This window comes from Heptranchias perlo, chromosome 4, assembly GCF_035084215.1.
Source record: "Heptranchias perlo isolate sHepPer1 chromosome 4, sHepPer1.hap1, whole genome shotgun sequence".
Lineage (NCBI taxonomy): Eukaryota > Metazoa > Chordata > Chondrichthyes > Hexanchiformes > Hexanchidae > Heptranchias > Heptranchias perlo.
Window position 1 is genome coordinate 79,119,386 of NC_090328.1, and position 288,358 is coordinate 79,407,743.

At 42.2% G+C, this 288,358-nt stretch overlaps 4 protein-coding genes, 1 long non-coding RNA gene and 1 pseudogene across 12 annotated transcripts; 1 reads left to right on the forward strand and 5 right to left on the reverse strand.

Annotated features, from left to right (window-relative positions):
• Nucleotides 1-27,050: 27,050 nt before the first annotated feature.
• LOC137321051 (intracellular hyaluronan-binding protein 4.S-like) lies at nt 27,051-57,878 on the forward strand. 2 transcript variants are annotated; one of them, XM_067983202.1, is made up of 8 exons: nt 27,051-27,689; nt 35,322-35,472; nt 40,732-40,881; nt 46,953-47,024; nt 50,249-50,329; nt 52,546-52,723; nt 53,176-53,364; nt 57,038-57,878. In XM_067983202.1, exons 1-8 carry the CDS (start codon nt 27,236-27,238, stop codon nt 57,092-57,094), a joined length of 1,332 nt encoding a protein of 443 aa, XP_067839303.1. In that variant the 5' UTR covers nt 27,051-27,235; the 3' UTR covers nt 57,095-57,878. The 2 variants fall into 2 exon arrangements, with proteins under 2 accessions (XP_067839303.1, XP_067839305.1); XM_067983204.1 differs by lacking the exon at nt 46,953-47,024 and having other exon boundaries at nt 27,053-27,689.
• A 2,950-nt stretch (nt 57,879-60,828) lies between these two features.
• Nucleotides 60,829-164,216, reverse strand: LOC137321052 (dual specificity protein phosphatase CDC14C-like). Of its 6 annotated transcripts, none has more exons than XM_067983205.1 (17): nt 163,907-164,215; nt 138,762-138,852; nt 138,317-138,392; nt 129,376-129,468; nt 117,379-117,455; nt 112,521-112,587; nt 112,000-112,062; nt 111,789-111,876; nt 108,320-108,550; nt 107,587-107,725; nt 105,053-105,218; nt 100,867-100,985; nt 96,394-96,555; nt 72,003-72,050; nt 70,082-70,213; nt 65,643-65,863; nt 60,829-62,710 (listed from the first exon to the last, which is right to left on the reverse strand). In XM_067983205.1, exons 1-16 carry the CDS (start codon nt 164,046-164,048, stop codon nt 65,644-65,646), a joined length of 1,914 nt encoding a protein of 637 aa, XP_067839306.1. In that variant the 5' UTR covers nt 164,049-164,215; the 3' UTR covers nt 60,829-62,710; nt 65,643. The 6 variants fall into 6 exon arrangements, with proteins under 6 accessions (XP_067839306.1, XP_067839308.1, XP_067839310.1 ...); XM_067983207.1 differs by lacking the exon at nt 163,907-164,215 and adding an exon at nt 139,141-139,509; XM_067983209.1 differs by lacking the exon at nt 65,643-65,863 and having other exon boundaries at nt 163,907-164,216.
• Nucleotides 164,217-166,174: 1,958 nt separating this feature from the next.
• On the reverse strand, nt 166,175-198,541 carry prxl2c (peroxiredoxin like 2C). Of its 2 annotated transcripts, XM_067982218.1 has the most exons (7): nt 198,450-198,541; nt 197,875-197,951; nt 172,113-172,181; nt 170,462-170,515; nt 169,636-169,741; nt 167,266-167,397; nt 166,175-166,480 (listed from the first exon to the last, which is right to left on the reverse strand). In XM_067982218.1, exons 1-7 carry the CDS (start codon nt 198,493-198,495, stop codon nt 166,353-166,355), a joined length of 612 nt encoding a protein of 203 aa, XP_067838319.1. In that variant the 5' UTR covers nt 198,496-198,541; the 3' UTR covers nt 166,175-166,352. The 2 variants fall into 2 exon arrangements, with proteins under 2 accessions (XP_067838319.1, XP_067838318.1); XM_067982217.1 differs by lacking the exons at nt 197,875-197,951; nt 198,450-198,541 and adding an exon at nt 172,692-172,888.
• Nucleotides 198,542-231,998: 33,457 nt separating this feature from the next.
• LOC137320641 (BTB/POZ domain-containing protein KCTD8-like) lies at nt 231,999-232,683 on the reverse strand (annotated as a pseudogene).
• A 26,893-nt stretch (nt 232,684-259,576) lies between these two features.
• LOC137320532 (uncharacterized) lies at nt 259,577-269,274 on the reverse strand. Its single transcript, XR_010962576.1, has 3 exons — nt 269,201-269,274; nt 263,926-264,074; nt 259,577-259,666 (listed from the first exon to the last, which is right to left on the reverse strand). It is a non-coding gene; the product is annotated as an uncharacterized lncRNA (long non-coding RNA).
• A 12,213-nt stretch (nt 269,275-281,487) lies between these two features.
• On the reverse strand, nt 281,488-286,105 carry LOC137320533 (cryptic protein-like). The gene is made up of 6 exons (XM_067982220.1): nt 285,953-286,105; nt 285,813-285,862; nt 285,519-285,689; nt 284,384-284,498; nt 284,170-284,282; nt 281,488-281,769 (listed from the first exon to the last, which is right to left on the reverse strand). The coding sequence occupies exons 1-6, from the start codon at nt 285,982-285,984 to the stop codon at nt 281,636-281,638; spliced, it is 615 nt and encodes a 204-aa protein (XP_067838321.1). The 5' UTR covers nt 285,985-286,105; the 3' UTR covers nt 281,488-281,635.
• Nucleotides 286,106-288,358: the final 2,253 nt, after the last annotated feature.

Sequence of the window (288,358 nt, forward strand, 5' to 3'; positions counted from 1 at the left end):
AACATCTCGCCCTTAACCTCACCGTTATTTTAAAGAACTTGCTGGATTTGCACATTAAATTTCCAGTTAAACTCGCCGCAGAAAGTGAGCGCTCATAATTAACAGCATAAGCACCCTTTTAACAAGGTGATAATTGTTAATGCAATGCCAATCAATCTCTCCGGCCCAGAAAGGGAACGATTTAAACTGTTCAATCTCATTCTTGCATGTAGTCAACTCTTCTTCGAGATTCTAAAAACGTAAATTTTTTAATTGTTAAATCTTTTTCTTACTTTTCCTTTGTCTCTTTTTTCTCTCTTAATCCGATCTTTCCCACTCTTTACTCCTCTTTCTGTACCTGATTTGGCTCTAATTCACCCTCCTTCTCAGTTGTTCCTCTGTTTCTTTCTCAATCCTTAAATCTCATTGGAGACACACTGTCGGTACCGTCGGTCAATAAAGTCCCAGAAGCCCCATTGCCCTCACCGCGCCATTATCAGTTTGCACTTCCAGCAAGTTAGGATACAAATTATATTCGAGCTGAAGGGTGCAGGAAAAAGTCTAACAGCACACGCCACAAGATGCCCCGTTCCAACAAGGTTTGGCCTAATATGTATAGAAAAGTGCTCATTATGCATTGTACAGCACATTTACAGAATAGTGAATATTGTGCATTTACTAAGTCGTGAATACATTTATAAAGTAGTGCATGATACCACAGGTTTTCAAACCTGGGGTTCAAAAGGGAATGCTTATTTTTCATAAACCAAAAAGGGTGACAGTATCACTAACAGAAAAATAGCTCTACAAGTGCCCTGTCATCTGAGGGGGCACCACTAATATAATAATCTAACTGTGAGCTCTAATCAAACTCAGAGAAATTTATAATGCTAAATCAAAATATTATTATCTATGTCAATTAGACACTCCATACCCTGCGGTGCCCACAGGGGAATGTTGGGGGAGTCTGTGAGGTAATCAGACTTTTGTCCATTGATGCCAAGCCTAACGCACATCGCAAGTATAGTATCATGAGAAAGTTGTATGTCCCTATTTAACTTGTCTGGGTTCATTGAATTACTAGCACATTGATTTTTTTTGTTGTACATACTAATAAAAACATGTTTTTTCTGCAATGAGAGGACTGTTTCATTTGGGTAAGTAACCAACAGTGCCATGAACCATGGCACATGTCTTTTGAAAGTTATGGCAGGTGGTGAATATTTGCAGGTCTCTTCACCAACAAAAAAGCTTGAAAAAAGCACTGATTTATACTGTGCATTCATATAGTGCATCTAAAGAATGGTGAATACTTTGCATCTATAGATATAAAATGCACATTTCTGGTATATCTAATGATAATTGTCCCTCATATCAGGGCGATTACCTAGTCAGATGGTTCTAGGTTTGGTGAGAACCTAAGATGGGAAAAATGATCTTCTCATACTGTTGCAACATAAGATGTATATTCGGGCTTCCTCACAACACTTTTGACTCAAGTTCAGGGCAAAAAGACAGTTTCCAAAAATGGCCCCACATCTCCTATGTGCTCTGATATGTGTGATGTGAAAGGAATAGCATGCCACAGGACTAACAACTTTCCTTTTTCCGTCTTTCAGATAAGACATTACATTAAGCCAAGGCCTCGTCTGCCCTCTCAGGTGGATGTAAAAGATCTTATGGCACTATTCGAAGAAGAGCAGGGGAGGTATCCTGGTGACCTGATCAATATTTATCCCCCAACCAACATAATTAAAAAACAGGTTATCTGGTCATTTATATCATTTCTGTTTGTGGGACCTTGCTGTTTGCAGATTGGCTGCCATGTTTCCTGATATTACAACTGTGACAACACTTCAAAAGTAATTAATTGGCTGTGAAGCGCTTTAGGACATCCTGAGGTCATGAAAGGTGCTATATAAATGCAAGTTCAATAGTAACTTTCAAAAGGGAATTGTATAAATACTTTAAAGGAAAAGATTTACAGGGAATGGGGAAAGAGCTGGGAAGTGGGTCTAATTGGATAGCTCTACCAAAGAGCCGGCACAGGCATGTCGGGCCGAATAACCTCCTTCTGTGCTATAACATACTATGTGCTATGAAGTTCTTTTACTTTAGTGTTTTGTACCAGATATTGCATGGGTTGTCTACTATGTTCTCCCACTCAAAAGGCAAAAATCAACAATACAACCATGTGTCCGAGCTAAAGTTATGTTGAATATATTTACAAGTAGTATATTTACAAGTAATGTACCAAAGCAGAACACACAGAAAGAAATTATCAGTGCCAATTCTTCTCAGACAGCAAAGAATGAATCAGGCCACAAGAGTTTAAATACCTTCTTCAGAATATATTTCTGAAAATATGATAATCTGCAAGACTGTTGGAGGATACCAACTTTCATAGCTTTTCTGATATGATGTTTGTACTTGGGTGAGGCAACATTCAGGGGGTTTGGAGTGCCTAAATACATGGAGCATGGTGAATTAGGTTGGTGAGCTGCAGGCACAAAGAGCCACATGGGATTATGATATAGTGGCAATAACGGAGACCTGGCTCAAACAAGGGGAGGATTGGGAACTTAATATTCCAGGCTACAAGGTATTCAGGAAACATAGGGAAGGGAAAAAAGGAGGCTGATGGCAGTATTGATCATAGATACTATTACAGCACTGGAAAGGGATGTTCTTGAGAGTTCAAAGATAGAATCTATTTGATCAGAATTAAGGAACAATAAAGGAGCTATTACGCTGCTGGGTGTATAATATAGGCCACCAAATAGTGGGAAGGAGATAGAGAAGCAAATTTGCAGGCAAATTGCAGAAAAATGCAAGAACTTTAGAGTAGTGAAAATGGGGGACTTCTATTATCCTAATATAGACTGGGACAGTAACACCGTAAAGGGCAAAGAGGGGGGAATTCATGAAATGTGTACAAGAGAACTTTCTTGATCAGTGTGTTTCCAGTTCAACGAGGAAGGAAGCAGTGCTGGATCTAGTTCTAGGGAATGAAGTGGGACAAGTGGAACATATTTCAGTAGGAGAGCATTTGGGAAACAGTGATCACAATATCATTAGATTTAGAGTAGGTATGGAAAAGGACTAGGAAAAAATTAAATGTGAAAATACTCTATGCAAGGAGGGCTAATTTCAGTGAGTTGAAAAGGGACCTGGCCCAGGTGGATTGGAATCAAAGATTGGCAGGTAAAACAGTAAATGAGCAATGGAAGGCCATCAAAGAGGACATACAAACTAGGCACATTCCCATCAGGGGAAAAGGAAGGCATCCAAAGCTGGAGCTCCTTGGATGACTAAAGATATAGAGATTAAAATGAAACAGAAAAGAGAGGCTTATGATAAATGTCAAATTCATAATACAGTAGAGAGCCAAGCTGAATACAAAAAGTACAGAGGAAAACTAAAAAAGGAAATAAGAGGGGCAAAGAAAGTATATGAGAATAGATTAGCGGGTAACATAAAACGGAACCCAAAAGTCTTTTATAATCATATAAATAGTAAAAGGGTAGTCTAAGTAAGGGTGGGACTGATTAGGGACCAAAAAGGAGATCTTCTTATGGAGGCAGAGGGCATGTCTGAGGTTCTAAATTAGTACTTTGCATCTGTCTTCACGAAAGAAGAGGATGCTGCCAATGTCTCAGTAAAGGAGGAGGTAGTAGAGAAATTAGATAGGATAAAAATAGATAAAGAGGAGGTACTTGAAAGGATGGCAGCGCTCAAAATAGAAAAGTCACCCGGTCCGGATGGGATGCATCCTAGGTTACTGAGGGAAGTAAGGTTGGAAATTGCAGGGGCTCTGGCTGCAATTTTCCAATCCTCCTTAGATATGGGAGTGGTGCCAGAGGACTGGAGGGTTGCAAATGTTACACATCTGTTCAAAAACAGGGGAGAGAAATAAATCCAGCAACTACAGGCCAGTCAGCCTAACGTCGGTTGTGGGGAAACATTTAGAGATAATAATCCGGGACAAAATTAATTGGAAAAATATGGGTTAATAAATGAAAGTCAGCATGGATTTGTTAAAAGCAAATTGTGTTTGACCAACTTGATTGAGTGCTTTGATGAAGGAACGGAGAGGGTTGATGAGGGTGGTGCAGTTGATGTTGTGTGTATGGACTTTCAAAAGGTGTTTGATAAAGTGCCACATAATAGCCTTCTTAGCAAAATTAAAGCCCATGGGATTAAAGGGGCAGTGGCAGTGTGGATACAAAATTGACTAAGGAACAGAAAGCAGAAAGTCATGGTGAACGGCTGTTTTTCAGCCTGGAGGGAAGTATACAGTGGTGTTCCCCAGGGGTCGGCATTGGGACACTGCTCTTTTTGATTTATATAAACGACCTGGACTTGGGTATACAGGGCATAATTTCAAACTTTTGCAGATGACACGAAACTCGGATATGTAATAAACAATGAGGAGGATAGTAAGGAGGACATAGAAAGACTGGTGAAATGGACAGACACATGGCAGATGAAATTTAACACAAAGAAGTGTGAAGTGATTCATTTTGGTAGGAAGAATGAGAATTTTAAAAGGGGTGCAGGAACAGAGAGTCTTGGGGGTGTACGTACTTTTGAAGGTGGCAGGACAAGTTGAGAAGGCTGTTAAAAAGGAATATTGGATCCCTGGTTTTATAAATAGAGGTATAGGGCATGATTTTAACTCGGAAAAATGAGTGGGTTGGGGCGGGAGGGCAGTAAAAATATTAAAAATCTAAAACCCGCCCCCAACCCGCCTCCAACCCATTCATTTCCGGTTTTAACGGAGGCGGGACGAGGGGCAGGCGATCAACGCACTCTCAGGAGGCGGGTTGGTCACTAAAAGCTTTCAAGGAGGCTGTGGGCCTCCATTTTAGCATCTTTTTTGTTTTTAATCCCTGGGAGCCGGGATTCCCGGGCCTTCTACTTCACGCCACATGAGAGGAGGTGAAAAGGCCCGAAACAGCAAGTAAGTGCCTATATAGCACAGCTTGTGGGCCAGGAGGAGCAAGAGTGCTTCCCCCAGATCCAACAAGCCTACCTGCAGTGGCTCCTCCCCCACCACGATCTATGACCCCCCCCCACGATCCACGACTCCCCCAACGATCTCCGAGCCCCTCACGATCTCTGACTCTGACCTCTGTGGACCCCAATCCCCCGATGAATCCCGACCCCAATCCCCTGTGACTCCTGACCCTGACCCCCGGTGACCCCTGACCCCGACCACCCCCATGACCAACCCCCCCTCCCCCCAATCTAAGATTTACCATCTCACATCCTCTTCCTGCCTCTTCTCCTATCCGACTGAAGCTGGCCTGTCAAACAGGCTGGCCTGTCGGGTGGGAAACTGTCAAAAAAAAAGACATCCTTAAGCCAAAATTGTGAGGACCTCCGGGAAACCCGTACTTCTGGGTTTCCCGTCAGGATATCTCCCTCCCCGCCGTCTTCCTGGCTCAGAGTTAAAATTTGGGCCATAGAGTACAAAAGCAAGGAAGTTATGCAAAACTTTTGTAAAGCACTGGTGAGGCTTAAGCTGGAGCATTGTGGTCAGTTCTGGGCACCACACTTTAGGAAGGATGTCAAGGTTTTGGAGAGGGTGCAGAGAAAATTTATTAGAATGGTACAAGGGATACGGGACTTCAGTTATATGGGGAATCTAGAGAAACTGTTCTCCTTAGAACAGAGAAGATCAAGGGGAGATTTGATAGAGGTGTTCAAAATCAGTAAGAGTTTTAATAGAGTAAATAAGGAGAAACTGTTTCCAATGACAGAAAGGTCAGTAACCAGAGGACACAAATTTATGTAATTGACAAAAGAACCAGAGGTGACATGAGGAAAATAAAATTTACGCAGCGAGTTGATCTAGAATGCACTGCCTGAAAGGATGGTGGAAGCAGATTCAATAATAACTTTCAAAATTGAATAAATATTTGAAGGGGAAAATTTTGCAGGGCTATGGGGTAAGAACAGGGGAGTGGGGTTAATTGGAAAGCTCTTTCAAAGAGCCGGCACCAGCACAATGGGCCAAATAGCCTCCTTCTGTGCTGTATCATTCTATGATTCTATGATTCATGTTCACTAGAGTCCAGCTGTTCCTTCAAACAAAGTAGTACTTTGAGACTGTTGTTTGTCAAGCAACAGCAGCAAGACTGGTTTGATGACTGTAATCTGGTAAACTATTGTGACTTGTGTCATTGAGTGGAAAAAAGTCATGGTACATGCAAAACAAATGATGAAATAAGAAGGTAGATGAGATCCAAAGATTATCTGGGACTCCAGGAACTTTTACAATACTTTGAAAGAGGTGTATGGCCTGAGATATACTGAAACTGCTTCTCTGAGAAGCACAAATGGAAATGTCTTCATAAATGACAAGGCATTCATCCTGCAATGGTGACATGCACATTTTGAGGAATTATTGAACTGACCATTAAACATTATGGAAGAGACCTTCAATTGTTCACCATATCATACAACTGCTGACAGCATGGTCTTTGCCATTCCTCATTGAGGTTCAAAAGGCCATCATGTGTTTGAAAAAGCAAAGTTCCAGGTGGTGATGGGAATCCCAGGAGAAATCTATAGGCAATCCTGTGGTGCACAGCTCAACTGACTTCACTCATTCTTTCAGAGTATCTGGAGGGGGTATTGTGCTGCAGGATCTGAAAGATATGATCATTATCACCAACTGCAAAGGTAAGAAATAGTATTTCACTGTTATCTATCTCTCAAAGATTAATGTCTACGTGCTCCTGAAACATTTTACAGCTTTAGAAACCCTGAAAATAGCTTTTCTTTAATATTTGTCAAAGGTTTTATGATCAGATAGTATAACAGAAAAATGGCAGATTAAAAGGAAGTGAAGGCGAATCCAATGTTAGGGAGTGAACTGGTCGACAAGTGGTTGAACAACCCACAACTTATCTTAAGGAGTAAAGAAAATTGGTTTGGGATCGGAAAACCTGATGAGGCAACTAGAGACCCACAAGGTTTTTCTAATTATGACTCTGTGAAGCACGTTGGGACATTTTTCTACACTAAAGGCACTGTATAAATGTAAGTTGTTGTTGTTGTTTTACTTCTACTCCATGTAAAATAATGGAATTGGTTATCAGGAGTAAGCTTGAGGGTCATCTGTACAACAGTAACCTAGTTAGATGTCAGCCTGGACTGAGTAGTAGTATTCTGAGTCAGGAAGTGCAGGTTCAAGCCCCACTCCAAAGATTTAAACACATAATCTAGGCTGACACTCCAGTGTTGTACTGAAGGAGTGCTGTACTGTTGGAGGTGCTGTCTTTCAGCTGAGATATTAAACCAAGGCTCCGTCTGCCTCTCAGATGGATGTAAAAGATCCCATGGCACTACTCAAAGAGGAACAGGGAGTTCTCCCACTGTCCTGGCCAACATTTATCCCTTAACTGTTGCCACCAAAAACAGGTTATCTGGTCATTATCTTATTGATGTTTGTGGGACCTTGCTGAGTACAAATTAGATGCCGTGTTTTCTTACATCCTGACAGTGACTACATTTCAAAATATTTCATCCGCAGTGAAGCACTTTGGGATGTCCTGAAGTTGCAAAATGAGCTATATAAATACAAATTCTTTTTTTTTCTTTCTTTAACAATAACCTAGTTAGCAGCAGTCAGTATTGATTCAGAAGGGGAAGAGCCTACTTGGCCAACCTCCTCGACTTTTCTGAGCAAATGATAACCCAAGTGGACTGTGGGAGGTCTTATGACATAGTTTACTTCAACTTCCAAAAGGCTTTTAATAAAGTTACATACAAAAAGTTACTAATTAAACTCAAAGTTGTTGTAAATCCTGGGAATGGATAAGGAACTGGCTGAATGGTAGGAAGGGCATTGGAGTCAGCAAAGGCAGCTCAGAAATTACAGAATGAGCTGGACAAAATATACAAGTGGGCAGAACAATGACAGGGTAAAGTACTACACATAGGAAGGAAAAATAGACAACACACATACTCCATGAATGGTGTTGAAATAGTTCAAGATGAAGTTGAAAGAGTCCATGGGGTCTCAGTAGACTCAACGCTAAATACATCTAACCAATGGAGAGCAGCAGTCAACAGAGTGAATAGGCTGTTGAACGACATAGCCAGAACATTGGAATATAAGACAGAAGAGGTAATGATCAAACTGCATAGTGCTCTGGTCAGATTGCACCTTGAATACTGTGTCCAATTCTGGTTGCCAAGAAACAGGAGAGACATTCAAGCACTGTAGCATGCAAACAAGAGCTACAATGCTGATCCTCAGTATCAGGGGCCTGAATTATGAGGAAAGACTGGATAGACTGGGGCTTTTCAGCTTGCAAAGGAGGCATTTGAGAGTGATCTTATAGAGGTATACAAGATTGTTAATGGTATAGAAAAATGTCAACCAGGAATACTACTTTAAATTAAACTGTGGGAGTGGTTTCAAACTAGTAAAAGGTAATTTAGGACTGATATCGAGAAATGTTTCTTCACAGAAAGAGTGATCAACATGTGGAATAAACTTCCAGAAGAGCAGTGGTGGCAAAAATACCAGAATCATTTAAGAAACAATTAGATGCTACAATGGAGTGTTAATTGTATCATATGATTTATATCAATTAGTGTTAATTGCATTCAGGTGGTGTTTGTCAATTGGGGGGGGGGGGTGCTCGCTTATATCCTTTTTATAGGAGAGCTTATCTAGGGTGTGGTGTGTGTGTAAGGGGGAGCTCTGTAAATAAAGGCTTGGTAGCAACTGAAGACCAGGCTCTAGTATTCTATCTTTCACCACTTGGCTATCCAATTTATAGCATGGTAGCAGAGGATGGTTGCCTAAAAATAGGGGTTGGAAACTACAAGGTTTTTTTTGCACATATAAAACAAAACTTGAAAGCCTAGTGGCCATTGTGGAAAATGGCAGAAAGCAGGTTTAAATTGTCGAGGTACAATTTCCCTCCGATGTTCTCAAAGTTTGAACCGTATGACCAGTGGAAGAATGAGGCTGATATGTGGACACAGGTTACTACTCTACCAAAGAGAAAATGAGGCATGTCCTTGGCGTTGTCATTTCCTGAACAAAGTAAAATCAGAAGTAAGGTATTTTTTGAGATGGATGCAGATCTTTTGGATAATGTTGGAGGTTTTGCTGTTATGGTAGAATTTATGGATCAAATCTACAAGAAAGATGACCTGTTAAGTGCCTATGAGGCCTGATCAGCATTTGATAGATTTTGGAAAACAGACAGTCATTCCATGAAGAGTATATCATGGACTTTAACAAATTGTACAAAAGGTTGACGAAGTTCAAATTAGGAATCCCTGGATTGGTACTAGCATTTAAATTACTAGATTGTGCTAAGGTGTCTTATATGGACAGGCATCTGGTCCTAACTGGTGTCCAGTTCTCGGAAAAGGTGAATCTGTCGGATCAAACGTCTGCTGCCTTAAAAAAATTCCTGGGGAATAGTCATTCCCTTCAGCCTTCATGGAACAAATGAGGCCTTCCGCTGTGACACAAAGAATAGAAGGTTCAATGGTTACCAGGTTTCGAAATGTTCCAGATACTAAACACAGGCGCCAGACCAGGTTTCAAAATTTTCAAGAGACTGGATGCAGGCAGGTGCCTGACGGAAGGATTATGACAGATGGATTAAAAACAGCCAGATTGGTGATGAAAGCAGGTACAACAAATCCAGTTATATCAACAGAAGACAAAGTTGGGACAGTAATAACAGGCGAATGAATCTCAGGAATGCCCAAGGAAAAATCAGCAGATGCTTTAGATGTGACTCTAAGTATTATTATGAGGTGAATTGCCCAGAGTGAAGACGCAGCATCTTTGAAATGGCACATGAAGGAAGTAGTTCTGAGGAAGAGGATGAAAATAATGATGAATTATACTGGTCACAAGGAGCTTTAATCTTGTGATGAATGTATTAGTCGCGGATTCCTTTAATTGTCCAGTATTAGTGCATGTATTTCAACTGTATGTGGGGTAGATTGGTTAAAATGTTATCTTGAGTCACTAAGTAGTGAGGATCGAAGCAAGGTTAAGGAAGATAAAAGTTCTACATGTTTTAGGTTTGGAGATGACAACATCTTGAAGTCACTCGTAATTCCGTGTAAGATAGCTGGAGTAAGCCATTTTATAGGTACAGATGTAGTCTCCAGTGGGATACCTATGCTTTTGGGTAAACCTTCCATGAAAAAGACAAAAATAAAACTTGACATGGAACATGATGAGGCAATCATTTTTGGGAAATTGATTGATTTGCAATTTACCCAGTCAGGGCAATATTGTATCCCCTTAATAAAACCTAATGTTTCTCATTAATACTTGTTAGGCAAGTATTAATGGTATCAGGCAATAAGGATAAGAGAGAAAAAAACCAAACTGTCTTAAAGTTACATAGACAATTTGCCCACCCATCTTGTCAACGTTTAAAGATCTCACTAAAAGATGCAGGTGTAGTTGTTGAGAAATAAACAAGGCTCATAGAAGAGATTAGTGAGAACTGTGAAATCTGTAAGAAGTATAGTCAGAAGCCCCCTCATCCTATTGTAAGTGTTCCATTGGCACGTGACTTTAACAAGGTAGTTGCCATGGATCTAAAGGTATGGGAGAAAGACAGAAATGTTTTCAACTTACATTTTATTGACCTGGTTATGAGACTTAGTATTTCTGTACAAATATATAGTAAGGAGAAGAAGGTTATTTTAGATTTTAAAAAATCAGGACGTTTTGCTAACACTTCAACATCGATAATCTGTGCTTCATCCTGTACTGCCTCATGCTCAGCATTTAATAATAGACGAGAGTATCCGTAATTTGGCTGATGTTTGACAGAAGTATAGATAATGACCCTTGATACTGTAGTGAATGTTCTTTTGCAGCTATGTTCTGAAAACCACTGGATTCTTTATGTTGTGTGAAAACAGAATACAGTTACTTAAACACATTGACCTATTGGTATATTGTACTTTCATTATATGAAATATAAAGTGCTTATGGACACATTGGGCTCAAATTTAACCTGCTGAATTTTTTTTTATTCGTTCATGGGATGTGGGCGTCGCTGGCAAGGCCAGCATTTATTGCCCATCCCTAATTGCCCTTGAGAAGGTGGTGGTGAGTCACCTTCTTGAACCGCTGCAGTCCGTGTGGTGAAGGTTCTCCCACAGTGCTGTTAGGTAGGGAGTTCCCGGATTTTGACCCAGTGACGATGAAGGAACGGCGATATATTTCCAAGTCAGGATGGTGTGTGACTTGGAGGTGAACGTGCAGGTGGTGTTGTTCCCATGTACCTGCTGCCCTTGTCCTTCTAGGTGGTAGAGGTCGCAGGTTTGGGAGGTGTTAACGGAGTGGTAACAGCCTCAAAATGGGGCTGGTAAACTTGCTGCCCGACAATCAGCTCGTTGCAACTTTCACAGGGGCCTACTGCTGTGTGGTTGAAACGCCTGCCTGTTTCAGATGGTAGCATGTGCGATGCATGCTCCAACCAACTTCACAAGCGTTACAGTTGAAGAGGCTCTGGACTGGCAAGTTTCACTTTATTTTTGTGGGGCCTGGAGGAGCAGGAGTGTGGTGTCCACAGCTCACTGGTTGGATTCATATGAGGCCCATGCCTCAAAATTGCAAAGGCTTCAACGCCGAAATGTGTGTTTGGCGGCCAAAAGTTAAAATCTACCGCTGTGAATTAACATGTGATACAAGTCACACAATACATGTGATCAATATGATATATTCCAGGTGGTCTAAGCTGCCCCATCAAACTCCAGAGGGCCGGCACTTTCCACAGCCTCCTTCACACTAATTGCACTTTGCACTTTTCATGGACAGTTAAAGGCTACTGATGCCAGGGTTCACCAACTGTTCTGCTCCTTGCCACCTTTTTCTCTGAAAGTTTGGTCTTTAAGCATAAGAGAGGACAATAAAAGACACGAAAATCCCTCCCAGTAGCCACAAGAGCTGAATTCCAAAGGTGAGGTGAGAGCAATTGCCCGTGACATCATGAAGCATTTGACCGAGTGTACCAGTAAGGATCCCTAGTAAAATTGTGGATCGGGGGAAAAGACTCCAGTGACTGGAGTCATCCTGGCACAAAGGAAGGTGGTTGTTGTCATTGGAGGCCAGTCATCTCAGCCCCAGGACATCACTGCAGGAGTTCCTCAGAGCAGTGTCCCAGGCCCAACCATCTTCAGCTACTTCATCAAGGACCTTCCCTCCATCATAAGGTCAGAAGTGGGGCTGTTCGTTAATCATTTCACAGTGTTCCGCTCTATTCGTAATTCCTTAGATAATGAAGCGGTCCATGGTCGCATGCAGCAAGATCTGGACAACAGGCTTGGGCTGATAAGTGGCAAGTAACATTTGCACCACGTAAGTGTAAGGAAATGGCCATCTCCAACAGAAGAGAGATTAACCGCCTCTCCTTGACATTACCATCACCGAGTCCCCCACCATCAACATCCTAGCGGTCACCATTGAAGAGAAACTGAACTGAACCAGCCACATAAATGCCATGGCTACTGGAGCAGGTCAGAGGCTGGGTATTTTGCAGCGATTGGCTCACCTCCTAAACCCCAAAGCCTCTCTACCACCTGCAAGGCATGACAGGAGTGTGATGGAATACTCTCCATTTGCTTGGATTACTGCAGTTCCAACAACACTCATGAAGTTCGACACCATCCAGGAGAAAGTAGTCTGCTTGACCGGCAGCCCATCAACCACCTTAAACATCCACTCGCACCACCACTGGCGTACTGTGGCTGCAGTGTGTACTATCTACAGGATGTACTGCAGCAACTCCCCAAGGCTTCTTTGATAGTACCTCCCAAACCTAGAAGGATAAGGGCAGCAGAAGCATGGGAACACCATGACCTCCACGTTCTCCTCCAAGTCACACACCATCCTGACTTGGACATATATCGTCATTCCTTCATTCATTGTTGCTGGGTGAAAATCTTGGAACTCCCTGCCTAACAGCATTGTGGGAGCATCTTCACCATACGATTGCAGCGGTTCAAGAAGAAGGTCCACCATCGCCTTTTCAAGGGAAATTAGGGATGGGCAATAAATGTCGGCCTTGCCAGTGACACCCACATCCTGAGAATTAATAATAAAAATATTCGCATTGCTACCCCAGTACGTACAATGTAGTTTGAATTAGCTTTCTATTTTAAATTGTACTACCTTCCTATTTAACATTTCTCTGTGTGAGTACAACATTTCTTCACGTGCATAATACCGTCTACTTTGATTTAATCACCTGTATATGCTCTTCATCTTCATATTAAGACAAGGTGACACTGTTGTCTTACCTTGATGCACTTTTTCAAGTTGTGGAATTTCTAGGAGACTCCTCCCAGGTCCTGACAGCGGTGACCCTGAATTGACTCGGTTGGTGAGGTGTAGTCAGTATCTTTCATTATAGCACAGGTTTGTGCGCCTGCCTCTGGTCCACAAGTACATTATTTTTTCTAAAACGTTTGTTGGATCTCTGTCCTGAAATGAGCCTTCCTTAATCTTCTTTGTGTTATTTTGCAAATGTTTTGCATGTGCGGCAGCTGAATGAATGAAATATTTGTCATTTGTACTAGTTAAATGGCAATTTAGATGCTTCAGAATTGTGCAAGGAACATCACTACAGATGTGTTGTGATTGGTTAATTTTCTTTCTTTCCTGTTAGTAGATGTGTGGAATTGTCATTTTGACTTGGGTTTGCTAAATTTAGCAATATCAAGAAAATTAACCCTTTATTTGCAATGACAAAAATATAGCCCAAAACCACATCCAACAGTTTACAAAATGTTAGTCTTTTACAGTGAAATAAGCACAATATGTAGGGAAGATTTTGTGTGTGCTGTGTTTAACAAAATCATAAACCCAATTATAAAGTAGACATTTACAATTTTGCTACACATAGTGCACAGATAAAATCTATATTTTTATTTTTCTCCCTTCAATGTCCTTGTCTCACCCTCACTGCCACTGAAACCCTCAACCACACCCTAATCACCTCAAGATTTGATTTATCCAATGCTCTCCTGACCAGCCTCACCAGCTCCACCCATCATAAACTCCAACTCATCCTGAACTCATTCTATCCTGTACTGTGTTCAACATACCTAACACCCTGCCATCACTGACCTCCAATGGTTCTTCATCCTTTGGCACATCAAATCCAAAATCCATGTCCTCACTTTCAAGTCTTTTCATGGCTTCATCTCACCCTACCTCTACAACCTAATTCACTCTTACATCCTAGCTCAACACCTCCACTCTCCCAACTCAGACCTACTGTGCATACCCTCTCTGCTCCACTGATACTGTCAACATTCCCCTGCACTCTGGAATTCTCTTCCTAAACTTCTTAGCCTTGCTGACCTCCTCCCTAACTTTCAAAAGGCTTTTCAAGGCCTACCTCTCTGACCATACCTTTAGTTTCCCCAGATCTTTTCTCCCAGTTCCTGCTTGGTGATCTATGATCCCTTTGTAAAGTACCTTGGGACATTTTGTTATGTGCAAGTTGTTGTTACAAAGACCTTGTCTGGTAGAAGGCAATCACTCTGTAAGGTACCACCAGATGTTTCTAAGCGCCACCATTTCAGTTTCAGCATTTCAAATGTACATATTACAACTGATTGTGTGGCTTTATGGACTTAATTGTAGTGCTAATATGCCTCTGTGTGTGGGTTTCAAACTGACATGAGCCATGATTTCAGTTGATGCTCCTGATCCCCTAAGAACCATCCAGTCACATGATTATCATCTTTGAAACTGGCTGGTAAATAAGGATATTGCGGAATGAATGTATTGATACTAGAAATTTGGTAATGAGCAACTTTTTAATGTTCTGTGCATCACACACAATTGGCATGTGCAGGGAGGAAAATCCTTTTCTATTGATGTGGCCCATATGATTATTGTATAGTACATTACTTGAACGTGTGTGCAAGGAATCCTGCCAGTGCACAAAAGTTGCCTCTCTTTCTTTTAAAAATGAATGAAGCATGAAGAATGCATCATTAGATGTTCAACTGCCTACTGTGCACATGATGACATTGTACTCTGTACAACACCAATGTAATCTTGAGTACATTGAATGGGCACTGTGCCAAAGAAATCAAAGGCAGTTGTAAATTTTTCTTTCTGCACTGTACATCAGATACACCAAGATAATTCATAGTTTGCTTACGCACCATTATCTTTAAATTGGATTCTCTTCTATCTCCTCCTTCTAGCCCACCCATGGATAGATTGAGCCACATGTGTTCTTCGTGGCGAACAATCAAAGAAATTATTTCAAACAGGGACATCTTGCACAATGGTAAATACTTGGGCAGGTAGTCTATATTTGGTGAAAAGAACATATGTTGCTTGCTTTATATTCTATACAGGCAGAAATGTTGTCGCTGTGATAGACAGTTAAGTTTATCTAAAGTAGATTGGATTCAGCCTCTAAGTGACATAATTGGCAGATCCCCCACAAATCTATCCTTGGCTCCCTCCTCTTCCTCATATACCTGCTACCCCTTGGCAACAACATTTACAGACATGGGGTCAGCTTCCACATGTATGCAGATAACACCCAGCTCTACCTCTCTGCCATCTCTTTGGACCCCTCCATTGCCTCTGTGCTTTCAGATTGCTTAACTGACATCTAGTTTTGGATGAGTCATAATTTCCTCCAGTTAAGTATTGAGAAGACTGAAGCCATCGTCTTCAGCTCTTGCCACAAACTCAGACTCTATTCCCATCCCCAACCACTGTCTCAGGCTGAACCAGATTGTTCATAAGTCAGCATGCTATTTCACTCCGAGCTGAACTTCCGACAACATATCTTCTCCATTACGAAGACTGCCTACTTCCACCTTCATAACAGTGCCCGCCTTCACTGCTATTGCAGCCCATCTATAGCTTAATCCCTCATCCCATTCATGCCTTTGTCACCTCCAGACTTGACTATTCATATGCCCTCCTGGCCAGCCTCCCATCTCAACTCTCCATAAACTTTGGCTCATTCAAAACTCTTGCTGCCCATGTCTCATCCCGCACCAAGTGCTGCTCACCCGTCACCTCTGTTCTCACTGACCTATCTTAGCTCCCGATACCCCAATGCCTCCAATTTACAATTCTTATCCTCATGTTTGAATCCCATCATGGCTTTGTCCCTCCCTATCTCTAACTAATTCAGCCCCACAACCCCCCCCCACAACCCCATTCAACCTCTCAGTCCTCTGACTCTGGTCTCTTATGCATTCCCTCCTCCTTTACCCCACTAATGATGGCCGTGTCTTCAGCCCCACATTCCAGAATTCTCTCCCTAAACCCCTCTGCATCTCTACCTACTTCTTCTCTTTTAAGATCCTCCTTAAATCCACCTCTTTGACCAAGCTTTTGATCACCCAACTAATATCTTCTTATTTGGATCAGCATCCATTTTTTGGATATGCCTCCATGAAGCACTTTGGGACGTTAATCTACATTAAAGGAGTTATATAAATGCAAGTTGTTGTTGTTGTATTGTCACTGTGCAAAAATGTTTTTCTGCCCAATTTAACCTGAGATAGAAATTTGGTCAAGGCCAAGACCCCGATATTTACGGGGAGGCGGGGAGGGTGTAGGTGAGGCTGAAAACTGCCGAAGGACGACGTGGAGGTCCTACGATCTTAACGGTAGGGCCTCATTAACATTTTGTAGGTCCGTCTCCTGCCCAGCAGCCAGCCAAAGAGACAGCCGGCAGGCGGGCGGGAGGGACCACTAGCAGCAGGAGACCACAGCTGGGGACCCTTGGGGACGGTCCTGGCACTCAGGAGGGTAGAGAAGCCTGTGATCGGGAGGGCTGGGAGAGGTCGGCAATGGGGGTTGGAGGAGGCCGAAGGTGTCGTTGAGGGGCCTGCTCCTCCTGACCCGCAAGGAGTGCTGAAAGAGATACTTACCTCGTGGAGCCAGCAGCTCCTGCCTCCCTTTCACTGCCGAGTTTCCCAAAACCTGGGAAACCCGTGCAGCAGCAGTAAATTTCAAATCGGACTCCCAATTGCGCTGTAGGAGCCCGATTTAAATACATTAATCAAGAATCCCACCTCTCCATGTCGGGACACTCGAATGCCCTGATCTCCATTGCCATAAAAAAGGCAGAGGGCACAGTGGGTTGGGGTTGTGTTGCGTGTATTTCATTTTTTAACCCACCTCCCCGACCGTCGTGGAGAACTTAATATCGAGGCCCAAGTTTCTAGCGTAACTCAATTTTTAATCTAGTTAAAACGAGGTGGGAAATTACAGACAGCTGGATAATTACCCACCTCCCGTACTTATTCTAGGAACAGTGTTCATGTCAGGTTTTCATTTATTTCTTAATACAATGTGCTGCACAAATTCTTGAAGGAATATGATATTTTGGCTCTAAATCTTGGTGCCAAGAAGTCCTCACTGATCAACTGAAAACAAAGAAAACAATAAGATGTTATGGCATCAGGCCTCAGAAATGGCAAGAAGATGGTGACCCAGTTGGAGGTCCCATATGGAGGAGCAATTGACTTAAAAATTATTAGTGTTCTATTTAAATAAATATAAGTAGAAGGTTTTTACCATGAATGCTCAAGGATAAGGTGGAGAGCCATATGTTGAAGTACTCCTGTAAATGATATAGTAATCAACCACCATCCTTATCTGCAAGTCCTCTCACTGTAATGGCATTTTTCTATACAGACATTTACTATGTGTATTGAGAGCCCCTTGATTTAGTATTACCAATTAGTAAGGTGATGAAAGAAATCAGCAGGCTACTGAAACTCATAACATACTGATAACATTAGTAAAAAGCTCACTATCTTGAGAATGTTTCCTGCAAGGTAGTTTAAACTTAAATTTTATGTATTCTTTGCTTCTTCAGGTTGAAGGCCTGACCAGAAATTGACACCATATTTTGCATCAATTTTCTTGTAGCTGGTTGAACTGGAAGCACAATTAAGAAACTCGTTTAATACAAAGACAAAGATTAAACGCTTTATGATTAGAGGCACAGTTTTTCATTGAATCATGAAGGACATCCTGCTGCTTCTTCCATGCCAAATAACAGAAAATTTGTTTTCACGTTTCTACTCTTAACATAAAGAAGTTTCAATGTAACAAAAGAAACATTTAATTTAATGCTGTACTGAGGAAGTGGTGCATTATTGAAGGTGCTGTCTTTTGGATGAGACTTTAAACCAAGTTTATGTGGACATGAAAGATGCTATGATGCTTTTTGAAGATGAGCAGAGGAGTTTTCCTAATGCCCTGGACATTATGTATTCCTCATCTAACACCACCGATAATACAGGTTATCTGGTGTTTTGTGCACAAACTGGCTGTTGTGTTTGCTTACATAATAACATAGACTACATTTCAAAAGTAATTCATTAGTTGTGAAGTGCTTTGAGACATTCTGAGAACACAAAAGACACTAGATAAATGCAAGTTCTGTCCTTTGCACTAGCCCAAGGACACTGAAGTCAATTACAGTGTGTCCTACCACAACACAAGACAAGATGAGCATAGATTGGGGATTGAACCTGTAACTCTTGTGGTCATTATGGTAGATAACTATGTAGTGTGGTGATTTATCAATTGAACTACTGGGGGAATTGAAAGGAAAGAAAGAACCTGCATTTATATAGCACCTTTCACAACCTTAGAACATCCCAAAACATTTTACAGCCAATGAAGTACTGTAGGAAACACGGCAGCCAATTTGCGCACAGCAAGGTCCCACAAACAGCAATGTGATAATGACTATATAATCTATTTTAATGATGTTGGTTGAGGGATAAATATTGGCCAGGACACTGGGGAGAGCTCCCCTGTTCTTCTTGAAATGGTGCCATGGGATCTTTTACTTCCAACTGAGAGGGTAGACAGGGCCTTGTTTTAACATCTCATCCGAAAGATGGCACCACCGACAGTGCAGCACTCCCTCATTACTGAAGTGTTAGCCTAGATTTTGTACTCAAGTCTCTGGAATGGGGCTTTGAACCCACAACCTTCTGACTCAGAGGCGAGAGTGCTACAACTGAGGCACAGCTGACACCATTATAGAGGAAGTTTTGCTATAAGTTTACTTGTAAGTATGTTCGAGTATTTATTATTGATTTTATTCTAACCATAGTTAATGATTGTTGATGGGGATAAAGCTGAATGATTCTCATGGTTTATAGTATAACTACCTATCAAAAAGAGTTTTAAGAGAACACGGCCAGAGTATCTAAATCTCATGGAAGCATTCTGATTGGCTCGAGTGTTGCAGGATTCAATCAAAAAGCGCTTTACCACTTCACTGTTGCTGAACACATCCTTAATTATTTTCACCCAAATCTTTTTAGCTGCCTTGTTGATTCTTTTCTCAGCTTCATCATTCCTCTTTTCTTCCTTCTGTTTATTTTGTTCTTTCCTACCTGAACTATTCCTCTTCACTATTTTTTTTATTTCTCCTCATTTCCATTTAGTTATTCCAACCGGGTTTATTCATCCAACTTTATTTATTTATTTCCACTCCCAGCTGTGCCTCCTCATTTATTTATTCATTTTCCAGATGAGGGCAACACTCTTCATTATTTCTTTATTTTCCTTCTGGGTCCATTACTACTCATCTTCCCTTTATTTATTGTCAGCCTTGGCTCAGTATTAGCAGTCTTACCTCTGGATCAGAAGGTTGTGGGTTCAAACCCTACTCCAGAGGCTTGAGCACATAGTATTGGCTGACATTGCAGTGCAGTGCTGAAGGAGTGCTGCACTGTTGGAGGTGCCGTCTTTTGGATGAGACATTAAACTGATGCCTTGCCTGCTTCTCAAGTGGACTTAAAAAGATCCTATGACACTATTTGAAGAAGAGCTGGGGAGTTCTCCTGATGCTGTGGCCAACACTTAATCTAAACCAACACCACTAAAAACATTGGTCATTTATTTCATTGCTGTTTTTAGGACCTTACTGTGTGCAAATTGGCTGCTTTGTTTCTCCACATTACAACAGTGATTACACTTCAAAACTTCATTGGCTGTGAAGCAATTTAGGACATGCTGAGACCATGAAAGGCACTATATAAATCCAAATTTATTCTTTCTTTCTTATTGATATCCATTCAGCTCTGTTCCCATTTTCAACGTAGCCCCTCCCTCAATGGCACCAATACATTTTATTCTCCTTTACAACCAGACTATTCCACCTTGTGTATTTATTTGATTATAACCAGACCTCTTCATTTCTTTCCTTCTTTGTCATTTTAATCTTTCCCATTTATTTTTTCTTTCATTCTTCTCCCTGCCGCAGCCCTCTTTATTTACTTCTATCCTACATTTTTCCCAGATCTTGACCGCCCTCTTCCATCAGCATGCTGCTGGTAAGAATCAATCCATTCAACTCCATTAGCAATGCCATATTATCTAACATTACATTGAATTCAATATAATACACCACTCCTGTTGTCATCTACAGTGTATCCTCCAACTCATCTCAGCAACACAATGGAAAATCCACTAACAAAATAACATACCTATATTTTCTGGTAATCAATTATAGAAGCTTGAAAAACTTGCAATAATTATGTCACAATCAACAATCGTTAATCCTTCAATGACAGCATCATTACAAAGCAACTAATGAAAGGTCTTCAACCTGAAACGTTAACTCTGTTTCTTTCTCCACAGATGCTGCCTCACTTGCTGAGCTTCTCCAGCATTTTCTGTTTTTATTTCAGATTTCCAGCATCGGCAGTATTTTGCTTTTGATTATAAAGCAACTGGTCAGTGATGCCTGCCAAGACATTTACTGTTGGACAAAAAATAAAGCAAAAATGATTCCCCCAATAATATCACAACATTATGTATAATATAGTAAAAATCTTATGTCTGCGTACATTTCCTGTCAAGTTTTGCCTTATAAATTTACCCAGAGAGTGGTAAGAATGTGAAAATCGCTACCACAAGGAGTAGCTGTGACGAATATCATAAATACATTTAAGGGGAAGCTAGATAAGCATATGAGGGAGAAAGGAATAGAAGGATGTGCTGATAGGGTTAGATCAAGTAGGGAGGGAGGAGGCTTGTGTGGAGCATAAACGCCGGCATAGACCAGTTGGGCTGAATGGCCTGTTTCTGTGCTGTAGACTCGATGTAACTCAACGAAATTCCGAGGTCCACATTCATAATGGAAATTGCCTATATAAACTTGTCACACTGCAATTACACCCTGCTGCCAGTGGTGGTGCTGTAGTGCCCCAGTTTTACCTCCTAAATCCTCAGCCTGTACTGCAGAGAAACTCCTATGCTCTACTTAATAAATTGCCATACATTTTTCTATGACACTTCAGTGCAGTACTGAGGGAATGCTGTGCTGTTGGAGGTTCTATCTTTCGGATAAGATGTTAAACCGAGGCCCCGTCTTCCGTCTCAGCTGGACGTAAAAGATCGAAAAAGAACTGGGGAATTCTCCCGGTGTCTTGGCCAACATTTATCCTTCAACAAGCACCTAAAACAGATAATGTACTCATTTATTTCATTGCTGTTTGTGAGACCTAACTGTGTGCAAATTGGCTGCCATGTTTTCTACATTACAATGGTGACTACATTTCAAAAGTACTTAATTGACCGTAAAGCACGTTGGGATGTCATGAGATTGTGAAAGGTGCTACATAAATCCAAGTCTTTCTTTCTTCTTTCTTAATAATATAAAAATAAAAGTATTATACAAAAATAAGAACATAATGTATGATTTAGGAACATAGGAACAGCTCCTTAAGCCTGCTCTGCCATTCAATTAGTTCATGGCTGATCTGTACTTCAACTCCATTTACCTGCCTTAGCTCCATATCCCTTGATACCATTACCTAACAAAATCTATCAATCTCAGTCTTGAAAGCTCCAATTGTCCTAGCATCCACAACCATTTGGGGAAGAGAAATCCAGATTTCTACTACACTTTGTGTGGAAAAAGTGCTTCCTGATTTCCCTTCTAACTGGCTTAGCTCTAATTTTAAGATTATGTTCCTTCGTTCTTGATTCCTACACCAGAGGAAATAGTTTCTCTGCATCTACTCTAACTGGCTGACGGGTGACCGGATAGAGATCTTTAAGATTATGAAAGGGTTTGATAGGCTCGATGTAGAGAAAATGTTTCCACTTGTGGAGTAGTCCAAAATCATGGGTCATAATTATAAGATAGTCACCAATAAATCCAATAGGGAATTCAGACGAACTTCTTTCCCCTATTAAGTGGGTAGAATGTGGAACTCGCTACCACAAGGAATGGTTGAGGCGAATAGCATTTAAAGAAAAGATAGATAAATACATGAGGGAGAAAGGAATAGAAAGTTATGCTGATAGAGTTAGATGGAGAGGGGTGGATGGAGGCTTGGTGGAGCATAAACACCGGCATGGACCTGTTGGGATGAATGGCCTGTATTTGTGCTGTAAATTCTATGTAATTCTATGTAATCCTATCAAATCCTTTTAACATTTTAAACACTATGGTCAAATCACCCCTCAATCTACAATACTCAACAGAATACAATCTAAATAAATTTGAAAATAATGATTGAATTATGTCTGTATTTCCTGGTCTAATTATCTCCTGTCCTCTAACCCCACTTCACTATAGTTGGTCCTAACTTCCCATATGCAACACCACAGGATACTGACTGCTATTAGATATAATTACAAATAATGGCAGATGTAATGGAATGATTTCCTAACAACATTCTCTTCAAAGGATTCAGATGAAGGTCATTATAAACCACTTGAGTTTTCCTCTCATGGTTTATGATAATCCCTTGATATTATTACTGTCTTGTAATCACTCCGGGGAACTCATTATTCTTTATCGTAACAACAAAAAGGTATAAGAGTGCAGTCAATTACAAAATCATGGTGATAACCGTCAGGAGTTATTTCACCGGTGCAGTATTTTTCTTATACATATAGATAGAAGTGTTAGCTTTGCTTAATCTGTAACACTATTGCCTCAGAGTCAAAACAGATTAACTGGTCATTCAACTGATTGCTGTTGTGAAATCCTGCTGTGTACAAATTGACTGCCATGTTTACCTACATAACAGCAGTTCAAAACAATTCATTGTGTGTGCAGTGCGTCAGCACCTGTTTGTGAGATGTGTGACAAAGAGTATAAAATACAAGTTATTATTTTTAAAATATTTTTATTAACCCACACACCTGTTGGCATATTTCCTGTATTTAAAATATATTTTTATAAAGCTTGCTGGAATCTAGTTAAAATACAATACCACTTCTAGATTCACCAACACTGGGCACAAAAGTATTATCCTATTATTCTTGGGACAGCGTGGAAATAAAATAAAGATACCATTTTCATTTGAAAGTGAATCGTAGAATCATAAAATGGCTACAGCACAGAAGGAGGCCATTTGGCCCGTCGAGTCCGTGCCAGCTCTCTGCAAGAGCAATCCAACTAGTCCCACTGCCCCGCCCTTTCCCCGTAGCACTGTAATTTTTTTTCTTTCAAGTACTTATCCAATTCCCTTTTGAAAACCACAATTGAATCTGCCTCCATCACCCTTTCAGGCAGTGCATTCCAGGTCATAGCCACTTGCTGCATAAAAAAGATTTTCCTCATGTCGCCTTTGGATCTATTGCCAATCACCTTAAATCTGTGTCCTCTGGTTCTTGACCCTTCCACCAATGGGAACAGTTTCTCTCTATCTACTCTGTCAAGATCCCTCATGATTTTGAACACCTCTATCAAATCTCCTCTCAACCTCCTCTGCCCTAAGGAGAACAACCCCAGTTTCTCCACGTAACTGATGTCCCTCATCCCTGGAACAATTCTAGTAAATCGTTTCTGCACCCTCTCCAAGGCCTTCACATCCTTCCTAAACTGCGGTGCCCAGAATTGGACGCAATATTCCAGCTGTGGCCGAACCAGTGTTTTATAAAGGTTCATCATAACCTCCTTGTTTTTTCACTATATGCCTCTATTTATAAAGCCCAGGATTCTGTATGCATTTTTAACCACTTTCTCAACCTGCCCTGCCACCTTTAACGACCTATGTACACATACCCCCAGGTCTCTCTGTTCCTGCACCCCCTTTAGAATTGTACCCTATAGTTTATATTGCCTCTCCTTGTTCTTCATACCAAAATGTATCACTTCGCACTTCTCTGCATTAAATTTCATCTGCCACATATCCGCCCATTCCACCAGCTTGTCGATGTTCTCTTGAATTCTATCACTATCCTCCTCACTGTTCACTACACTTCCAAGTTTTGTGTCATTAGCAAATTTTGAAATTGTGCCCTGTACACCCAAGTCCAAGTCATTAATATATATCAAGAAAAGCAGTGGTCCTAGTACTGACCCCTGGGGAACACCACTGTATACCTTCCTCCAGTCTGAAAAACAACCATTCATCACTGCTCTCTGTTTCCTGTCACTTAGCCAATTTTGTATCCACTGCCCCTTTTATTACATGGGCTTCAAGTTTGCTGACAAGGCTATTATGTGGCACATTATCAAACGCCTTTTGAAAGTCCACATACACATCAACCCTCTCTGTTACCTCATCAAAAAACTCAATCAAGTTAGTTAAACACAATTTGCCTTTAACATATCCGTGCTGGCTTTCCTTAATTAATCCACACTTGTCCAAGTGACTGTTAATTTTGTCCTGGATTATTGTTTCTAAAAGCTTCCCCACCACCAAAGTTAAACTGACTAGCTTGTAGTTGCCGGGTTTATTCTTACACCTTTTTTTGAACAAGGGTGTAACATTTGCAATTCTCCAGTCCTCTGGCACCACACCCGTATCTAAGGATGATTGGACGATTATGGCCAGTACCTCTGCAATTTCCATCCTTACTTCCTTCAGCAACCTAGGATGCATCCCATCTGGACCTTGTGACTTATCTACTTTAAGTACAGCCAGCCTTTCTAGTACCTCCTCTTTATCAATTTTTAGCCCATCCAGTATCTCAACTACCTCCTCTTTTACTGTGACTTTGGCAGCATCTTCTTCTTTGGTAAAGACAGATGCAAAGTACTTGTTTAGTACCTCGGCCATGCCCTCTGCCTCCAAGAGTAGTTCTCCATTTTAGTCACATTTGGCCCCAATCCTCCTCTTACTACCCGTTTACTGTTTATATGCCTATAGGAGACTTTAACGATCCCTTTTATGTTAGTTGCCAGTCTATTCACGTACTCTCTCTTAGCCCCTCTTATTTCTTTTTTCACTTCCCCCTCTGAGCTTTCTATATTCAGCCTGGTTCTCACATGCATTATCAACCTGATGTCTGTCATACCCTCCCTTTTACTGCTTCATCTTATTCTCTATCCCTTAGGTTATCCAGGGAGCTCTGGCTTTGGTTGCCCTACCTTTCCCTCTCTTGCGAATGTACCTACACTGTACCCGAACCATCTCCTCTTTAAAGGCCACCCATTGTTTGATTACAGTTTTGCCTGCCAATCTTTGATTCCACTTTACCTGGGCCAGATCTGTTCTCAGCCCACTAAAATTGGCCCTCCTCCAATTAAGTATTTTTACTCTAGATTGCTCCTTGTCCTTTTCCATAGCTAATCTAAACTGTATGATACTATGATCACTGTTCTCTAAATATTCCCCCACTGACACTTGCTCCACTTGACCCACCTCATTCCCTAGAACCAGATCCAGCAATGCCTCCTTCCTTGTTGGGACGGAAACATATTGATCAAGAAAGTTCTCCTGAACACACTTCAGAAATTCTTCTGCCTCTTTGTCCTTCATATTATCCCAGTCTATATTAGGATAGGTGAAGTCCCTCATTATCACTACTCTGTGGTTCTTGCACTTCTCTGTAATTTCCCTGCAAATTTCTTCATCCATATCCTTCCCATTAGTTGGTGACCTATGGAATACACCCAATAGTGTAATGGTACCAATGAAATGGAAAAAAAACTCTTGAAATAATAATTTTAAAAGATGTATAAAATATACTTTAGTATTATCTATTTTGACGAGTGTACGCTATAAGAACATAAGAAATAGGAGCAGGAGTAGGCCATACGGCCCCTCAAGCCTGCTCCGCCATTTAATACGATCATGGCTGATCTTCGACTTCAACTCCACTTTCCTGCCCGATCCCCATATCCCTTGATTCCCCAGAATCCAAAAATCTATCCATCTCAGCCTTGAACATATTCAATGGCTCAGCATCCACAGGCCTCTGGGGTAGAGAATTCCAAAGATTCACAACTCTCTTGTGTGAAGAAATTCCTCCTCATCTCAGTCTTAAATGGCCAACCCCTTATCCTGCTACTTTGCCCCCGAGTTCTAGACTCTCCAGCCAGGGGAAACAACCTCTCAGCATTTATCCTGTCAAGCCGCCTCAGAATCTTATATGTTTCAATGAGATCACCTCTCATTCTTCTAAACTCCAGAGAGTATAGGCCCATTCTACCCAATCTCTCCTCATAGGACAACCCTCTCATCCCAAGAATTAATCTAGTGAACCTTCATTGCATCACCTCCAAGGCAAGTATATCCTTCCATCGATAAGGAGACCGAAATTATACACAGTACTCCAGGTGTGGTCTCACCAAAGCCCTGTATAATTGTAGCAAGACTTTGTTACTCTTATACTCCAACCCCCTTGCAATAAAGGCTAACGTACCATTTGCCTTCCGAACTGCTTGCTGTACCCGCACGCTTGTACGAGGACACCCAAATCCCTCTGAGCACCAACATTTAATAGTTTCTCACCATTTAAAAATGGTGCGGAAAATGATATACGGGCTCTTTTAAATAGTTTGGAAGTATTGAGCGGAATTAGAAAACAAAAGGACAAAATAAGAACTTTAAAGAGACGGGTGAATGTGAGTGGTGGTGGGGGGGGGGGATTGCAGCTGTTACTTTGAGGCGATATTAAAGAAAAATAATAATAAATAAACGCCAGTTGATAGTAAGCAAGAGTCAAGAGAGAGAGAGTGCAGTCTGTTTAAAAGGGGGAGGGAGATAAATAAAGGCGCCATGTTGGTGAGTGAGGATTTGTGTCGGCCGAGAAGCGCCAGGAGGAGGCGGTGGTGGAGAGGGGGGGGGAGGTCCCTGGCCGTGCGTGTAGGCGCGCCAGTGGCAAACGTGCAAGACAGGGACCCGGGGCTCGACTAAAATACAGTTTAAAAAAAAAACAAATAATAAAAAAATATATATATATATATTCTTTTTTTTTAAAAAAGGCGAGGGTAAGAGGAGCCGTGCGCGTCGCCTGCTCGGGAGGAGGGCTATGAAAGGAGTTATTCTCTCCAGTCCCGCCGTCGCCATGCAGGAGACCTTCGGCTGCGCCGTCACCAATCGCTTCAACCATCTGCTGGACGATGAGTCCGACCCGTTCGACATCCTCCGAGAGGCCGAGGAGAAGAAGCAGAAAAAGAAAAAAGAGGAAGGAGGCGGTCGGAAAAGCAAAGCGGGAACCAGAGGAGCCGGAGCCGGAGCCGCCGCCGCCGCTTTCCCCTCCTCCTCCTCCTCCACCGCCACCACCTCCAGCTCCAGCAGCTCGGCTGCGGCGGCCGGCGCGGCTTCAAACGCGGCCAAATCCGGGAGGAGAGAGTCGCAGAAAGCTCGGAAAATCCCTGCCAACAACGAGGCCGGCTTCGGGCCCGTGGCCTCGTCCGGGAACAGGCCCGCGGGAGCCGCCGGCACCGAGAATGTCTTCATCGGCAACACGCAGCGGAAAGAAGGTCCGTGCCGGTCGCTTCGGACCCGGTTTTTTTTATATATAACAGAAATACGACGCCTGCTCTGCAGGGCGTTTCGCTTCGTTTTTCAAGCGATGCGTGTTCTTGCAGTTCGCGCGGAGTGCAGTGCGTTTATGGTCTGCGTAAAATACCGGTTTCATATAATCTGTGAAATACAACTCCGTGTTTGTGTTTACGAACATATTTATATTTATATATTGGGGTGGGGACAGCGTGAGCTCGGATTTGCTCTGTGAGCCCCGCGTGTTGCGAGGATGCGAGGAGACTTTGTGGAGAAGTCGGGGGAGGGGACTGGAAAAGTGAAACTTTATTTACATGTTTTAAAACCTGCGGAGCATAAATGTAGCTCTGTGTGTGTGTGTTTATATATATATATATATATATAAAACACTTGGAACCGTCTATCATCACCGATTGTGTGTAAAATCCAGCATTCAGTGATATTCTGCAAACTGGGAATGTATTAATAAGGCGTGCTGGAAATGCATTAACTTCGCGATGGATGTTCGAATCCGGTCGGTAATTTTGTTTTGAGGTTGCGGGTTTAAATGGAGGATGGAGCCGTACAGAGCACGCCGATTGGGTGGGGGGTGGTGGTTGGGATGTCTGGTGCGGGTTAAATACACCGACCCGGACGCTGCGCTGCGCTGAGTGAGCGCCAGGCGCGCCTCCCGCACGAGACTCGGAACCCGACCCGGAATTGTCATGACACCGCCCGGGCAACGTTCTCTCCTCTTAAGGGACTCCCGCGAGGCTGCACAGATGGTTCTTTTGAGACTAGGCGGAGACTGATCGGCCTAGTTCTTTGATGTTTATTTGGGGGTGGTTGAGGAGGAGGGGGCCGTTGAAGGAAACGAGGTAAAAACCCAAGAGATGGGTGATATACTATGCATGAAACTGACATTAATGCAAACATTTAAAAAATGAAATGCATACGTGTCGTTTTTTTTTTGCTGAATAAAGCACAATTGCATTCCTGTCGCATGCAAAGCATTGACTGGTGTCTGCAGCAAGTCATTGGGGTAACTGAGCACATGGTAGATTGGGGTGGAAAGGCTCCATTTTCACTTCAAGCTATCCTTTTAAAATAAATCCAACAGTTTACACTCAGATCACTTGGGTTACACGTGTGCAGCTTCATTTTTAAAGGGGGGGGGTAATTAATCTAGGTAGTCTTGATGCTGCATTGAGTGTCACTGAGAAGAGTAGGTAAAGGTGTAATGTTCCACCCATCAGTTTGGAATTGGACATTAAGGTTAAGTAATTTGCTTCCCCCCTCATCCTTTTAAAGGGAACATTAATAGTACTGTACAATTACGTTGGAGGCTTACTGGTGATTGGTCCTCACTTCTGTTTTATACCTTTTTTTAAAACTGTTGGTGAGAAGCAACCTAATTTTACATTAGTGGGCATTTTTGTTTGCTATTTTTTTTCTTTGACAATCTTCTCACCTCTTCCTTTCTTGAATGTGTTGATTCTTAACTGCAGCATAGTTCCACTGAACCAGCCAAGATTAGTCAATTCAGCAGAGACAAGCGATTGAACCTGGGAACTTCCTGGTCTGTGTGACTTGTGGATAGACTTGCTAAGCCATCGGGGATCCTGTGTGTGAGCTTTAAGTAAATAAATTTGTGTGGTAGTGGGGGGAGGTAATGAGATGATCAACCATGCAGAAATTCAGTTAGTCTGTTACTAGCTTCCATAAACTGCTTCTTATGCCTGTCTGATTCTGTTTCATTGTGTCAAATAGTTGGAATTTGAGATGAATCTGATAGCTTATTTTATGTTGGGAATTATGTTTAGGATCCGAATTTGATTGCATTGAGCTTTTACTAAATTTTAATTCAGGCTATTTGAGAGAGAAAATGCCAAAGGGGATAAGGAAGAATGATATCCTGAATTACTGATGTAAACTGCTTTGGATGACTGACTGACTATTGTGGACTGAACCACCTTGCCTTCATCGGGGATGGGCAGAAGTGTATGTACTTCAGATGGGAAACTTTGCTCATGGGTGGTGATACCTTGCCCCTTACTGAAGTCTTCCTGCCTAGCTGTACTTTCCACCACCTGCCCTGCCAACACGTTGCAGTGAGAGTGTGGCCTTTATCACCAAATCACACCTTGGTCTCTTGCACCTTCTCCTTCATAGGAACAGGAGTAGGCCATTTAGCCCCTCGAGCCTGTTCCGCCATTCAATGAAATCATGGCTGATCTGTGATCTAACTCCATATATCCGCCTTAGCCCCATATCCCTTAATACCTTTTGGTTAACAAAAATCTATCAATCTCAGATTTAAAATTAACAATTGAGCTAGCATCAACTGCCGTTTGCGGAAGAGAGTTCCAAACTTCTACCACCTTTTGCCTGTAGAAGTGTTTCCTAACAACCCCTGAAAGTCCTGGCTCTAATTTTTAGGCTATGTACCCTAGTCTTAGACTCCCCAACCAGTAGAAATAGTTTCTCTCTACCCTATTAGTTCCCCTTAATATCTTGCAAATTTCAATCAAATCACCCCTTAATCTTCTAAATTCCAGGGAATACAACCCTAGTTTGTGTAATCTCTCCTTGTAATTTAACCCTTGGAGTCCAGTTATCATTCTAGTAAATCTATGCTGCACTCCCTCCAAGGCTAATATATCCTTCCTAAGGTGCAGTGCCCAGAACTGAACACAGTACTTAGTCCAGGTGTGGACTAACCAGGGCTTTGTATTGCTGTAGCATAACGTCTACCCCTTTTATTCTAGTCCTCTAGATATAGAGGCCAGCATTTCATTAGCCTTTTTGATTATTTTCTGTCCATGACATTTTAATGATCTATGTACATGGACTCCTAAGTCTCTTTGGACCTCCACTGTTTCAAGCTTTTCACCATTTAGAAAGTACTCTGATCTATCCTTTATAGGTCCAAAGAGGATGACCTCACACTTGCTTACATTGAAATCCATTTGCCACAGTTTTGCCCATTCACTTAATCTGTTAATATCTCTCTGTAATTTTATGCTTCCATCTACACTGGCTATCTTTGTATCATCAGCAAACTTGGATATTTGGCTGTCTGTCCGGTCATCTGAGTTGTTTAATAAATAATGAATAGTTGAGGCCCCAACACAGATCCCTGTGGGACACCACTAGTCACATCCTGCCAATTTGAGTACCTGCCCATTATCCCTACTCTGTCTCCTGCCGCTTAGCCAATCTCCAAACCAGGTCAATAATTTGCCATGAATTCTATGAGCAACTTTTGCTAACAGTGTCTTACGATGGACTTTATCAAATGCCTTCTGGTAGTCCATATAAAGAACAACAAGCACGCGTCACACCTTTTAAAAATCCTCATTGTGTACAATCGCCCCCTGCTCCGAGTTTCTCAGAAATATCCCTCCTTCAGCCTGTCCACTAAGCAGCTCCTCAATCTGTGATTTCAATCATCATATCAGCTCCCCTTGCCCTCTCTCCTCTAAATTCACTGCCCTACTGCCTTCCCCCTAACCCTCTCCCTCCATATAAACTCTCTTGACTGTAATCATGGCCACCCTCTCAACTTTGCTATGTCCTGTGGCCTCTCTACTCACATAGTATCCATTACTGATCAGGCTATCTCTGACCATTTCCTTGTATCTCCCACCACCCACATCCCCATCTCCCTTCCAACCCCACTTCCTTCTGTGTCTGTCCCTGGAAAAAAGCTCTCTCCCACGTCATTTACAACAGCATGATCAAAGTCCCAACAGTCTTAACTTTTGGCTTTCCATTTCGCACAATACTTCTGCATCTGCCGATCTGCTGAGCCATTCCCTTGTCCTTGTCCCCTTGTCCACCTTTATCCTTGTCCCCAGCAAAACCTTTAAATGTCTTCCATCCCGGTCGAACCCCCTGATATAGTCCCCATCTTCGCTCCCTCAAGTCCAAAGGGCACAGACTTGAGTGTATCTGGCACACAACTGGTTTAGCCATTTATCACCTGGTCTGGCTGGATCGCATGAAGTGCTATCGGATCTCGCTCTTCTCTGCCAAAACCACTCACTACTCTAGGTAACCATCTTGGACAGCAAAGAAAACTTAATGTCTCCACTGCAAACTTTTCCCTTGCCCCTTTCACCTTCGCTTCCAAGAAGTGTGAGGAGTTCATGGGCTTTTTTTATCACTAAGGTTGAGATTATTTGTTTTGATGCTTACTCCCCTCTTCCCTTTGTGCACTAAGCCAAATCTTGCCCTGCCCTAGTCGTGAATCTTCTTGTTTCTCATCTCCCCTCGTGCACTCTCAGAGGTCGTCTTGTTCATGAGACCCACCTCGTGCTGCTCCCTTGACTCTATTTCCACTAAACTGTTGACCATCCAACTTCTCCATCATCAAAATGCTACCTCTTGACAATATCATCCATGGACATTGGGCCAGCTTCCACATGTATGCTGATGACACCCAGTTCTACCCCTGCACCACCTTTCGATCTCTCTTGTCAAACTGTTTGTCCAATAGCCAGTCTAGGATGAGACGCATTTTCCTCCAGTTGAACATAGAGAAGACTGAAACCATTGTATTCTTGACACCGATTTCAGCCCCATTCCTGGCCTTGTCTCAGACACAACCAGACTGTTTGCAATCTCTGCGTCTTATCAACCCCTGAGCTGAGCTTCAACTCCATATCCTCTCTAGCCCAAAAACTGCTTACTTCCACCTTTGTAACATTGTCTGCCTCCACCCCTGCCTCAGTCCATCTGTTGCTGAAACCCTCATCCATGCCATTGTCACCTTCCAGACTCTGCTATTCCAACACTCTGGCCAACCTCCCATTTCTTCACCCTCCATAAAATTTGTGATCCAAAATTCTGCTGCCCATATCCTATCTTGCACCAAATCCCGCTCACCCATCACCCTTGTGCTGGCTGATCTGCATTGGCTTCTGGTCCCCCAACCCCTCCGCTATCCTTGTGTTTCAGTTCTTCATGGCCTTGCCTCTCCCTGTCCCTGTAACCTTCACCAGCTGTATAGCCCCCTTCTTTCCGCCCCCCCCCCCCCCCCCCCCCCGAACTCTTTGTTCCTCTGAACCTGGCTTCCTATGTATTCCCCACCATTGGTGCTCGTGCCTTCAGCCATCTAGGCCCCATGCTGTGGAATTCCTTTCCTCCTTTAAAACCCATCTCTCCAAGTTTGCAAATACTACTAATTGGAGACAGGAAAAAATAAATAGAAACAGTGCAACCAAATTCAGACTGCTTTAGACCCTTTAGGTAACTAGACCAATTGGTAGACATAGTTCTATCTGGATAATTAGCATGGGGCTAAAGATCCAAAATAGAGTGTATTTGAAATGGAACATTTATACAGAATGCCAATCCAAGAAAGAGATAAACTTCATACTGTGGATTGTATTAACAGAACCATAGAATTATTATTGTATTATTGCTGTATAAGGTGTTGGTAAGTACTCTGTTTGGAATATAAAGTAAGGCTCCTTCCATTCTGTCCTAAGTGCTTCTCCAGGTCAGGTGCAGTGTGATAAAATACAGAGTAAATCTCTCTACACTATCAAACACTTCCAAGTCAAGTCTGGCTACCTGAAGCAGCATATTACCCTTGAGATAGAGATGAGCAACCAAGATGTGTTGAGGATATTGGAAACTAAATTTATGAGAAGGTTAAGGAAATTGAGCTTCTTTGTTAGAAAAGAGATCTTGAGGTGAACTACTTGAAATTTTGACTGTTATGAATGAAACATTGTTGTTGGTTGGGACGAATTGTTCACTGTGGTGTGGGGTCAAATGCTAGGACCTAAATGGAAGGTTGAAGTAAAAAAGAAAGGAAGCCAGGATAATGGACTTGTGGAATGAGTGCCCAGGAAGGTCTGCTGAAATGGGCATTGTAAGTAGTTTCGAGAGATTATTGGATATTTCTGGATGAAAAAGAGATTGCACAGTTTGGTGAGTAGGTAAGTCGTAGGGTTCAGATCCATCAAAAATAGATGGGCTAATGGCTGTTCACTGTTCCTAAAATTATTTTTATGATTTTTGGGTGGTTGAGAATTTCTCCGAGTTTTAAAACCAGTGGTGCTGTTAGCATTGTGCATTTTCAGTTCTAAGCCATACTTCTAACACCAGAAATGACTTTACTAAGGGTAGGAGGTCTTCTTCAGTTTCTTCTTTAGAATTTTGCATCAAGTTAATAGAATTAACCAGAAATGTCTCCCAAGAACACACATTATTCCTTGAAAGGGAATGAATTTGAAAAATAAATCTGTACAGGAAAAATTATTTGAAACAGCTTAGTGTTGACCCATTGGGTAGGATTGCTTGTGATGTTGTCATGATTTAATAGGCCACCTAGCACCACATGTACGCTGTGAGGGTCAGATCTAATTTTTTGAGAGAAGGACATTTCCAATACTCAGTAAATACTTGAAATAGAAGCCTTTTTGAAAATCAAAATTAAGGTTGTGTGTGTGACTGGAACTGGAGTGTCTGTAGGGTACAGTTGCAAATTGGTAGTTGCAAAAATAGAATGCCTGTAATAGGGGTGTTTTTTTTTGTCACTGAAGTGAGAAGAGGACCTTTTTATGAGTTATCTGTTCTGCATTATCCAGGCCTTTCCATAAAATTCTACTGCTCCGTTTAGGAATGTTGATTTTTCAGCCATAAAGTTTTGGGCATACTGTATCACATCAGGTTGTGTGGAGGCTGTTAAAAATATAATTTTCCTCCTCTTACCCCACTGTGTGCATTCATAGTTGTTAAAAGCACTAGTTGACCTTTTGTTGTTGAACATTTAAAAAAAAATCTTCTGGCTTGACTCTTCTTTCTCTTTCCCCTGTCCCCATGAGGTCAATTTTAAACTATTACTTAAAATGAACTCTCCCTCGAATGGCCTCCTTCCAACGTTTCATCAGTGCAATGCTGCCTTAAATCTACCTCTAGGTGGTATATGAGACCAGTGAGTAATAACTTCCTGCATCACTCTCCTGATTTTGGAAGTTTTGCAAAAGATGTAATTAAATCTGTAACATCACCCAGGAAACCATTTCGTCATCAGCCAGTTTAATACAGAGTAATATTAACACTGGTGCAAGACCTGCAAGCTTACCTATGGGATCGGTTTCTGGCGAACCACTTTGTTACCTGCATTACCTGTGTACATTTAAGAAGCATTGTGAATGGCCAATAACAAATATAAAAGGTATGGTGCCTGGAACATTGTTGAATTTTTCTTAATAGACAATGATTTTTTGCAACATTAAAAGAATAAATAATTAAAACGCATTTTGATGGGAGGATCACTTTTAAAGACTTGCCATTTACAGGATTCTTCCCTGAGTGCTTGTAAATCTTCCATTTCACCGAGTAAACTGTGGAATGAACATGCTGGAGTAATGTAAAAGCTGTCCTCCACCTTGGCCTGGCACGTGACTTCTGCAAGTCCGTATCATCACGATAGCTTAAATGAAGAATGCACAAGGTTCCACAGAGCAGCACTGCAAATATGATTTCCTTTTTTTTTAAAAAGAAAAACTAAATGCCTGTCTGCATTTGCAGGTGGCTGCCTGGCATTAGTAGAAATTATCTCTGGAGCTGCTCAGACTGGCCTAATTTTTGCATTTGTTTAACTTGTGTTTCATCAGGTCCAAAGAGGGGCCCAAAGAGGGCAGAAATGCGAGGACAGAATGAGAACCAGGATATTGAGAGGAAAACAGAGAGACCAGAGCGCAGAGTTGTATTCAGAGAACGCCGTCCTAATGAAACAGAAGGAGCTACTGAATTTTCATTAGAAGTGTAAGGCTTAAATCGGTGTTCATGGAATATGTTAGTTTTGCTCTAGGTAGAGTCCTCTTAAAAGCAAGCAGCATTTTTCAATGTTTCCTCCATGTTCGGTTTTAACCTTGGTAGAAAGAGGGAGAGAGGGTGAGGGAGGTTGCTAGGATTCACAAGCTTGGCTGTAATTTAATACACTAAGGTTATTTTATTCCATTTGCATTTGTAACAATTTCTGTAATCTTTAACTTCCTTGACCTGGCACCCATGGAGCATTCCTTGTTTGATCACTTTGTAACCAGTCAGTAGGTTGTTAATAGTGGCTTGTCAACCAGATTTCTTTGCATTCGTCTGTCCTTCCTTCCTTCCTTTCCCAGTGCATGGAATTAAATGATCAGGGCTGTTGATTTATAGTAACTCTAAGTCACATTCCAGTGTTGCATGACAGGATATTTACTGATGCTTTATGGATTATGAACTTTCTGTTGACAACTGTGGCCGTTGGTTTTTGGGAGGGAGAAGAGAGTAACTGCAAAGTAGGGACAGGTTAACTTACTCCTGAGTAGGTAGAAAAGGTGAAATACTGAAGGCAGTTAAAATGCTTTATGATCTTGCAGCAAAATTGCAGTTAATTTTGTGTCATGGAAGATTATTAAGTATCAATTGTGTCATGGAGATGTGTATGTTGTAATGCATAGGTTTTACGATCTAGCTGATTTATAAAAGTTTTGGTTGAGTTAACTGCTCTATTATTCATAGTTGACTAGGTTGAAAAAGGAAGGTGGCTAATATTTGATATATTTTAAAGGAATCTTGACTGCTACAGAAATTGGTGGTGGTTTTAAAGGAGCTAGAGGAACTTTCTACGTACAAACTACTTATCTCTTTTGCACCCCCCACCCCAACCAAAGAAAGGGATTCTCTGCATATTCAGCTGGCAGTGATGTTTCTGGGATTGAGTAGATGTAGGTTAACCCACAGATTGATCTGGAGTATCTTCTTGCATAGAAACATAAGAAATAGGAGCAAGAGTAGGCCATTCGGCCCTTCAGGCCTGCTCCGCCATTCAAAATGATCATGGCTGATCGTCTAACTCAGTATCCTGTTCCCACTTTTTCCCCATATCCCTTGATCCCTTTAGCATTAAGAAATATATCTGTCTCCTTCTTGAATACATCTAATGACTTGGCCTCCACTGCCTTCTGTGGTAGAGAATTCCACAGGTTCACCACCCTCTAAGTGAAGAAATTTCTCCTCATCTCTGTTCTAAATGGCATAGCCCATATCCTGAGACTGTGACCCCCTGGTTCTGGACTCCCCAGCCATCGGGAACATCCTGAATCTAGTCTCAGTTCTGCCATCCCAGGAATCAGTTTGGTTAAACCTTCGTTGCACTCCCCCCATGGCAAGGACATCCTTCCTCAGATAAGGAGACCAAAACTGTTGCACACAGTACTCCAGATGTGGTCTCACCAAGGCCCTGTATAACTGCAGTAAGACATCCCTGCTCCTGTACTCAAATCCTCTTGCAATGAAGGCCAACATACCATTCGCCTTCCTAACTGCTTGCTGCACCTGAATGCTCACTTTCAGCGACTGGTGTACAAGGACACCCAGGTCTCATTGCACTTCCCCCTTTTCCCAATCTATCACCATTCAGATAATCTGCCTTTCCGTTTTTACAACCAAAGTGGATAACCTCACATTTATCCACGTTACACTGCATCTGCCATGTTCTTGCCCACTCACCCAACTTGTCCAAATCACTTTGGAGCCTCTTTGCATCCTCCTCACAGCTCACATTCCACCCCAGCTTTGTGCCGTCTGCAAACTTGGAAATGTTACATTTAGTTCCCTCAACCAAATCATTGATATATATTGTGACTAGCTGGGGCCCAAGCACTGATCCCTGCGGTACCCAACTAGTCACTGCCTGCCACCTGGAAAAAGACCCGTTTATTCCTACTCTCTGTTTCCTGTCTGTCAACCATTCTCAATCCATGCCAGTATATTCCCCCCAATCCCATGTGCTTTAATTTTGCATGCTAACCTCTTGTGTGGGACCTTATCAAAAGCCTTCTGAAAATCCAAGCACACCACATCCACTGGTTCTCCCCTATCTGGTCTACCAGTTACAGCCTCAAAAGGGTGAAATGGAACTTCACTAAGGTGCACCATATTGTAGGCTACACTGTAATCTGTTGTTGGAATCACTGAGGAGAGGAAATGGTCTTCACAAATCTAAAAATAGTGTACAGAAACTAGGACATTTTCCTAATGAGAGAAAATGGTACTTTTTGGGTGAGATGTGGGAGTACTTTATACAAAAATATTCCCCCTATCCTTTTCTATTTTTAGTCAATTCATTAAATTATAATAACAACCCCTCTCCCATGGATGGGAGGGAAAGTGGAGAGTGAGGAGGACATAAAAAACCTACAGGGGGATATAGACAGGCTGGGTGAGTGGGTGGAGATTTGGCAGATGCAATACAATATTGGAAAATGTGAGGTTATGCACTTTGGCAGGAAAAATCAGAGAGCAAGTTATTATCTTAAAGGCGAGAAACTGGAAAGTACTGCAGTACAAAGGGATCTGGGGGTCCTAGTGCAAGAAGGTCAAAAAGTTAGTATGCAGGTGCAGCAGGTGATCAAGAAGGCCAACGAAATGTTGGCTTTTATTGCTCGGGGGATAGAATATAAAAACAGGGAGGTATTGCTGCAGTTATATAAGGTATTGGTGAGACCGCACCTGGAATACTGCATACAGTTTTGGTGTCCATACTTAAGAAAAGACATACTTGATCTCGAGGCAGTACAAAGAAGGGTCACTCGGTTAATCCCGGGGATGAGAGGGCGGACATATGAGGAGAGGTTGAGTAGATTGGGACTCTACTCATTGGAGTTCAGAAGAATGAGAGGCGATCTTATTGAAACATATAAGATTGTGAAGGGGCTTGATCGGGTGGATGCGGTAAGGATGTTCCCAAGGATGGGTGAAACTAGAACTAGGGGGCATAATCTTAGAATAAGGGGCTGCTCTTTTAAAACTGAGATGAGGAGAAACTTCTTCACTCAGAGGGTAGTAGGTCTGTGGAATTTGCTGCCCTAGGAAGCTGTGGAAGCTACATCATTAAATAAATTTAAAACGGAAATAGACAGTTTCCTAGAAGTAAAGGGAATTAGGGGTTACGGGGAGCGGGCAGGAAATTGGACATGAATTTAGATTTGAGGTTAGGATCAGATCAGCCATGATCTTATTGAATGGCAGAGCAGGCTCGAGGGGCCGATTGGCCTACTCCTGCTCCTATTTCTTATGTTCTTATGTTCTTATCTATTGCTGCTTTCAGGGCCTTGCTGCGGCCTCCTGCCGTACTAACCTGGACTGTGGACTCCTTTTTTAATGGTATTTGAATACTCCGTATGCTGAGTATATTGCATTCACTGTTGTCACTACAGCCAGGACTCTTTTTCTTTCTGAAATGAAAATCTGCATGTGTATTAGTATAGAGTCATGAGAAAAACCAGGTGTGCACATGAAAAGACATTACTGAAATTTAGATATCCTCCACTGAGTCTGTTGCGTACCTGTGCTTAAGGCATGTGAAATCAGCAGCTAGCAAACTAGATTGAGCTTTTTGACTTTAAATGATCGAATTACCCACAATGTTGGAGTAAAACCCTTTTTAGGTGTATGAAGTAAACTTTCACAGAAATGTCTTCAGTATGAGTCAAGTGAACGTGGTCCATTTTTCAAGACTATGTGCAAGAAGAATCTCAAATAAAGAGTTCTTATTTATGGTATTTCTTTTACCTTTATGTTTCTATTGATTGCATTTCACCACATACGATTATAAAGAATGTGTAATTCACTTTGAGGTCTATGCCAGTGGCCCTGAAATGTGCTGCTGGGTTTGACTATTCTCTCTCTCATTGGAGAGTAGCTGTTCTCTACCTGGCAGACAGTATGAGATTGCATTTTCATGCATCAAAAATACCTCCTCAGATAGGAAAGCTTTTTAAAAAATGTTTTTGGAAGAAATGGAGGAGAAAGAGGACATGAGAGCAAATATTTTGACCTCATCTAAGAGCTCCATTCTTCTCTTAAGCTGACTATTTTAAAGGAGAAAGCAATTGGTGTCCTTTGTGTTTCATTATTTGTTCTTTTTTTGTGATTTAAGCAGAGCTTTTTACTTAACCTAGATAGTGGCATATAAATTTGGAAGAATGAGTAAGTTTCAATGTATTATACCACCTATTCTAGAATTCTTTTAAATAAGGAATTATTTATTTTTTAAATTCTCCTTTCCTTCTCTACTTTCCCAGTCTCTGCATCATGCATCATACCTCAAATAAGGGTGAGGGTAGGAACTTGATCCTGGGATTATGTCTCAGCTACTCTTGAACCAGTTTTTAGGAAACTGTAGGAGCTAAGGGACACTGCGTGGTGCTGTTCATTAATGGAAAACTAAGATTAGGAACTTGTGGGGGCAAGTTAACCCTTACACAGCCCATTTTTTTCATTACCTTTTTGAGGATGCGATGGGATAAATATACTGTGGAAATAGAACATCTACTTCAACAGACAGTAGTAGTGTGCTCCAAAAGGTGAACAAAATTTCAGCTAGTCACTGCCAAATAATTTCCAGTGAGTTTTTAAAAAAATAAAATTGAAAAATGCTGCTCATTTAAGTTGAACATGACAAGAGTGCAAGGTGTTTAATGTATTTGTTTTGCTCTTAAACTAGTGAAAGTATCTTTTGTTCTGTTACTTTTCTCTTTCTCCTCCCCCCACCTCCCCAACTTCCGCCGATAAGTTTTCAACTGGCCACAAGAACATGTGCAAGAGAACAGCTTTCTGTTTTCCCCCCTACCTCTGACGATTGCCACAGGGAGGAGCTTGACCTTCACTTAGCAACCCCCTGCACGCTGTACCATCATTTCTGAAATCGGAATATTGTACTGCACCAAATCAGGGCTGTGGTATATTAGTATGAACGTGCATTGGGCCATCATCGTGCCAATTTGACTCTAGCACCGAGTGCCAGCAGCAAGAAGAAAAATTCAGATTAAAACCCAATGTAGCTATTACAGCTGCAAAAGCAATATGAACTGTTAAGCATAGCAATAAGCATGGTACTCAAGCTATGCAGTTGTAATATCCATCACAAAACAATATTGCAATAACTCTTTATTATGAACTTTAATATTATTATTCTAAGCCTTTACAATTTAAAAAAAAAGTATTCTCTCTTCATTGCAACTAACTTTTGTTTTGTAGACCAATTGACAGGATGGACAGGGCATCAGTGAAAGGGCGTGGAGGTGGAAGAGGGCGTGGTAGAGGAAGAGGTGGATTTCCCAGGAGCGTCGATGGATTTGATCTAAGAGGAAAACGAGAGTTTGAAAGGCATAGCGGAAATGACAAAGTGTGAGTTGCTTGAACAGTACAGTAAGTAAATCAGGATGGTAATGATGTAGAAATCAAACAACATGTTGGAGATAAGGTATGTCTGGCCTAATCTTGTAATTCAAAAGCAAAGTTGCAAGTGAGTCGTGATCAAGGCTCACAAGTGGAGAGATAGATAGTGGTACCTCGTTATGGTGTTCTACGTATACACATGCTTAATTTAACAAAATGTAATGGGGATTTAATGCTTTAATATTTGCATTGTGTGAGCATCTGCAGAGGTGGCCTGCTGCTGTCTTGAGCTGCCCTTTTCTTCATCAGTTAAATTTATGGGCATTTGGCTCCAAATACCATCCCTTTCAGCAGTGAGTCATGGGATGTATGAACTTAAATTGGTGAAAGTTAGCTGATCGCTGTGGGTGAAATGAAGCACGTGTGCATTTACACACAGCTTGTAGGTTCTGTACAGTGGCTGACCTGGGCATTTGAACCTTTTAGTTTTTTTTGTGTATATCCAGTTTATGAATTTTGTGACTTTTTATTCTACATTGTCATGCATTACATTCACAGTATGCATGATACATTGTGATATTGAGCTGTAAGTTACTTGTGGATGTTCCTGTGGACTGATTCTAGGGAATGGTATTTGTTTTTAAGGTGTATTAATGTGTCATTGCCTGGTTTTGAATGTGGTGCCAAGGCTTTGAGTTCCCTGAACGGGGTGGAATGGACTGTATGCTTGGTATTTGTGTTGCTGATGTGCCAATCACTTGCTGGCAGTGGGCTAGAAATGGTGATCAGATTTTTAAAAATTCTTCTGGCTTTGGCCTTGGAGCGTATGTGATTTTCTCACTTGGCTATTTTCCATGGTACTTCATTCTACAGGGTCCTCCTCCTGCCAACTCAGTGGGATATGACTTTTCAAAATTAAAATGAAAAAATAGCTATATGACTCCTTGCAATTTAGTTGTAGCGTCTAATTAATAGGAAATTGTTCTCATCCACACACTTAAAAATAATTATTCAAATTCCTGTGTATCCACGTGATATCAAGAAACGGCCGAGTGCACTGGATACAGCAAAGGCTATGGGCCCCGACAACATCCCGGCTGTAGTGCTGAAGACTTGTGCTCCAGAACTAGCTGCGCCTCTAGCCAAGCTGTTCCAGTACAGCTACAACACTGGCATCTACCCGACGATGTGGAAAATTGCGCAGGTATGTCCTGTCCAAAAAAAGCAGGACAAATCCAATCCGGCCAATTACCGCCCCATCAGTCTACTCTCAATCAGCAAAGTGATGGAAGGTGTCGTCGACAGTGCTATCAAGCGGCACTTACTCACCAATAACCTGCTCACCGATGCTCACTTTGGGTTCCGCCAGGACCACTCGGCTCCAGACCTCATTACAGCCTTGGTCCAAACATGGATAAAAGAGCTGAATTCCAGAGGTGAGGTGAAAGTGACTGCACTTGACATCAAGGCAGCATTTGACCGAGTGTGGCACCAAGGAGCCCTAGTAAAATTGAAGTCAATGGGAATCGGGGAAAACTCTCCAATGGCTGGAGTCATACCTAGCACAAAGGAAGATGGTAGTGGTTGTTGGAGGCCAATCATCTCGGCCCCAGGACATTGCTGCAGGAGTTCCTCATGGCAGTGTCCCAGGCCCAACCATCTTCAGCTGCTTCATCAATGACCTTCCCTCCATCATAAGGTCAGAAATGGGGATGTTCGCTGATTATTGCAGTGTTCAGTTCCATTCGCAACCTCTCAAATAATGAAGCAGTCCGAGCCCGCGTGCAGCAAGACCTGGACAACATCCAGGCTTGGGCTGACAAGTGGCAAGTAACATTTGCGCCACAGACAAGTGCCAGGCAATGACCATCTCCAACAAGAGAGAGTCTAACCACATCCCCTTGACATTCAATGGCATTACCATCGCCGAATCCCCCCACCATCAACATCCTGGGGGTCACCATTGACCAGAAACTTAACTGGACCAGCCATATAAATACTGTGGCTACAAGAGCAGATCTGAGGCTGGGTATTCTGCGGCGAGTGACTCACCTCCTGACTCCCCAAAGCCTTTTCACCATCTACAAGGCACAAGTCAGGAGTGTGATGGAATACTCACCACTTGCCTGGATAAGTGCTGCTCCAACAACACTCAAGAAGCTCGACACCATCCAGGACAAAGCAGCCCGCTTGATTGGCACCCCATCCACCATCCTAAACGTTCACTCCCTTCACCACCGGCGCACAGTGGCTGCAGTGTGTACCATCCACAGGATGCACTGCAGCAACTTGCCAAGGCTTCTTCGACAGCATCTCCCAAACCCCCGACCTCTACCACCTAAGAAGGACAAGAGCAGCAGGTACATGGGAACAACACCACCTGCACGGTCCCCCTTCAAGTCACACACCATCCCGACTTGGAAATATATCGCCGTTCCTTCATCGTCACTGGGTCAAAATCCTGGAACTCCCTTCCTAACAGCACTGTGGGAGAACCTTCACCACACGGACTGCAGCGGTTCAAGAAGGCGGCTCACCACCACCTTCTCGAGGGCAATTAGGGATGGGCAATAAATGCCGGCCTCGCCAGCGACACCCACATCTCATGAACGAATAAAAAAGTTTTCCATTTCTGGACTTGGCAGTATATCTACTGTAACAATTGGAATGAATTTGTTAATGTTCATCTGCAGCCGTGTTTCATTTATATTTTGAAAAGTTAAAGGTCTGTGTGTAGATTGAGATTACAGTCATCCCATTTTGGTGGGGGGGGCGGTGGGGTGGCGACTGTGAGCGATCATCTAGGAACTGTTTACCTTTTTAACGAGTGCATGTGATCATCCTTTTTCTCATCTTCATCATATTAAACCCCCCCCCCCCCCACTTGTATATGTATCACTTTGACTACAGGTGGCAGCTTTAGCCCATTCGGTAGCAGCACCTGTAGGTGAGAAGGTTGTGGGTGCACGGGGCTTGAGCACATAATTGAGATTTCTACTCCAGTGGTGCATGCCTAAGGTTCTGAACTTTCAATTAGACAGTAAACTGAGGTCCTGTGTTCCTCTTCTGTGGACAGTAAAGATCTGATTGCACTGTTTGAAGAAGAGCAAGGTGTTCTCCCTGTGTCCTGGCTAATCTTAAATTCATCTACAAAATCACCTAAACATGGATTGATTGAGTGATCATTCATCTCTCAGCTGTTTTATAGGATTTTGCTGGTGCATAATGGCTGCTGTGTTTGCCTATAACAGTTGGTGCACTTCAAAAGTCATTAATTGTGTAAAGCACTTTTGAGATGTTTTGACTTAAAAGGTGCAATATAAAAACAAGTATTTAACAAGGAAATATTGAGAATAATGGTGGGAGCAGTGTAATGAATTTGATTTTTAAACAGCAGCACTAAGTAAGGAAGAGACTGAAGAAATGTAGGCAGGAACTTTGTAAATAATCCAGCATTCAGTTAATCAATCTACACAAAGTAGAAGTATACCAAAGTAGTGGGGAAGCTGGCAGCTCTGAGGAGGTTCTGCACAGACTGTAAATTACCACCTTGAACTTTGTCTTGGGGCCTTTAAAGCCACTATGGATTAAAATCTGTCTGCTTCTTGGACTGCAAAGTAATGGGGGGGGTAAAAATTTTCATTGCTGTGGGGGGCAGAGTCAAGTAGATAAGAATTTTGGAGTCTGCAGGAGCCCTTGAAGAATATTCCTTTTCTTCCTTCCTCTTCATTTGGAGAGGGTGAGGTATTTTACCAATATGTCAAGATAAAGCCTGAAGTCTCCTGGTGATTTACCTACTTTGGATGCTGTTATGGTATCACTTGCCCATGTCTAGCGGTCACGATTGCTTTGCCCTGTTGTACTGATTTTTGAGGTTGGAACCAGTGCCAAGCTCCAGATGACTAATTTTGGGTGGTGATAAACCACCTGAGTGATGGCTCAAGATTTTGCTCTAGTCACTTGCTGAAAACTAGAGCTGGGTGACACCGAACCAATTGAGGTTGAGAAGACTTCTGAGTTAATACTGAAGGAGGATTGTGACCCTGGAGGGTTCTTGTGCTGCTGGGTTAATGCTTCCGAGCTGGAACTGGTAATCAGTTTCTTGGTAGAGAAAAAAATATAATATGGAATACGATGAATAAATAGGAACCAAACTAATCCAAGGGCTGGTGGAAGTGTACCAGAAGGTGGGTAGTCTGTGCTTGGCTTTAGAGTCTCTTTTGGGCCTTGATTCCCAATTTACACTCTATATAGTGTCTGTGCAAAAGCAAAACTCTTGCAGTGTGAATGCACCTTTTTATTGGGTGTTTTTAAATGATATTTAAAATTTTTCCCAGGTTGCACTCTCCAATAGGTAGCAATAAATCAGTGCAATGTTTTATCTCCATTTATTAAGGGTGATTAGATGAAGGATGCAATGTTAAATTTTGGTAATGTAAAGAAAAAGTAATTTCAACTCTCAAAAAAATGATGAGTAATATGCAGTGTTACTGTAGCTGAGAGTATTCATTTATCAGTACTGGAAATGACTCTTCAGACCCACATATGTCTGCAATCATTTTGTTTGGTGGCAAAATATAAATTTAAGGTGTACTATGCGTGGATCATGTCTGAAGTTAGTGCTTCATGTTACTCCCATTAAAAGTGCCCCGATGTGCAAGTACTGTATAACTTCTTCCTGAACTTCTAATTTGGTTTGGCTATTTCATTAGGAATTGCAAAGCTAAAGAATTGAAATTAAAAATCTTTTTTTAACCTGCAAGCTAGGTTGAAAACTCAAGTTTTTCATTCTGAAATATGAAATTGAAGTGATACTGTGTGCAATAACATGTTGGACTCCAATGTGACGTGGCCATGTCAATACTTGCAGTTCCCATGCAGGAAATGTGCCAATCTCAGTCACTGAGGTGTGAGATGGAGACCAGACATCTCACAGAGGAAGGGAAATTGAAGCTAGTCGTCCTGATTTGTGCTTGTGCCGCTCCTAATAATTTTGTTAGATTTCATTAAGGGTGCTACACAACTGGAGATGGTGGAATCTATTGGCACACAATGTACAGAGGCACTGAGTATGGGGATGCAGACCCAATGGGGCTGAAAATTCACGTGGGGATCGCATCCCAGTTTGTGTCTGGGATCTTTCCCACTGATCCTGTCATAGTTCGTAGGGTCAGAGGGAGGTTCCTTAATTTCATTGCCATTGGTGCACATTGGTGCCACTAGGGCATTTAGGGCAAGCGATGAGGTGTGGGGGTGGGGATGGAGGGAGAAGAAATTTTATATTTTAAAAAAAATCTCCTGTTTTCTTTGGGAGTCTAGGCCACAGTCACTGCCTAGACTCTCATTTGAGGCCTGTTTGGTAGCTTGGTATGCCTGGTCTTGCTAGGCATGCTGCTGACTGCATCTTAGCTGATGGGAGGCTGGGGATGCGGGAACATCCGGAATTGGGAGGCCTTGTAAAGGCTGGGTGGAGGCTCAGCCTCTTGCAATACCCTGTGCAATCCTCAATGTAAGGCTAAACCAAGTTTATCCAAGCCCTGGCCTAATTTTCAGGCCTACTGCCACACTCCTGTGAAGGTATGGTAGGAAGTGTGCTGGAAGGATTGTGGAATTATGGGCGCAGTATATTTACACTGTGGCGAGGCATTGGAGCTGCAGAGGCAGGAGAGTTATTCTTAGGCACACGTTTACATGTCTAGGCTGACAGCTCGAGTGGCATTAGCTGAGCTCTGGGAGCTGGTTTGCCTGCCTGCCTGCACCCTACTTCCTGAACCAAACATGATGCTGGATGTGTTCTGGGGCATAAACAGAGCATCAGAACTGTAAGCCAAATTTCTGGAGGTCTGGGAGCAGGTTTGCTGCTTGTTGGCCTTGGCTGGAGAGGTTTCTTGGGGGAAGGAATAAGAAAAATGGTGTAATAAAACAGTAGATCAGCCTAAATCCCCTTTTGTCCTCACCTTTTCAGAAAACATTATTGGGCCAAATTTAACTTGAAAAATATCTCTTTTTGGGCTCTAATTTAAACCTATATTTTGAATAGACCAAACAGTTGGGTTATACTAAGAAACTTTCTGTTTTAGGGGAATGAAACCAGAGGACAAAAGGGGTGGAAGTGGATCTCGAAACTGGGGCACAGTCAGAGATGATCTGAGGTATGAACTTGTACAGCAATGTTCAGGAAACTGCAGTGGAAATATATAACGGCAGATATCCCTTTATTAAATTTAAAGAAATTCCCTTGTTTGGAGAGAAATGTTAAACTCCACACTCCACATTTTGGGCACCCATATATGTCATTAGCAACTGAAGGGTGAATTGTGTAGCTGGTAACAATGTCAGTGTTCTTTAAACAGCTGCTAGGAAATGTGTGGGAATGGCTTTGCTTATTCACAGCTTCCCATCCCCCTCATTTTTGTATGGGCAAGCTCTTCTGTCTCTTCTGGCTGATATTGGATGTAGGGGAAATGTAATTTGAAGTATTTAGGGGGCAAAATGCTACCCACCTTCACCCCTGTTTTTTAAAAAATAGGTTGTAAATCCTAAATTAATTCTCCATACTCTTAATTTATATTTACAGAAGTAATTTTTATGTTGCCTTTATGCTGCATTTGGAGATGCTTGGAGCCTTACAATTGAAGAGCTGCTGTTGCTTTTGTGCAGTTACATAGAAAACATAGAAAATAGGAGCAGGAGTAGGCCATTAGGCCCTTCGGGCCTGCTCCGTCATTCAAAATGATCATGGCTGATCGTGACGCCACAGACTCGGGCTGGTGGTGTATGTGGATACCCCTGTGGTTATTGGGCTCTGATGGCTGAGGGGAAAGTTGAGGATAGAAATCCCGCGAACCTACTTACGGGCAGGACTTCCACCTGCTGCTGACCCTGCCCCAAATCCTGGCAACAAGGTCAGTAGAATGTTTGAGGAAGGTGTCTGCACCTGTAGTGGCACAGTAGAGGTGACCACCTCGCCGAGGAGGTGGAATTTGGAGTGGCACCGTGCACAGAGTGCCTAAGGCCTGAATCAGGCTGAAGGAAGTTAGTCTCCGAATTTTAAAAAATTTAGTTTTTCTCTCCCGGAAGAGAGGGTCAACTTTTCAAGGTAATCAGTGGGATCGGTTACCTCTTTTCCTGTTGGCATCTTCAGTAAGCCCACAACAGAACACACACCTGCTTTCAGCAGACACAGGCCCCACTGCGCATATCCAGGTCAAGCTAGGCAGAATTGCCAGGATAGCCAAGGATTGCCCCTAAAAGTTGTTCTCTGGCGTTAGTGACTTTCTCCTTCCGCCCAGCACAATTTTTAGCCTTGTCTTTAATTAGGTGGAAGATGTGGGTACTGCCCCAATCTGCAGCTCCTCCCCAGCTGGAATTGGACCCTGGATCCTCTTTTTCTCTCCCCCCACCACCACCACCACCACCGGATTGTGGAAGTTTTACCCTTTGGTTCTTGGTGACACAAGGGATTACCTCAGTATCAGTAATTTTTATGAAAAGCACTGCACTAGTACCAGTTGCATTTTCATGAGCGTGAAGCAAAAACTGTGCAAGACCAGCTCTTGGAGAAAGTCTCATTTATGCCAGTACTAGCCCACACCAATGACATTGCACTGCATTCTGAAAGTGTTCTGATGGCAATACAGCAAGTGGTGAAAGAGTGGAAGTTTTGCATCTCAATAGTTAACTGTCTTTTGAAATTGCATGTACTTTATTTAAATTTTGTGTTTCCCTGCTTGGATAAGGACCTTCTGGGAGTGTGGGCAGGTGGCCTGTTCTCAGACCTCTGCCAGTGTCCCCTTTGGCCAGCTGATGGAGGGCTACAAGCTACTGCCCAGGAAGATGTCTTAATTCCTTCCTTTCTGCAGAAAGTTGACACAGCTTCTGTGCAGATTCTAACCTGAATGGAGTTGGCAGATCAAATTTACATTCTCCTCCTCTGTTGCACCAAGTGTTAAGTGTTCTGACTCATGGTGCTACCAGGATGCCCGTTTGTTTTATTTAAACCAAAATACTTTGGTGTATATTTGTCCATGTGGTACAATTTGACATTTTTTAGTCCTTTTTAGTATCAGTGCTGACTATAAAAACCTGCATCAAATGTGGTTAGCAGCATTTTTGTGTGAAGTATAACCTTTCTTAGAATAATACTAACTTCTAACCGTAGATAAAAGTAACTAAATGTGGAGATACTCCAGAGAATGAGTAACGGAGCATGGCTTATTGGTCCACCTATCTTTTAATTCTGCAGGGATAGAACAGAATTCCTAGAAGTTACAACACTGAAACGGGCCATTCGGCTCAACCAATCAATGACGCCGCTTACTCTCCACACGAGAAGATAGTTCTGATCACATCTACCTCATCTGTTCCCAAATCCCTTGCTGTTCTTTTCCTTTGTCCACCTATCCAATCTTGAATGTTGAAATAATTTTTGACTCAATCACCAACCTTTTGGAGTGAATTCCACAGCTTGCATTTGTTGGAAAAGGAGTTTCTCCTGTTCTCTGTTCTAAATCTCTTGCATGTAATCTTATATCGATGGCCCCTCGTTCTACACCCCTCAGCTACTTTTTTTTTATTCGTTCATGGGATGTGGGTGTCGCTGGCAAGGCCAGCATTTATTGCCCATCCCTAATTGCCCTTGAGATTGTCCTGCTTCTATCTACCATGTCCCATCCTTTCATAATTTTAAACACTTTTCTATTGCCCCTTAAACTGTTCTAACGAAAAAAGCCCCAATTTTTCTTCTTAAATGTAATTCTTTGATACCAGGCAGCATTCTAGTGAATCTGCATGGTACCCTCTCTAGATCCTCAATATCTTCCCCTAATCAATCTTCGATGCTACCTTTAGTGTCCTGAGGGGAGAAAGAAGGTATGGAAAAGACCAGAGTTTTGTCATTAAAGACCTATAGTTGTGTACTGTGGGTTAGGGGTATATCTTTCTGTCGGACTAGCCGCTAAACCCAAAATAAACTCCAGGGTTGGGGAGGCTTTTGTTGGCCGGTTAGTGTATAATCTACGCTAGTCTGTAGTGGTGAACCGTGGGTGAGGGGTACAGCTTTTAAAAGGGAAGTGGATAACTATTTGAGAAAGAAAAATCTTTTGAAAGGGCAGGTGAATGGGTCCAGGTGTACAGGCTGATTTGATGATCATTCTGTCAAACTAACCTTAAATCCAAAATTTCTTTTTGACATGAGGGAAGCTCCCTTAGGCTGACCAATGCATAACCTGCATTATTCTAAGTTATTACCAAATAATGTGGATTTGGGGAATGGCCGTATTGGAAAGGACAAGATAGAAACTTAATATAGTCATAAAGTATGATTTTAAATGTCATGGCTGGACTGTGACTAAACTTTTTTTTCACAAATTTATAGAGAGGCTGAGGCTACTCCAGCTGAAGAGGTGACTGAAATGGAAGAGCCCCAAGAAGTGCTTGAAGGAGATGCCGAGAACAAGTGAGTTCACTACCTTTAGATAAGTGTTGTACTTACAAAAATGCTACTTATGGATGAGAAAGGCCATTCAGTTCGTCTTGGTTCATCCATCTAGGAAGTCTTTTTTTCACCTTTTTCCGCCCGCCCCTCCCTCCCCCCCCCCCCCCTTCAATCCAGTTGTTTCTTAAATAATTTGAGGTTTTTTTTACACTACTCTATTCAGAAGTCCATCCTATGTATTAATCACTCTCTCAATCTTTGTGTGATCAATACTTCAAAACTGTTTTCCTTCTTCGGCTGATGTAGAATCATAGAAAGATTACAGCACAGAAGGAGACCAGTCGGCCCATCGAGCCTGTGCCGGCTCTATGCAAGAGCAATCCAGCTAGTCCCACTCCCCTGCCCCATCCCCATAGCCCTGCAATTTTTTTCCTTTCAAGTACTTACCCAGTTCCCTTTTGAAGGCCATGATTGAATCTGCCTCCACCACCCCCTCGGGCAGCGCATTCCAGATCCTAACCACTTGCTATGTTTATGTATAAAGAATAAAGTTTTTCCTCGTCACCTTTGGTTCTTTTGCCAATCACCCTAAATCCATGTCGTCTGGTTCTTGACCCTTCCACCGATGGGAACAGTTTCTCTCTATCTACTCTGTCTAGGCCCTTCATGATTTTGAATAGCTCTAATCAAATCTCCTCGCAACCATCTCTGTTCCAAGGAGAACAACCCCAGCTTTTCCAGTCTATCCACGTAACTAAAGCCCCTCATCCCTGGAATCGTTCTAGTAAATCTCTTTTGCACCCTCTCTAAGGCCTTCACATCTCTCCTAAAGTGTGGAGCCCAGAACTGGACGCACTACACCAGTTGTGGCCCAACCAGTGTTTTATAAAGATTCATCATGACTTCCATACTTTTGTACTCTGTGTCTCTATTTATAAAGCCTAGAATTTCGTATGTTTTTTTTAACCGCTTTCTCAACTTGCCCTGCTACTTTCAGTGATTTGTGCACATATGCCCCCACATCTCTGTTCCTGTACCCCTTTTAGAGTTGTGCTCTCTAATTTATATTACCTCTCCTCATTCTTCCTACCAAAACGTATCACTTAGCTTTTTTCTGCGTTAAATTTCATCTGCCACATGTCTGCCCATGCCACCAGCCTGTCTATATCCTCTTGAAGTCTATCACTATCCTCCTCGCTGTATAATACCCTTCCAAGTTTTGTTTCACCTGCAAATTTTGAAATTGTGCCCTGTACACCCAAGTCCAAGTCACTAGCATACCTCTGTTATTAGCTTTATCCTTTTGTGTTAAAGAATAGTGTAGCTGTCTGCATCCCACAGGATCAACTTATTGCCTTCCAGGTGTTGCTGACTTGTAGGGCTATGCCACCTTTTTCTGTCCACCATCTTTTCTGAATACTCCATGAATGTTGTATTCATCACCACCTCCTGGAGTAAATAACATTTGATATCCTACTACATCTTGGTTTCCTGCTGCCTCAACAGCCTTCACTTCTGGCATCTTTTTTCTAATGCTTCTAAGTGTTTGTTCATATATAACTTTATTGTAGATTTGCCGCCTCTTTGGCCCCCACTGTCTCCCTGTTATTGGTATGTGGTTCCCATAAACCTTAGGGTGGGGTGGATGAGGGAGGATTAAAGAAATGGGGGTGAGGCCAAAAGCTTTGGTTTTCATGCCCACTTTAGTCCCATCAGTCCTATTTTGTTCAGCTTTAATGTCTTGCACTGATGCTGAGAATTTTCTTATAAGGGCTGCATCTGACTAATTTAATTAGCAATTCTGGGTTGAGTTAGGAGGGTAGAAAAGGCCATAAGTCCTTTCTATCTAGAGGGGGAAGAAAAAGCAAAATAACTGCGGATGCTGGAAATCTGAAACAAAAAAAAACAGAAAATGCTGGGAAACACTCAAGGTCAGGCAGCATCTGTGGAGAAAGAAACAGAGTTAATGTTTCAGGTCGATTACCTTTCATCAGAACTGAAAAATGTTAGAGATGAACAGCTTTTAAGCAAATGCAAAGCCAGGGTACGGCGGGGAGGGGGCTGGAAAAGAAGGAAAAGTAGAGGCCTGTGATGTGGAGGGCAGAAGTGATTAAATGACAAAAGTGATGATGAGACATTATCGCCTCCTTTTGCCTTGCACCCTCATCAAATATTTTTAGGTGTTAATCATTACTTTGTGAGTTGCTAATGGCTGTGTTTTACGTGTTACGTTGTAGACTGAATGAAGGGGAACATGAAGCAACTGTAGATGATGGCCCCCACGAAATGTCTCTGGATGAATGGAAGGCACTTCAGGAACAGACTCGCCCTAAAAAGGAATTCAATATCCGCAAACCAGACTCCAGTGTTTTGTCAAAGGCAGTTGTGATCCATAAGTCTAAATATGAAGGGGATGTAAGTGGATTTGATTGTTAGACTTTTCCTACACCTATTAGTATTTATCGAGGTGATCTCATTAAAACATATAAGATTCTGAGAGGGTTTGACCGGGTAAATGCTGAGAGGTTGTTTCCCCTGGTTGGAGAGTCTAGATGTACAACTGCACTGAGTGTTGGTGCCCCCTGCCGCTCGGCGACCCGCTGCCCCCTGCCGCTCATCCACTTAACTCTCTTCCTAATCTCAACCATCTTGAGCTTTTTGGTGGGGGGTGGGGTGGTGGCGGAGGATAAAAATCAGAGTAGGTGGTCCAGCTTAATCAACAACCTGTTTTAAGTCCAGTGAGCCCAAAATATGGAAATAACTTGAAAGTAACATTACCATTTTAAAAAAAAAAACTACTCCTCATTAACTAATATGCTTGTCATTAACAACGTTTGAAAACTAATATTTGTCGCTTCCTGTATTAGGAACAGAAGGAGGAATCTGATGAGGAGGATCACCATTACTTTAGAAGATCTGCAAATGACATCACCTCTAAACTGGACATTAACTTTGGCAGTCTTACACGCCCTGGACGCGGACGAGGTGGTGCTAGAGGTCGTGGAAGAGCCAAGCGAATCACTGAAACCAGGCCAGAGGTGCCAGCTGCAGAGATGGTAAAGGCAGTCTTCATATTGGGAGAGGAATTGCTTGGCAGGGGAAAGGAGAAAACACTTCTAAATAGGACAAGAGTATGAATAAATAACTAGCACTTAGCAGCTGTGAATGCCCCCCTTGGTAACATAATAGGTGAATCCACCAAGTAGTGTAGTATGACTCCTACAGACCAGTAACAGCTTGAGTTCAATCCCTGGGCTGTACTGAGTGACAGCACCCAGGTCACTTCAACGGTTCACCTTGGTATTCTTGCTGTGCATTGCTGTTCACTGACTACTTGTTAGAAGTGGATGTTGCATAGAATTACAAAGAAATTATAATGTTGAAAACAGGCCATTCATCCCAACCAGTCCATGTGGAGCATAAATACTAACATGAGCAGTACTTCTAATACAATTTCTCTTTATCTCCTTTCCTTCAACCACCTGTTAACCTATTCTTAAATGTTGACATGATCACTGCTTCGGTCACTAACTTTGGTAGTACATTCTACAGCCTCATAACTATCCGTAAGAAAAAGCTTCTCCTGCTGTCTAGATCTTTTTTGTATATATATTTCATCTTGTACTATGTCCCCTTGTTCACTAAAAGCAATCTTTCTTTCTTCTCTGTTACATCCCTTCATCATTTTAAAGCCTGCTATAAAATCACCCTATAATCTCCTCTGTTCTAATGAAAACAGCTGCAGTTTTTCAGGTCTTCCTTCATATTTGTGTTTCCTCATACCAGGCAGCATCCTATTGAATCTGCACTGCACCCTCTTTTATTGCATAAACATCCTTCCTATAGTGTGGAGCTCAAAACTGCACACATTAGCAAAACCACAGTTGGAGTACTGTTTAATGTGGTTTCACTATTACATCTCCACTTTTATATGCTATATCTTGTGCTGTAAAACCCAGTATTCCATTAGCTTTCTTTATGGCCTTATCCACTTGCTTTTAATGTATTGTGAACCTGAACCCCCAAATTTCTGTTCTTCCCCATTCAAAGTATAATTATTATTTTTGGCCACAATGTATTGTCACATTTACAGACGTTGAATTCCATCTGCCACTTTTTTTCAATCCCACCATTTTATCACTATCCCCTTGCAGCTTACTTTATTCCTCAATTATTTACTATACCTCTTATATTCGTATCATCTGCAAATCTGGACACTACTCCCTCTAGTACTATATCCAACTCATTGTACATAGTGAATAGAAGCAGTCTCAGAACTTAACCCTGTGGTATATCGCTACCTACTTCTAACCACTCTGAGATACTGCCCCTTATCTCCCACTCTTGTTTCCTCCCTTCTAATCAGTTTTTAATCCAATTTTCTACCCTTCCTCTAATTTCATACCCTTTAATTTTTTTCACTATAAATTAGCTTCACTAACTTCTCTAATACTTTCCTTTTTTTGTTATAATGTCTCATCTTACTTTTAACCAATTCAGGATTTACCTCCTCCCCAATATCTTTCTCTTTTGTAAACAGTGAAGCAAAAGACCTGTTTTTAAAAAAAACTACCCCCAATTCTACTTGAACTCTTAACTCATTATCATCTCCTTTTAAGGGTCCCACCTCTAACATTTTTTTAACTCATTTGTAGAAGACTGTTAATATTTTGAGATTCTCTGCTTATACTCCCTCCTTGCTTTCCGCTTTCCTTATCCCTTTCTGAACCCCTTTCCATATTTTCTTGTATCCTCTTTATTTTTATCAAACCTATAGGACCCGTATACCCCCTTCAATTTAAACAAAAACAAAATGCTGGAATCACTCGGCAGGTGGGGCAGCATCTTAAACAAAGGAAAACATTGGTGTTTTAAGCAAACCTTTCATGAGAACAGATTTCCAGCATCTGCAATATTTTGTTTTTTCTTCAATTTTAGTTTGTTTCTAACCTCTTTGTCCACAGCATTCTGAAGTAGCCTCCTTTTTAATGGGGTATGTGATACACACACAAACTCTGCAACTTTGTGATTTTTTTTTTAAAAACCTATCCCACTGTTAATCTACAGCCCTGGTGTGCCAATTTCTTTTTCCACCCTTGCCTCGGTTAGCTGAATCACTCAGTTTTGAAGCTGACCCACAGCAAATGGCTTAATCATCAGCATCCAGGCTGACATATGAAGAATGGTCCTTGAATGATGCACCAGTGAGCAGCCCTGGAGCTGTTCCCAGGCGAGAGTCATCCTCTCCAGGAGGAAAACGTAGAAGAGAAAAATAACTCTTGCAGTAGCTATCAAAGTAAAAAGTCAATTGCTGCTTAGATAAATAAAGGTACTGTTATGGTGCCACAGAACAACATTATCTAGAAAAAAAGACAGCTGATCCCAATCCATCCAAGTGCTTCTATGAGGAGGAGGGAAATCCTGAATGAAATTAGATATCTCTACTATAATATTCAGCTGTTGTGGAATATTAACCTAGAAGGTAATATCTGACTACTTAAATACAGAATCCCCACCGTTTATAGTGGATGCATTAGTGTGAACGCGATTTGCCTGCTATAAGCAATAGCCGATATAACACGGTAGCACTATTACAATACTCTATTATACGAGAAGAATGTTGTAGATCACGAGACTGCATGCAATGCAACTAGCTTTATTTAAACTGCAGTCAGTGCTTAGTACAAACTGGGATTAGAAGGGTTTATGTTCACAAAAGGTAACTGAACATTAAAGAGGAGAGAAGCATGTATATAGCACTGTTCACAACCTCAGGATGTCCCAAAGTGCTTTGCAGCCAATGAAGTACTTTGGAAGTGTAGTCACTATTGTAATGTAGGAAGCACACACTGAACAAAGGGGTAGAGTAGAATTTCCTATTCCACTAATTTCACAATTTTAAACTCGACAATTGATTTTTTTTAAAGAAAATATTTGCATTTATGTAATGCTACAAAACATCTCCGTATGTTTCGAAATGCTTCAAATACAATTAAGTACTTTTGAAGTGTAGTCACTTGCTCTGCAGGCAATTTTTACTCGCGTATAAAAACATATTTACTTATGTTTGTTCTTTTATTCAGTGCACCTTAATGAGGTGGAAAGCAATGAGTAAGCACAGCTGTTTCTGCCTGAAATATATGGAGCACTTAAGACGCTATGAAATTTACATTAATGCTAATAGTTATCGCTTTTTAGCCGATATATACAACTGCCTGTTTTAAACGTGGATGATTTAAGTGGTGGGGACTGTATCTGGAAAAATTGCCTGCAGAGCGAATGACTACCCTTCAAACGTACATGAAGCATTTTGAAATGTACGGAGATGTTTTGTAGCATTATATAAATGCAAGTATTTTCTTAAAAATCTATTGTGGAGTTTAAAATTGTGAAATTAGTGGAATAGAAGGTTGTAGATGGGAAGCGGACTGCAGGGGTCCTACTGGGGGAAAAATAACAAACTCTTGGTACAGTAACTGTGAACCCAAAAAAGGACGCTGGAGATAGTTGTGATAAACTACGTGTAATGCATATGATCATCCAGACTTCTGATTCTGATTCCTACTGTGCTACACCATTATTTGTTTTGAATTGAGATGGGAAGTGTAAATGAACATTTACTTTTCAGTGATCTCTATTTGATCTGTTGGCCTAGTATTGGGGCTTTGATCACTTAAATGTTACAATTCAGAATCAACTTTTTTTATAAAAATTCTTTTCTCTCCCCAGACACAGATAAGTGCTCCCAATCCTGATGATCCTGAGGACTTCCCAGCTCTTGCTTGAAGCAGTATTGAAGTTTAATAGTTGGCACCAGTCTTGAAAAAAAGAAGTTTTTGGCACATTGAGAGGCTTTTTGCTTCAGTTGTAATACTGACTACGAGGAGTGGCATTTAGCTCCCAACTACTGATTGGACTTTTCTGTTCACTACTGGGTGTGAATAGACCTCGCTCTCCGTGTGTGTGTGTGTGTGTGTGTGTGGATGAAAGATGGGTGGAATGTGACATTACTACTGAGTTTTCAGCACCTCCCTTTGTGCTTAATTGTGTAATATTGGCAAATGTCTTAAACTGCTGAAGAGAGAGGTATATTTGATGTTTTAAAAAAAACAATGCTATATATTAAAAATATTGAATGGTTTGCTTGAATTGTAATGGTTTCCTGAAAAAGCACACGGGTAAGAGAATGCAGCCTGTATTCTGACTAACAAGATGGTTCTACTATTTGGTTAACTGTAAATTTTGAAGTATTGCAGGCATGTTACAGAAATGCCCTACTTTGGTGCCTACCCAGTAGAAGTAGCTGCAATTGCATCTTTGAAGCCATTTTGAACATAATGTGCACATGTCCTTGAACTTGAAGAGTTGGTTATAGATCACAAATTTAAAAAACCAAAAAAAACTTGCTTTGATTTTTTTTTTTCCCCCCTCAATGTCAGCTTTTGGAAGCCGTGTTAAATTTGTGAAGTTTGGACTAACTTATGTGAAGAGTAAAGACTGCATAATTTGCCTTTTTGGTAAATATGGTTGTGAAAACTTGATGGAATAAATGCAGATTTGTTGAAAGTTAGTTCTTTTTTCCTTGTGTAGTATCTCTCTTCCCAAACAAAAAAGATTGTTACATGTTTGAAGTAACAGACTTGTAATCCAGTATCTTTAATATTTAATTGATTGGTGATATTGATTCCTTACATTGCACTGTTTAAAGGTACTCTATACAAGCATGTGTGTACCAGGTGGACTGGGCTCTTTTCATTCTTGAAAACAATCAGGTTTTGGTTTTACAGATGGTTACAGCACCTTTTTATTGTTATGGAATTCAGTTATACATCTGTGGGGGTAACTGAGCAGAATCTGAGTGCTTCCCAGTAGCAATGGAAAAATTTGTGTTCACTTTTGTGCATCTTCCAATAGCTGGCTTGAGTTGTCTTGGCAGATACCTGGAAGCAGGTTGGCTGTCTGATAAACTGGCACAGAAACCTCAAAGTAAGTTTTCTTTTCCTCAACTTGGTCCCTTAATTTCTCTCTTCCCCCTGCATAACTTTTAGCTAGATGCTATTAATCCTATTGCAAATGCCTTAAGACAGTAAATTGGTAGTGTTCCCTTTGTTACACCTTTTAGTCTTGATGCTTCTTACCTTTCCTAGAATGGCTGAGCTATTTACATGGTACTTTTACAATTCTGCTAATCATAGGTTATCATCTCCCAAACTACCACCCTGGGAGAAAAAGATTAATTCCAACTTTCTGTAGGTGATGGAGGCAAGTTCTATTTTGTTATGCAGTATCTCACTGATCATCTTATTGCTATGTGCAGGTCTTAATGTATGCAAAATTGTTTCTATATGCCTGCATAATTCACTGTTTTGACCACATTGAAGGCTGATGCAATTGCTGTTGGAAGGTACAAACCAGAGGCAGAGTACAAAAACATGCTGCAAGGGTTCTGGGTTAGTACCACTGGCATTACTGTTTAGTAAAGAGCTGGTTAAGCTTTGCTGCTCCAACTACTAGAGCCAACAGGCTTATAATTTGTTATGCTATGGCTAAGAGGATGGGCTCAAATCCCTGGAAGTTAATTGTATCTCTATCTGGAGGGGTGTTTGAGGGATACCCTTAGTTTCAATTTTTCACTAACAGGTTCAGTAATCCAGTAGCTGAGCCAGGCAGAACTGCAAACTGCAGTACTCCAGGTCATTGTTGCTATTGACCTGACAGCTTGGGTCATTAAGGGTAGACCTGGGATTCTTCCCATTCTGCTCCAGATAACCTTCCAAGACCAATGTCCTAATAGGCTCAATCAAGCATGATGGGCTTCTATACAATGGCAGACACCAAAAAGGGATGCTTGCAGTTCTTGGTTTCAGTGTGCTGAGGAGTAAATAAGGATAACCTTTCCACTGACAGGACAGATTTAAAATTGTCAAAAGATCCAGGGCAGATGAGAATTTTTTTTTAAACGTAGCAAGTCATGATCTGGAATACACTGCCTGAAAAGAGTTGGGGGGGGGGGGGGAGGAAGGAAGGAAGGAAGGAAAAGCAGATTCAATATTAGCTTTTGAAAGGGAATTGGGCTTACACTTAAAAGGGAAAACTTGCAGGGGTTATGGGAGAAGGGAAAACTTGCAGGGGCCATAAGAGAGCAGGGGAGTGGGCCTAATTGGATATGTCCTAAAAAGAGCTGGGACTAGTATGATGGACTGAATAGTTGCCCGATTGGAAGTCAGGTCCTAATCTGACTCAATTATCCCATCATTATTGCATCAAAGGGCACCTGATGCCACTTAAATCAACACATGATTAATTAAATGAGAAGATACTCATTTCAACTATGCAAATTTAGTTACTTACACTGTTAAGTTCAGTGCTTCCAATGATAAACACTTCTATATGAAGAAAAATACTGGTCACCTCAAAATGGGCATGCATTGGCAACAATGATACAAAACACATAATTTGATCTGTCTTCTGGTGAACCCATGTTCAAGACATTAATAAATTTGCAGAATGGGCCTGTAATTGGCAAATGAATTTCAATATGGATAAGTGAGGTGGTGTAGTTTGGTAGGGAGGCTACATATTGCTTGGGTAGTAAGATTCTAAATGGATGAGAGCAAAGGGATCTCGGGGTACAGATACACAACTCACTAGAAGTAGTGACGCAAGTTAATAAGGCCATTAAAAAAGGTAAACCAAGCATTGGGGTTAATTTCTAGAGGGATAGAATTGAACGCATTGAAGCTATGTTAAACTTGTATTGAACCTTGGTAAGATCACACTTGGAGCACTGTGAACAGTTCTGGTCTCCATATTATGAAAAAGATATGGAGAAGGTGCAAAAAAGATTCAAAAGGAGGATACTAGAACTGAGAGGATATACTTATCAGGAAAGGCTAAACAAGCTGGGGCTCTTTTCTGGAGAAAGAAGGCAGAGGGTGACCTGGTAGAGGGCTTTAAGATGGTAGGGGAGACGTAGAGAAAACGTTTCCACTTGGGGGGGATCCAAAACTAGAGGTCTTAAAAATAAGATAGGCACTAATAAATCCAACAGGGAATTCAGGAGAAACTTCTTTACCCAGGGTGTGGTAAGAATGTAGAACACACTACCACAAAGAGTAATTGAGGCAAATAGCATAGATACATTTAAGGGGAAGCTAGATAAGCACAAGAGGGAGAAAGGAATAGAAGGGTATGCTGATAGGGGTAGATGAAGTAGGCTCGTGTGAAACAAATACCGGCATAGACCAGTTGGGCCGAATGGCCTGTTTCTGTGCTGTAGACTCGATGCAATATAGTAATTAACTTAAAGGGCCATAGGTGAACATGTAGCAAGCTTACTGAGGGGACTTCTCCCCATTGGACAGCACAATAAATCTTCTCCCACCTTTCAGTTCTAGGGAGTGGAGTTATAATTATTTAAAGCTATCATTTTGCTTAGCATCTTACAAATGGAAATTACTGTTTAAAATGTATCCCAGTCTCATTTTATATCTCATTCTTTACAAATGAATGCAAATGCATAAAATGTCATACATGTTTATTTCTCATCATAATCAAAAGGTTTATATACTGCATACATATATTTCTGTACAAAATAAGTGTGTACGTATTGCAACAGAAACTTCCCTGTTTGGGCTGCATATGCAACAGATCAAATGTTACACAGAATAAACCAGAAAAAAGGTAAGATTCTATAGTTAAAAATACCCACCACCCAAGTAGGCTGTAAAATTAGAAAACAAGATATAACCAGTTATACTGGACCAAAGATGCCAGTCAAGACTTTGACACAAGCAGACACACATTATCTTCATCTAGCCAGAATTAAAACTCTAGTTTGACTTAGAAGGAAAAAAAGCATCTGACTGCTACAGATTAACATTTTGTGCAGTGCTGTATTGCTTTTTAGCAGTTTGAGAATACATTGACATAAAAAGATAAGCTTATTTTCTGTAACAAGTCACAAAAAACTGTTGGCTGATGCCATTACAGTACTGTAGCAGACAAACTGCACATTTCCAATCCACAGAACATATAATTGTATAGCGAAACAAAGTCCATTCCAGAAGACATTCACTGCAAAAAATCAGACTGATAAAATACAATTTGTTCATGCATATAAAAATATTATCCTTAAACCCCAATTTGGGTCAAATTTTTACTCACATCTCTCCTACAGACAACAGCACTCCTACTGTTCCAAACCAACCCTACCACACAACAGGTAGAACAATTTTCTAGTTGGTAGCTGATCACAAGGTCACTTAGCTTTTTTAGATTTTGTATTTAAAACAATATTTAAAAATAAAGATTGCTATTGATCATTTCACCTGTAATTCATTTAAATATTTAATGCAATTTTATCTTTTATGCATTATGTAAAAGTAATGGTATCAGTTTATTTCACTCGAAATAAGCCCAATAATAGTTCACCATGACATATGCTGCTCGCTAAACTATTTTTGAAAGTCAAACAATTTTAGAAATTATTTTAAACTATTATTCACTTAAAACTGTACAGATACTAGCTTTAGGATCTTTTCTGCTATGGATGGTGGTCTTTGGGGAGGGACACTGGGTTCTTGCCTAGGGTGATTTTCTTTTGTTGGTATAAAATAAGATCCCTCAGTATACTTTTTAACACTATTAATACAGAAACCATGAAAACAGAGTTCCAACTGACAAGAACCTCATCGGGGCAAATGCACATCCAGTTTAGAATCTCAGAAGGCATGATCTGGTAATATGGAATGTATTTATAATTATTAGGAGGGAGACAGCAAAAGGGATCATAGATGAAAGTTGAATTTTTAAAAAATTTGAATCAAAAAAATTCAAATTTCCTTCAATATCTAGATACTTCAGGTTCACCATAATATGGAAAAAAATTGTAAAGTGAAAATATATGGCATGTAGTTTTCACCATTTCATACAAGGTAAATATTTCATTGTACTATTCTACTTTGGCTATAAGATGGTGCTAAAGGCCTGACTTCTACCTGACCGTTCAGGTACAATTGTACATTGTGCTACAGGACAGTGGAGGTTTGACGAATTCATGTTTGCATTTAAAAAATGTTTCTTAATATTCTTATACAGTTCCTTTTAGTACAGCAGGTTGCAGATGCCTATATACTATCCATTATCACCATCGCTTGCTATGTAGTGCACAGGGAATTCTCTCAGGGTGGAATGGCAGCTGAGTTCAAGTTCAGGACAGTCATTTTGCAGAATCCTTCTGATGATGTGAAAGGTGAAGTGGTGCTGCTCTGAAACAAATTCCTCGTTCAGTATATTGAGAAAAATCTCATTCTCCAGTTTCCTCCGCAAATGTTCCGAGGTGTCACTTCAAAAAGTGAATGTTAACGGAGTAATGGTACTTTAGTGCTAATAGCAGAGTGACTTGAAAAATAGTAGATATATAAAAAAAGTTAGTGTATTACAGGAAACCAAAATTTATCATTTTAAAAGTTAACTAAACACAAAATCAGAACTAATTCAAGAAATTGACCAAAGGCAGTACTATATTCATTTTGGAAAGCAAACATGGTGGAAACCAAATGAAATCCAATACGTTTAACTGCATTTCTTTGAAATAACAAAGCACATGAACATATAAATGTACTACATAGTGTGTGGTACTGTATCGTATCAAATCTTAGTTTGATACGATACAATCCTTAGTTTGTGATAAATTCGCCCCTCGACTTTTTTTTGAGGGAGGCCAAGAGTAGAAAAGAGGAAAGAACAGATGAATCAACCAATGTATGGCTGTCAGGTGAGGATAGGATCAGACTCAGCTATGATGCCTCTCACAAACAGCTTGTTAACACTCACTGTCCAGCTCAGGTGCCAGAGGGGCTGCTGCACCCTTGAAACTATACTTGCACAAGTTACTGCCTTCAGGAAGAATAGAAGATATTCGTGCTGAATTACTAATATGTAAGTATATTTGAAATATGAAGCTTTGAAAACCTCGGTGTCAAACACAAAAGGACTATTGCTGAATTACTTATTTGGTTGATTAGTGCGGAGTTCAATAAAATGCAGTCATGCAACTTTGCAGTTTTATTTCAAGCTTAGGAGGTGCTCTGTTACAACCCACATTTACCGTGCATATTTCAACCTAAACATACGTTTAAAAAGTAACAGTTCAAGTGCTTTACAAGTCATACATGTGGGAGTTCTGATCCTCATATTTGTGATGCCTGCACTGAAGTAGATTCACTGAGGAGCAATTGAAACAGTATGTATTCTGAATATGTAAAATAAACTGACCCCAAAAATAACATCTGCTTTCACTGTAGATGCTCGAAATAAACCTGTTTTCTTTATAAGAATTTTACATTTACAAGCTGAGTTAGTCCTTTTTTTAACGCATCAGACTTTGTTAGTGTGACTAAGCGTACTCCAAGGCGGCCTTTGAGACACACGACAACGCAAAATCGTCGAGCAGAAATTGATAGCCAAGTTCTGCACCCATGAGGACGGCCTCAACCGGGATCTTGGGTTCATGTCACGCTACACATTACCCCACTAGCGAACAAATGTTATCTGTTTTTAATATAACGGGTCAGCTGCTGTCTTTTCTATGTTTCTACCTCTCTATCTCTTTTTGTTGTTTGTTTTTTTTGGTGATTTGTATATTCTGAGACCTGGCAGGTAACACCTGTCTGTCTGCACACTGATTGCCTTAGCAACAGGCAGTTGAAAAAACTGTCTGTAATCACCAAGCATTGTTCTGTGAATTATAAATGCGATTTCATTTCGAGGATTTCATTTTCACATCGTTCACCTGAGGAAGGAGGTAGCCTCCGAAAGCTTGTGAATTTAAAATAAAATTGCTGGACTATAACTTGGTGTTGTAAAATTGTTTACAATTGTCAACCCCAGTCCATCACCGGCATCTCCACATCATGAATACAACAAAGTCAATTTAAAATAAGAGGCTTGGGGAAGGAACGCTGTCTGATAAGGCTCCCTTTCAGTCAACTGGACTTGTTATACTGTGCCCCCAGGCCCTGCCTTGTTGTGGTGTGAGGTACAACACCTTGGCAAACCAACACAACAAATTTGATTTCTGCATTAAAACTTTATATACTTAGTTGCTAATGACAGCACTGTACAACAGTTTCAGCAAATTGGGATCTAATTCAGCAATAGGACTGCTACTGTGCTGGCAGGCAACATTGCATTTTTTATATTTACAGAAAGATGGGGGAAATTAAAGGTACCATATTCTCCCTAAACATGTTTTTCTCCCTCAGGAATCAAACTGTGGAAAAAGTAGAGCAATATGGAAAGACTGAATAAAAATTTTTTTTTAAAAAAAAGAGTTGAAGCTGAAGTTAAACAATAAGGGAATAAAACAAGACCACAGCACATGTACCTCCATATTGAGAGTGAAATTTAGTACTGAAATAGGTCAACTGAGAAATAACCAACATCTGTAAGTGCAGTACATGAAACACATATTGGCAATACAAAACCAGAATGAAGATTTTAGCATTGACAGAATAGGCTCAAATTGTTTATCTGCCTCAATGCAACACTAACATAATTTTGCTTATAAAGTGACCAGGTGTAGCGAATGTAGAGTATAGATTAAAGCTAGGTTAATATTATTTCAGGGAAGGCCTCAAAACCTTAATAGTCCATAAATCACCAGGATACTAGAAGCCATAGGTGTTGCTAGTAATGTCAGTAGTAGATAAATGAGTTAAACGGAGCACAAAAAATTACATTCCTTCCAAGTATGAATTTGTAATGTGTTAATTACAAACCTCTCAGTTTTAAATATAATTCAATCTAGGATTTAAAAAGTTATTAATTGTTTGAATATGCAGGTCAATTGCCAGATTTACACAATCATTTTCTATATTTCTTGATCAAAATTCTAAACCCGTTCTTTACAAACACATGAAAATTTCACCACATCTAGCAGACAGAAATACTTGTGGAAGATGATTTATTCTATCTTTTAGAGAAGGCAGCACAGCATTTCCAACAACTCCAATGAACACATACATTTAATGAAGTTAGTGATGGACTAAACTGACCACTTCTGATGGATTTCTTTTAGAAAGAAGTTAATTGGCATTTATTAGTGATGGCACTGCAGTTGGGCATTAAACTACAAGACCTGGGTGGTCAGATACCACAGCACATCATTTACACAGATGCAAGCTTACTTTTTTTTTTAGAAAGCCAAAAATGAAGGCAAATGTTTTAGACATTTCTAAGCCCAAGGTAGTTCTCAAATCAATTTCAAGGTGGGAAACTGTTCAAAATGAGAAATAGGCACTTACTGGGTTAGAGCAGCTTAATACCATACCTCATACAGACATGCTGGAGCTGTTATCTGGAACTGTTCTCTCAGAGGAGTGGTTGTTGATGCTGTTGTTGTTTACAATGTTTGTGTTGTTTAGTTGGTTGACAGAATAGCTTGGGGGTCTAGTACCTGCTTTTGCATCACTCAGCTGGCTGGTATCCTTGTGACTAGTCAATGCATGCAAGTTGCCTAGTGAACTGGCTAACTTAGAGCTTAGGGGTTGGCTGCATTTCAAAGGGAAAAAAAAAAATCAGAAATAGAACAGCATCACTCCAAAATAGACCTTGCTGAAACTTATGCATTACTGCTTCAACATCATCTTCCTTCCATTCCTATAACTTTAAAATTGTATACTTGTTAGTTACAACTGTCACTGCAGTTACTTTAAAAAAAGCCAAATGGTATTGTTTCACATAATCATGTGTATATATTTCCCCATTATATTATTCTTCATTTTATTTTCACATGTAGGTGAACAGACCACCACTCAAATGGGAGAATACAATCACTTAGCACTATTCCGTAAGACTGAAGTCATGGAATTTGCAGCAGTCATACTGTCTTCCACCATCCTGGTGCAAATAAAAGCTTTTCTTTACAAGTATACTTCAGTTCTTTCCTCCCTTCCCCAACACCAGTTCACATTTTTTTTAGTAAACTACAAAAAGTTAATGTTTTCTGGACTTAATGAGTACAATCATGCTTCAATTGTGTCATTTTAAAGTTTTTTTTTTTTGCAAGGTTTTTGCAAACATTTAGCACAAGATTTGGGCTTTTGGCAACATGGGATCAGAGGACAGCATTTTTCTGAAACTCCGCACTCTGCTATTTTAGTTAACCCATTTAACTTCGTAAGTGTGGGTTTATGCACTGCTCATACATGCCTTAGATCAGCTCACTGGTATTACCCATTTGTGGACATTTAGGCAATAGATACTGTGGTTGTAGGAAAAAAATCTCAAAAATGACTTGGTGCTTCATCTTTTGAGAACTTGCCTTTTCAACTTCAAAATCTATCTGAAGTGATTTATATTTCTGTTGAGGAATGCTATAAATACTCAGCGTAAAAATCCTGCAAATGTTCGTGTAAAATATTACTGCAGGACTCAGTTAAAATGTGGGTCAGAACATACCAACGGGAATGGAGGGAAAAAAGGGGGGGTGGAGGGATAGACAGATAATTTGATATCACTTAATCCTTTCTAAATAGGCATTATGTCCAAAATAATTTGCAGCAAAGCTTCACCATTCCAATTGTTCCCTTCCGATTTAGCCCAAATCTTTCTTTTCCATTCTACACATCAATTTGTGTGGGTCTTTAGTCAAATTTGCCTCTTCATACTCCTCCACCTACAATAAACCAGCAGGACTGATTTTTTAAAAAACCTCAAGTCTTATTCCTGCCTTTGTCATAATCTTTCCAGAGGACAAAGGAAAATATGTTTTAAAAGTTAATGGAAATCTATTAGAAATATGTGACTTGTATGTTTTTCTATAACAATGATGTGAATGAAGATTGTTTGCATGAGTACTGAAACCTATATATTTACCAGCCCTAAATGTAAACATCTATGTTTGATTTAGACTGCACAAGAATAAAGTTTTAAGACTGTAGAAATATAGAAGATATGTGTTATAGATCTTTGGACATGCAGAACTGTGACTTATAATAAACAGACACTAGATGGTGGACATATTTTAAATTGAACTACTAAAAATAGTTGAGCATTAATGCAGCCCCCATATATTTTACAATATTGAACAAGAACATTTTATCTACTACAGAGTTCTTCCTAGTCAGGAGTAGCCAATGTATGTAGCATCCATTCTCATCTTTTCAACAGCGTTAAAAAAGTCGCATTCTGATGGTCATGGATAGTGTTGCTTTCATTATTTAGTATCAAAGATTTAAGCCAGTTTATGATGTTTTACCCTGCAGGGGCCAGTACTTGTTTAGTTTTACCAATCTCCCCAAGTTGCCAAAATATTTTTTTTTTAAAAGCAGGAAATTGAGAATCCATTTCATGTTTAATCATAAGAACATAAGAACATAAGAAATTGGAGCAGGAGTAGGCCAATCGGCCCCTCGAGCCTGCTCCGCCATTCAATAAGATCATGGCTGATCTGATCCCAACCACAAATCTAAAGAACACAAGAAGTCGGAGCAGGACCCGGCCACACAGCCCCTGGGCCCTCTCCGCCACCCACAGGGCATTGACCGATCCGAACTCAGCTTCATGTCCAATTTCCTGCCCGCTCCCCATAACCCCTAATTCCCTTTACTTCTAGGAAACTGTCTATTTCTGTTTTAAATTTATCTAATGATGTAGCTTCCACAGCTTCCTGGGGCAGCAAATTCCACAGACCTACCACCCTCTGAGTGAAGAAGTTTCTCCTCATCTCAGTTTTGAAAGAGCAGCCCCTTATTCTAAGATTATGCCCCCTAGTTCTAGTTTCACCCATCTTTGGGAACATCCTTACTGCATCCACCCGATCAAGACCCTTCACAATCTTATATGTTTCAATAAGATCGCCTCTCATTCTTCTGAACTCCAATGAGTAGAGTCCCAATCTACTCAACCTCTCCTCATATGTCCGCCCCCTCATCCCCGGGATTAACCGAGTGAACCTTCTTTGTACTGCCTCGAGAGCAAGTATGTCTTTTCTTAAGTATGGAGACCAAAACTGTATGCAGTATTCCAGGTGCGGACTCACCAATACCTTATATAACTGCAGCAATACCTCCTTGTTTTTATATTCTATCCCCCTAGCAATAAAAGCCAACATTCCGTTGGCTTTCTTGATCACCTGCTGCACCTGCATACCAACTTTTTGATTTTCTTGCACTAGGACCCCCAGATCCCTTTGTACTGCAGTACTTTCCAGTCTCTCGCCATTAAGAAAATAACTTGCTCTCTGATTTTTCCTGCCAAAGTGCATAACCTCACATTTTCCAATATTATATTGCATCTGCCAAATCTCCGCCCACTCACCCAGCCTGTCTATATCCCCTTGCAGGTTTTTTATGTCCTCCTCACTCTCTACTTTCCCTCCCATCTTTGTATCATCTGCAAATTTTGATATGTTGCACTCGGTCCCCTCCTCCAAATCGTTAATATAGATTGTAAAGAGTTGGGGACCCAGCACCGACCCCTGTGGAACACCACTGGTTACTGGTTGCCAGTCCGAAAATGAACCATTTATCCCAACTCTCTGCTTCCTGTTCGATAACCAATCCTCCACCCATGCCAGAATATTACCCCCAATCCCGTGATTTTTTATCTTAAGTAATAATCTTTTATGTGGCACCTTGTCGAATGCCTTCTGGAAGTCTAAATACACTATGTCCACTGGTTCCCCTTTATCCACCCTATACGTTATATCCTCGAAGAACTCAAGCAAATTTGTCAGACATGACTTCCCCTTCATAAAGCCATGCTGACTTTGTCCTATTAAATTATGCTTATCTAAATGTTCCGTTACTGTCTCCTTAATAATAGACTCCAAAATTTTACCCACCACAGATGTTAAGCTAACTGGCCTATAATTTCCAGCCTTCTGCCTACTACCCTTTTTAAATAACGGTGTTACATTAGCAGTTTTCCAATCTGCCGGGACCTCTCCTGAGTCCAGGGAATTTTGGAAAACTATCACCAAAGCATCCACAATCCCTACTGCCACTTCCCTCAAGACCCTAGGATGGAAGCCATCAGGTCCAGGGGATTTATCCGCCTTGAGTCCCATTATTTTACTGAGTACCATCTCCTAAGTGATTTTAATCGTATTTAGCTCCTCCCCCCCGAGAGTCCCCTGTTTGTCCAGTGTTGGGATATTCTTAGTGTCCTCTACTGTAAAGACTGAAACAAAATATTTGTTCAGCATTTTTGCCATCTCCATGTTTCCCACCATTAATTTCCCGGTCTCATCCTCTAAGGGACCTATGTTTGCCTTAGCCACCCTTTTTCTTTTTATATAACTATAGAAACTCTTGCTATCTGTTTTTATATTTTTTGCTAATTTCTTTTCATAATCTAACTTCCCTTTCTTAATCAATCCTTTAGTTACTTTTTGCTGTCTTTTGAAGAATTCCCAATCTTCTATCCTCCCACTAAGTTTGGCTACCTTATATGTCCTTGTTTTTAGTCGGATACTATCCTTGATTTCTTTACTTAGCCACGGATGGCTGTCATTTCTTTTACACCCTTTTTTCCTCAGTGGAATATATTTATTTTGAAAGTTGTAAAATAACTCCCTAAATGAACACCACTGCTCATGTACCGTCTTACCCTTTAATCATGTGCACAGAGTTAATACACTTTCTAAACTAATGTATTGATTTTTCTGGAAATCTCATACTTAGTACCGTTCCAGAGACTGTTGTATTTAGTACATTAAACTGCTTTTTAAAAAAGTATCCGTAAAAGTTAATAATTTTGTCTTACCTCCTTAAATTACTGTTTGCTGCCATGGATCGGGTTGTCCGTTTGCTCGTAGGGCCTATGCCAAGAATGGCACACGGTTTAGAAGAAGGTTTGCAACTCTGTGTGCTAGACTGCAGTATTATCCTATGTTTGCTTGCAGTTAAAATGGAACAAATAGAAAAATGTACATTTAAAAAAGGTCACCAAACTAGCAGTCTGTTTACATTAATGTGCAAACTGATCATTTTTGCTATTTGTGTCCAAGAGTGAAAAATTTATGTTGATTATAATTTGCTGCTTCTTGTGTGTTAAATAAAATGGTGCAACTTTGTGGTATTGCAATTTTTTTTGCCACATCAATATTATTAGGGACAAGCTGAATGGAATTTTGAATCACAAGTTAATTTGAATTAAATTAAAATGTATATTAAGAGCAGGGTCAATTCAGATGTCCCTTAATAAAATATTTTAATTTATTATTTGGGATATCCTGTTTATATACATTTTGCACACATTTCAGAATTATACTGGCAGCAATGCATTAAAACTCTGCCTCTTCCCCTCCATGGTTTGCATGCTTCTGGTGGTTGACAATGGAACTACTTATAGTTTCTCCTCTCTCCCTCTTTCCACTCATAATATTTTCAGCATGATAGTCAGTTACTGCTCATGCAACATTTATGTTTGAAAATGGGAAAAAACAAACTTGCAATTATAAAGCGCCTTTCACGACCTCAGGACATTCCAAAGAGCTTCACAGCCAACAAAGTACTTTTGAAGTGCAGTCACTGCTGTAACGTAGGAAAATGCAGCAGCCAATTTGCACACAGTAAGGTTCCGCAGAAAGCAAGGTCTCACAAACAGCAATAAGAAATAACCAGATAAATGGTGGCCAGGACATTGGGAGAACCCCCCCTTCTTTTATTCAAATAGTGCCATGGGATCTTTTACTGGATCTTGGTTTAACGTCTCATCTGAAAGACAGCATCTCCGACAGTGCAGCACTCCTTCATTACAGCACTGAAGTGTCAGCCTGGATTATCTGCTCAAGTCCATAGAGTAGGACTTGAACCCATGACCTTCTGATTCGGAGGCTAGAATATTACCACTGAGCGAAATCTAACATAACAGAAAATGTTTCATGTTAACTATGGCCCATCATTTCATATTCTTTCTCTGCCTTGCTTCTTTCCTGTCTATAACTTTCTCTTTTCTCTTCAACTCAAACCTTTTACTATGCTTTAGCTATGCTCTGACAATTTAACTTAGTGTAAACAAATTATGTAAACTGGTGACTAAATCACAATGCTATTTACATCTGTATTTGCATCAATCCTGACCTTTGAAGCTTGAAATTTAGTAAAATTAATTCCATCCAAATGTTAGTTAAGGATAGACAGGATAAACCGAATATGCTTCAGCAAGTAAGCTTAATATCAAAGACAAGTGAACTTTTACTAAATACCAAAACAAAGCAGCATTATTTTAATGAAAGAACTCTCAAGACAAAGCACTAACAAATTCTAAAGTATTTTTAAAAGAGGTTTAGGTTTAAATGCTGTGCTTATCTCTGTACATTAGTGGCATCAGGCTAAAAGGTTACAATTACCAAATTGTACACTACACTTTAAAAAGGGAATTAGAAGAGTAAGTGCAACTCAGAATTACACATACGATCTCTGGTCGATTTAGAGGAGATCTTTCATTAAAGATCATAGTTAACCACATTCTTAACTTTACATGTACATGTTGGTAAATTGTGAAGACCATATAAATTTCACTATAAAAGTGAAATGATGCAATTCAAAATTACTTCATAACCAGAATTATATGGTTTTAAAACAAAGCCAATTACAATGCAATAGTCCAATGAAATGCCATATTTAAAAGCTGTCAGTTGTGATGCAGTGGAAAAGCATTCCAATAAAAAAAAGACACCTACCTAAATGCCTGGGACGATGACCTCGTGTGCATTTTGTTCTCCTCCAATCTGAAATAGATGATGCAAAAATTAATTCATTAGGCAAGTAGGTGTCAAGTCAATCAATACACAACTTGCTGGCATAACACAAACCTCTGATTTTATATCATTTTTACAGGAGAAAAAGGGACACATTACATTAAATGGTACAAGACAAGCAGTTAACCATAGAGTAAATACTGTGTCTTATGTACATCGGAAATTTAAAAATAAATATTTTGTTTAAAAGCCTACAGAGTGAAACTAACTGTGGTCTTTGAGGATTGGGTTAAAGGAGAGAAAACTAAAGTCATCAGTTGGTAATTTTCTACGGTTATGGACTCAATTATAAGCCTGTAAAATATTACACAAACACTATAGGTTCAAAACATCAAGAAGTGTTTGATCTCCTTAAATATAGCTCAAGAAGCATGGCTTGTAATTGGGAAGTTTGGTACCTACTGATTTCAATGAGTAACCCAACATACTAGCTAAGTTCTGCAGGCACTGCACATAATATACCATTAACCAACAACATGCACACGGATTCTCAAGAATCACAAATCAGCACTCTGCAAATTAGCTATAGAACTGCTGAAAGCTTGGTATAACAATCTCACAACTGACATTTACTTTACAGATAAACCAGCGAGTTGATTTTCTGCTTAAAGCACTAAAAAAGTACAATCACAAAAACAGTGAAAACAGCAAGAAAGTCTGAAATAAGCATTATGCAGCAGGTTTTAAGTTCTTTGGATTGCACAGATTTTGACATTTACAAAAAAAAAGCACACAAATTCAGAATCACTGAATTAATTAAGGTAAAGTATTTGGGGGAGAGGGAAGAAATGGTCATTAGCTCAGTTTATGACCCAATATAAGAAGTTTGTTATGACTACTAGGCGACCAAAAGGTCACACACACCTATCTAGTACCACCTATCTGCTACAGAATTAAAGATTAACTACTATTACGAAATACTGCACTGGGAAATGTAAGCTACTGGCAGATTGCTACATATTACTGTACATGACGTACAGGTTATTCTTGAAACAAAATGTACGAGCCACACTGTCCAGTAGAACAGCTTAGTTTCTACTGGTCTGGAATCAGAAACTTACAAAGAAACTGCTTCTGCCATGAATATATATTTTAACTAAAATTACATATGTCCACAATAGTGTAAGAGCTCGAGGGCAAATGATTATCCCTGCAATCAAATTCAGTCAATAGTTGCTATGTACTATTTTAGAAAAAGCAGCATCTAATTTAAAAGAGAGGCAATACCAATTGGTTAAGGATAGCACCAAATTCCAGTGTCCTATCTCCCTATTTTCCATCAAATGCTTTTTCTTTATCAAAGGAAAAATAAAAGCTGGGTGAGCTAAGATGTCAGAATGATGAATCACATTAAAAACACACCACCAACAGAGTGCCTACTACTACAAATATATCCTGTCTGATCAATATGTATCAATTTGGATACCAGGTAGAGGAGGGGGTACTTTATGTTTTTCATGTGGATTGCTCATTGTATCGCTCCAGTTATAGATGTACATACAACAGTAAACAAAAATACACCTAATTAAATTGGTGCCATTGCAGGGACTTGTAGAAGTCCATTCAGAAACTTTTAGGTCCAGAAGGCTTGAACATTTTCCTCTCAAAATTCTATTCTGCTTATCTACCTGTAGTGCTTCCAAGTATCTATTAATCATCTTAGGAGTATCAGTTGAATTACAAGGGGCTATAAAATTGCCAAAAACCTGTTCATTTCTGTGGAATCACAAGGGGTGGTACCATCCCAAGGTGTGCTGCAGGGACAGTCTGCTCCGCCTGTTTCTTTTTCTTGCATGGAATTAGTCAACAGATGGCCAGTTTTGTACCTATGCTTATAATGCCAAGTATGTCAAGCACATCATGCACTAGCTTCTTATCTGCAGTCAGGATGCAGTTCACCTCCCTAACTTGTGTCAGTGTCTGCAGTCATTGAATGGTCACATCTATACTGTGTTTCAAACTGTTCAATTGAGTTTTCCAAAGCTTTTGGGAAAGGAAAGATTTTTTAAAAATTGAAATAGAATACTAGTATACTAGTTGATCTCCCATGATTTCGCTCAGTGAATTGGGGATTACTTGGGTTAATCAATGAAAGTCAGCATGGATTTATTAAAGGCAAATCGTGTTTAACTAACTTGACTGAGTTCTTTGATGGAGTAACGGAGAAGATTGATGAGGGTGGTGCGGTTGATGTGTATATGGATTTTCAAAAGGCGCTTGATAAAGTACCACATAATAGATTGTTAGCAAAATGAAAGCCCATGGGATTAAAGGGGCAGTGGCAGTGTGGATACAAAATTGGCTAAGGGACAGAAAGCAGAGAGTAGTGGCGAGTGGTTATTTTTCAGACTGGACGGAAATGTGCAGTGGTGTCCCCCAGCGGTCGGTCTAGGGACCACTGCTTTTTTTGATAATTATTAATGACCTAGACTTGGATATGCAGGGCATAATTTCGAAGTTTTCAGATGTCAAGAAACTTGGAAATGTAGTAAACATTGAGAAGGATAGTAACAGACTCCAGGAGGTCAGCACTGGTGAAATGGGTAGACAGATGGCAGATGAAATTTAACAGAGAAGTGTGAATTGATACATTTTGGTAAGAAGAATGAGGAGGGGCAATATAAACTAAATGGTACAATTTTAAAGGGGGTGCAGGAACAGAGAACTGGGGGTGTACGTACATAAGTCTTTGAAGGTGGTTGGACAAGTTGAGAAGGCTGTTAAAAAGACATATGGGATCATGGGCCTTATTAATAGAGGCATAGAGTACTGCAGCAACTCGCCAAGGCTTCTTCGACAGCACCTCCCAAACCCGCGATCTCTACCACCTAGAAGGACAAGAGCAGCAGGCACATGGGAACACCACCACCTGCACGTTCCCCTCCAAGTCACACACCATCCCAACTTGGAAATATATCGCCGTTCCTTCATCGTCACTGGGTCAAAATCCTGGAACTCCCTTCCTAACAGCACTGTGGGAGAACCTTCACCATTTGGACTGCAGCAGTTCAAGAAGGCGGCTCACCACCACCTTCTCAAGGGCAATTAGGGATGGGCAATAAATGCCGGCCTTGCCAGCATGTCCACATCCCATGAATGAGTAAAAGAAAGAAAGTTATGCTAAACTTTACAAAAAACTGGTTCGGCCCAGGCTGGAGTATTGTGGCCAATTCTGGGCACCACACTTTAGGAAGGATGTCATGGCCTTAAAGAGGGTTTAGAGGAGATTTATTAGAATGTACCAGGGATGAGGGTCTTCACTTAAGTGGGGAGACTAGAGAAACTAGGATTGCTCTCCTTAGAGCAGAGAAGGTTAATGAGAGATGTGATAGAAGTGTTCAAAATCATGAAGGGTTTTGATAGAGTAAATAAGGAGAAACTGTTTCTAGTAGCAGAAGGGTCGGTAACTAGAGGACACAGGTTTAAAGTAATTGGCAAAAGAATCAGAGGCAGCATGAGGAAAACTTTTGTTACGTGGCGAGTTATGATGATTTGGAATGCACTGCCTTAAAGGGTGATGGAATCAGATTCAATAATAACTTTCAAAAGGGAATTGGATAAATACTTGAAGGGGGAAAATTTGCAGGGCTATGAGGAAAGAGCAGGGGAGTTGGACTAATTGGATAGCTGTTTCAAAAAGCCGGCACGATGGGCCGAATGGCCTCCTGCTGTGATGTATCATTCTATGATTCTATAAGTAGAAGGGAACCAATGATGTAGGTAAAGAAAGGCCTGAAGTTTAGCAAAATTAATTTAGGAGATTAGGAAACGAGTTTAGGAGCAGGAGTTCACAGGTGGTAATCTCAGGATTACTTCCCCAGCCATGCACTAGTATAGGACAGAAAGATTAGGGAAATTAATGCATGGCTAAAGGTGTGGTATCAGGAAGAGGGATTCCACTTTATGGGCCAGTTCTGGGTCAGATGGGACTTATTCCACAAGGACAGGCTACATCCAAACAAGTAGGATGCTAATGTACTTTCAAAACATTTAAATAGGGAAGTGAAGGCATATTTACAACAACATGCATTTATATACCACCTTCAACATAGTAAAACTAGGGGAAAATAAAACCAACCAGTATCAGCTAATAGAGCAAGGAGAAATTGATGAGGATAATATTCATGTAGAAAACTATTTAGCAAGAGGGATATGGAGTAGAAGAATAAAAACAAGCGAACTAGTTATAAATGGAAAATTAAAAGGTAGCAGTAGCTTAGATTAAAACAACATGGGTAAAGGAGTAGTGTTTAAAGAAGCAAAAGGAGGTTAAATTGCACACAGCGTGTGGGAAATAAACTGGAGGAATTGGAAGCAATTATTTTATAGGAAGATCTAAATTTAATAGCGTTAACAGAAACTTGGCTGCAAACTGGACAAGAATAGAAAATAAACATACTGGGAGATAATATAAAAGAAAGGAAGTGAAGTGGCAATATTAGCAAATTAGGGAATACAGAGGGTTGACGTAGACAAGGAAGGGGTGCAGACAGTCAATATGGTTGGAGCGCAAAGATTTTTTTTTAAAAAAGGGCTTGTTACATTAGTAGGGGTGTACTACAGACTTCAAAATTGTGGACAGGAAAGAAGAGGAAATCTGCAGTCAGATGAGAGTGATAAGTACGAATAAGAAAATTAAGTGAGTGGACGGGAATGGAATATCAAAATATGTATAGGACTCCTTCCTAGAGTCTCAATAATTTTAAAATTCTCATCTTTGTTTTCAAATCTCTCCATGGCCTCGCCCCTCCCAATCTCTGCAACCGCATCCAGCCCTACAACCCTCTGAGCTCCTTCAACTCTTGCCTCTTGTGCATCCCCGATTTTAAATCGCTCCAGCGTGGGCTGCCGTGCTTTCAGCTGCCTAGGCCCTAAGCTCTGGAATTCTCTCCCTAAATCTCTCTCCTCCTTTAAGACATTCCTTAAAATCTACATCTTTGACCAAGCTTTTGATCAAAATCTGTCCCAATATCTCCTTTTGTGGCTCTGTGTCAAATGTTGTTTGATAATCACCCCTCTGAAGCGCCTTGGGACGTTTTACTATGTTAAAGGCGGTATATAAATGCAAGCTGTTGTCATTATATTAGTAGATCTAGATCAGGTAGAGGTGAGCTTAATGTGGATGTGCACCTTGGGAGTAGTGACCAGAATATAAGGTTCATAATCCAACTAGAAAAGGGAAAAAGTCAGTACAAAAACTAGAACACCAGATTAGTGCAAATTTTAGGAAGATGAGGTCAGGAGGAAGGAGAAATCGACACACAGGACTGCAGAACAACAATGGGATTTTTTAAGAAAGAGATTGCAAAGGTACAGAATTAAGTATATTCCATTAAAAAGGGAAACTACTAAAAGATTCATGATGCCATGGATAAAGAGGTTGAAAATCAATTAAAATTGAAGAGGGCCTACAAGGATGATAAGAATAATCATTTATCAGTGGTTTGTCTAAGGCATTCTCCCTTTTCCAAATCACTGTCTTCTGCATTTCTCTTCATTCTTCCACTCTTCAGGTGGTCCAGAAGTATCCTTCTTTTCCTCCTTCTTGGTCTTTTTCCTTCTGTCTACCCTTCTAACACCTCTTTCAATATCCCATCCCTTCTCAGCACATGCCCAATCCAATTCAGTTGCCCTTTTCTGATAACGTCAAACTATATTCTTCTTGTATCATAGCCAACTCCTCATTACTTTTCTTATCTATCCACTTTACTTTCTCCATCTCAAAGCTCTCTAGAAGCCTGACTCCCTCTTTCCTTAGTGTCCATGTTTCAGTACCATACAACACCACACTCAGTATCAAACTCTTCACTAATCTTTTCTTCAGTTCTTCATTCAGTTGTCCAGTCAATATCCTCTCCCTTTTATTAAATGCAACTTTACCCATCATAATCCTAGCTCTGACCTCCTAGACACATCTGCCATCTTCAGTTATACTTCCCAGATATTTAAATTGTCTCATCTGATCCAACTGTCCCTCATTTATTAAAATGCTCACTCTTTCACCTGCATTCCTAGAAACCTTCATGACTTTGGTCTGGCCCACACTTATCTTCATTCCATAATCCATTGCTGCAGCATTCAGGCTATCTACCAACTATAGTCCATTCATAGTACTTGCTACCACGGTTTTGTCATCAGCTTTTATTAGCTGACTACCAACTTTCACTCCTTCCTCTACCTGATTAAGATCTTCTCTTACCATTGCTTCTGCATACATGTTGAACAGCACAGTTGACAAGCAGCATCCTTGTCACACTCCTCTTCCAATTAATCCTGGTTCTGACTCTCCATCTGCTACCCTAACATTTGGAGTTTTTCTCATATACAAAGTCTTTATCAGGCATCTATCTCTCCAATCCACACCAACATTCCTTAACACCTCCATTAGTTTGCTCATCACAATTGCTAGCATTTAGCTTCCCTCCACCACCCCCCCCCGCCGCAACCCACCGAAGTATCATGATGAGAATAATCATTTAAAAAACTAAAGGGACACAGGATCGGCATTAAGAGGAGGAGAGAGCGCAGAGCATGAGGAGCAAGAGAGCAGAGTGCGGGATCAGCAATAAAAGGAGGAGCGAGAGAGGAGAGAGCGCGGTGTGCGGGATCAGCAATAAAAGGAAGAGCGAGAGAGGAGAGAGCGCGGTGTGCGGGATCAGCAATAAAAGGAGGAGCGAGAGAGGAGAGAGCGCGGTGTGCGGGATCAGCAATAAAAGGAGGAGCGAGAGAGGAGAGAGCGCGGTGTGCGGGATCAGCAATAAAAGGAGTGAAAGAGGATAGCGCGTGAAGCACGGGATCAGTGATAAAAAGAAGAGGTGAAAAATCACCTAGTGATGTCAGCACAAGGGAAGGAGCTGATTGGTGAGTGGCTGGTGAGTGTTTCTTTTGAAAAAGTCTTTAAGTTTACTTTTGTTAAGTTTAGTTAATAATCTAATAGATAGAGGCATAGCAGGCCACTCAGTCCCATTGAATGCACATCTTGTGCCGTAGGTACAGTAGCATTGTGGTTATGATACTGAACTAGTAATCCAGAGACCGGGACTAATAATCCGGAGTCATGAATTCAAATCCCGCCAAGGCAGCTGGGGAATTTAAATTCAATTAATTAAAAAAAAATTGTATCAGGAAACTACCGGATATACCCTGGGTATGTCCTGTCCCACCGGCAGGACAGACCCAACAGAGGTGGCGGTACATGTTATACAGTCAGGAGGGAGTGGCCCTGGAGTCCTCAACATTGACTCTGGACCCCATGAAACCTCATGGCATCAGGTCAAACATGGGCAAGGAAACCTCCTGCTGATTACCACCTACCGTCCTCCCTCAGCTGATGAATCAGTCCTCCTCCATGTTGAACACCACTTGGAGGAAGCACTAAGGGTAGCAAGGGCATAGAATGTACTCTGGGTGGGGGACTTCAATGTCCATCACCAAGAGTGGCTCGGTAGCACCACGACTGACTGAGCTGGCCGAGTCCTGAAGGACACAGCTGCCAGACTGGGCCTGCGGCAAGTGGTGAGCGAACCAACACGAGGGAAAAACTTACTTGACCTCATCCTTACCAATCTACCCGTCGCAAATGCATCTGTCCATGACAATATTGGTAGGAGTGACCACCGCACAGTCCTCGTAGAGACGAAGTCCAGTCTTCGCACCGAGGATACCATCCAACGCGTTGCGTGGCACTACCACCGTGCTAACTGGGATAGATTCAGAACAGATCGAGCAGCTCAAAACTGGACATTCATGAGGTGCTGTGGGCCATCAGCAGCAGCAGAATTGTATTCCAGCACAATCTGTAACCTCATGGTCCGGCATATTCCACACTCTACCATCACCAACAAGCCAGGGGATCAACCCTGGTTCAATGAGGAGTGTAGAAGAGCATGCCAGGAGCAGCACCAGGCGTATCTAAAAATGAGGTGACAACCTGGTGAAGCTACAACTCAGGACTACATGCATGCTAAACAGCGGAAGCAACATGTTATAGACAGAGCTAAGCGATTCCATAACCAACGGATCAGATCAAAGCTCTGCAGTCCTGCCACGTCCAGTCGTGTATGGTGGTGGACAATTAAACAACTAACGGGAGGAGGAGGCTCAGTAAACATACCCATCCTCAATGAAGGCGGAGTCCAGCATGCGAGTGCAAAAGACAAGGCTGAAGCGTTTGCAACCATCTTCAGCCAGAAGTGCCGAGTGGATGATCCATCTCGGCCTCCTCATGAGATCCCCACCATCACAGAAGCCAGTCTTCAGCCAATTCGATTCACTCCACGTGATATCAAGAAATGGCTGACTGCACTGGATGCAGCAAAGGCTATGGGCCCTGACAACATCCCGGCTGTAGTGCTGAAGACTTGTGCTCCAGAACTAGCTGTGCCTCTAGCCAAGCTGTTCCAGTACAGCTACAATACTGGCATCTACCCAACAATGTGGAAAATTGCCCAGGTATGTCCTGTCCAAAAAAAGCAGGACAAATCCAATCCGGCCAATTACCGCCCCATCAGTCTACTCTCAATCAATGCTCAGTTTCGGTTCCGCCTGGACCACTCGGCTCCAGACCTCATTACAGCCTTGGTCCAAACATGGACAAAAGAGCTGAATTCCAGAGGTGAGGTGAGAGTGACTGCCCTTGACATCAAGGCTGCATTTGACAGAGTGTGGCACCAAGGAGCCCTAGTAAAATTGAAGTCAATGGGAATCAGGGGGCAAACTCTCCGGTGGCTGGAGTCATACCTAGCACAAAGGAAGATCGTAGTGGCTGTTGGAGGCCAATCATCTCAGCCCCAGGACATTGCTGCAGGAGTTCCTCAGGGCAGTGCCCTAGGCCCAACCATCTTCAGTTGCTTCATCAATGACCTTCCCTCCATCATAAGGTCAGAAATGGGGATGTTTGCTGATGATTGCACAGTGTTCAGTTCCATTCGCAACCCCTCAAATAATGAAGCAGTCCGAGCCCACATGCAGAAAGACCTGGACAACATCCAGGCTTGGGCTCATAAGTGGCAAGTAACATTCACGCCAGACAAGTGCCAGGCAATGACCATCTCCAACGAGAGAGTCTGACCAACTCCCCATGATATTCAACGGCATTACCATTGCCAAATCCCCCACCATCAACATCCACGGGGGGGGGGGGGGGGGGGGTCACCATTGACCAGAAACTTAACTGGACCAGCCATATAAATATGTGGCTACAAGAGCAGGTCAGAGGCTGGGTATTCTGTGGTGAGTGACTCACCTCCTGACTCCCCAAAGCCTTTCCACCATCTACAAGGCACAAGTTAGGAGCGTGATGGAATACTCTCCACTTGCCTGGATGAGTGCAGCTCCAACAACACTCAAGAAGCTCGACACCATCCAGGACAAAGCAGCCCGCTTGATTGGCACCCCATCCACCACCCTAAACAATCACTCCCTTCACCACCGGCGCACAGTGGCTGCAGTGTGTACCATCCACAGGATGCAATGCAGCAACTCGCCAAGGCTTCTTCGACAGCACCTCCCAAACCCGCGACCTCTACCACCTAGAAGGACAAGAGCAGCAGGCACATGGGCACCACATCACCTGCAAGTTCCCCTCCAAGTCACACACCATCCCGACTTGGAAATATATCGCCGTTCCTTCATCGTCGCTGAGTCAAAATCCTGGAACTCCCTTCCGAACAGCATTGTGGGAGAACCTTCACCACACGGACTGCAGCGGCTCACCACTACCTTCTCAAGGGCAATTAGGGATGGGCAATAAATGCTGGCCTCGTCAGCGACGCCCACATCCCACGAACAAATAAAAATGTGGGAACTCCAGGACGCTTCCCGTGTCCTGGACAACCATAGGTGTAGAGAGTCATCGGCTGGAGGAGTTTGAGCTCCGGGTTTCGGAGCTTGAGCAGCAGCTGGTGTTACTGCAGTGCACCCGTGAGGCTGAGAGCTATGTGGATAGCACGTTTCTGAAGGTGGTCACCCCACAGCTTAAGAGAGTGCAGGCAGACAAGGAGGACCAGGCATGTAGTGCAGGAGTCCCTTGGGGGCATCTCACTCTCTAACCAGTATTCAGTTCTGAATACTGGTGGGGAAGAGGGTACCTCTGGGGAGTGCAGCCACAGCCAAGTCCATAGCACCATGCGTGGCTCAGCTGTACAGCGGGAGAGGAGAAAGGTCAGGCGAGCAACAGTGATAAGGGATTCTATAGTTTGGGAAACAGATAGGCGTTTCTGTGGCTGCAGACGAGATTCCAGGATGGTATGTTGCCTCCCTGGTGCCAGGGTCAAGGATGTTACCGAGTGGCTGCAGAACATTCTGGAGGGGGAGGGTGAACAGCCAGAGGTCGTAGTCCATATCAGTACCAACAACATAGAGGGATGAGGTCCTGCAGGCAGATTTTTAATTAGTTAGGAAAGAGATTAATAAGCAGGACCTCAAAAAAGGTAGTAATTTCCAGATTGCTCCCAGTGCCACGCACTAGCGAGAATAGAAATAGGAGGTTGGAGAAGATTAAATGAGTGGCTGAAGAGATGGTGCAGGAGAGAGGACTTTAGATTCATGGGGCACTGGAACTGATTCTGGGGGAGGTGGGACCTACACAAGCCGGACAGGTTGCACCTCAACGGGGCCCGGACCAAAATCCTCGTGGGGAGATTTGCTAGGGCTGTGGAGGAGGGTTTAAAACTAGCTTGTCAGGGGGATGGGAACCTGAGCGTACATTCAGCAGAGCTGGAAATGGAAGGCAGAAGATTAGTAAATGAGTTTGGATGGCAGAGGAAACAAAGGTTAGAAACTAGACAACAAAGGTTAGAAACTAGACAACAAAGAAATTTGGCAGTGCTTAAATGGTATATACCTCAATGCAAGGCAGATGAGCTAAGGGAAAAAACAGGCACGTGCAAGTATGATATCTTAACTATTACAGAAACATGGGTAAACGGGGCAGGAATGGCAGCTCAAAATTCCTGGTTACAGGGTTTTCAGATGAGATAGAGAGAGGGGGATAAAAAAGGAGGGTGGCAATATTGATTGAAGAAACAATTACGGCTGTGAGGAGGGATGATATGCTGGAAGGATCATCAAATGAGGCCATATAGGTTGAGCTAAAGAACTAAAAAGGGGCAGTCACACTGCTGGGAGTGTACTATAGACCCCCAGTCAGAGGGAAATAGAAGAGCAAATATATAGGCAAATTTCTGAGAAGTGCAAAAACAATAGGGCAGTAATAGTGGGAGTTTCAACTACCATAATATTAACTGGGATACAATCAATGCAATGGGTATTGATGGCACAGAATTCTTAAATTGCATTCAGGAGAGCTTTTTTAGCCAGTACGTAACAAGCCTAACAAGGGGCAGTTCTGGATTCATTTTTAGGGAATGAAGTTGGGTAGGTGGAAGGAGAGCATTTTGCTGGTAGTGATCATAATTGCATTAGATTTAGCATAGTTATGGAAAAGGACAAAGATAGAGCAGGAGTAAAAGTTCTGAATTGGGGAAAGGCCAATTTTACTACGCTGAGAAGCGATGTAGCAAAAGTGGATTCAAAACAGCTACTTGAAGGTAAATCAGTATCAGAGAAGTGGGGGGCATTCAAAGGGGAGATTCAAGGGGTTCAGAGTAAACATGTTCCCACAAAGAAAACAGGTGGGACTGCTAAATCTAGAGCCCCCTGGATGTCAAAGAGCATACAGGGTAGGATAAGGCAAAAAGGGAAGCTTATGTCAGACACAGAGAGCTCAATATTGCAGAAAGCCTAGAGGAGTATAGAAAGTGCAGGGATGAAATTAAAAAGGAAATTAGGAAAACATAGAGAAGGCATGAAAAAATATTGGCAAGTAAAATTAAGGAAAACCCAAAAATGTTCTAATAAATAAATAAAATAGCAAGAGGGTAACTAAGGAAAGAATGGGGTCTATTAGAGACCAAAAAGGTAACGTGTGTGGAGGCGGAAGATGTGGGTATGGTTCTTAATGAATAAGAAAATGAATAATTTTAAAAAATCACAAAAGGGACGATGCAGAGATTGTAGTTAAGGAGGAGGAGTGTGAAATATTGGATGGGATAAACAGAGTGAGAGATGAAGTATTAAGGGGATTAGCATATTTGAAAGTAGATAAATCGCCAGGCCTGGGTGAAATGTATCCTAGGCTGTTAAGAGAAGGAAGTGAGGAAATAGCGGAGGCTCTGACCATCATTTGCCAATCCTTCCTGGCTACAGGCTTGGTGCCAGAGGATTGGAGGACTGCTAACATTGTACCGTTGTTTAAAAAGGGAGAAAGAGATAGATCGAGTAATTATAGGCCAGTCAGTCTAACCTCGGTGATGGGCAAATTACTGGAATCAACTCTGAGGGACAGCCTAAATCGTCATTTAGAAAGGCATGGGTTAATCAAGGACAATCAACATGGATTTGTTAAGGGAAGGTCATGTCTGACTAACTTGATTGAATTTTTTGAGCAAGTAACAAGGAGGGTCGATGAGGGTAACACATTTGATTTAGTGTACATGGATTTTAGCAAGGCTTTTGACAAGGTCCCACAAGGGAAAGTGGCTAGTTGGATCCAAAATTGGCTCAGTGGCATGAAGCAAAGGGTAATGGTTGACGGGTGTTTTTGTGACTGGAAGGATATTTCCAGTGGCATCCCCTTGCTTTTTGTGGTATATATTAATGATTTGGACTTGAATGTGGGGAGCTTGATCAAGAAGTTTGCAGATGATACAAAAATTGGCCATTGGGTTGATAGTGAGGAGGAAAGCTGTAGACTGCAGGAAGATATCAATGGACTGGTCAGGTGGGCAGAAAAGTGGCAAATGTTATTCAATCCAGAAGTGTGAGATAATGCATTTGGGGAGGGCAAACATGGCAAGGGAGTACACAATAAATAGGAGGATACTGAGAGGTGTAGAGGAACAAAGGGACCTTGGAGTGCATGTCCACAGATCCCTGAAGGTAGCAGGACAGGTAAGTCCTCTTCACTAACATCTGGGGACTTGTGCTAAATTGGGAGAGCCAACATCCCAGACTCTTCCATCACCATTACCATCACCATCCCTGGGTACATCCTGTCCCACCAGCAGGACAGATCCACCAGAGGTGGCGGTACAGTGATATACAGTCAGGAGCGAGTGGCCCTGGGAGTCCTCAACATTGACTCTGGACCCCATGAAATCTCATGGCATCAGGTCAAACATGGGCAAGGAAACCTCCTGCTGATTACCACCTACCACCCTCCCTCAGCTGATGAATAAGTTCTCCTCCATGTTGAGCAGCACTTGGAGGAAGCACTGAGGGTAGCAAGGACACAATGTACTCTGGGTGGGGGACTTCAATGTCCATCACCAAGACTGGCTCAGTAGCACCACTACTGACCGAGTCCTGAAAGACGTAGCTGTCAGGCTGGGCCTGAGGCAGGTGGTGAGCGAACCAATACGAGGGAAAAAACCTACTTGACCTCGTCCTCACCAATCTACCTGTCGCAGATGCATCTGTCGATGACAGTATTGGTAGGAGTGACCACCGCACAGTCCTTGTGGAGACGAAGTCCCGTCTTCACACTGAGGACACCATCCAATGTGTTGTGTGGCACTACCACCGTGCTAAATGGGATAGATTCAGAACAGATCTAGCAGCTCAGAACTGGACACCCATGAGGCGCTGTGGGCCATCAGCAGCAGCAGATTTGTATTCCAGCACAATCTGTAACCTCATGACCCAGCAAATTCCTCACTCCACCATTACCAACAAGCCAGGGAATCAACCCTGGTTCAATGAAGAGTGTAGGAGTGTAGAAGAGCATGCCAGGAGCAGCACCAGGCGTACCTAAAAATGAGGTGCCAACCTGGTGAAGCTACAACTCAGGACTACATACAAAGCAGGCCGCTTGATTGGCACCCCATCCACCACCCGAAACATTCACTCCCTCCAGCACCGGCGCACTGTGGCTGCAGTGTGTACAATCTACAGGATGCACTGCAGCAACTCGCCAAGGCTTCTTCGACAGCACCTCCCAAACCCGTGACCTCTACCACCTGGAAGGATAAGGGCAGCAGGCACATGGGAACACCATTGCCTGCACGTTCCCCTCCAAGTCACACACCATCCCGACTTGGAAATATATCGCCGTTTCTTCATCGTCGCTGGGTCAAAATCCTGGGACTCCCTTCCTAACAGCACTGTGGGAGAACCTTCACCACGTGGACTGCAGCAGTTCAAAAAGGTCGCTCACTACCACCTTTTCATGGGCAATTAGGGATGGGCAATAAATGCTGGCCTTGCCAGAGATGCCCACATCCCATGAACAAATAAAAAAAAGTGGTTAAAAAGGCATAAGGGATACTTTCCTCATTAGCCGAGGCATAGAATATAAGAGCAGGGAGGTTGTGCTAGAATTGTATAAAACATTGGTTAGGCCACAGCTTGAGTACTGTGTACAGTTCTAGTCACCAGATTAAAGTGATTGCACTAGAGAGGGTACAGAGGAGATTTACGAGGATGTTGTCAGGGCTGGAGAATTTTAGCTATGAGAAAAGATTGGATAGGCTGGGGTGGTTTTCTTTGGAACAAAGGAGTCTGAGGGGAGATTTAATTGAAGTATATAAAATTATGACGGGACTAGATAGAGTGGATAGAGAGGACCTATTTTCCTTAGCAGAGGGGTCAGTGACCAGGGGGCATAAATTTAAAGTAATTGGTAGAAGGATAAGAGGGGAGCTGAGGAAAATTATTTTCATCCAGAGGGTGGTGGGAGTCTGGAATTCACTGCCTGAAAGGGTGGTAGAGGCAGAAACCCTCAACTCATTTAAAACGTACTTGGATGAGCACTTGAAATGCCGTGACCTACAGGGCTACGGATGAAGTGCTGGAATGTGGGATTAAGCGGGATAGGTCTTTTTCGGCCTGCACGGTGGGCTGAATGGCCTTCTGTGCCGTAACTTTCTATGATTCTATGAGAATATGAGACAATAAGAGGTTAAGAGCAGGTTAAGGAAAGCTGAATGATCAGGATAAGCAAAGCTAATAGGGAGAAAAACAAAAAAACATAAAATACTTCACTATTCCTTTTGATAAGTAGATCAGTAAAAAGAGAACTGTTAAAAGCAGGGTGGGACTCCTGAGAGGAGATAATTGTGAATTTATAGATGATCAAAAATGGCAGAGGTATTTAATAAGTACTTTGCATTGGTGTTTACTAAAGAGAAGAATATAGAGAAAGTGAATCTTGAAGTGGTTGAGAGCAAGATGAGCAATATTATGATGGATAAAAGGAAAATTTTAGAAAGTGAGTTAGGTTAAAGGAAGACAAAGTGTCAAGGCCTAACTGGATGCATCCTAGAATCCTGAGGGAGGAAATTATAGAAATCCTAGAAGTTATATTTCAGGGATTAAATGGGGAGAGGACTCACTGTGAGCAATGTGGCAGGTGATCTTCATTAAATTTGGAAAGGCCAATTGGTCCTTTATGCATATGAATTAGGTTAACTACAAAAGAAGGTTTTGAGTCACTGGAAAAAATAAATGCTTAATTATTATACCTCAGCCTATCTGCTGCTATAACCCTCATCTATACTTTCGTTACCTCCAGACTCAACTATTCTAATGCTCTACTGGCCTGCCTCCCTCGAATTTAAAATTCTCATCCTGGTGTTCAAATCCCTACTCCTGTTCCTATGTTCCTTCCTATATTCCCTCCACGGCCTCGCCCCTCCCTATCTCTGTAATCTCTTCCAGCCTGACACCTTCAGAGAACTCTGTGTTCCTCCAATTCTGGCCTCGTGCATCCCCGATTTCCTTCACCTGGTCATTGGCAACCATGCCTTCAGCTGTCTAGACCCTAAGCTCTGGATTTCTCTCCCAAAACCGCTCCACTTCTCTCCCTCTCCTCCTTTACGACACTCCTTAAAACCTATCTGTTTGACCAAGCTTTTGGTTACCTGTTCTAATACCACATGTGGCTCAGCATCAAATTTTGTCTGATAACATTCCTGTGAAGCATTTTACTAGGTCAAAGGCGTTATATAAATGTAAGTAGTTGTTGTTAGCTGTACAATATTGGTCTAGGTTGGGTGAAACTCGAGAAAAGGTTAGTCATATTAAACATAATTATACTTTTAGATAAAAGTTGGTTCTTATGGTTATAGGTGGGAAACAAAATTGCAAGCTTGAGACATTGTAATATAGCAGAAAGATTACAGCCAACGCAACATGTGACCTGAAGGGCAAACATATAGGTGATGCATACAATAACATTACCAGGTTTCAATGCAACGATTTAACTGCTTTCTACACCATCTGGTAGCGCATAGCTGTATCTGCCATATATACAAACAGGGTAGATTCAAATTCAGATAAGAGAATTACTTTTCAGCTGATAAATATTTGGTTAACAGCTACATAACTGTTGTCATGGTTGTTGAGTACGCAGAAGCTTCCACAGAACTTGATTTTTTTTTAAAATACCAACTTTACTTGTGGGATTTACTAGGAAATCACAGACTGTTATATGTTATATACCATTTTATATCAACAACAACTTGCATTTATAAAGAGCCTTTAACGTAGTAAAACATCCCAAGGCACTTCACAGGAGCATTCTCAAACAAAATTTGACAAGAAGCTGCGTGCTTTTTATGCAGTTATCATCTAGATCAGAAATTACAATACTACAGGAAGCAGCAGCACAAGCAGTAATTTCATGTAATCATTGGGTTTTCTGGCCAGTTTTACAACATAATATCCAAATGACATAGTTTAAGACTCCCAGGTTATAATGACAATTTATTTTCACACTTCTGTTTTCAAGGCTATAGTTTCCTCAGAAATAACCCTCTCCTTCAAAAAAAATGGGCACAAGCAACCATTTGTTTTAAGTTGGAGGTACATATGCCTTACTTGGTAAGGTGCCACATTCCAATTACAAAAACCTAAAAAGAGAACAGTAATTTTGCAGACTAACAAGAAAACAAGCTTTATGAATCAGATCTTCCCATCGTTTGCTATCAAGCAGCAGATGCACGACAGGCATGCAGGCAGTGATTAATTTCAAAACCTATTTTTATTATCTGGCCTAGGCTTATATATTACATAAAAACCACTGCTGCATCAGCCAGTTAGTTACACTGACCACAAATGATCATTGCTGCAATTGAAACTCTATGTAACTACTATGCTCCAGTTTCATCATGCAACTAAAGAAATAGTAGCTAATGCAGAAAGTCCACATTTACAATGGAACAGCTAAGAAAACATGTGCAGTAACAGATGGAATTAAGTTAAAATACTGTAATGCCAGTTTGTAGAGTGCATGGAAAATACACATACATGACTTCAAAACCACAATACAGATATTTTTATTTTAGTGAAACCAGCACTAGAAATGGTTAGAAACACTGAAAACTTTAGTACTAATCAAACTATAAAACAACTTTAGAAGCATAACAAATCAAACAAAATACACCCCCACTGAGTTTAAGAAACAAGAGTAGTGATAATTATTAAGCATGCAATGGAAGAGATTTGGAAAGTGCAATGTATAGCCAGTGATTAGTCTTTCAAAAAGAAATGGAAGTGGCACACTTACAGTGCTACCTGCCTGGGTCCTGAAGTTTACTAGTTTCCTAACCCATCTAGACAGATTAGCAGGATGGGAGAAGGGTAGGCACAAACCATCCACCAGATGACAATGCTACACAGTGTAGATACCAGCATAGCTAGGAGCCATCTAGAAGGGGAAAAAAGATGAACAAAAAATGCAAATGGAAGAGCAGAAAATTTAAGCTAAAATGCTGTTGGCAAAGTAACTGCTGTAAAGCTATTATTTTTGGAGCAAAAATGTAAGCCAGGTGCCATGCAAAATGTGGATATTCATTTCTATAAGAGTATAGAACATTTGATCATCTGGAGAGATGTTACTTAGTCTTTGACAACATCAACCTCCACATACAAATTAGGAACTTCCATTTCATGGCCCAGGGAGGGAGGGTATGAACTTTGATAAGCCCAATGGCCTTTTCTCATCATTGACTTAAGTTCTTAAGAATCACCTAAGATCAATGGCATGTGTGATTCAGGTAACCTTCTCCCAATCTGCTGTGTAAGACTTCAGTCTGGGTTGCTCCCCTAGTTCTTAGGCTGCAGAAATTAGTCCCAAGATGAACATTTTGTACACTGGCCCAAATAGCAGTCACTACAAGAGCATTACAGAGGATTTACAGCATAGAAACAGGCCATTCGGCCATCAGGACTATGCTGGTATTTATGTTCCATGAGCCTCCGCCCACCCTACTTCATCTAACCCCATCAGCACAACCTTCTATCCTTTTCTCCTCATGTACTTATCTAGCTTCCCCTTAAATGTATCTATTTTATTCGCCTCAATTACACCATGTTTCACATTCTAGGTAAAGAAGTTTCTCCTAAATTCCTTATTGGATTTATTTGTGACTATCTTATATTTATGGCCCCTTGTTTTAGACTCCCGAAACAACAACTTGCATATATAGCACTGTTAACGTAGTAAAATGTCACAAGGGACTTCACAGGAGCGTTATCAGACAAAATTTGACACCGAGCCACATAAGGAGATATTAGGACAGGTGACCAAAAGCTTGGTTAAAGAGGTAGGTTTTAAGAAGCACCTTAAGAAGGAGAGGTAGAGGGGTTTAGGGAGAGAATTCTAGAGCTTAGGGCCTAGGCAGTTGAAGGCACACCCGCCACTGGAGGAGCAATGGAAATCGGGGATGTGCAAAAGGCCAGGACTGAAGGAGCGCAGAGACCTCGGTGGGTTATAGGGCTGGAGGAGGTTACAGAGATGGGGAGGGACGAGGCCATGGAGGGATTTGAAAACAAGGATGAGATTTGGAGGAGTGAGGCCTTGGTGAGATTTGTAAACAAGGATGAGAATTTTAAAATTGAGGCGTTGCTGGAACGGGAGCCAATGTAGGTCAGCCAGCACAGGGGTAATGGGTGAATGGGTCTTGGTGCGAGTTAGGATATGGGCAGCAGAGTTTTGGATGAGCTCAAGTTTACGGAAGGTGCAAGGTGGGAGGTCAGCCAAGAGAGCATTGGAATAGTTGAGACTGGAGGTAGCAAAGTCATGGATGAGGGCTTCAGATGCATTTGAGCTAAACTGGGGCAGAGATGGGTGAGGCTTCAATCGGAAACATTTTTTCTACATCTACCCTATCAAACCCCTTCATAATTTTAAAGATGACTATTAGGTCAACCCTCAGCTGTCTCTTTTCTAGAGAAAAGAGCCCCAGCTTGTTCAGTCTTTCCTGACAGTTATAACCTCTCCGTTCTGGTATCATCCTTGTAAATCTTTTTTTGCACCTTCTCCAGTGCCTCTATATCCCTTTTTGTAATATGGAGACCAGAACTATTCACAGTACTCGAAGTGTGGTTTAAATAAGATTCTATACAATTTTAAACATTACTACGTACATAACGAGTTCTGTGACTAACTTTCCCCGGTGGTTCTACCCTGCCAAGGAGCAACTTAAGGAGCTGTGCTTTACTACCTAATTTCTGATCTTTATTTGGTATTGAATTATCTGAAGTTTCATTTCCAAATGAAACAAATAACTGCCTGGATTGGCCAAATATTTAATTTGTTCCATTGAAAGGAAGTACTGCTGAGTAGATCTGTATACTATGTAAATGAAATGAGGGTGGATAAAACTTCACTGTCATGACATCCTATGACAAACTATAATTTTTGGCAAGAAAGACAAATTATACACAAGAACTTTCCTATCCAAATGTGAAACAAGGCAGCTGGTAAAGCGATGAATGAGTGGAAGAACCGGAGTTTACAAGAACCTATATGTTCAAAAGTTAATTTGCTCAAATTCAAATCCCAAGTAGTAATAACCTGAGGAATGAAATGCTTTACTTTACAGAAATTTTTCATGAATGAGGTAGGAACTGGGTGCTCTCCAACCAAGCTCAAAATAGCAGCAATATGGATTCTCATTAGCCTCAGAGAGCATGCGATAGGCCAGCATTTGTACATATAACCAAACTGTTGGCAGGTCACTTTCCAACAGCACAAGCGGCGATCCTAGCACCAATGGGAGTATTGCCTCCATTTATAAATATTCCTTGTAGATGCTTTCCTAAATGCCAATAACGTAAATCACAAATTTCTGGAACTTCTGCTCCTCTGAGCTAGTTTCCTCTTAAAGAGTCATCAGTTAGAGGAATGGGGGTTTGTGGCTAGAGAGAAAGTGAGAAAAAAAAGTGATACCAAATTGGATTGTGCATCCAAGTCATTAGATCCTCCCTGTAGAGGATCCAGATAGCCTAATCAATGCATGGTCTGAGATCTAAACCCTGCTCAGCCAATAATGGGCCACAAGAATCACCACTGTTTCACTTCTTTAAGACTTCTAAGTAATGTGTGCTACAAGGGGGGAAACACAGACACACAGAAAATTCCCCTGCCTGGAGATGATCACGCCATTGAGAGCTACTACCTGGTAATCTCAGATCCTACAACAAATCTGTCATCTCTTAGACCTAGTGGCCACTTTTGGAATGATCACTGGATAACCTATATTTTGAAAATCCAACGATTGCCTTCAAATAGATGGTCCTTCAGCAGAACACTGCCTTACCCGTGGACATCCATCATTTGATTTGGCATCCCTGCAAGGTAATGGATCTGTGAAATTCACCAGATGTCAAGGCCAGATTCCCACAACATTGAGGCAAAGTGCTGGCAGCAGAATCCCACCTGTAGATTCAGATCAGAATTCATACCTGCACAGGTGTGTTGCAAACCTGCTTCATCAAGAGAGTTCACAGCCAACCTCACAGTTTGAGGCTGTACTGGCATCATATAGGGGCCCTTTACTCCCAGGGTCCAACCTCCTCCAGGTGGTCTCTTAACTCTGCAAGGCTTTTGCTGATGGATGTATGCGTGACCCAGAAGACTGCAATGCTTTCTTCTTGCTGTACAAGCAGACATGAAATGCGGCTCAGCAGGGAAGTGTTTTTTTTTGCAAAACTCGAACCAGAGTTACTTCTGTGCCTGGAGGAATCATGCTTTAATATACTGTAGCCATATTGATTCTTACAACTCATCTGGTAGAAGGCGAACGATATTTGATCAGGTGTCATATTTCTCCATTTTCACAGATCTTTTTTGACAGTGACGACATGTCAGTCATTGGAAAAAAACACAGCACATTAAAAACTGAAGCCAAAACAGTCTCTTGCTGCCAGTATTAACCAAGCTAAGGCTCGGCAGGCCAAGACCATTCAAGATTCCGCCAGAGACTTTTTGTGAAGTGTTACCAGAGTCTTGCACAAAGTAACTTAACTACGAAAAAAAGCCAAAGTAGATTGTAGGAGGACTTTAGCCTTAACTGCACTTATTCAGATATATGCAAGAATAAAGGTCCAAGGAACAGCTCAGAATAAATACAGAAGGGAAACAGGTAACCTGATGCACATATGGTGCAAAGTCTTTAAAGGAGTAATCTTCCTCAAGCAATTTTTGCCCAATGAGATGAAAATTCCTATTTGTATGAGAGGCTCAACAGATTAATCTAAATTTCAAATCTTGCCTCCATAATTGCACTTCAGAAGTAATCATATGTGAAGCACTTTGGGATATTTGTGAGATGTGATAAAGCTACATAAATGCACGTTTTTAATTGATTTGAGTAGCTAATTATAACATACTTCATTTTCTCAAATTCAAACATTACTGAAACTTGAGAAAAACTGTTCAAACAAATGACTTTGTAAATCACATACAATATTTTAAAATTTAGGTACAAGATACATAATTGAAAATCAACACTAATTGAGAATGCTTCTCAAGAGTTCAAAAGGGTTGTAGTTAAAAAGTCAAAAAAAACATCGGCCTCCCAATTAGATTTGTAGACTGGAGTCCCAGGGCTAACAGGCTTTTCACTAGGTTATGAAGATGGTAAGAACTTTGCAGTGAAGAGAGTCCCTTTTCTCCTCCCTTTACAACAAAGTCACCTCGTGTGTTGTCTAGAGAAACAGTAACAAGTCAGAGAGAAGCCCAATACCCAGATACCCCTGTCCTGAAGAGCCAAAGGAGATTACATGGGGACCAAATTATTCATCTACAGAAAACTCTTTGGGGGGAGGGTAGAGTAGGAAGAAATTAGTTATAATTTTTTTTAAATATTGATTTTCATTTATCCAGGTTAGAAATTAGTCCACAGACTGAAAGAAAATAAAACAATGCCAGTATAGTTGTACAGCATGGTTTACCATGATACATATTGATATTTCAGCATTACCCATGCTTACTTTTTTGACTGCCTGATTGAAGTGTGCATTTTTCCTTTGCATTACAGGTTAAAATGCTGACATCTCCTACATCAAGGGGGTGTGGCAAAGGGACTTTCCAGGCTTCCACCCAATCTACCTCCTAATCGGCCCAACGGAATCTACATAGGTTCCATTATGTACCTTTAAAGGCCTCTAAATGCAGCAAGTAGTTCAGATGGGATGACTGCTCCTTTGGCACCTGCAGAGTCTAAATGGCATCTGTGGAGACGTTCTTGGACCTCCTGCACTGCATCGAAGTGACGTAACGCTGCTCCGACTTTCCAAGCATTCATTGGGACGGTGCTGCTGATGGATCTTTTGCCCATTTCAAGTATGTTAATGACTCCATCCTTGTAATTTGGGATACAGTCTACAGCAGGATCTATGGTGGCCAGGACTTCCACTCCACCGCACATCCGCTGGCAGAGCACGTCTCCTGGAATTTTGAGGCCATAATATTTTGTTGTTCATAGGTTGACATGTCTTTTTTTTTTGGAGTACTGTTTAAAATGTTTGCTTTACTTTCTAGAAGGGCTGTCTGTGTCTCCTATCGAGGTCATGTGCAGAAGCTATTTCAAGAGGGATGAGCCACCTCTAACAAGCTAAAGAAGGCTCCTTGTCTTGCTTCACAGGTGTAAGTTCCCATGTCTTTGAACTCTATATCTGAATGGCAGCTTTATTTAATTGTGAAAGCTACCTTTAATCTTCCCATATTTCAATTCTTGTTTCAAAGCAGAATGTGGGTATGTATAATTGTTGCCTTGCATCTAGCTCGTTAGTCAAGTTCAGCTTTATCAGGTAATTGGGCCCCAGTGGATAAGTGAAATATCCACTTTCATGTAAAACAACAAGGAACCAAGTCCAAATTAAGTGTTACCTTCACGATAGTTTATTATTTTGGAAAAGGGACTGCAAGTTCAATTAAAGTTTCAATCCAAAACTGCTGTGTTCTTTGGAGTAACTGCAACAATTTGCTGTGACTGCTTGCTTCTGTAAATCACTATCTGAATAAATCAGTTTGAAAATTTCTGTTACAAAAGTGTTTGGTGTGACTATATCAGTAGTCTTCTGCAGTGATATGCACATAGTGAAAACAATACTCTATAATCCAGAGACAAAGTGGTTCATGGTGTATAAATTAATCTGGGATGCGTGCCCTGAGCAAACAAAGTTTTTAATCTTCGTTGGGCACAGAAAAGGTATCTGAAGAAGCCAGAATCTTAACAGTTACCTCCAGGTGGAGGGAGTGGTTGGTGCATTGCTTAAATACACTGCCCCATCACCTCCAATACCGCTGTTTAAATCAAGCCACACCATAGGACGAAAAGTTCCCTTCAAAACAAATTCATAAGGATCCCAAATCAAATATTTTGGGACATTTCAACTCTCCTCCTATGAGGAGTGAGTCCACAGCACGAAGCTGTCCACATTTCAGTTCTAACTGGCACTTAATTGAATCTCACAAGGACACTGATAATAATTATATTGGTGCATAATCAGTATCATTGAAACTGGTATTACTAGCCTGGGAGTGAAAAAAAATTCAGTTCCTTAGCACTGACAAAATTGTTCCTTTGGGTTGGTTATACCTTCCACGCAGGACCAATAGAGCTGCAGGTAGAAATCTGGACTCCCAACCCAAATAGTGTGAAATTTTAACCACGTTCACTGTTGGACATTCCTGCCCTCACTGTGCTTTGCAGTTCTCGGTGAGGCTACTTAGACGGAGCTTATTATATGGCAGCATAGCTGTCTTTCTTGGATAGAAATAATTCAGCAAAGAAGCCAAAACTTCTGTTGGTTAACTATAGAACTTGTATTAGTTAAGGAGAAATGCTGTCCCACACACTGGACTGATTTAGAAAGAATGGTGCCAGAAAGCAGCAAAGGTTGGGGTGGGGGGGTGGGAAGAGAAAGCAGGGGAATATCATTATTACAATTTACATGATCATGATGACAACACACAAACAGGCAGAAAATTAAGTTCAAGCTGGGATGAAAATGGTCAAAACACCTGATTTCACTCCAAGCTTCATGACAGCAGCCACTGTTGGTCAACTCCTGAGCCTCACTGGCCACAGCACCGATCCTGGTTTTCAATGGTCTACTGGCTGCCTTAAAGAAAGCAACTTCACCATGGGTTAGAACCACTAAAGGGCATTTTGCAAAGCTGGAGCTTGGAAAAAGCAGAAAGAACTTGGAAGTCAAATGATGGCACCACAACAAAAAAATCTATTGCCAAAGTACGCCGAGCAGTTGGATACTTTTGAAATTAAAAAAAATTAAAACATACACGCACCCCATATACTATTTCATATACCTTAAAGAATAAGAACTTTTAGCAACAGGGAAAGGCCCTTAGGTCCAACACGCCCATCCTTTCTGATAAATCAACTCCACTTATTCCATCATATCCCTTAATCCTCTCTCTCTCTACAAATGCATATAATTGCCTCGTGAACCCATTTCAACTGTCCATTTCAGTGGTTGCCCCTGGTAACGTATGCCACAAATGTACTATCTTTTGAACAAAGAGATGCTGCTGGGTTCCTATCTTATTCCTAATTTTTAAATTTAAAGCTACTAGTACACACAAGATTCATGTCTGAGTATCCATATCATTAGCTTGTCAATTTCATCTATAGACCTTCAAGCAATTTAACATGATGCCCAAGTATTTTTGCAAATTAATTTTAAAGTGTTCTTTTTTTCTCCACCCCCTCCCCCCCACCCCACACCAAAAGTAATTTGGATTAGGTTACTGTAGTAAGTCATTCTATTTCTTACTTCTAAAATCATGTACATTTAAATTAAGCTTCAGTATGCTTAGAGATCTGGTTCATTCAAACAAGCTCAGGGTTCCAGGCAAAAAAAGTATTCATTGCCCACAAAGATCGGTAAGCCTTTAATAACTGACCTACAAGTTCTATAATAGTGTATAACAAACAACAAAAACATAAATCCCAAATTTGAAAATAGTGCATTTCTCTCCCACACATTTTCTCCCTTACTTTCTTGAAGGCGTTAGCTCATGCTGGAGTATGGTTAACACCAGCAGTCACTTTCCAGTAACTTGTTCAAGTGGTAGTCTTTGACTTGTAAGCCTAAGCAGCAAGCTTTAGAAGGTTATTCATCCACAAAGCCCATCATCCTAATCCTTTCCTCACTCAATATTTACACACATACATTTTCCATCAGAATCACTGGTTAGTGCTCAGGTGCAGAACCTTGGTTGATTTTCCTCCCTCTGGTCCAGGGAAATTGTAATGCTCCCTGCTACCGCAGTGGAGATCAACTAAATTAGTAAAGGCAGGGATTGAAACAGGGACCTTCCTGGTCTATATTGCTGAGTTCCACTCTAGGCACATTAATACATTTTACTAATAGACATTGGGGCAGTTCTTGTAAGTGATCTCTGAAATGACACCCAAAAAAGAAACCTTTATGACCAAATTATTTTAAATTAGTTCTGTGCACTTTTATAAGGTTAACTGAACACATGCTTTTACTTTAGCTGGAGATTGGTCACAAAGGCATTGCTAAATGTGTACCTATAACATCAGAGGATTTTCTTTTAGCAACTTCATGAGTTTTCCCCCCCAAAAATAAATAATGCCATGTTGGTAGAGTAAATTCATTATGGGATACTTTCATCATCAAGAGCACCATTTCAAATGCTGGTTCTGGAAGGATGAGAAAATGATCAGGTCAATAAAGTTGATTTAAGATCACTGCAAGATCATTTTCTCTTGTATCATTCCCCTAAATTGATCAATGGGTATATACATCATGAGGCACAATACTGAGTCATAGCGATCAAGATAATTCCAAGTTTGATTCATGGCTGTAGTGGATCTCAGTGAGTCTTGATTTTCAACACAATAAAAATGGAGGAAGGAAGAGCATGTAGGACAAGATGCTCGGAGCTTAGAAGAAACAATCAAAGTTCAGAGGAGCACTGACCACAGTAGTATTGATAAAATAGAAACAAGAAAGGTTGCAATGAGAAAAGAGAGAGATAGGCTGGAAATAAGGGAAGGATGCCATGAAATGGTGGCTTGCCAACTGGTGTGCAGTGTTAGCAACCTACATACAGGTTATAGATGTGCCGCTCAGTTTAAGCCCCTCAAATATAGCGAAGATTCACTAGATGACCAAAGTTAAGGCATTACAGTTATGAAGAGAGACTTGAGAAGCAAGGGGTTTTTTTTCCCCCCATTAGGGCTGAGGTGGTCAAGATTATAAGTAAAATGCCAATCAGTGGAAACAATCTGTTGCTGAGGCAGCAACAAGAGGACACAAATTTAAGATAAAAAGAATTAAAGAGAGGGTTAGAGAATTTTTTTTTCCAAACACAGTAGTTAGAATATGAACATATGCCACAAACTATTGCTGAAGCAGAGCCCATAAATTTCTTTTAAGGGGAATTAGATAGCTGCTTGAAAAAAAAAGATTGGACTGTATATGGTGAGTAAGCAGAAGGGTAGGATTATACTCGGCGACTAATAGAGGAAAAACACAGACACACTTGATGGGCTGCACAGCCTGCTTCTGTGCTATAACATCGTGATTTAGCTGTTTGCAGTGGGTTGTTATAACTAGCTTCAATGTCCTGCAAGGGGAGGGGACGGGACAGGAAAAAGAAAAAAGGGAATATAGAGCCAGGGCTCCTGCTCCAAATCACTATCTAGTAATGCCAGCTTGTGTGGGCTACAGGTAAGGATAGGATCATGTTCAGATGTAATGCCCATCGTTCATTAGTCTGTCAACATGTACTGTTTACGCTAACTTACGAACACAGTGATACTTAGAAAAGCATCAGATTGCTGTCAGCATCCATTCACCTGCACCCCAGCATAAGTTATTCCCTTCAGGAGGACGACATAGGGAAAGAGGAAGGGGAGAAGACACGGTACCATACTTTTAAAAAAAAGATTAAACACAGAATTCCTATGCCGGATACATTTCTAGCAATTCTGATAGAACATTAAAACTTCATGTTTCAGCAACATTATGTGCAGCAAACCTAACCAATGTAACACAAGACATTAAGCCATCTGCAGGAAAGTTTGCACTACTATTAACAGCAGTCACACATGCACCGAAGCATCAATTCATGCATCGTATTAATGCTAAAATGGAAATACCCATTTTCTACTTACATGCTATCAATCTAGGCTCATTTTGAAACCAGTCCCTGAGGTGGAAGGGCAGTGTGCTAACCTATGGCACTACCCAATCTCTGGGTTTATGGCTTTTGCACCAAAGATTAATTTTATTGTATCTTAAGCTGCATTCTTTTTTATTCCAACTGAGCACAAATTACATGATTGTCATAAGGTTTCTTCTAAATGAGGGGCAACATTCAGATCAGATTGCACAAAAGAGGCTGCAGCCAAAAATACAATAAAATGGATCCTCAATAACCACAAGCCGAGAGTCTGGGTGTTGCAGTAGGTTAGCACACGGTCCTCCCATCTCAGACTGGATTCATTGTCAGCCCAAAGTGATGGGATGAAAGTTTCCTCCTATGGTTGGTTTAAGGGCCACATGAAATGAATTTGGGCAAGTCTCAACCCAGTTCTCAACAAGTGTGATCCCAACACGAAACTGCTCAGCCAACTTGGCACTCATTTGAGAGGCCACACTAATGACTGGTGTGGGATACAGAGCTATCCATTGTGCAATAGGGATTGCTCTTGAGGTTGGCATTAAGGCACATTACTGGGCTCAGGAAAGGAAGCTTTGCTCTGCAGCTAGTTGTGCTATTCTTGACCCAGGCGTACATAATGCAGACACTGGCGACATGATTTCAACCCCTAGCCGGGAAGGGAGCCGGGGGGGGGGGGTGGTGGTGTCAAATTGTGGACGGAAAACCCCGGAGTACGGGTTTATCTCTTTTTGTCGGTTTGCCAACCGACTGACAGGCTGGTCTTAGTCCGACAGGAGAACAGCCAGGGAGAGGAGAGGACATGTTCAGGTAAATCTTTGATTGTATGGACATGGGTGGGCACTTGGGCAGGGAGGGGTTCAGTCAACTTACCTGCAGTTTTAGGCCTTCTCGCCTCCTTTCGCGTGGTGTGAGGGAGGAGGCCCGGAAATCCTGGCCCTCAGGGGTTGTAATTGCAAATCCTGCAAAAATGGAGACCCACAACCTCCTCGAAAGGTTTCAGTCACCAACCCGCCTCCTGGGAGCGGGTTGGTCGTTCGCCCCGGTGAAAACCGGAAATGGGCGGGTCTGAAATGGTTGCAATTTTGAATGCCCCCCCGCCCCCAACCCACCCGTTTTTCAATGTTAAAATCATGCCCTGGGTATCTGAAATAGCAATATGCTCCACTTTCCAGAAACAACATCCCTTATCTGGATAAAGAACAAAAATGTATCTAAAATGTAAAAACCCAAACCTTTCCACAGCATTTCTTGCATACAAGTCATCAGATGCAAATACCTATTTATGACAGCACTACCGTTCCTAAAGGTACTCACTTTATTGAGCCAGTAGTTGCAGCTCTAGCTGGTCTTCTACTCTTCAAGACCCTAAGTTTATCCCCTTGGGTCATTTCATTTTTATTAGGGTAGTGATCATTGTTATCGTTATCATTGTACTGTGGAGAAAAGAGAATTAGCAAATTTTCCAAAATACACTAAATCAATACGTAGGATCACAACGGTTACAAATATAAAAGGACCTGAAGATCACAACAACACAGATGAGGTCAGTTTTACATCCTGTTTATATTGTGCATGTTTACTTCAAAGTAATTGTCTGTCTTTGTTTTGGCATTTTGAATCTACATAGTTTAAATTGCAGGGTGGATTCCAGAGTAATGGCAGCAATTAACACAGTTTTATTTGTGGTATGAAAAAAATTCTAAGTTGGTGACTTAAGCCTGTGCTAGCTCAGCCCTACTTTTTAGAACTCCCTGTCTAAACCCCAACCATCTCTCCAAGTACCTTTAAAAAATCTTCTCAAAACCCATGTTTTTGGTCAAGCTTTTGGTAACTTCTCCTAATCTTACCATGTTCGGCATCTACTCCTTTATTTTTTCTTTTATTCTTCTTTCCTCCCCTTCCTCTGTAGAGCACCTTGGAACATTTTCCAATTTGAAAAAGGTCCTATATAAATGCAAGTTGCCATGTTGGCATTTCAGACCCAAGTCACTACTGCCACATTACAAAGATATAAAGGAAATGCAGCACAAGGGCTTTTTATTAACGTGTGAAAGGAGGTCAGTCACACATCAATTAAATAATATTCCATTCAATAATTTGCTTTTCTGTAGTTTCTCTGAGCTACACATCATACTACAGCTAAGTGGGCAGGAACGCAGACAACTTGCTTCAGGCCTTCAAAAATGCATTCTTAACTGAGCTCGAAGAGGAACGCAAGAACTGCCTCAGACGCCTTTCTCCCCACCTCCAAATTAGTTAACCTGCATAGAACTTAAGAACTTTCTGTATGTGGAGCAGGGAAATCATGGGTATGAACCCACCTCCAACTACTTCACGACACAGCTAGCTGGCACCATCTTTTTCAATGCATTCTGGAACTGGCCGTTCACATGAGGTGATGTGAAATTAAATTGCAACTGAGCAACAGATGAATGCCACATCTATTGGAATATATATGAAATAGTAAATAGAAAAACTACTATGGGTTGGAAAGTACAGAGGTGGTACTAAATCAAAGATCTAATAATAACAACTCTAAATCAGTAGCCAACATTTTAGAATTGGGGTTTAAATTAATTAGAACATTTTAATCCAAAATTCCTGCTCTAATTTTCAATATGGAACAGAACCACCTCTGGCAGTTTCCTCACATCTGTTGGTGGAGGGTTCGGTATTAATCCATCCGCTGCGGCCACCATAAATATGACCAAAAACAGAGCAATATAAATAAGTTAACACTTGAGGGAAGATCCTTACAGCTCATTTATGTTTCTTTAATGAGACCCCGCTTTCTTATTCCTGGACAACTCATACCATTTTTATCCCAACAATGATCCTTCATACAGCATTTTTTAAAAAAATGCAGCTATCAGACACTGTCCCTTTTTAAGCATTTTTTAAAATTGGATTTTTCAGCCACTAATTTTACCATTCAGAATTCTGTTTATAATGTATTACTTGGCATCATTGCTTGCAATTTTTTGCATCACACCAATGTCAAAACATTCACAATAAGGCCATGGTATTGAAATAGTAGCAAGGTAACCAGTAAAGGATGATCATGCATCACAGTGCTGCAGTTCAATACTTAAAAATAACTCAGATGCCCTGTCGTATAACAGCTAGTGATTATGAAGTAATAATCAGAATCGTTCAGATTCATAATTCTCATCTGAAACCAGATTAAATTGCAGCCTTGTACACTCCTGAAGTATTCTACATATTGAGATATGCACACACATGCACACTGTAAGCTGCATAAGGTGCTTATATTCAGTTTTTGCCCTGTTTATTTTGTACCAAAAATGGCCATCTTTTAAATATCTAACAGAAAAAAAAAATCAATATCTACCTTGTTTCTGTCAACCAGAATGTAGAGTTCACAAAAGATTTACAGTTGAAAAATGCTATTCAGCCCATTTTGGTTCAAGCATCTAGAAAGCCCCTACAGTCCTCGACTGCAGCACCTAAATGATACTAGGGATTTTGCCTCCGCTGCTCTATCCAGGAGTCCAATCCAAGTATTGAGCACTGTGGGCTCGATATTAAGAAGAGGCGGGTTGGCAGCGTGGGTGGTGGGGGGGGTCGACTGGGTAACCCAGTGAAATCCGTCCGTTCCCCACGCGATCGCAGCCTAATTGAAGGCACTTACCTTGGCTTCCGGGTTTCGCGCTGGAAAACTGCGCAGCGGGCAGACCGCGCAGCCGCATCATAGGCTGTCAGCTGGAGGAGCCCTGACTGACTAATGCTGCAGAAAGGAGCCAAAATTACAGCATGGAGCAGCCCAGTGGGAAGGCTGCTCCCAGGTTTAATGATGCCTCACTCCAGGTCCTACTGGATGGGGTGAGGAGGAGGAGGACAGAGATCTTCCTGCACCAAGTCCTGTTCACCAGTCACTCCTGTCCTTACTGAGCTACACATTTCTCCCGGTCCCCCAAATGCCTCCAATTTAAAATTCTCAACCTCATATTTAAATCCCTTTATGACCTCACGTGTCCCTTTCTCCGCAACCTCCTCTAGAACTATCTGTTCCTCTGACTCTGGCCTCCAGCGTCTCCACTCCCTTTACCCCACTATTGGCAGCAATGCCTTCAGCTATCTGCACCCCATGCTCTGGAGTTCCCTTCCTAAATCCCTCTGCCTCTCCACCTACCTCTCCTACTTTAAATCCCTCCTTAAAACCCACCTCTATGATCATGCTTTTGAGTCTCCCCCCTCCTAGTATCTCCTTCGTCGGCTCACCGTCCATTTTTTTCTAATTACGCCTCTGTGAAACACCGTGGGACATTTTTCTACATTATAAGCACAATATAAATGCAAATCATTGCTGTTTTGGCAATATAGTTCAACCACTGGCGTCATTGATTGCAGCTCAGCACTGAGTGGACATATCTCTTATGCCCCCTGTAGGCAGCTACCAGGAAATATCAGTGACAGCCAGGCATAACACTACCCCACTGAGACACATTGCATTTTTTTTTTGCTTAGAGCATCTCCCCACTCAATGTGACTAAAATTGAGAACTTTGAGCAGGAGCTGAGTTTGTGGCAACCCTTTGCTCCATGGTGCTGAGCTTTTGTGAGCTAATGCTAAATGCTACATGGGTCCAAGCATTAAAATATATTTCCCAATCCTTTTAAAACTAGCCAAGTCAATTATGAGTTTAAGCAAGCAGGTACCTGTGCAACCTGTGAACAATACCTTAATTTAATATTACCTCCTTGCAAATTGACTACCACGTAATTATCGAAAAGTTCCCAAAACACAAAAAAAATTGTAAACGAAAGATGTAAAAATCATCGTGTAGTAGCTGCCCTCCAAATTCACTTCCAATCTATATCTAAGGTTAGCATGTTCTAAATGGACTAGACAGACTAGATGCAGGGAGGATGTTCCCAATGGCTGGGGAGTCCAGAACCAGGGGTCACGGTCTCAGGATACAGGGTAATCCATTTAGAACAGAGATGAGGAGAAATTTCTTCACTCAAAGGGTGGTGAACCTGTGGAATTCTCTACCACAGAAGGCATTGGGGGCCAAGACGTAAAATATATTCAAGGAGATAGATATATTTCTTAATGCTAAAAGGATCAAGGGATATGGGGAAAAAGCGGGAACAGGGTACTGAGTTAGACGATCAGCCATGATCACTTTGAATGGTAGAGCAGGCCCGAAGGCCGAATGGCCTACTCTTGCTCCTATTTTCTACGTTTCTAAATCTCCAAGCTTTGCTCCCAATACACCTTGCTTTTGGTAGACCTGCAGGGTGCTGGTAGAGCTCCCAAACAGGCAACTTCACCATAATCTCAGAAAAAAGCACAGACATTTACAAAGTTTAGAAAAAATTGTTAACTAGTATGGAGGGTTTTTTTTGACATTTTTAGGACAATATCACTGTAGAGTATTATCCTTGAATAACCATTTCTGTGATATGCAGTGAAACAGAAGAACATGATTAATGCTATCCAAAATTGGAGGAAATTGTTCCAACACTTCACTTACCATGTGACTTTCTTGCTCGTCACTCAACTGGTTTTGATTATCATTAATGGAAATATCGTCAACCCCAGAAAGGATCCTCGTAACGCCAACCTTGTCCTTTCCATTCTGTTGTTCTTTTAATTTTGCACGGAAAAGGTCGCCCTGGGCCCATAGATTCACTTGTTTCCTGCCAAGCATAATACAAACAATATAATGGAGATAAGAATGAGAAAGGCCTTTAATCCCTTCTATCAGCCTTGTTTTGGAACCTACCCAGAACATTCTCATCTTTCTCCTGCCAAGGTGCTAAACCTGCAATTCCTCTACTCTCCACTAAATCAGGAACCAACCCACTTCTTTATTCACAGTTCCATGCATTCATTTGCAGTAAGTTTTACCTGCGGACATTTTGCCATACTTTGATTAGTGCAACTTAATATATCCAATTTGTTATGTACCCCCTTTAGCTTTCAGACTGTTGGCAGGTCCAAGCAAATAGCAGGCTCCTGGGCCACACAGCTCTTTTTTTAAAAAAGAGCTTCTGGTCACACACAAACTTTATAACAGCAATGAAGTTTTTCAAATATCAGTACTTCATTACTGCGGTAACCTGAACTACAAAAACCTAACTTCAGATTAAACAATCTGCTCTGATCACCATCTTCTCTCATCCATTCTCCCTCTCCCCTATTTTTAATTCAGTTTTTCTATCTGATCTAACATGCTTATTCTTTCTTTGTCCCATTTAAGAATTTAAAAACACGGTACTCGTCATATTTTCAAAGTGGAAATAAATTACAAAAAACTTCTATGTTCCCACGCTATGCAACATTGTAATAACATTATTGGTGACATTTAGCTGTTATTTAGAAACAGTAGTCCATAAACATTAAACCAGCGATCATTTGTAGGCTTAGATAAAATATTAATGTATACAAAATTAAATACTGAACAAAATGGTGCTGCCTGTTTGGTATAAACTCAGTAACTTAACAATAACTTCATTTAATCCATTTTTCACTCATCTTTCAAAAAAGCCTCAGTTACGGTGAGCACAAAAGGTCTGAAGAACGCAAACTTGTACACTTTTGTAATCTTGGGCCAGAATTTACCGTAACCGGCGAATGAACAGCACCTGCCGTTTGTTAGGCTTGCCCGTTTAATTTCCATGAGATTTTGCACGGCAAGTTGCTGTAAGTGGGGCATCTGGGACCTATGTGAACAGGGCAAGCAACTATGTATCTCCTTAACAATTCTTCAATTTGATTGGTTAATGAATAGCACAGAGTCAGCACCAGGAAGTGCAAGTTAGAATAGTGAATTCAATGTCAAAAATAGTACAGAAAGCGACAAAGAGTGAGGAAGAAAGATTTGATTGAGAGAGAGAAAAACAACAAAGAAAATGTAAAAAAAATGTAATTTAATTTATAAAAAAATCTCCAACAACAATTAAAAGCTGAAGGAATGAGACTCCACCCTTGTAAAAGTTAATCTTCAGGACCAGAGAGATTGTTTGGCAGTAATTAAGACTTAACACACCATTAAAAAGGGTACTTAGACTGAAATGGACAGGCCCTAATTTCTGTGGCGAGTTTAGTTCGTATCTACCATGCATGTACAGGAACTTCACACCTTTTTCGCATTTAACCTCGCACCTATCCTCACCTGAAGTTGTGCGATTAGCGCTGTTAGCCTCACCTTTATTTTGACAGTAAATTCTGGCCCATTAAGATGACTCAACGAACAGAAGGGGAAAAGTATTTCCATAATGGTCTCATGTCTGCTGCTTTTCAACGTCATCACTTCTTGTCTTGAAGGTAGTGATTCAGGCTAGAGTAAAATACCACAGGTGCTGGATGCTCTCCAGCAGCTCATCCAAGCACACATTTTTCACGTGAACCTGGAACGTGAGCATCAGCAGGCTAGGGAACCAAGGGGGACAATGATGCAGATCCTGATCCTGTTCTCTGGCCATCCACATATTTGTACTTTCCTTGTATGGGATGGGTGGGCATCACGCATCAGGAACGAGAACCCTGGTGATTTTTTCCCCTTCCTACGCTGGTGCACTGAGGACAACTGTATTGCTCCACCACTGTCCAAAGACTATGAGGGAATGTTCCAACTCTGTATGACTTGGTACAATGCCATATAGTACACAACTCTTTAGATCTCCCATGTCAAAAATGCTACCAGGCCTCTGCCACTTTCAGAAGGTATCTGGCAGTTTGTAAGAACAGACCAGTGACTTTGATCTGCTCTCCAACTTCACCCCCCACTTCCTCCAGAAGTGCATTTCCTTTGCTCACCATTAGACCATGTGGCTTATAAACTCTCTGTGGTGATTTGTAGTCACAAACCTGTGTTTCATCACTGAATGCACAAACTCAGAGAACCAACACGTTGCTGATATAAAATTGGCAATGACTATGTGCCAATTTATTTTCCCTGCAGTAATGCAGGATGTAGTTCAAGCAGATATCAGGTATGGGCAAATAACATTTATTAAACTATGTTTAAGATGTTTTGACAAAATTTTCATGCATGGTACTCACTCTTCTAAAAAGTGCTGCTGAGGTCCTATAACTGATCCTGGTCTACATATTCTGATCCAGGCAATGGCTTCCGCTGCTGTTAGTTTGTAGTGCTTCATGATATAACATGCTATTAGGGTACCAGTTCGGCCTAAGCCAGCTATAATAATATTTCAAAAAAGTACACAGTCATTTCCCATGTCTGAAAGATTCAAAATGTAGTAAGATATAGAGTTTTGCTCAAGGGAATTCACTGGAAAACAAAATGCACATTCACCAAACAAAACTAAATACTTGCAGTGTTTCCATTAAAAACCAAGAACAGAATTCCTATTACTGGAAGCAACTAAGCACCTTCCTATTTGTTCCCCAGAAAAAGAGACAAATTTTATACAGAATTTTACTAGCACCTGTAGTAATTTTTGAATTTGAAGATGGCAACCTACTGTTACTAATTACTGGCTTAAAATCCCAAATGCTGAATTTCCAAGCCAGAATACAATCTCTATATAATCTAGAAGTCATCAATAAAAAACGTGATTCATCTCCATTACATTTCTGAAAGATAAAAGCAGGGTTGGGTGGAACCCTACAATGGGCCAGAAGGAGGGTCCCATCTAAAACCTTTTTGTTTCTGATGCTGATGTGTTTTTACATTTTAGATTTTCACATCACAAGTGTTCTTTTTAGCTCTACCACTAGGATAACACTAAATGTTAACACCAGTACTGCAAATGAAAATCAGGAACAATACCTTTACAGTGCACGGCAACAGCACCCTCTGCATTTTCACAGATATTCAAGAACCTTTTGACTATAGTATCACTAGGTGTACTTCCATCAACAAAGAAGAGATCGTAGTGCTCAAAACGAGCATCTGTGAATCGCTTGGCATCATACATTTTCTTGTTTAAGCGGATAATTGTGGTGACATTGTGCTTCCGGAAGTACTGGAAATAGGCCTCTGGAGCATGCAGCGGGTAGCCTGAAAGAAGTGAGAAAGACTTTAGTTCATTTCCAACATTTAGTACACTTTCAGACTCAACACAAAGTTAAACCAAAAATTGCTGAAAATACACAGGTCTGAGTTCTGATGAAGGGTTTACACCCAAAACATTAATTTGTCTTTACTCTTTACACAGGCTGACTGACTTGCTGTGTATTTCTACCATTCGCAATTTTTTTTTCCTTTTGATTTACAAATATAGTAAGAGCTGGTCAGTTTCAGAAATGTCCACCTCGGATCAAACCAGAAATTTCATGCAGAAGAATTAAAAGAACATTAACTAGTTGCCATTTCTTTAAAAAATGATATTTAATGAAGTTTACAGAGGGTGGAGGAGAGGAGATCAGCTAGGAGGGCATTGGAATAGTCAAGTCTGGAGATGACAAAGGCATGGATGAGGGTTTCAGCAGCAGACGGGATGAGGTAGGAGTGGAATACATCATGTTTATTAACACCTGCAGAAAACAACATCTGGCATAAATGGTGTACAAAGTTTTAAAAAACTATTTTAAATACAAAATATGTTATACACCCTTAACAAAATTTAAAAATGGTCAGGCAGGCAAAAAACAATGTTGCGTATAATGGATGTTAGAGGCTGATCTTCATCACATCCGAGATATTTGAGTGTCTTTTTACATTGGCCATTCAGTAGTCATCTCCATGTTTGTAAAATCATATTTGTCAATCAAGCACACTATGGGTGACCACTGATTGCTGACTTGAATACACCAGCTTATCTTCAGATAGCCGTCTAGTTCTTTGAATTTGCAGAATCAGAAATTATCCAATTGTATATGAATTTAAGTCAGAACTTTTATTTGGTGGGGTGGTGGGTGGGCACGAGACAGAAAGTGATGAGGAAGTTCAAGACAACAATCTGCATTTATATAGCATCTTTAATATTGAACAATGTTCCAAGGCACTTTACAGAGGTGTATCAAAAAAAATGGACAACAAGCCAAAGGAGGAGATATTAGATGGGATGAAGAGGTGAGTTTTAAGGAGGGTCTAAATAGGCGAGGGGGGTGGAGTGGTTTAGGGAGGGAATTCCAGAGCATGGGGCCTAGGCAGCTGAAAGTATGGCTATCAATGGTGGGACAAAGGGAACCAATGTAGATCATCACTGACAAGGGTAATGGGTAATCTGGACTTGGTGGGGGATAGGATACGGGCAGCAGAGTTTTTGATGAGCTGAAGTTTAGAGAGGGTGGAGGAGAGGAGGCCAGCTAGTAGAGCATTGGAAGAGTCAAGTCTGGAGATCACAAAGGCATAGATGAGGGTTTCAGCAGCAGACAGGATGAGGTAGGAGTGGAATACATCATGTTTAATGCTCAAAGATTATACTCTTTTAAAATAAAAATTCTCTATCTCTCAAAGGTACTGACTGTTACTGGGGTATGGTTCTCAGTTCCATTGACACCAGAAACCCTTCATGATCTTTCCCAAGGTGACCATCATTCATTTGTAGCTTGACAATGCTCATTATTAATGATCATGGATGGTACTACAGTGGAGTCTGATTATGCTCTCACCCAGGTCCACATACAAGCACTTTCCCACAGGAAGCATTGAACAGTGATTACGAGGGGGAAACATAGCTGATTTACCAGTCCCTAGGGCATGGAGGCTAATCACTTAGTTGTGTGTAAATTTATTAAACCAAACTGCTTTCTTTTGAATGTTTAAGATTGGGGGAGGAGAGACGTGGTGGGGGGAGATATGACAGCTAAGCCCATGATGTGCCAGTGAGCATGTTGAACGCAAGATCAGCTGATACATTAACCAGATGGTTCAACAGATACACAGCTCACTGGCATAAGATAATGTTTATTTGTACAGGCACTGTACTAATTTTAAAGTCAGCAGCTGTGATCTCAGCAGAGGCTGGTAAGTGATTTTTTTTAAGAGGGAGTAGGTGCTGCCTTCAGTACTCACCTCAGTAGCTAGGAGTCGTAGGTTGGCACAGGAAGCCTGCGGAGAGTCAAGAGTGGACGTATGGGGACCTTGAGGTCTGCATTTCAAATGTAGGAGCAGAGGAACAGAGGAAGGTGCTGCTGGAGAGGACTGAGATGGGTGGATGGGTACAGACTGTGCATTCAAACAACAATCAACAGTATAATTTGGGAACTCCAATTATCTACTGAATTTTGGAGAGGGGGAGAAAGAAGACGGAGTCCCTCCTTAATGCCAGATAATCAAAGTCCAACTGTACTTTGTAAATGAGGTAACAGTAGTACTTTGGGGATTACTTTAAATTTACACAATGCCAACATTCTCTAGAATTTTCCAATTCTAACTTAAAAGGAATATAATCACAATCGAAAAACAACAAAAAAGCAATTTTTGGTATCTTTCTGGACTAAATTGCCATTATACTACTACCATCACTATTGATACAACTACAATAAGCTACTACTACTTGGCAGCAGTGCCTTTAACCATCAAGACCCCACTCTGAAATTTACTTCCTAAATTTGGCCTCTATATCTCTCTCCTTTTTAGACCCTCCTTAAAGCCCTCAACAATACTACTACAACAACTTGCATTTTTGCATCTTTTAACTTAGAAAAAGGTCCCAAAGTACTTCACAGAACATTAACAATAAAAAAATGGATGTTAAGCAATGTTAGGGGAGTGACCAAAAGCTTGGTCAAAGAGATGGGTTTTAAGGAGGGTCTAAAAAGGAGAGAGAGATAGAGAGGCCAAATTTAGGAAGCAAATTCTTGATAGCTAAAGGCACTGCTGCCAATGGTGAAGTGAAGGAAGGGGGAGGGGATGCGCAAGAGCTAGAGTCAGAGGAACAGAGAGTTCAGGGTGGTTTGGGGTGGGGGGTGGGCAGAGGCTACAGAGCTAGGAAGGAGATCTAAAAAGGATAAGAATTTCAAATTTGAGGCATTGGGGGATTGGAGTCCACGATGATGTGGTTCAAAGAGGACAAGGATGATTGGTGAGTAGGACTTGGTGCTGGTGGGATGAGCACTAGAGTTTTAGATGAGCTGAAGTTTACCATGGGTGGAGGATTTGAGGCCAGCCAGAACAGCATTGGAGTAGTTAAGTCCACTAAACAAAACCCAAACACATGGGTCTTTCGTGGCATTTTGAAGTTTGTAGGCACCATTGCACAACTATCAGATGCCTATCTCAAGTGAAGAATTAAATACTTAAAGCATCGTATTCATAGACTTGAGGACTAACCTAAGAATTCAATACCTACCATTTTCTATTTTGCTCTTTGGATGTGGTCCACTGAAGGCTAAGAACTTGCTGGGGATTATCCAGTTAAAATCTCCATTTTCTGCCCTCTGCAAACACATAAAATGTGCTGTCATTCATACATGTCTGTCAGTCTTGAATGTTTATTAGGGAAATGCATCAGAAACCTTACTTTGAAAATGCAATCTCCTAATCCATCTAAAAACACTAACCTCATAATGTTCATATTCATCTACATCAAATGTATTAAAATTGAAGAACTCATACTGCAGGGCCTGCAAATGAAAGATTTTAAGAATTATGCTTAGTAACCGACAAGACTATAAAGACAACAGGGAGTAGAAGGGGTTAATCCAGAACAATTTCAAGTAAAATCACAACTTCACAATAAAGAGACATAGGCACAAACGGACAACGGGCAGGTTCAGGACTGATGTCAAGAAGCACATCACAGAGAGTGGCTAATTCCTGAAGTAAACTTCCAGCTAGGATAGTGAAGGCAAATCTTTGGAATCATTCAAGAGGCTGTGAAATGGGGGAGGGGATAAGGACATTCTGTGCATGGATAAGCCAAGGGGCCTCTCATCTATATTTTGTGATCTTACTGATGTGCACAGAGTTGGCAATATTTTCTGAAAACCACTATTAACAGGAGCTTTATTAAACCACACATAGCAATCACCGCAAACACAGTGCCAGAAAATGCTAATTGATAATGGATTAACCACATTACCTTACTGACTGCATGTAAACAGTCCAAGACTGTTAGGTTATATGTGCACGTACCAAATGATGCATCCCTGCAATAAAAAAAGTTTTACACTTGTCAAAAAGTGAATTAAGAAATACATTTGCTGTTAAACACAAACTTTGTACATCACCTTACAATATTTAAAGCTTGTTGATAAAAAGTGGATGGGAAATATTAAATACAGGTCAACTTTATTTTCTTAAACCCTTCTTCCCTACAATATTGGAATTTAAATTTTTCTTGCATCTCAGGAGCTTGAGCATTTAATTAATTTACAAATCCTGCTGCACCTCCTGGCCCTAAAATTGTTCAATTCACAAATGTGCTGTGATCTAAAAAAAAGCATAAGGATATTTATGTTTTAATTAAACACTTCATTTTTTTTGCAAAGGCATGGCAGCTCAAGCTTTGTAAATATGCATCTTGGACTTCAGCAGAAACCATTAGTATTGGCCAGGTTTTCAGTATTGCAAGAGGGTCATTTAAATTCTTTTACTCATAACCTACTACAAACCCAAAGTCTGCCAATCCAGTCAAAACTGAACACGTCTGACTTATTTGGGGGGGGGGGGGGGGTGCGGGGAAACAGGAGAGAAAGAAGTGGAAAGAAAGGATTTAGTATTCATCATAGCAAGATTCACTGGCTGCTCACCCAACAAGATGTTCCCACACACAAATTACTTGTTACCCTTGTTTTGATTCTCTGTCCAATTTCTCTTCCCTCCTCTACTTTCCCCACATTATCCCAAGTGAAACAGTTGGTCACTCTTCAATAGGAGCCTCTGGTCTTCTGACATGCTCAGTCAGATCACATAACTTACCTTTATGGATAACTGCTCCAAAACAAACATACAACAAATCCAAAATCTTGCTGCTAAAGGATTTTAAAGACCCACTCAGAATGAATAATAGTTGCTGGCACAATTAAATACCTAACTTCAGCATCATCGGTATCACAAGCAACTCAATATATACATACAAAAGGCTGGTACTTCAAAGAACCTCCACATCATGAGCAGGTAACCAATCCAGCAAAGAATGACTTACAGATAGTGGAGGTGAATATCCGCAGATGTTCTCTCATTCATCTGCAGTAACTTCAGTGGAAAAATCATGGAAACGCTGTTTACACCATTTTGACGGGGTTTCCGCAGTTTTTCCACCAAAATGACAGCTGATGATCGCGGTAACCCCGGCAGAAAGTAACCCCCAGTATCTCTGGTCACTGTTTTAAGCCATGCACGGCTGTGATATGGATGAATAGTTTGAATATTGCATTTTTCTTCTCCCCAAGGCAGCAATACTTCACTTTATTGCCATTTACTTCCTTCACTGTAAATTAGTTTCCCCAATAAAAAAATCTTATGAGGCATATATTTACACTAATCATGCTTCTCGTCCTCCTAAAAATTTATTCTGCATGGAGTATAACTACAGGTTCAAATTCAAATTGGAGGGTATGACATGATAGCTATCACTGAGGCATGGCTGCAGGATGGTCAGGACTGGGAACTAAATATACCGGGTTATAAGGTCTACAGGAGAGACAGGGAAAATGGAAGAGGGGGAGGAGTAGCCTTAATGATTAGAGATGAAATCACTTCAATGATAAAAGGAGGATATAACGAGAGGTAAGCAGCCAACAGAGACCTTATGGGTTGAATTGAGAAATAGGAAAGGATCTAAGACTATAGTGGGAATTGTGTATAGGAGCCCTGGCAGCAGCTCTGAAGTGCTAGATTGTATAAATGCAGAGATTAGACAAGCGTGTAACAAAGGCATAGTGGTCTTAATGGGGGACTTTAACCTTCTCATAGATTGGGAAAAGCAGACTAGCAACTGTCAGAAAGGTAGTGAATTTCTTGAGTGTGTTCGGGATAGTTTTCTACAGCAGTATGTCTGGAGGCAACAAGGGGGCAAGCCATACTAGATTTAGTAATGAACCAGATTTAGATAACGGCTTAACTGTACGCGAACATCTATCCAATAGCGATCATAACATGATCGAGTTCAATACAGTGTTTGAAAGGGGAAAAAAAAGTGAGTCAGCTGCTAAGATTCTAGACTTGGGTAAGGCCGACTTCAATGGGATGAGACAGAGACTGTCCACAGTAAACTGGGCAAATCTGTTAATGGGTAAAACGACTAATGATCAGTGGGAAATGTTTAAAGAAACATTTAACGTGATACAGAATCGGTTTATACCCCTGAGGGGCAAGAACTCTACTTGCCAAAAAAAACAGCCAAGGGACAGTATAAGACATAAGGAAAGGGCATACAAAAAGGCAAAAAATGGCACAGATCCTGGCGAATGGGAAAGATACAAGGATCAACAAAGGGTCACAAAACAGATAGTAAGAGCTACAAAAAGGGAGTATGAAAAGAAACTTGCAAGGGATATCAGAACCAATACGAAGAACTTTTATAGTTACATTAGGAAAAAGAGGGTGGTCAGGAGCAATGTTGGCCCCTTAAAAACTGAAAATGGGGATACTGTCATTGACAATGGGGAAATGGCAGACATGTTGAACGGTTACTTTGCGTCAGTATTTACAGTCGAAAAAGAGGATAGCATGCCGGAAATCCCAAGAAAACTAATATTGAATCGGGGACAGGGACTCGATAAAATTAAGTAAAGCAACTGTAATGAAGAAAATAATAGCACTAAAGAGTGACAAATCCCCAGGACCAGATGGTTTCCATCCCAGGGTTTTAAAGGAAGTAGGTGAGCACATTGCAGGTGCCCGAACTATAATCTTTCAAAGTTCTCTAGATTCAGGAACTGTCCCTCTGGATTGGAAAATTGCACGTCACGCCACTTTTTAAGAAAGGAGAGAGAGGGAAACCAAGGAATTATAGACCAGTTAGCCTAACATCTGTTGTGGGGAAAATGCTGGAGTCTATAATTAAGGATAGGGTGACTGAACACCTCGAGAATTTTCAGTTAATCAGAGAGAGCCAGCGTGGATTTGTGAAAGGTAGGTCGTGCCTGACAAACCTGACTGAATTTTTTGAAGAGGTGACTAAAGTAGTGGACAGGGGAATGTCAATGGATGTTATTTATATGGACTTCCAGAAGGCATTTGATAAGGTCCCACACAAGAGACTGTTAGCTAAGATAGAAGCCCATGGAATCGAGGGAAAAGTACGGACTTGGTTAGGAAGTTGGCTGAGCGAAAGGCGACAGAGAGTAGGGATAATGGGTAGGTACTCACATTGGCAGGATGTGACTAGTGGAGTCCCGCAGGGATCTGTCTTGGGGCCTCAATTATTCACAATATTTATTAACGACTTAGATGAAGGCATAGAAAGTCTCATATCTAAGTTTGCCGATGACACAAAGATTGGTGGCATTGTAGGCAGTGTAGGCAGTGTAGATGAAACATAAAATTACAAAGTGATGTTGATAGATTAGGTGAATGGGCAAAACTGTGGCAAATGAAATTCAATGTAGACAAATGTGAGGTCATCCACTTTGGATCAAAAAAGGATAGAACAGGGTACTTTTTAAATGGTAAAAAGTTAATAACAGTGGATGTCCAAAGGGACCTAGGGGTTCAGGTACATTGATCATTGAAGTGTCATGAACAGGTGCGGAAAATAATCAATAAGGCTGATGGAATGCAGCCTTTATATCTAGAGGACTAGAGTACAAGGGGGCAGATGTTAGGCTGCAGCTATACAAAACCCTGGTTAGACCGCACCTGGAGTACTGTGAGCAGTTCTGGGCACCGCAACTTCGGAAGGACATACTGGCTTTGGAGGGAGTGCAGCGTAGGTTTACTAGAATGATACCCGGAATTTCAAGGGTTAAGTTACAAGGAGAGATTACACAAATTGGGGTTGCATTCTCTGAAGTGTCGAAGGTTAAGGGGTGATCTGATCGAAGTTTATAAGATATTAAGGGGAACGGATAGGGTGGATAGAGAAACTATTTCCACTGGTTGGGAATTCTAGGAGTAGGGGGCACAGTCTAAAAATTAGAGCCCGACCTTTCAGGAGCGAGATTAGAAAACATTTCTACACACAAAGGGTGGTAGAAGTTTGGAACTCACTTCCGCAAACTGCAATTGATACTAGCTCAATTACTAAATTTAAATCTGAGATGGATAGCTTTTTGGCAATCAAAGGTATTAAGGGATATGGGCCAAAGGCGGGTATATGGAGTTAGATCACAGATCAGCCATGATCTTATCAAATGGCGGAGCAGGCACAAGGGGCTGAAAGGAACAGGAGCAGGCCAATGTTCCTATGGATAACAAAGTATATACGAGCTAAATTACACTCTTCAAGTGAAACAATACTTAGCGACTGGGATTACTTGGGGAATAAGTCTCTGAATCTAAAATGCAGTCAGGAAAAAGGAGACAAAATGATCAATAACTCCCGTTGAAGAAGTCAGGTTATTTGTTAGGGTAAAAGTAGCCATTTGAGACCCACCATAGGTATGCAAACCAAACAACACATTTAATAGGTCAGTATTTGTCCAGCGGTCATTAGTGAGCAGAACTCAGTGTCCTTCTTGCTTCTACACATCAATCTCAGCCTTCAAACCCCAAATAAAAAAAGTTAGTACCAGATGGATCCAATCTCAGTGAGCCATCAGAAGAAACTGCACCAACCATTCATCTCCCTTTTTCCTTGGCAACAGTGAGAATGTCGTGACAGCAAAGTAATAGTCACTACAAACATGTCAGAGTTTAGCAATGCATACTGTTAAACCTGGAACTTGGAAGTGTATGAGACAATTCCATGCATTGTCCTGATTAGGCCTACAGGAAGAGATAACATTCCAAACTATTCAATATCAATGACAGGAAAAGGAATTAAAAAGTGTTACCTAAAAGGTTGGTATGTGTTATTTCCCCCTACCAGTAGTCTGTAGGTTTCTTCTGGAGTTTTCTTCAAGTAAATTACCTTGAGGAAACAAAGATTGAGCATGTGAAGTTTTAAGAATCCTATTGCAGCACTTTAGTGACTAGTTTTAATTATGAAATACTCCTGTAGGAAAGTCTTGAACGCATGAAGTCCAAACACCAATTTTCCAGTATGCATAACAGAGCTATATACATTCAAAATAAGTCAAAGGTCTAAATTAGCACTCCTTCCAGGTCTCGTACATAAATTAAACCCACTTGGAAAGCTCAGCAACATCTTGTCAGAATATGCTCAAACATGACAAGGAATCATCATGCAACACCAAGCAGTGCAATGCTGCGCACATTTATCTAATAAATTAGGATCATGACGTTTAGAAGACCACAGAGAAAGATTCTCTTTCCAACCCACTCCACAGGATTGCAATGAATAAAACCAGCCTTTCAACTGTGTCCTAGCTTCGTAATACAGTCATGATTTATTCTCCATGCATCGATTCTAGAGCTAATGTAAAAAAGATCAGCCAAATCCGCCTTCTAGGAACTATGTACAGGGTACTGGGGTTGTGCATTCTTGCAATCTGACCTCATTTCCTCCCGTAGTGTGTTATACATTGCCTGACATGCTCACCATTCTGTCATAGTACCTAGCACAAAAGTTGGCAGATTTTAAAGGTACAGTGCACTAACCAAATATAGAATTAAAAGAAAACTTAAAAATACTAAAAGGTCAGGAGTACAAGGAATGTTTTTTTTTCTTTTGATTACATAATATTTATAGCAGCCACTCCTTTTGAAATATAAACCACCTTCAATTTATCAAGGTCAGAGGTTGGATTCTATGGATGGATGGATGGATGGATGGATGTATAATATACATAGAGCGCTAAATTGGGCTGTGTAGCGCCCGTTGTTTCGGCGCGACACGGGCTCTTCAACATCCAAGATGGCGTCTTGGATGCACACGCACGTTTCCAGCGTGACATGCGTCAGATGCCATTTTGATATCAGAGTTAGCGCAGGCGCAGATAACGAACATTGGAATCATGTAAAGTAGGGAGAAAATGGCTTTAATCAGTGTGCAACGCTGATTTAAAGTGATGGACACCATTTTGGGACTTAACACTCAACTCAACGCAGAGTCTTAACCCCGACCATCTGAACGTGTCTTGGAGTGCCTGGAGGACCCCCCACCAGCGCTATTTAAAGGGACCATGCAGGACTTACAGGTTAGTGGCTGGATTATTGCTTCTGGCTGCTGAGACATTTGTAACTGTTTTTGGAGGTCTGCTACAATTGAATACTAGGACACGGGGACATAGCCTAACATTTAGAGCCAGGACGTGCAGGAGTGAAGTTAGGAAATGCTTCTACGTGCAAAGGGTGGGAGACGTTTGGAACGCTCTTCTGTCAATGGCAGTTGATGCTAGCTCAATTGAGAATTCTAAATCTGAGATTGATAGATTTCTGTGAAACAAGGGTATTAAGGGAAATGGGGCTAAGACGGGTATATGGAGTTAGGTCACAGGTCCACCCTGATCTGATCGAATGGTGGAACAGGCTTGAGGGGCAAAATGCCACCGCCACTTGCTGCCTCTTGATATGTGCCAGCTTCTCCTGCAAGAAAGCGGGACGTGTGTCTGGGTGATGTGCCTATCATGGTTGAATAGCTGCCAGTGTGTGTGGCCTGTGAGTTGTGGGTGGGCGGCTTGCAACGATGGTAATGTGTAAGGGTTGAGTACTGATGGAAAGAATTTGTTGGTATGTGGGTGATGGGGAGTGTAGTGCGCGGAGCAGTGGATGCGGCTAGTGGTGTAGTTGGTAGGAGATGCCACTTGACAGTTGACCTCACTCACCTTGACCACTCATATCAAAGCATTGAACTTGTTCCTGTACTGCATCCATGTTCATGGTGCTGTGCGCCTGGCATTGACATCATCCCTTACTGCCTCCCACTACCTTTTGGGTGTATGTCTGGAGGGCCTCTTGCTTCCCCTCCCCCCACAGATATAGGATGTCCCTCTTTCTGTCCACCTCTTGCACCATGGCCTCGGGTGCATCAGCAGAGAACCTTGTTGCACGGAGTCTCAGATCGGCAGATTGGTGAGGTCTGGCATGCAGATTGGAGGATGTAGGATTTAGTGGTGCGCAACCTTTATTCAATGTTTTAACATAACTCATCATTAAATAGGGATGGGACCTGCATTGTGCTTTATGTGCGATGTCTGGTCTCCGTTCAGATTCAGTGCAGACAGCAGGCTGTTATATTCAGCAAATAACAGGTACCAGCTACCTTTAAGAGATTTCTGACAGCCTGCCTTTAAGAGATTGGAGCTTCCCCCTGCTGGTGGAAAGGGCGAATTGCATGGAATCCTCGTTCAACACTGATTTCCAACGCAAATTGCAGGTAAGTCCTCAGGCCTGACAAAAATCTCGTCCTGCTTGCGCAGGAACCATTGGGCCCGGGGTAATGGCGGATCATGCTATTCCCGCCCAAAAACAGGCCCTATCCAATTTTTCCCCCATAGTTTTTACATCAAAAAGAGCAGTCAAGTGGCAAACTGGATGAAAGCCTTTCAAGTTGTTGAGGGGGAGTTAGTGTTAAAATACAGAACTTTAAGTTAGTTAGTTTTTAAATCACTTCTTATAGAAATGCAAATGAAATATGTAGATGGTTCCAACCAGGCATGGTACAGTAGTGCTTAATCACAAACATTAGTTATTCTCATAAGCACTTAGTTCTGCCAAAAAGAGCACAAAACATAATAAAAATGACAATGTATGACTAGTATTTACTTTTAAAACAAAAATCATGTTGGCTCTAATCTCCCCAACTTGAAATACAGATGTTCCTTGGCAATAGCTAAGTATAACTATTCACTCCACGTGATATCAAGAAATGACTGAGTGTACTGGATACAACAAAGGCTACAGGCCCCCAACAACATCCCGGCTGTAGTGCTCAAGACTTGTGCTCCAGAACTAGCTGCGCCTCTAGCCAAACTGTTCCAGTATAGCTACAACACTGGCATCTACCCAACAATGTGGAAAATTGCCCAGGTATGTCCTGTTCACAAAAAGCAGGACAAATCCAATCCAACCAATTACCGCCCCATTGGTCTACTCTTAATCATCAGCAAAGTGATGGATGGAAGGTGTCATCGACAGTGCTATCAAGCAGCACTTACTCACCTGCTCAGTTTGGGTTCTGCCAGGACCACTCGGCTCCAGACCTCATTACAGTCTTGGTCCAAACATGGACAAAAGAGCTGAATTCCAGAGGTGAGGTGAGAGTGACTGCCCTTGACATCAAGGCAGCATTTGACCGAGTGTGGCACCAAGGAGCCCCAGTAAAATTGAAGTCAATGGGAATCAGGGGGAAAACTCTCCAGTGGCTGGAGTCATACCTAGCACGAAGGAAGATGGTAGTGGTTGTTGGAGGCCAATCATCTCAGCCCCAGGACATTGCTGCAGGAGTTCCTCAGGGCAGTGTCCTTGGCCCAACCATCTTTAGCTGCTTCATCAATGACCTTCCCTCCATTATAAAAGGTCAGAAGTGGGGATATTCGCTGATGATTGCACAGTGTTCAGTTCCATTCACAACCCCTCAGATAATGAAGCAGTCCGTGCCCGCATGCAGGCTTGGGCTGATATGTGGCAAGTAACATTCGCACCAGACAAGTGCCAGGCAATGACCATCTCCAACAAGAGAGAGACTAACCACCTCCCCTTGTTATTTAACAGCATTACCATCGCCGAACCCCCACCATCAACATCCTGGGGGTCACCACGGACCAGAAACTTTACTGGACCAGCCACATAAATACTGTGGCTACAACAGCAGGTAAGAGGCTGGGTATTCTGTGGCGAGTGACTCACCTCCTGACTCCACAAAGCCTTTCCACCATCTACAAGGCACAAGTCAGGAGTGTGATGGAATACTCTCCACTTGCCTGGATGAGTGCAGCTCCAACAAAACTCAAGAAGCTCAACTCAATCCAGGACAAAGCAGCCCGCTTGACTGGCACCCCATCCACCACCCTAAACATTCACTCCCTTCACCACCGGCACATTGTGGCTGCAGTGTGTACCATCCACAGGATGCAATGCAGCAACTCGCCAAGGCTTCTTCGACGGCTTCTTCGACAGCACCTCCCAAACCCGTGACCTCTAGCACCTAGAAGGACAAGGGCAGCAGGCACATGGGAACACCACCACCTGCAAGTTCCCCTCCAAATCACACACCATCCGGACTTGGAAATATATCAGTTCCTTCATCGTCGCTGGGTCAAAATCCTGGAACTCCCTACCTAACAGCACTGTGGGAGAACCTTCACCACATGGACTGCAGCGGTTCAAGAAGGCAGCTCACCACCACCTTCTCAAGGGCAATTAGGAATGGGCAATAAATGCTGGCCTTGCCAATGACGTCCACATCCCATGAACAAATAAAAAAACCATTTTTTCTAAATTAAATGTGCTCTATAAACAATAATGCAGTGTTTGGTAAATGGAGTCACTGAAACCGTTGTCACTGGCCCAGAGTGGCTGTGTTTAAAAAAAAATGCCTTGGTTTGGGTTGTTTTTAGTAGTTCTGACACAAGCTGACACAATGTTCAACACCAAACTTAGTATTTCCTTTACTGATATAGAATTCTGGATCACTCTCTTACCAAACACTTGATTATACTGCTGCAAAAAGAATGGGCCAGCTCTAAAATCTGCCACAATCACACCTCCCGAAATTAAACATTTAATATCGGCAGTGTAACCCACCCAAAATCACATGAATCAAATTAGAGCTGGTGGTAACCAGACCCACCTGAGAGCCGTCCTTCTGTGGTGTCTACACCTAATCACTTTATGTCAACCAATACAGCGCCTCCTCCAGAGCTGCTATATTTTAAAATGAAAACATAATTTGCACCCAGTGAAATTCCACTTGGGAGTCTCTGGACTCTGAGCTCATTTTTATTTCTGTTTGTTAACTTTGTAGGACATTATTTATGTTACTATATTCTAAGAAAATTCTACCATGGTATTGCTTTTTTCTTTGGGTAGCTGACTGGCTTTCAGAAGTTAGAACAGTGAGGCCTCAGGAGCATGTCAATATTTGTAGAGGGTACCCCCAAAAAAAAGTCTGACAGCTGTTGCTATTTACTTACTCTTTCAAGATGTGTTCTACATTATTTTTGAAATGATTTCATCATGAATGTGTCAGTATAGACAGAGCAATACAATTCATTAAAAGTAAACCTAACAAGGATTAAGATTTGGAGTGCATATTATACAGAGCAATATGTTCATGAGTGTTACTTAGTTAGGTGTTTGAGAACATCCTAGAGCTTTCTGCACCCTATCCTGATTTCATCCCCTTTCCCAGTTGACCATTTTGGCTGAACTAAGCGTATAACCTCCTACCCATCACCAAGATTGTCTATTTATGCCTCCATAACAATTATCACTTCCATTCTTATCTTATCATCACCAACAGCTGAGACCCTCAACCACACCTAGTCACCTTCAGGCTGCACTTCTTCACCACTTCCAAAGTTGTATTGTATATAAATTCTAATTTGTCTAAAACTAGCACCAGATCAGATTGTCCTGAAGTCTGCTATTAATTTCTCTTTATATTGTAGTAATGGTAACCTTTAGCCTTTGCCTGTTAAGCACAGAAGTTTGTCAATTTAAAGTACCATTGGGCTACTGAGTCAGGGCTGACCTTAAAGCAATGGCCAGTTTAGACACTCCATTAAACCCAATTAAAAGACATGCCAGTGCATGCTCAGTTTTCAGAGAACTTTAATCAGTTGATAACAAGTGCAAGAAAAACAGTTCTGCAAAGAAGACATCTGGGTTGAATGATTCAGTACCATTTCGTACCAAAGACAGACTTATAATTAAGTTTCACTTGGTGGAATTGCAATTATATGTAACAAGAGTGAAACTATTGATAAACTAACAAATTATGGAAGTTGTACCGGTCTACAGAAAAGAACTCGTTAAAACTAAAGTTACTGATAAAGCATAAGTCAATTAAATTCTCCTTATATGGAGATGTATTTTGATTTTTACATGATTATGTAATGCAGAATTGTGTGGATTGTCACGTGGAAATGTATAAAAATTGGGTGTTTGTAATAAGTATTTGGATTCGTAAAGGCTTAAGATACAGAGCTCACAACTATAACACCTTTGAATCCCCAACCAACCATTAGGTCGGGTTGTAATATTGCCTTTTAAGTGTATGTTTAAGTATTATTATATAAGTACTATATATTTAATAAATCTGTAATACCTGATATTCAATGTATAAGAACCTTATTGATTTGAGGAGTAACTTATAAATAAGAACACCTATCCTCTAACATCAAACACTATATCCATCTCCCCCATCACCTCGGTCCTCACCAATCTCTCGCTGATTTAAAAATCCTTATCCCCATTTATAAATCCATCCACAACCTCCCCGCACCTTACTTTCGTAACCTCTTCCAGTCAGATGAGCTGGTACATCCTCCACCCTTCCGATTCTGAACATCACTGCATCCTCACTCTACCTTTAATGGTGACTCCATTACCTATCCTGACTCTGGAACTCTCTCCCTAAACCCTTTCACCTTGCTAACTCTCCTCACCTTCAATAGCCCACTCAAAAACTAATTCTTCAAGCACAGCTTCAGTCATCTCATAATAATTCTTCCATATTTACTAAATACTGCACAAACACAACATTTAAAAAAAATTCTGCTAAGTAACTGGGCTCTGACCTTCACCTGTCTGCCAGCCTTTTGATCAGCAGATTAGCCTGGATGCTAAAGTTTTATCCCAGGGATAATCTGATTAAATACCATCAGAGAATTTAGCAGGTGTCCTGGCCAATATGTATCTGTTAACCAACATCACAAACAGATTACCTGGTCATTTGTGGAACCTTGCTGTGCACAAATTGACTGCCACATTTCTTACATTACAACAATGACTACATTTCAAAAGTACTTCATTAGCTGTAAAGCATTTTGGGACGTTCTGAAAGGTGTTATAGAATTGCAAATTTTTCTTTCATTATTTTAGAAAAAAAGATGTACACCACCCTGCCCATCTCTTGATCTATTACGCTCAACTTTTCCTTGAAACTCTCAAATAACATGCCCACAAAATGTCACTTTACTTTTCTCGTCATAATCAGCCTCATCACATTTTTGGTGCTAGCTCAAAAATCCTCTCATCATTCTTCTTGTCAACATTACCCTCCTTCCTATTCTGTCCCCTCCCATTTCATTTTGATCTTTTTCATATAATCTTCAAGTCATCTATTTTTCCCCTCTCATATTCCAACAATAAAAGCCTCCGCCACAGTATATCATTTTAAAAAAAGGCAATTTACTGGTTTGTCAAGCTGACAGCAAACTCGATTAAGTAATCCAGACTCTAAATCGGCTGGTCCTGAACGCCTGCCAAAAACTATAATGTATCATAACTGAACCCTCTAATAAGAGGCACATATATGGCATCTGGAAAATTGCTGTGGTCAAATAATTTTTTCCCCTAGATTTAATAACATTTCATATTTCTCCCTTTCAATTCAACATGTTCTATCCTCCAGATGACAGATTATTTGATTGAGATTCTACAGGTACTCGCCAAATGCCATATTTAAGTTCAAGTCAATACTGGTTAGGAAAGGCTGAACACAGGCTGGGGCTCTTTCCTCGAGAAAGAGAAGGCTGAGGGGTAACCTGAAAGAAGTCTTTAAGATAATGAAAAGGTTTGAGAGGGTAGACGTAGAGAAAATATTTCCACTTGTTGGGGAGTCCAAAACTAGAGGTCACGAATATAAGATAGTCACTAATAAATCCAATAGGGAATTCAGGAGAAACTTCTTTACCCAAAAAGAGTGGTAAGAATGTGGAACATGCTACCACAAGGAGTAGTTGAGGCAAAGAGCATAGATGCATTTAAGGGGAAGCTAGATAAGCACATGAAGGAGAAAGGAATAGGATATGCTGATAGGGTTAGATGAAGAAGGGTGGGAGGAGGCTCATGTGGAGCATAAATGCCAGCATAGACCAGTTGGACCGAATGGTCAGTGTAGACTCGATTAAACTCGATGAGTCTTAACATGCTATATGACAATCAGGGACACCACAACCAAGCCTGATCCTGCCCTCACTATACATTCACACATGTGCACTTCCCCACAAATGGCACAGAAACATTGTAATATCTTCCTAATGTTCTGTTTATAAAAATGAAATGTGGGAATGATTGTTTTAAATAAGTACATTTATTTAATTCCAATGATGGCTTTTCTGAGCATTCGAGTACTTCATTAATCCCGCATTACATCCCCGTTGTCCAAGACAACTAGCTGCTATGTTGAAAATCTCATTAGCACGGAAGTAGTATTAAATTCACAAGCTAGTTCACTTTCAAATGCTACTTTTCTTAGTAAGCTGGACAACAAGTATGAATATTCAACTGCAGGACTCCAAACAAATGACAAAAAGCACGTGTGCACTGTATTATACACACACATACTCAAAATGTAATTCCATATAAATGGTATGGTACTGAGCCATACAGACCAGAAAGGTCCTAGAATCAATTCCTGGAATATGCTGAGTTAGCGGATCTCAACATGAATGCCAGCAGGTGCACTAGAATGGTCTCAGCATCTCTGTACTGTGTTGGGAGGGGCAAGAAAAAAAAAGAGTAAGACAATTTAAAAGATAAAATCAGACAGGGTTCCTGCTCTTGATTCTTATACAGCGAGCCTACTAGCAAGTGAGGATGGGATCAAGCTAGGCTATGATGCCTCACGATGGTCAAATAACCTGCAAAGAGTCATGTCCAGTTCTGACGAAAGGTCGTCGACCTGAAACATTAACTCTGTTGCTTTCTCCACAGATGCTGCCTGATTTGCTGAGCTTCTCCAGCATTTTCGGTTTTTAAGTCATGTCCAGGTTCAGCTCGGAGGAATGGTCATTTGAATAAGGTATGGGAAAGCTGTCAGCATCCTTAGAACTGTATCCCTGCACAAATCTGTGCACTCAGCATAGGAGAGCAGATAATTAGTTCAAGTTTAGTGAGCAATGCGAAGGCATTAATGTTAGATTCCCTCTGCTATCACTGCATGATATCTTATAAAGAATGATTCATAATACAGCTTAAAACACATTAGAACTTAATTGTAAAAACCACTGTTAACTCAAGAGCCTGCAAAGTATTTTGGAGAGAGGAAAAACACTAAAGAGGAAAATAAGTTAGTATTAACGCCAGCTGTGTTCACATGCAAGTTTATTTGATATTTGGGTGTATGATTGTTCCTTCAACACTCAAAGAGCCTGCTTTCTGATTCTTAAGCACGTTGTGCAAACATGTACCAGTCATTACCAGGGAGCAAAGACAGACCATAGTCAAACATGAGCAAAATGGATTTTGACCATATGTACCTCGTCAAAATCTTTTGTTTTGCTGAGCAGATAAACCAACAGATTTTTACAAATAAAAAGGCTTTTCCTACAGAAATCTAGCTTGAAAATTAATTCATAAAGTAATGGAACTTTCTGAAATTCCACAGAATAAAAGGGATTAGCAAGGTTGCAGTCATAAATATATGGAATGTGTAGTGAATTATTTTAAAAGGACCCGTTAAAAATCTAAATGGGTTATTGTAAATTACTAAATGTAGTGGGATGTTATGCAATAATTTTCTGCCAATATCTGTAATAAAACCTAGAAATAATAGGTATTCAATATAGATATTTTGACACGGGCAGCAGTAGCATCAAAATTGTTGGACTATAACTTGGTGTTGTAAGATTGTTTACATTTATCAAAATTAAGGATAAACTAAGCAGTTAAATATAGAACCAATAATTTTGATACAAATATACACAAGTAGTTTAAATGATCACAATACAAAAACTGGAAAGACTGCAAAGGGAATTGTACATTCCTAAGCTAAACTATGTAACAAGAACAAGTTTCCTACTTCCTTCCTTTAATACAATTTGCTGCATTTTTAAAATTTCTTTCCCTGCAACACGCACCCTTCTTCCATATTCCTATTTTTCCTCTCCTTTTTCCTTTGATTCATTAGCATAATTTCCACATCAACCGTCCACACTTATAATTCTAGTCTGTAAATGAGGCTAATAGCTGCTGCACTACGTTGCCTACAGGGATAGAATTCAAGAAGATGATACGACTGGAATGTGAATTCAGGTCAAATTCAGAACAGAAGTTCCAATCTGCTGAACTCCTGCAATCTTGCATCACAACAATGGACATTAGGTTGAGCGTTAGAGCTTTTCTGGGATAAGGGGCCCTGGGTCTCTGAGAAAAACAATTCTTTGGAACTCCAGGCAGATCATTTGGCAGGGTTATATTTCTCTCTTATATTATGCAGGAGAAGAGCTCAGACAACTTGAACATATGCAGTATTAGGTAAAGGCCATGTTAGCATTTGGAGTTCAAAGCCCAACACCACTATCACCAGCAGGAAAGGCTGAGGGAACAATAAGATTTGGCAAGCCATCAAGGCTAAAACTCAACCTTGGGCATTAGTGTCTCTACAGTTACTGGTCCTTCTAATCTTATTTTTGAGCCAGTTAAAATATTTTAACATGTATCTTCTAAAGTTACATTTCTATATCAGTACATTACAGGAAGAAATGTGCCAGTACGTACATGTCATCAAGGTAGCAACAATTTTAATATCGGGAACCACAAGCAAATTCACAAAAAGCAGCTCGTGTTTGTTTAGGTATGTTACGAGCATTCATTCAACAGCTTACTATAGTTCAGTACCTCAAAGCATAATTAATTAATACCCTGAATTACATACTACAGGAAACAAAGGATTAAGTTGTTGGGTAAAACTGGAGTATACATTGAATGCCAGGAACAATTTTTTTTTCAATGCTTAAATTAATTGACGAATCCTACAAACATTCCACTCCTTTTCAGGAGAATTGTCTTTTTTTGATGGAAAGATGTAACCCCACTTTTATTAGTCTTCCTCCCTCATTCACATCAGAGCAGGCAATTTATATCTACATCTTTTTATGCTGAATTAGCAGTTGTGCTCAAAACAAACTTATTCAGCTGATTTGAGTTAATGCAACTGTTGCATATCAGCTAACTTGGCCAGGGATAGAAAAGATAACGGGCTGGATTTTGCTGTAAGCGGTGAACTAACGGCAGATTTCCACTTGCCCATAGACTTTCTATGAGTTTTTACATGGCAAGTTCCTCTAAATTAGAGAGCTCTCTTCAGGGCATCTGAGACCCATGCGAACAGGACAAGCAGTTGTGTATCTCCTTAATCAATCAGATTGAAGCATGGTTAATAACAGCATAAAGTCAGAACCAGGAAATGTCAGTTAGAATAGTGAATTCAATGTCAAATCAGGTACAGAAAGTGAAATAAAGAGAGGGTAAGAAAGATTGAGTTAAGAGACAGAGATAAGAGAGAAAGAAAAAGTAAATGTCCAACAATAATTAAAATCTGAAGGAATGAGACTCCACACTTTTAAAAGTAAATTTTCAGTGCCAGAGAGGTTGTTTGGCAGTAATTAAGACTTACCAAGCCCTTAAAAGGGTACTTAGATTTGAAATGACTTGACTTAATTCTTATTGGCAAGAATAGTTCGAATCCATCAGGTAAGTACAGGAATATCACGCCGTTCATTTGAACAGGGAGCCAGTCGGTGAGATGTCATTCTCATGAAGCTTACGGGGGAGCAACGCTTCTGGTACAGCAACTTCCGGATTTCTGCGTTTAACTGTGCATGTGCGGTCGCCAGAAGTTGCTGTCCGATTTGTACATGAATAACGGCGAGTGCTGTTAGCCTCACCATTATTTTTAAAGCAAAATCCAGCCCAATGTGAGAATCCCACAGTACTCCTCTGGGATGACTATACATTTAAAGGAATCATTTAACACTTACCGAAAAGGACCCAATAAGAAATGCTGCATTTGCCTGTTTCTTCTGATCACAACCTGTATAGTGAACTATTTTCTTCCTTGCCAGGATAAATGACTACAACAAAAACAAAATTATCACATTGCAACTAAAGTTGCATGTACTGAGCTAAATGACAAATTATTTCTAAGTAGAAAAAGGTGTTAGGAAAACATTGGCTTCATGTTGATAATGTACTTTACGATTTTGCTGAAAACAAACTTGCCAACTTTAAAACAATTTAGTCTAACTAGTCAATCTCCCACACTGTTGCACACAAGTGTAGTCTACAAGTGAATCAGAGCTAGAGGGTGGGGGGATAATTGGACCAGGGTGTGCACACGTAATTCAGTCCCCATTTTAAAGTCATACGTTCCCTCCTTATTTTTATATTGCCCTATAAATGTGTATGTTTACATTTATAATGGGAAATGACTATGGAAACTTTTGCTGTAATTGCACCCTTCCACCAGTGGTGGCACTGCAGCACCTACACTTGACAGCGCGTCATTACAGTGTGACAAGTTAACATGCACAGATTTCCATTATAAATGTAGGAAAATGGAATTGATAATGCAAAAAGTCGATAGATGTGCACAGTCTTAAGATTTTTTTTTAGTACATTAGAAGTTGATCTTCTGTGGTGTTGCATATGTTAAGTTGGAGAATATGATCTCTCTCTCACCTGTCTCTGCTTTCTCTCCTCCTCTAGTTGTCTTTCTCACTCTTCCTTCCCTCCTCCCTCTTCTGCTTCTCTCCCCCTAACTTCTTTTTGCGTCTCTCACTTTTTCTTCTTTCCTTTCAGGTGAGAGGCAGTGGGTGGTTTGGCAGGGAAAGGAGCCACCAAGAACTGCAGTTTGGATATGGGGTGAGAGTTGCTGGGAAAATTTCCCATCCCCTCCCCTGCTAGCTCCAATCACATGTCCTACCCCCTCACACTCCCTTTCCTACAACAACTTCACTCCCTTCACTATCCCTACCTTTTCTCCATTGAACTACCCACTCAAACCCTAGATCACTGTCACTCATCTCACCCGTAACCATCTACCCACTCCCACCCAAGGGAAAGTGACAAGAGGCCAGAGTCCTTACTTTCAAATTTCCCTCCTCTCCCACCTTCCTATCTGTTTCCCTCAAAAGAGGTTTTATTTGCTTTCAAAATTTAGCTACTATTTTTTTAAAAAAAGGAATCAAGCTAGGATGAGGAAGGAAACTGCCAGTCTGTCATTGTGTACACATTCACTAGAAATTCTGTCCCAGATGTTAGCTATTAGCATTGGGTTTTTCTAACTGCCAACTATAATTAGCTGGCTTAAAAAAAAAATCAATTTTGGTTTTGAAAATTGATGTAACATTACAAGAAAAACACACTATCTTCCACTTGCCCCCCACACCAACCTGTTTGTCCCTTTCTAAACTTTTTACAACACAAAACAAAGGCTTCAACAGATGTGTAATTAGAACACTGTCATTTCTTCCCACACAAACTATGTTTTAAAAAAGGACAGCATGAATTTTACCCAAGTAACGCTTTTGAAAATTGTCATCTAGCTTTTCTTCAAATTATTTTGAAAAGCTTGAGCAGAGACTGCTGGAAGCTAAAGAAAAAATAATATTCCTCAGTATAGTTGACTGAATGGTATTAGCACATTCTGGGAAATTAGGTACACTATCCAAATTCCACTCACAGTTCTTGCCAAAATTATCAACTCCAAGCCCAGGCTTTTGGAAGAGTGAGGCCTTCAATTCAAAACTTTAATGAAGATATTAAAAAAGACACAAAAAAGACAATTCAATGGATAAATTTAATGTTATTGTGAAACATGCAACTTTTAAAAATTTTGGTTAAACCCTTATTTCGGACATAAATTTCAGTTACTGAGGAAAAAAATGTCAAGACAAAAAAAGTTTTCAGTTGTGGAAACCCAGTGGCCAGATTACAGAGTGATGAGTTTACATAGGCATTTCCATTATATATGTAGACAGAGGAATTTATAATGAAAAAAGTTGACACAAAGTGCACTCAGACACAAGTTTTTAAATATATTATAAAGTGATTCCAGATATCTACATTACCATATCCATAAAATGTCAAAATTGAGTTTGATTCCAAAATGCACCCTCTTTTACAATCACTTTTGGGGTGGACTGTGAGCTTATTAAGGTGAATAATATCAGTGCTGGGGAATGGGCAGCTTTAGAAAGGTTTTGGTGCAAGAAGGGTGTTTTTCTGAAAAGCGAGGCTAAAGGTACACTGCTGGGTGGTTCCGAAGTGAGCTCTGTATCTAGTTACTCTGTACTTGACCTTAGGATGACTGATGCCAACACCAGACATCTTATCGTCTCTGAATGAGGCTGCCAATTAATCTTGACTCAGATAGTTTTGTACTGTGGATTCTCAAACCAATACCAACTGGATTATCACATTCAATTTTGTGGACGATCTCTAGTGCCTGCAGAAAGGATTTTTTTTCCCCCTCCACCATCCCATCAATCTGGCCCAGACTAGTACCTGGGTCATAGAAGTAAAAGGGTAGTGTTCCAACAGTACCATCCAGCTTAATACCGCCAAATGTGTATGTTTCAGTCTTAAATGTGTAGTCTGAAATGCAGCATCAGCTTTAAAGGTGGTTGTACTACAACACAACTGTGATATTATGCATCCAAACATATCTATTTAGTTACATATAGTTACAAACGCACATGTCGAGGTATGGCTTTACTAATCTAGCTCCAACTAATGTAGAGACAAGAAGTTTCTGTTCACCAGCATCTTTCAAATAAAAACTGTCACTTTCCAACAGTGCATATTTTGCAGGTTTTAAGCACCAGAACACAAGAGCGAAGAACAGATATTAATATTCATTAAAATGCTTTGCAATCTATTTTCCACCCTATCATTTACTATACTATCCAATATTGAGTTGTATCAATGTTCAGTAGTTGGAATTTAATGTCAGCTGTTGCCAGCAATCCTGAGAGGATACAGTATGACCTTCTCTATATGCGTGTTTATTATTTAAAAAGACAGAGCTCAATTCCAAAACAACTCCCAGAACACATGCCATTCATCTAACCCTGGTTACAGAAGCATTATCAAATTCCCCTCCATTTCTGAACATGCACCATGTTTTAACCTCAGAGCCTTTTCCGTACTTGATGCAGTTATGTTCTAACCATACTTCAATAGCTGCTGTATATGGGCTTGTAAGAGCACTTGCTGTTGTAACCAATTTGTTATTAGGAACCACGTCAGCCTATCCAGAGTTTTGAAAAATAGTCTGTTGTCCCAGTGCTCTCTGGACATGGGATGTCCTAGAGCTCCAGATCCTTTTACTACAACTTCCTGCAATATTGAGTGACTGATGAATTACAACGGGCAAATATCCAAGTCAAGAGAGTTTCAGTCTAATGGCTTAATGATTATGTACATCTTGATGGGTTAGATGTTAAGGTGGTCCCGGGCTCAATTCCTGGTGAGAACGGAAGGTATAGTGCTCTCCTGATAGCTCAATGAACCATCAAATGTGGAACTGAACTAAACAAACTTGGATCTCAGCTTCAATCCCCGACTCCGTTGAGCCGATTTCAACCAGGGTGGCAGCAGGGGCATTACAAATGGCCCGAGCGAGATGGGGGTGCGGCCGGGGAGATCTCTCCTCCTGATCACTAGTGATCCCGAATGGAAAAGTAGACATATGGACACCAGGTAAGGATGGGATCGGATTTAGGCTCCAGCTTGGCCTTAGCCTCATCTGTGTGGCACTCTCCTTTCCTCCCCCACCCCAAATGAATAGGCTGCTGAAACCTACCGACAGCACTCACATAGAAAAAGTGTTCATAAGCAAGGTCCTTTCATCCACAAGTGAAGTACTCAAGGTCATTGAACAGTACCCAAACTTAAATCACTCTCTTCAGAGGAGCAGAGAAGGGGAAAATGGAAGTGGACAGGGAAGAAAAGGAGGAAAAAATAAATAAACGAGGGGATAGTAACTAGGCCATTCTCTCTCTCTCGCTGTTAGAATGCTATTGGCATTGGCCCAGAAGAAGCCTGCCCATCCCCTCTGGTACAATAGGTGCACGAGGGATGGGGTAAAAAGGAGAGAAAATAACTGGGGGAAGGGACAAAAAAAAAGCAAAACTTAGCTGCACGTCAATAACCATATCTTTACAACCGCACAAGCAGTTCTAACATAAAAAGTGTACAACTGAAGAGGTTCCTGGGATGGGAGAGTTTAGGCCACTTCACCACCAATTTAATGATCAGCTTTAAATTTAGATCCATGAGATCTAAAGACTTTACTGTAAATTGTAAGACTTAAACCTTACAGTAAAATGAGTGCAATTCAGATGGAGACTTGGGTAGTTAATAACCCTTAACATGGCTCAACAATTTAACACACAACAGAAGCAAGCACCTTAAAGTGGGACCTTGATTTGAAAGCTTGTTTATAAGTATAAAATATTGTCACTGATCCGAATACAACAATTTGGGTGCAAATTAAACAAAAACAGATCAACATTGTATAACAGTAACAGATAGGAGCAGGAAATTACAGAAGGACATAGGCAGATTAAGTGAGTGGTCAAAACTGTGGCAAATGGAATTCACTGTGGAGAAGAGTGAGGTCACTCACTTTCGACCTAAGAAAGACAAATCGGAATATTTTCTTAGTGGTGAGAAACTAGGAACTGTGGAGGAGCAAAGAGATTTGGATGACCATGTACACAAATCACAAAATTGGTACAAAAAGTAATCAAAAAGGCCAATGGAATGTTAGCCTTTATCTCAGGGGATTGGAATTCAAAAGGGAGGAAGTTATCAATCAGTTATACAGAGCCTTGATCAGACCCTATCTGGAGTACTGCATTCAGTTCTGGGCACCGAACCTCAGGAAAGATATATTGGCCTTACAGGGGGTACAGCTCAGATTCACCAGAACATAAAAGGTTACATTATGAGAACAGGTTGCATAAACTTTGGTTGTATTCCCTTGAGTTTGGAAGGTTGCAGGGTGATCTAAACGAGGTGTTTAAAATGATTAAAGGATTTTATAGAGTAGATACAGAGAAGCTACTTCCTCTGGTGGGGTAATCCAGAAGACGGGGGCACAATCTTAAAATTAGAGTTAGGCGATTCGGGAGTGGAATCAGGAAGCACTTTTCCCATACAAATCTAGAATTCTCTCTCCCCAAAGTCTGTGGATTCTGAGTCAACTGAAATTTTCAAGACTGCAATTGATAGATTTTTGTTAGGTAAGGGTGAAATTATAGAATGGTTACAGCACAGGAGGAGGCCATTCAACCCATCGAGCCTGTGCCGGCTCTTTGTAAGAGCAATCCAGTTAGTCCCTCGCTCTTTCCCTGTAGCCCTGCAAATTTTTTCCCTTCAAGTATTTATCCAATTCCTTTTTGAAAGCTACGATCGAACCTGCTTCCACCACTCTTTCCGACACCTCATTCCTCACCTTCTAGCTTCAATCCCTGTTTTGTGCTGATTTAGCAAATCTCAGCTGGGATGACTATAGGGGCCGTAGAATTTTATTTATTAAATCTAGAAGGGTGTTGGATTACTATTGGCTTCAGCACCCTTGGGCTAGGGAGAGGAAAGATTAGCTAAAGTTGCTGCTCCCACTGCTCCCCAGCCACCATGCTGGAAATGTGTATAGGTACCAGATGAGTACACATTCAACTTATCTGTGATGCCTTGTGGTGAAATAGCTGATTGATACGGTCAAGCATCACAACTGAATAATGGCCACCTGGGCACAGTATCAGTGGGTTCCTGATGCCCATGGAACCATATGTCAATAAAGAATCAATGCCTTCAGCAGGAAGGAGAGAGAAATCACTAAGAAAATATTAGCAAAAAAGAAAGCTGAGGTGATAGTACAGCTTTTGTGTTGGATGTTATGGTAACAATGGAATTTTATGCTGACAGCCATGTACAGCACTTAAGGCATAAGGTACTAGGTGCATATTGGGCATTATGATTACAGGGTAAATGATTGTTTCAACAGTAATCCAACACTTTTTGATTTAATAAATAATATCCTACTGGCCCTAATACACACAACCAACACCTATGGTTCTTAATTACTTGATACTTTCCAAAATTAAAAAAGGTTCATTTCTAATGGAGCAATTTATCTTTCAAAAGGTTTTCTCCATATATTTTTGCTCACATTATCTGAGAGACAAATGTTAGTTGAATCATTTATCATGCAGTTACCTAAAAATAATTGTTGCATTTGACAATCAACCTAGGTTTCCTAACCACAGGACATTTTACAATATGGTTCAAAGCAAGTATCAATTTCTCCTACCAAAACTAGCATATGGCTATCATTAAGCAATCCTACAATTATGTGGGCATTTTTTGTGCAAACTGAAGCACACTTAAAATGCAACATTTTCAGAAATCGTGCTTCATTTTGAAGTGGATCAGCATTGTACCAACGCCTGCTCTAATATTAATTAATTTTTCATATGTTAGTACTTGCTGCCAGATTTTTTCCCCCTATAGATTTTCCAACAAAGCACTATTCACCACTGTATTTTAATTTTTCACACTCTCCTTCCCAAAAAGGACGGAAAATTTAAGGCAATTAGCTCCAGAACAAGACTCTTGAAACGTGGGGCAGGGTTTTCCTTTCTACTGTTACGTTACAGTAGGAGGGGTGGGAGAGAAAGTGTATGTGTATTATGTTCATTTAAATATTAGTTCCAATTTAGAACAACGGTTCAATTTAGATTGAATGGTTGGCATTACCTCAAATATTTCTCCACATACAAGTTACCCAGATAGCTGCAAAGGGACGTTTCTCTTACAAAACATTTCAATCAATTGCAAAATACAGGAAACTTGGTCTATGTAAATTGTCAGCACTAAAGCAATTATGCTTTTTTTGGAGGGCGAGTAAACAAAATATATATTTTTGCAATCAAGGTGAAACATCTCAGAGATAGGGAATGGAAATCTTTCCCACTTTTCAGCATTCATCATCAAGCACTCCATTATTAATTACTGCATATCCAGCTGCAGGGTAAAATTCCTTCTACTTTGGGCCAACATATCTCAACCCTAAACTCACAGTAACGCCTACACCAGCCATTCCTTGTGGTCTCAATGCCTATTGGTGGTGGATTCTGAACAATACCAGAGAATCATAACTATTCAGAACAGGGTTAAAACTTCTCACAGCCACCAGGAAATGACACAGCCAGCAGAAAAGGAGCATTTCATACCATCAGTTTGGGCTGGCTTCACACCCAGGTCTCAACATTGAATGGGCAGTGTATTAACCCAATGCATCCAATCTCCATAATTTTAAGATATTATCAATTTTGATATTTGGTTTGAGAATGAAACCTTGAATCACTTCTCCTCTGCTCCAATATGCCATTAGTGTTATATATTCGGCCACTGCATTTTTTCCCTTCCCTGGGGGTGTAGTAAAACTGAAAGGGGTAACAGAATTTTGTTTATGTTGAGCACAAACGTTCATATTAACTCACTGGTTAAAGTAACAGTATGTCCTCTGCCCCTCTTCCCTCACAACCCGATATTACCAATTTTAGGTCCAAATTACTGCAACTAGGAGGACACGATCATCCGGGGATTGAACGGCATCAAATTCCAGTGATTTTTTTTGCATGCAAAAGAGGTGCATTTCTACTTGACAGTTTTCCTTTTCTCCATCTGCCCCCCCAAAAAAATCATAAACATTTGACAATGTATCACATTTCTTTTGTGCCAAACATTTCTCTAATTCTCAGACTTGATTACTTCTCCTACACCTGGGGAAGCTCTTTGAATACTCTTGCACTTGTGAATAGAAGATAAGAAAAATCTCATCACATGATTCTTTTGTAACCTCCAACTTCTATTTTATATGAATATATAGTTTTTTAAAAATCATAAATTACCATGGCAAAAAGAATCTCTCACTTTTAAATCAGGGTGCTGCACCATCAATCACTCTATACATAATTTTAAACTGTGGCCAAGACATATTTTAGAGTGCAAGGAAATTGACAAATGGGTTATATAGTCCAAGTAGTTACTGTTTTGCAAGATCTGTTCTATATACTTCAATTGTAGAGCACATTAGATTCTCAATTATAAATAATGACAAAAATTGTAAAACTACATAGATGAATAACACTATGGATATCTGCACTGGAGGATGTTTGAGGAACTTGGGGAACTAATGTGGTCTGATAAAGATCTTACGCCTGTGCACACTTCAGTCAACTTTTATGTCCATATTTAAAATGGAAATATTTATGTAAAACTTATCAGGCTATAATTAAACCCTGTCTCCCCCCCCCCCACCCCCACAAAATTATGGACAGTGCAATGCCAATACTGGCAGGAAGATGCAATTACAGCAAGAACAAGTTTACATACGCAATTTCCATTCTAAGTGTTGATGTAGAAATTTACAATGGAAATATAAAAATAAGGACAGAATGTATATCCTCAAAATGAAGACCGAATTATGTCTGATCCCTGATCTAATTTTCCCCTACCCTATAACCTCACGTCATCTGAAGATCACACCAGATCTTGAATCCCATGTGCAATTACACAGATCAACTAATTGCACTGTAAACATCCCCCCCTTTCAAGTCCAAACCCCACATCCCAGCGCTCTATGGTTGCTAGGAGAAACCTAATTTGTACAGCAACACATTGAGGATAAGTCAGGTGATTTTTGACAAATTACAGCCCAAAAAAAAATCAAGAGATTAAAATTCCTTTGGACCACTGCACAAAGTTTTAACCTGAAAATGTCTGCTTGAAAACTCAGAAATGATTCATAACTTTCCTCATTTGTGCACTAACCAAGATGGTTATATTGAAATATTAGCTATTTGGTATTCTAGTATTTTGTTTAAAAAAAGAAACAATTCCATTTACCTTTATTTTTTTGTTTAATTTGCAGCAGTATCTGTATAACATGGCCATATTCAGAGGTCCAAAATCTGCATAGAAACTAGAAAGCAAATATGAAAGGGCCAAGTGGGCTCCACCAGTTTAAAAGCTTTATAATCATATTGAATAATCATTGTATTAAGTGAATCTTAAGACTCCATACAAATGCAGTGGAGAATTGTTACGTTGTTATTATATTACTCCTTCAGTTTAAAAGCAAATCTTCAACACACTTTCGCTTTTTAAACAAGTAAATAGTTCAGTTCATTTTAAATTAAATATTGGCTCCTTAATCATCAAGAATTATTCTGACAGATCGAGGACGATGCTGCGAAGTAACCAAGATAGCTTAACGTTTTAAAAACAATAACGTTTTAAAGGGCTTACATTAAATTAAAATTGGGCAAAAGTCACTAAAATAAACACTCACTTTTCATACACAAGTTCATCATCAACGCTAAAATAGTGCGTGTTCGCGGTGTTTTTGGGTTTATGTCGAAGAATAGCAAGATACAGCCGATCTGAAACAAACAACAAAAAGTTAGAAACAGAATTGACCAGAATAGTTTAGGAATAAATAGTAGCCGCACGTTTACAAACTGCATGAACGGTGGATGCGTTTTGTTCACGCACATAAAAATCCATTCCCATCGTTCAGACGCTTTACTATAGGCTATTGCCAAAGTCCTAGCCATTTAAAATTTAAAACCGCCACACCTTAAAAGCTTCATCGGGTTTCCGGAGGGAGGAAGATGCATGTCAATCCAACACATTTTAAAAACATATCGAGCTACACAACAATTCACCACCTTTTATAAACTCCGCCGCATTAAGCAGCTCCTCTCCATCCGCCATTCCGCAATTTAAACAAAAACGAAACACAACTGCAAAAAGTTTTCTGCTCGCTTCTGGTTCCAGAGAGACGCAACTTATGTGCAAGCCGCGCCGGACAGTCTCAAAAATGGAACGTTAATAATACACGCGGGTCTCGTCCCGAGATAAACTTTCATCCCACTTCACACCGTGTGATAAAACATACGGGGGGGGGGGGGCGGGGAACTGCTACAACACTCGAGCGGTAGGAAAAACAAATATTTAAAAACAACTTCGGTCGATTTTAACACCAGTGAAGCGGTCCAAAAGTCAAACTTCTTTTACACTTCCCCTCCTGCCCGTCAATCAGAGCCGCGTCCCGCCCGGCTGCCGGCTGCATTGGTGAAGCGGCGTTTGATTGACAGCCCGCAGCACCCGGCGGCTCGCCCAGCTCCCAATACGAACCCGCCTATTGGAACGTGGACCCTGATGATTGCCAAGTGAAACCACGTTACGTCACCAATTAGGTCCGCCCCTCTCAGTATTTACCTCTCCACTTTTACACATGAGGTCAGGAGAGCTGCTGCTGCTGCAGCACTTGAGTGAGATACAGGGAGTAAAGCCAAGATTCCCATCTGCAGAAGGGAACAGAGGCAATAGATTTAGGATAAACTGTGTGCGTGTGTTTTTTTTTTAAAAAAAAGAGGTTGGAATGCGCTATCAGAGGTAGTGATTGAAGCAGAAACGGTGTCAACATTTAAGAATAGGTTAGATTAGGTGGTTGAAGGAAAGGGAAATAAAGAGATATCGGAGCAGCATACATGGGAGTAAGACTATTACACATGCGGAAGATAAACAACAGAGTGGTTGGGCTGAACAGCCTATTTCTGTATTGTAACTGCTGTATATATCATTTATTATGTTAAACATCTTAATTGCCTGTAGTTGGGCAGCTGAAGTGTGCAAAAAATAGTAAATGGAAAAACTGTCAGTGATTTGATTGATTCACTTTCTTTGTAAGAAATTTGCCTATGACCAAATTACAATTCATAAAGTTACGTCAGTAAAATGTGTTCATTTTTTTTTACAACTGTGACATTTGCCATTTGTAATTTCTGCCAATCAGATTGAAGTGTAACACCAAAGCTTTTGCTCATGATTAATATGAGCAAGACATAACACGTAAAATGTGATTGACAGCCAGTATGTGTGGTTGACAACAGTGCCACCTAAATTGGAGATGGAGCTGGGAGGAATCAATCAGGAGCATATATAGTATTCTGTATTGTGTATGTTTGAAATGTGATATGACAACTGTATTGTATGTATTGTTGCAAATTTTATGAATAAAGTATATTTTTTAGTAACTAGGTTAGTTTTCATTATGATCGAAATAACATGATGGAAAAAGCAAGACAGGAAACTTACCAGAAGTGCTTTGTCCTGATTAACAAAATTTACATATCATAGCTCAAAGTATGTATTCATAAAAGAGCAACAAATCTAATGGCTAATATACAAATTTGTTAATTGCATTTTGATCATATGCCAAATTTTTACATAGGAGAAAATGAACCACACAGAATTACATATAAAGTCTATAGCACAGAAACAGGCTACTCGGTCCAACTGGTCTATGCTGGCGTTTATGCTCCGCATGAGTCTCCGCCCACTCCTCTGTCTAAGCCCATCAGCATATCCTTTTATTCCTTTCTCCCTCGAGTGCTTATCTAGCTTCCCCTTAAATGCATCTACACTTTTCGCCTCAACTACTCCTTCTGGTAGCGTCTTCCATATTCTAACCACTCTCTGGCAAAGAGGTTTCTCCTGAATTCCCTATTGGATTTATTAGTGACTATCTTCTATTTATGACCTCTAGTTTTGGACTCCCCCAATAATGGAAACATTTTCTCCACATCTACCCTATCAAAACTCTTCTTCATCTTAAAGACCTCTATCAGGTCTCCCCTCAGCATTCTCTTTTCTAGAGAAATGAGCAACAGCCTGTTCAACCTTTCCTGATAAGTATATCCTCCCAGTTCTGGTATCATCCTTGTAGATCTTGTTTGCACCTTCTCCTGTGCCTCTATATCCTTTTTATAATATGGAGATCAGAACTATGTACAGTACTCCAAGATTCTACATAAGTTTAACTTAACTTCCCTGCTTTTCAATTCTATCCCTCTGGTAATGAACCCCAGTGCTTGGTTTGCTATTTTAATGGCCTTATTAAGCTGCGTCGCTACTTTTAGAGATTTGTGTATCCGTACCCCTAGATCCCTTTGCTCTTCCACCCCAGAGAGACTTATTATCCAAGCAGTATATGGCCTCCTTATTCTACCTAACAAAATGCACCACCTCACACTTACCTATATTGAAATTCATTTGCTAATTACACACCCATTCTGCAAGTTTATTAATGCCTTCTTGTATTTTGTCGCATTCTTCCTCAGTATTAACTTTACCCCCAATTTGTTATTGTCCACAAATTTTGAAATTGTACTTCCGATTCCCAAGTCCAAATTGTTTATGTAAATTGTGAACAACAGTGATCCCAGCACCGATCCCTGTGGAACACCACTTCACTTAGAATAACAGATATATTTTATAATGTGTGTGTATATATAAAATTTTGTGAAGTCGCTGTAGTTTTGTCTTCATTTGTACTACATCATGTTTCCCTTACTCTTAACAGTTTGACATTGTCACAGTCCTTCAACTGTGCTACATAAAGGATATCAGGGAATATAAGGAAGAAATACTAGATAACTTTAACTGACACAAAGCACAAAACTTTAGTATTTTATTAATATATGGAATCTGAACCATGAGCCTTCTATCCTCTTTCCTTGTTACTTAAAATAAAAATATATTAATGTTTGTGCTATTTAGTCTCACTTCATAATGTGTTTTTAAAAATTATTTCTTTTATACAAAAAGTATGACAGTAGAATCAGAAAGAGGAGTGCTGTGCAGAAAGGACATGCAGGAGGATATTATACCAATGAGGATTTTTGACTTAATTAGCAGAAGCATAGAATAGAAAAAAAAAATCATAGAATAGTTACAGCACAGACAGAGGTCATTCAGCCCATCGTGCCAATGCCAGCTCTTTGTAAGAGCAATCCGGTTAGTCCCATTCCCCTGCTCTTTCCCTGTAGCCCTACAAATTTTTCCTTTTCAAGTATATATCCAATATACTGTGCATTGAATGGAATAAAAACAAGGCTGTGGGCACTCCTTTTAACCTTCTGGAGCTAAGAAAAGGATTGGGTGCTTTTTAAAAAAGATATCTTTGTTCAGCGAGAACACATCGTGCTGAAAATGTCACCACACAATTTAGCTGACTGTTTCAACTACAACTGTGTGAATCTTTAAAATCCTCAGACTAGATTTGTTGAAAGAAAATCTCTGATATTTCTGATTTGGTAGTATGTTCTTCAGCAAATTACTGGGGAATATATATGATATATACGAGAACAGATGTCTGGAAGTTAGCTACGAAGCAATAATTCAAACTGAGCAGGGCAGACATCATAAACCACAAGACCGAAGTTCAAAGAATGTATGAATCTACAACAGCAACTATTGTCTCAAGCTTATTGTCATATTATTACAATTGTAAAATGCTTTGGGGTGTCCTGAGGTTGTGAAGGGCACTATATAAATGCAAGTCTTTCATATTTTATTTAAATTTATATTAAAAGTCTTGCACCTTCAACCAGATTGCAGAACCAGAGACAACTATCCTTTCAACCAACTATGTAATCATGACTTGCTAAGTATTACTCAGCACAGCAATCCTTTTTCCTTGTTACTGTTGGGAGGTTTTGCCAAGATGGACTAAAACTTTCCATTTGTACTTTGTACACTCTTTCAAATCAGCATATCCCCATCTCACCATCAGCACCACCACAATAGATGCACTCATGATTTTTTTCCCCCACAAGACAGTTCTTTGCTGGAATTGGAGCTGCAGGACACTAGTTCCAATGGCCATTGGTAAGACTCCAGCATTCAGCCCTGTTACACTGGAGGTCCTGAAGAGGGAGGTGAGCCAAAGGAAAGTATCCCTCTTTGGGGCAAGAGACCACTCCCTCTACAACTAGAGGCTTCAGCTGCCTGGGAAGATATCACCTGATGAATAAATGCCGTCTCCTAGGTCTGCCTGATTCAAATAAGGAAAAAGTTCTATGGCATCAGAAGAAGTGCCAAGTAAAGTCTACTCACTTTAACATACATGCATACTCCTACTTCACATCAGTCATGGCCCACTGTAACTCACATTTGCTGTACCTTCAGTACCACACTGCACTGTCTCCTTGCCATACACTTTCATTCTACAGAAGATGCATGGCACATTGACACTGGCGGATAAGACTTTCATGCACAGAGCTCTTTACAGGTCACCCACAGACGGAAGAAAGCACTTTTGCACTTTTGATGACTGCAGGATGTCCCAAAGCGCTTCACAGCCAAAGCATTATTTTTCGAGTGTAGTCACTGTAATAATGTTGAGAAACATGGCAGTCAATTTGCATGCAGAAAGGTCCCACAAACAACAAGATAAATGACTGTATTATCTGTTTTAGTAACAGGAAAAGCTGCATGCAAATTAATGGAAGAAATCTGTACCAGGAAGGAACACTTATAGGACATAGGAGCTCGCTCTGCTCGCAATCTAACCCCTGTTCATCAATGTGCTCTGCTCAGAGGCTAAGGACAGCCACAACTATTGGAAGAGAACGAGGACAGGTGGGGGGCGAGGCCAACTCAAGCAGGTGACAACATAGCCACTGTCTGAGGGTGCATTACAAATTTTACACTTTTTCTTTTCTTGTAGGTTTTTTTCCCAAGATGATGCAGTGGGAGGGATTGCAGAACCAGTATAAGTAGTTCACAGAACATTGCGACAAGCTGTGGGCACTGGTTGAAGTACAACCCAGGTGAAGTGAAGCAAGTGGCAGAAGAGGAAGAGGAAACAACTGGGCAGGCTCTGTGAATCTACGCTGTTTGCCTGTAGCATGGAGAAGGGATTGGTATCCTACTGGACCTGCTTTGCGGAATATCATTTGAGTTTGCCTGCAGCAGCCTCAGAATATTCAGCAAGGCAGCTTTGCTATCACTAAAGACCCGCGGGAGGGATTTACACAAATGCAGAATATGGTGGAGCAACTGGCATCTTCATAAAGTACTGAGGGAACAGGGGCAACACAGATTTCTCTCACAAATGCAGTGACTGGTGCCACTGAGTCCTAAGGATCTCATTATAGGAGCCTGTCACTGCTGGATTTGATTGACTGTGATTGTTTGGAAAGAGCATGCAGTGATGATCTTTTTCACTTTGATTGGACTGTATAGCAGTATCCCTGAGCTGAGTTCTACAAACTGTAGTAGTTTCAGCATGACTAAGGTACGCTCAACAGTAATTCTGGTAGGGAAATAGGCCTCATTATATCACCACCATGTATTCAATTTTATATTCATGTCATGAAAAGGGATAGCAAAAGGTAACGCTATGCTCCCAAAAGTCAACCAGTCATTCCATGGCACCCCTCAAATACTTGCAACACAGTGGACTGCTGCAGAATACAACAGTCGTAGTTGCTCCCCAGGAAAGGGCAATTGATTCACTTTGTTCAATAATCACCTGTGCATTTATGGAGTAGAACCTCCTTCCTGGTCATAAAAATATTGGGGTACTCGTAGATTTCAGTAATTCAGGCCAATTTCAAACAGATGCGGCTATTATTCAGGGATGAGGAGCTCGCTTTGGGAAGAGCAGCACACAAAGTCAAAAAATCCAGATTCATGCTGCCATAATTATTCACACGTACCAGCTGCCTTCTGTCATTCTTCATGTGCGGTCCCAGGCAGCGAGTGTCAGCTACCTATTCAACATAAGGGCAATATGGCCAAGCCCCTTTCTATCCTCACCTGATACCCATACAAGCACTCTCCACTGGATAATAATTAGGGATTAGGAATTAAGGATTAGGAATTCTGATTGAAATGTTTCTCCTTCCTTCACCCAGGAGAACTGAAGCCAATTGTGGCAGCCGTACCACCACCTTCTCTTCTCAGCGTCAAGCTCCACCTGCTCATTCTGCAAGATATTTATTCTTCTCCACTTTAGCTGCACATGTTGAACCTTAGCAGAAAATGTACAGCAATGCAGATGGCTGGAAAATAAAATCATGAGGCACCCGAGGGACTAATTGCAGCTGGCCAAGGACATGAAGGTTTGGTAACAGGCCTCAAATTTTAAATCATTATGGGATCATTCACCACCAATTCAAGGTATCAATTAAAAATTGACAGCAAAAAGGTAGGGACTTCACACATTTTTTGTAAAAATGTCAGTTGGAGCCAAGCAGCTGAGTATGTTCTGAACATCAATACTGTGATTCATAGAATCCTTACTTTTAGGCAGTAAAACTACTTGATCATAATTTTCTTAGCAGAAAAACAAAAATACAACTTTCTGAAGACAAATCAGAAAAAGTAATTGAGGGAGCAGCATGGGGTGGAAAGTGTTAAATGTGCTACAGGAAAGGGAAGTCAAAACATCTAAAAGCAACATTGCATTTTACCCTTGTGATGACTGGACTATTATATGGTACATAGGAAGTAATGGAAAACTAAGACACAAGGAGTATGTGGTATATACAAAATACAGTTCAGATATCAACAAATTATGTAAAATAAAGTATTCATACACCCAATATAACTCACCTCATTAATTTCAAAACCTATACCATTCAAATTACCCACAATAATTCTAAATTCTGAAGTCTCCATCTCTCCTTTCTTGCCCATTCAGACCCAACATATAGGTAGAAAAATGGTTAAGTATGTTAATACTCCTGAATGTGTGATGGTCAGGCATTTTTAAACATTTGTGCTATGCTAAATGGTACTACTGAGATTAATTTTGAATTGTCTAGACTGAAATCTTTTAGAATAAGAATGAGTCACATACCTTTTCATGGTGACATGGAGGCAGAAGGAGAAGCAGAAGCAGAGGGAGATGTAGAGGGAGATAGCATTACTGACTAAAGATCCTGGAAAGAGTTTGTTAGTTACTCATGTGAAAAAATTAAAAGCATCTCTTCCTTTCTCTGGAAAAAATAATAAAAATAGCTGCACTTACTCCACTGACCCTGAGCTGAGCTGTCAATTCCATGTCCTCTCCATCACAAAGACTGTCTCCTTCAACCTCCTTAACATCATTCACTTCTGCCCCTACTTCAGCCCATCTGCTGCTGAAACCCTCATCTATGCCTTTGTCACCTCCAATCTTAACCATTCCAATGTTCTCCTGACTGTCCTTCCATCCTCCACCCTCTGTAAACTTCAGCTCATCTAAAAATCTGCTGCCTGTATCCTAACTCTGTCCCAAACCCCCTCAATCATCACCCCTATCCTCACTGACTTACATTGGTTCCCAGTCCCCCAAAGTCTCCAATTTAAAATTCTCATCTTTGTATTTAAATCCATTCACAGCCTCGTCCCTCCCCATCTCTGTAACTTGCTCCAGCCCTATAAAATCCCCACCCAAACTCTCTGTTCCTCTGACTCAGGTCCCCCTCTTCGCCCCTCCACTGGCAGCTATGCCTTCAGCTGTCTAGGCCCCATTGTCTGAAATTCCCTCCCTAAACACCACCGTCTCCTTTTTTAAGATCCTTCTTAAAATCCACCTCTTTGTCACCCCTGCTAATATCTCCTTCTTTGGCACAGCATCTATTATTTTTAATTATGTCTCTGTGATGCACCTCGAGACGTTTTTCTACGTTAAAGGCACTATATAAATGCAAGCAGTTAAGTGTCGTAGCAGTACTTAAAGGTATACCATACTCAGAGCTTAGTGACCTAAAATGTGGAATCATCTCAAACAACAAAAATGTTCACTAGTCAAGTAGTTGACAGATACTATACAGACTTTTCTAGTGATTTTGTGCAGTTCTGCATTAAAGGTCATAATATTTGCAGGGTTCCAAATACTGCCACTGTCACTCTGAATATTAAACTATTCAGTCTGAGATTAAAATAAAGACCTGAAACCAGACTAGTGCAGACCACAGACTCCTGTGCTTATAAAGTCTGTAATGCCAAAATGCTGTGTACTCCATTACATTCGGTTTATCCTGGAATTCAGTGCACGCTTTACATCTTCAGTAAAAGACAACAAATTATAAAATCAATTAGATAATGAACAATGATTATATAATCAATGATGTTGGAAAAAAGAATGACATAAATACAGTAGTAGAAAACATTAATAAATTGTTTAACTAACAGTTTGGAAATAATGCAGATAAAGCATTTTAAATTGTGGACATGTTTTATAGGATCAAAAAGCTCAGCACTACTGTAAACTATGATGGATTTGAGCTTAAAGATTTTAACAGTATTGTTAGATGAGAAGGAAAAATTACAGTAAGACATTTTGCTTATAGTCTACAAGACAATGCACAAGCATTGTGATTGATTTACAGTTCACATTTTGCTCATTGGCAATTTGCTCATTGCTTAGAGTTGAGTTCTAGATTATTAATCCCATGGTGATGGAAAGCAATAACTTTTGATTTATAGGGTCTTTAAATTATTGCAGATGACTACTCATTTACAGTATGGAATTGGTATTAATATAATTATAATTCACCCTTTGGTATATTTTGTGCACGAATAGAGAAAGCTGATTAAGTCTCACTTTAAACTAAAAATGTTGGAATGTTCATTATTTTAAATTAAATTGTGACATAGGTATTGGACTGTGGCTGTATGACTTGATCCAATGGAATGGGCTTCTACTCTGCATTAATGCCATAGACACTTCCATCTACTAGTCATCCAATTTAAAGTGGAAGAGAAGTGAAAGTACTTCCTGCTGCATAAGATGGTTGAAAGTTCAGCCAAGTAGCTGGATCAAGTAACATTTAAATGCTATCTTGCTAATGATAATTATATTTCAATGTATCTGTAAAAACATTTAATCCTTGAGCAGTAAGAGAAATTAGGATTTTTAATTCAACATAAAACAACACCAACCATAGACTGATTTACACAGTCACAAGGTCAGCAACTTTTAAGTAGCAGATTCAAAGTGGAAGCTCATTCTTAGCTTGTCAACATTAATCTTTATTTCAAGAGCAGTTTTTGGTGTCAACAACAGATTTACAATTGAATTATTTCTCAAAGATACAAAGCTTTAATGTTACGACCTAGATGTATTCAACCTTTTTCAAAGTAATCAATGATTAATAAAACTTAAGACTAAAACAAAAAATATTTGTCCCCATGAAACCATGAGAAAACTTATTGAAATACAAAATGCATCAAATGTATTGATTTATTCATACCATGTACACAAAGATAAGTACAGATGAGGAACACCATTCAGCCCATTCTCCATAGCAAATTAGCCCCCAGTCACATCTAATATTTTTTTCAGTTTGTAAAATATTAAAATTATAATGCTCAATAGTTTAAAATTCAGATATACACCTTCAGGTGACACCTTTAGGTATCTGCCGTAGCTCAGTGGTAGCACTCTCACCTCTGAGTCAGAAGGTATGGATTCAAGCCCCACTCGAGGCTTGAGCATAAAATCTAGGCCGACACTCCAGTGCAGTACTGAGGGAGTGATCTATTGTAGGAGGTGCTGTCTTTCAGATGAGACGTTAAACCAAGGCCCCGTCTGCCCTCTCAGGTGGACGTAACGGATCCCATGGCACTATTTTGAAGGAGAGCAGGGGAATCTCCCGGTGTCCTGGCCAATATTTATCCCTCAATCAACATCATTAAAATAGATTATCTGGTCATTATCACATTGCTGTTTGTAGGACCTTGCTGTGCGCAAATTAGCTGCCGGGTTTCCTACATTACAACAGTGACTATACTTCAAAAGTACTTCATTGGCTGTAAAGCGCTTTGCGACATCCTGAGGTCATGAAAGGTGCTAAATGCCTTTTTCTTTTTTCAGTCTATTTCAATGTTCCCACAAACTCATTAACAATTTTGTGGCTATCGCGTGCAGAGCCTCAGGAATGTTACTCAAGCCACCTGTTCAACTAGTAACTAGTTCAAATGGAAAGACAGTGGGAACAGAATTTCAGGTGTTCAAAGGCCTGAATTTACAATGAATTTTAACAATAGCAGCTGTCCAAATTTTTTCACATGTACTGTTGACTTTAAAACAAATTGTTGATTAAATCTGCATGTGATGCTTACATAGGGGCCCTAGTGCATCATTCCACTTTTAGTGGACATAGTGCTGAAGTGAACACTTGCCAAATTTTCATTAGGCAATTATGACAATTCATTGCATCACACAAGTTTCCTGTTTGAATGAAAATTATTGTTGTTGTGAAATGTAATTTTGCTCAGTTTAAAGGCGAGGTTAATGGCAAGGGTAGTAAGAGAAAATATTTGCAATGTAAAAATATTCCCTCTATCTAGGTTTTATGAAGGGGAAGAAAATCTATGTGGTAGGAAATATTTATAACTCCAGTCTACATTCTCCTCTCCCAATCCCCACCACCCTCCACCAAATCAGGTGGAAATGCATCATTTAGACCCCCTTGTCCGCAGAAAGCTGTTCTACAAAATCAATGTCAAGGAACATCAATATGCAACTCCACTGAAAATCCCACATATCAATATCTGGGCTGGTTCTAGATGCTAATCAGGAGCAAACCTCTGTACAGGCTCAATGTACAGCAGTATTTAACTGGTACTTAATTGCACTATCCCAGCTGCCTCCTAAGTGGCATTCAAGAGTAACACTGATGCCAATCTACAGTATTTACAGTGCAGTCACTTATTAACAGATTTTGGGCTCGATTTTAAAAGGGCGGCGGGATGGCAGCGAGCGGGGATTAAAAATGGCGAACAGTAAACCCAAATAATGACAATTTACTGTTCCCCACGCGATCGCGACTTAATTGGTGGCCATTAATCTTGTTTCCGGGTTTGCCGTCTGAAAGCTGCGCAGTGGGCGGACTGCTCACCTGCATGACAGGCTGTCAGCTGGAGCGTCTGGATTTAAAGGGTCATTGCTCCAATAGATTTTGCTGGACCAAAGAGCAAGAAGATCCAATGAAGCAGCACAGGGGCAAGGCTGCTCCAAGATTCAGCGATGCCTCACTTCAGGTGCCACTGGCCGGAGTGAGGAGGAGGGAACTATTTTGCCCCGCTGACAGGAGGATGTGCCCTGCTTCTGCCACCAAGAAGGCCTGGCTCGAGGTGGCAGAGGAGGTCAAAAGCAGGAGCAACATATCCCGCACTTGGGTCCAGTGCAGGAAACATTTCAATGACCTAACTAGGTCAGCAAAAGTGAGTACGCTTACTGATTCTCCTGCATTCCGTGGTGCACATCACCTCCCCACCACCCCACCCCCACCCCCCAACTCATTCTGCGCTGCGATGACTACTCCATCACATCACTCCTCACACCCACTTAAGGCTCATCCTCAACTTACCTTCAATTCCTCACCTCCCCATTTGTGACCCCACCACTACCACTCACCCCAATCCTGATCCAATGTGATGTCTTTGTCTCATACTCACCCTCTGATGCACGGTCAGCCTCACCCAAAGCAATGCATTCATCGGCTGGCCACTTCACCATCACTCACTCACTCACACGTCTGTACTTTCTCCCCTTCTAGAAGAGTGCAAAATGCACGCGAGAGGGCGAGGACTGGAGGGGAGCCACAACAAATAGTAGTCCTCACAGAGGCGGAGGAGGAGGCCCCAGAGATCAGCCGCACCCTCGAGTGCCTGTCCATCGGGGACGCTGAGACCAGCACCCCACAAACGTCTGGTGACACAACTTTAACATTCATCACACACAACATGAATTGATGTTAAGAATGCTCGGCATCTGGAACACCTCAGTATGCTCATCGCAACATGACACATCTGTGATGATGCTTAATATTGCCTTCTGTTCTCGTACAGGCCCTTCAGCGACCGCAGTGACAGGAGAGGGCGATTCCTCAGGCGAGCTCCCGGCCTCTGAGGGCACACTGTCACATCTTAGTGAGCCATCCACCAGCGCAGATACTCACATCTCGGTGGGTCCTAGTAGTCAAGTTAGTTGGGTTAGCCCCTGGTGAGTCACCACACACAAGTGAGCGCAAGCAGATACTGGTGGCAGGAGCAGCCGAGGAGAGTCATCACACTCCTCTCCAGGCTCTGCTCAGCTGGACGCAGATGCTGAACCCTGGGGGCCATTCTTTAAAAGGAGAATGATCGAGAGGTAGCAGCATATTTGCGAGGTACTGGAACAGGTGCCAAACAAACTCTCCACAATATAGTGCAGAGGGTGGAGGAATCCAACTCCTGCATTAGTGGAATGGTGGCACAGGTTCGTGAGGGAATCTCTGAGATAGTGTCACAGGGACATGGGGAACTGTCTGAGATAGTCTTGCAGGTAACTGTGGAAATGTCTGAGATGGTGTCGCAGGCAAGTGTGGGAACGTCTGTGATGGAGAGAAGGCTAGCCATGGCTCACAAATGAGTCCGTTCAGACCCTGACAACGACCGTTCAGACTCAGGGTGAACAACATTCTGCCGCCTTAAACAGGCAGACAGAAACTTTGCAACTGGGCTTCCAAGGCATGTCCTCCAAACTATTCTTTGGCAGGATGGTAGGAGTGATGTATGCCTGGTCCAGGAGAGGGATGATGGCGAAAGGAAGTGAGGACACCACTCAAAGCGCTCCCACGTCTCACTTGTTGACCCCCTCCCAACCAGTACCCGCAATGCTGCCTCTTCTCCAGGTGGCTGAGTCAGCCCTTGCACAGGTGCAGGTGGAACAGTCTTTCGAGGGACCCTCACAGGCTCCAAAACCCAGAGGGCGTAGGCCGAAAGCATCTAAGCAGTCCGGCCATGGACATGAGCAACCTGCCACTACCTCTGCTGCAGCCACAGGGGATGCACCACGTAGATGCGGTAGGAAGAGAAAGACTAAGGATTTGTGATCACAAAGGGTCTGCACAGGGGGTCTGACAGACTGTCATGTTTTTCATTTATATTGGGTTTTTGTTAAAGTCACATTAAATGTTATCATTCTCACCACTACTGCCACGTCTTGCCCATTCTTGACTGGCTTTTGTGATAGCGCTCTTTCATGTACTTCATCATGAATGCCCACACTTGATGCCAGCCAGTGGGTCACTTTACAGTGGGTGTATGTGTAGTTGCAGGACTGTTTTGTGCAGGGGGGGGGGGGCGGGAGGGGAGGGGGGCTGGTGTTGGCGCTGCTCTTTCCAGGTGCTGAGAGGAATGGACTCTTCATACTTACTGATCTGACGAGAACCACTCACATATGAGTGACTCCATGGACTTTCAAGCAGCCAGGTGAGCCGCTGCTCTGCCCATGGGTTCGTCGTCCTCCTCCTCCTGAATGTTGATTGCAGATGTGGATGGTGGATGAGGGCATGGGGCCTCATCAACCGGTACCCCTCTCTGTGCGTCATGATGTGCAGGACATAACACACTACTATAATGTGACCCACTCTTGCTGGTGCGTATTGAAGCGCTCCCCCAGAATGATCGAGGCACCGAAATCGCATTTTTAGCAGATCTATCGCATGTTCAATTATAGACCCGGTGGCAATGTGGCTTTCGTTTTATCGACGCTGTTGCTCGCTGATGGGGTTCCTCAGAAGTGTCATCAGCCACGTGTGCAGGGGGTATCCCTTGACCTGAGGAGCCAGCCCTTAAGGCTGTTTGGTGCGTGGAAGAAGCCAGGGATGTTGGATTCCCTCAGAATGAACAAATTGTGGCAGCTGCCAGGGAATCTGGCACACGTGAAGAAATCTTTTGCGGTGGTCACAAATGAGCTGAGCACTGATGGAGTGATACCCCTTTCTGTTGATGAAGAGTCCTGACTCATGTAGAGGTGCTCGGTTTGCTATATGCATGCAATTGATTGTACCGTGTATACGTGGGAAGCCAGCCACAGAGTGGAATCCCACTCAGTCTGGCTGAGGTCGTCCGTGGGGAAATTGATGTACTGCGAGGCTCTGTGAAACAAGCAATCGGTGACCTACCTTATGCACTTGTGTGCAGATGACTGAGAAACCCCGGCAATGTCACCGGTGGCACCCTGGAATGATCTGGAGGCAAAGAAGTTGAGGGCAGTGGTCACTTTAACTACGACAGGTAATGAGATGCCGCCAGGCCCAGCCACGAGCAGCTCGGCATGAAGGACCACCTGCCGACTCACTCAGTCTCCATATGCACTGCTCCTCAGAGACATCCAGAAAGCTGAGCCTCGGTCTGTAGACCCTTTGACGAGGGTCACGAGTCCTGCAACGTCGCTCCCTCCGTTGCTCCCCTCTCTGTTCTTGTGCAGGTGTCTGTGGCGTAGCCCTGTGTTGCGGAAGTGCACGCCATGCCTGGCGAGGACGGTGATATTCCTTGTCCTCGGATGTAGTGGTGAATGCAGCCATTGTGCCCCCCATCCTGATGGTGTCAGTTTGAGGGGGTCCGAAAAGTTGGTAAATATGTGTAAACAGAACAATTCTAAGTGGAAACCAAGAATTTTCAGTCTAAATACAAAGATCTCACAGCCAAAAGTTTGTCTGAGACAACTGAGTGCCCTGCTGCAATAACTCATTTTTTATCCCCATCTGTCAAGCAGGGATTGAAATGTCCAAATGGCTGCCGGCTGAAACACGACTCGTTTCCCATGGCGTGTTTCACACAGCACGAGAAACACGTTGAGGCAGCACTGAAATTGCTTGCATTCATAGCTAGTTGCATTTTTGGATTTTTTAAAAAACTAGTTTAAATACTTCAATTGCTGCTTTAAATATCGTCCCGCCAGCCTTCCGGGTTCAGGAACGGCACGCGCACCAGGTGACTCTGGGTCGTGCACGTTCTTAGGCGTGTTGGATCCGGGATTTCTGCCCGGTCCTGGAAAACACGATTTTCTTTGCCCCTTCCCGCCCCCAACGCAGCCGCACTTTGTTTCAAATTCGAGCCCTTTGTCTCTGACATAAGTGGAGCAAATCCTTGCAGAGAAAGGAGTGGGTTAAAACTGTGAATAACTATCAGATGAGAGTTTTTTTTCCATGATAGCAAGATTACTTGCTGTGTATTAATACACTTAGCTTCACCTTTACTCAATTTGTTTTATAATTTTGCTAAAATTCTTAATTATGTCCAGTTTGTGCCTGTCATTGACAGTAACATTTCGCTGTTGTGTGTCAATCAAACAAGCAGCACTAGCAATACGGGTCAATTGCACCTGGAGTGCAGTTTTGTTCAAATATATATTTATGCCTGTAGGTGGGTTAAAAGTGCCAATTTCTGCAAAAGTTTCTGCTACCATATATAGTCGTCTCTAAAACAACCCATAGTAAATGATCCTTCTACTTTCCAGCTGAAAAAAATGTTGGATAAAGTGGAGTGGAAGACCAACCACAAGATCACAAGTTCAATTAGCAAGTATAGTCAACAAGTACAATAACCTCCACTCTACAGTACAAGTCTCCCACTCAACTTTACACTCATGCATAAGATGACCCCCATACTTTAATCCCTTCCAAAATGTAATGTAAATTATTTTATACAGTAGTTTAATCAAAAAACCTAGGTATGACAAATTACATGAGATTCTTAGATTTTTATGTACGTTTTCTGTTTTGCACTTCAATTATGGCTCATAAACCAAAAAGTCTTTTTTCCCGTACTCTTCTCTCCATTCTCACTTTCATACAATATTCTCCAACTAAATGACTGGGCAGGACCTGTCCTTTGATCTGCTACATTTGCAACAGAACACTCCAAATTTATATACGAGCATACGAATTAAGAGCAGGAGTAGGCCATTCGGCCCCTCGAGCCTGCTCTGCCATTTGACAAGATCGTGGCTGATCTGATTGTGATCTCAACCCTACTTTCCCGTCTACCTACTATAACCTTTGACTCCCTTGTTAATCAGGAATCTATCTAACTCAGCCTTAAAAATATTCAATGACCCTGCCTCCACCACTCTCTGGAGAAGGGAGATCCACAGACTCACGACCCTCAGAGAAAAAATTTCTCCTCATCTCCGTCTTAAATGGGACACCCCTTACTTTTAAACTGTGGCCTAGTTCTAGTCTCTCCCACAAGGGGAAACATCCTCTCAGCATCTATCCCTTCTAGTCTCCTCAGGATCTCCAGTGTATACAGGCTCAACTTGTCCAACCTTTCCTAAGATAACCTCCTCATCTCAGGAATCAGACGAGTGAACCTTCTCTGAACTGCCTCCAAAGCAATTATGTCCTTTCTTAAATTAGGAGACTAAAACTGCACATAGTATTCTAGATGAGGTCTCACCAATGCCCTGTACAACTGTAGCAAAACATCTCTACTTTTATATTCCATTTCCCTTGCAATAAATGACAACATTCCATTTACCTTCCCAATCACTTTCTGTACCTGCATACTAACTTTTTGTGATTCATGTACTAGGACACCCAGATCCCTCTGTACCTCAGAGTTCTGCAATGTCTCTCCATTTAAATAATATACTGCTTTTCCATTCCTCCTGCCAAAGTGGACAAGTTCACATTTTCCTACATTATACCCTATCTGCCAAATTTTTGCCCACTCACTTAACCTATCTATATCCCTTTGCAGACCCCCTATGTCCTCTTCACAACTTACTTTCCTACCTACCTTTGTGCAAACAGCAAATTTAGCAACCATATATTTGGTCTCTTCATCCAAGTCATTGATATAGATTGTAAATAGTTGAGGCCCAAGCACTGATCCCTGTGGCACTCCTGCCAACCTGAAAATGACCCATTTATGCCTACTCTCTGTTTCCTGTTAGAATGGATAAAGGATCAGCTAATATGTTACCCCCTACACCATGAGCTCTTATTTTGTGTAGTCGCCTTTGATGTGGCACCTTGTCAAAAGCCTTCTGGAAATCCAAGTACACTACATCCATAGGATCCCCTTTATCCATGTTGCTTGTTACTCCCTCAAAGTACTGTAATAAATTAGTCAAACACGATTTCCCTTTCACAAAGCTGTGTTGACTCTTCATGCAATCAATTTTCTAATAACCAGTAAAGATGCTACTGAAATGCTCAGTGAACTGGGCCAATTTTCAGCAGACAAATAAATTGATGGTCTGCTTCCACAATTATGGAGAAGTTGATGTGATAAAATAGGGAAATTTCTGTACTTATGTTCCACAAATTTAGATAAACAGGATAATTCTGATTTACATTTAGCTTCAGCCAGCTGTATCTCTGGGGGAATCCAATTATTTCTGTGGCAGTGATACATGTAACTGACCAGACCTATCTCTATATTCAATGAGAGCATCTGTCCAAAATGGGTTTTCTTTATTTGCGTATATACCGCTGTTCGGAAATTAAGTTTAAAAAAGTTATTTGATGGCTCGGACAGACTATTTGAAATGTTAACCTATGCAGACTGATAACTGCAGAAAAAACAAATTTAATCTCAGTAATTACTGAACCATTAGGCAAAGTACTTAGAGGAAGACAGTAACATTCAGACATTAACACCTCACTCACAAGGTGTGGAATCTTCAAACGAAATGGAGATAGCATGAAGGAATTGCCACAGCATAAATCACAGCTCAGGTTTCGTTATCTTTAATTTTGGCTGAAAATCTGAACTATAAAAGGGATGAGTGGAAATTCACGTCATCCACTTACAATATTGCGTCGTTAAGATCTGCTAACGACTGTTTCATCCAACAGTCCATTGCTTATCAAACTGTGCAAGAAATATGTTCTAAAAAAGCATGTGTTAGCCCCTTCAGGGCTGATTCTATTTTCTTTTTAAATATTGTGCTTTCAGTACCTACTGCTTCTATTTGTTACTTAGCCTGTAAATAAGTATGACAATTAGATTTGGCCTGTAAACATTGGTCTAATGGCATGGTATTTTCAAAGAATCAAGGCCATATGATGGATATCCCACTTGATCCTGAGGTGATCGATATTAATCCTGTGATTACTAGCTCACAGTCCAGATAGGTTTTGGATCATAGAAGACTGCTTATAAAATCCACCTTTTTGCCACAAACACCCCAGGACAAAATTGTTGGGGAAAAACCCAAAATATAACAGATGGTTCCAGTGAAGCTGGTAATTAATTTAGTTTCCAAAGCACTTACAAGCACCATTTTTTTAGGGGTTTAAACTATTCTTAAAAAAACAGCACTTGCACCAATGTTGAGTTATGCAACAGCAGGATATAAGATTTTAAAAATACCAACACAGTTCTCATGTCATTGCTCACAATGAGTCAGAAGATATGTTGTTTTATAACAATGAGTGATATCAACAAAATCTGTTGGAGTGGCCAAAACACCTCAGGTATCGTTGCACCTGCATTTGTTGGCCCCTCACAAACTTCTCTTCCTCATTTCAAATATGCAGCATGTTGTTAGGAACCCTCAAAGAATACCCATCCCCACCTCTCATGTTGGTGCAATTTCAAAGCCAGCAGCAACCAAGAATAATGAAAGCTAAGTATTAGCAAGGAAAACCCCCAAAAATTCAGAAGTGGAGGACTAACCAGCAAAACAACTAATGCATGGAGCAAACTGCAGCAAGAAGGAAATAAAAATGCAAAATTGTTTTTTTTTTAAAATAAAATCATCCTTAAGAGGCTTACTTGAGCAGGCCAGGCTCCAGGATTCCTTAGCACACAGTGTTTTTGGTTAAGGCTCACTTGTGGATTGAGCCTCACCCAAAGATGTGAAATTAAGCATGGGATCTTTAACAACAGAATTTAAATATTCAAATGAAGCCACATATCCTGTTAGTGCAGCATTACTTTTTGGCCTCAAATTGCTTGTTTGAAAATTTTGTGTCCTGCGAATCGGTTGCACATGATCGAGCACCTGACTTTCTGACTACCCTGCAAAATCAGGGCTAATGTGAACCCTTCATTAGAACTGGCCAGTTCTGAGGAAGGGTCACACCTGAAACATTAATCTTTCTCCTTCAAGTGCTGACTGACCCACTGTGTATTTCCACCATTTCCTGATTTATTTTAGAATTCCAGCATTTGTTGCTTTATTTTTGTCTAAAGATAGAAAATATGCAATAATGGCTATGCAACATCCTGACTGAAGAAAAAAGGAATCAACTCTTAAGTCCCAGAAAATTTCTAGATTTCCATGTAATTTCTGCCAGCAGCAAACAGTGCAGCATTATGATCTGGTAGCAAAAGACTTCTAAAATGATCTCCTCACAGCAATCAATGCCTGCTCTCTGTGGATGAAAAACATCCACTTTGTAATCTCTGCAGCTTTTTTTGTAGATAAAATGAGCAAAATGAATAAGCACTGGGAGTTTCATACGAAAAGAGTGTTCTGTGTTTTAAAGTAACCGTATATATTCACATGTATTACTGCAAATAAAATTGCTAATGTATGTATATGTCACACTATCAAACTATAAATCATTTAAAATATAAAAAAGTACTCCACCACCTTATTTAGATCATCACTTTGCAAGGTGATGGGCTAAACAAAGCATAAGTGCAAGGCCCCACACACCTCACGCCAAAACACAAGTCATACAATATAGCCACAACTGGTTACTGAGTATGGTGGTTATTCTAAGAAACTGGTGGAATAGGGGATCAATGACCTAATTATTAGCATCGATTTTTTTTAAAAATCCTCGTGAGAAATAAGAGTACATCACATTATTTAAAAATACCGCATAACTAAAATAGTAATGCAGACAGCGGCTTTAGTATAAACCATTTAAGAATTTTCCTTTACAGGAACTGGATGAATTACTTTTTTTAAAAAAATGTAAGTTTAGTATATTCTCATTGCTCCAAGATATAACTTTATATTAAAATAAACGGAGGAATCAATTCCAAATGCAGCTGCCTCTCTCCCTCCAATTAATTATATGTGACAAGGGGGGAAAAAAAAATCACAAGAAATCCTCAGTGACAAAGAACCGCCTATACCCGTTTTCATTCATTACCAGTTTACTTTCTAATAAACCTGGAATTTGCAGTGATTTGTGGTGAGCTTATTAAAACTTACACTTTTACCTTGCACCAGCATGAAAATGCACTCTTTCAGTTTTAGAATAGGAGTTTAGAGGTTTCAGCCCAGTATCGAAGAATGATATACCTAGTTAGAGTAAGGACTCACATGATTCCATATTTTGAAGAATTATGTTTTTTTCTTTTGCGGTTTGAAAATTTTGGTGGCATCTAGCGTCTTGTATGCATTTGTCCTATTTACAAATCCAATGAGCCTGCTGACTACACTAAAAGAAAATCAATTGAATGGACTGTGGGATGATTAAGAATAGTTTAAAAGGGAATAATCCACGGAGTTGATTTCAACTGGGAGCACATGTGGAGTGGAAGGAAAGGGAGGGATCCCTCCTCCCCACCCCCCTCCTTGGAGAGCTCAGCGTGTGGTTTCCGGGTCTCATTTAAATCATCCAGGACAGCAACAGAGTTAATGCTTCATGGGTGCTCACCCAACATCTCCACGACATCATCCTCTAATGCCAGGTTATCGTTATCAGTCTCAAAATGGCAAGACAGGGTATTGCTGCAGGAGTTCCTCAGGGCAGTGTCCTAGGTCCAACCATCTTCAGCTGCTTCATCAATGACCTTCCCTCCATCATAAGGTCAGAAATGGGGATGTTCGCTGATGATTGTACAGTGTTCAGTTCCATTCGCAACCCCTCAAATAATGAAGCAGTCCGAACCCGCATGCAGCAAGACCTGGACAACATCCAGGCTTGGGCTCATAAGTGGCAAGTAACATTCGCACCAGACAAGTGCCAGGCAATGACCATCTCCAACAAGAGAGAGTCTAACCAACTCCCCTTGACATTCAACGGCATTACCATCGCCGAATCCCCCACCATCAACATCCTGGGAGTCACCATTGACCAGAAACTTAACTGGACCAGCCATATAAATACTGTGGCTACAAGAGCAGGTCAGAGGCTGGGTATTCTGCGGCGAGTGACTCACCTCCTGACTCCCCAAAGCCTTTCCACCATCTACAAGGCACAAGTCAGGAGTGTGATGGAATACTCTCCACTTGCTTGGATGAGTGCAGCTCCAACAACACTCAAGAAGCTCAACACCATCCAGGACAAAGCAGCCCGCTTAATTGGCACCCCATCCACCACCCTAAACATTCACTCCCTTCACCACCGGCGCACAGTGGCTGCAGTGCCATCCACAGGATGCGCTGCAGCAATTCGCCAAGGCTTCTTCGACAGCACCTCCCAAACCCGCGACCTCTACCACTTAGAAGGACAAGAGCAGCAGGCACATGGGAACAACACCACCTGCATGTTCCCCTCCAAGTCACACACCATCCCGACTTGGAAATATATTGCCGTTCCTTCATCGTCACTGGGTCAAAATCCCTGAATTCCCTTCCTAACAGCACTGTGGGAGAACCTTCACCACATGGACTGCAGCGGTTCAAGAAGGCAGCTCACCACCACCTTCTCAAGAGCAATTAGGGATGGGCAATAAATGCCGGCCTCGTCAGCGACGCCCACATCCCATGAACAAATAATTTTTTAAAAATCACAAACGGAAACTTAAAAAGTTGTGAGTAAATTATTTGCAGTCAGTTTTGTCCGAGTCCTAACATACAAAATTGGTCAATCTCAAAGTGATTGTGGGGCAGGGGGTCATGACTCCGACCCAGCAATGACTCCACCATTGCTGTTCTGCATTGGCTGGACATGCAGAGCGTTGAGTCTACTAAGACTCCCAGGTCTTTTTCAACTTTATCTGCAGCTAGTTCAACACCATTCATGGAGTATGTTGTGTCGTTTATTTTTCCTTCCTATGTAAAGCACTTTACACTTGTCTGATTAAACTTCATCTGCCATTGTTTGGCCCACTATCATATTTTGTTTAGCTCATTCTATAATTTCTAGGCTGCCTCTTGATTCTAATGCCCCTCTTAGAATCATAGGAACAGGAGTAGGCCATTCAGCCCCTAATGCCTGTTCCGCCATTCAATTAGATCATGGATGATCTACATCTTAATTCCATTTATCCACCTTGGTACCATTTCCCTCGATACCCTTACCTAACAAAATTCTATCAATCTCAGTTTTGAAATTTTCATTTGACCTAGCATCAACAGCTTTTTGGGGGAGAGAATTCCAGATTTCCACTACCCTTTGCGCGAAGAAGTCTCCGACATCACCCCTGAATGGCCTAGCTCTAATTTTAAAGGTTATGCCCCCTTGTTCTGGACACCCCCACCAGAGGAAATAATGTCTTTCTATCTACCCTATCAAATCCTTTAATCATCTTAAACACCTCAATTATATCACCCCTTAAATCTTCTATACTTGAGGCATTACAAGGCAAGTCTATGCAACCTGTCCTCATAACCCTTTTAGCCCCGGTATCATTCTGGTGAATCTGTGCTGCACCCCCTCCAGGACCAGTATATCCTTCATAAGGTGCGATGCCCAAAACTGTTGCAGTACTCCAGACGGCGTCTGACCAAGTCTCTATATAACTGAAGAATAACTAATTCTCCTTAGTAGTCCAACCTCCTTGAAATAAAGGCTAACTTCCTTTTTGATTACTTTTTGTACCTGTGTGCTAGCTTTTACTGATTTGTGTACATGGACACCCAAATCCCTTTGCTCCTCCACCGATCCCAGTCTCTCAGCATTAAGAAAATATTCCTCCTAGTTTGGGATCATATGAAAATTTAACTAGTGTGCATTGAGTTTCAGAATCCAAATTATTTATGTAACTTAGAAATAGTGGTCATAACACTGGGACACCCCACTCAGTCCTTCCCCCAAATTTGCAACAGATTTACCATATTATAAACATACATAGTACCCTTAATCTGACACTGTTTTATTCAAATTGATTCACTTCCTCTCATCAAGTTAACAAATTATGTTACATGAAGTACAATGAATTTCTCTCCTATGCCCCATTTATTGTAGCAAGTAGGACCCAAATGAACACATCCTAATCGATCCTGACGAAGGAGGAAAGCTCCGAAAGCTTGTGATTTAAAATAAAACTGTTGGACTATAACCTGGTGTTGTGCAAGTCCTTACATTTGTCCACCCCAGTCAATCACCGGCATCTCCACATCATTCTCAAGAGCAATTAGGGATGGGCAATAAATGCCGGCCTCACCAGCAAGTAGGACCCAAACGAACACATCCTAATCGATCCTGGTTGCTACTCTAAATTGAACTATTTTCTAGGAACTGACTTTTCCGAAACCTGTTTTTCCACAAGTTTTGGAGCGTCAGATGCAGCTTGAATTTTCCATCTCTGTAACAACATTTGGTGAAATAAGTTCGAATATATAATTATGGAGCAAATGAATGTAGTCCCTTGCACATGCAGAATTTTTAAAACTTAATTTTCCTCCCCAATTCTTTACAGATACAGTCAGGCACTGCACCAGCGAGTGCACATACAACCATTGTATATGATATAAGGGATGGAAGGGCTTTGGCCAGTCAAGCTGGCTGTTGTTATCATTGTCTTGGTGGTAAAATCTTTCCACGCTATAAGTGGAGTGTTAGGTATTAGGACAAAAAACCGCAACATGCAAAACTGCTTTAAAAAACTCAGCTATAAACGACTGTCCAAAATAAGTTAATTTATGAAATTATTTTGCATCAGTTACATTAAATAGGGCTACTTCTATAAATTGGTTAGATTTTTTAAAAATGAAACCATATAATGTAAATATATATTAGATGTTTAGTACAGGTGTTCAGGTATAATCCAATCTCAGGGGTTTTGGTGACTAATAAAAAATTCTAACTTTGCGACATCAACTGAACCTCTGACTTCTATCTGCTGTCCTGACCATTATGGAACAGCACAGTGGTGAGATTATTTACCAGCTCAGTCAACTGTTTTGATCAAATTATCATCAAAGGCATTGAAAATAACCTTTGCTCTCAAACTTTAAAAATATCATGCAACAGTTCTTTCTTCTCTCACATTTGAACTATTAGTCACAATAAAATTGTTATCCTTGGATAGTACAGTGGAAAACTTTGGGGCAATGTTTACATACACATGTTTTTCACACACATCATGATACATGTGTGTTCTGAAAATGCACAGTGATAAGAATGGCGCACAGCTCTTTCCTTCACCAAAACGGTGAGAATTGATGACAATCCCCTTTTCACCCCAATTTTAAAATGCACTGCGCTTAATAAGCCAAACATTTACAGGACTAACTCTTCCGGCGTTAGAATCGTTAGTTAGGATTTTTTTTGAAAAAGATAATCGCTTCCTTAGCAACATAAATAAAACAAATGACTACTATACCCACACACAATTTTCAACTGCCTTGTAATGAATTCATCTCACTGTTTTCATGCTCTGTTTTAGTAATGTGCTATGGTTGGCAACTGTGAACGATTGATTGTCCAGTGAAATACAGCAGGGAGTGCATATTTTTAAACAGATATATATTTTTGACCTCTGATTTTTGCTTTGCAAATAATATTCTCCCCCATCTACAGCGAGGGTCCATTTCTCGAGATTTAAATAATAATTAGGGGGAAAATAGCAATTTAAAGAAATAAAAATGGTTGAACCAGTTGCCTTTTCCAGAGAACTGTGTACATTTGCAACAATCTGACCCTAACAGCCCGGTATTTTATAGGCGCCCATAACAATAAGTGATGTCCGTGACAACGATGCTGCTCCACTTCGTGCCATCGCATTTGCTCTCCTCACCTTGCACCCTGATGTAAACATCGGTACCCGCTGCCAGTGCCGCTGCCGCCGCCGCCGGCTGCTGCTCCTCCTCCTCCGGCTTCTTCCTCACCGAGCGCCGCTTCGATACACACCCTCTGCGCTTCTCGTTTTTCCTTTTCATGACGGCCTGAGCCCGGCACCCACCCGCTTCACATTAGCCGGGGACGGGGACGGCGCTGCAAGCGCTGAGGTTTGTAAATGGCGGATCCCCATCTGCAGCCCGAGAGGGAAGCCGACCCTCCCCCGTGTTTTCTGCAGGAGGACGCGGGCTCACCCCCCAGTCTGGTGCGCATTTTGAGTGACGTGCGCACGGGGCAGTAACGGGAGGCCAGCAGAAGGGAGAGGGCAGATAGATGCAAGTCGGTCTGCTTCTTTCCCCCCCCCCCCTCCCCTCTTATAGGTGTTCAAAAAAAATGACCAAAAATACTGTACAAAACGTTACGCTGCAACATTTCCTCCATTAAAAAGATGGTCCGCCTGGACAACTACTCTTAAAGTAGAGGCTTGCCACCAGCACAACCTTTTATGGTTTTCTAAGAAGTAATGTTGGCCTTTTAAAATGTGAATTCAGGCACCAAAAAAAAAATAGGGTGGGTGATGAATGTGCCTACCTGTCATTTTAACTGGATGAGAAAAGTCTGGCTTGGGAGGGAGGAAATTCTGATTGTTTGAAATAGAAGTAAGTGGCAAAAAGGGAACTTCAAAGTCTCATGATGTTAGTTACTAAAGTTTTCAATGAAAGTTCCATCAGCAAAGAAAATATCAGAACTGGAACCATGATCTTACCCATCTGAAATTTTGGATATGGGAAATGTGGAATAATTTTCTGACTTTTCCCTGCCTTACTTACTGAGGCCACAAACTGGAAACTCCATTACGCACAGTCAGAAAATAGCATGCAACAGCGCTGGTGGAGGAGGCTCCCAAACAAGCTAAAGTTAGAAAATTACCTTTATAGTGCCAAGCAAAAAGTGCAGTGCAAAAAGTTTCTGCCACAGAGTGAAGGGATGTGGGTATGCACCCCAATTCCAGTTGTCTGTTTCAGCTGTATGTGTAGGTATGGGAAGTTGCCAAGACCCAAGTTCAGAAGAGTTCAGAAGAATGAGAGGCGATCTTATTGAAACATATAAGATTGTGAAGGGGCTTGATCGGGTGGATGCGGTAAGGATGTTCCCAAGGATGGGTGAAACTAGAACTAGGGGGCATAATCTTAGAATAAGGGGCTGCTCTTTCAAAACTGAGATGAGGAGAAACTTCTTCACTCAGAGGGTAGTAGGTCTGTGGAATTTGCTGCCCCAGGAAGCTGTGGAAGCTACATCATTAAATAAATTTAAAACAGAAATAGACAGTTTCCTAGAAGTAAAGGGAATTAGGGGTTACGGGGAGCAGGCAGGAAATTGGACATGAATTTAGATTTGAGGTTAGGATCAGATCAGCCATGATCTTATTGAATGGCGGAGCAGGCTCGAGGGGCCGATTGGCCTACTCCTGCTCCTATTTCTTATGTTCTTATGTTCTTATCAGAAGTTCTGTAATTTTAGGACTTTATTTATTGCTCCCGATAGTCACAATAAATTTTAGAAGTGTAACCATTTTGAAACTTTTTCACTTCCATGAATTTGCAAGCATTAAAAAGAAACCAAGATCACAGGATCGTGACCCACAGGAGCAATGGACTATTGTCATGAGGCATGCTTCCCTGTACCAACACAAGAGGAACATAAGTTAAAGTCTGTGAGCAATTCCTGTTACACTGTAACCCACAAAAGGTCAGGAAGGGGAAAAAAATAGAAGGGTACACACTCACCAAACTAACTTAGATTTAGTGTCCTTAGTCAAATACCAATTACTGTATCAGGGCTTACTCCCTATTATTTGTCTTTCCAAATGGTTTACTGTTGCTGCAGTTTTGATCTACCACAGCTGTACACTTCCTAATACTCTAACACCAAGGTCTCCACCCCACGTTGGAAAAAAATATGTAACATCAAGGTCTTCCTCCCTACATTGCACACACTGTTAGAAAAGCTTCTGTAATAAACCAAATGGATTCAATAGAATAGCTTTTACAAATCTGTGGCCCAGGAGTGAATATCAGCAATTCAGGCTTGGAGATCAGCAGGCCTCCCAGGACTTTTAGTCTAGGAATAGGCAATCCTGCAGGCCCGCTGATGTCCAAACCTGAATTCTGGATTTGTGCTTCATGCCAAAAGCAAGGATATGTAAAATCTACCCAAATAAAGTTAATAAGTTAAACTATTTGATGTGTATTTTTAAAACAGATGATCATTTGCACTGTAATAGTCTTGTTGACAATGCTTCTTTTCTGCTAGTTAAAAATACAGAAACCAAAAGTAGTTTAGTAGATATACATGTATGTGTTGGACAGAATCCGGTGTTGTTTTCATTGTCTATAAATATTACTTCAAATGTCAATGGTCTGTGCCTCATTGATGAAGTCCACTGTTTGAACTCCAGCCAACTGTAGCAATAAATTGATCGGTGCATGATCCAACCTATTTGAATCAAGATGTCCAAAGTGAAGTTCATCTCCTGTAGAAATAAGAATAAATATATTTAGTAAGACTTCCTATCAAATGAAATACATTTCTGTAAATCTTCAAATCTTGTATGTCAACTTGAACATGATGGAGAACTAAACCATAAAGATCTGGAAAGTCCTAAGTTCAATTTCTGGTCTGTGCTAAGTTAGCTGATCTCAGCTTGAGGAGCAACTGGCCCCAGTATCCCTGGGCTATGGAGAGGAAGAAAAATCAGCCAGATTTTCTATTCCCGATTGTTGTCCAGTGATTTCCTGTTGGAATGTACATGTGTGAGAATACAGGGCAAGGACAGGGACAGTTTTCTCTGTGATGGTTCTCAGTCAAAAAGGCTGCTCATTGTCTAGGCTCACACATTAAGAATGGCTATTTGGGTGAGGTACCTTATGGCTTTTAGTACCCGTGGAAGCATAGCTAAGCATGAATTAATACCTTGAGAAAACATTTGTTCGGGATGAAAGGGAGGAATTTACAACAGAACTTTTTTGGCAAAATATTGAATGCTATTTTAAAGTTGCAGTGTTCCTAAAATCATCCATGAGTTGGAAATTAAAGTACAGAATCTAACACAGTAAAAAGTCTCTTTTGTAATGATGCCAAATTGTTCAATAACTAAGTCATTCAATGCAACAGATGTAAGTGTATTTTGAAGGTTTTTTTTGTTAACCAATAAAGATGTTTTTCCCTGAACAATACTCTTTAACAACTGTGACATCTGAAAAAGCTGTTTTAAAAATCCAACAACTAGACCTTCTTCAGAAATCAAACTGAGCTCACCAGGCCCTACAATCAAAGCTCCACCTTGCTGATCTGGGTCACCTTGAAAGTCAAATGCTGGGCTCTTCATTGCACACCACATACTCTTAAGAATTCCAATCAGCATGCTTGATTTGACGTGCAGACTCCTACCTGATAAAAGAAACCCAAGTGTCACTTTGAACAGAGGATGAGCATAGCAGATCCACTTACTGTCTTTGGGAGCCAATAGGGAATGTTACCAATATGGTAGTTTATAAACAAGCTGGCCATAAACAATACACATTATATAGAATTACATGTCATGACACTATCATTAAGGTTATCTACATTTTTATTAAAGATTCTTTTAAAATTTCTATTGTTTTAAAATCTCATCAAGGCTATTTATAAACCATTAATTAAAAAAATAATTATTTCCTTCCTAATTGGCCTACTGGATAAATGTACCTCGGAGTGATTCCTAGCCATTCAAACCAGGAAGAACCTTGGTTCTTTCACTGATCTGTCCTGAGTTAGCCCATCTCAACTAAAGCATCAATGAGAGCACTGTATTTCACCTCAGTGTCCCCATGTTAGATAAAAGAAAAAAGATCAACTGGGATTCCCACTTCTAACTGCTAATCTAGCAACCCCTGCTACAAGTACAAAAGTGTGCCTATCAAGTGAAGATAGGGTCAGGCAGAACTCTGAGCCTCAGTGTCAAATAGCCTGTAGATGCTCACTGTCAAGGCTCACGAGTAAAGAATGGTTTCTTGGGTGAAGAACTGAAGGGCAGCATCCATGGAACTGCAACTCAAGTTGCTGTCTTCAAAAGAGGTGGGTTAAGAAAAAAAAGTGAACAAATAAATAAGTAAACAAAAATGTAGGCATTTAATCTATCTGAAACACATTGTTCAGAACCTACACAAATAATTTTCATTTACCTCTTGATTTGATATTAAGCACATATCATTCTACTCCCTGCTACATGAGAATTTTTTTTCTCTTGGGTCTAATGTTTACAGTAGGGAGTTCCATCAAAAGGGGGCAAAATAGGATACTCAGAGACTGTGCACAGCAAATACCAATCCATCAACTGACTTTGTTTTTCTAAAATCCAAAAGACATAAGGAAAGCTAGAGATCAGCATTATTGCTACACATTTTTTAAATACAAAAAGCAGAGCTGGAGTTCTGTCTTCAGTGGGTACAGTGGGTACAATGGCAATTATGACCCTGATTTTAACTCCAGCTGGGTTTTGGGTGGGTAGGTAGGTAAGCGAGGTGACTTGAAAACTCGCACGCTGCTGCAGAAATCAGGCCCAGGCTATTTTAACTTCCAGGTATCATTAACATCCCATTTCCTACTCATTCCAGAGCAGGAAGCTGCATCTGGCCTTTGGAAAATTGCACTGTTCATTGCTGCCCGCCGGAACTTGGGTACGTGTTCGGAAGGGCGGTCCCGAGAGGGTCTCGTGAAGGGAAAGGGGGAGGGGTGCAGAGCAGAAAAGGCCTAAATATTCCTTGTGATGTCTGGGTAATCTGGGTGATTTTAATTGACCACCTGGCCAGGTTCTGCCTGGCGGGTAAGGTTAAAATCGCCCCCTTTATGTTTAAACAGCATTCAGGAGGAACAACAAATATATTTTACTTGTTGGAGCTCAGCTCCAATTTATCACTTTGCAGTAATTCCACCTTCTCCGTGCCAGCAATCATGACTATAAAATGCTGTCCATATTGCCAGAGCATTAAATTATAGCAATCTGCTAATTATTGGTAGGACAGGAAAATTAGAAAAATGCAGTAATAAATTTACTCTCAATGGTAACTATGAATAATTTACTTCCTCGGTTATGTTTAGTTTACAGTTTTCTTATCTTATAATCATTCCCCAATTTTGTTCCTCATTCAGTGAAAATATTCCTACATCCAGCTTATCAGTTCCCTTCACATTTTAAAAAAGCTTTAGCCACTTCCCCCAATAGCTCAGTGGGTAAGTGTTCTTTGTGGAATTGAGCCATACACATGTGGAAAGTTCAAAGTTCAATCTCCAGCTGAATTAGTTGATCTGATCAAGGAGCCTCGGGGGTGTTACAACTGGACTCATTGTTCTTGGGATAGAGAGGGCAAAAATCAGCCACGGTTCCCATTCCTCACTGCGTCTACAGGGAAAGAGGAAAAAAAAATCAAGGGGAGCGCCATCGTCCACCTGATTTAGTATACTTCCATGTGGCTATTTAAACACATCATTAATAAGGTCTAGGAACCAGTCCCCTCCTTGCATTCTCAGCCACAGGTGATGTATGCCCCAAGCTCAGGGAAGAAAGTAAATAATATTGAAAAAAGTGGGTACGTACCCTCTCATAAAAGTGCAAGAAACACACAACAGAACATTAAACCAATATACTACCTGCTTGGTGGAATGTTTCCCCTTGTTTCATTTTTAATTTTTTATAAATTTGTCTGCTTGGGTCAACATAAATTTCATGAGTATATCCAGTTAATGTGCAGAAACCCTAGGAGTAAAATGAAAATTTTAATACTAACAAATAATCTGTTTCTTCAGGTTAAGAGCCTGATCAGAAACTGACTGCATTGTGATCTTGACACTAGCTGTTTCTTGCAGCTGAACTAGAATGCACATTTTTAAAAATGTGCAATTAATCTTATTTAAGCAGAGACTTGGTGCCATATTCTGAATTAAACACTCAGATGCACATGTGGATTTATTGGTACTGCTCCATTTATACTGGTAGGATTAACATGCAATAAGTAAAAAATCCCATTTGAGAGTTAATCTGGCATCATGTATTTTTTAAATGAGTATGAGTATAACAGATTAGACCTGAATTTCCCTCCCATTGCACCCAAAAAGAAAACATTAAGCAGCCTTCCCCAATTACACAGAATTTACAGCACAGAAACAGGCCATTTGGCCTAACAGGTCTATGCCAATGTTTATGCTCCAGACGAGCCTCCTCCCACCCTATCACCATATCCTTCTATTCCTTTCTCCCTCATGTACATGTCTAGCTTTCCCTTAAATGCATCTATGATATGCTATTCTTGACCATCAAGCATTTAACAACTAAACATTTCAAGTACTACTTCTGTGATACACCAACTGCAAAGATGCTAGCTGGTTATGCAGAATGTACAGAAGCACAAAGTAATGTCCTTCACAAACACTTCATTTTAACGATTATGAATTGATTAACAACAGTAGTTATACATACCTTAATATGGTGATGGGTGGATTGTCCAATAACTATTAGCCTGACACCAACATCCTTCAAAAGACAAAGTAAATAATTGGGTAAATAATTGTGCTGGTTACATCTTGAAACTACAATTTCTTGTAACTGAGGGCAAATACATCAGATGGTATACAGCGTGAAAACTAACAAGACTAAATACTAATACAAAGGCCATTAGAATTGGCAGTAATGATTACAAAAATGTAAAATCATTGAGTTTTAGCATAGCAGGAACACCAGAGACTGTATTTACATGAAGCAAATCAATAAAATGTTGTTAAAACTAATTGGTATCCCTAAGCTTAGATAGGCTAGATTTCTCCCTTTCTGATTTTTTAAGCTCCCTCTCTTCCCCAATGATCGTGACACATGCTGGGATATAGTCTCAATTTTCCCCCCTCCTCTAGTGAAGACTTCTTGCTAGAGTATGGTTCCATGGGTACTGTTTATGCTCACTTCACCTCATCCAAGTGGCCTTTATTCACGTGTGAACCTTGTCAGTTTAGGTCAGCAGGCTATTCAGTAGCAGGTGGCATCACAACTGAGCCTAAGTATATATTTGTCTAATGTTCACACACGCTCACTTTCAGTGGGAGCTGCAAAAAGCAATCAGGAGCAGGAACCCTTGCTGATTTTCCCTTCCCAAACCTAAGGATACTGAGAACAACTACAACAACACAACTGCTGCCCCGGCTGAGATAAGTTAACAGACCGGGGATTGATGCAAAGACATCCCTGGTTATACGATTTAGCAACTTACTGGCTGTGTTAATGAGCCTGGAGCTGTACTTTTTAAAGAGACTGATTAACCCAAACGGGATAAAATTCAAATCATCTTTCATTAGCCTGAAAAAGTTCAGTTGACATCTGATTTTATTAATGTAGTTTGGCTCTCACCCACAAAATCTATATGTTCAATGATTATGAAACATTACATTTTACTTCCCTACTCAGCACCAATCAAACATTTTTAGCCTGAAAATCTGTCACTCAATGGTCAACACACAAATCTTCCTCACTTGCCCATATCCCAAATGGAGAGGATAGCAATGTAATAATAAATCATCCTGAGCCATGTGCTAATGTCCAAATATAGTTCCTCCAAGTTTTATGGATGAAATATTCTATCCTCCTCCTTACTGTTTATATGGGGAAGTACTTTTTCTCTAGGGAAGGGGAAATGAGGCATTAGGAAATTGTACTCCCACCAACAGTAACCCCAATGTAATTGTAAATTAATGATTAATCATTGAAAACTGTTTATCAAAATTAAATATTGTTCTCCTATCCTTAGAGACATTGGAGCTCTCCTGCCTATTGCTGGATGACTCACTGCAACTGTAGCAAATTGTATACTAACCTTTTGATAAGAACATAAGAAATAGGAGCAGGAGTAGGCCATACTCCCCTTTGAGCATGCTTCGCCATTCAATAAGATCATGGCTGATCTTTGGCCTCAACTCCACTTTACTGCCCGATCCCCATATCCCTTGATCCTAAATCCCTTGATTTAGCATTTATATATGCTAAAACAATAATATGCTTGATTTCAAGAACTGTACATTTGTAATTAAGTTATGTTTATAACCTTAGAGAGGGAAGAAAATTCCTAAATGTCTTTTGTGCTCACCATCAGATATTTCTGTGGAATTTTTGCCAAATCCTCCACATACTCTTTGCAGGCGTAACAGAGAAAATGCTGAAAAAGAATAACATTTCATGTCAGGCCTTTTTAATAAAACTGAATAGTTTAATAAATTAACATATCTTATCAAGATAAATCTGTAATTAATGCTGCAATGTCTCCTTCTTAAATCATTTTACTTTCAACAAATTTTGATGTTCGTATTTGTTAACTTAAACTCACAAAAAGAAACTAAAAATGCTGAAAATCAAACCAAAGCAGAAAATATACATCAGATCACTCAGCCTCAAGAAAAAAAGCAGGTTAACGTTTCAGATGCAAGATCCTTCCTCAGAAGTGAGATTTTAACTTGTGGGGAAATCGGTAAAACGAAATGATAAACGCCACTGTATTTATTTTCTCTTTCCCTTCCTAATTTTCCAAATACGGTTTAAAATCATCTCTATCATTTAAGAAATTAATTTGGTTTTTCTGCAATGGCTGAGCTGTGTCTTGTCCACACACAGTCCCTGAACCAGGCTAGAGAAAGGTTCACTCCGATCAGCTTTCCCCTGCCTCTCCTACCCTGACGAAAATTAGGATCGCTTTCCTCTCCCCATACAAAGCGGGGAAAGGTATTTCGCTTCCACAACAATCGACAACGAAGCAGTCTTCAGCAGCCTTGGTGTCGATGGTAGGAGGTGGGTAAAGTTGGTCCTGGGGTTTTCGGTTGATCTGCACGATTTGGGGAGCTCCCGAGGTCATTGCCAAGCCGATCGACATAATGGCTATTTTTGGAGGAGCCGTCACTTTAAATGAACCGTCCCGCCCAATAGTCCTATTCAAGTTACAGCCAGTGCACACAACACACAGAATTCACCGTCGCTTAGGATAAAAGGATTTGTGCTGCATGTATCGTTTCTAATCTTCTTTTGAAAGCGGTGCACAATAAATCGTTATACTGGCTGGGACAAGAACCCGACCCCCTCTAAATATTTAATTAGTTGCTCAATGTGTAGTAATCATCTATAATATAATCTTTCTATAATATGGAAATAAATTGTCTTATCAATTCTCAGATAGTCTTAAAGCACTTCAAATGGATTCTTTGAAGTATAGTCACTTCTGCTATGTGGACAATCACAGCAGGCAATTCACACAAATTCTACAAATAGCAAGTGAGATCAATGATCAATTAATCTGTTTATGGTGGTGTGGATTGAGGGGGGATATTACAAGTTTAGAGTGCACCTCGGGTGCAGCAATGCTAGTCACTCCCTCATGCAGTCTGAGCATCTTACTTTTAGGGGTATATCCGTATTGCCCAACTATATGATTGAGCAACATGGGTGTAACAATAGGGCTCTCTGATGATCTGAGCTGGATATCATGGAGGTAATTTTAACCCCCAAGAATGTGGGCGCTGGGTAGTAAAAATAGTTGATTTCATCAGCGGGACCATAACCCGGCTCCAATGCGCCCACTTCCAGGTTTAACCCAGGCATGTTTGGATGTGCATGAGTAACCGAAACCCAGAAGTCAGGTCCCCTATTAATGCCGGCAGTTGGATCATTAATGGGGCAATTTACCTTGTGCATTCTGAACTTGAAACGAATTTTATCTTTTCTGCACGGGTTTCCCATGGCTTCTCAAACTCACCAGTGAAACAGAGGTGAGATTCATGCAGAAGTTGATTTGGCTCTTTAAAACAATGATTGACACATCTCAAGAAAAGCTCAGGGATTGCAGCAGGTCTCTCAGCTCTCAGGCAATTGTTTGGCTGAGAATTGTTTGTTTTGGGTCTCTATTCACTCTTCCAGCCATCAGTCAATTAAATTGAATAAACTGAAAATAATCAATTGTTAACATCCTGAATCAATGTTGAGTGTGTGCACAAGCTTATATATTTAAGAATGATGACAAGATCTGAAATATTGGACTATTCTGCAGCTCTAAGTTACTTGAAAGAATAACAACATTTTATAAGAACTTGGCTGTTTTGCTAATAAAAATGATAGAACTCCAATCTCATTCATTATTTTTTTTATTCGTTCATGGGATGTGGGCGTCACTGGCAAGGCCAGCATTTATTGCCCATCCCTAATAATTTGCCTTTGTGTGGTCCATCTCTTCCCTTTTTCTGGCTTTCTCTCTTTCCATCTTTGGCAATAGGCATTCCATTGATATTTATTACAAGCTTGGACTTCCACAACTATTTGGATTGTATTTCTTCCCACCCCACTTCATCCCTTTCTCTAATTATCTCCTTATCTGCCCTAATAAATCTATTATCCACACCAGAGTTCCTAAAGGTCCTTCTTTTTCCTCAGCTGAGTCTTTCCTTAGCCGTGGTTGACAGGCCCTTTTATTGAATCCACCACATTTCCCATATGCAGCGGAATATAACTGCCAGGAACATCAGTTATGGTTTTCATCTTTTAATGCTTATGCTAGCGCTGGTGCTGTTAGGAAGTTCAAAAAATGAAGGTTACTTATATTGCACTGATCATGAAATCGCTGCTCTCCTTTTCCGCCTCACCTTCATCTCTCCCTCTCCCCATCTCCTCTCTAATCCTACCTTCTTCTTTCATTTTTCCCACTCTCCTCTCCCTTACCATCCTCCTCTCCCTTCATTTCTCCCCTGCCCTCACCCTTTCTCTTCTCTCCCTCGCTGCCTCTCCCTTCCCTACCAACCCTCTCCCCCTCACTCAGTCTGCCTTCACTGTTCTCACCCTTTCCCTTATCCCTCCCCTCCCTGTTTTAGTTCAAATATCTCCCTTGGTTGATGTGAAAAGTTGTATTGGTTTTAACTCCCCATGTGCAATGCCATGGGAGATCAACCAGCAAGAACTGCAAGCAATGAAAAGAAATATCTCCCTCACAGTACCACCATTGCATCACTTTCTACTTCCTCTGGTAGAATAATAATCATGCCCCCCACTCAACCGAGCAAAAAAATAAAAATCAAAACCCACCCAGTGAGCGTAGATTGAGAACCAAGCCAATGAGAACATATTAGAGAACAACCCCCAAAAAATGACCGTAAGGCCAAACACATCCCCACAGCATGCGACCCAAACACATAGCAGAAATTCTAGGTTAGGACAACAAACCTTCTCCTCCCCACCACTGAGCAGAAATTCTGGCACAGGATCACAAACTCTCATTCACCCCTAACCAACCCATCTCAGAAATTGCTGGTTAGGATATTAAACCAACATCCACGCCGAGACCCTCTCCAATGGTCGAGAGTCGCCCCCCCCCCCCCCCCCCCCGCCACCACCAATGGGCAAGACCCCCCTCACACCGTCAAGACTTCCTCGCCATGGTTTAGACCCCCCCACCAATGGGCAAGACCCCCCTCACACCATCGAGACTTCCCCGCCATGGTTGAGCCCCCCCCCCCGCCCCCCCCCCCCGCCTCCTCCTCTCCAATTCTCGGCTGCTTTCCCTCCCGACAGTCAGCCAGCTTGTCAATCTGGCTGGCTGTTGCGTGGAAAACCCTGAATTGAAATGAATTGCCTTCAATTAAGTTGCAATCGCAGAATCCAGTGCACTCACGACTTCCGGGTTTCCCACGTGATAATCCACCCACTCACTCAGTTCCCGGCCCCATGTCTCTTGCTCATGGCTTCGCATGTGCTTCTCCAAACTTTTCAAAGGCAGACTGAGAAACACTTGCTGAAATGAGGCCAGTTACGAATCATCAAGCTGCTTTATTTTACAGACAGGAAGTGAACATACAAAGTAACAGTCAAAGCAGATTTCATTTACTTAACTCAATTTCACTGATTTCTTTGAAAAAATAACCACAAGCCCTATCCTTTTCATGGGCTGGCTTATTGCTTTTGGCATGTCTCTCTCTCTAGGCAACATCTAATCACAAACCTAATCTCTTGCAATTTAAGCTTCCAGCTCTAGGCCAAGAGCTGTGCCTCATTGTCCTTAAAGTAGTTATGAATAAGCGTTAAAATACAGTTTTTTAAATGTTTATTTTGCTAAAGAAACTTTTGGTGTCATCTTTCATGAAGGTTTATTTTCTTCAAGATTGTTTGCAACCATTTTTTTTTGAGACCAGCACGATGTTCTCTGGGATGAATACATTATGAATACATAAATATTCCTGTCACTGCACTTAGAATTGCCATTTTGTAAATAAAATAAGGAGGTTGGAATAGTGATGATTTTTACTTCATTTAAAAAAAATACACAAGATTCCAATATTTAGGATTTCTATACCGTCTACTACTGATGCTGACTAAAAGCCTGTTTGTATGTGAGCACAATGCCCAATTATGTTCTGTAACTTTGAAAGGCGATCTCAGTTTGTTCACGCTTGTGGAGGAGGTCCTTTTGTTACTGTGTAACTGGGAAAAGACTTCACTGTTTTTATTAGAGCAGTCAATGCCCATGGGAAAATGTGAAGAGTGGTTAATGATCAATAAGAGTACAATAGTTTGCAAATCCCAGGCTGGATGCAGTCAAGTCCACCCACAAGCATGACATTCAGCTCCTCATGACTGTTCCTGCAAGCTACATTTTAGTGACACTGGTTACTCCTGTAAGTGGATCTCGCCCCTCTTACATTCAGGAATTTACCCATACTGCCCAATATCTAGTTATCTGATAGGACCCCCTTGTTATATGAAATGTATACCATGACCTACGCACTTGCCCTCACAACAGCTTCTCCAATCTCCTGCAAGATGACTGATTCACATTTTAATGGGACAAGGCTGGATGTGAGTCCTCAAACTAGTTTATTTTGCAATTGTTATGTGAATAAATAGATATACATATGAAGTAATTCCCACAACAATACTTTTTGATCTTTTATCCATTCTTGTAATAAATAAAATAATAAATCATGCTACATTGACATTTTTAGCAGACTGAAAGCTTTCACTTTGCATAGATAGACTTTTTCTCTGAAACCTCACCAGCTAGCTAGGCTGGTTTTCTTCTTAAAAGGAGACACATCTCCTCCTTGTCTCACAGGATAACTTTTGCTGGAACTGACCATGAACAGGTATTTCACTCTTTTTTATTGCTTCCGAGTGAAGGAAGTTGAAAGACATACTTTTGACTTCTTCCCTATCCTGGGGTCAGCCACAACCACTACAGTCCTGTTGGATGGAGACCCAAACAAACCACCTCATGAATTCAGTTCCTCCTAACATTTTATGTGGGAATGCCTACTGAAACAAAATCATGGCCTCTCCACTATTTTTCCAGATCATTAGGGATAATAGTTACAATGTTTGGCTCATTTCACCTGACTGCAAGAACTCTTCCCTTTCAACTCTAGTTGGAAGCTTGCTTTAAAATGAGTCCAGAAAGGTTTTAAATTATGTACAACACTTCAATATCAATCAGACCCAAATCCTTCTAGGTTGAAAGCCCCAAAATGCAACAGTAACATAACACCAGATAACAGCTTTGCAAGGGCAGTTGTCTCAAAAATTTGATGCTGGTATTTGCTGGCAAGAAGGAACACAAAAAACAACTAGAAAATTTGTACCTGGTTATTAACAGGCATGTATTGCCGAAGCTAATGCATGCTGCAGCAACCAGAGTTTAGTAAGTGATATTTAACTCTGCGTTTAACCTTCTGCGTACAAGAGATAGAATTTGAAGTTTGAGAGATAGCTGGGTGGGAGAATTCAACATGAGGAAGAAGAAGTGTATGAAGCTTCGTTGCTTTTGATATTATGTGCAGAACTTTTGGATTTTTAACAGATGTTGAGGTACAACTGCAGCAGCTCTTGTGTTCATCCATTGATGGACCATGAGTACACCGATAGTGCACACCAATAGAGCAATAGTGAGAAAGGATATTGGCTCAGAAAATCAAGATGTAGAATCAGTCTGGGTGGAATTAAGAAGCACCAAGGGGAGTTGTTGATAGGCCTCCAAACAGTAGTGGTAATGTAGGGGATCGGATCAAACAGGAAATTAGAGATGCATGTAACAAGGGTACTACAGTAATCATGGGTGACTTTAATTTACATATAGACTGGCCAAACCAAATTAGCAATAATACTGTAGAGGATGAATTCCTGGAGTGTGCACGAGATGGTTTTTTAGACCAGTACATTGAGGAGCCAAATAGGGAACAGGCTATCCTAGATTGGGTATTGTGCAATGAGAAGGAGTTAATTAATAATCTTGTTGTGCGGGGTCCTTTAGGGAAGAGTGACCCTAACATGATGGAATTCTTCATTAAGATGGAAAGTGAAGTAGTCCAATCCGAAACTAGGGTCCTAAATCTAAACAAAGGAACTATGAAGGTATGAGGAGTGAGTTAGCTATGATAGATTGAGGAGCTTCATTAAAAGGCATGATGGTGGATAGGTAATGGCTAACATTTAAGGAATGAATGCATGAATTGCAACAGATATGCATTCCTTTCTGGCGCAAAAACACAAAAGGAAAAATGGCCCAACCATGGTTAACAAAAGAAATTAAGGGTAGCATTAGATCCAAAGAAGAGTCATATAAACTTGCTAGAAAAAATAGCAAGCCTGAGGATTGGGAGCAGTTTAGAATTCAGCAAAAAAGGACCAAGAGATTGATTAAGAGGGGAAAAATAGAGTATGAGAGTAAACTTGCCAGGAATATAAAAGCAGACTGTAAAAGCTTCTACGAGTATGTAAAAAGAAAAAGATTAGTGAAGACAAATATAGGTCCCTTACAGTCAGAAATGGGAGAATTTATAATGGGGAACAAGGAAATGGCAGAGCAATTAAACAAATACTTTGGTTCTGTCTTCACAGAAGAGGACACAAATAACTTCCCAGAAATGCTAGGCAACCAAGGGTCTAGTGAGAAGGAGGAATTAAAGGAAAGTATGTGAAAAAAGTGCTGGAGAAATTAATGGGACTGAAAACCGATAAATCCCCAGGACCTGATGATCTGCATCCCAGAGTACTAAAAGAGGTAGCCATGAAAATAGTGGATGCATTGGTTGTCATCTTCCAAAATTCTATAGATTATGGAACAGTTCCTGCAGATTGGAGGGTGGCAAATGTAACCCCACTATTTAAAAAAGGAGGAAGAAAACAGGGAACTACAAACCGGTTAGCCTAACATCAGTAGTAGGGAAAATGTTAGAGTCTATTATAAAGGATGTGATAACAGGACACTTAGAAAATATCAACAGGATTAGACAAAATCAACATGGAATTATGAAAGGGAAATAGTGTTTGACAAACATACTGGAGATTCTTGTAGATGTAACTGGTAGAATAGATAAGGGAGAACCAGTGGATGTGGTGTATTTGGATTTTTAGAAGGTTAAGAGGTTAGTGTGCAAAATTAAAGCACATGGGATTGGTGGTAATACACTGGCTTGGATTGAAAATTGGTTAACAGACAGGAAACAGAGAGTAGGAATAAATGGGTCTTTTTCGGGGTGGCAGGCGGTGACTAGTGGGGTACCGCAGGGATCGGTGCTTGGGCCCCAGTTAGTCACAATATATATCAATGATTTGGATGAGGGAACCAAATGTAATATTTCCAACTTTGCTGACGACACAAAACTAGGTGGGATTGTGAGTTGTGAGGAGGATGCAAAGAGGCTTCAAGGCCATTTAGACAAGTTGAGTGAGTGGGCAAATACATGGCAGATGCAGTATAATATGGATAAGTGTGAAGTTATCCACTTCGGAAGGAAAAACAGAAAGGCAGAGTATTATTTAAATGGTGATAGATTGGGAAATGTTGATGTACAAAGGGACCTGGGTGTCCTTGTACACCAGTCACTGAAAGCAAATATGCAGATGCAGCAAGCAGTTAGGAAGGCAAATGGTATGTTGGCCTTCATTGCAAGAGGATTTGAGTAGAGCAGGGATGTCTTACTGCAGTTATACAGGGTCTTGGTGAGACCACACCTAGAGTATTGTGTGCAGTTTTGGTCTCCTTACCTAAGAAAGAATATACTTGCCATAGAGGGAGTGCAGCGAAGGTTCACCAGACTGATTCCTGGGATGGCAGGACTGTTGTATTTGGAAAGATTGGGTCGACTCGGCCTGTATTCTCAGAGTTTAGAAGAATGAGAGGGGATCTCATTGAAACATATAAAATACTGACAGGGCTAGACAGACTGGATGCAGGGGGGATGTTTCCCCTGGCTGGGGGTGTCCAGAACGAAGGGTCACAGTCTCAGGATATGGGGTAGGGCATTTAGGACTGAGATGAGGAGAAGTTTCTTCACTCAGGGTGGTGAACCTGTGGAATTCTCTACCACAGAAGGCCGTGGAGGCCAAGTTACTGAATATATTTAAGAAGGCGATGGATAGATTTCTAGACACAGAAGGCATCAAGGGGTATGGGGAAAGAGCAGGAGTATGGTATTGAGATAGAGGATCAGCCATGATCATATTGAATGGCGGAGCAGGCTCGAAGGGCCGAATGGCCTACTCCTGCTCCTGCTCCTATTTTCCATGTTTCTATGTTGTGGATTATACCCAGATTCACGAACATTGATAGATATAAGGTTAATGAACTCTGCCTCACCTGGAAAAGAAATTCAGGATGCAATCACAGAAAACTAATCCGGCACTGGGGAGAAATGGAGGGGACTATGTGAATGAAATGATGTCAGCACAGGCCTTTGTTTGGAAATAGACTCTTAGGAGTAATTTTGACTTTGAGCAATGGTGTAAATCAGGAGCGATGCAAAACAGGCTGCCGATTCACCATCACTCGTTCTACATTATCACACAAAGTCAAAATTACCTCCTCAATTAGTAAAAAAATTGGGAGGATGAAATTGGGAACTTGTGTGGGTGATTGCAAATGTGAACCTGTGTCCTATCACTCCTTCAGAGGCCATGTTTATAAATTGTTCTCTGTCGCAATTCTAACTGAGATGATCAAGGGAGCCAATATCACTTTCACAAAGGCAGCAGTTTGAGTGTCACCAGTTAAATCTGCTGCTAACTTCTGCGGGAAATTTAAAAGTGCATCTATTAAAAATTTAAGGACTCAATCATAACTCAGCAATTTGGTCCAGTGAGCAGCAGAGCCACACAAACCAGGCTCCTCAGGTTCGGTCCCCTATCTATAATTAATTAGTTGATCTTAGCTGGGTTAGGGGTTAGAATGCCAAAGGGGCACTACATTTGACCTTCGTGTTCTTGGGTTAGGGAAGGAAAGAAAGTCTCAGCGATCCCTCTCCTAATCACTATCTAGAGGCTCCTTGCTGGATATGAAATGTGTTAATGTCAAGTAAAGAAAATTGGCCTCAGCTGTGAAGACCTAACCTGATGAATAGCCTGCCACCATTCATTATTCACCATGAATAATGGCCACGGGGCGAGATACTGGAAGGCACCATGGAATCATATACCAGTAAGGAGTCAATGCCGTCCGGAGAGGAGTGGAGAAAAAAAAACCGACAGAGCAGAAAAAGCATTTAAAAAAAGCAAGATTCTGTGTAGAGTTAGTAGATCTCTGCAGGATAGTAGTCGAGTGCTAAATTGCCTTAGCCCTGGCTAGGGAGGGGAAGAATCAGTCAGGTTTCCTGCTCCCAGTCACTGCTAGAAAGTGTATGTGTGATTGTCAGGTGAGGATCTGTAAAACCACACACTTCCATGAGTTAGCCCAAATTGTAACAGGGCTTTCTCCCAACTCTTTATTTATGTTCACAGCAAATTACAGTTTCCTCAGTGTCCTCATTCACTGGTCTTATAATCAATACATTTCTTTCTGCCATTCAAATGTACATCAATGCACTTTTCTCCTTTACTCCCATCTCATGTCTATGCTCTCTCTTTAACCACCTAATGCAAATGTTGGGGGCTAATCGGGGGCCAACCTCCTTCCCGTCCCATTCACCACCGTCCCATGGACTCTGCCGACAAATCAATAATCACTGCCCCTCTCCACATTGCCTTCCAGAATATCCACTCACTTGTGAACAAGGTTCTTGCCATTCATGACTTTATTGTGGACGATTGTATGGACATTCTGGCTTTGACTGAAACCTGGTTCATGGGTGATGACACCTCGCCCCTTACTGAAGCCTTCCCACCTGGCTATACTTTCCACCACCAGCCCAAACTGCCACGTTGGTGGTAAGGCCCTTATCACCAAGTCACACTTTGGCCTCTCCACATGCTGTTCTGGCACCTTCTCCTCCTTCAAGTCCTCACCCTGTTCCACCCCTCTCGTTTCTCCTTTAAGATTCTCGTTGCCTGCTGCCCCACCTTGAGTTTCTCCCTAAGATATCCACCCTTCTTTCCTCCCTCAGCCTCTGCATCGAGTGACTCCTCATCCTTGGTGATTTCAGTCTCCCTCTGCTTCACCGTCGGAGGCTAAGCTTTGTCATTACACCCCTGGTCCTTGGAACTCTCAGTAAAAATCATTGTTCTTTGCTACGTCTCTCATTTTCTTAAAAAGCCTCTTAAAATCCTCTTTACTCACTTTCAGTTCATCACCAATCTTTAGTTTCCTGCTCAGCATCCCCTCCCCCATAAAGCGCTCTCACTTGAATGTTCTTCCAATAGAGTCAGGGCATTACATAAATACAAGGTGTGGAGATGCCGGTGATGGACTGGGGTTGACAATTGTAAACAATTTTACAACACCAAGTTATAGTCCAGCAATTTTATTTTAAATTCACAAGCTTTCGGAGGCTACCTCCTTCCTCAGGTGAACGATGTGGAGATTTCCACATCGTTCACCTGAGGAAGGAGGTAGCTTCTAAATACAAGGTGTAATTATTGTCGCTCACTTTGACAATGCGAGAGATGTTTAGTTTAGAAATTAATATCACAAATATCCACTAGATGGTGCTCTATCCTTTGACAGTACATTAGAAATGCCTCAGATAATTCCACACAGTGCATTTATTCAACTGAATGATCAAATAGAAGTTGTCCAGCAGGAACTGGGCTGAGCTCTAGCTCTGAAATTTTATCCTATCCGAAAATGACCCTAATGGGCAATTTTGTAAATATCCAAATCAGTGGTGAAATAAAAAAGTTTCACATTGCTTGAAGAGCTGGAATCAGAGGGGCTCATTTTAACCTGGCCCACCGGGGAGGGAAAGTGGTGGATTCGGGTCGGCCGCCTTTTTGACACCCCGCCCGATTTTACTCTTCATTGAAGTAAATGGGGGATAAGATCAGTCGGGGTGTGAAACGGTTGGCTGACCTGATCAAGTCAGCTTCCCGCCGGTAGCCTTGGTGACTCTCCCACCAGTTTTCCTTTACAGATTGAAAACTTAGGGGGCGATTTTAACCCTTCCTGCCCAGCAGAAACCAAGCGCTTGGGCAATTAAAATCGCCCAGGCTACTTACCCGCCCCAGAGCCGACCGTTTGGAATTTTAACCTGCTCTACCGAACAGGCGGCAAGGACACTCGTCCAAAGCTATTGAGGTCCTTCTTTACATATGGATGGCAGGCCCTGATGACATCATCTGGACTTGACTGCAATTTTAACTGAATGACTTGCGTGAGACGCCATTGTGGCTTTTCCACCAGGTGAAGACAGTGAAGTCCAGTTTTGTGCTCACTGACCTACATTGGCTCCTGGTCCAGCAACACCTCAATTTTAGAATTCTTATCCTTGTGTTCAAATCCCTCCATGGCCTAGCCCCTCCCTATCTCTGAAACCTTCTTCAGCCCTACATCCTTCTGAGATCTCTGCGCTCCTCCAATCCTGGCCTTTTGTGAATCCCCGATTTTCATCGCTCTACCATTGGCGGCCGTGCATTCAGCTGCCTAGGCCCTCAGCTCTGGAATTCCCTCTCTAATCCTCTACATCCCTCGAACTCTCTCTCCTCCTTTAAGAAGCTCCTTAATACCTACCTCTTTGATCAAACTTTTGGTCACCTGTACTAATGTCTCCTTACATGGCTCAGTGTCAAATTTTGTCTGATAACGCTCCTGAGAAACGCCTACGTTAAAGGCGCTATGTAAGTTGTTGTTGATGATGATGATGAAAGAGGAGCTGGGGTCAGAAGAAGCCCAAACAGGTTCAGTTTTTAAAAAAAAAACTTTTCTTGTGGGGCCAGGAGGAGCAGGAGTGTTCCTCTGGGCCCCACAAGGAAAGCTTAGGCTTTCCATGCCGTGGAACTCCTCCCGACACTTAAAACCAATCCCGCACCTACTTAATGTGGGCTGGCGGCCTCCTTTGCCATGTGATTTCTCATCGCTTCCTGCCGACCTACTGCCCAGAAAGGGCGGTAAGTCGACAGTGGGATTTAAATAAGGCTGCATTTTATTCTGCCATGGGCAGATGGGAAATTAACTCACCAGTGTTGTTTTCTTCTGGAAACCCACTGGCTGTTAAAATCCAGGCCTCCATGTGTAGAATCATAGGGATAAAACCCATGCCACCCTACAAATCTATATATATTATTAAAATCAGCGGGCTAAAAATTAATCTAGGCCCGTTTCCGGGTGCAGAATAGTCGGTGCGCTCCCAACATATGCTAAAAGCCGGAAGCCTGAGGCTCACCTGAAATCGGGCCTGAGGCCTCATTTCGATATTACCGGTGAGCTGCTGGAACCTGTCCCGCCTCCAGAGGCAACTTGCCAGTTTGATACGGGTAGTGTAGTGGTTATATTACCAAAGTAGTAACCAGAGGCCTGAACTATTAATCCAGAGAACATGAGTTCAAATCCCACCATGGCAGTTTGAGAATTTGAATTACATTTTTTAATATAAATCTGGGAAATAAAAAGCTGGTATCTGTAAAATGTGACCATGAAACTGTTAAGTTGTCGTAAAAACCCAAATGGTTCACTAACTCCTTTAGGGAAGGAAACCTCCAGTCTGGTCTGGTTTATATGTGACTCCAGTTCCACACTAATGTGGTTGACTCTTAACTGCCCTCTGAAGTGGCCTAGCAAGCTACTCAAGTTATATCAAACCATTATCAGCAGTTCAAGAAGACCGAGCACCGCCTTCTCGGGGCAATTGTAGATGGGCAATAAATGCAGGCCTTGCCAACGATGCCCACATCTCAAGGATATTACCTTTTAAATTTGGGCCGTCTGCTTCACTGACAACAGCCCTCAGGTAGGTCCTGCGAGGGGGCTAGTGTGGGCTGGCAGTGGCCCTCAGGAGTGCTGTGGAGCAGGAGGATGAAGATTTTTTTAAAAATTAATTACCTGTTTGTTGGCGACAACTTAATAGGTCCTTAAATAGTCTTCCCATTAACATATACAAGGGGCCTAACGCCTGAATATCGCCCGAGGCCAATATGCCATTAGACGTATTTCAGGTGTCCTCGGGGCATGGGACATACCACCCCAAAATTGGCACTTATAGCCCCCATTTCCTGCCTGGAAAACAGGTTCGAAGAGGATTAGTTTCTCCCCTGGTGTGTGTATTGCATCTATCAAACTATAGTTTCATAGTATCATAGTGGGTACAGCACAGGAGGAGGCCATTCGGCCCATCATGCCTGTGCCGGCTCTTTGAAAGAGCTATCCAATTACTCCCATTCCCCTGCTCTTTCCCCATAGCCCCGCAATTTATTTTCCTTCAAGTATTTTTCTAATTCCCTTTTGAAAGTCAATATTGTATCTGCTTCCACCATCTTTTCAGGCAGTGCATTCCAGATCATTACAACTTGCTGCGTAAAGAAATGTTTCCTCGTGTGGCATCCAAAACTAGAGCCCCCTGGATGACTAAAGACATGAAATTAAAATGAAACAGAAAAAGGAGGCTTATGATGATGGTAAGGTTCAAAATACAGTAGAGAATCAGGCTGAATACAGAAAGTACAGAGGAAATCGAGAAAAGGGAATATTAGGGGTAAAGAGAGAGCATGAGAATAGATTAGCGGCTAACATAAAAGGGAACCCAAAAGTCTTCTATAAACATATAAATAGTAAAAGAGTAGTCAAAGGAAGGGTATGTCTGACTAGAGACATAAAAGCAGATCTTCTTGTGGAGGCAGAGGGCACGGCTGAGGTAGTAAATGAATACTTCGCATCCGTCTTCACTAGAGAAGAGGATGCTGCCATTGAAGAAGCAAAGGAGGAGGTAGTAGCGATATTGGATAGGATAAAAATAGATAAAGAGGAGGTACTTAAAAGATTGGCAGTACTCAAAGTAGAAAAGTCACCCGGTCCAGATGGGATGCACCCTAGATTACTGAGGGAAGAAAGGGTTGAAATTGCAGAGGCTCTGGCTACAATTTTCCAAACCTCTTTAGATATGGGGAAGGTGCCGGAGGACTGGAGGATTGCAAATATTACATCTCAGTTCAAAAAAGGGGAGAGGGATAAACCTGGCAATTACAGGCCAGTCAGCCGAACATCAGTGCTGGGGAACTGTTTAGAGACAATAATCTGGGACAAAATTAATTCGCACTTGGAAAAGTATGGGCTAATCAATGAAAATCAGCATGGATTTGTTAAAGGAAAATCGTGTTTGACTAACTTGATTGAGTTCTTTGATTGAAGTAATGGAGATGGTTGATGAGGGTAGTGTGGTTGATGTGTATATGGAATTTCAAAAGGCATTTGATAAAGTACTACATAATAGACTGGTTAGCAAAATTAAAGCCCATGGGATTAAAGGCACAGTAGCGGTGTGGATACAAAATTGGCTAGGGGACAGAAAGCAGAGTATAATGCTGAACGGTTGTTCTCCAGACTGGAGGGAAGTATACAATGGTGTTCCCCAGGGGTCAGTATTAGGACTACTGCTCTTTTTGATATGTATTAATGATCTGGACTTGGGTGTGGGAGGTATAATTTCAAAGTTTGCAGATGACAAAATGCAGAAATGTAGTAAACAATGTAGAGGATAGTAACAGACTTCGAATCATAGAATGGTTACAGACAGAAGGAGGCCATTCGGCCCATTGAGTCCATGCCGGCTCTCTGCAAGAGCAATCCAGCTGTGTCCCACTCCCCCATCCTTTCCCCGTAGCCCTGCAAATTTTTCCCTTCAAGTACTTATCCAATTCCCTTTTGAAAGCCACGGTTGAATCTGCCTCCACTACTCCCTCAGGCAGTCCATTCCAGATCATAACCATTCGCTGCATAAAAAGCTTTTCCTCATGTCGCTTTTGGTTCTCTTGCCAATCACCTTAATTCTGTGTCCTCTGGTTCTTGACCCTTCAGCCAATGGGAAGTGTTTCTCTATATCTACTCTGCCCAGACCCTTCATGATTTTGAATACCTCTATCAAATCTCCTCTCAACCTTCTCTGTTCTAAGGAGAACAATCTCAGCTTCTCCAGTCTATCCACATAACTGAAGTCCTTCATCCCTGGAACCATTCTAGTAAATCTTTTCTGCACCCTCCACCTAAAGCCTTCACATCCTTCCTAAAATGTGATGCCCAGAATTGGACACAAATACTCTAGTTGTGGCCGAACCAATGTTTTATAAAAGGTTCATCATAACTTCCTTACTTTCGTACTCTATGCCTCTATTCATAAGCCCATATGCTTTTTTAACCACTTTCTCAACCCGCCCTGCCACCGTCAACAATTTGTGCACATATACCCCCAGGTCTCTCTGTTCCCGCACCCCCTTTAGAATTGTACCCTTTAGTTTAAATTGCCTCTCCGCGTTCTTCATACCAAAATGTATCACTTCGCACATCTCTGCGTTAAATTTCATCTGCCATATGTCCGCCCATTCCACCAGCCTGTCTATGTCCTCTTGAAGTCTATCAGTATCCTCCTTACTGTTCACTACACTTCCAAGATTTGTGTCATCTGCAAATTTGGAAATTGTGCCCTGTACACCCAAGTCCAAGCCATTAATATATATCACGAAAAGCAGTGGTCCTAGTACCGACCCCTGGGGAACACCACTGTAAACCTTCCTCCGGTTGTTTTTCGGACTGTTCACCGCTACTTTCTGTTTCCCGTCACTTACTCAATTTCATATCCATGGTGCCACTGCCCCTTTTATTCCACGAGCTTCAACTTTGCCGACATGAGGAAGCCTGCAATGCGAACGAACTCTAGTGCTTATTCTTGCTGCTTGTCTCTGTCCATAGGGAACGTGATGAATCTGGGTTTTTTTATTATTCGTTCATGGGATGCTCAACCAGAATAACTATTCCAGCAACTCCTGCATTATCTCTTTAAATATGCTGGTGCGGGGGTGGGGGAGAGGGGTCCTTCAAGCCGTTTAGCTCCTGATCAGTTGTGCGAGGTTAGGACAGTGCGTTAGCTGAAGCAGAGAGTTTGAAAATGGCACCAGCTGCTCCAAATCAGTGTTGCACGCTAATTAACATCATAATCTCCCTACTTTACATGCTGCTGGCGATCGTTAGATACGCAAACGCCTTTACCAAGATGGTGTCTGCGCATGTCACTCTTGAAGTGTGCGCACGCATCCCGGATGCCATTTTCAGGGCTCGAGTCCGTGTAGCGCCCACAGAACGGGCACTACACTGCCCAATTTAGCCCCCACTATTATAAGCACCAGCCTTGGCTCAGTGGTAGCACTATCATCTCTGAATGAAAAGGTTAAGGATTCAAGCCCTGATCCAGGACTTGAGCACATAATCTAGGCTCGCACGTCAATGGAGTACTATATTGTCGGAGGGTACTGTCTTTTGGATGGGATGTAAAACTGAGGTTTTATCTGCCCTGTGAGGTGGACAAAGAAGATCCCTTTCAAAGCCAACATAAACAGATTAACTCATCATTTGCTGTTTCTGGCACTTTGCTGTCTGCAAATTTGTTGCCACATTGACTGACAAAATAACAGTGACCACGCTTCAAAAGTAATTAATTTCCTGTAAAGCAGTTTGGGATGTCCGGAGGTTGTGAAAGGCACATTATTAATGCAAGTGCTTTTTTTCTTATTATTCTATGGTGGTTTATTTATTGCTATCTGCGTATGCTAAATAAATACATTTAATGTTATCAATTCATTTTTAGCTGAGATATATACATATATTACATCTCCAACTACAAGCCTAGCCTGATAAGTGCTTCACCTCCTCCCCACCCCCAGACTTGACTGCAGGCCATCCAGCAGCCTGTCCTGGACTGGCGCTACACCCCATATCCATTTCCTGCCTATGGCAGCTGGTCAGCCGCAACTCATGGCTCGATATTAACCCCCCATTGCTTTTTATTTTCATTTGCTAGCTCTTTTCTCTGTTACCACCCCTGCAAAAATATTCCTCCATTTTCCCCCTCTCTCATCATCTTTCCCCCTCTGCTCATCTTCCCTCTCCCCATGTGAAACATGTTATATAAATGTGAGTTCTTAATTTTTTGATCCATAGCAACTTCCATTGAACCACAACAGGTTCAAAAACACATAAATCACACTGGATTTCCATGGAAAAATGTGCAATACCCCCACACTCACTCAACAGTTGTAAAAAAAAATGTGCAAACCAAGATATACCACAAACAGCAAAAAGATTTTTAAAATAATTAATGTTTCAAAATGTAAAAGCACATATCTTTTCATGTAATTTCTCAGCTAACTTACCACCATTTTGAAAGTCACAGAAACATTTACTGCCTCTAATAGTAAGCAGTAAAACCATGCTGGAGCAGGTGTTTTGTTCCCAGCTGGCTTCTTTATTTCCAAATAAAGCTTCAAATGATTTATAGAATTAGTTCAAACGGATTGAGTAATTAACTAAGCATGTGGCTGAGCTCAGTCACCCCTGCAGCTGCAACAGCACATACTATTTCTAGCTGCCTGTTTGTTTCTAATGATACTAAAATCATTGCAGTGTTGGTAATCACCTTTCAAAAAAAGACAGATTAATATTTGGTTAGGAACAGGGTGGAGGATTATAAGGCTAAGTACAGATAGAGATGATCGAATGCTTTGAGAAGCATCATAATTCCTCTAGTTCTTTGTGTCTTTTCTGCTCTGGTAATCAGTACACCAGTACACTGTCCATTCGCTAAACAGGTGGATTGTATTAGCCTTGATGTCACACCTTGCCTATTCCATCACATCATCTAGCTATGCCCTTCTTTAGCTGCTTCTTAATCTATCGCCATCAACCATCCTGGCTGTATCAAGCTTGCTTATGAGAATAATGTGCCTACGCTATGTAAAATTCTCATCAATAATCAGCCTGATCACTTCACTTTTCTTGTGCTACTACTGTACAAGGGTCCACTCAGGAGCCATCTTTCTCCAACTAATTATCAGCATATGTCTATAGCAACATTGTTATATTTTTGGGTCTTTGCCATTCTTCTTATTCTACATTACTTAGACTCATATCTTACATCACTCTCATCACCATACCTTTGAGATAGTCTCTCTTAGCTTTAAGATCAAAATAAAATAACAACAGATTTATACATTGCGCTTTTCATGTCCCCAGGACATCCTAAAGTGTACCATAGCCAATGAATTACTTTTGAAGTGTCGTCATTGCTGTTATGTAGCAAATGTGGTGACCAATTTGCACACAGCAAGGTCCCACAGAAAGCGAGAAGATGAATGATTCCCCCCAACCCCGGCTAACCTGTTTTGATGAGGTTGGTTAAGAGATGACTGTTGGCCAGGACACTAGGAGAATCTGCAAGCTGACTCTTGACTGAAACAGAATACTTTTTTTTAAGAGTTACTGGGACATCCTGGATTTTGAGCGCCGAATCATTCAAATTATTAAGAGAACTCTAAGTCATATACAAACTGAACCAATCAAACAGCATTGCTTATGTTTGAATTATTCTTCTCTGCAGTTTGTAACCAACAAAACTCACAAAATTGTGTTGATGTAGGCCTGGTACAGGAATCTGAACTGCAGTCAGTTTTTTAAACTGTTTATATATTGAGAATGGATTTAAAGGAAAAGCTGCTAAATCAAAACGAGACAAATATATCTAATTTTTGTCACAAGTATAAACACCTCCAGTTTAATACCTTCAGGGTTCAAGATCCGCTTTTTACAATTATACAATACTGTTGACCACACATTAACACTTAAGCATGGATATTCATGGTTAGATAGATGTTCTTCAGTTTTCCATGATTAGCTTTGGATAGTTGAATCTTTCTCCAGGACATTAAATGAGTTGGATCCGTGATAGAGCAGATTGTACATGGTCTATGTGAGGAACAGGTCTGACAAGCCAACTTGGCTGAATAGCCTTTTCTTATTTAATTCTTTCTTCAACATGTGAATTTTCTTAAACTGTGTGAGAGTTAAACCTCAGATCTTTATGATAGCCTATGAATAAAATATATATGAAACAAATGAAAATCAATAAAAAGTTTAAATATCATGAATAACTTTTAACAAACATTAACCAATATCAAACGTTGGTAAGTGTGACAGACAACCATACCTCCATGATATACAGAACTAAATGCTAAAAATAAACTTTTCAATGGATGCAATGGCCCCGATATTAGCAGGGAGGCGGGATGGCAGCGGGAGGGCGATTGGGCAGGTGGGTAACCCGCCCAATAAAATCTGTCCATTCCCCACACGATCGCGGGTAAATTGGAGCCATTTACCGTGGCTTCTGGGTTTGACGTCTGAAACCTGCACAGCGGGTGGACTGTGCACCCGCGTCACAGGCTGTCAGCTGGAGGAGCTCTATTTAAAGGGGCAGTCCTCCAATGGCTTCTTCTGCAGCAAACACCCAAATAGAACAATGGAGCAGCCATGGGGAAAGGCTGCTCCTAGATTCAGTGATGCCTCACTCCAGGTGCTAATGGATGGGGTGAGGAGGAGGAGGGAAGAAAGTGACCTGCCTCTGCCACCAAGAAGGCCTGGCTCGAGGTGGCAGAGGAGGTCACCAGCAGCAGCAACATTTCCCGTACTTGGGTCCAGTGCAGGAAGTGCTTCAATGACCTAACTAGGTCAGCCAAAGTGAGTACACTTACTGATTCTCCTACATTCCATCTTCCACTTCACCGCCTGCACCCCCCAACTCATTCTGCACTGCCAAGACTACTCTAACACATCACTCCTCACACCCACTCAAAGCTCATCCTCAACTTACCTGCACTTTCTCACCACTTCCTCATCTCCCTATTACTCACCCCACTAGCACTCAACCCAATCCTCATAAAACGCCATGGCTCTGTCTCATACTCACCCTCTGATGCATCTCTTTTACGGTCAGCCGCACCCAAACCAATGCATTCATCACTTGGCCATGTCACCATCACTCACTCATGCGTCTGTACTTTCTCCCCTTGTAGGAGAAGAGAGCCCAGAATGAACGGGAGAAGGCGAGGGCCAGAGGGGTGCCGCAACAGACCGTCGTCCTCACGGGCGCTAGAGCTGAGCCGCACCCTCGAGTGCCTGTCCATCGGGGACGCCGAGACTGGCACCCGTCAAATGTCTGGTGACAGAACTTTAACATTCAGCACACACAATATGAATTGATGTTAACATGCCTTGCCATCTTCAGCACCTCAACATCTGTGATCATGCTTAATATTGCATTCTGTTCTCTTACAGGGCATTCAGCAACTGCTGTGATGGTGGAGGGCGATTCCTCAGAAGAGCTGCCAGCCTCTGAGGGGGCACCATCAGATCTGAGGGAGCTATCCACCAGCGCAGATACACACACCTCGGTGGGTCCCAGTCCTCAGTTAGTTGGGGTCACACATGGTTAGTTACCACATACATGTGAGCACGAGCAGACACTGGTGGCAGGGGCAGCTGTGGAGAGTCCACGTTGGTGGGAGCACTCCTCTCCAGACTCTGCTCAGCTGGACACAGATGCTGAAACCTGGGGGCCATCCTTTAAATGGAGAATGATCAAAGGGCAGCAGCACATTTGCAAGGTGCTGGAAAAGGTGCAACGCGCACTCTCCACAATCGCGCAGAGGATGGAGGAGTCCAACTCCTGCATGAATGGAATGGTGGCACAGGTACGGGAGGGAATCTCTGAGATACTGTCACAGGGACGTGAGGGCATCTCTGAGATAGTGTCGTGGGTAAGTGCGGGAATGTCTGCGATGGAGGGAAGGCTAGCCTCCATGGAGCTTCAAGTACGGCTCAACAATGAGTCCATTCAGGCCCTGACAACAGCCATTCGGACTCAGGGTGAACAACATTCTGCCGCCTTAAACAGGCATGTAGATAAACCAGCTCTGGCCTTACAAGGCTTCACACATATCTTCCAAAATGTCGTCCAGCAGAGTGGTAGGAGTGGTGGGGGCCTGTCCCAGGGGAAGGATGATGGCGAAAGGGGACATGGAAGTGGGGACGCCACTCAAAGCGCCCCCATGTCTCACCCGTTGCCCCCCTCTCAACCATTACCCACAATGCTGCCTCCTCTCCAGGTGGCCAGGTTTGCCCCTGCGCAGGTGGAGCAGTCTTTGGAGGGGCCCTCATGGGCACCAAAACCCAGAGGGCGTAGGCCCAAAGCATCTAATTGGTCAGGACATGAACAAGAGCAACCTGCCACTACCTCTGCTGCAGCCATAGGGGATGCACCACGTAGAAGTAGTCAGAAGCGAAAGGCAAAAGTTTTGTAAGCACAAAGGGGATGCACAAGGGTGTTTGACAGTTGATCATGTTTTTTATTTATATTTGCTTTTTGTTAAACGCACGTAAATATTATTATTGTATTATTGTCACCACTACTGCCTCATCTTGGCCATTCTTGACTGGCTTCAGTAATAAGGCCCTTTCATGAGGTTCACCATGAACGCCCAGACTTGATGCCACCAATTGGGTCACTCTACAGTGGCCTTATGTGTAGTTGCAGGACTGTTTTGTGCAGCTGGTGGGGGGGGGGGGGCTGGTGTGGCCGCTGCCCTGTCCAGGTGGTGAGGACTGGACTCTTCACACTGTCTGATGTTAGGAGAACCGTTCACATATCAGTGACACCCTGGCCTCACGAGCAACCAGGTGAGCCATTGTTCTGCCCATGGGTTGCTCCAGCTCCTCCTCCTCCTCCTCCATCACCTCCTCCTCCTCCTCCTCCTCAATGTGGGTGGCAGATGTGGATGGGGCCTCCTCAAACAGCACCCCTTCTCTGTTGTGCCATGTTGTGCAGGGCACAACAGACGACTATAATGTGTCCCACTTTGTCTGGTGCGTATTGAAGCGCTCCCCCAGAATGATCAAGGCACCTGAAGCGCATCTTGAGCAGCCCTATAGCCTGCTCAATTGTAGACCTGGTAGCGATGTGGCTGTCGTTATATCGACGCTATTGCTCGGTGGTGGGGTTCCTCAGTGGTGTCATGAGCCACATGTGCAGGGGGTATCCCTTGTCCCCGAGGAGCCAGCCCTAAGGAGTGTTTGGTGTGCGGAAGAGGGGCGGGATGTTGGACTCCAGGAGGATGAAGGAATCGTGGCAACTGCCAGGGTATCTTTTTTTAAAATTCGTTCATGGGATGGGGCGTCGCTGGCGAGGTCGGCATTTATTGCCCATCCCTAATTGCCCTTGAGAAGGTGGTGGTGAGCCGCCTTCTTGAACCACTGCAGTCCGTTTGGAAGGTTCTCCCACAGTGCTGTTAGGAAGGGAGTTCCAGGATTTTGACCCAGCGACGATGAAGGAACGGCAATATATTTCCAAGTCGGGATGGTGTGTGACTTGGAGGGGAACGTGCAGGTGGTGGTGTTCCCATGTACCTGCTGCTCTTGTCCTTCTAGGCGGTAGAGGTTGCGGGTTTGACCCGCTCTTGTAGCCACAGTATTTATATGGCTGGTCCAGTTAAGTTTCTGGTCAATGGTGACCCCCAGGATGTTGATGGTGGGGGATTCGGCGATGGTAATGCCGTTGAATGTCAAGGGGAGGTGTTTAGACTCTCTCTTGTTGGAGATGGTCATTGCCTGGCACTTGTCTGGCGTGAATGTTACTTTCCACTTATCAGCCCAAGCCTGGATGTTGTCCAGCTCTTGCTGCACATGTGAAAGAAACTCTTGCAGTGGTCACAAACGAGCTGAGTGTTGATGGAGTGATAGCTCTTCCTGTTGATGAACAGTCCTGCCTCGTGTGGAGGTGCTCGTATTGCTATATGGATGCAATCGATTACACCCTGCACCCGTGGGAAGCCAGCCACAGCGTCTTGGCCATGTTTCATCTGGCTAAGGTCGTTCATGGGGAAGTTGTCGTAGTGCGAGGCCCTGCAAAACAAGCCGTCGGTGACCTGCTTATGCACTTATGTGCAGACGACTGACAGACCCTGGCAATGTCCCCAGTGGCACCCTGGAATGATCCGGAGGCGACGAAGTTGAGGGCAGTGGTGACCTTTACAGCGACAGGTAAGGAGATGCTGCTCGGCCCAGCCGGGAGCAGCTCGGCATGAAGGAGGCTGCAGATGTTTGCGACTGACACTGAGCCTCAGTATGCAATGCTCCTCAGGGAGGTTCAGGAAGCTGAGCCTCGGTCTGTAGAGCCTGTGGCGAGGGTAATGCCTCCTGCGACTTCACTCTCTCTGTTGCTGCCCTCCATGCTCTTGTGCAGGTGCCTGCGGCACAGCACTGTGTTGTGGAGCTCCACATGGCGGAGGTGGACGCCATGCCTGGCGAGGCTGATGATGTTGCTCGCCCTCGGATGAAGTGATGAATGCAGCCACGGCGCCCCCCCATCCTGACGGTGTGAGTTTGAGGGGGTCCGCAATGTAGGTAACTATGTTTGCACTGCAGAGTTTTGGGTGGAAAGTAAGAATTTTGAGTGAAAACACAAAGATCTTGCAGCCAAACCTTTGTCTGAAGTGACAGAGTGCCCTGCTGCAATAAATGAGGTTTTCTCCCCAGCTGTCAAATAATCATTTGCATCTCCCACTGGCTGCTGGCTGAAACATGTCTGCTCCAACAGGGAGTGTTTCCAACAGCACGGGAAACACGCTGAGGATCCTTCAAAATTGCACCCCTGCCAAATGTTTACTCAATCAGGCATCTCAAGTACTTCAACTATCTGTAAAACTATGTAAATGATCTTCCCGCCGACTTTAACTCCTGGGCGCGCACGCACCCGAACGCATCACTGGGGAAACCAGAAATCAATGGGTTGGAGCCAGGCTCCGAACCCGTTCCGGATTGGTACAATTTTAGGAGCCCCCTCGCCCCCAACGCACCCACTCCGCCATCCAAAAATCGGCCCCAATAGATCAATTATGAAATCATGGATCTGGGTAACATTCTTGTATGTAGTTTGACGCACGTTAACCAGGAGATATGTGTCTCCCCATAATGGTTCAGTGGGTAACTTCATTGTTAAGCCATACATACCAAGAAAGACCCAGCTTTGCGGGTGAATTTACACATGGTGAGTTGTGCCGCTGTTACGTCATTAATAAAAGGTTTGCATCCACTGGTGGTCAGGAAAGGTATTTACACAAGAGTTTCCTGGTCAGCTCATTTACATACCCATTGGTATAAATCCCTTGTAAAACGAATACAATTCGCTAGGATGATGGAAATTAGAGTACAGCCTTTAAAAAAGACAGTTTGGCCTGCATACTTCATCAGCAGACTGGGGGACACCAGGCAAGGAAGGAGAGGTGCTTGGCTCACTCATTTGACTCTCAGATAACTTCACTGCATGTCTCATCAATCTTTTCATCATACTTTTCAACAATGTCCACAGCAGAGTCCTCTGGAGCAAGCAGTCAAACAAGGCAGCAGGGCAAGGAACACAGGCTCAGAAGAAGAACATTGGTCTTTTCTGACTTGGACCTCCAAACCCCCCTGGAGGAAACTGAAGCCAGGAGGCACATACTCCTGGGTGTTCATGCTAGAAAGCCAGCCAGAAATATCACTTGTGCCACCAGGAAGGAAGTGGCACTGGCACTGTGTGCCAACTCCCTCACCCGCAGGACTGCAGACCAGTGCCAAAATAAGTTCAACAATGTCACTAGGGCAAGCACGGTAACTAACACACTGGACACTCTTCCTTTTCTTCCTTGCCCACCCTGGGCACCAGAACACACTTCATCCTCTTAAAGTAACACTTGTACAACTAATCTATCACAATGCACTTTGGTTAATGGGGGTGCAACTTGGAACCTTGCACGATGATCACCCTGCTGCCCTAACACCAATTACTTATATATACAACCTTAAAATCTATTCCTCACTTTAACACCATATTTCTCACTTCAAATCTTCCATGCCTCTTGGCACACATTCCTCAATTTCACCATATTTATTCTATCTTCTTGCAGGGGAAAATGGTGTACAATGCCTGATAGAGGCGGGCCACCAAAGGGGAGGGGAGCACCAGAGGGGGCATCCCTACTTCAAATGCCTCACATCCTATGAAGAGAAAGCCATGGAGCTCATGGGGAGACATTTAGTATTTGCTGTGGGAGCTGGTGACGTTCACGGCATATTGCCAGAACCAGGTTAGTGATTGAATGACTACACTATCACCCTAGCATCCCTGTGTAGCTTCTCTGACTCCGTAATCACAAAGAGGTCATGCTCACCCATTTTTAGCTTCTATCCACCTTTCCTACAGACCCACAGAAACAGGGGACACAGGAGGAGGAAGAGGAGGAACAAGGTGATGATGAGAGGAAGAAGCAGCAGGGAAGACATTTCTTCAATTACAATAATGATGATGATGAGGAGGAGGAAGAGGATGATAAGGACCAGGCCACACAGCAGTTCCTGGAGCATGATCGTGCCTCATGTTCCTCTGCTCCAATGTTATCCAACTCAGCCCCTGCGGCACTACCTTCTTCACTCCCACACATTCTAGCTCTGATACTATCAGCCATGGGCAATTAGAGTGTATTAGTGAGGATGTGGCATAGATCATGAGGGAGCCAGAGGAGTGGAAGTGTGTAAGGATGTGCTACCTTCTCAGGGGCTGTGGAGAAGGCTGTCCAGGGTTTTGGAGTCATGGGACCTAGAGTTCATAAGTGCTCACCTGAGAAGAAGGATATTGGAGGAAGATCGTACCGGCCTTTACGTGGCTCACTCCAGGACTGCCACCCCACTCCAAGCCTGAACAAAGGAGACAAGGAAGTAACAAGAATTCTAACACCATTGTACCACCAGAATGATTCAAAATATTTAAAACTCCTAACTCTCACCATCCTATACTTAGTTTACTCATTGTTGAGGTTTGAAGTTTGATTGTAATTCCTGCTGCCATCCAAACTTGTATTTATTTGGAAGTGGCTAGCTGCATGGAAAGCTGCACAGATCTATTTTTGAGAGTTTTAGACAGTAGCGTCAATGTTTGCCAATTGGTACAAAGCCAAATTACAACAACGCAGTCAATCCAATAGTCTGACAGTTACATAACTCATGCATTTTATGAATGTACTAGAGGTTATTGCTTTCAAATTAACACCATTTTAGGGTATGAGAGAAGTTAGCAGATATGGCAACTAAGGCAAAAGATCAATCACAACATAAGGATGGAATCATTTGAATGCTTCATTTACTGAATATAACCCAACAAACATATCACCTTGGTTCAGTTGGTAGCAATCTCACCTTTCAGTTGGACGGCTGTGAGTTCAAGCTCCATTCTAGGTAGCATTGCCAACTCTGGTTGGAGGCATGCCTGGAAGTTTGATCACGTGATGTTCTGACCATATGACATCTGACCATGTGATGCTTGATCACGTGATATCTAATCATATGACTATTACAAATGTTATTGGATTTACAATATAAAGGTTAGGCCCCCTGTACTTGAGTATCTTTGCGGTTTTGCTCCAGCAGCTCTTGTGCGAGAAGCTCCAAGAACCAGGAGGCTACCTGTGAGGAGGCGAAGAGGGGAAACCGAGAAATTACACACAGGAGGAGGCCTTCAGCACTGGAGGCTGAAGGCCTCCTTCTTTAACCACCTCGATCCTTTTATATTCCTCCTTTTCAGATATTCATCCCCTTCCCTTTTAGATTAAATTTTAGTCTCTAACTCAATAGCCACATGTGGTGAAGGATCCCACAATCTAATAGCCCTCAGTTCAAGAATTTCCTCCTCCCTTCCCCCTTGGTTCTTCCACTTTAATGGTTGCTCTTCTCTCCATGTTGTTCCTTCTGCTCCTGGCTGTGCAAACAAAGATGGTGTCCACCCCATCCCATTCCCCAACTTGAGCTCCAATCTCCCGACCCCCAGTCCCTTCCTCTTTTCCCAGCCCCATTAACTGCCCGAGCCCCCATTCCCCAGTCTCCATTTCTTCCCTCCAACCAATTTCAGAGATCCACCCCAATTTCAGAGCCCCCCTCCTGATTTTTTTAAATATTCATTCATGGGATGTGGGCATCACTGACAAGGCCAGCATTTATTGCCCATCCCTAATTGCCCTTGAGAAGGTGGTGGTGAGCCGCCTACTTGAACCGCTGCAGTCCGTGTGATGAAGGTTCTCCCACAGTGCTGTTAGGTAAGGAGTTCCAGGATTTTGACCCAGCGACGATGAAAGAACAGCGATATATTTCCAAGTCAGGATGGTGTGTGACTTGGAGGGGACTGTGTAGGTGGTGTTGTTCCCATGCGCCTAATGCCCTTGTTCTTCTAGGTGGTAGAAGTCGCGGGTTTGGGAGGTGCTGTCGAAGAAACCTTGGCGAGTTGCTGCAGTGCATCCTGTGGATGGTACACACTGCAGCCATTGTGCATGGAGAGAATGTTTAAGGTGATGGATGGGGTGCCAATCAAGTGGGCTGCATTGTCCTGAATGGTGTTGAGCTTCTTGAGTGTTGTTGGAGCTGCACTCATCCAAGCAAGTGGAGAGTATTCCATCATACTCCTGACTTGTGCCTTGTAGATGGTGGAAAGGTTTTGGGGAGTCAGGGGGTGAGTCACTCGCCGCAGAATACCCAGCCTCTGACCTGCTCTTGTAGCCACAGTATTTATATGGCTGGTCCAGTTAAGTTTCTGGTCAATGGTGAGCACCAGGATGTTGATGGTGGGGGATTCGGCGATGGTAATGCCATTGAATGTCAAGGGGAGGTGTTTAGACTCTCTCTTGTTGGAGATGGTCATTGCCTGGCACTTGTCTGGCATGAATGTTACTTGTCACTTATCAGCCCAAGCCTGGATGTTATCCAGGTCTTGCTGCATGCGGGCACAGATTGCTTCATTATCTGAGAGGTTGCGAATGGAACTGAACATTGTGCAATCATCAGCGAACATCCCCATTTTTGACCTTATGATGGAGGAAAGGTCATTGATCAAGCAGCTGATGATGGTTGGGCCTAGGACACTGCCCTGAGGAACTCCTGCAGCAATGTCCTGGGGCTGAGATGATTGGCCTCCAACAACCACTACCATCTTCCTTTGTGCCAGGTATGACTCCAACCACTGGAGAGTTTTGCCTCTGATTCCCATTGACTTCAATTTTACTAGGGCTCCTTGGTGCCACACTCGGTCAAATGCTGCCTTGATTTCAAGGGCAGTCACTCTCACCTCACCTCTGGAATTCAGTTTCTTTGTCCATGTTTGGACCAAGGCTGCAATGAGGTCTGGAGCCAAGTGGTCCTGGCAGAACCCAAAATGAGCATCGGTGAGCAGGTTATTGGTGAGTAAGTGCCGCTTGATAGCACTGTCGATGACACCTTCCATCACTTTGCTGATGATTGAGAGTAGACTGATGGGGCGGTAATTGGCCGGATTGGATTTGTCCTGCTTTTTGTGGACAGAACATACCTGGGCAATTTTCCACTTCGTCGGGTAGATGCCAGTGTTGTAGCTGTACTGGAACAGCTTGGCTAGAGGCGCAGCTAGTTCTGGAGCACAAGTCTTCAGCACTACAGCTGGGATGTTGTCGGGGCCCATAGCCTTTGCTGTATCCAGTGCACTCAGCCGTTTCTTGCGATCACGTGGAGTATATCGAATTGGCTGAAGACTGGCTTCTGTGATGGTGGGGATATTGGGAGGAGGCCGAGATGGATCATCCACTTGGCACTTCTGGCTGAAGATGGTTGCAAACGCTTCAACCTTGTCTTTTGCACTCACATGCTGGGCTCTGCCTTCATTGAGGATGGGATGTTCATGGAGTCTCCTCCTCCCGTTAGTTGTTTAATTGTCCACCACCATTCACGACTGGATGTGGCAGGACTGCAGAGCTTTGATCTGATCCGTTGTTTGTGGGACTGCTTAGTTCTATCTATAGCATGTTGTTTCCACTGTTTAGCTTGCATGTAGTCCTGTGTTGTAGCTTCACCTGGTTGGCACCTCATTTTTAGGTTTGCCTGGTGCTGCTCCTGGCATGCTCTTCTAAACTCTTCATTGAACCAGGGTTGATCCCCTGGCTTGGTGGTAATGATAGAGTGAGGAATATGCCGGGCCATGAGGTTACAGATTGTGCTGGAATACAATTCTGCTGCAGCTGATGGCCCACAGTGCCTCATGGATGCCCAGTTTTGAGCTGCTAGATCTGTTCTGAATCTGTCCCATTTTAGCACGGTGGTAGTGGCACGGAACACAATGGACAGTGTCCTCAGTGTGAAGACGGGACTTTGTCTCCACAAGGACAATGCAGTGGTCACTCCTACCAATACTGTCATGGACAGATGCATCTGCGACAGGTAGCTTGGTGAGGATGAGGTCAAGTAGGTTTTTCCCTCGTGTTGGTTCTCTCACCACCTGCCACAGGCCCAGTCTGGCAGTTATGTCCTTCAGGACTTGGCCAGCTTTGTCAGTAGTGGTGCTACTGAGCCACTCTTGGTGATGGACATTGAAGTCCCCCACCCAGAGTACATTCTGTACCCTTGCTACCCTCAGTGCTTCATCCAAGTGGTGCTCAACATGGAGGAGGACTGATTCATCAGTTGAGGGAGGGCGGTAGGTGGTAATCAGCAGGAGGTTTGACCTGATGCCATGAGATTTCATGGGGTCTGGATTCAATGTTAAGGACTCCCACGGCCACTCCCTCCTGACTGTATACCACTGTGCCGCCAACTCTGGTTGGTCTCTCCTGCCAGTGGGACAGGACACACCCAGGGATGGTGATGGAAGAGTCTGGGATGTTGGCTAAAAGGTATGATTCTGTGAGTATGGCTATGTCAGGCTGTTGCTTGTTAGTCTGTGGGACACCTCTCCCAATTTTGGCACAAGTCCCCAGATGTTAGTGAGGAGGACTTTGCAGGGTCGACTGGGCTTGTTTTGCCTTTGCCTTTGTCGGTGCCTAGTGGTCCAATGCTGGGTGGTCCGTCTGATTTCAGAGACCCCTCCCCTCACCCCAGTTTCAGAGACCCACCCCCCAGTTTCAAAGACCCCCTCTCCTGGTTTCAGAAACTCCCCCCTATTTCAGAGCCCACCCCACCCCGATTTCAGAGACCCCCCCGTGATTTCAGAGACCCCCCAGTGAATTCAGAGGCTCCCCCGCAATTTCAGAGGCCCCTCTGCGATTTCAGAGACCCCCCTGTGATTTCAGAGAACGCCCCCTGCGATTTCAGAGAACCCCCTGCGATTTCAGAGACATCCCCCTGTGGCTTCAGAGACCCATCCACCGCGGTTTCAGAGACCCACCCCCCCCCACCCCCCCACCGATTTCAGAGGCCACCTCCCCACCCTGATTTCAGAAGATCTCCCCGAATATCCATACCCCCGAATGCCGACTGCATCCACGCGGCCGCAGCTCTCTGTGGCGGTGGTTGGGTGACGTCACTGAGCCGGAGGCTTCTCTGAGTAGCAGCTGGTGATGTCACGGGGTGGGGGACGCCCTGTGGTGGAATATTTAAAGCGATGATTGCCGTGAAAATAATATCCATAAAATTTAAATCCACTGATCTCCTGGGCTACTAGAGGCAGCGCCCTGGAGTCCCGTGCTCCATTTCTGGAGACTCCCGGTCATTCTGGGAATGTTGGGAACCCTAATTCTAGTACTTGAGCACATAATCTAGGACTACTTAAGTGGCAGCTTGAGTTCTGTATTCACTCCCTGTTGCCCTTGCCCAATGATTGGTGCCCCTAACTTTTTTTTTGTTGGGACTGCTTGCCCCAAGCCACTTTCTCAATTCCAGAGCTTAGGGCCGAGGCAGCTGAACTCCTTCTGAACAATTCATCCGAAAGATGGCACCTCTGACAAGCAGCACGCAGTTCTGCACTAAAGTGTCATAGAATCATACAGCACAGAAGGAGAACCTTCAGCCCATTGTTCCTGTGCCATCTCTTTAAACGAATTAGTCCCACTACCCTATTCTTTCCCCAGAGCCCTACAAATTTTTCCCCTTAAATATACATCCAATTGCCTTTTGAAAGTTACTATTGAATTTGCTTCCACCAATCTCTAAGACAGTGCATTCCAGATCATAACAACTCGCTGCGTAAAAAAAATTCTCCTTATCTCGCCTCTGGTTCTTCTGCCAATTACCTTAAATTTGTGTCCTCTGGTTACCGACCCTCCTGCCAGTCAAAACAGTTTCTCCCTATTTACTCTATCAAACCCCCTCATAATTTTGAACACCTCTATTAAATCTTCCCTTAACCTTCTCTGCTCTAAGGAGAACAATCCCAGCTTCTCCAGTCTCTTCACATAACTGAAGTTCCTCATCCCTTTACCATTCTAGTAAATCTCCTCTGAACTCTCTTTAAGGCCTTGACATCGTTCCTAAAGTGTGGTGCCCAGAATTGGACACAATACTTCAGCTGAGGCCTAACAAGTGATTTATAAAGGTTTAATATAACTCCCTTGCTTTTGTATTTTATGCTTCTGTTTATAAAGCCAAGGATTCCGTATGCCTTTTTAACAGCCTTATCAATTTGTCCTGCCACCTTCAAAGATCTGTGTATGTAAACCCCCAAGTCTCTCCGTTCCTGTTAGCCTTGATTTTACACTCAAATGCCTGGTGCAGGGCTTGAACTCACAACCTTCTCACTCAAAGTCTGAAGCTGACACTTCTGCACAGCTCCTATGTTACAGTGAGGATTATATGTCAGGTGTTTTCTCTGTTATTAAGGCAGGTAGAAACGAAGCATTTTGCAATGGTTTCTCTCTATCACATTTGAAAAGGCCAACAAGGATCTTTAAAGTAGCAGGATGCTTTTTATTTATTGAAAACATACAATTTAAGGACAGGACATTGTATTCCTATCCCCCGCCCATTTTTTTTCTTATAATTCTCCCCCTCTCTCCTGAAGGTGCTGTCTCTTTCAATGGTGTCACTCTTCACATATGAATCTAGACATTAAATAATAGTTGGCTGTTCCAACAGAGGGGAGGCCTCACAGCCAAGACAATTATTGTTTTCACCAGACATCCACATTTCCCACCAGGGTCAATGGATACCAATAAGGAGTGGGACCTCAGGCTGCTTTTCCACTCTCTGTCTTATGGAACACTGAAATCAGATGTAGTGCTCTTATTGCTGCATGGGTGCAGATCAGGTAATTGAACAAAGATTAGGGGGTCAATTTTAACCCTACTCGTCTGGTGGAACCAGGCAGTTAAAACCAACCGGGTGACTAATCATCGATGTCCTGCCTGGATCCCATCATCTTCCATTTTAACTTGCTCTTCTGAACAGGTGGCAAAGACACCCACCTGAAGCCGGCAGAGTCCTTCTTTAAATATACAGATCGGGTTTCAATAATGCCATTGGGCCCCAACCGCTATTTTAACTGTGACATGAGTGAGGAAGCCACTTTGGCTTTACCACCAGGTTAACTCAAGTCGGAAGAGGATTGAAAGGAGATGAGACCATTCAAGGTAAGTTTTTTACTTTCCTTTGCAGGGCCATGAGAAAGTAGGAGTGCTCCTCTGGGCCCCATAAGGAAAGTTTAAGCCTCCCCTGTCTTGGACTCCACCCGCTTCCCTACCACAAGACTCCCCCGGAGCCCCGGACCCCACACTGCCCGAATTTCCATAGACCAGCAGCTGCTTCCTGCCCACTTCCCACCCATTCTAGGCCGAATACGGCTGGTGTCATGTTAATGAGCCCAGGACGATAAAATCGTTGTGACCTCATTCTGCCGTGAGCAGGTGGCAATCTAACTGAAACCAGTTGGTTCTAGTGCCGGAAACCAGCTAGCAGTTAAAGTCCCCTCCTCCCAGGAGTCAAACCTAATTGAGGTGTAGCCACGATGAGCCTGCCAAGATTGACTAACTGGGGTAGATTTTGGCTTTATGCGAAAGTATAAAATGGGTGATGATGAATCGGCAGCCCATTTTACATCTTTCCCAATTTTAATTTCCATTGACTTCTAACCCTACTCAGAGCAGAAGAAGGACTAAACCTGGACTCTCACTGGTTTATATGGCTAAATGCCACTCCATGCTGTGCATTGATTTATTGGGGAGTCATACACAGACATAGTTTCCTATTATGTTTTGCTTTTTTTTTCTCCAGGTGGTGGACAAGAGAATACTTTTGTGCTGGAGAGCAGAAAGTAAGAGTGGCAGCAATTTTTCTATCAGGTGGCTCCTGATTGGAAACAGGATTAGTTCATAACCCCGGAATAAAAATAGATGTCAGAATCATATGCAAATTCCAACAAATGTGATCTGTGTTGCTTAAATGAAATATGATATGCAAGTTATTTCTGAATCAAAATCATGAGGCACATAAACATATATTTCATTTGTGTCACCAGTCGGCCATACACCATAATAGAAGATAATTGAATCTGACATAGTTACTCTGACAGTTGTATTTTGTTTCTGGGCTATTATGAATGTGGAACCTGTTTTAAAATTGCACTTCCCACATCTGGAGATAAAGCAGCCTTCACTTTTCTCCCATGGCTTTAATCCACCATGTTGAAAACCCCCACATACAGACTGAAGCCAGAAATTACTGGCAGGGACAGGTTATTTTCTAACTTGTCAAGTTTAAATTTGCAGCTTTACGATCCTAAGTATAATAAGAATATAAATAAACTATCTGTGCTAACACGTGGCTTTAGCACCAACCTTTAGTAAAAGGGTTATACTCCAGCATTATTTTCCTGTGAGACCGTAAATTTTAAAATACTTTGGTCAGGATTTCTGTGATGGCTAGCAGCCCGGGCTTCCCATCGGTAGGAAATAGGTGATTACAAGCACTATTTCAATTGCTGGCGTTAAGGAAAGTAGCCAGTCTTTCTTCTCACCTTCCTTCTTACCTGAGTCCTCCAGTGGGTAAATGCTATATCTGGTGTAGTATTGAGCCATATAGATCAGCATGGTCCCGGGTTTGATGCCTGGTCTGTGCTAAATTAGCTGGTCTCAGCTGGAATGGGGGTTGGAGAGATAAAATTGGTTTCAGTGGGGGTGAATATGGCCTACCTGGTCAGCAGAAACTGGGTGAGTGGGCAGTTAAAATTGCCCAGGTTACTTACCCACCCTGGAGCTGCTGGGAATTGACCTTCCTGATATCAGGACCCGACTGCAATTTTAACTAGGCGGCCTGAGCGGGAACTGACAGTGAGTTTCCTGCCAGGCCAACCCAGTGACAAAACAGATCTGGACCAGGAGAGGCCCAAAAGAGTAAGTTTTAAATTTTTATTTACCTTCCTTTTGGGACCTGGATGAGCAACAATACTTAGGCCTCCCCTGTTGCAGACTCAGCCCCACAATCGCGAGACTCTTGCAGGATGGCCCAGGCAGCCAATCCCGCCACTTACCTGGTCTCAACAGGTGGTCTCCGAGCCATGCGATTTTTTGCCGCTTCCCACTGACTTCCGAGCTGGAATGGGTATGAAGTCGGTCGGCGGGATTTAAATATGGCGTGGGAGTTAAAATACCCCGGGCCTCATTTCTGGAGCAGCGGGTGAGTTTCTAAATCACACTGCTGCTCACTCTGCCAAAAACTGGCCTGGAGTTAAAATCGGGATCATGTCTCTAGGTAGAGAGTGGGAGATGAGATAGTTTTATAGAGATCAGGGTTCCCACTCCTGACCACTCCTATCAAACAATCACCATTGGGAAATGCACAAAGCTTTGATTTCCTACCATGATTACATAGGCTGTCAATGCTGACTGTCTAAGCTCACACATGAAGAATGGTCACCTGGGGAAGGTATTGGAACAACACTAGTGCCAATGGAACTAATTTGGGCTGGATTTTGCTGTAAAAATAACGGTGAGGCTAACAGCACTCACTGTTATTTATGTGCAAATCAGACAGCAACTCCTGGGACTGCACTGCACAAACGTGGAAATCGGGAAGTTGCTGTTCGAGATGCGATTCTCCTCCAAAAGCTGCGCGAAAACGGCATCTCGCCGGCTGACTCAGAACGACATGAAGTTCCTCTACTTACCTCATAGATATGGACTAAACTCGTCAAAAAGTGTTAGGGCTTGTCCATTCCAGTCTAAGTCTAAGTACCCTCAATTAAATTAATTTTTTAAAACTTTTTTTTTCTGTGGATTTTATCTCTGTCTCTTAATCCAATCTTTCTTTCCCTCTCTTTATTTCACTTTCTGTACCTGATTTGACATTAAATTCACTATTCTAACTTACACTTCCTGGTTCAGTCCTTGAGCGGCTCATTAACGATTGATTAAGGAGATACCCAGTTGCTTGCCTTGTTCACACAGGTCCCAGGTGCCCTGTAGAGGGCGCTGTGCTGTTTGGATCTCTAATTTACAGAAACTTGCCGTGCAAAACCCCACAGAAAATCTACGGGCAAGAGCAAGTCTAACGAATGGCTGGCACCGTTCGTTCGCCGTTCACAGCATAATCCGGCCCTATATATTCAAGCAACCTCACTACATCTAAGTGTGTTGTGCAAATGAGGCACCGGAATAACAAAATATGTATTTGTCTGTAGACCCACATGATTAACATTTGATGTGTCACCATTTCTTGGCCGAAGCATGAAATGAATATCTTTCACACTAGTTAGAGATAACTCTTATTGAGCTAAACATGCAAGTTATTGATTTAGTATCTTCACACTCTTCCCTTGGCGAACAGTGTGAAATGGTGGGAGGATTCACAAGCTGATTAACAGTCTAACAGGCTGCGACGTGAACACTCCTTCCACGGCCGTAACTATCTTTAATGGTTAGTCCTACATGACGGGAAGCTACCCCCACCCACTGGATGTGAGTGTCCCGCTGGATGTCAACCCAGAATTCAGAGTTAGAGCTCCAGACTCCATTCACTGGGACTGTCTAGAGCAGGGTTCAAACCAAGCACCTTCTGACTCGGAAGTGGAAATGCAATCACTAAGCTAAAGGCTCGCTCCAACTTGCAGGTAATAGTTAATAATGTCAGTTACATATATAGATTCACAGCATTGGGGAATGCTTTTGATTCCTGTTAACTGAAAGGGGCACATAAGTATACAGATCAGCAATCAATTGCTTAGCTGTTAATTTGTATTTCGAGTAACAAACACCCAGTCTTCCTACTTCTGATTGCTATCCATTGACCCCTTCTGGAAAGTGTGCACTCGTGGATAGGGAAAGATGAGCTTGGCTATGATGTTCCATAATTAAGTACTCTTCTGACACTCCTGACACATTTGGGATCATCCAATGAACAAAGAGTGTCAGCCTAGTACTTAACTACGAGCAAAGTACCACTGAGCTGCAGTATCCATGGAATCGTATTTGTTGATCAATACTGCTAGAGACAAGCTTGGAGCTGTTGTCTCTGTGTCAAGAATGAGAATTCTAGATGCAGAGTCTTCGCTTGTAGATTTATTGGAGGAAATGATACCTACAGACAACACATGCGATGATGCGAAGGCTGCAGGAGACGTCACGTTGCAGTTGCTGAGCTCAGTCGCAGGGCGATTAACCCCCGGATCTTCTCTAATTTCCCTTCCAATGGTCTTGCTTTTTATCCTACAGCTAAAAGGCCATTACATCATATCTCCTCCATGACCTTCACTCTTGGTTTATACTAACTTACATCAGCTCAGCATTCCGGAGAGTAGGTCTTATAACAAAAGCTGTCCTTAAAACAGAACAGGTAAACTTATCAAACTGATAGATGTATGTATTAGAAGGTCAGAACTACACAAGGCGATCTTATATGACAACAGTCAGTTCCAGCCTTGGAGATTTGTGCTGATTTGTTGAAATTCTACAGATGTTGTTTCAACAGATTCTGCAAAATCTGTCTTTTAAACCCAAAATGGGATCTTGAGCATAAAATGGAATCCGAATACAACTTTACCTAGCGTACTTTCTCCAACAATATTCCTACACGGATCGTGACCTTTGGGAGAAGAGATGGGAAAACTGGAAAAAATAGGTTGTTAGAGCAAAAGTGGCAGGACACTGAGCCAAAATAAGCAAATGTTTTCAGAAAAATACTTACAGAGTAATTTTTATACAAATTAGGCTGATTGATAGAGAAATTAATGTTGTTTGTCTTCAAAGAGGGTGAGTTGCTTTCAGTAGTACTTTTGGGAGTCAAATTGTTACAAACAATTCTGGTTAACCCGTAGATTGCTGGCAGGTCCAGGAAAATTCCAGGCTGCTTGGATTCTTAGGTTTTCTAGCTTACACACTGTGATCCCGATATTTACGGGGAGGCGGGGAGGGAGTGGGTAGCGTGTTTGCGGTGGGGGGGTGGGGGAATCCGGAAATCCCAGAAACACAGAGTTCCTGCCAAATTTAACAGCAGAACCTCATTATCATTTTTTATTCTGTTTCCCGCATGGCAGCTGACCATTAAGATACTATTAATGATGTTCATCTATAAATTATAAGGTAGCAAATTTTCTTTTTGCATTGTCTCTAAATCATCAGAGTTCACTGAAGCATTTGAAAACTAAATTAGCGCTGCATGGTGAACAACAGATTATACACGATATACTACCACAGACACAGGTATTCTGTGACAACCATGTCCTATTTCCAGGTTATTTTAACAGATTACGGAAAAATTTACCACAATATACTGAACACTTTAAAGATACTATCAAATGTCAGAGAATGATACGTACATATTATATAGACTTGTTGAGTCACTTAATTATTGAAAAAGGTGAAATCTACTTTAAAAAGTTTAGTCAATAAACCGGAATGATTAAGTAACATCTACTGATGAATTAAAAAAAACATAAAATCTCAATTTTAAATAGAGGCTGTCCAGCTGCCCAGATGGGAAAGCCAGCGGTAGAAGGCTGCAGCCAGGGACTTTTGGGGACTGTCCCTGGCAATGAAGAAAGATTGGAGGTTGAAGGGGGGGGGGTTCGGACCGGCAATCGGGAGGGAGGGAAAAATAAGAGGGCAGAAGTGGGAGTTCGGCACATCACAGCGCACAAGGCTCGTGAGCGTGGGTTTGGAGGAAGGGGGGGGGGGGGTTGAATGATTACGGCGCTGAGGAGAGGCCGCGATCGACAGGAGGTTTGCTTGACGGACCAGGGGGAGCACTCCTGCTTCTCCTGGCTCACAAGCTAGACTGGAAAAGCACTTACCTGCTTGATCCAGCTGCTCCTGTCTCCATTTAGCTGCCGGGTTTCCTGAGCCCTGGGAAACTTGGCTGACCAGTGTTAAATTTAAATCAGGCTCCCAACTGCACTGTGGGAGCCTGATTTAAATATTGCAATGAAGTGTTCCGCCTCTCCAAGACGGGACACAGACATAGCTCGAAACATGCCGCCATAAAAATGGAGGTTGGGGTCACATTCCGTGATTTTTAATTTTTAACACCCACCCCAACCCTCTCCCGTCCATCGTGGGGAGGTTAATATCGACCCCTGTAACACTGAAACATACACAAATTTAAACTAAAAGGTATCAAATATCAATAGTAGTTTTATTAGTGTAATATTAACCGTAAATTCCAAAAAAAACACATAAAACACAATGGGGCACAAATTGCTTGCAAAATAACTGTGAGCGAGGCGAAATGGAGGAGCAAATTCAGGCGTTCGCACATGCGCAGTGAAACATGGAAATCCGGAATTTGCTCTTACTAGTTAGCCGGCGATATGACAGTTTTGAATAAAAGCTATATCACCTGCTGCAATCAGGGAAATCATTGAACCAGCCCCAACTTGCTCATCTAGCCAGCTGGAAGGTAACTAATATCGCCACAAAACAGACACGCTTAAATATACCAGGTCTAAATAAGTTTTAATAGCGCATTAATTGCGAATGGTAATCCGTTTCCAGTGGTGTGCCACAGGGCTCAGTGTTGGGTCCCTTGCTGTTTGTGGTATATATTAATGATTTGGACTTGAATGTAGGGGGCATGATTGGCAAATCTGCAGACGACACAAAAATTGACTGAGTAGTTGATAGTGAAGAGGATAGCTGTAGACTCCAAGAAGATATCAATGGGTTGGCGGAGTGGGTGGAAAAGTGGCAAATGGAGTTCAGCCCGGAGAAGTGTGAGGTAATGCACTTAGGGAGGGCAAACAGTAAAAGGGAATATGCAGTAAACGGGAATATATTGAGAGGGCTAGAGGAAGTGAGAGACCTTGGAGTGCATATGCACAGGTCCTTGAAGGTGGCTGTACAGGTAGATAAGGTTGTGAAGAAGGCATACGGAACGTTCTCCGTTATTAGCCGAGGTATAGAATACAAAAGCAGGGATGTAATGATGGAACTGTATAAAATGCTGGTAAGGCCACAGCTGGAGTATTGTGCGCAGTTCTGGTCACCACATTACAGGAAGGACATAATTGCACTGGAGAGAGTGCAGAAATTTACAAGAATGCTGCCAGGGCTTGAAAATTGCAGCTACGAGGAGAGATTGGATAGGCTAGGATTGTTTTCCTTGGAGCAGAGGAGGCTGAGGGGAAACTTGATTGAGGTGTACAAAATTATGAGGGGCCCAGATAGAGGAGACAGGAAGTACCTGTTTCCCCCAGTGGAGAGTTCAAGAACTAGAGGACATAGATTTAAACTGTTTGGCGGAAGGATTAGAGGGGACATGAGGAAAACCTTTTTTACCCAGAGGGTAGTGTGTATATGGAATTCGCTGCCCGGATTGGTGGTAGAGGCAGGGACCCTCAACTCTTTTAAAAAGTACCTGGACCTGCACCTGAAGTGCTGTAAGCTGCAGGGCTACGGACCGGGTGCTGGAAGGTGGGATTAGAATGGGCACCTGGTTGTTCTTCGAGCCAGCGTGGACACGATGGGCCGAATGGCCCCCTTCTGTGCTGTATTTTTTCTATGGTTTTCTATGGTCAAGCCTTAATGATTGCCAAACAACTAAAAATTAACTTTTTAAAATGTGGAATCTCATTACTCCTTGTTTTAATAGTTATTGGTCATTAAAAAAAAATTAAATAAAAAAATTAAAATTATTTTTTTACTTTTCTCTTCTGTCTCTTTTATTTAATTCAATTATTTCTTACCCTCTCTTTTTTCACTGTCTATAACTGTTTTTACCATGATTTTAATGTTGTACCTTTCACTTCCGAATGGAAGCCTGCAAAGATTGTTCGCAGCATGGCAAAAATGCTGCGACCTGATTGGTGGAGGGGAGAGAGCGATCCTCTCGCTTCTCCCATGGGTCCTAGCTTCTCTGGAGCGAACACTGAGCTCTTCTCCGCTTCCTATTGGAGGAAGTGCCCAAAGCAAAGACCGCGTTAAGTTAGTGGGTTAGTATAAATCTATGGAGCGGCGAGCACTGTTGGCTCACCGCTCGGAGCAATTTCTGCCCCAATTTTAAATAAAAACATTTAAAATATTTTATTACTGCTCCTGTCTTCCCTTTCTCTCATTCTCTCTTCTTTTTCATTCTTTCTCTGCTATTTTTATTATTTCAGTTTTAATTGTTCTTTTATACCTAAAATTTTGACCTTTTGTTTTTATTTAGAAATGGGGTAGGGCCACAGGAAATCGCTTGCTGCTGAAATATTCAAAGTCCTACAGCAGCGTTAAAGATGCAGGCATCGTGTTACTTCTAATTTACAGTGAAGCGACATTCAGGGAGGATAACATGCCAGGAAGGAATGCAACCAGGTTTTCTGATGGGACAATAGAAGTTCTGTTGAAAGAAGTAAGACAGAGGAAGGGGGTCTGAGGAACAAACAGACTCAGCCCCCCAAGGACAGCTACCCAGGGGAATGAGGGCAAGTAGCCACATCGGCCAGTGTTAATTCCACCAGTCCACACACATGAACCTCAGCCAGTGCCACCCAGACCTTCCTCTGTACTAAGCATGCCTGCCACTTAGTTACCTCTCCCTCATAGTCCATAGTCTCTTCAAATGCTTTAAATGGTTGCCATGAATACTCATGAAATAGTGGCAGTGCCCTTTATTTGCCCTAGCCTTCATCTGGAGGTGTTCATTCACTCATATCACTACAGGCATTCATGCCATAAGATAACCTCCATGTTGTGTAGCTGCCTGTTGCATGCATCTGTCATCACACCTATATGGGCTACATGCTGACAACTGGATATTATTACATATCATGGCAACGATAGCTACTTATCACTTTTTGTATTCTTTTTGAAGAACATAGTCCATAACAACAGAGGGAGACCGGCAACTGGTGGAGACCTTGTACACCTATAGCCCTTTACTTTGTATGAGAAGAAGCTGTGGAAACCCTGAGATTTTCTTTTCTAAATGTGCCTGAGGAAGAAGAGCCAGGCCTCACTATATCCAGCTCGGCCAGCACTTCATACCAAACACCATCACTCACTCTATCCCTCCCAAATACTAGCTCAGAGATGTCTATTCTGGAAGATTTAGAGTGAGCTGAAGGGAAGGACACTGAGTGAGACACACAGCACAAGAGAGCAGGAGCAGCTGGTGATGGTGCAGCAACAACAATAACAACTTGCATTTATACAGCATCTTTAATGTGATAAAACATCCCAAGGCACTTCACATGAGCGTTATCAAACAAAATTTGACACCAAGTCACATAAGGAGACATTAAGATAGGTAAGCAAAAGTTTGGTTAAAGAGGTAGGTTTTAAGGATCGTCTTAAAGCTGGAGAGAGAGGTAGAGAGGCAGAGAGGTTGAGGAAGGGAATTCCAGAGCTTCGGGCCGTGGCAGCTGTAGGCAGGGCCGCCAATGGAGGAGCGATTAAAATTGGGGATGCATAAGAGGTCAGAATTGGAGGAGCGCAGAGATCTCGGAAGGCTGTATTGCTGGAGGAGGTTACAGAGATAGGGAGGGGCGAGGCCATGGAGGGATTTGAAAACAAGGATGCGAATTTTAAAATCGAGGCGTTGCCAGACTGGGAGTCAGTGTAGGTCAGTGAGCACAGGGGCGATGGTTAAATGGGATTTGGTGCGAGTAAGAATACAGGCAGCAGTTTTGGATGAACTCAAGTTTACAGAAGAGGAGAAACCTGCTGTCTGGGAGCTCGGCTTATCTTGCGCCTCAGTTTATGAGCCTAGGGAACTTGACTTCTGAGGTCCTGCTTTAAAGAAAGGATGCTTTCTGAGCATCAGCTTTGGTGTGGTTACTGGGGGCCCATGCCAAACAGTGTGCTGCAGACGGCAGAATGGGTGGAGGAGTCCACTACCCAAACGTACACATCATGCTGCAGCGCTCCGAGCCCCCCCAACCATGCCCGATCTTCTCCGATGGCCGAGACTGTTCCCAGCGGTCCCCGGCTGTGGCCTTCGACCACTGGCTTTCCCATCTGCAGCCTCTCAATCTGGCCGGCTGCCGGGCTGGAAACAGAGTAAAAAAATGCTAATAAGGTCCTGCCATTAAATTCGGCAGGACCCCCGTGTTCCCAGCATTTCCAGAAGAAACCTGCTGCTGTCACCAAGAAGATGTGGCTGGAGGTGGCTGAGGAGGTGAGCCACAGGAGTATCGTGCCCCATATCTCGATCCAGTGCAGGAAGCGCTTTAACGACTTAACCAGGTCAGGAAAGGTGAGCACAGTTGCAGATTCACCTACATCCTGTAATGCAATCCCCCCCGCCATTCTGTCTTGTCAAGCATACTCCAACACATCACTCCTCACAGTCACTTACGTTTGAAGAGCACCTTTCCTTCACCTTCTATGCACCACCTCACCTCCCCATTTATCTATCCACCACTGCCACTCACCCCAATCCTCATTCAATGTGATTCATCTGCCTGATGGTCACCCTCACCAAATGCACTGTATCCATTGGGTGAACACATGCCTTACAGACTCTCATAGGTCTGTCGTTCCCCCTTTCAGGAGAAGCAAGCACAAAATACAAGGGAGAGGGCGAGGACTGGAGGTGGCCCACCGCAGATAGTGCAGCTGACATCTGCAGAGGAAGAGACCATGAAGATCAGTGGTATATCTGCGTCTCTGACCATCGGAGACGAGACTGGGACTTCGAAGCTGCCTACTGAAAGCATTAAAGATTCCCGACCCACATATCATACAAGACCCAGTCATGATTTCAGCAATGAATGAAATATGATAATCATAATTATGCTAAGTAGTAACATTTTTACATTGACAGTACTGATGCATATCCGTCTCTTCTCTTCTCCAGGGCCTTCACGCGTAGGACAGCAGTCCGTGGACTTCCCTGGCAACAATTCCTCAGAGGAGCTGATTCCTTCTGAGGGTGCACCATCACAGGACATACATTTACCAGGCATCAGTGCAGATACTTGCATTTCGGTGGGTTCTGTTAGACAGTTAGATGGGTTTTCACCTGGTGACACACAGTTCACAAGTGACCATGAGCAGAGAGTGTTGGTAGGGACAGCTGTGGAGAGTCCACGTCGGAGGGGGCACTCCTCTCCACCTTCTGCTCGGCTGGACTCAGGGGCCATCGATGAAATCAAGAATCGTAGAGGGTCAGCAATAATTTGCGAGGTAACGGCAAACATGCCATGCACACAGTTCACAATAGCAGAGAAGATAGAGAAGTCCAGCTCAAACATTAATGGATTGATGTCGCAGGCCATTGAGAGGATGTCTTCTATTGAGAGAGTGGCCTCCTCTGTGGAACTTCAATTGCAGCAATCAAATCAGTCCTTGCAGGCCATGACCATGGTCGTGCAGACTTTAGATGCCAGCATGTCTGCCGCTTAAACAGGATGACAGATATCTTAGCCATAGCCTTACAACGCATCACAGATTTGCTCCAAGCTGGTCTCCCACAGAGTGGTAGGAGTGATGTGCCACTGGACCAGGAGAAGGATGATGGCGAAAGGGGACATGGAAATGGGGACTCCAGTCAAAGCGCTCCCACATCTCACCCATTGCCCCCCCCACCACCCCTCAACCAGTAGCCGACATGCTGCTTCCTCGCCTAATGGCCCAGTCTGCCCCTGCACAGATGCAGTGGACCAGTCTTTGGCAGGGCCCTCACTGGTTCCAACACCCAGAGGTCGGCGGCCCCAAGCATCTCAGAAGTCAGGGCAGGGATCTGAACAGCTTGTCACTACCTCTGCACAGAGGTTGCACCATGTAGGAGCGGTAGGGAAAGGAAAAGAAAAACATTGTAGTTCACCGAGGGTAAGAACATGGGTGTTTGTGCAAATGTTATGTTAAAAAGTTTCCTTTTTTATCACCTCACATGAAATTTATTAATTTGCACCACTTTCCCCTGTTGCCCATTCTTGCCTTGTCGAGTGTAAACTCACCTTTTCAGTTGGTTGGTGACGATTGTGAAGACATGAATTGGCGGGGACCAATTGGTGCATGTGCAGTGGGTGGATGGTTGGTTAGAGCAATGCTTTGTGTCAGTGGGAGGGGAAAGGTAATAGGAAGGACCGGGGGATGTCATTGTTACTTTGGTCCGGTGTGAGTAATTAACTGAGCCTTCGAGCTATTAGGGCATCTCTGGCATCCCAAGCAGCAATGTGAGCGGCTGGTCTGGCATTGGGTGCCCCATCTTCATCTTCCTCCTCCTTGTCTTCCTCCTCCTCTTCATTAGAATGGTCATCAGATGATTAGTGCCGTGTGGCTTGTTCCTCCTTCACCTCTAGACCTCACTGCTGTGCAATGTTGTGCAGAACGCAATGTACCACGATTATCCTAGAGACCCTCGCTGGCATTTGGTATCCATTGGAGGGATTCCTCAGAGGTGTCATCAGCCAGGTTTGAAGGGGGTATCCTTTGTTACCTTAGTAGTCACCCCTTAAGGCTGGTTTCAGGTACGAACAGGTCGGGAATGTTGGACTGCCGCAGTATAAAAGCATCATGGCAGCTCCCAGGGTACCTGACGCAAACCTGCATCAACCTTTTCTTGTGGTTGCACACCAGCTGAACATTAATGGGATTAAATCCCTTGCAGTTGACGAATGTTCCTGGTTGATCTCGAGGTGCTCGGATTGCCACGTGTGTGCACCCGATGACACCCTGCACTTGGAGGAAGCCAACCAGAGATGAAAATCTGAGTGCCCGTTCATTCTGGCTATTGTCATCGGAGGGGAAGTTTACATAACTCCCAGCCCTGGCCAACAATCCATCCGTCACCTGCCTATTGCACTTATTTGCCTCCGACTGGGAGATCCTCGATATGTCTCCGGTAACGTCCTGAAAGGAACCGGAGCTAAAAAAATTGACGGTGGTGGTGACTTTCACAGCCACTGGTAATGCATGGTCACTAGGTCCAGCAGGGAGCAGCTCTTCTTCTAGGAGGCTAGCCAGATGTCTGCGACCACCTGATGTGACAACCTCAGCCTTTGGAAGCACTGCTCTTCCGAGAGGTCAAGGAAGCTGAGCCTCTGTCTGTAGATCCTGTTAGGTGGGTAGTGCCCCCTGCAAACTCGATCCCTCTGTTGCTCCCCTCTCTGTTGCTCCTCTCTCTCTCTTGCTCCCCTCTCTGTTGCTCCTCACTCTGTTGCTCCTCTCTCTCTTGCTCCCCTCTCTCTTGCTCCCCTCTCTCTTGCTCCCCTCTCTCTTGCTCCCCTCTCTCTTGCTCCTCTCTCTCTTGCTCCTCTCTGTTGCTCCTCTCTCTGTTGCTCCTCTCTCTGTTGCTCCCCTCTCTCTTGCTCCCCTCTCTCTTGCTCCCCTCTCTCTTGCTCCCCTCTCTGTTGCTCCTCTCTTTGTTGCTCCTCTCTTTGTTGCTCCCCTCTCTCTTGCTCCCCTCTCTCTTGCTCCCCTCTCTGTTGCTCCTCTCTCTGCTGCTCCTCTCTCTGTTGCTCCCCTCTCTCTGTTGCTCCACTCTCTGTTCCTCCCCTATCTGTTGTCCACCTGCTGCCCCCACCATGGCACCAGTGGGAAATGAGAAAGCTGTGAACACTGAGCTTTTATTTATATTGGGACACCTGAACTTTAACCATCCCCATGAAGTGTTGCTCAATCTCACCTCCGTTTTACTGCCGAGTTTCCCGAGTCCCGTGCAGGAGGCGTTAATTTCAAATCGCTGCCAAAATCTCATGGAAGTGCCCTCATTAACATATTATAATGAGGGATCCGCCTCTCCAGAGCGTGTTACTCGTCCGCACCCAAACCCTCCTCCATTAAACCGGAAGTGGGCAAGAAAAAGGAAGCAGGTTGGGGTCGGGTATCAATTTTGTGACATTTTAACTGTCCCGCCCATCGAGGAGGGTTAAAATCCCCCCGATATGTCTGATTCTAACTAGCGTCTCATGCTAATATGTGGGACTATATGGGGGTAATTTTAACACTCCAGGACAGGCGGGGGTTGGGGGAGGCGAGGGAGGGGTTAAAAATGTTAAAATGGGAAACCCAACACCAACCAGCCTCCAAGGCGCCCACTTCCAGTTCTAACGGAGGCAGGCTGGAGGGTGGACGACTAACCTGCTCTCCGGAGGCAGGTCCCTAATTTAAATATTTCAATGAGGCTGCGAGCCTCAGATTTTACCTCTGCTTCAGGTCTAACACTGGCCGGCCGGGTTTGCCAGGCCTCGGCAAACCCAGCAGCTGAAGGGAGGCGAGAACAGCTGGATCCAACAGGTAAGTGTCTTTCCAGCAGGAGTGCTGCCCCCAACCAAGCAAACCTGCTTCCATCCTCACGATCGGACCGCCACGATAGGACCCCCGCACTGCGATTGGACCCCCTCCTTGATCGGCCGACCACGCCCCCCCCCCCCCGCGAACTCTCCGACCCCAGACCGATCTCTCCAGGCCCCCCCCCCCCATTGTCCCCCCCGTCGATCCACGATCTTTCCCTCCCTCCCTCCTCTCTGCTCCCCATCTGGCACCCTGGAGCCACAGGCCTACTCACCCGACAGCCAACCAGCCTTTCAAAAATGTCCAAAAATGTTAATCAGGTCCTGCCAGTAAATTCGGCAGGGCCTCCGGAAAACCCGTACTTCCGGGTTTCTCGGCTGCTTAACCTTGCCCCCGCTCCCTCCCCGCCTCCCCGCCTCCCCGTAAATATTGGAGCCTACATGTCTGGTTCTTACTAATCTCATGTGACACTCTTTGGGACTGTATGCATCTGACCTCTGATCTCTAATCATAGTATGAGCTTTTTACTATCGACTGGCGCCTTGCCTGTTCACATACTGCCTCTTTGAAAGTTAAGCTTTGGTTTCAAATTTAAGGGCTCCATAATTCTTATGCTCTGAATGTCAATATATCCAATGGTCATCCAGAGCCAAGAACTGCTGATGCTCAGGCACCAAATAAATTTAAAACAGAAATAGACAGTTTCCTAGAAGTAAAGGGAATTAGGGGTTACGGGGAGCGGGAAGGAAATTGGACATGATTTTAGATTTGAGGTTAGGACCAGATCAGCCATGATCTTATTGAATGGCGGAGCAGGCTCGAGGGGCCGATTGGCCTACTCCTGCTCCTATTTCTTATGTTCTTATGTTCTTATGTAAGTGCAGCCGAGTTTGAACAGCACGTGACACTGGATTTCAAACCCAGATTCTTTAGTTTGGAGCCCAGTATTCTATTCCTAGAGCTGCCCTAATCATTTAATGACTAGACAAATTTGATCTAAGAGCATGGTCCATTGAAAGCCACTATCAGGTTTTGAAACCACGGGGTGGAAATTTGCTGCGATCCGTTTTTAGGCCCGAAATAGGCAGCTCATGCCAGAAGCAAGAGGCCCAAGGCTCACCTGGCATTAAGCCTCGGGCCTCGTCAGGATATTGCCAGTGAGCTACGGACGCCAATTGGACGTCCAGAGGCAGCTCGCCAGTTCCACAAGGAACTGGGAGGGGAGAGAAGGCAATTGAGAGGGAGGGGGGATCAAGAAAGAGGGATAGAGGCGGGCAACAGGCAGGGGGTTCAGGGCAGCCCAGTTTCGCAAAGGGCCTTAAACAGGCATTAGGCCCTATTGCATATGCAAAGGGCCTAATGTCTATTTTGGGCATGGGCCCTGGATGCTTATATTGGAGCCTTTACCAATATAGCGGGTGGCACAATTCTGGCATGGAATGTTGGACAATTAGTCGCCTGTTTTATGACTAGAAAATGGGCGTGGAGTCAACAAATTTCTAGGCCCTCATTCTCAAAGTACTCTCCTCTCATGGGGGTGGAAATTTTGGCCCGTATTCAGTTCTCTGAGATGTAAAAGGCTCATTATTATGGGCCGGATTTTGCTCTGAGCAGTGAATAATTGGTGCCCATCGCTAATTAGACTTGGACTTGTCCAGAGACTTTTCATGGGCTTTTGCACTGCAAGTTCCTCTCATTGGGCCCTCAATCTAGCGCAGAGCCCTCTCCTGGGTATCTGGGACCTGTGTGAACAGGGCAAGCAACTGTGTATCCTCTTAACCAATCAGATTGAAGCATCGTTAAACAGCAGCACAGGCACAGAACCAGGAAGTGTAAGTTAAAATAGTGAATTCGATGTCAAATCAGGTACGGAAAGAGAAATCAAGAGAGGGTAAGAAATATTGAATTAAAAGACAAGATAAATGAGGTTGTTTGGCAGTCATTAAGACATACCACGTTGTTAAAAGATTGCACAGACTTAAAGAACTTGACATACCTTTTTCTGGTGAGATTACTCCGTTTCCATCAGGACAGTAGGGGACCTTTGCGCCATTGCAGTCATTTCAACAGTGAGTCAGCCGGCGAGATCTCCTTCCCGCAAAGCTTCTCGAAAAGCAGGGCATCTCGACAGCAACTTCCGGATTTCCGCGTGTGCAGTCACTGGAAGTTGCTGTCCGATTGGCACTGAAATAACGGTGAGCGATGTTAGGCTCGCTGTTATTTTTAGAGCAAAATCCGGCCCAATATTTAAATAATGTAGGGCCCTTATTTAAATATTATAATAAGCCTTTTACATGCTTCCAGCGCATGCCCTGAACATCTACGGAGGAGCCCGATCCAATATGGCAGGCAGCGTGCTTGTTGTAGGATCCTTTTATGAAATTGGTCTGCCCCAGTGTCTGAATCACCACCTGATAACCTTGCCCAGCAAATGGCAGCAAGGACCCTTGAGAAGCATTATTTAAAGGGCTCATCCACTCATTTAGGTTAGTTGCTAGTTTGTCTTCTTAGCCTGTTGGTTAACTTCTAGGCCTTCTTTTTGCCCATTTTCTGTGTTCAACAACTGAATTCTTCTGCTAACAACTTTTCGCTGCACTGTTTTTGTCTGCCTTCAAAAAGGTTTTAATGCTGTCATCGGTGGTCTGGTAAGTCTGCCTTTAGGGCTGGAGGACAATGGAAAGCAGTGAAGAAGACAGGAGAGAGCAGGAGCAACTGGGAGAAGAGAAAGGATGAGGGCACTGAGCCCATACCCTTCAGGGAGCACTTCTCCTACCTCAATTTCACTGAGGAGCAATGCCTCAGGCGCCTTCGCTTCACAAAGGAGACTGCCACCGAGCTATGTCACCTGCTGGAGCCACAACTCGACCCTCAAACCACAGCATGGGCAGCACAGCCTGTGGTCTCAAGGTCAATGTGGCCCTTAACTTTTGTGCCACGGGGTCATTCCAGGCTGCAGCAGGTGCCATCAACGACATCTCCCAGTTTGCTGTCTACCATTGTATCAGGAGGCCACAGAGGCTCTCTACACCAGGAGGAACACCTACATCACATTCCCCATGGACAGAGCGAAGCAGGACGAAAGAGCACCTGCTTCACCCACATTGCAGACTTTCTCAGGGTGTAAGGTGTCATAGGCTGCACTCACATTGCCTTGTGTGCTCCCCATCACCAGCCTGGCATTTTTCTCAATAGAAAGGGATTCCACTCCTTCAATGTATGACCACAGGAAGTGCACCATACAGGTCTGCGCCCGGTTTCCTGGCAGCAGTCATGATTCATTCATCCTACACCAATTCTCTGTGCGGCTTTTATTCTAACTGGGCCATCAGGTCACAAGCTGGCTACCGGGGCAACAATGGCTATCCTTTCAGACGTGCCTCATGACTCCTGTCAGGAACCTGGCGCAGCCGCAAAGCTGGCCTATAACGAGAGCCATGCTGCCACCAGAAATATCATCGAGCAGACCATCAGCGGATTCAAGCAACACTTCCCTTGCCTGGATCATTTGGGTGGAGCTATGCAGTACAGCATGTTTCCAGATTTGTGGTCGTGTGCTGAGAGACCGGCCTTACCACCACCTGGGTGGCATGAAACGGAGGAGGAGGAAGGACCGTGAGCAGCATTGACCACCAGTGCCCCTAATTGCCAGAGCTCTCACAGAGCAGCATCCAAGACTGCTTCAAAACAGCACAGAGCAGGGATTCAATCTGATACCATCTTAGTTTGTATGCCTCAGCTACTCACTGACTTAACCAGCTGAGCCAGTGATGTAATGCTTTATAAGATTATTTCTGACCTTCGGGCTCTGTAACCTTACTCTTTGTATAGTGTTGAAAAATAGTACTATTAAAACAACCTGGCATCCACATTACACAGAACCCAGAGAAAGAAAAATGACTCTTCCCAGCTTTGGTAGGACTCTCAGAGTGAAGACAGCTAATCTCTAGAGGTCCATTTAATGAGAGGAACTTCCCAATTATGGCTGCACTCTGTCAAGTTGTTGACAGAATTGGTGCTCACAGGTGTCAGCTATGATATATGATGTCGATTTGTTCATCAGTTCAGGAAAGCTGTGATATCTGTCAACACCATGACAGCAGCCATGGATGATATTTCATAAATAGAAATTGCTGTCAGTCATTTGTAGATTTCTAAAGTTTTGCAAGTTCAGAAGCTAACACTATTTCCCAGGTTGACATTGGGGGTGTAGATTCAAATTTGAATATTATTGTCCAATATATTAGCAATACTTAAAAAGAAATACTGTATTCGGAAAAATCAAATGTATTTACTTTTTGAAGTAAATTGATTGATTTTATCTGTTTATTGTATTTAAAGGGACATTGGCTTCTTGTTTTTGGATCCCATTCTCACCTCACATGCACCTCCAGCAAGGGTCACTTTATAGCAATCAAAAGCAGGAGCTTGGGCTGATTTCTAGATGGAGCCAATCGTAGCAGCTGGACTATCACCACAGCTGAGGTCGGTGAATTCAGCATTCGAGTTTAAACTTGGGACTTTCCTGATCTGTACGGCTTTTAGCTACTCACTGGATAAACTCACAGTCCTCAGATTGGCGAGCCGTTCCTCTTTGTTTTGGGGGGTGGGGAGAAAGTGCCAGAAGAGTTGTGTGTTATTTTCATCATGGTGATGTCATGTGCAAGTGACGTGCAATGAGTTTTGATGTGATTTACTCCTTTGCGTCTGCATTTATGAACAAAAGAAAAAAAATGGTAATGTCAGACACTTTTAATGAAAGCATTACTTCTTTCAAGCTACACTCATTTACAAATCGGAACAAATATTGCAGTATCTAAAATTCAGTAGTTTAGACTGCAATTAAGTAATTTTGTGATTTCTTTTGCTAGATCACTAATCTAGATATAGATTAAGAAGGTCATTTAGCCCATTTTAACCTATCAATCCAGAAAGACTCACCAGTGTTCCCATCACAGCAGTCAGCTCTTTTTAAATGAGTCCAGAGTTTTTCCTTCACAACCCGACTTAGAAGTCCATTCTATAGATGATCACTCGTTAGATACTTTTACACCATGCTTGTTTAGATTGGATAGTGAGAAACCGATATCTGTGCATTGACTCCCCGTATTTTATCCCAATTGTAGAGCCATAGAAAAGTGGTAAGAAAGCCATATTTTGTGGCCAGGCCACCCCAGGACTGGTGGGGGGTGGGGGGGGGGGGAGATGGGTGCGGGGTTAAAAAAAATGGGAATCCTGACCCCAACCCGTCCATTTCCGGTTTTAACGGAGTCAGGTTGGAGCGGGCAATTAACCGCTCTCTGGAGGTGGGTCCCTAATTTAAATATTTTAATGAGTCTGCGTGCCTCACATTTTAGCTCTCTTTCAGATTTAATGCTGGCTGGCCGGGTTTCCCAGGCCTCGAGAAACCTGGCAGCTGAAGGGAGATGAGAACGGCCGGATGGAACAGGTTAAGTGCCTTTCCAACCACGCTTGTGGGCCAGGAGGAGCAGGAGTGCTTCACCCTGGCCTATTAAGGTCATCTGCTTCCTTCCCCGTGATCGGACCCCCGCGATTGCCCCCCACCACGATCGCAAAACCCCCTTCCCCGCCCCAGGCGATCACCACCCCCCCACGTCTGACCCGCGATTTCTGACTCACCCCTCCACTTGTCCGACCCGCGACCACACCCTCTCCCCCTCCCTCCCTCCGTCCGCTCCCCGGCTGCGGCTGGTGCCTCAGGCCTACTGCCCGCCAGCCAGCCAGCTTCTCATCCTGGCTGGCTGCAGCCGGGAAGTGGAGTCCAAAAATTTAAATCAGGTCCTGCCGTTAAATTTGGCAGGACCTCCGGGAAACCCGTATTTCCAGGTTTCCCGGCCGCTAAACCTCCCCCCTGCTGCCCCCCCAACCCCGTAAATATCGAGGCCATATTGGAAAATCTCCCACGGTGCTGCTCACGATAAGTCAGAATATACCACAGTTTTATAAGGACAGGAGCATTATGGAAGTGTGTGTCACCTTAAATCTACAAATTGAGAGGATCTGAAGGTCTGGCAAAACTGGAAGTCCCAAAAGCTGTGTTCATGCCTGTAGCTGGGGACCACCTTAAAGTTGTTTTTAGCACCTCTATTATTTTAAAGACGTCAAAAATGCATGTAAGGAATTTTGAGCTGATTCCTGGCAACAGAAACCCCCCAGGTTGGGGCTGTGTGGGTCGCAAGGTTGGCCCTGGAGTTTGAGAAAAGGAGGGATCATAGGGTGTGAGAAAATTGGGGGATTTCAAGGAACTGGGAGAACCGGGAAATGGATTTCAGGATGTGGAAGTAATGAGATGGTAGGAGTAGGAGACAGGTGTCAGGTTATGGCAAAACTGCAGGAATCGTAAGGTGGAAGAGCACTGGGAGGAAGTGGTGGTGTGGCAGCATTAAGACTAAGAGTGTTACAGCACAGGGATGGTGGTGACAGGGCGCGGGAACAGTGGGAGAGGGTTGAGAGGTGCAGTGAATATGTGTTTTCTCAGTAAACAACAACAACAACTTGCATTTATATAGCGCCTTTAACGTAGTAAAACATTCCAAGACACTTCACAGGAGCGTTAGCAAACAAAATTTGACGCTGAGCCACATAAAGAGATATTAGGATAGGTGACCAAAAGTTTGATCGAAGAGGTAGGTTTTAAGGAGCGTCTTAAAGGAGGAGAGGTAGAAGCGGAGAGGTTTAGGGAGGGAATTCCAGAGCTTAGGGCCTAGGCAGCTGAAGGCACAGCCGCCCATGGTGGAGCAATTAAAATCGGGGATGCGCAAGAGGTCAGAATTGGAGGAGCGCAGAGATCTCGGAGAGTTGTAGGGCTGGAGGAGGTTACAGAGATAAGGAAGGGCGAGGCAATGGAGGGATTTGAAAATTAGGATGAGAATTTTAGAGCAGTAGGACAGAAGGTATAGGTGCTCTGTGTGGGAGGAGAGGTATTAGAGTGGCAAGAGGGAGGGGTGGGGGGAAGTATAGATGCTCAAGGATGGGAAAACCAGTCATGGCAGGGGAGAGGAATTCTTAAAATTGTACCCAACCACTTACCTGTGGAAACTTGTAATATTTAAAATTATTTAAAATACAGCTGAGGGGGGAGGGGGATTCCATCACGACTGGCCTCTCTCCTCTATCAGGATTCGGTAACAGTAAGGAAGGGGTCACTGGAGGGTGGAAGCAGCAATGAGGGCATGATTTGTTAAAAGATTTCCCCCATCACTGGCTGTGAGTACCTCTATTATTTAAAATGAGAATTACTGAGTTCTTCAAAATCTTTAAGTACACTGAAAGGGCAGAAGAACATGCAGCCAGATTCTGGTAACGGCCAGGGATGTGGCTTCTGGCACTCCAGGAGATCTATCGACATGTTGGGTGACCAGCTGACAGGATGGTGGTCACAGTGAGGGTTCACAGACGGGCCGGGGAACCTGGGGAGGGAGATAGCAATGGCAGGAGAAGAGGCAGTAACCGCAAAAGTCAGCAGCAGGGAGGGAGCAGACAGCTGGATTGTAGAATCTCTAAGGTGAGTGGCACTGTGGAGAACAGTCACAGCACCACCTGTTTTGGAGATGCAACTGGTAGATCTCAGCAGTGTCACCTACCTTTGAAACCAAGCTTGGAGAACTCAATCGGAGAAAAATAAAGTGAAGAGGTAAGTTTAGTCATGACAGCAAAATGTGAGAGACAGGCATGATGAAAATACCATTAAAACAGTAGATGTGACAGGAGGGTGTAATTAAGTGTTACTTGAAGGTAAGTGCACACATGCAAGGCTTTTAATATAGGTAGATGTATAGGCTTAAATCAAACCAGAAACTGCTGGAAAAGAAAGGCTTCTGCTGTGGATTGGCAGCATTTTCTGCTTTCGATTTTGGGTTACTATCATTTGCTGTGTTTCCTTTTTATTTATTTTTTTCCCATAATTTATTGTTACTGATTTCCGGTGCTTATTTTGACCATTTTTTTCAGTCTGCACTATTTTTCAGGCAGTGTGTTCTGTCAAAAATATTCTAACATCATTCACCTCACTAGACTAACACTCTGACCGTCAATGGACTGGCAGCTATTAATTCTGGTCCAACTAATGATCCCCTTCAGCAATGTTCTCTATTAACCTTGAAAGAAGCTCAGAAACTCCCCTGCATTTCCCCTGGATTTCCCATCCTCGAACATCTATACTTTCCCACCCACCCCTCCCTGACTCCCTCTTGCGACTCTCGTACCTCCCCTCCCACACTGAGCACCTATACCTTCTGTTCCACTGCTTTAAAATTCTCATCCTAGTTTTTAATGACCAACCACATTAATGGATATGGGGCTAAAGCGGGTATATGGAGTTAGGTGACAGATCAACCATGATCTCATTGAATGGCGGAACAGGTTCGAGGGGCTAAATGGCCTACTCCTATTCCTATATATTCCTATGAAATTAGACTGATGTTATTAAATGTAATATCATGTAACTTATTATGAAATAATGACATTTAAAAAATGCATTTAAGATGTTGTTTCACTATTAACAAATAAACACATATTTCAACATTTTTCAACTGATGGAATTTTATCTCTTGGTTTATCCTGAAAACCAGAAAGCCTAACTAGACATTAGGCACTGATGACTGCCCTATCAATAGCCATTAACACACATTAGCAGCTGTTGAACAGCCATTAAACAGTCATCACATCAAGCTCTTAATGCAAAGTGTTTTGATCATAATGGTTCGTACAGCTGTTTAAAGCGGATATATGTAAATAAATTATTCATCTTCACACTGAAAAGCAACAGCAGCCTTCATCTAATCTATCCTGATAAAATATCAGCTTCTTTTCCCACCAGAATACATTGTAACAAAATCATTGTCTGTGGACTGAGGGTAAACATTAATTAAATTCCACCCTGTTGTCATTCATATTACACCACCTCAGGCCTATTTGAAGAGACCTGATATAGACAAAATTCAGACCAATTTGGTACAATTGAGGAAGAAAACTCGGCTTTTGTGCAATTGTTTCAGAAATCGCTCAGTCCATTATCATGTGATCTTTAGGTGGTCCAGTGGTGTGGTATACCTTTCCATTGCAGGTTTACTGAGAAAGATATATTTGCATTCATATGTACCATAAACAAGTTGATCAGTCTAGTATGAGTGTCTGTGCCTGATGCTTGCTGGTGTTTCTGTGTAGTTTGTATGTCTCATTCCCTCTGGTTTGTGTGTCTGATTCCTGCTAATTGTAAACAATTTTACAACACCAAGTTATAGTCCAGCAATTTTATTTGAAATTCACAAGCTTTCGGAGGCTTCCTCCTTCCTCAGGTGAACGTTTGTTGGAACGTTGTTGGAACGTTGTTGGAACAACAACATTCACCTGAGGAAGGAGGAAGCCTCTGAAAGCTTGTGAATTTAAAATAAAATTGCTGGACTATAACTTGGTGTTGTAAAATTGTTTACAATTGTCAACCCCAGTCCATCACCGGCATCTCCACATCATGATTCCTGCTAGTTTGCATAGCTGATTCCCAGTGGTTTGTGTGTCTGATTGCTGCTGGTTTCCGTATCTTATTCCCGTTTGTTTGTGTGTCTGATTCCTGCTAGTTTGTGTGTCTCAAATCTGGTGGTTTGTGTGTCTGATTCCCAGTTGTTTGAATGTCTTTTCCTTTCCAGGGATGCCTCATTCCCAATGTAGAAGTAAACTTTATGCAAGATACTACATTTGTGACAGTCCAACACTGCTCTTCTTTCATTAATGAGAAAGTAAAAGCTTGTACTTAATGTAGAGATTTGCAGGAAGGAACACCATAAAGCCTTTGAAGGTGAAATATTCTTGTCTGATGTGTGGAAACTGATGTGATAACATTGATACCATCATATCAGACCCTTTACTAGTTTGATGTTCAATATGCAATAAAAGAATTCTGATGCTAATAAGCCTCTAACCTCTCCAGAGGTGCTTATCGCTCCAGGATCAGAAATGTGTTAATACCAGGCTTGAGTAACACTAGAATCCAGCTTTGATCTGTATTCCTTGTTTCTAGATGATGGCTATGTAGCAATGTGCTGCACCAGTGATCCAGAAAATCGTATCAGTGTTTCTTCTAAGCTATTAATACGTTGTGGACATTTATTAGCACTATTCACAAAATAGTAGGGTAAATTTAGACTTTAGATTCAGAGAACCTACAGTTAGGACTCTCCAACGTTAGCTTCTGAGTGTGGACAACAGTCCACTTGACCAGCAGTGAACTCAAATACAAACTGCCATGGATCTGACATTCCACACAAGTTGCAGGCAATGGCCATCTCCAACAAGAGAGAGCCTAACCACCTCTCCTTGACATTAAATGGCATTACCATCGCCAATTCCCCCACCATCAACATCTATTGGGGGGGGACACAATTGACCAAAAACTCAACTTGACCAACCACATAAATGCCATGGCTACTAGGGCAGGTCAGACGCTGGGTATTCTGCGACGCGGCTCATCTCCTGACCCCCCCACCCCCAAAGCCTCTCCACCATCTATAAGTCACAAGTCAGGAGTCTCCAAGTGTCCAGGGCGCCACCCCCGAAACAGGCGTTAGGTACCTTCAATATGCAAATCAGGTTCCTAACTTCGGACCCCGCTGTAAATACATCATCAACTGGATGGAATATGCTCCACTCAGTTTTTCCAGTTCTACAGCGGCCTAACCAGAGCTCCTCAAAGGAATCATTGGAGACCACCCACAAAAAGGTAAGTAACTTTTTATACTTTTGTTTCTGTGGAGCCAGAAGGACCTCGTCGGTTTTAATGTCAATGAGGCCCAAGGCCCAGTTTTCAGCAAACCTCAGGTTGACGCCTTCGGGCACGCGTTCCAATCATGATGCCCAATTTGCGATGGTTTCCGGTGCTACTCCAATATTTCAACCGATATATCTGTTACTAGATTATGAGGAAATTCGATTTAAATCTGTAACTAGACAATGTACTTGCCTACACATCAACAGTGACTACATTTCAAAAGTAAATCATTGGTTGTGAAGCTTTTTGGGACATCTTTCTTACCAGGGAGCAGGATGTATACTTCTTATGACACTATCAGGAAGTTGGATGTCTACCCACCATTAAGACCATTTGAGAAATCAGGTGTGTATTCATACAGGTCTGTAGACTGCCAGGAAAAATGGACAAATAGGTGCAAAAACCACCATAAGAAATGGCCACATGCTCACTGAGTCACCACAATCAAGGGATATGGGGATCAGGCAGGAAAGAGGAGTTGAGGTCAAAGATCAACCATGATCTTATTGAATGGCGAAGCAGGCTCGAGGGATTGTATGGCCTAATCCTGCTCCTATTTCTTATGTTCTTATGTAAAGAATGTATGCGGCTGAATAAGTCACCATATAAAATTGGCAGATACTTAAACGGCTTTTATATTGTGAGTAGTGGGTGTTAGTGCTGCCAGGTGGGTCGGGCACAGCCAACGACAAACCCAGAGTAAGCTTGCTGAATTCACTAAGGCCAGCAATCGGGAAAAACTGGTTATAAAAAAATGGGTCTTTCCAGCAGCTGGACTTAGCAAGTTTGCTCTGGAGTTACTGTCAAATAATAATTGACTGCATGAGATCCATTGGTAGCCAGCAGCCTGGAACTCCACTAAGTGCAATATAAAAGCAGCTTTAGTCAATTCCCATAAACAGTGGATATTCACCCAAAGAATAACCATAAACAATATATGCATATCCAATAAACCACTCTGATAGGTGGATACACAATAAATCACCACAGTTAACAGAACCATGCCTATTCACCAAGTCAGCACAAAAGGCAGATGCACATTCCATAAACCGCTATGAACATGCACTCAACCACCACAAACAGTAGACGTCTGCAATCATATTTACCTCTCTTTGTTCATTTAAATGACAAAGTCGACGTGAGTAAACAAATGAGCATGATCGGTAGAAACAAGGAACGGAATTTTATGTCCATTATTACCGTTGGTTGCACTGATTGTACAATGGATGAAAGGAAATTAGTGGGAAAAAAATGACCATGTTAAGAAGTATTAGGCCTATCCTGAGAAATTATGCAAAATTACATGAGGTTAGGGGGTGCAGTAATGAAACACAAAGTGAGTCACGTTCAGAATGAGGCTTTAGTTATAAGAAGGAAGAAGACCTCAAACTATTGGAACAGTTGGTACTTATTGTTTAAAAGTAATCTAAGTATAACAGATTGCTGTAGATAAGTCTTTAATAAAAATGTCATTAAATAACGAAAAGAATTTAATGACAATGGCCCCAAAATTGCTTCGCGTCCGGTGGACTCTGGCCATAACTTCTAGTGGGAATCCGGCCACAAACTCCGCTGGAACCTGGATATGCTGGGCCCCAGACTTGCACTGGAGTTTCCTGTGTTGTTTGGGGACAGGGTCTCCGTCTGGCCCAAATAAGGCCAATTACATGGAGGGGTCAAGGACGAGGGTGGGGCCTCCGTATTCTGGGGATTAAATTGGAGGTTACTGGGGGCACAGACTGGTCCACACTATTCCCCATTGACCAGGTGTACAGTGAATTTTGTGGACTCAGGAGAAAGGCAGATGCCTGAGATACACCCTAGTGTTATGGATGCCCAACAGGCCCATGCCAATATGGTGACTCCTAATCACTCTGCATATTCTGGTGGGGCAGGTGATGGAGGTAACTGGCAGAAGTGCCGGGATCACTTCCCTGAGCAACTTTTGGCACAATATATGTTCAATACATTGTAAAAGTTCCATTTTAATTTGTTTAAAGAAAATGTATATATGAATCAATTTCACCAATGTGGTCCATTAATGATAAAATATAGGCCCAGAATTTCGGCATCATACACCTTCAATTTCATTGTTTTGTTCGCCGAATTCAGCATTGCTAACACTCCAAAATTTCTTGTTTTTTTAATTAGAATACGTCGCAGCGAGCATAGCAGCAAATCAGAAGCGGCGCAGCCAATGGCCAATGTTTACTGATTTATGTTTCATAAATGTTTAACTCGTACGTGCTTCAAAATTAGCTTTCCTCTTGAAGATAAAAGGTAATAAATGGCTATTGTATAAAAGAGAAATATTAATCAGAACTTGTGCTCGTCTATCATATTTAGTGAGTTGTAGTACTGGAATTTTACATACTTTGATAAGTTAGATTTTCACATTATCACCTCTCTGTGACTTGGAACGTTAGGTTAAAGTTGGTCCTTCTCTTTGCTGTTAGATAAGGTCCCATTGCTAAATAGATGTAACTACTGCACTAAAAGACCATTAGACTCACGGAAGAAAATGTACTCAGCATGACTACTCTACATCTTGTCGTCTCTGTACTGGTTGATGAAGGTTGTCATCCTGGTGGATTTTCAAGCCACCATGTGGAAGCCAGCCTCAGTGAGCCTGTCAAACGCTTTCTCCAGGTAGGTGAATTTCAGGTAAAATTTGGAGGTGTACTTTTCAGGAGGCTAATCGGGGTCTCAGCTCTCATTCAGGGTGTGTCCAAAAACTTTCTTGGCCAGGGCAATCTTGCCACAGACCATGATCCTCGCCACCCTCCCAAACTTGGAATCTGCCTGGTTATCCTGGCTAAGGTGTAGGAGCCACAGTAGCTGATGGTTATAAACCCTGATCTCCTCTCTGCTGCCTTAGAGTAAGGAACATTCTTGGCCAACAGATCGTTGCTCTGGGAATTCTCCTTATGTCACTCTGGCATGCCTTGTCAGTCACTGGGCTCTGCTTGATGACCTTGGGCTGTCAGAAATTTGATCAGCTCACTGAGCTTGAAGTACTCAGCCTCGCTCAGCAGTCTTTCCTTCTCTGGGAAGTGGCAGGTAGGACCAGCTGCTTGTTTATGAGATAATCCAAGACATTCCTGGAGAGGAATTCACCCCGATCTATAAAATAATGGACCCTAGAAAACAGGTTCACCAGGAGTGGATCAGAGCCACTGACTACTGACTTAGTTACATACACCTGCCCACCAATGTCCACTACATTAGGAAAGAAGGTGGAAATCTCCCTGATGGGCAAGATGCAGTTGTGAACAGCCATTTCTTGCAGATACTTGAGTTTTGAAGGATTTGGGAGCTCTGAGGATTTCTGTCTGTAGATCTCATCTCTCAGCTGAGACCCTGCATATCACTCACTTGGAAAATATGTTCGATATTCAAAGACATCCTAAATGACTTTTTCTGATCTAACTTGATCCTGACTCTCACTAGAAAACAACTATCAAACCTTAATACTTTCTGTTTATACCAGTATTTCATGTTTATCCATGTCCTTTTTTTCATACATGTTTTATCCCCTTGAATTTCAGACAGATTGTTGTTTGCTTTTAAGTCTCCTTCAATATTGGGAAATGTATTAAATAAAATGTATTAAATATCTGCATATATGCATACATCTTATGTAAATTTTGCCCTAACAAATGCAATAAAATCTACATTTATATCATAATTATTTTACTTAAATCTCACATATCATAAATTTATCTAAATACCCAACAAACCTTAATTCTAAATTCATGTTGTTGGTTCCACGATGATTCTCTGCTGTAAAAAAGTCACAGCTGTAACCATGGCAACGGCTACTAGGGCTGAAAATCCGCAGGCCTTCGATCCCAGCGTTAAGTGTCAGTAACCTCTGCTGCTGAATAATTCTGGCAGTTTACCAGGCCAGTAGGGGTGCATCTTGGTCCCCAAGCATAAACCCCCAGGTTGGTGGACCAGAAGCCAAAGTAAGTCAGCGGGCACAGGGGATGGGTGAACTGGACTTGGTGTGGGATAGGATACAGCCAGGGAGGCCACAAAATAGGGTGTAGGACCACGATGGGCTGCAGCCCCTGGAAATATGCCGCAATGTGGCCCAATAGCCCTCTTCATAAGGGGGCAGAGGAAAACCTCGTAGGAAAAAAGTGTCTTCAGGGTCCATGCCACAACCCAAGCTTAAACCCCCAGGTTGGTGAACCAGGAGCCAAAGTAAGTCAGCGGGCACAGGGGATGGGTGAACTGGACTTGGTGTGGGATAGGATACAGGCAGCAGAGTTTTGGATAAGCTGAAGTTTATGGAGGGTGGCAAATGGCAGGCCGATCAGGAAAGCATTGGAATAGTTGAGTCTGGACATGGCAAAGGCATAGATGACGGTTTCAGCAACAGATGGGCGGAGACAGGGCCGGAGATGGACGATTTTATGGAGGTGGAAGTAAGCTGTCTTTGTGATCAAGTGGTGGTAGTCATAAATAAACCTTCTGATTCTAGGGTCAGACCCAATAGTTAGCCCCTAAAAGATAAAGCCCAAAAATAGGTTAAACCTGGAAATGTCACCAACAGCACATTACAGCTCTGTTGTTACACATGCAGCAAATCATCTCCTTTGGAACACAGGAAGCATTTAATCTTTCTCTGTACTGTTGGGCAGAATCAATTTGGAGCACACCTTCAGTCACCTGCATGACATCCATAGGGGTAAGATGCACAACGATCCACGTCAACTATTTCATAGATGATAGAATCATACAACACAGGAGGCCATTCGCCCCATCATGCCTGTGCTGGCTCTTTGGGTAGAGCTATCCAATTAGTCCTACTCGCCTGCTCTTTCCCCTTAACCCTGAAAATTTTTCCCCTTCAAATATTTATCCAATTACCTTTTGAAAGTTACCATTAAATCTGCTTCCACCACCCTTTCAGGCAGTGCAGTCAGTTGTGTGCTTTTATTACTTAAAGTATGTTATTTGTTCCTTCCAAAATAGTTTTGCTGATGAAACCCAATGTTTTTTGATTACCAATTTTTGACTCGTATTTGCTTGCAGCTGGTTTCACCTGATTTTTTTGACACAGAAAGCGAAAAAGTAAAACCAAAATTCAGAAGGCCTATTTTTAAGATTTAACCCTACAACCTTTTTTTCAAGGGGTTCAGTTTATCAGAAATTTTAAATTTGGTATATTGCAGTTTGGTAATGTGAATCATGAATACTTCCACAGGATATGTTACGACCAATGGTAATTGTACAGCAGGGGCATCACATTCAAGGGACTTGTGGAATTTCATGTTGTTCCTATTAAGGGTGCAGGGGTTACAAAAATGCTATCACATAACAGGGTCAAATATTAAACCTTTGACTAATGGATAGCTTTCAAAATGACTCACACATTTTCTGCCGCACAACAGCTGCAAAATGATTTTGCTGATCATTTCTGGTGCTGAATATTTTTTCTCCTTTTCACCTTTTCTCTTCTGAAGGCACTGGCTCCTTATTGGGGCGCAGTTCCATAGCCACCAGCGGCCCTCTAGTACCTTGTCCAAACGCCCATTCTTCATGTGTGAACTTAGACAGCGAAGGCTAGATTTTCTGCTGCCCAATGCAGCAGCGTAAATCCGATGGGTGGTAGTGGAAGATAGAAGGGAGTTCTGTCTTGTTGGATGTCAACCCACTTTGTACTGTGACGCTGTTCCTGGGAGCGAAGACCAATGGTGTCAGAAGCTTCTTTTAGCTATTCATTTTGGGAGTGGGGAAGCAACATGCTATTTCCTGATCTTTGGGTGTGCAGGATATTGTTTTAAAAAGAGTGTCCAGCACTGCTAGAGAATCAGCTGTGGTGGACACCGAGACACAGTTAAGTACATTGAGTGGCAGAGTCACCTCATGTAGTAGCTGGCATAGCTCCCCTTGGTGAATCACACTCTTCTCATACACAGTTCCTCACTGAAATCTTCATACAATCTGCGTGATCTGTAAATTATTTTTGGGGGATGGGGGCGGTAATATCTTGTAGGACGCATTTTCTTCATGTGCTGCCTCACTCTCTTTTCCTCCATCCTGCACTGCTCCTTCTCCTCCATTAAAATTGCAAACAAGAGAATGACCATTGAAAATCCTATACCTGGTACTCAGAACTGCTCACATTGGGACCAAAATATCTCAGTGGTCTCAAGTGCCCTCAGGCGGTAGCAATAAATGCTTTAAAAGCTCTTTTGTAACTCCAGCCAATACTTCTCAAGTTTTTTCAGGCTATAGGCTCCAAAGTAAAGCACTTCCGCCAGTCGCAGCTGGAAACAGGTATGACTCTTTCAACTCATTGTTAATTAGGAGTGCCCATTATCCATGATTATGCCAGTCATTCTTATTTTATTATAAATGTGCTCCCAACAGCATTGAGGAACGCACACATGAAGGCCCCAGATCCGATTGGAAACTACAGTGCTGCCATTATGGGGTGGAAAGCTGGCTGAAAGCTGGTCCCACCTAAGAATGCACCCACGCAATTGCTGGTGTGTTGCTTCTAAGTGCCAAACTTTGCCAAGAAATGGTGAGCAAATTCAGGACCATTCATTTTAATTTGGGTTGGAGAAGGAGAATTTTAGTTTACCAGCGATGGCGAATGTAAATCATTTCCAATTTTAGACTTACTATCAGCATAAAAATATTTCAGTGTTAAATATAATATGGTTAATATCTGCCCTTGGCCAGATGGTGCCAGACATTACTAGAATCTAATATGGAGTCCTCTCTCCTATTACTCCTATGATCATGCCGGGCACCCTGCTTTCTCCCTTTCTTCCCCCTCCTCCAGTCATTAAAGATGCCTGTTAGCTCTGTTATATTGATGTCATTGATCATCAGTGCTCTGTTTACATTGACTTAATCTGAAAGGTGGCAACAAAAATTAAATACAGACTCGCTGGCACAGTGTTGCTGTTAATCGAGCCGACAGGAGCGAAACCTGCAAAGAATGGTCATCAACCAGTGCACGTGACCTTAGGTTAATACTACATACGTTGGCAACTTGTACAACTTGTGTGAACCTTGTTATACTGGCCATACACAATGGAAGCTCCAGTTACGCCTTGTACATGTAATTGCTGATGTAACAACACCACCATAAAATGGAGGTGAAAGCCCACACCCTGAATTTCCTCCCAAAAGACCAACAGAAATGTAACAGCTCCCCTGAAATTCATTCAAACATTTAATGGACGTGGTGAGGTCTGACATAATCTAACCTGATTGGCCTCCCCTTCTTTGGAGAAAAGGATATCTGTAGCGCTTTATCGCCTGATGTCACATGCTGAGTACAGAATGGTTGTCGGTATCCTTGACACACTAAGAAAAAAATCCCTGCACATGTTGTGCAGCTTCTCAGGGACTGAATATCTACAGTATGTCGTGACGCCTAATACGAAAATGCCACATGAAGTAGTTCAACACATTTAGGAACAGTTCTGGCTTCCTCACAAATTGGAACAGAATTGATAGTCTCAGGGATCGCTGAGAAGGAAAACTGAAAAATTTATATCGTGTGGCCCTTAGAGGTTGAAGTTAAGGCAAATTACTGGGAAAGAGAGAGAGATATAGTAAAAGATAGAGAGAGCATGAGGGGAATTTTAACCCCCAAAAATGGGTGGGTTGAGGGTTGGTGGGAGATAAAAATTTTAAATTTCTCAAACCCGAACCAAACCTGCCTCCAACCCACCCATTTTTGGTTTTAACGGAGGCAGGACAAGTGGCGGGCGATCAACCTGCTCTCAGGAGGCGGGTAGGTCAGTAATATCTTTTAAGGAGGCTGCGTGCCTCCATTTTACCTAAATTTTTATTTTTAACCCACGGAGGCCGGGTTTCCCGGCAGGTAAAAAGAGGCAAGATGGACCAGATCCATGAGGCAAGTGCATTTACAGCAGTGCTTGTGGGCCAGGAGGAGGAGGAGTGGTTCCCCCAAACCCCCAAGCTAACCTCTTTACATACCCCCACAATCTCTGACTGACCCGACCCCTCCCCCCCACCCCCTGCAATCTCCGGCTTTTCACTATGATCTCCGACTGCCCTCATCCAACCCCGCCCCCGTCCCCCGCCTCGGCGATCTCCGACTCCTTCATCACCCCCCCCCCTCCCCGCCGCAATCTCCGGCTTTTCACTACGATCTCCGACTGCCCCCATCCACCCCCCCACCCTCCTGCCTCGGCGATCTCCGACTCCTTCATCACCACCCCCACCCCCCGGAGATCTCCGGCTTTTCACTGCGATCTCCGACTGACCCCACCCCTCCCCCCACGATCTCCAACTGCCTCCACCCTCCAGCAGTCTGCAACTACCCCCACCCCACCCCCATGATCTCCGACTGCCCCCACCCCTCCCCTGCCATGTCCAACCGCCCCCCACCCGATCTCCGACTGCCCCACCCCCGCAATCTCTGACCACTCGCAATGAGGCCCCACCCTGCCCCCTGAAACTCCAACTTACCTTCCATCTGCTCCCCAGCTGCTTTCCCGCCTGACAGGCAGCCAGCCTATCAATCAAGCTGCCTGTCGGCAGAGAAACTTTTGAAAAATATATCCTACCATTAAATTCAGTAGGACCTACTGTAAACCCTTACTTCTGGCTTTCCCATCTATAAAGCCCCCACCTCCCGACCTCGCTCTCTTCCTGGCTCCAAGTAAATATCGGGGCTCATTTCTCTGCAATTGACGTATGGTACTCTTGGCCTCAGAATGCTTGGTAATGAGACTTTGTGCCCAAAGTGAAAAAATGTTCCATTCCTTAGCATTGTTACCATTTATCTTGTTTGGGCAAAGAAATAAACTAAAATAAAAAAAATCCTCTTACAGATGATTTTCGTCATCTGACGTCAGTCAGTTCTTAAAGGTTAAGAACTGGTGCTAGTCTTGACAGAATAGCAATGTAACATTAACACTTACATTTTTACGGTCAGTTCTTTTGCATAATTATTCACAGATCTAGGTATAGGTTTGGGTCGGTACAAAGAATGAAAAATTAGAACCATAGACATTTATGGCACAGAAGTAGGTCATTTAGCCCATCACATTTGTGCTGGCTCTATGCTAGAGTAATCCAAAACTAATCCCACTCTCCTGTTCTCTCCCATAACCCTGTATCTTCCTCTGCTTCAAATGTTTATCCACTTTTCCCTTAGAAGATGGGACCAATAATCGTCTCTGCCTCAACCAAACCCTGTGGGAAATCATTCCATGCTCCAACAAACCTTTGTGTAAAGAAATTTCTCCTAGCCTCTAGGTGCCAATTTTAAATTAATGACCCCTCATCAGTCAGAGGAAATAATTTTACTCTTTTCATTCAATCAATAGTCTTCAAAATTTTAAAAACATCTAATAATCTCCTTTTAGCCTTTTCTGTTTCACTGGAAATAGTTCTGGTATCTCAATTACATGTAAGTGAAATTTAATGAATTGGGGACAATTAATGGAAACATCACAATAGGGGGACAAAATTCAGAGAGCCTTATAAAAGCTGAAAAGGCATCTCAACCTAATAGAGCTTTTACGTTAGTACAGCTGAAGAGACAAGCCATTAAAAGGTTTTCAAGCCTACCTTTAAAGTTGGAGGGTCTGCATACACTAGTCATCTGCCAAAGCGAGATTTGGTCACCTCCGTCTTCAGATGCGGGTGTGCAGGTGCCAGCGGGAGGGCACAGAACACCTCTCATGCAGCCTAACCTGCTCAACATCACTTTATTGGTCCTCTTCTTCTCCCAAGCTCTTCAGATCGGGGAATTTGCTTTGGGAAGTAATAATGCAAAATATTAAATAATGACACAAAGGCTCATGAGAACCTAAATGCCAGCAGAGAGAAAAGGAATGAAAAAGAGGGGTAGAAATGGCCTTAAAATTGTTGAAAGAATCTTCATACTAGATCCTTTAAACTTACTTCCATATACAGCTTAGAACCGAGCAACCCTGGATCCCCATTTATGTGGGCATGGTTTGGAAGCAGCAACAGGTGCAAAGATTGGAAATAAATGTGGGAGGAATTATTACGTCATTCCTGCAATATTTGAATATTATAAAGAAGTTTCCCGGGGTTTCAAATAAGAACGTCCTACATCCACCTCCCAGCTGATTACAAATATACGTCATACACAGAAAGGGGAGGTGAATCATGGATCTCTGCTTCTTTATCCATGCCGCAATACCTCATGAACTGGCACACATGGGGCATCCACAAGTAGAAACTCAAAACCAAGTTTAAGTAGATACTACGGTGGGCAGCATCATCTTAAAAATTTGTCTGAACTAGTGAAATGTAGACCATGTCACAGGGTTAAATTAAAGGATAACTTTAATTTTGCCCATCAAGATGCTAACTCATCATGTAAGCAGGAAATACTAATTAGGGATCAGTTCCCCTCTGCATTATGTGTAGAAAGTACACCAGTCTCCCACATGTCATGGATAAATATAACAATAAACTTTAGATGAGTATCATGAAATGTTACAAAGAATTACAAAAATCGTACAGCATAGAAACAGGCCATTCGGCCCAACAGGTCCATGCCGATGTTTATGCTCCACGTGAGCCTTTTCCCACCCTTCTTCAGATAACCCTATCAACATATCCTTCTATTCCCTTCTCCCTCATGTGTTTCTCTAGCTTACACATAGATGCATCTATGCTAGTCACTTCAACTACTCCTTGTGGAAGCAAGTTCCACATTCTAACCACTCTCTGGGTGAGGAAGTTTCTTCTGAATTCCCTACTGGATTTGCTAGTGGTATCTTATATTTACGGCCCCTAGTTCTGGTCTCCCCTGTAAATGGAAACATTTTCTCTATGTCTACCCTATCAAACCCTTTCATAATCTTAAAGACCTCTATCAAGTCACCCCTCAGTCTTCTCTTTTCTAGAAAAAAGAGCCCCAGCCTATTCAATCTTTCTTGATAGGTATAACCTCTCATTCCTAGTAAATCTTTTTTGCATCTTCTCCAGTGCCTCTATATCTTTTTTATAGTGTGGAGACTAGAACTGTTCGCAGTACTCCAATTGTGGTCTAACCAAGGTTCTATACAAGTTTAGCATAACTTCTCTGCTTTTCAATTCTATCCCTCTAGAAATGAACCCCACTACTTTGTTTGCTTTTTTATGGTCTTATTAACCTGCTACTTTTATTGATTTGTGTATCTGTACCCCTAAAATCCTCCACTCCTCTACCCCGTTTAGATTCTTATTTTCCAAGGAGTATGTGGCCGCCTTATTCTTCCTACCAAAATGTACCACCTCACACTTAACTATTTTGAAATTCATTTGCCAATTACACCCCATTCTACAAGTTTATTAATGTCATCCTGTATTTTGTCGCAGCCCTCCTCATTATTAACTAAACCCCACAATATGGTGTCCTCCCCAAATTTTGAAATTGTACTTCTGATTACCGAACCCAGATCGTTTATGTATATGGTGAACAACAGTGGTCCCAGCACCAATCCTTGTGGAACACCACTTCCCACCTTTTGCCAGTTTGAGTAACTACCCTTAACCCTTACTCTCTGTTTTCTGTTTTCTAGCCAGTTTGCTATCCATTCTGTTACTTGTCCCCTGACTCCACATGCTCTGACCTTAGTCATGAGTCTACAATGTGGTACCTTATCAAAGGCCTTTTCAAAAGCTAAATATATTACATCTACTACATTACCTTTGTCTACCCTTTCTGTTACTTCTTCAAAGAATTCAATAAGGTTGGTCAAGCATGACCTCCCCTTTTGAAATCCTGCTGACTATTCTTTATTATATTTTCAGTTTCTAGATGTTTCTCTATTACATCTTTGAGTAAGGATTCCATTATCTTTCCTACCATCGACGTTAAGCTAATTGGCCCATAGTTCCCTGGACTTGTTCTATCTCCCTTTTTAAATATAGGAATCACATTAGCTGTCCACCAGTCCTCTGGCACTGTTCCCTTTTCTAATGAATTTTTATATATATGTAGTAGTCCCTCTGCTATCTCTTCCCTAACTTCTTTTAGTGTGAGCAAATGCAATCCATCCAGACCTGGAGTTTTATCCTCTCTAAGTTTAATTAGTTTATCACTTATCTCCCTCCTTTCTATCTTAAACGTCTTTACATATTTTTTGATCCCTTCTTCTAATGTCATGCCCACCATATTAGTTTCCCTGGTAAATACTAAAGCAAAGTAATTATTTAATATTTCTGCCATTTCGCTGCCATAGCCTTGGTGGCCCTATCCCTAGCCTGATTTTTCTTTTGTTATTTATGCGTCTGTAGAATACTTTACTATTTTTTTTGATATTCCTTGATAATTTAATTTTGTGGTTTCTTTTTACGTTCCTAATTGTTTTTTTGATTTCTTTTCTAACCTTTTCGTGTTCCCTTTTGCCATCCTTTACTTTGTTGTCTATGTACTTAGTGTATGCCTTTTTCTTTAGTTTCAATTTTGCCCTTTTTTTTATTCACCCATGGTTTGCATTACTGGCTAGTTTGTTCTGGCTTTTTAGAACATAGAATCATAGAATGGTTACAGCACAGAAGGAGGCCATTTGGCCCATCGAGCCCGAGCCGGCTCTTTGTAAGAGCAATCCAGTTAGTCCCATTCCCCAGCTCTTTCCCCGTAGCCCTGCAAATTTTTTCCCTTCAAGTATTTATCCGGTTCTTTTTTGGAAGCCATGATTGAATCTGCTTCCATTACCCTTTCAGGCAGTGCATTCCAGATCATAACCACTCACTGTGTAAAAAGGTTTTTCCTCATGTCGCCTTTGGTTGTTTTGCCAATCACTTTAAATCTGTGTCCTCTGGTTCTCAACCCTTCCACCAATGGGAACAGTTTCTCTTTATTTACTTTATCAAAACCTTCATGATTTTGAACACTTCTATCAAATCTCCTCTTAGTCTTCTCTGTTCTAAGGAGAACAACCCCAGCTTCTCCAGTCTATCCACGTAACGGAAGTCCCTCATCCCTGGAACCATTCTAGTAAATCTTTTCTGTACCCCCCTAAGGCCTTCACATCCTTCCAAAAGTGCGGTGCCCAGAATTGGACACAATACTCCAGCTGTGGCCGAACCAGTATTTTATAAAGTTTCAACATAACTTCCTTGCTTTGGTACTCTATGCCTCTATTTATAAAGCCCAGGATCCCGTATGCTTTCTCAACTTGTCCTGTCACTTTCAAAGGTTTGTGCACATATACCCCCAGGTCTCTCTGTTCCTGCACCCCCTTTAGAATTGTACCATTTAGTTTATATTGCCTCTCCTCATTCTTCCTGCCAAAATGTATCACTTCGCACTTTTCTGCATTAACACTTTTCTGCATTAAATTTCATCTGCCATGTGTCCGCCTATTCCACCAGCCCTGGATATATGTCTCCTGGACTCTATTTTTTTTTATTCGTTCATGGGATGTGGGCGTCGCTGGCGAGGCCAGCAGTTATTGCCCTTGAGAAGGTGGTGGTGAGCTGCCTTCTTGAACCGTTGCAGTCCGTGTGGTGAAGGTTCTCCCGCAGTGTTGTTAGGAAGGGAGTTCCAGGATTTTGACCCAGCGACGATGAAGGAACGGCGGTATATTTCCAAGTCAGGATGATGTGTGACTTGGAGGGGAACGTGCAGGTGGTGTTGTTCCCATGTACCTGCTGCTCTTGTCCTTCTAGGTGGTAGAGGTCGCGAGTTTGGGAGGTGCTATCGAAGAAGCCTTGGTGAGTTGCTGCAGTGCATCCTGTGGATGGTACACACTGCAGCCACTGTGCGCCGGTGGTGAAGGGAGTGAATGTTTAGGGTGGTGGATGGGGTGTCCTGGATGGTGTCGAGCTTCTTGAGTGTTGTTGGAGCTGCACCCATCCAGGCAAGTGGAGAGTATTCCATCACACTCCTGACTTGTGCCTTGTAGATGGTGGAAAGGCTTTGGGGAGTCAGGAGGTGAGTCACTGGCTGCAGAATACCCAGCCTCTGACCTGCTCTTGTAGCACAGTATTTATATGGCTGGTCCAGTTAAATTTCTGGTCAATAGTGACCCCCAGGATGTTGATGGTGGGGGATTCGGTGATGGTTTTACCGTTAAATGTCAAGGGGAGGTGGTTAGACTGTCTCTTGTTGGAGATCGTCATTGCCTGGCACTTGTGTGGTGTGAATGTTACTTGCCACTTACGAGCCCAAGCCTGGATGTTGTCCAGGTCTTGCTGCATGCGGGCTCGGACTGCTTCATTATTTGAGGGGTTGCGAATGGAACTGAACACTGTGCAATCATCAGCGAACATCCCCATTTCTGACCTTATGATGGAGGGAAGGTCATTGATGAAGCAGCTGAAGATGGTTGGGCCTAAGACACTGCCCTGAGGAACTCCTGCAGCAATGCCCTGGGGCTGAGATGATTGGCCTCCAACAACCACTACCATCTTCCTTTGTGCTAGGTATGACTCCAGCCACTGGAGAGTTTTCCCCTGATTCCCATTGACTTCAATTTTACTTGAGCTCCTTGGTGCCACACTCGGTCAAATGCTGCCTTGATGTCAAGGGCAGTCACTCTCACCTCACCTCTGGAATTCAGCTCTTTTGTCCATGCTTGGACCAAGGCTGTAATGAGGTCTGGAGCCGAGTGGTCCTGGCAGAACCCAAACTGAGCATCAGTGAGCAGGTTATTGGTGAGTAATTGATCACCGTTTTAAAACGTTCCCACTGCTGTTCTATTTCTTTGTTTGTCAGTAAATTTTTTCAGTTTATTTTTCCTAGTTCCGTTCTCATCCTGGATATTTACAGCCAGGAATCTTCCTAACATCCAATATAGTTCTCAAGGATACTTCTGGAAAACTGCCTCCACCATTCCATCCAAGAATCCAGCCCATGTATTGATCACTCCTTTGTGAAGAAGAACCTTTTGATATTAGTCACAAATTTACCTTCTACTGGTTTGAAACTCCATCCCCTGTCCTACTCTTGCAATCTGCCATCATCACACCTCTCTTCCAAAAACCCATCCTTTATCCCTCTGTCCTTCAAACTACCTGCCCATTTTCAACCTCCCCTTTTTCTCCAAAGTCCTTGAACATGCTGTTGTCTCCCAAATCTGTGCCCCTCTTTCACACAATTTCATGTTTGAACCCCTCTAATCGGGTTTCCATCCCTGCCACAGTAATGAAACTCCCTTATCAAAGTCACAAATGACATCCTATGTGACTGTGATGATGGTAAACTATTCCTCCTCATCCTTCAGGGCCTGTCTGCAGCCTTTGATATGATTGACCATACCATTCTCCTCCAACAACTCTCCTCCGTCGTCTAGCTGGGTGGGATTGCCCTCGTCTGGTTCCATTCCTATCTATCCAGTCATATCCAGAGAATCACCTGCAATGATTTCTCTTCCCACTTCCGCACCATCACCTCTGGAGTCCCCCAAGGATCTAAGCTTGACCACCTCCTATTTCTCATCTACATGCTGCACCTTGGCGACATCATCCAAAAACACGACATCAGAATCCACCCAGCTCTATCTCTTCACCACCTTTCTCGACCCCTCCGCTGTCTCTGATTTGTCACAGGGCTTGTCGTCAGACAATCCAGTATTGGATAAGCAGGAATTTCCTCCAATTAAATATTCGGAAGACCAAAGCCATTGGCCTGGATTTTTACTCCAAGTCACGGAGAGAGTGGGGTGGGGGGATCGTTTCCGGATGGGAAAGATGAAAGTATGGGTTAAAAAGCAGAACCACAAAGGTTATAATCTCCGGATTATTACCTGAGCCATTAGCAAATTGGCAAAGGGCAGATCAGAGAGATGAATGTGTGGCTCAAAGATTGGTGTAGGAGAAGTGGGTTTCGATTCACGGGGCACTGGCACCAGTACTGGGGAAAGAGGGAGCGATTCCATTGTGACGGGCTTCACCTGAACCATGCTGGGACCAGTGTTCTGGCAAACCGAATAACTAGGGTGGTAGAGAAGGCTTTAAACTAAATAGAGGGGGGGGGGGTTCAGGTGGGGCAAAGTTTAGATTGATAAAGAGAAAAGACAAGGAAGTAGTACAGGAAAGTGATGGGGGTAATGATAAACAGATTGTGTCAGGAAGGGACAGAGCATACAAACATAAGAGTGCACTAGCAAATGGGGCTGGGGTAGGAAACAATGGTAAAAAGACAAAATTAAAGGTTCTTTATCTGAATGCGTGCAGCATTCGTAATAAGATAGATGAATTGACGGCACAAATAGAAACAAATGGGTATGATCTCGTGGCCATTACAGAGATGTGGTTGCAAGGTGACCAAGGTTGGGAGCTAAATATTCAGGGTTATTTAACATTTCGGAAGGATAGGAAAAAAGGTAAAGGTGGTGGGGTAGCTCTGTTAATAAAGGATGAAATTGGTATAATAGTGAGAAATGATCTTGGCTCAGAAGATCAAGATGTCGAATCAATTTGGGTGGAAGTAAGAAATAGCAAGGGAAAGAAATCACTGGTGGGAGTAGTATATAGGCCCCCTAACAGTAGCTACACTGTAGGGCAAAATATTAATCAGGAAATAAGGGGGGCTTGTAAAATTTAAAGTTAATACAATAATCATCGGCGATTTTAACTTTCACATAGATTGGACAAATCAAATTGGCAAAAGTAGCCCTGAGGAAGAGTTAATAGAGGGTTTCGGGACTGTTTCTTAGACCAATACGTCGGGGAACCAACCAGGGAACAGGCCGTTTTAGATCTGGTAATGGGTAACGAAACAGGATTAATTAATGATCTCAAAGTAAAGGATCCCTTGGGAAGCAGTGATCATAACATGATAGAATTTCACATCCAGTTTGAGAGCGAGGATCTGGGGTCTGAAATTACTCTATTAAACTTAAATAAGGGCAATTACAAAGGAATGATGGCAGAATTGGGTAAAGTGGACTGGGTAAACAGATTAGATGGTATGATGGTGGATAAGCAGTGGCAAACATTTAAAAAGATATTTTATGACTCGCAACAAAAGTATATCCCTGTGAGGAGGAAAGACTCCACAAAAAGGGTGAACCAACCATGGCTAATTAAGGAAGTCAAGGATGGTATGAGGATAAAAGAAAAAGCATACAACATGGCAAAGATTACTGGTAAGCCTGAAGATTGGGAAAACTTTAAAAACCATCAAAGGATGACTAAAAGAATAATAAAGAGGGAGAAAATAAATTATGAGTGTAAACTAGCAAGAAATATAAAAACTGAAAGTAAAAGCTTCTGCAAGTATATAAAAGGAAGAGGAGAGCTAAAGTAAACATTGGTCCCTCGGAGGATGAGACTGGGAAATAATAATGAAAAACAAGGAAGTGGCAGAGGAATTGTACAGATATTTTGTATCTGTCTTCACAATAGAAGACACTAATAACATACTAATGAAAGTAAATAATTAAGGGGCAAATAGGAGGAAGGAACTAAAAACAATCACTATCACTAGAGAAAAAGGTAAACTAATGGGTCTAAAGGCTGACAAGTCCCCTGGAACTGATGGCTTGCATCCGAGAGTCTTAAAGGAAGTGGCTACAGAGATAGTGGATGCATTGGTTGTAATCTTCCAGAATTCACTAGATTCTGGAAAGGTCTCAGCGGATTGGAAAACTGCAAACATAACACCCCTATTCAAGAAGGGAGTGAGACAGAAAGCAGGTAATTATAGACCAGTTAGCCTAACATCTGCCATCGACAAAATGCTAGAATCCATTATTAAGGAAGTAGTAGCAGGACATTTCGAGACTCATAATACAATCAAGGAGAGTCAACATGGTTTTATGAAGGGGAAATTGTGTCTGACAAATTTATTAGAGTTCTTTGAGGAAGTAACAGGCAGGGTGGATAAAGGGGAACCAATGGATGCAGTATATTTGGATTTTGAAAAGACATTCAATAAGGTGCCACATAAAAGGTTACTGCACAAGATAAGAGCTCATGGTGTTGGGGATATTATACTGGCCTGGATTGAGGATTGGCTAACTAACAGAAAGCAAAGAGTCGGGATAAAAGGGTCTTTTCCAAAATGGCAATCTGTAACTAGTGGGGTGCCGCAGGGATCAGTGCTGGGGCCTCAACTATTTACGATATCTATCAATGACTTGGATGAAGGAACAGAGTGTCTTGTGGCCAAATTTGCTGATGATACAAAGATAGGTGGAAATGCAAGTTGTGATGAGGACACAAAGTGTCTGCAAAGAGATATTGACAGGTTAAGCGAATGGGCAAAAATTTGGCAGATGGAATATAATGTGGGAAAATGTGAAGTCATCCACTTTGGGAGGAAAAATAAAAAAGCAAAATATTATTTGAATGGAGAAATACTACAAAATGCTGCGGTACAGAGGGATCTGGGTGTCCTCGAAAATGAAACACAAAAAGTCAACATACAGGTGCAGCAGGTAATCCGGAAGGCAAACAGAATATTGGCCTCTATTTCTAGGGGGATGGAGTATAAAAGCAGGGAAGTCATGCTACAACTGTACAGGACGCTGTACATCTGGAATACTGCATACAGTTCTGGTGCCCTTATTTAAGGAAGGACATACTTGCATTGGAGGCAGTTCAGAGAAGGTTCACTAAGTTGATTCCGGTTATGGAAGGGTTGTCTCATGAGGAAAGATTGAACAGGTTGGATCTATATTCTAAATGAGGAGGAATTTCTTCTCCCAGAGGGTCGTGAATCTTTGGAATTCTTTACCCCATAAAGCTGTGGAGGCTGAATCATTGAATACATTCAAAGCTGAGTTAGACAATTTTTTGTTCAGCAAAGGAGTCAAAGGATATGGGGAAAAGGCGGGAAAGTGGAGTTGAGGTAAAAATCAGATCAGCCATGATCTCATTATTTGGCGGAGCAGGCTCGAAGGGCCAAACGGCCTACTCCTGCTCCTATCTCTTATGGTCTTATGGTCTTATGATTTCCTGGACGTCCTGCCGATTTTGACGCCAGGACATCTTTAAAACTTTTTCAGCAGGTTTCCCCAGCGACAGCCAGCTAGAATGACAGGCTGGCTTCCTGTCGGATGGGAAAGCAGCCGGGGAGCGGATGCCAGGTAAGTCGGACATCGGGGAGGGGGTCAGATACATCGGGGGGGGGGGGGAGGGGGAGGGTTTGGACATCATGGAGGGGTCAGTCATGTGGGGGGGTGTCGGATACGTGGTGGAGGTCGGTCATCGGTGGTGGTCGGAGACATCGGGGTGGGGAGGGCCATGGATAGAACAGGGTGGTGGGAGATGTCGGGGTGTCGGACATGGGTGGGTGGGTGATGCAGTCGGCCAATCATGTGTGTTTTGCAGCAGGTAAGCTTGTTGGGCCTGGAGGAAACACTCCTGCTCCTCCTGGCCCACAAGCAGTGCAACAAAGGCACATACCTGTTGATCCGGGCCTTCTCGCCTCCTCTTACGTGGCGAGAATCATCGAGGCCCAGAAATCCCGACCTCCATGAATTAAAAATAAAAAAGCCAATAAAATGGAGGCCCGCAGCCTCCTTAAAAGACGTCACTGAACAACCCGCCTCTCGAGAGCGGATTGGTCGCCCGTCCCTTGACCCGCCTCCGTTAAAACTGGAAGTGGGCGGGTTGGAGGCAAGTTGGGATCGGGATTTACAATTTTACAATTTTTACCTTCCCACCTGCCCCCAACCCACCCATCTATGGGGGTTAAAATTACCCCCATTGTCTTCAGTCCCCACCACAAACTCTGTTCCCTAGTCACCGACTCCATCCCTCTCCCTGGCCACTGTCTGAGGTTGAACTGGACTGTTCGCAACCTTGGCGTCTTTTTTGACCCTGAGATGAGCTTCCGACCCCATAGTCTCTCAATCACCAAGACCACCTACTTCCACCTCCGTAATATCGCCTGTCTCCGCCCCTGCCTCAGCTCATCTGCTGCTGAAACCCTTATCTATGCCTTTGTTATCTCTAGACTTGACTATTCCAATGCTCTCCTGGCTGGCATCCCACCTTGCACCCTCCGTAAACTTGAGCTCATCCAAAACTCTGCTGCCCGTATCCTAACTTAGACCAAGTCCCATTCACCCATCACCCCTGTGCTCGCTGACCTACATTAGCTCCCAGTCAGGCAATGCCTCGATTTAAAAATTCTCATCCTTGTTTTCAAATTCCTCTATGGCCTTGCCCCCTATCTCTGTACGTTCTATAAAACCTACCTCTTTGACCAAGCTTTTGTCTTTGACCTGTCCTAATATCTCTTTATGTGGCTCAGTGTCAAATTTTGTTTAATAAACGCTCCTGTGAAGTGCCTTGGGACGTTTTACTACGTTAAAGACTCTATATAACTGCAGGATGTTGTTGGTGTTGTGTTAACATCCCTCCATGGTCTCCCCCTACCCTATCTCTGTAACCCCCTCCAGCCCTACAACCTTCTGAGATCTCTGCACTCCTCCAATTCTTGCCTCTTATGCATCCCCGATTTTCATCGCTCCACCATTACTGGCCATCCCTTCAGCTGCCTAGGGCCCTAATCTCTGGAATTCCCTCCATAAACCTTTCTCTCTTCCTTTAAGTCTCTTCTTAAAATCTTCCTCTTTGACCAAGCTTTTGGTCACTTGAACTAATATCTCTTTATGTAGCTCGGTGTCAAATTTTTTCTGATAATCGCTCTTGTGAAGCACCCTGAGATATTTTTACTACGTTACTGGTGCTATGTAAATGCAAGTTGTTGTTTAAAGTCATTTTCTGAATTTATCTTTTTGATACTGTGTATGGATACTGTGGTAGAGAGCTAGGAATAATCTATGAGTTAAATTGCCTCCCCTAGCAAAATGCAGTTTTGGATCATGACAATTAATCTAGTTGGGGCACAAGTGCAAGTGAAGTTGGCTCGCTCTATGCCTTGTTATTAACACCTGCTCTCTAGCTCTTGTTATCCAAAATGCCCAAGGGCCATCTACAGCTTTGTTGAGCTTATTATCTGATCCATCTAAATAAACTAATACAGCAAACATACCATCCAGTTGACTTCAAGCCTAAAAACAGGATGAAAAGCCCAGACGTGTATTTCTCGATAGTCCCATTTGTGATAGTAAAGTAATGACAACTGGCCTCACAACCAAACCAGGTGTGTTGAAGCATTTTTGGTATTGCCATCTGTTGCAAATTTCAGCTGTAATTTTAGTGCATTCATGGAGTCATGTTATAGCCTTTGTAAACTATCAATTAAAAAAAATCATTTTATTAAGTATAATATATAAAAACCTTTTTAATAATTTTTATAATTTTAACTTCATTATTTGTACCTAATTTTCCTCATCTGTTTGCTTTAAAGACTTTATTTTGCTCCATTTGTTTTACCTTAATTTCTTTCTAATACTTTGGACCTGAACTCACTGTAATCATAAAACCATAGAATCATACAGCACAGAGGAGGCCATTCAGCCCATCATGCCTGTGCCGGCTCTCTGAAAGAGCTACCACTTAGTCCCACTCCCCTGCTCTTTCCCCATAGCCCTGCAAATTTTTCCTTTTTAAATATATATCCAATGTCTAGCATATTGTTATTGTCACTTTAAGGATGTTAAGACTCTGCCCCGATTCAGGCATGGATAGTTGCTATGTGAAAGTGAAGCTAAATAGGGCAGAAACATGGAGCAACAGCAGTAAGTGACAAAATGTACAGCCTCTGTGTCAGTTCTTTATTTGTAATTTACTGTTTAAAATACACCCTGAAAGATATTGATGGTGAGGAGAAAGGATTCCCAAAATGTTGCAGCTTAGCCAATTTTAAAAAGGAAAATTAAAAGTCATGATCTGTGGCTTGGAGAAAAACATGACCGGTAGTAAAGACAAAGTAAAATCCTGGACAAAAACAAAAGGAAAATGGATAATATCCTGCTACAATTTACTCTGGTAGGTAGGAACACGTCTTTTTTTTCTGGCCTGTCTTCCTTCCACACTTTTGAAAATCACCACTTGCACACCACACTAAGGCCACAAAGGGAAAAGTCTTACTTAAAGTCATGGATCACACGATTACACAAGATCACAAGGTAATTATGGATGAGAAAGGTCAGTTAGTTTTGTAGGGAATTTAGGGTCTTTCCCAGAGATTCATCGACCTGGACGATAGTTCAGACAAAGAAATCCACCTTTTGCGATAGTTTTATGAATCAAAATGATTCTTTATTTAGTGATTTAAAAGGAGCACAGAGCAAGCATGAAGCAACTCAATCAATATGTGGGTTACTCTACCCGATAATACAAGTGGGGGTTCGCAATGTTCTTTATTGAATGATTTAGAAGAGCACATGAGCAGACATGAAGCAAAGCGAGCAAGTATCATATACAACCTTGTGCATCAAAGCAACCGCCTAGATCTAGAAGTAGGGTGTCAATTGCTGCAGTAACAGGTGCGTCGTTGAGAGATGTGTCGAGGTTCTTCTCATCGAGGTTTGTCTTTTCATCAAAGTTTAGAGACAATGTGGTTGGATCAAAGCTCAGAATCAAAGTCTTTTTGTCAAAGTTCAGAAACAAAGTCTTGTTGGAGGAACTCATGCTGCAGTCGTTAACTCTTGAAGCTTCTTCCACCTTCTCTGATGTTGACAAGGTCTTGCTGCATGCGGGCTCGGACTGCTTCATTATTTGAATTGGCACCACTAAGCAATTAGCATTAAAATGACAACAGAATGTTAAGAAGTTCTTTTGTCACAGGGTGAAAAACAACACTTAAACCACCAACTGACACTGCTTTCCTGCGTATCTGTCCCTTTTTACTAGTTCTTTCATTTCCACTCTACCTGAAACACAAATCAGTGGATCTCTTTTGTTGTCAGTATATTTCACCTGTTGATTTTTTTAAAATAAAGGCCCATAGTAAATTATACCACCGAGGTTTAAAAGAGATGAGTTAAATTAAGCACTGATTAAACAATCAGCTTGTAGAATCATATAAATTTCAGTTCAGAAGGCTAGTCATCCAATTGTACCTGTCCCAATGCTGGTTCCCCCATCACAGCATATGGTTGTACTCTTAAGATGGCTCAGTGTATAAATGCACAGTGTAGTATAGGACCTGAGCCATAAGACACAAACAAGAGCCTAGGTTCAATTCCTGGTCTGTGATGAGTAAGCTGTTCCTACCTGGGGTGATGATGGGATTGCTACAGTTGGCCTTAGTGTCCCTGGGCTAAGGAGGTGGAAAAAAATCAGCCAAGGTTCTTGCCATCCAGTCACCCCTGCCCCTGGATCACCATCCAATGACCCCTGCTGGAAGTGTATGGGTGTTGGATGAGGGCAGGTTCAAGTTTGTCCGTGGTGCTCCGCATGATCAAATTTTTACTGCTGGTCTAACTTGGTGCATTTAAAACACAATAGAAAGTGTTCATCTGAAGTAAGCAATCCTCTATGGAAGCAAAATGAATTAACTAGCTATATAAAATATAGAACTCAATTCATTAAGTACCAAAACCTGAATATACACTTATCTGAATAACACATAAAATGTGTGGGTTAAAGGGATATTGGACATTTCCAGTAGCTTTGTCAACAGTTATTTGTGACATTATACTATATAACTAATTTTCCAGCTCCTTTGGGGATAATATCACAAGACTTGAAACATCGACTTCTTTTTCCACAGCTGCTGCCCGACCGGTCGAGTATTTACAGCTTTTTTCTGATTTTACTTTCAGATTTCCAGCATCTGCAGCATTTTGCTTTTTGTTTCTTTCCTATTATGTCTAAGTTTCACTATGGTAATAGCGCAATAAAAACATTACTCTGATATGGTTCTGCATATTATCCATCTTCAAAAGAATCAACAACACAGACTTTAAGCAATCATTTTTATTTGAGTTGTCAATGAAGATTTTTCTTCTTTATATATACGGATACAAGCATTAATAATGTAGACTGAAATGTGGATCATTGTAGTTAAACTGGACATGCACCTGGATGAAGCAGCCACCTTCTGGTGTGGGCAGAAGTGAAAGTAAAAATGACTGGTAAGCATCAGGTCAGTTTGAACCTGTGCTTTCAATGCACAACCATGCTTTAAAATTGGTTACAATTACAGTTTAAAAATGCCATTGTAACTGGGTTTAATCCAGAAAATTTCCATCTCTTGTTCAAATTTAATAATCGCTTCACTTCAATCCAGAAGGATGACATTTAATGCAAGAGTTCAATTGTATTTCCATTTGATTTGACTTTCAAATCATGCAAAGCAATCTAGAACATATTAAACAAATCATAATTAGTTTATACAATATTTTCCTCAGTTCATAGCTTGCTAAAGTACTGCAACATTTTTCAATTAATTTTATGTAGCCATATTTGAATGGAGCTATAGTAACATGTATCAGTGTCTCACCAGGACCTCACAATTAAATCCAAATGCTGGTAAATTCTTTGTATATTTATAAGATGAGGCTTTTCAATGAAGCCATATAAATCAAATATGGGGTGCAAAAATGCCAAAACGGGCATTAACCATTTAACACTGGGAGGCATTACAGGCAAACCAGATCTTGTCTTCACTTGGCATCCACATACCCACACACTTTCCAAGCTAACTCAAAGGATAGTGATTGACAGTTGAATCCTTGCTGATTTTTGCCTCCACAACCTAGGGGTACCAAGATCAGTTGTAGCACCTTCTACTACCTTACAAGCCAGGGACAGAAAATAATTCTTAAGATTATTTATATTTGAGGAGAGAACTCCATCCTTTCCAGTTGGTCATAGTGAGGAAGGTATTACCCCTGACAACATGTTGCTGCAGCCTGGTCCTATATCTGAATATATTAATAAAGCACCATCAATGGTTGCTTATTCTATTTATATGTCATGGTAATCAATGTGTACCAATACAGCAACAGCAGAACAAATATCACTCAACTGAACCATTTTGATTTTGCTCCATGACATTTAAATGGGAGTTTTTAAATTAACGGGCATGATAATTAATATACATTGTTGAAACCCAAAACAAGTTATTTTTGCCTTGCCAGATAAAAAAAGCCAGCAGAGTACTACAACGAATATGTCTGAAACTATGGGGTCGATTTTGCAATGGTGGCGGGTTGGCAGCGGGGGAGTGAAGGTGCATGTGGCATGAACAAAACTTACCATTTCTGACGTGATCACATGTTGATTGCTGATGATTAACGTCCTCTCTGGGTTTCGCGCAGAGCTGCAACACGGGGTGGGGGGGGGGGCGGCGAGAAAGAGAGAGAGCGAGACATCATCCGGCGCTGGACTGGAAGACCGGGGGCGGGGGGGGGAGAGTGGCAGATCCAGCACTGGACTGGAAGACTGGGGGCAGGGGGCAGAGAGTGGCAGATCCGGCGCTGGACTGGAAGACCGGGGGCGGGGGGGGGGGGGGGGGAGAGTGGCAGATCCGGCGCTGGACTGGAAGACCGGGGGCGGGGGGGGGGGGGGGAGAGTGGCAGATCCAGCACTGGACTGGAAGACCGGGGGCGGGGGGGGGGGGGAGAGTGGCAGATCCAGCACTGGACTGGAAGACCAGGGGCGGGGGGGGGGGGGAGAGTGGCAGATCCGGCGCTGGACTGGAAGACCGGGGGCGGGGGTGGGCGGAGAGTGGCAGATCCGGCGCTGGACTGGAAGACTGGGGGCGGGGGGGGGAGAGTGGCAGATCCGGCGCTGGACTGGAAGAACGGGGGCGGGGTGGGGGTGGGGGGAGAGTGGCAGATCCGGCGCTGGACTGGAAGACCGGGGGTGGGGGCGGGGGAGAGTGGCAGATCCGGCGATGGACTGGAAGTCGGGGTGGGGGGGGAGAGGGGAAGATCGGGGGTGGGGGAGAGGGGAAGATCGGGGGGGGGGGTAGAGGGGGAAATCGGGGAGGAGAGGGGAAGATCGGGGGGGGTGGGAGAGTGGCAGATCTGGCGCTGGGACTGGAAGATCGGTGGGGGAGAGGGGAAGATCAGGGGGGTGAAGAGGGGGACATCGGGGAGACATCGAGGATTGAAGAGGGGGACATCGGGGAGGGGAAGAGGCGTACATCAGGGGGACATTGGGGGGGGGGTGAAGAGTGGGAGATCGGAGAGGGAGACTTCGGACATCGGAACAAGGTGCAAAGGTAAGTTCATTTTGTGTTTTCACTTCCGCCTATGGTTTTTTATTTAATTTATTTAGTTTCTTTTTCCCTGATTCGGCCCTTCACGTCTGGTTTCTCCAGGTGTGATTCAGAGGCGGTGGGCAAGCCGCCCAGGTAAGCTAAAAATCGTTCTAATGACTTACTCTGTCACAGGTAAAGTGCCTTAAGTACCTCAGTGAGGTACATTTGGTTCTTTATCTATCATCCTGCCGGCTTTAATTGCCGGCGGGACTTCCGTTTTCAGGTCACACAAGTGGGTCTCTGGGAAACTCGGAAGTCAGCGGGTTGGAGCCGGCTTCTGAACCCGAGCAGGATTTCCGCAATTTTTGGAGCCCCCCGCCTCCAACGCACTGCAATTGCCTCCTAAAATCACCCCCTATGTTTCTAAGCTAAATTTTCATAATTTTAATTAGAGGGAGATGGCAAAAGTCAGCCCTGCCCATGGACTGTGTTATTACACTAATGTGGAGTCCCACAGATTGGCAGGACACTGTTTCAGCCCTGCCCATGGACTGTGTTATTACACTAAAGTGGAGTCCCACAGATTGGCAGGACACTGTTTCAGCCCTGCCCATGGACTGTGTTATTACACTAATGTGGAGTCCCACAGATTGGCAGGACACTGTTTCAGCCCTGCCCATGGACTGTGTTATTACACTAATGTGGAGTCCCACAGATTGGCAGGACTCTGTTTCAGCCCTGCCCATGGACTGTGTTATTACACTAATGTGGAGTCCCACAGATTGGCAGGACTCTGTTTCAGCCCTGCCCATGGACTGTGTTATTACATTAATGTGGAGTCCCACAGATTGGCAGGATTCTGTTTCTCCATCATGATACCCAAATTTTGAGTTCCTTTCTTTTTTTCCATCTGATTTTTTACCTTCACCTCCTTAAATATTGTGGCTTATGCTGGGATACAGTTCTATTTGTACTGCCAGCCCTCCAGTACCATACCAAAATGGCCATTCTTCATGTGTGAGCTTAAACAGTGAGTATCAATGGGCTATTCAACTATGGGGAGTAGCTTAGCCAAGCCCAATAGAACCGTATAAAGCTTTTTCTCTACTTAGTCCAAGAATGCTAATGTAAATTGTGGTGTCCCACCACTGCCCCAGCAGAATTCAACTAACTCAACACAGATCAGGGATTGAACCTGGGACATTCTGGTACCAAATCAGACAATGTATTTACCGCTATAACATGTAGGGATCACTGATGGTGAGCTCCTTATTTTATATGAGTCGGGGAAGTGTTCAGTAAAGGTCATAATCGAAATTACAACACAGTAACAGGCTGTTTGGTCCAACTAGTCCATGTTGGTGTTTATACTCCAGAGGAGCAATAGTCCCAATCCCATGTACCTGTTCCCATAACCCATTATTCCCCTTTCCTTCGATCACCCATCTAACTTATTCTTAAATATTGACATGGTGAGGCAATCAGAGGATAAGGTGATTTCCACCACTCTTACACAGCTTCTAATTCAGATAGCATCACAGCAACACTGGTATAATTCTTAGAGGTAACACTGGAATAGGCCACACAGCCAGTAAAGGAATAACACCATAATATGCATAAGTAAGAAAAATGAGGTTGAGAGGGGTAAAATAGGTGCACACATTAGTTTAAATAAACTTAGTTTATTTCAAAATCAAATTTCCAACATGTGCTGAGTGGTTTTTCAAAGTGCTGAGGTGTTTATAAAGGAAATGTATAAACAGATTGTGACCTGGTGGTTCTGATTTAAGAATTGTTAGTGATGATTAGGACTCATATGGGTCAAGTAACAACAACACTAATTATTTTCTTCAAAAATAGAAAAAGACAAGACCCTAAACTAATAGTACTGTATTTCATTCTGAGAATTTACTATCTGATTTTTTAATTGGCTCCAGAAAGGTTAATCCAGAAAGCTAGAAGCAGCCTTAGGCAGCTTTGTAAAGGATTTCTTTTAGTAAAAGCAAGTGGGAAGAATAACAAAATAGGATTAGCAATGAGAACATAAGGAAAGAATTTAGTTCAGCTGAGAAATATTGTGAAAAGCTAGCTGGCAGTGGTTCAGACATGCCTTCAAATATCATAATCTACCACTCTTTCTGTTATTTTGATATATAATATCCGTAACCCGTTGAAGTGTTTTGTTTTGTAGTGGGTGATTGGCTGTGTCACTATGGGCTGAAAATAGTGAAAAAAGTATTTGTTTCAAATCAGTTTTATTATTGCATCTGCTGTCTTTATTAAGAACTAAATAAAATTGTATATCCTCCTCAGGCACTCTCCTACAAAATGAAATACATCCCAAACCTTTCTGTGAGATGTTACAATTGGCTTCAGTGTCCTTGGGAGGGGAAATCTCTGCCAGAATTCCCGTTCCTGATCACTATCCAGTGACCTCTGTTGGAAAGTGCACGTGTGGGGATATTGAACAGGACAGAATTAAGTCTGGCTGTCATCCATGGCCAAATAACTTGGCAACACTCACTAACTAGGCTCATACTTGACGAATGGCTGTCAGCGCTCATGGAACCATAATGTTGCACTGATTTGAGGAGAGGAGGGGAGGAAAGGGAAACAAAAATTTTACAATCATAGTTATATCTTCAGTTGGGCTATTAAAAAGTTACTGCACTGTTTGTAATGAATTTGATTCAGGTCAGGAATGATTCTGGTATGGATTCATTCCTGACCTGTAAAATGTGCAGTATAATCACCGTGGGTGTAAACACTCTGCTATCATACCACTAAAGAAACACACTGTGGCATTCCTATCCCATCAGATATTGTGATGTGGAGATGCCGGTGATGGACTGGGGTTGACAATTGTAAACAATTTTACAACACCAAGTTATAGTCCAGCAATTTTATTTTAAATTCACAAGCTTTCGGAGGCTTCCTCCTTCCTCAGGTAAATGTTTCCTTCCTCCTTCCTCAGGTAAACATTTACCTGAGGAAGGAGGAAGCCTCCGAAAGCTTGTGAATTTAAAATAAAATTGCTGGACTATAACTTGGTGTTGTAAAATTGTTTACAATAATCAGATATTGTGGTTACCTGGAATAAAATATTGCTCATACTTGCTATTGCCTTGTTAACATCCTCCCAGTCTTGAAACTGAATGTGGAAGCATTGAGCAGTCTATGCTTGAAACTGCCTGTTCAAATGGGCAGTCTATACTTAACACGTTTAATATTCCTAGAGTGGAGCTCAGTAAATCCAATTACAAATGGAAACAGAACCACAATGCATGGCTATTCACTGTGGGCTTGGCCACTGACCTCCATGTCTCCTGCAGTGCGTTGTTTGAATAATTCAGGAAATTTCAGTTAGAAGAGCTGCAGCACAACAAAAAACTCTACATTTCCAATCTTTTCTTTGTCCTGCTTTGATTCCCGAGTTATCTCCATATGAATCTGCATACTTGATCAAATACGGGACACCTTTCACTTATTTTCATTACCACATCTCAAAAATTCTTTCTCCATTCTCCATTGCTAACACCTCCACCTTCCATATACTTCCTCCATACACATTCTCTGTCTGCAATACTTTGGCTGCTCACAGCCACTTCTCCCCAGTCAAGTGACCATTTAGAAGGTCTCCTACTGTTTTCTAGTTATACTGAATGTCACTCCAGTAAATATGTCTATTAATCAAATAAAAAATTATAACAAAAAAGCATTTTCCATCAAAATCATTTTACTGCTTTTGCTTAACGGAATCCTTTTAGCTGTTATTTTGTTACGGACCACTTTTTGTTACGAATAAATGTTTGCCCCATTTACAGCCCAAACTGTACAGCATGTTCCATGACTTCTGTCATTAAGATTTACCAAACTGCAGTAAATTCAAATTCAAGCAACAAAGAATACTTACAAATATTTCACTGTGAATTCAGCAAAATGTTAGAGGATTAGGAGGTTTGATAAAGTTATTTTTCACAATGAGTAAGACCATGCATTACAGTGAACCCAGGATGCCATGATATCCTAAATCTATACATGTACACAGTGAGTAGCTGACTGGTTATATAATCTGCCTCCTTTTAAATAACTTGGATGCCTAACTGTCCTAAATTGGCATGATTGCATCTTCAATAATTAAGCACTGGATGGTATTTGCTGAACAGGAGGTTCAATTGATACCACAGATTTCTGTCTCTTTGTGTCATCTTCAAGAAAGCTTTGCATCAGCTTTCTTTTGCTTTCAAGTCTCTGGTTCCATTCTTTGATGAGTCTGCAAGTAGAACACATTATACTTAGTTCAGTGTATTATATGTGCAGTATTCTTGATTGTTTTCCAATTATTTGGCAAAGCTTATTTATTCCCTTGGGCAATACTAAGCCTAACAGTTAAAGACTGTGGGGGTAATTTTAACTTTTGTCGATAGTGTAAAACAACCAATATCAGATCGGCCGCCCATTATACACCTCTCCTGATTTTCATTTCTATTGACTTCATCCTCTACAATCCTAAAGGTGTGGACTTTTGCTGGAATAAGGGCTCATGGACTCTGGCACTTGGCTGGTACCTTACCCAACTAGCCATTCTTCACATGTGAGTCCAGACAACAAGTGTCGGTAGGTAATCCTCATCCTCATCCACAATCCATACTTGTGCACTTCCCAGCAGAGGCCATTGGATAGGTTTTCTCCTCCATAGAATGAGGGCACTGAGGCCAATTGTAGACTTACAGCTCCTCCACAGCTGAGCACAGACCAGGAATTGAAAATCACAAGTCCAGTGCTATTCAACAAATTTCTGGGAGTATTCTCAGGGTCCGGAGAGAGCATTATACTGACTTGGTGAGTGAGCCAACAGGCCATAGTAAGGACCAACCTGCATGAAGAATGGGAAAGCCTGTGGAATGTGCTTCACAGATAGAAGGCTTCAATTAACCGGTTCATTGGGAGGAAGTGGACTCCACAAAGCTCTGCCTAGCTAATGGCAGGACACTGGGTATGAACAGGATTCATATCAAACTCTTAAAAACTGCTTCTGGCAAGGAGCGAGGGAAATGGCAATAATCTTAAAGATCAGTGTCAGGAATCACCTACCTCGGAATTTGGGACAGGATTGGATAATGGCTCTGCTCCACCACTCTTTCGGTGGCAGAACAGACATTGTGGAATTTGATGCCCTTTACCCCCATGTTTCCCGTTGTCCGTTTTGGAATTACCCTCAAATTGGTTGAGAATCAGTTCTAAAGGTCATTTTTTCTGGTTATTGTGATACTCATTAGAGTTTAACAAGAGACATGGTCATGTCATAGATACAGCCTCAGCCCAATCACACCCGATGAGATAATTCCAAGAGTTACATTTATCTCCACCCTTCTCTGTCATGCATTGGTGCTGAACAAGATGCTGAGCAGCTGATTTTTTTCCATATCATTCTACAAATGCCACTCCATAGCCGACTATTAGAAAATGCACAAGTGATCCAGATTGATTCTCCTTAACTTTGTTAATAGGTTAACCAAATCTGAGAACATGCTGTTTGGAGAAATGCTGGTGTGAGACCCCATTCGGTGGTTTTGGCTGTACACCACAGACCATCTATATTAGTTGAAAAATATTACTGCTGTTCCCTGATCTAATAGCTGGTGTCCAATCACTTCTCATTTCTCCTCTATAACAGAGTGTGGGACAAATCTAATCTCCACTTGCTTAATAATGGTTCAACCTTGGTTTAGGTTTTACACTAGAAACGGTGTAAATCTCAAGTCCAGGACAATTAAGAAACTTCTCAGGACCATCAGGGAATATGGATGCATCGCTCAAATGGATTATTGAAGATCAGTTACACAATTATCAATCACAGAATCATAGAAAGGTTACAGCACGGAAGGAGGCCATTCGGCCCATTGAGTCCACGCTGGCTCTATGCAAGATCAATCCAGCTAGTCCCACTCCCCCGCCCTATCCCCGTAGCCCCGCACATTTTTTTGTTTCAAGTACTTACCCAGTTCCCTTTTGAAGGCCATGATTGAATCTGCCTCTACCACTCCCTCGGGCAGTGCATTCCAGATCCCAACCACTTGCTGTGTAAAAAAGTTTTTCCTCATATCACCTTTGGTTCTTTTGCCAATCACCTTAAATCTATGCCCTCTGGTTCTTGACCCTTCTACCAATGGGAGCAGTTTATCTCTATCTACTCTGTCTAGACCCTTCATGATTTTGAATACCTCTATCAATAAACTACATTGCATTAGTTACACTGTTATCACTGCATAACCTGAGAAAGTTCAAAGTCAAAAAAATTGTTCACATTCTTTTATGCAAAATACCATATTTAAAACTGTAATAAACAATATTTTTTCAGCTCCCCAAGTAACTCTGTGGGCAAATGCAATGTGTGATGTGGTATTAATCCATACAAATGAAAAGGTCCCAGGCATGATTCCTGGTCTGTGCTGGTCTCAGCATAGGCCACACTTTGGGTGCCACAATTGGCATCAGTACCTTGGGCTAGCGAAAAGAAAACGAACAAGTGTTCCTGATTGTTATTTAGTAATCTGTGCTGTAAAATATGCACCGTGGGTGAGTCAGGACCACGTTTGCTGTGAAGCCCTCTAGGAACAGCCTAGCAAAAATGACTCTCTGGGCTCACACATGAAGATTGGCCAAATGGGTGAGGTATCCAAAGGCTGCCAGAACCATGGTACTGTACCCCGAGTTTTGAGGCCAGTTTGCCATTCCTAACTATAAATGGTAGAAAACATCTATGTGTGGACATCATGTAAGGACAGGATTGGGCTCAATATTTATACACTCTATGGTCAAATAGCCGCCAATACCCACTGTCCAAACTTCCACATTAAGAATGGCCTTTTGGAGGAGGTACAAGAAGACAATTGATCAGTCGTCATGTGTGAACCTAGATGGTGGGACCGATTTTCCGCTACCTGCTCTTGGGCATATTGAATGGCCTGGATGCAGTGCATGGAGGAAAATTGGGTGGGGGGAGGGGGATACACAAGGCCAGAAGGGAGCCCATCCGATTTTTTGTCCATTTAAATTGACGGACAGAAAATCAGGTGAGCTTGCTTACAGGCATGTGATCTTGTTTGATACATATTCCATTCTTATCCAATCCCAATGCGGCCAGTACATCTCCAGCAATGGCTTCTCTTCCCTCCCGTGCACTGTCACCTCCCTTGTGCCCATGGCATAATTGCTCTCCAGGTATACGGCCTACAGAATTGGTCCCATAGATACTTGTTCAACAAAATAAAGTTATTTGAAAAAAACAATATAAGAAGTAAGTGGCCCAGAGACAAATCACCTCCCCCACCCACCTCCAGTAAACATTTTGGGGTCGAGTTTCCGCTTGCTTCCATTCGTTATATCAGCACAATCCGGGAGGAATCCGCCAAACCAAAGCAAAAGATTGGGAATTTTAAACATAGGTGAGTTGTGCCCAAAACCACTTACGCTTGTGTATTCCTCAATCTTTTACACTGGTTCAAGATTCAATTCGCCTGAATCGGGCCCCACCCACAAAACTGTCCACGCCCCCAAGTTGAAATTGTGAGTTTCTGCCGATTGCGCTGGTTTGGGAAGGCTCTTCAAATTGCACTCGATTTCCTCGGCACACAGGCACTAGTAGGCACATTTTAAAAGATTTGTCACATCAAAATATATTAAATTTACTAAGAAACTGACTTGTGTACACCACTGAAACTATTAAATGGTTCAGTATCGTTTTTTAAGTCATTTCAGTGATTTTAAATCAGGATACTCACATGTAGAGGACTGGACACCCTTATTAAAAATGCTTATTTTTGGTGATAAGCCCATTTTCAGCTGTATTAATAAAACTGCACCAGGTTACCGCTCTTAAATACAACAAGGAATACCTTTTAAATGGAAAAAAAATAATAATTACGTTCTATTAGGCAGCTCAATTGCGCTGGTTCATGGAAGATTTTACGTTTGTGATTATGCATATGAATTTTAGCGGAAACTTGAAGCCTAACCTAACCAGTGCAATTTCAAACACATTTTGGGTGCGATTTCCCGATTGCGCCCAAAGCGGAAACTCTACCCCTCTGTGTTTCTGCAGTGACAAGACTAAGGTCAATCATGCAGCAGTGTAAAACATCATGGGGGTGAATTTCTCCCAAATGTCCACCATAACTTCAGCGGAAGGACTGCGGTAACCCTAGAAACATGGCGGAAATGCTGTTTACATAGTTTTTCCAGGGTTACCGCGGCTCTTCTGTCAAAGTTACAGCAAATGAGCAGAAGAACAACTGCAGAAATTCATTCTTGTCGATATGAACTCATAACCCATCATTCCATTGCAATTCACAGTGAGGCTTCATTGATTATTTTCATTAAGTTATGGCAATATATAAACTGACTGTAAATTATGGTCTAAGCCATAAGGACAAGGAATATTAGCAGTGAAGTGGTGAAACACATCTTCTAGATGTCAACCCTATGCTCTCTTGAATCACAATTTATTTATAAAATAACCAAACAACGCACCTACTAAGGGCACTCTTATTCAGCCTTATCCTTTCCTGCTCCAACCACTCCGTTTGCTTTTCAATTTTCTTCTCCCAGATAGTTTTCAGATCATATTTAACGTCAGCTGCTCTCTCCCGGTGGGACAAATAAGACAAATTGTCCATTTCCTAGAAGAAATAAGTACACTGTGGTTGAAGCTTGTGATGCAGTGACTGTGCATTGTAACAATTTTTACAGTAACTGGTGTTAGTTTTCTCAGGGTTCTACTAGCACAATTATAGTCCCTTTTTAATTTTTTCATGCCCACATTTATCAGTTTAAGGAATGGTGTGCTGGAAATGGTGAATCTTTTGCACCAAGTGACTGAGCAGTATTCCTAGTGAAATAAAACACAGATTAGAAGCAGCTTAAAGTTCCCTTAAATTCCAACCTCAGAACCGTATCCTTCACTGTAATGCACAATGCTAATTACTTCTTATACAGGCAGAGGTAGAAAATGAAATAATTTCTGGGAATTCATAAGGGTGTGTGTTCCCTAGTTTTGCAGGTGATAGTGAACTTGGATTTTTTTTGCCTTTTTGGTTTGATTTTGCTGTATTTAGTTAGGCTCTTATTCTTCTTTGCATTTCAGTGTTTCCATTTTTTTTCTTTTCGCACCTACCATTCAAGGTACACAACCATGATGTCAGAAATGATGGCAGATGTAGGGGAGGGATGCCCTGTCTCATTACCATATTTTTGAAGCTTTAATGAGGTTTGCAGAATGAACCTCCTGATTCCCCAATTTGCATTTTCGGACTCGCCCATCCAATTCCCCCCCCCCCCCCCCACCCCACCCCTCCCTGCCTTCCCACCACCTTTTAGATTCCTGTGCTTCTGTCAATTAGATTTTTGAGAAGTATTTATTCCAACTTCATTCTTAACCGTCTGATTTTCTCGGTTTGTGTTCCTGTATGAACTATTCAGAAGTATAATTTTAGAAAATGAAAATGTAACAGAAAATATGACTTTCTTCGAAATTAATAAAATCACTCCAGATATCAATGATTTAATTGCAACGTTTCCCCCTTCATTTTTCCACTACTTTTCTCCTCTCGTCTATACCCTGCTCTCCCTCTCTTGAGGTTGTTGATTCCCTGCTGGGGTAAGTTCCACAGTCAATCTAAGGTACCTTACTTAAATAGCCATTATAAGTGCAGCACAAACACCACAAGGAACATCTCAGCCAACCCCAATCCTGTCTTCACCTGATGTTCACATACACACCTCCAGTAGCGGGATACCAATCAGGAATAGGAACCCTGATCACTTGTTCCTTCCCTAATCCACAGGCACTGAGGACAACTCCAGCATACCAGCTGCTGCCCTAGCTAAGATCAGCTAATGCAGCACAGACCACAGACTGATCCTGGGTCCTTCTTGATCTATTGGCTCAGCTAATTAGCACCTTAACCAGCTGAACCACCAGGGGAGTGAGCCGATTGCAATTTAGGTTATGAGTTACAGAATATTCCATTGTTATTCCTAAATCATAGAATCATATAATCATAGAATGGTACAGCACAGAAGGAGGCCATTCGGCCCATCGTGCCTTGCTGGCTCTTTGAAAGAGCTATTCAATTAGCCTCACTCCCCTGCTGTTTCCCGATTGCCCTTCAAAATTTTCCCCTTCAAGTATTTATCCAATTCCTTTTTGAAAATTATTATTGAATCTGCTTCCACCACCCTTTCAGGCAGTGCATTCCACATCATAACAACTCGCTGCGTAAATTAGTTTTTCCTCATGTCACCTTTGGTTCTTTTGCCAATTACCTTAAATCTGTGTCCTTTGGTTAACAACCCTTCTGCCACTGGAAACAGTTTCTCCTTATTTTTCATAACCCTTCATGATTTTGAACACATCTATCAAATCTCCCCTTAACCTTCTCTGCTCTAAGGAGATCAACCCCAGTTTGTCTAGTGTCTCCGCATAACTGAAGTCTTTCATTCCTGGTGCCATTCTAGTAAATTTCCTCTGCACCCTCTCTAAGGCCTTGACATCCTTCCTAAAGTGTGTTGCCCAGAAATGGACACAATACTCCAGCTGGGGCCTGACTAGTTTTTTATAAAGGTTTAGCATAACTTCCTTACTTTTGTACCATATGCCTCTATTTTTAATTGTAAACAATCTTACAACACCAAGTTATAGTCCAACAATTTTATTTGAAAATCACAAGCTTTCGGAGGCTTCCTCCTTCGTCAGGTGAATGTCAGGAAATCCTTGAACCTTTCGCATTTATATTCAGAGAACAATACCTGGTGATTACAGATAATCATTAGATCTGCCCGTTGTCAAGGCAATTAAAGTGTTCAGACAGAGAGGTGTTACCTACAGGACCACCGAATATACAAACGGCCAGAACACAAAACAGAGAGAGAGGGAGAAACATCCGAAAGGAAGAGAAAGACTGAAAATGACCCGTTGAATTAAAAACAGATAACTTTTATTCGCTGGTGGGGTTACGTGTAGCGCGACATGAACCCAAGATCCCGGTTGAGGCCGTCCTCATGGGTGCGGAACTTGGCTATCAATTTCTGCTCGATAATTTTGCGTTGTCGTGTGTCTCGAAGGCCGCCTTGGAGTACGCTTACCCGAAGATCGGTGGCTGAATGTCCTTGACTGCTGAAGTGTTCCCCGACTGGGAGGGAACCCTCCTGTCTGGCGATTGTTGCACGGTGTCCGTTCATCCGTTGTCGCAGTGTCTGCACGGTCTCGCCAATGTACCATGCTCCGGGGCATCCTTTCCTGCAACGTATGAGGTAGACAACGTTGGCTGAGTCACAGGTGTATGAACCATGTACCTGGTGGTTGGTGTCCTCTCGTGTGATGGTGTTATCTGTGTCGATGATCTGGCATGTCTTGCAGAGGTTGCCGTGGCAGGGTTGTGTGGTGTCGTGGACGCTGTTCTCCTGAAAGCTGTGTAATTTGCTGCGAACGATGGTCTGTTTGAGGTTGGGTGGCTGTTTGAAGGCGAGTAGTGGAGGTGTGGGGATGGCCTTAGCGAGGTGTTCGTCGTCATCGATGACATGTTGAAGGCTGCGGAGAACATGGCGTAGTTTCTCCGCTCCGGGGAAGTACTGGACGACGAAGGGTACTCTGTTGGTTGCGTCCCGTGTTAGTCTTCTGAGGAGGTCTATGTGATTTTTCGCTGTGGCCCGTCGGAACTGTCGATCGACGAGTCGAGCGTCATATCCCGTTCTCCACATCATCTCTATTTTTAAAGCCAACGATCCCATATGCCTTTTTAACAGCCTTCTCAACTTGTCCTGCCGCCTTCAAAGATTTGTGGATGTACACCCTCAGGTCTCTGTTCCTGCGCCCACTTTGAAATTGTACCGTTTCATTAATATTGCCTCTCGGAATGTTGGCTTTTATTGCTAGGGGGATAGAATATAAAAACAAGGAGGTATTGCTGCAGTTATATAAGGTATTGGTGAGACCGCACCTGGAATACTGCATACAGTTTTGGTCTCCATACTTAAGAAAAGACATACTTGCTCTCGAGGCAGTACAAAGAAGGTTCACTCGGTTAATCCCGGGGATGAGGGGGCGGACATATGAGGAGAGGTTGAGTAGATTGGGACTCTACTCATTGGAGTTCAGAAGAATGAGAGGCGATCTTATTGAAACATATAAGATTGTGAAGGGTCTTGATCGGGTGGATGCGGTAAGGATGTTCCCAAAGATGGGTGAAACTAGAACTAGGGGGCATAATCTTAGAATAAGGGGCTGCTCTTTCAAAACTGAGATGAGGAGAAACTTCTTCACTCAGAGGGTGGTAGGTCTGTGGAATTTGCTGCCCCAGGAAGCTGTGGAAGCTACATCATTAGATAAATTTAAAACAGAAATAGACAGTTTCCTAGAAGTAAAGGGAATTAGGGGTTATGGGGAGCGGGCAGGAAATTGGACATGAAGCTGAGTTCGGATCGGTCAATGCCCTGTGGGTGGCGGAGAGGGCCCAGGGGCTATGTGGCCGGGTCCTGCTCCGACTTCTTGTGTTCTTTAGATTTGTGGTTGGGATCAGATCAGCCATGATCTTATTGAATGGCGGAGCAGGCTCGAGGGGCCGATTGGCCTACTCCTGCTCCAATTTCTTATGTTCTTATGTTCTTATGTTCTCATTCTTCATACGAAAATGAATCACTTCACACTTCTCTGTGTTAAATTTCATCTGCCATGTGTCTGCCCATTTCGCCAGTCTGTCTATGTCCTCCTGAAGTCTGTTCCTGTCCTCCTCGCTGTTTACTACATTTTCAAATTTCAATGTTTGTGCTTATTTCTTTTTAATATTCTATGCACCAATGCACTGAACAAAAATGATTTAAACTAAAAACCCACATTAAATAATGACAGAAACACTCTCTTGTCAGCCGTAAAAATATCAACAGTTAGAGTGATAGATACTTTTAAATATTTCCCCAAATAAAACATATATTTAATTAATACCACCTTATCCTTTGCAAGCACGGTTTCCGTGTAAGATTGATTTTATTTGTTAATTTGAACTTATGCTAATTTCTGAATTTTACACTGTCTCCCAAAGAGTATCCTGCAGACATTCACTGTATAAGTTGAACACCATTTTAATTCTTTATTTGAAACACAATTTGTTCATTCACAGATCCATGATAATCACATTTACAAGTGCTGTTACTTATCAGCAGTATCAGTTTAAATCATCATTACGTCTTAAACTAAATTCAGTTAAAACATCAGAAGGATTGCATGCTATTTCAGTTAGGCATTTTTTTTTGCTTTGAATTAGTACCACACTTAATTTGATAGCAAACCTGCACTTTAAAAAGTTACTATGCATTAAAATATATTGTATAAGTTTTATGACACACATTTAGAATTTTAGAAAATATTTTTACTGAATTATTTCATGTATTTACAATCCTGCAATTTGAAGTGCAGTCTCACTACATGATTTACTGTACACTTTAACTAGAACTTTGATGGATTTAATATGATGAAAGATTGGCTTAGATCAGCAGAGGCTTCCAGCTGAGAATATGTGGCAGTCATATTTGACACTCGTACTTAACAACAGTACATTTATTCAAAGAAGTTCTGACATCATACAAACTCAGTATAAATTGTTGGAAACAATTGTGATGCACTATAAATACCTCTAAATGTTTAAAGACATGGACACATTTTTGAAGCACAGTAATGAGATCCATAGAGAAATTAAGGAAGTTAATTTAACACAAATAAACAAAATAGCATTTTAAAATACAATTCACTTACCAAAAGTAGAAAAAAATTGTTCCTCTAGCAAAATGATTGTTCCTCGAACTGCGATGATGCCTATCTGTTTAGGGACGTAACCAGAATGGCTACTGGTCAACCTACACCAGCAACATCTCTTTATGTTGTGTCTCCGCCCTGTTTATATGAGAGCTGGTGACAAAGTCTATTTTGAATAGAAATCTGGGATCAGAGGGCTTGTATCATTCCATGCATTTTGTAGTATAGTATGTGTAATGACATTATAGGCTGTGGGCTCCAGAACCATCACCCATGGGGTGGGATAGTTGCTGGCAGATGTCATTAAACTCCTGCAAGCCAAACATAACTTGGCTGAGATGGAACGGATATTTCTTTGAAAAGCACATCATTCACTTCAGTCACTTGCTCAAATTTGCGTTTGGCACTAGCAGGAACTATAAGTGTGAAATTGCTAGTAGAACAATTCACGGTGGAGTATCGCATTACATGGAAACTGGCAGAGAAAATAAATTTGATTCTTGACTCGTGATATCTTCAAGTAAGACTTCAGAACTTAACTGTTAAATGTCACGGGGTCACTCTTCAAAGCACTGCAACAGCATCCTTGTGCATGTCAAATTATGTTATTGATTCAAATACCCCAGTTGATTTGTAGCTATCATTTTAGTTCTTATATTTCTGTCACCATCACACGAGTGAAACGTGACACACCAAGGAAATTTGGTTTTCAATCAGTTTTCAGTTTGACTATCTTATAAGAAACACTGAGATGCAATTTTAAATTATATAGGACTAAATTTTATTTGTGTAAAAGATGAATATTCATGTACTAATTTGTTTTTCTCTTGTAGTTTTCCCTTCTTCTGAACATAGTGACTCACACTGTGTACAGTTTCGCAGGCCCCTGTGGTAATTCTTCTTGTGTGAGTACAGACAATGAGTGAGTGTTAGTACCTGTTCAACTGTGGAAGAGGCTTGATGTTCATAAACAATGTATTTTCCAGCAGGGTAATTGGATAGCAATCAGAAGTGGGAAACTTTGTTGATATTTCCCTTACCTAGTTTGGGTCACAATGGCATCCCCATCACTAGCCCAGATGAATTCAGTTCACTCAATTCAGACCAAAGATTGAATCTAAGGTCTCCTTGGTTTGTATGGCTCCCTGTCACACTTACTTACTGGGGGTAATTTTGATTTTGTGCAATGGTGTAAAATGGGTTATAGCGAATTGGCAGCCTCTTTTACACGGCAGCCCACTGAAGTCAATGGAAATAAAAATGGGAAGAGATGTAAAGTGGGAGGCCGATTCGCTATCACTTGGTTTACACTATTGCACAAAGTCAAAATTACCCCCACTGAGTCATCAAAAGAGATTTTCTTTCAATTTTCCCCTCCAGTTTTCCCTCCTCTTCTTATCTGAAGGTATTGGCTCCTTGAATTATAGTCTCAAGGACCAGCAGTTACACTTCATCCAAAGTGGATATTATTTTATGTGTGAGCCTTGATAGTGAGTGTTGCTAGGCTAGCTGATTATGGAGGACATCACAGGCATGTAGAGTTAAGAGTATGACATGTTTGACATTATCACTAAATTGTGTATGGAATTGTGCTGTGTAAGAAAAGAAAGAACAAGCTTGCATTTGTATAACACCTTTCATGACCTCAGGATGTCCTAAAGTGAACATCCATGAGGTAATGACCAGATAACCTGTTTTGGTGATGTTGGTTAAGGGATAAATGTTGGCCAGGACACCAGGATAACTCTTCTGCTCTTCTTCAAATAGTGCCATGGGATCTCATACATCCTTCTGAGAAAGTAGATGGCATCTTTGTTTAATGTCTCAACAGTTCAGCACTTCCTCAGTACCATAGAACCATAGAAAAGATACAGCACAGAAGGGGGCCATTCGGCCCATTGTGTCCACGCCGGCTTGAAGAACAACCAGGTGCCCATTCTAATCCCACCTTCCAGCACCCGGTCCGTAGCCCTGCAGTTTACAGCACTTCAGGTGCAGGTCCAGGTACTTTTTAAAAGAGCTGAGGGTCCCTGCCTCTACCACCAATTCAGGCAGCAAATTCCATACACCCACCACCCTCTGGGTAAAAAGGTGTTTCCTCATGTCCCCTCTAATCCTCCGCCAATCAGCTTAAATCTATATCCTCTAGTTCTTAAACTCTCCGCTAGGGGAAACAGGTACTTCCTGTCTACTCTATCTAGGCCCCTCATAATTTTGTACACTTCAATCAAGTCTCCCCTCAGCCTCCTCTGCTCCAAGGAAAACAACCCTAGCCTATCCAATCTCTCCTCGTAGCTGCAATTTTCAAGCCCTGGCAACATTCTTGTAAATCTTCTCTGCACTCTCTCCAGAGCAATTACGTCCTTCCTGTAATGTGGTGACCAGAACTGTGCACAATACTCCAGCTGTGGCCTTACCAGCGTTTTATACAGTTCCAGCATTACATCCCTGCTTTTGTATTCTATACCTCGGCTAATAACAGAGAGCATTCCGTATGCCTTCTTCACAACCTCATCTACCTGTACTGCCACCTTCAAGGACCTGTGCACATGGACTCCAAGGTCTCTTACTTCCTCTACCCCTCTCAATATATTCCCGTTTACTGCGTATTCCCTTTTACTGTTTGCCGTCCCTAAGTGCATTACCTCACACTTCTCCGGGTTGATCTCCATTTGCCATTTTTCCGCCCACTCCACCAACCCATTGACATCTTCTTGGAGTCTACACCTATCCTCTTCACTATCAACTACACGGCCAATTTTTGTGTTGTCTGCAAATTTGCCAATCATGCCCCCTACTTTCAAGTCCAAATCATTAATATATACCACAAACAGCAAGGGACCCAATATTGAGCTATGTGGCACATCACTGGAAACGGATTTCCATCCGCAAAGACATCCATTGACTTTTACCCTTTGTTTCCTGTTACTGAGCCAATTTTGGATCCAATTCGTCACATTTCCCTGTATCCCATCGGCTTTTAGTTTTCTGACCAGTCTGCTGTGGAAATGCATGACGAGATACTTGACCATATTAATGTAGCAATGCATGAAGGGATATTTGACCATATTAACTCTTTGTTAGCTCACATAATGGGGTAGCTACAGCACACACAGAAAAGCATAATTTTGTAATTACATTTTAGACTTGGTATGTTGATTATTAAGTTAGCTGAGCAGGTGCTTAGTACCGTCTGGCCCCCCTAGCAGATAAGGATATTGCTGACAACAAAAATATAATGAGAATACAGTTTCTTGAAAGGCCATGTGGCCTTGAGACTGATTTCAGCCCTACTGATAACCAGGACAGAAATGTGGGGAGGATGAGAATGCTCAGGCCTACGAGGCCTACGTGCCAAGATAATAAAGGGCTATGGACGTCCTGAGCCAATAAAGAATGTATGTGTATGCCCATATTCTGTAGCAGATGGGCGTTCTTATTGAACTGTATAAACATGAGCTGTTTCACTGACTCGAGGAAGCTGTACCTTCAACCATTGCTTGGAGGTGCTCTTCCCTTGTATACAAGTTTCTTAATAAATTCTTGCTTGTCTGAATTAAGTGTTTGGGAGTTAATGCATTGTATATAATAAGTAATATTAAGTTTAAGTTTTCGACACTGCCATGTGGGACCTTGTCAAATGCCTTACTAAAATTCATGTAGACAACATCCACTGCACTACCCTCATCAATCCTCCTTGTCACTTCCTCAAAGAATTCAATCAGATTTGTAAGGCATGATCTTCCCTGAATAAATCCCTGACTATCCCTGATTAAACCATGCCTTTCCAAGTGACAGTTTATCCTATCTCTCAGTATTGATTCTAATAGTTTGCCCACCACCGAGGCAAGACTGGCCGGCCTATAATTGTTCGGCCTTTCCCTTGTACCCATTTTAAACAATGGTACTACGTTTGCAGTCTTCCAGTCCTCTGGTACCTCCCCTGTATTTAGTGAGGATTGGAAAATGATCCTCAGAGCATCTGCTATTTCCTCTCTGGCTTCCTTCAATAGCCTAGGAAACAATCCATCCGGCCCTGGTGACTTATCAACTTTCAAGGATTCCAGTCCCTCTAGTACTTCCTCTCTCGTTATGTTTACCTTATCCAATATTTCACACCTCTCCTCTTTAACTACTATGTCTGGATCATCCCTTTCCTTTGTGAATACAGAGACAAAATATTCATTTAAAACCCTACCTACATCCTCTGCTTCTACACATAAGTGACCCTTCTATCCCTGATAGGTCCCACCTTTTCCTTAGCTATCCTTTTGTTCTTAATGTACTGATAAAACATCTTTGGGTTTTCTTTAATCTTACTAGCTAATATTTTTTCATGCCCTCTCTTTGCTTTCCTTATTTTCTTTTTTACATCATCCTTGTACTTTCTATACTTCTCTAGGCTTTCTGCAGTATTTAGTTTTCTGTGACAGTCATAAGCTTTCTTTTTCTGCTTTATCTTGTCCCATATACTTCTAGACAACCAGTGAGCTCTAAATTTGGCAGTGCCACCCTTTTTCTTTGAGGGGACGTGACTGCATTGTACCCATAGAATTTCACTTTTTAGTGCCTCCTACCGGCTTGCCACTGATTTCTCCTCAAGTAGTTGTGTCCTGTCCACTTCTGCCAAATTACCTTAGTTCTGTAAAATTTGCCTTCCCCCAATTTAAAACGTTTACTCCTGATTTAACTCTCTGAAGTGTCAGCCTAGATTATGTGCTGAAGTCTCTGAAGCAATGCTTGAACCCATGGTCTCCAGACTCAGAGAGTGCTACCAATGATCCACGGTTGATATCTATCCCATAAATACAAATAATGTACAACTAGTATATCCTGCTTATCACTGTTAACTACAAGAAAACTTGGGAGTACCTTCTGCTCAAAACCAAGTGCTGTCATTTTCAGTATGTACTTCAGAATGGTTTAGTATCTGTCTAGCTTACATGTAATGCTTAGTACAATGCTGCAGTCAAGTAATGTGCAGCGATGAAACAAATCAGCAAAGTGAATGTCGAAAGAGAAAAGGCTAATGATGCATTGTAACAAAGCCCTTAGATGTGGGTTAACACGAGGGAAAAACTTACTTGACCTCGTCCTCACCAATCTACCTGTCGCAAATGCATCTGTCCATGACAGTATTGGTAGGAGTGACCACCGCACAGTCCTCGTGGAGATGAAGTCCCGTCTTCGCACTGAGGACACATCCAACGTGTTGTGTGGCACTACCACCGTGCTAAATGGGATAGATTCAGAACAGATCTAGCAGCTCAAAACTGGGCATCCATGAGGTGCTGTGGGCCATCAGCAGCAGCAGAATTGTATTCCACCACAATCTGTAACCTCATGGCCCGGCATATTCCTCACTCTACCATTACCAACAAGCCAGGGGATCAACCCTGGTTCAATGAGGAGTGTAGAAGAGCATGTCAGGAGCAGCACCAGGCGTACCTAAAAATGAGGTGCCAACCTGGTGAAGCTACAACTCAGGACTACATGCATGCTAAACAGCGGAAGCAACATGCTATAGACAGAGCTAAGCGATTCCACAACCAACGAATCAGATCAAAGCTCTGCAGTCCTGCCACATCCAGTCGTGAATGGTGGTGGACAATTAAACAACTAACGGGAGGAGGAGGCTCTGCAAACATCCCCATCCTCAATGATGGCGGAGTCCAGCACGTGAGTGCAAAAGACAAGGCTGAAGCGTTTGCAACCATCTTCAGCCAGAAGTGCCAAGTGGATGATCCATCTCGGCCTCCTCCCGATATCCCCACCATCACAGAAGCCAGTCTTCGGCCAATTCAATTCACTCCACGTGATATCAAGAAATGGCTGAGTGCACTGGATACGGCAAAGGCTATGGGCCCCGACAACATCCCAGCTGTAGTGCTGAAGCCTTGTGCTCCAGAACTAGCTGCGCCTCTAGCCAAGCTGTTCCAGTACAGCTACAACACTGGCATCTACCCGACGATGTGGAAAATTGCCCAGGTATGTCCTGTCCACAAAAAGCTGGACAAATCCAATCCGGCCAATTACTCTCAATCATCAGCAAAGTGATGGAAGGTGTCGTCGACAGTGCTATCAAGCGGCACTTACTCACCAATAACCTGCTCACCGATGCTCAGTTTGGGTTCCGCCAGGACCACTCGGCTCCAGACCTCATTACAGCCTTGGTCCAAACATGGACAAAAGAGCTGAATTCCAGAGGTGAGGTGAGAGTGACTGCCCTTGACATCAAGGCAGCATTTGACCGAGTGTGGCACCAAGGAGCTCAAGTAAAATTGAAGTCAATGGGAATCAGGGGGAAAACTCTCCAGTGGCTGGAGTCATACCTAGCTCAAAGGAAGATGGTAGTGGTTGTTGGAGGCCAATCATCTCAGCCCCAGGACATTGCTGCAGGAGTTCCTCAGGGCAGTGTCCTAGGCCCAACCATCTTCAGCTGCTTCATCAATGACCTTCCCTCCATCATAAGGTCAGAAATGGGGATGTTCGCTGATGACTGCACAGTGTTCAGTTCCATTCGCAACCCCTCAAATAATGAAGCAGCCCGAGCCCGCATGCAGCAAGACCTGGACAACATCCAGGCTTGGGCTCATAAGTGGCAAGTAACATTCGCGCCAGATAAGTGCCAGGCAATGACCATCTCCAACAAGAGAGAGTCTAACCACCTCCCCCTGACATTCAAAGGCATTACCATCACCGCATCCCCCACCATCAACATCCTGGGGGTCACCATTGACCAGAAACTTAACTGGACCAGCCATATAAATACTGTGGCTACAAGAGCAGGTCAGAGGTTGGGTATTCTGCGGCGAGTGACTCACCTCCTGACTCCCCAAAGCCTTTCCACCATCTACAAGGCACAAGTCAGGAGTGTGATGGAATACTCTCCACTTGCTTGGATGAGTGCAGCTCCAACAACACTCAAGAAGCTCGACACCATCCAAGATAAAGCAGCCCGCTTGATTGGCACCCCATCCACCACCCGAAACATTCACTCCCTTCACCACCGGCGCACTGTGGCTGCAGTGTGCACCATCCACAGGATGCACTGCAGCAACTCGCCAAGGCTTCTTCGACAGCACCTCCCAAACCCGCGACCTCTACCACCTAGAAGGACAAGAGCAGCAGGCACATGGGAACAACACCACCTGCACGTTCCCCTCCAAGTCACACACCATCCCGACTTGGAAATATATCGCCGTTCCTTCATTGTCGCTGGGTCAAAATCCTGGAACTCCCTTCCTAACAGCACTGTGGGAGAACCATCACCACACGGACTGCAGCGGTTCAAGAAGGCGGCTCACCACCACCTTCTCGAGGGCAATTAGGGATGGGCAATAAATGCTGGCCTTGCCAGCGACGCCCACATCCCGTGAACGAATAAAAAAAAAAAAAAAAAATCTCTAGCCCAATATCTGGTTTCAGAGAACACACCAAACATCTTCAAAACTTACTTTGATCATTCACTGTTGTCTGAACTAGTTATGGATGGGCAACTTCCTTGTAACTTCTGTCTATGTATTTTATAACAAACATCTTTAAACTTTTAAGAGAACTGCAGATACGGCTAAACAGGGTTACAGCAGATTCAGGTAATGAATTTTCAGCATTACCTAGATGTGGCTCTCTAGGAGTGATTATATGGACAATAGTCTAGGAATGATTACATGACTATTAGATTCCAAGAGTGATTATACAGAGATTGAGTATCTAAGAATGATTACACTGAGAACGGTGAATTTCTATGAGTGTTATAGAGAATGGTTATCCAAAGGTGATTACACAGAAATTGGACATTGAAGAGTGATGACACAGAGAACAATGAGCATGTGTAGTGAATTTGACTCTTGGTGTCAATCTCGAAAAATTGAACAGTCATGTGACTTTATTTTGCACAAGCAAGAATCCTTACATTACAGTAAACAGTAGTTTACAAAGCACAATTGAGAATTATATTACCCCGCTGTTCTTTGGGTAGAAGCCACGACTCTATTCTTTGTTCTTTTATTCTTGTTCTCGTTCACCCGTCTAGTGCTTTCTTTTCTGTCTTCTACCCTCACAAAGTCTCAGATCCACTCAGTTATACTCCAAAAATACAGAACTGCGACAAAATATATTCAATCAAGTATTTTCCCCAATATGCCCCTGAATTTACCCAATCATATGGACAATACGCATTTGTCCAGATGAAACAGGGCCTTGTGACCCACTTCTCTCCTATTATCCTTAGCACAACATTTCTCTGTCCCTGTAGTTGATGAATCGCCCTATAGGCCCTGAAGATAATGGGAGTTCTAGCTAATTTCAGCATTCCAGTATGTCTGAAGGAGTGGCGATACTGTTATTTTCCTCCCTTAGTTTGCAATAACAGGGTGCTCATGGCTGTTAGTCATCCTGCAACTGCAGGAGGTTAATTTAAAAGCCATCTATTTTGCAGCACAGCAGTTCCAGCCTAGACCATTTAGCCCCTTCAAGCCTAGTTCCCTAAATACCTTCTAAACCTATATTTTGTTATACATGTAGGAATGATTTTGGACATAGTCAAGTGGATTTTAAGATTTTCAACAGTGTAAAGGTTAAATCAATGCAGTCATTATTGTATGGACAATGACTTAAGAGGTATTGTGTAGTCTTGCATATCTCTAATTCTGCTTTACAGTATTTTTAAAAAAAATTCTTGGGATTTGGACATCACTGGCAAGGCCAGCATTTATTGCCTATCCCTAGCTGCCCTGAGAAGATGGTGATGGGCATTCTTTTTGAACCACTGCAGTCCATGATGTTATTCTTAGTAGTCTGATACAACTGAATGCCTTGCAAGGCCACTTGGGAGGCCAGTTAAGAGCCAACCACGTTTACCATTCAAAGTTTACACAAAGAGGTTGCACATCAGGTTCCGGCTCCGGCTCCAAGAATTACAGGGCACCCCGTATACCCAACACTACGTAACAGAGCCCAGAGGGCCTGCACACTAGTTGTGCATTAGGCTCACTAAAGCTCTGATTCATATGCAAATGAGAGGAGATCCTCAAATGATTTGCACACCTGAACATTACTCCATGGGCTAAGGGTCATATAAAATGGGTAATGCAAGGCAGGTCATTTCTTTTCAGTTGTATCCCTGCTCTCAAGAGTACTGGGTGGTGCTGTGAGTTAGATGCTGGTCTGTCACCTCTGAGACCTGTGTTGAAATCTACCCAAGAGCAACGAGATGAAAGTTTCCTCAAGGTTTTATTGTGAAATAAGTTTGTGCAGTCTCAATCTAGTTCCAAGTACACACGAGCCTACAGTACAAAATTGGCCTTCCCCCATTTTGAATGTTCCCCCACTGGGAGAGAATGAAGCGAGGTTGATAGGTGTCAGTGACTGCCTCTAGGGATGAAGGTGCTCCGTATCACCTTGTGCTAGGGAGAGTAAATGCCCCTGCAACTATAGGTACTGTAGATTTCTGCAATGGTTTGCATGGGCCTGTATACTGGAGAACATAGCCAGTCATTTGAGTGGGGTGGCTGATATGAACGCATGTGATATCAACCTGAGACACCAATCTGTCAATTGTGCTAGCTCCTCCCATTCCCCTGCTGTTGGGAACTCCCTCAGCATGGCTAGACATCAGTCTGAGTAAAGACTGCAGGAAAGCAGTGAGATTGTTGCAGCCCTATTACATATAGTACCCCAACATGGTGAATACAGACAAGATAGACTGCTGTAGGTTGGAGCCCCAATCAAAACAGTTGTATTGGAACTACACCCAAGCTTAGGACCTCAGCCAATGGAGGCTTCCCTGCAGAGGGGCCTAGAGTGGCCACATTCTCCACAGTGGTCTGGTGCTATGAGGTAGTTATATAACTTTGCACTGATATCAGTTATAGACTTGTCCACAGATACCTCCAAACTGTATACACATTACTCCATGAAATCCTGATGTTAAGCCACCAAAGTACATTTGTAGGCAGCCTTGAGCTAGCACTCTGGCCTGCAATCCCACCTCCACTTGCTCTCAAGTGCTGCCTTCTGCAACTTGTTAACCCAGCCACCCCCCCCTCTTCCACAGCAGTGGATATTTTAAATGGGAAACTGGGTAGTACGGTAAGTTGCACATTGGCTTTTCACCTCCTGGGTTTGAATCCTGCCCACTCAATGGACGAAAAGCTACTTTGTTTGCTAGCTGTAAATAGAATATCTAACCCCAACAAGCCCATGGGACCATAGCACAAGACTGCCCCTGATTTGGCATTGGTAGTAAATGGACAATTTCACTCAGCTGGAAGTTGGTCACACTGATTCAGTAGTGGGTGCACAATTAACATAAGAGAGGAGCCTTCATCTTGTGTCTAACCATGCCATAGCTGACCAGGAAATTCTTGATCCTAACTTTAGATTCCTGAAATAGAAAATGTTTAATTGCTATCATCTTACTGCCAAAATTCACAAACTAATGAGGAAAATAATTTATCATAGCATATAAGTATGTTCTTGACTATAATGTAAGATTTTAATAGAAGTCAACACTAGAGGGCACAAATTGCAAGGCTCCACAAGTACAGGTTGGTGATGAAGTACAATGTTGTAGTGTTGATTCAGCCACTGATGTTTATGTCCAGCAAGGCACTGCACCAGCACCTGAGCCAAATAATTTCTGCCTTTATTTTAATTTTTAAAAAAAACACATGCCAGAAAATGGGATTATTTGTCTGGACTGAAGAGGATTAATCATCCACTAGGTAGCAGTACTACTTTGATTGTTTAATTTAACAAGAGTAGACTGAAAGGAGTCATTGGGTTGCCCCAGTGTGGAAAAATGCAAAAGTGACTCCTTCTTTAAGAGGTGGGGGGGGAAAAAAGAGAAACAACTAAAATCATAAGAAAGGAAACGTATCAAAATAAAATATTCTCACTATCAACCACACATTCCAGTCCCTGCAATGCCTACCAGTCACAGGAGGCCTCAAGTGTACCAGTGGACACCACATGCTCCCTCTCCAGAGCTGATTATTAGTCTATAACTCAGTCAAAAGAGTGATAGCTGTCCAGCTGTACTTGAAGATGACCACTCAACACTTCCAGATACTAAGCTTTGAATTCCAAGTAAATGCAGATAGGAATGATCTTAATTTCACTTTTTTCCTGGATTTACTGTTCATGGTACACAAATGTATCATTAGCCATCAAAACAAGTTATTAAAGCAAAATTTAGCAACCAAAATACCTGTAATTAAAACTGGTACAAATGCTTTATTTACAAATTAAAACTACATTTACAGCAGTGGAAATATTTACATCTAATTTGTGCTTTTAATTCTTCACTAAAAATGTAGCTTTTCAGCTATAAACAATTGACAAAACTAAACAAAAAAAAAATTCAATTTAAGCTACTGTTATATTGCACAGTGACCAGTGCAACTGATACTGGCTCCTGATGTGGGGGTCTCAGCTGGCTGCAATCCAAAAGTAAATTTTACAGGATTCAATAATGCTGTCAGTGGCACTACTAACTTGGGTCTCAATATAAAAGCAGCTTTACAGCCAGACATTGTCTGTAATTGAACATTTTCCTATCACCAGGAATAGGAATCTGGCATAACAATTAGTTATAGAAAATTTACATGATCATTGCACAATGTGGGGGGAAGGAAATTAATTTAACAAACTGGCAAGTTTATTCATTGAGTAGCTGGCCCAATCAGACCAACAAGAATCCAGGACTGTTCTTGGGTTTGTGCAGAGATAATTGATCTCATTTCAACCAGGCCAGCAATCAGTGCTATATTTGGTGTAAATAAAAACAGAAAATGCTGGAAAAGCTCAGCAAGTGAGGCAGCATCTGTGAAGAAAGATTCAACATTTCAGATCAAAGACAGTTTGTCAGAACTCTCTGCATTTTTGTATTAAAATTTGGCTTCATCTCTGCATGGGGGGGCGGGGGGGTCGGTCATAGTTCCCAATTCTGATCATTATCCAGCTCCCCCCACTGGAAGTACCTGTAGGTGGACACATGAGTATAGAAGGAGGCTTGGCTGTGATGTACTTTGTAGTTGAATAGCCTGCCAAAATTCACCATCTAGGCTTGTATATGAATATTGTAAACAATTTTACAACACCAAGTTATAGTCCAGCAATTTTATTTTAAATTCACAAGCTTTCGGAGATTTTCTCCTTCCTCAGGCAAAAGGAAGGAGAAAATCTCCGAAAGCTTGTGAATTTAAAATAAAATTGCTGGACTATAACTTGGTGTTGTAAAATTGTTTACAATTGTCAACCCCAGTCCATCACCGGCATCTCCACATCATGTATATGAATAGTCACTGGTGTCAGGTACAGGACGACTGGCATCCATGGAACCATACCTGATCAAGAAGTCAATACCTTGGAGAGGAAGAAAATGTCACCAATTGAAGCAATCCACTCCAAGGACCGACCAGATAAAATATTTTATGAGGTTAGTGCAAATGCTATGACAAGGCACACTACAGACAGCAGTGAGTATCTTGTTCCTTTCAAGCCGGAGCCATCAGCAGTCAATGTATTATAACGTTCGCTGTGATAGTAATCATCTTGGTCTGGATCTGAAGTGCAAAAGATATCTAATATCACTTAACATTACTGTTTCAACATGCAAGCATTTTTATTTTGAGAACAAAAAGGGAAAAATCCCTGCATTTGCTAGATGTCATAATTGTAAGTATATGTTTAGAAGGAATAGATTTATAATTTCATTACACCTAGCACACAGGAAATCTTCCCCCAAAGTTGCACTTTCATGTAAACATCAAGGTTACAGTAGTCACAACATCTGAGAATAAAAATAGCAGCCATCAGGTCAGTCTCAATAGGAAACAGATGGGACCATTTCCTAGAACAATGGGAAGTACTTCTGAAACTATGCATACTGAACTCTTCAGTTTGGGGGAGGGGGGTCAAAGTTTAGGTGCATTGATTGGTGTGAATGGTTTATCTATGATTGCAAACAAACTTGCATGACAGGAATTTCTTCACACACAACAAAAAATGTCACTGCACATAATCCTGCCACAGAACACTTTGAACTCATCCAGTGCCTCAATGGGTAACAGATTGTTGATAGGTAGCCTCTCCCAAGTTAAACGCGACAGAACCCCCAGTTTCTGTCGCGACACTACAGACTTCCTACACCGAAAGGAAACCAGTTTCAGCCAGAGCAGTTATATGCTACAATTGATTTCAGTCCCCTCAATTGGCAGAGGAAAGGAAGTAGCAGAAGGACTATCACCAGGATTCCTGCTGTTCATCACTATCTAGTGGCACTTGCTTGAAAATGGATGCCTCAGGACCAGATCTGATTTGCCCGATGATCCCTGCAATAGGCTGCCAACCATCATTGCTGAGGCTTGCATACAAAGAATGGCCCCTGTGGAACCATAGCCAGCATGATCCACCACCTTCAGTTTTATGCTCTTGGTACTGAAGAGGTCTCCCCATTTATACTGCAAGGCAGATTTCACAGCACTGGTGACTGACTCAATCAGCAGGTTTAACTTTGTCCCAACTGTTCCCAAAAATTGCTGAAACAGCCAGCAATCAGGAAGCCACATCACTGCCTCTAATGGCTGGGTAGCAGCCCAAATAAAAAAAGGGCAAGTGCACTGGCTCCACCTCCAGCAAAAAACTGATGGGGTCTTAGCACCTCTTCTATATCAAGGCAGGCTGCCACTGGCATCGATGCTATAAAAGGTGAATGCCCCACTACACTGAATTATGAGAAGGCACTTGTCTTTGTTAATGGAGAAGTGTACCATTTATATATTAGTTCCTTTCCTATGAAGGCAGTGACCCATGCTGAGTTTTGGTTCCACAGGTGCTGGTAGCCCTCCAGTACCCCATCCAAGTACATTTTTCATGCATTTCAATAGGCTTTTCAGCTACGATGTCATTACAGCTAAGGCCAAACTTCTCACTAACATTCACGCACGAGCAATTCCAGCAGGTGCAGTTATTAGAAGCAGGAATATCTCAGCTCAACTGTAGTGGCTCTACTGCTACTCTGGCTAAAATGAGCACATAGCCTTCCATATCTCACCCATTTAGAAGTGATAATTCAGAATTTAAAATGTGAATCATTTTAATGTTTTACTAAGCATTGCACCTTTATGTTTAAATGGGTTTGTAATAGATTTGTATTCTGCAAGAATGACACCAAACATTTCTCCAATGTTGTCATCAGTATGGACAAAGGATTGAACCAGTGATTCATGTGGTTTGCATTGATCAGTACTACACCAGTGTATTCATGCAGTTCTTTTTAAAAATTCAGTTTACAAAGATAAGGAGTTGGACTGAAACAGTCAGACTAGAAAGATGCTTTTGGAACACTTGAATAATCCTTTGTGAAGCTATGCAAGTCTTCAGAAACTTCACACCCAGTAACCCTAGCCTGTGAAGACACCATGTGGCATAGCACCAAGTCATAAAGGCCAGAGGTTCTTAGGTTGATCCCCACTCTGCTGAGTTTGCTGATCTCAGCTGGGGATGGTAAGGTTACAAGAATTGGCCTTAACACTCATGGATTAGAGGTGGAAAATTTGGCCACAGTTCCCATTCCTAACTGCCATTCAATGCTCCCTGCTGAAAGTGTAAATGTGTTGGCAATGGATTTAGACTTAGCTGTGATGCTCCCTTTCTGTTGAATGTCATATGATCACTGTCTGGGCTCTGACAATTACCACTTGGATGAGGAACTGAAGGGCAACTGGTGCCTGTGGAATCATACCCCAGTGAAGGAGTGAATACCTTCAGGAGAGAAGAGGGAAGAAAATATTGGTAGAAAACAATATATCTTGCTGACACCTACTGTCTAGAGTAGAGACTCATGCATAAAGAATAGCCAGTTAGGCAAAGTACTGGAGGTGCTCTGTACACCAGTTCCAGTACTGGAAGGGAGATTGGGGGGTGGTGGGAAGGAGGAGAGAGAAAGATTGATCAACACTTACCACAGTTCTCAACCTTCCCAAATGCTTCAATGCAGTGTAGATTGCCATATCTACATTTACACCAGGTACAATGCTTTAAAACCCACTGGCCATCTAGAAATTTGCCACACCCCCTGTCAAAGAACAGAAATGGGACATACAATTTTAGTAGAAATTACCAGAACACAATACAAAGTTGAAAGGAGAAAACATTGTTAGAGATAAATCATCTTACTTAAGGCGTTCATCCAGCTCACAGTATCTGCCGATGAAATGGACCGGACACGCACAGAAGCTGCCCAGGATGCACGTTCCACCGTTACTGCAGCAACTCTGGTCCAGAGTCTTGCCTGGAGGCGAGCAAAACCGGTTAATATAAAAATATCTGTATATGGAATAGAAGCAATTAGGCCAGTTACACTACATAGACTGTGCTGTGAAACCAAAACCACTTCACATTAACACAGACTGTGTACTATAACTCAGGTGTGAGATCAGCATTGAGACACCACCTTAGTCCTAAGAGTAGATATAGTTAAACTATAACTAGTGCAGAGTGAACTTTTAAAAGTTCCCCCTGGATCATCAGTGCATTTTTCTTTAAAAGAGCCCATGTTTAAATGGCATACAGGCACCAATGAGCAGAACTTTATCAATACTTGCAGAGTGCTAACATCGGGAACTTGGGTTATAACTTCGTTCTACTGGCTCTAATACAACAGACCATCCCATACTCGTCTGGTAGTCAGTATGGCAACAATTCAACAGGAGATAGAGAAACTAAGCACCACCCCTGAACAAGTGTTTTGAATTAACTAACGTAGTGTTAAAAAAAAAGTTGGAGTATAATTGCTTTGAGAAATACGTTTTCTATTTGATTTTGGAAAGACCTAATAGGGATTATCTTTAGAGAAATATAACTTGGGACATCTTATACACATTAAGCAAATGATGTCGCTATATTCAATCAGTGACTATCGAAATAACGAGACTTTTGGTTTAAAAGCAATTAGAAGTAAAAAAGGAGGCTCAAGTTTAGTTCTATAACTAAAATAAAAACAGAAAATGCTGGAGAAGCTCAGCAAGTCAGGCAGCATCTGTGGAGGAAAAAAGTGAGTTAATGGTTCAGGTCGAAGATCTTTCGTCAGATGTTTCTTTCTCCACAGATGCTGCCTCACTTGCTGAGCTTCTCCAGCATTTTCTGTTTTTTTTTCAGATTTTCAGCATCCGCAGTATTTTGCTTTTGATTTAGTTCTATTTAGTATTGGCACACAACAATCTTAGCATTGACTTGAAACGTTAACTCTGTGACGAGAAAGAGGCCTGCTGAGTGTTTCCAGCATTTTCTGTTTTTATAGCATATAACTTACTGTCCGTCAACCCAATGAAGCGAATGCTGTTCACAGTGTCCGAGGAGTTTGGTTCTTGATGTTTGCTGTTGAGCAGGTTAAAGTCACTTAGCGAGCTGGGGCTTTTCCCCAGAGGTTTCTGAATGGGAAACTTTGAAATCTGTTGACCACAATCCCCACCTCCTCTACAGTCTGAAACAGACAAACAGAAGACGCTCCGCTGAACTCAATCAAGAACCAATTTCTAGCCAATACTTCAACACAGTAGGTCCATCAGCAGAACGAGCTTCGCTCCACTAGTACTTGGTCACTTACCATTCCCAAAACCCACAGCCTGGAAGGGGAATAGCGCTAGTAGAAGAAATCTGCAAAAACATGGGCAAGATTACCACAAACTCAAGAGACGAACGTTATTATGTTTAATTTATTTTTTTTAAAAAGACACACGGTCTTACCTAGAAACTGTCGAAAATTCCATTACCCCCATAAAAGAACACCATGTATTAACACTGTGCCTGATTTCAAATGTGAAGTCTGTTCCTGGCTGGATGAATAATGAATTCTGTCTCTGGTCTGAGCTCCAGACATTGACTAACAGGAACCCATTAACAATTATCAGCTAGTTCTCACCTCCACCTTCCCAGAGCGAATCTTGAATACCAACCTTTGTATCAAATTAACACGAATACAATCAATATTCAACAAACCTCTTTAAGAACAAAAGATAAGAATCAATTCACTAGTACTTATTTATATTCCCTGCGTGACATTCCTTCCTTTCTAGTTACAAAAAGCAATTCAGAACTTTAGGTTCATTTAACAAATGTTTCCCACTTTCTTACCAAATGGCCACACAGACTTGAATTTTAAATTGAAACCTAAATTTTATGATCATATTTGTTCGGCATACAAATTAAGTTAAGATATCAGAGCTTACAATTTTAATGGTATTTACTGTTGCAACCGCTCACTGCAGCATAAATGTTGACAGTTTAATTCCGTTTATACCATATTACTTTTTAATTCTATTTAAATAATTGTCACTTTCCTCTGTCAATTTAATCAAGTGCGGGAGATGCTATTCACTGGCTGTGCTTGTTTTGTCATTGTCTTTCAGGGTCTTTTAAATCCCTTTCTCCGGGAATAACTTAATCAGTTATTTACAAGGCTCAGTGATTTAGTTAAGTGCTGCTGTTGTTTTAACTGTGAATCTAGTTCATGTAAAATAATTGTCCTTTTCAATTATCACGATTCGGTACACTTGGATAATCTGTTCAAAATTAACCTGAAATGGTGGAAATAAAATTAAACAGTGTAGATAAAAATAAATAACTTGTTTTCAGTATGTGGCCATATGTGTTTATTGTCCTGAGAAGGTGGTGGTGCGCCTTCTACCATTTGCACTTTTTCTTTTTATCTCTAACTTACATGATTGCCAACTGATATGGGAATGTTCAAAGGATCTCTGAAGTTAACTCAGTAAATGTGCTAATTGCTAATTAGTTGAACACATTTCTTCTGTATTCACCTATGTTCACACTTCATTTTCCTTGGAAAAATAATTAGCTTCAGTATCCCTTCACTGGATATCACCCCTAGTGACCAAATCTTCAACAATTTCTCAAATGTTTCTCTTCAGCAGCAATGGCAAATAATTTCTAACTTTTAGCATTGTTTTTTGCCTCTTTAGTAATTCTCACTTCCCAGTTTCTCATATGAGGTGAGAGCTGAGAAGATATTTTATGATACAGGGTCTACTCCTGAAACATTAACTCACCTGTTCTCTCCACAGGTGCCTATTTTGATTGACCATTAAGGGTGACACTAGTTGCCCCATGGTCATCAACAGGAAAATACAAGTGCCCCCTCGTGAGAAGGCAGAACTAATGCAATAATTCAAACATAAAGCCTAATTTAAACGGAAGGCAAACTTATAAACCTAAATCATAATATTGTTATTTGTGTCTACCAGACAATCTATTCCTTGTGGTGCCCCCCTGGTCGCAGAAGCACAGGTGCCTTTTTTAATTAATCAATAAAGGTGACATCAGCGGGGGTGGGCAGTACAGAGGCTAACTGATCTACTGCGTGTTTCCAGCATTTTCTGGTTTTGTTTCAGATTTCTAGCATCTGCAGTTTTTTGCTTTTTGTAGATTTTTTTCTCTACATTTGCTGTTTTGCAAAATCATAAATTAGCTTTATAAGGGAGCGAATAAGAAAACAAAAATTAACATGTTTTTTCGGGTTTGGACCCATCCCCTGATGGGGCTCACTTGCGCACTTCTGGAGGCCAGTCTACCTTATCTCACTGGGTATACCAGCCTACACTGTGTCCCACTAAGATCAGGGAAGTGAGAACTCCTAGTGTGGGGAGTTCCTGCCCTGAGTCTTGCCCCCTATCACACAGGGGTCCATGTTTGCAGCAGATGGAAGTTCTGCCCAAGACCAGGCTCCCCAGAAACTCCAAACAAAGGCTGGGACCTGTCATTTTCAAGTCCTAGCGAATCCAAATTTGCAATTGACACAAAACCTGGAAGGGTAGTGAACAGTGGGGAGGATAGTGATAGATTTCAAGAGGATATAGACACTCTGGTGGCATGCGTGGACATTTGGCAGATGAAGTTTAACGCGGAAAAATGCGAGGTGATGCATTTCAGTAGGAAAAATAAGGAGAGGCAATATAAACTAGAGGGCACAATTATAAAAGGGGTGAAGGAACAGAGGGATCTGGGGGTATATGAGCATAAATCATTGAAGGTGGCAGGGCAGGTTGAGAAAGCGGTTAAAAAAGCTTACTGGGTCCTGGGCTTTATAAATAGGGGCATAGACTACAAAAGCAAGGAAGTCATGATGAACCTTTA

Coding starts and splice junctions, on each gene's coding strand:
- LOC137320533 (XM_067982220.1), bottom strand. CDS start 285,984: ATGGGGGTAATGGAATTTTCGACAGTTTCTAG. Junction 285,863..285,952: donor GAATTTTCGACAGTTTCTAG/GTAAGACCGTGT, acceptor ATGTTTTTGCAG/ATTTCTTCTACTAGCGCTAT. Junction 285,690..285,812: donor GGCTGTGGGTTTTGGGAATG/GTAAGTGACCAA, acceptor TGTCTGTTTCAG/ACTGTAGAGGAGGTGGGGAT.
- LOC137321052 (XM_067983205.1), bottom strand. CDS start 164,048: ATGAAAAGGAAAAACGAGAAGCGCAGAGGGTGTGTATCGAAGCGGCGC. Junction 100,986..105,052: donor ACGAGCAAGAAAGTCACATG/GTAAGTGAAGTG, acceptor TTTTCTCCACAG/TACAATGATAACGATAACAA. Junction 65,864..70,081: donor GCAAACAGTAATTTAAGGAG/GTAAGACAAAAT, acceptor TTTGAAATGCAG/CCAACCCCTAAGCTCTAAGT.
- prxl2c (XM_067982217.1), bottom strand. CDS start 172,871: ATGACCTCGGGAGCTCCCCAAATCGTGCAGATCAACCGAAAACCCCAG. Junction 172,182..172,691: donor CGATCCTAATTTTCGTCAGG/GTAGGAGAGGCA, acceptor ATTCTTTTTCAG/CATTTTCTCTGTTACGCCTG. Junction 170,516..172,112: donor TTCCACAGAAATATCTGATG/GTGAGCACAAAA, acceptor TGTCTTTTGAAG/GATGTTGGTGTCAGGCTAAT.
- LOC137321051 (XM_067983202.1), top strand. CDS start 27,236: ATGAAAGGAGTTATTCTCTCCAGTCCCGCCGTCGCCATGCAGGAGACC. Junction 47,025..50,248: donor ACAGTCAGAGATGATCTGAG/GTATGAACTTGT, acceptor ACAAATTTATAG/AGAGGCTGAGGCTACTCCAG. Junction 50,330..52,545: donor GAAGGAGATGCCGAGAACAA/GTGAGTTCACTA, acceptor GTTACGTTGTAG/ACTGAATGAAGGGGAACATG.